The 288358-nt window shown below is 44.4% G+C and overlaps 4 protein-coding genes across 4 annotated transcripts; 2 read left to right on the forward strand and 2 right to left on the reverse strand.

Annotated features, from left to right (window-relative positions):
• Positions 1 to 19764: 19764 nt before the first annotated feature.
• Positions 19765 to 133881, forward strand: ARHGAP32 (Rho GTPase activating protein 32; the record flags this gene model as incomplete). Its single annotated transcript, XM_080357853.1, has 25 exons — positions 19765 to 19871; positions 37426 to 37534; positions 48225 to 48316; positions 49307 to 49348; positions 49721 to 49805; positions 71517 to 71603; positions 79701 to 79838; positions 81535 to 81627; positions 83181 to 83303; positions 84260 to 84337; positions 90601 to 90682; positions 94685 to 94735; positions 95843 to 95917; positions 112143 to 112292; positions 120278 to 120380; positions 122643 to 122787; positions 123311 to 123393; positions 123803 to 123910; positions 124770 to 124915; positions 126102 to 126303; positions 127048 to 127193; positions 128022 to 128096; positions 128682 to 129536; positions 130192 to 131054; positions 131635 to 133881. The coding sequence occupies 25 exons, from the start codon at positions 19765 to 19767 to the stop codon at positions 133879 to 133881; spliced, it is 6285 nt and encodes a 2094-aa protein (XP_080213979.1).
• A 29482-nt stretch (positions 133882 to 163363) lies between these two features.
• On the reverse strand, positions 163364 to 172562 carry KCNJ5 (potassium inwardly rectifying channel subfamily J member 5; the record flags this gene model as incomplete). Its single annotated transcript, XM_080357895.1, has 2 exons — positions 171617 to 172562; positions 163364 to 163698 (listed from the first exon to the last, which is right to left on the reverse strand). Exons 1-2 carry the CDS (start codon positions 172554 to 172556, stop codon positions 163364 to 163366), a joined length of 1275 nt encoding a protein of 424 aa, XP_080214021.1. The 5' UTR covers positions 172557 to 172562.
• A 27635-nt stretch (positions 172563 to 200197) lies between these two features.
• KCNJ1 (potassium inwardly rectifying channel subfamily J member 1) lies at positions 200198 to 201313 on the forward strand (the record flags this gene model as incomplete). Its single annotated transcript, XM_080357921.1, has 1 exon — positions 200198 to 201313. One exon carries the CDS (start codon positions 200198 to 200200, stop codon positions 201311 to 201313), a length of 1116 nt encoding a protein of 371 aa, XP_080214047.1.
• A 9205-nt stretch (positions 201314 to 210518) lies between these two features.
• On the reverse strand, positions 210519 to 268982 carry FLI1 (Fli-1 proto-oncogene, ETS transcription factor). Its single transcript, XM_080358015.1, has 8 exons — positions 268601 to 268982; positions 240647 to 240858; positions 233770 to 233924; positions 230355 to 230558; positions 225090 to 225158; positions 214880 to 214942; positions 214000 to 214047; positions 210519 to 213047 (listed from the first exon to the last, which is right to left on the reverse strand). Exons 1-8 carry the CDS (start codon positions 268616 to 268618, stop codon positions 212518 to 212520), a joined length of 1299 nt encoding a protein of 432 aa, XP_080214141.1. The 5' UTR covers positions 268619 to 268982; the 3' UTR covers positions 210519 to 212517.
• Between the last annotated feature and the right edge of the window lie 19376 nt (positions 268983 to 288358).

Here is a 288358-nt window from a genome sequence, read left to right on the forward strand (position 1 = left end):
GGTCGGAGTGTAGGGGACCGTGCATTGGAAGATGTTCTTTTGAATTTTGCTGATTTTTCACAGCTAATTTACAACACTTCAGAGATAAACCTTCAGCCTCTGGTTGCACATGGATCTGTCGTAGTACTCATTTTTGTTCGAATGTGGCAGGATTAACCTCTCTGGCCTGCATTTCCAGTGGGGTTTACCTCTTCAGGTTCTCTGCTTGAGAACACCCTAGTGCAAGGGTTGACAATTTCCAACACCATAGTGTTTACCTGGTGATTGCTTAATATACAGGTATAGCAGCACATTTGGGAAGCCTTATAAAGTCAGGCAAGATGAGACACGGCAAAAGCTGCTTTGTCTGAACACGTTTCAAATACCCTACTAAAGAGAAGGTGGATATATGTTGCTCTTAAACTGTAGTTGTTCCTGTGTCCTTTAGCAGCCTCAGCCTCCATTACCTAAGTTATCTTTGTTACCAGGATAAGAAATTACACTTCTGAGAGTGTTGTGGACTTCCTAACATACCTGCCAGGTGTGAAGAAGTCAAAGTTGTCTTCAGAATGAGATTCATCTTAAGCTGGGAGGAGTGGCTGACACACGAAAAGGCTGTGCTGCCATCCCGAGACCTGGACAGGCTGGAGAGTTGGGCAGGGACAAATTTAATGAAATATAACAAGGGCAGGTGTAGAGTCTTGAATCTGGGCAGGAACAACCCCAGGTTCCAGTATAAGTTGGGGAATGACCTATTAGAGAGCAGCGTAGGGGAAAGGGACCTGGGGGTCCTGGGGACAGCAGGGTGAGCATGAGCCAGCACTGGGCCCTTGTGGCCAGGAAGCCAATGGGACCTGGGGTGGGTTAGAAGGGGGTGGTCAGTAGGTCAGAGAGGTTCTCCTGCCCCTCTGCTCTGCCCTGGGGAGACCACACCTGGAATCTTGTGTCCAGCTGTGGCCCCTCAGTTCCAGCAGGACAGGGAACTGCTGCAGAGAGTCCAGCGCAGCCACCAAGATGCTGCAGGGAGTGGAGCATCTCCCGTGTGAGGAAAGGCTGAGGGAGCTGGGGCTCTGGAGCTGGAGAACAGGAGACTGAGGGGTGACCTCATTAAAGTTTACAGATATCTAAAGGGTGTCAGGAGGATCGAGCCAGGCTCTTCTGGTGACAACCAGTGACAGGACAAGGGGCAATGGGTTCGAACTGGAACACAGGAAGTTTCGCTTAAATTTGAGAAGAAACTTGTTCCTGGTGAGGGTGTCAGAGCCTGGCCCAGGCTGCCCAGGAGTGTTGTGGCGTCTCCTTCTGTGCAGACATTCCAACCCGCCTGGACACCTTCCTGTGTAACCTCATCTGGGTGTTCCTGCTCCATGGGGGGATTGCACTGGATGAGCTTTCCAGGTCCCTTCCAACCCCTGACATTCTGGGATTCTGTGTTTGTGGGTTTGATTTAACAAGGCTGAAGTCTGCAGAAACTTTTCAAAAAAGCTGGTCTGGTTTGACTGTCTATAAGCATGTTAATATCAGGTGAAATTCTCTCTGAAAAGACAGAGCTTTCTGTTTCCTCAGGGGTCTGTCTTGATTTGTCACATCTGGGGATTTAAATGTGCTTCTGATGCTTTCTGCAGAGGGCCATGCAATGACTAGATATTTCAGTTGTGCATTAAGCTTTAGTTCTCGTAAAATCAAGGGAGAAACAGAATATCAGAATAGGCACAATGTTTTATTAAAGTATTTTAAAAGAGGAGGAGCTGTCCCCCTTCTTTTTTTCCCGGGATGCCCAGGATTTTGATTTTGGCAATGGTTTAAACTGTAGCAAAGAGCAGTAGCTGTGTCAGGATGTATGTGGACAGCAGTGTATCCTTTCAGAGAGAAGCAAACAGATGTTCAACCAAAATAAATAATAGTAATTGAAAATGACCTTTGCTTTGCATTAGCTGCTGATGGATTGACTGTTTCCTTGTTGTGTTCTCAGCAGGTTTTGAATTTTATGTGGGAGTTTGAGTGTAGCTTTAAGCATCATCTTGCCTCGACTTCCCCTCCCTCTGCCTCCAAAGTGTTTGGTTTTGAATGAATACCTTTAGATGTCAGACTATGGAGCACTGAGGCAGCAATATTGTCATAGTAACTAGAACTGCAGCACTGGCTTTCAGCCAGAGGAGATGGCGATTCATGGCTTGGATGTGGGCGTCTGGAAACAAGTTCTGATTCTCAGGTGAATCAATGAAGTAGTATTTGTGTGTGGTGGGTTTTTGTTGTGTGCTTTTTTTCCACCTAGGAGGTATTTTGAACATCTTACATGCCCACGTACCTTTTTTTACTTCTGCCATTTTAAAAGATAGGAAGAATGTTCTCTAACTACATGCTGGACATCTGAGCAGTAAATACAGCTCTGTGTGGCGAGCAGCAAAAAGTATGAAACCTGTAAGCTGGAATTTTGTAATCTAGCAATTTGATTTAATTATGGGCAAGTTTGAGGACAGGTTTAGGCACCGTATGTGTGAATGTGGTCTCTGTGTAGGACATGAGAATGTGATAATTGCAGATGAGGGTTTTCTAAATGCAATCTCAATTTCTATAAATGGTGTGTTTGCCCACACTGAATCCTACATTTTGTTTATATTTATATATTGAAAGAAAGTAATTGCAGTGTGCACACATACACAAATGTAGAAGCGAACGGCAAAGCTCCCGTATGGGCACCCGTGGTTTCAAATGCTGCCGTTGTTGGAAGGAATGCCTCATCTTTGAAAAGTGCCACAAGAATGGTGCTGGTTCCCTTCGGTGTCTTTATATGATATATTTCGAGACCCTCATTGAATCCCCCAGTTGTATTTAATTGTACAGGAATTGAGTGAAGTTTGCAATAAGAGGCTGAATTCTGCTGCAGACCTGTTGTCTGGGGCCTCTGCAAAATGAAAGCGGTTGATGACTGAAGATATTTTGATGTCAGGTTCATCAGGAATATAACCTGTTGCTTATCTGCTTTGGTTTATTTGTTTCGGAGTTGCTGCTCCTGTGGCCAAGGAATTGCCTTGCTCTGTTTTGTGGATTTCGTTAATTTGAGAGAGTGTAAGATGCATGTACTTCGGGAATAACCTTGTGTATCGGATGTTTTGACCATTGTCTTTGAGTTAGAGTGCTTTACCAATTAATAAGTAATCGTGCCTGTTGGCAATTTAAGGCTACAGTGAACTAATTTAACAGGTTTTACAAATTTGAGTGCCACATGTTCTTAGTGATTGATTTTTCTGTTTCAATCTGTTATTACAAGTAATACACAGGATGACCTTTTCCTCCATTTCTTCCTACTCCATTGCTGTACTAGTCTTGTTTTCTTATGATCAAAAGTCCATTTTGTTGCTAGACCTGTGGCTTTGTCACATTCCTGGCAGAAGGCAAATTCACATCGATGCTGAGTTCTTGGAGTAGTTCTTACACGATGTGTTTGTCAGTCAACAGGCTTTGATGTCTGGCATTTTGGGTTTGTTGCTGCTGAGATCATTTTTCCCCTGGAAGTTTGCAAGAGGCTTTTTAGTGCTGCTGTGAGTTCTGCACCCGTGCTGTAACACTGCTCTGGAAGGTTTAAGTCCCTTCCCCAGCTGTGCGTAGATGGGAACATTGAAATCACAGGTTCAGTGGGGCGAAAGGCTTGGCATGGGTGGATCTCCTGCTCAGCTGTGTGCTGGGAATGTGTGGAGAAACAAGAAATTGGTTACACATCACAGCAAAATCTACTGTCTTGTTGAGACCAAATATCGGTTTGCTTTCCCTTCTCAGAACCTGTTTCAAACCACTCCCCTTCTGCCTTTTTAATTAAGCAAGAGAACAAAATTGGTCCTTAATACAATTGTTGAATTATATTCTGAGGTTCGTATGTGTACAGCATGTTCAACTAAGAGAGATTAGATGTGGGGGAGAGGAGAAAAGGAAACCTCTGTGGCCCCGTGTGCTTTAAAAAGCATCTCTGTATTTCTAACGTGTCCTAATATGCTTTTTCTCTGAGTTGTTGTGTGTGAGGTTTTCCCACTCTCTGCTAAATTAGTGGGGCTATTTTTGTGTGTGTTTTTTGGTGTTGTGTGTGTTTTAATATTTTGCTCTAGGGTAGACGTTCTTCAACAAGGGGAGAAAGCTGGGTCAGATGTGTAGGGAGCGGTCCCTCTGTCTCCCTGCTTTTCCTGTGCTGTGAGCATCTTGCCACTTCATTTGCCTGTTGTCTTTTATGAATAGAGTGGATTTTATAGCATCATTCCAATTGGGAATGAGTGTGGAGGAGGAGAATGAGGTAACGCTTCCTCAGAGGCGTTTGTTGCTGCTATAATACATAATGTGCTGCTGTGCTTCCTCCTCACCTGGTGAAACTGCTGTCTCATAGCTGCTGTGGTGAATGTCTGCCTGTCACCCATGGCAGGGGTTTAATAGTAGATATTTTAGTCATCATTGAATGCTGTGGCTTTATTGTTTTGCTCACATTGACAAAGACGCCTGTCCTATGTAGAAAATGTTTAAGAAGCCTGCATATAAATAGGGCTCGGAGTATCTGCCAGCAGCCAGAGGAGATGTTTCTAAAGAATTAGCCGCATGGTGTTCTGACTCTTGAGAAAAGTGGTAAAGTAGCAAGTATTTGTGTACTTCTACTGTTTGCCTTTTAGTCAGAAAGGAGCAAAACTAATCAATATTTGTAGTATGAAAGTAAATATTGGCCTCTAAAGTAAACAAGAGGTACAAATAGTGGCAATTATTGGTCCTTTCCTGGAAATCTTGGAGATATTTTATAAACATGTCTTGTTAAAGGCAAACAGACACGGGAGAACACATCATTGGTTAGGAGGAATCCTACGTTTTGTACTTTCAGTTCACAATTAGGATAAAGAACAGAATTTCAAGGCAGAGTGAGGTGGATTTTGTCCTTTGATAACCAAGTTTGATAGCGTAGCACCTGTGCTGGAAATAACTTCATGCAGACAAGTTCTTCTGCAGAGCTTTGTTTGTCTTTAAGGCTACTGTGTTTGGAATCCACTTGATTCAGCTGTTCAGAGCCTGAGCATGAAGCTTTTTATGCTTTCATAAAGCTGAAGCAACAACAATAATCCCAAATTGCTTTCCTTACCTTAATTCTGGGTTAAACTGTCACCTTCATTTTAAGCAGATTGTGGCACTTTTTGCATGTTTTGAGTCCTGGAGCTTTTGCTAACAACATTCCATCACTGGCCCAGATTTAAGGGGTCAGAAGCCACCTTCTCTGGTAGGATTCATCTGCCTTGACTTGTGCGTGTATAAATGGGATGGTTGTGTCTGGGCTTCGGCTGCAGCTGATGCAGACAAATAAGCACCTCCCATGGGTGATAAAGCTGACCTGTCTTTAATGCTTGCCTTAGGAGAAGATTAATTCCCCCTGAGCAGTGGTGTCAGGTGTCTTTTCCATGAACTATAAATGTAATGTAGAGTTGATAGCTTGCACTTAAATTTCTGACACAAATAGTAATAAATCTGTAGCATAAAAGCATCCCACTATTACCGAATGCTTTTTTGCAGGTGAAATGTTTTTTTCAAAGTCTGTGCACCAAAAAAAGGAGTTCCAGAAGGCTACAGGACTTCATAGCTAATCAATGTTTAATTTGGTCCCTTCTCAGAGGAGATCTTTTACCTCATTGAGCTCTAAAACTTCTTTTTGCCTCTCTTGAGAAAAATTGGTGAGACTACAGGGACTGGGATGTGATTGAAATTGGTGTAATTGCTCTCATGTAAACTGAGATTGTGTTTATGGCTCCAGTTTACTGAAGTGAAGTAGTATCAGTACTTATTTTTTATTCCTCCCAAAATTCAAGGTCAAGTTGGAGTTTAAGAAGGAGGGACTATAACTCAAGGGGGTGGCTATGATTCAAAACAACACTAGTTTGGTTAACGGTCAGAAAGGCAAAACTGCATGGTGTTGCAAGCTGGGCATCTGAACACTAAGGATGCTTTTATTAATAATGATCTTCAGTAGAAGCTTGTATCCAGATGTACATGCTACTAGAAGGCCCAAAATCACCAGCTTGTTCCCAGTGGTGGTTCTTTTCAAGTGCCGTTATTCTTCACTAACCAAACCCTGTGTTTGAGGGTGATGGGTGGAAGTGCGCAAATAAGAAATGAGAGTAATTCTTAGCATTTAGGGGTGATAGTGGTAAGGAATAGCTTCTACTGCAGCAGCCTGACTTTCAAAAACACTCCTCATTTTGGATACAGCCCAATCAGTAGCGTTTTCCAGCAAAGGGATGATTCTGACCTACCAGCCCTTATATTGAATACAAGCAAGCATACAAAGTATATTATGGTGCACAATTCTTAGATGGAGTAAGAAGGGAACCACCATTCTGTTGTTATTAAATTTTTAAAGCCCCGTTTCCTATCTCTGTACCCTGTTTTCTTTCCTTGAGGTTTTTTCTTGGTACAGCGCTGTATTTCTTCTCTGATATGTGTTAGTGCTCCCTGCTCCCCATATGTCCACAGTCTTATTTCTTTGGGATGACAGTTTTGACAGAAGGGGATGTTTCAGTGACACTGTTCAGCCAGACCGTGTTTACCGCTGTGTCTAACCAGGGTGACGTGGAAGCAAAGAGCAGAAGCAGAACCAGATGGCAAACTGCTGCAGGAGCTCTCGGCGCTGCAGGAAAGATCCGCTCGCGCAGTCTGGCTGTGGTACAAGTTCCAAGGGGGCAAAGAAGTTGTTGGTGGAGAAGTAGGGCACATCTGGGGTCAGGCAGCTGTTCCTGCCCTGTGGTGTGTCTCGCTTACATTTTCTCTTTCGGCCTGTCTGCACTTGCAGTGTGTTGGAGTTGAACTTATTCTGTAAATTAACGGAGCTTTCTGCCTTTCTGTGCGTGTGCTCTGGCATTTTACGGCACATCCTGGTGGTTTTGCTGGTGTGCAGAGCTGAGCAGGTGTGGACACTTCAGAGCCCAAACCTGTTGTTACTGTTCCGCAGTGCTTTTCTGCTGATATTTATACTTCACTGCACTGTGCTTGTGTGTTCTCCTTACCCTCATTATTTTGACTGGACATTGCGTTTTTACTTTAAATTCTGGCATGAATTCGAAGCCTTTCTTTTAAACACCCTGCAAGCTGCGTGTGCCTTTGCTATATCCATTTATTCACTAGGAATTCACTTTTCTCTGAAAAATACTATTCTTCTGAATTGGAACAAATTTTTCTTGGAAGCTAAATGCGAAACGAGTGCCATTTAAATTGCAGGGAGGCGTAAAAGTTCCGTCTGGACTGCAGGAATGACAGGTACTCAAGGGAAAGGTAATGCCTGCAAGTACTCCTAATGCTGTTTTTACATCATCAGCGACTATTTCTGCTCTGTCAACTTGAAGTTACTTTATCTGAAGTTTGTCAAGTGTGAATGGTGTCTTACTGCTTTTATTGTGTCTCTTCTACTTGAACGTCACCTCATCTACTACTTACTAATTCCACTTCCAGCCGTTTTTCCGTCCCTCATCTATTTTCTAGCTTGCCAGACAGCACTGCAGAACTCTGACTTGCTTTCGTTTGAAGCATTTCAGCTCACTTCACAGCCAGGCTTTGCAGTATTAGTCAGGAAAACTTGTGGCAAAAGTCTGATTTTTGATGCAGATGTGGCTATTTCAGTGCAGGGATGTGCCAGAGTGAGATCCAACCTGCTTTTGTGCAGGTGCTGATACAGATAAGGGCACTGGAAAGTCTTTTTGCTTCCTTACAAAAGATTTCATGGGCTTATTCTTCTTTTCTCCACAAACTGCTGCCTATTTCAACAGTTAGCGGAGAAATAAACATTTTGAACAAAGGAGGGATACAAAGCACAAATGTCATTTACTGAAGGCGCAGGGCAGACACATTAATCCATTTGGAAATGGACAGTATGCCAAGTTCTAATTAAAGTCCTGGTAGGTTTCTTCTGCTTTTCTTTTGTTGTGTTGACTATAAAGGGGGTTTTGTGATAACTCACCTTCTGGACAGAATAGATTTGGTAGCAAAGCTAAGGGTGTCAGAGAGGGAGATACAAAGGAAGACCTGGGTATACATGAGTAAGAAATGAGTAAGAAGTTATTCTTGTGGTTGTGTGTTGGTGTGTGGGATTTTTTTTCCTGATGTTTTAAGTCAAAAATGGGTTTCTGACTTTAGAAATTGCCCTGGTTTTTCTTTTTTTTTTTTTTTTTTTTAGCAATCCAGTTCATGTATTAAATTGAAATCTGTACAAATTACAGTTAATTATAGTGAGGCCTAAAATAGGTCACATGCAATTTAGAATAAGATGCACTGAAATCCTTAAATCTGTTTGGCTCATGCCAAGATACATTCTGAGCTGTTTCATCCTCCCCTGGCTGCGGTTTTCCCATTTTCTTGTGTGCCATTACCTGAACACCAAGGGACAAGATGTGCTATTTACTCTCCTAGAAAACAGCTAACATGAGGCTGTGCTGCCATCCAGAGACCTGGACAGGCTGGAGAGCCGGCAGGGAAACATTTAATGAGATATAACAAGGGCAGGTGTAGAGTCTTGAATCTGGGCAGGAACAACCCCAGGTTCCAGTATAAGTTGGGGAATGACCTATTAGAGAGCAGCGTAGGGGAAAGGGACCTGGGGGTCCTGGGGACAGCAGGGTGAGCATGAGCCAGCACTGGGCCCTTGTGGCCAGGAAGCCAATGGGACCTGGGGTGGGTTAGAAGGGGGTGGTCAGTAGGTCAGAGAGGTTCTCCTGCCCCTCTGCTCTGCCCTGGGGAGACCACACCTGGAATCTTGTGTCCAGCTGTGGCCCCTCAGTTCCAGCAGGACAGGGAACTGCTGCAGAGAGTCCAGCGCAGCCACCAAGATGCTGCAGGGAGTGGAGCATCTCCCGTGTGAGGAAAGGCTGAGGGAGCTGGGGCTCTGGAGCTGGACAAGAGGACACTGAGGGGTGACCTCATTAATGTTTACAGATATCTAAAGGGTGAGTGTCAGGAGGATGGAGCCAGGCTCTTCTCGGTGACAACCAGTGACAGGACAAGGGGTAATGGGTTCGAACTGGAACACAAGAGGTTCCGCTTAAATTTGAGAAGCAACTTGTTGGGGGTGAGGGTGTCAGAGCCTGGAACAGGCTGCCCAGGGGGTTGTGGAGTCTCCTTCTGTGCAGACATTCCAACCCGCCTGGACACCTTCCTGTGTAACCTCATCTGGGTGTTCCTGCTCCATGGGGGGATTGCACTGGATGAGCTTTCCAGGTCTCTTCCAATCTCTGACATTTTGTGATTCTGTGATTTAACTTACTTCATGCCTTTATTTTTTTTCCCCTGGAGTTGCATTTTGGGTCCTGACTTTCAAGGGACGTTTCTTCGCCATCCTGTTTGGAGGTGATAATGACTGAGCTGCCTTGGTGCGTCAGCAGAATGTGGTTTAACCCCAACGCCAGCCAGGCCTGCAGTGATTTGTTTGTTTGTTTGCAGGGGATACGCAGTCCTTGGAATCCTTTTGTGCTTCACAGGAGTTACTGCTTTATGCTAACTTCTTTTAAATGACTCTAAATGCTGTTGAATTAATTATATTGAAGTAACTTCACCAGTGACCTTGAGCAAAAGTTACTTCCAGCAGAATATCTCCTGCATTTATGTACTGAATTAATGCCCGTGCACTTCTTCAGGTTCAGCTATTGTTTCATGTACCCACACGTATGTCCTTTATGGGAACTGGTTATTATTTTAATTGTATGCAAGAATATGTATACATCTTTTTGAGCATTATTGTAGTAGGGATTGCAGAACTGTCTGCCAGTAAAAATACGATATCTAAATATGTGCAATGCAGAGACTTACCTGCAGATGTACCTAAAAATTACTTTGAAAATAGCAATGTGGACTTGGGTTTGCCTATTAGTTTTCTGACAAAGTGTATCTACAGTGTAAAGAAGGTTTTTTTCCTTTGCCCAAAACTGGGTGCTCAGTAAATACAGCAGTCTTTCCCTCCTGTTCTCTATCACTAACCCAAATTTCCATATAATCATTGGTGACAGAGAATCATGAAGCCAACCTGCATGTTCAGATAAGCCTGAGACTCAAAAAGTCTGTCCTGGGTGAGTCCTGCAGCCCTGGTGTTGCTCCCAGTGGATTAGCTGTTGGTAAGTAATGGAAGGAGTAGGCAGTTCTTGTTGACCTGCTTTTCTCACTAAAGCAAGGAGGCATGTCTGACCTTGGACAGCTTTCAGGAGCTGTGCTGGTGAGCAGAAGGCTGTTTACGGTCTGTTATTTTTAAGGATGAAGCTGTGGTTTAAAAACAGTCCTTTCGTAACAACTATTCTTTAATACAGTTCAAGATGCACAGACAGGAACCTAAAGAAGATACTTGCAGCTGATGTGAACCTGATATGAGCATGAGCATCCTAACTGCAGAAGGTGCAATTTCTACCTTTTGGGAAATGTACATCATGCAAAGTAAAACATTGGAGTGTTGAGGTTGTTTTACTTCAAATTTTATCAAAAACTCACCACCTACCAAGTTCATTTGTTTTCCCTTGGCTGCCGTCACTGAAAATGGAGCAGCTTTCCACGCTCACATGCCTATGGAGCACTAGTTCTTAGTGCCATCTTACACTTTGACTCCTGCTGATTGGGCTGCTTTTGTTGTCTGCCTTCTCTTTCCAGAAGGGCTGTTGTGTTTCCTAATTGATCAGAACTTAACAAGCTGAGCTTGGAGGAGAAAAGGCGGCTTGAGCAGTTGAATTCTTGCCATAGGAACTGGTTCACATAATGAGATAGTTGACGATGACATTCTGTTAAAGCTTCAAAAAAGATTGATAATGATTTCCCATCCTCAAATAATTCAGTCTGAGGCCTTTTTATTTTCAACTTGTGTATTTTGCAGCTGTGGTTTAGCAGGATCTCTGAGGAAATGAAAGCAATTAGAACATTTTAGATTTAAATTTCTAGCAGTGTTAAGTCTGTTAAGGTTTCTTGATCTAACAGGACTATGCAAGCATGGGGTTGAGCTTTGTGAGGGCAGCTTGTGCACGTCTCACTGCAAACCCATGAGCAACTCTTTGTGAATTTGGTAAGGGGCTACATCATGGTCACCGTTAGCCACATCTCTGCATTTTTGCAGGAGAACAAAAAATTTATAGTCCCTGTTTACTTAATGGTAGGTCAAGGGGCCAGTCCTGCAAATCATTTCTCATTGTAGTTGCTTTTGTATGGAAAATTTTGTAGGAGATTGTGTCAAGCTTTTTTCTTCTCCATTTTTTGTTTCCTTATGCTGTTCTTTTAACTTCTAACACTGTAGGCCACAGAGACGTTTTGTGGAGAATATAATATTGGAAAAGAACACTTGATGAAGCAACTTGTGCAAGAGAAATACTCTCTTGTAAAAGGAAATCATTCATGGCTTTTAGCTCTTTAAAAACCCATCTTAACACTCCTGCTGAGTTCCTTTCACTCTCAAGTAATGCAGAGGATTAGTCAGCATCATCTAATTAGGCAGCAGCAAAGCAAAAATTTTGTTTAACTGACTCTGCCCTGATTCAGTCTCCTTTCATAGGACTTGCCCATTGAAACCAAATGCAATAAGGACATTTTATTGATGGCATTTGAAATGTCAGAGCAATTGTGAGGTGAGACACTTAAATGAGTTTTGCACCTGAGGAGGAAAGTCAAGGTCATCCTGTGCAGTTTCTATTCCCGTGTTCTGTGGGAGTCTGCAGGTATCTGGAGTACCTCTGGGCTGCTTAATAGCTCTGGTGGTTTGAGAGCTTGGATTCTACTCCATCATTCTGCAGGGACTGGAATAAAAGAGCTGCCGGAGAACCTTTCCTTCCCATTCCTATAAATCTGTGCTGCCCACTTAGCAATGGTACCTGGCAGGCCCGGAACAGGAGAGCGTGTCTTGGATTCTTCTAGAGTCTCAGGATCCAAGAAACTGCATTTTACAATATAACAACAAGGACCAGGAGAAGTGGCTTCTGTCGAGGTTTGTCTTGGCTCTTCATTTCACAGAAGCACTTCAGCACATACTTAACTACCCATAGACCTGCGTGTTACGTGCTGAGCAGCTTTCTCTGCCTTTGGACCTCGCTGAGGAATGCTGACACTTCAGTTCATGTTTGCATATGAGGACAAGCTGGATTTTACTGCTTTCACAGTGGTTCACATAAGATTACTTACAGCTGAGGAATTTGGGAACAACTCGGCCTTTTCTGAGGAGAGATTATTACTATTAAGTTTTGCCAATTGGGGCATTAGGTCGGCATGAAGGAAGAAATTGATCTTGAGCTTTCAAACAAACAAGCAAACCATTTTTTCTTATGAAAATGAGGGGTTTTTACAAACATATAGTTGACACTGTATGCTTTTAAATGAAAGACATTGCTGTAGATGATATATTACCTGCAATTAACTGAAATAGCTGGCATATGATAAGACAGGACAGGATAAGATTTTTCTGCTTGATTCTGTCAGAGCTGCTTACTGCTTTCTAGGGGGAAGTGACATTAATCAGATCAGTCTTATCACTGGTATTGATAATGAATCAGTAAATTGTTCCTGAGCCATTATGAATTTTTGCGACTCCCAGTTTCAATGTGGGGCCTTGAAATGGAGCCCACAAACTATCTTCTGGGGAGGGAAGGACATGTCCCCAAGGAGCACCGATTAATGTCACTGGAATGTCCCTTTTGATGACTGTGAGTCTGTCTGGCTGTTCTGACCCTGCTACACAAATGAGGTTGGAGATAAAATCCCCTCCTTGTTGTAGAGCTGATGAGGAGCTCTTCTGAGGAAGCTAATTAACCAAAAATATAGAAGTTGACGAAGTGAGAAAAATCTGATTCTTCTTTACCTTTTGATATTGTAGAAGGACTGAATATGGAGAAGTTATTTTTCCCTGCCTCCCACAGCCCCTCGGGAACACCATCTGCAAATCAATTCTCTTTTACAGTCTATGGTCTACCAGAGTAGATTGAGCCTGTTTTTCCCAGACTTTAGAGGAGAGATTTCTAGGGACAAGTCTACCAAACTTTCTGGTCAAGCTTTGCTTTCTTCCTTATTTTTCTTATTTTAAGGAATGTTCTCAATATAACAGTAAAAACAACATAACAATTAAGGGGCTGCAGTAAAAAAAATAAGTATTTTACTTGTCCGACCCATTGAAGACACCTTTGAAATGATGTTCTGCGTGCAGATCATCTCATTCCTGATGCTGTGCTGGGCATACGGCAGTGTCATGTGGAATCGGGGTGACCGTTTCTGGTCCAGCAGTTCTCCTTTGCTCACCTGACACCCTGATGTCGTTTTTGAGCATTCTGAACCTCTAATATCATGTTGCCTTTACAGTCTAGTAGGAGATCTTATTTTCACAGTATTTTCACTTTGTTATTGTTTTTATTTTTAAGGGGTACCTTGTCTGAGGCGATCCTAAGGTGAGTCACATCTATATAAATAGAACTGCTGAGCACATTGGATAAGCTGCCGTGTGCAGAGGACAAAAAAGCTTCAGAGGAAGGAAAGACGCCTTGTTAAAATAATCACATAATTGGAAATGTCTGTCCTTTAAGACTGCTGCCAAGGGTACCTGCCACATCATTGTTTTCTTCCACACACCCCCTCCTTCAAGTGCAGGTTCATTTTAAACTGTAATTCATGCATTTCTTAGACCACTGAAGTTTCAGCAGAAAGCATAAGGGGTGGAGACAGCTGCAGTACAGATGTGGGTGTTGCACGTGTGCTTTTCTGTACCGTGAGTGAAACTGTAACCTTGTTTATCCTCAGTTCCTTCACTCCTGATAAATTTGAGAGTCCACATTTTTATATTCCCTATTTCCAGTATAAGTTGGGGAATTAACTGTTAGCAGCGTAGGGGAAAGGGACCTGGGGACAGCAGGATGACGATGAGCCAGCACTGGGCCCTTGTGGCCAGGAAGGCAATGGGACCTGGGGTGGGCTAGAAGGGGGTGGTCAGTAGGTCAGAGAGGTTCTCCTGCCCCTCTGCTCTGCCCTGGGGAGACCACACCTGGAATCTTGTGTCCAGTTGTGGCCCCTCAGTTCCAGCAGGACAGGGAACTGCTGGAGAGAGGAGAAAGCCTTTCCTTCTGGACTGAAGTTTAGGGCACTGGGAAGAGCTCAGCACATCAGCTCTCTAGAGGTCTCAGTTTGGCTTCATCCAAAACAGAGGAAGCCTCTCTTGTTGCTGTGAAACCAAGTTTGCCCAAAAATTAGGATGTGAACTGCTTTCTATGCATGGTTCCTACTGTGGTATAGCTGAGCACACTGTGTTATGTAGCCACGTGAAATCCCATGATGTTGGAATCTGTATAATTCTTAACGTGATGCTGAAGTTTTTGTGTTCTCTTTTAGTTTGTCACTTGGTCTTTATTTCAGTTATCTTGGATATAACATTGACATAAAGCAAGCTAGTTCTTATGGAAAAAATACAGAAGATTGAGTGCAGTGGAAATTCAGACCAGAGGTAGATGTTAGCTTAGTTCCTAGGCTAGGCTTTGAAAAAAGGAACTGTATATGCTTCGTTAGTATGCACTGGGGATTTCTGGAAAGGCTTTACTTGCTGAAAGTCAGCTGCCTCCATGTGATGTGTCAAGGTTTTGTTTCCGCCCATTCATCCCTGATCCCACCCAGTTGGTGTGATGTGAGTAACTAAGGGCTCTGAAAAACATCAAAAAAGAGGCAAATACTGGTTGGCTAATAGAGGAAACAGGGCAGCATATTGTGGGCTGTATGCGAGAAAAAAGAAAACTGGAGTCCTTTGTATGATTGTATTTTTAGATACTGGGTGCATGAGAGCGACAAGATAGGTGCTTAATGGAATTATAACCTCTCTGCCATTTGATCTGTTTGCCTGTAGCTCAAACCCTTTAGTTCCAGAATTAGAGCATTCAAAAGTGTGGCTCTCCATCACACACTGGGCAGGCCAGTTGCATCTTCCAACTTTAATGAGAAGACGGTGCTGATCTGTAATGCAGAGTTTTCTCTTTCCGTGTCCAAGACACATTTGAGGGGGGTATATTTCATTTATATGTGCTGTTCCCACCGTGTTCCTCATTCCCTGGAGGGCAGGTGCCTGATGTTTTGCCACGCTGACTATGAGCAGGTGGATTGCACAGACACACCTTGGCCACGGCTTTGCTAAGCAGCTCTGCAAGCCTGAACTTGTCCTGAGGGGTGACTTGCTCAGACTATCTGACAAAGCAAGAAAAGCAGTGTGGGAATACTGAAATTAGTGCTGGTTCCTCTTCACTTTGGGATAAGGTTTCACTGAGTTGCAGGGTGTACCCATTTCATCTACTTCTGGCAGGGATTCCACAAGTGAAGACTGATTTGTGACTTAAAGACATGTGCCACGTGTCCCACGTGGGATATAGAGCAAGGTAGCTGCTCCTTAGCTTCCTCTTCGTGCTGTTTCTAGTCAAGCTGAAGTGCAATCTTCCTCTTGTGGTTTTGCACTTGTACTTTTTATAATACAGAATTCAGATAAAGTATTTAAAAGTTTTCATTGCGGGTTCACCTGTGGACATGTCCAAGTCTTTACTGCATTAGTGCTGTGCAGAAGCGTCATCCAACACGTCACGTTGTGCAGATGCTGCTGGTTTTTGCAGTAATTTACCTGCAGTAGAAATATGCAAAGGCATTCACGGTGGCAGTAACTGTCATGGAGGTGTAATAATGCATAGCTGTCTAAATGGCCTTTGAAGATGATTAATTGTAGAGGTGTGCAGTAGTGGCAATGGTCTGGGATTCTGAGTAGAGCCTTGAGCATAGTTGTATGGGAGAATGTGCAGGAATGGAAACCCCCTTTGGGACAGGGATTGGAAGGTGGCTGCTGCAGCCTGCACAGCAGTTACTTTCTCTTGGTGGGGAAGGCACGGCTTGAACCAGCCCTTCAGAAATTCACTTCAACCATAGAAAAGGAGCATCTGATGTGAGGACTTGAAAGGCTTTTCCATATGTTTTGCCAGTCAGAAATTGCGTTCTGGTTTTCTCTTGTGTTGTGATTCACTGAGTCCTTCTGGTATTTTAAAAAAATATTCATATAACATGAGGTTGAACAGGCTGTAAATGACTGTGCTTTGTGGCTCAGAGAAGGCGAATGTCCTGTCACATGTTCCAGCAGGGAGCAGTTTGTGACCTATGCCATCAATTAGCAATGAAATAGTTCTCATCTTGGGCTAGGGGCAAGACTTTCTTTTAAATACTTTAGTTTCTTGGTCCCAGCTGTGCGATTGGTCTGCACGTTTTCCAGTGCGTGTTGAGCAATGCCTTAGCTAAAACTGCCGTTGTAATATACGCTGGGAGAATGGTGTTGCTTCAAGTCGTTTACTCAAACGCGTATCTCAGCATCGAAATATTTTCTCATTAAATTCATTTGCTTGTGGAATCAAAAGCAGTCCTACGTTATCTTGTCATGTATATATTATTAATTGCGATCCATTTTAAATTTAATGAAAAATTATGTGAAGAGCAAGAGAGGAAGCTGTCTGCAGCATCCTTGCGCTTTGCCTGGATAAACTTAAGCAATCAAAGAGGTTAAATTTAAAATCCACTCTTGCTCAGCGTTTTTCACTTCTTAAATGGAATGGTGTTGAAACTCTGGGAAACTATCAAAGGAGGAATGAACATATTGGCAGAGGTGACAAGCCATGTTTGACTTGGATAATCTTTAGGTGGTTGACAGAAACTTCTGTTAGGAGAGAATAGTCTGAAAGAAGACTTCTTGGTGCAGTTTCCCAAAGTTAATTTAGGTATTAGAACACTGAATCATTATGCAAATTAATTATCATTTTTGCGAGCTATCAACCTGGAAGTTAGTGAGTCGGTCAACAGTGCAATTGTGTCATAAAGAAGCTTTCTGGGTTGGAGACTTGTTCTTAAATTTGATTTGGCACTATGCTCTGTCACCCCAAGGACTAAGAGAAAATGTTTTCAGGCCCACTGGTGATTTAACAGCAAATTGGAGCTTGCAGTCGGTGATATCATTCTGCCCGCTTCTCTTAATTAAAAAAAACACACCACAATTTGGGTCAAAATTTTAATTTTGTTTTGCTATTATTATGATAATTTAAGCCCTAAATAAGGATAAAATATAGCTGTCTGGAGACCAGATCTTGTCTATGAAAAATGATCCATTACTGTCGAGACTTGTCTCCAGCAGAAATAACGAAGCTTTCCTGCAGTAAAGCTGCATTAGTTTACATCAAACCATAGCAGTTTTGAGCCTGCTCCTCCAAGAGGTGCCTTAAACACCTTTTTAAAATGTGACACTTATGTGCACAGCAGTATTTCTTTATGACTAGTGGATTCTTGTTAGCTGTGAAACAGAATACTGATTATTGTTTAGTGATAGAATCCCAAGCCCTGGTCTTGAATAAAGGTTGTACTGAAAAAGGTACAAATAAAAAGTAAGAGAGAGTCTCTGGCCTTGGTGCATTTACAAAGTGCAAGACAACAGCTGGTATCTGATGAAGACAGAGCTGAAAGGAGGGGCTGGAGATGGCATCTCTTGGCATGACTGACACTGATAGTGTCACAGAGGCACAAGAAGCCACAGCAGGTATGAGCTGCTGTGTCCCACACACCTGGGTGCTGTCGGTACAGGATTGCTGTTGGTACAGGATTTCTGAACTTCTGTGCACTAGTAAATGCATCTTCCCTGGAATAGTAATTGCTTCCAGTTAGTTGGCGAGTGTCTCTTTTGGAGCTCTACAGTACATATATTTTCATTTTTCCCCACATCTACTTCTGTTTTGCTGTGAAGCACAGTAATAGAACTTACACCTATCTGTTGAGTTTTTGTGCTTTAAGGCTTTGTAAAATGACAGCTTTGTTTTTGCTTTGTTGCTGTTTTGTGCAGCTTGGATTGAACACAGATCACTTGAACTAGCAGCTGCAGAGGTGGGTTTTAGCTTTGCTCTTTGAAGGAGCAGGTCACCCTCTACCTGTGGTTACCGTGGGGTGCAGCACAGTATCTCCCTGCACTAAAGCAGGGTGGTGATTTTGCACAGGCTTTCTTACGTTGTTTTCACAAGTGTTGGTGCTTTGGGGTCTGGGACCAATGTGCAGTTCTGCTCCTGGTCTGTCCCCATCTTCTTGTGCAAACACCTGCACTCTTGCTTCTATTTTCTCCTCTCATGGAGTTAGACTCTAGTTCATTTAAGTTATTCACTCAAGTCAGGGAGGTCACAACCGCTAGTTGAGGGTTACAATCCCTGAAATGGATCCGTCATAGGCTTTGGATGTGGCGGGGGTGACTGAGAGGGAAGGAGCATTGTGATGGTTCCTGAAGCCCGGCAGCTATTGCTACAAAGTTAGTTTTTTGTCTAAATGGGCATGTTTTCTCCTATTCAGTTCTTCTATCTTTAGCTTGTCCTATTTCTGTGTGTCTACTTGGGTGAAGCAAAGAGAAGTTAGCATTGAGAGAGAGGGATTTAGAAGCAGTCCCGAGGCTTTCTAGGCACAGAACGGGTATAACCTGTTTGAATTTGCTCACGCTTTGCCAAGCTCGCATCTTCCCCCTCTGCTGTAAGTGCTGAACTGATGGCTGGCATGGCTGTGTCCTTACGCGTTAGGTCTAATTAACAAGGTTATTGTCGCTCAGTTATACAGCATTTAGCAAACCACCTTTATCCAGCCATTTAAAACAAAAAACAGTTGCATGAACTGTTTTGCATCATTTGGGGTTGCGTAGCCTCTTCTGTTGAATTCTAAACAACAACAAAAGTGGGTTTATTCAGTAAATGTCTTTATAAACTTGGCATCTCACTGAGTCCGAAGAGCACGCAGTGTTTCACACACCTGGAATCTGCACTTAAACTGATAACCGAGAATATCCTCAGCAATCCTACTGAGTTGAAAGGAACTATGTGAAAGATCAGGTACACTTGGATTATATGCTGAATTTCCATGGGCTGTGTCTGGGCAGTATCTAATACTGTTAGTTACAAATTACAACTTGCATGTTTGAGCTAGAGCCTCACCAAATAGTAGCAGTAACAATAATACAGAAAAGTGGGGCCCTTTTACAGAGGTGAGAATAGCTCTGTGGTTTGTTCCAATACAGAGAGATTAAAAGGAGTTGATCAAGGTCACGCAGCAAACTAATGGCAAAGCCAGGACTGAGCGCCACTCATTCATCATCCAAGCTTTCCTCTTTATTTGTTAGACCTCACTGCCTCTTAGGGATATCTCATCATCCAGACTGCTGCAGTGGTGGTCGGATGAAAGATTTCAGTCTTTTAATGGAATTTGAAAGTTGGATAATAATACTCATTTCCTATGTATGCTTTAGAAACGTAATATCAGTTTTGCAACACTACTTTTAAAACTGGCTGCATAAACACAGAAATAAATTAAGCCCTACAAGTCTCCTCTAGGAACACAGTAAATATTTCCATTTTCAAAAGGGAGGATGCTGAAGAGCAAACACATTAATGTGATATATCCAAGGTTATACAGAATGGCCTCTTGCTTCTATGACTCTTACTGGTCACTTGCATCAGAGTTGCCGAGGTTTTATTATTAGGGCTACAAACCTGCAGAGCAGGTTCAGAACATCCCTGCTTAGGTACGAGGTTCACAGGACAAAGAAATTCCTTTTCCTCCCTCTGCTCCAGCTCCGAAAGGGTTACAGCTCAAATGCCTGAAACAGCCTCAGGAAAACATGAATCAGTTCCAGTGAGGGAAGGCACAACGGGAACCCAGAATTGCAGGCTGTTGTGCGCTTTTCATTTATGTATCTACCTCTACAGCTTTTTGAGGGGGTTGTGAGCGTGTCTGAGTGTGTAAGTGTGAATGTGCAACATGGAGGGAGGGAGCGGAGCTGCTGCTCCTGCCTTCTCTGCCAGCTCCACGGCAGCTCGCACTGCGGGAACGGGAGGAACCGGCAGCAACCTGAATGAAACGGAAAGGTCAGTACTGTCAATAAATCACCCACAGATAAATGCTCCTCCGAGATGCTTCACCCCCCCCTCCCTCCCCCCCCCCCCCTTTTTTTTTAAACCCCTCTTTTCTCATAAATAGGGTATTAATACCATATCTCCAAGGAATGTAGTTGTTTCACAATTGGTCATAGCCAGCAATGTCTAATAAAAACGTAGAGCATGATTTTAAAAAGGCAAGCGTGCCATTTTCACTCAACTTCAGTTTAATTTTTAGTGTATTCTTAAGTGTATGTATATGGCTGTATCTTTTAAGTGGTTGAGTATTTGAATGGAGAAAGGTTAATTACCTCCTTCGATCAGATTTACACTGTGTAGGTTACATGAGCATGTAGAAAGCAGACAGAGTATAATTTTGCATGCCGTTCTTCATGTGACAGTGCTCCCTGAGGCATTTTTGGGTAGTGTGTACAATGTGGTTAGTAGCATGACTGAAACTTGCATTTCTTTAATAAAAAACGTATAGGTCCTGTCTGTAGCAGAGCATGTACTCTGTACTTCGGCTGTGCGAAAACAGCAACAGTCACAAGGGCTCTGTGCTGAGCTTATTTTCTTTCCTTTCTAATGGCCAACTAAGCACTGTTGATACAGAGTGGGTTTAGGAGCGATAGGTCTGGAGGGCCAGGTTACTGTGTCGTTAAAATTCTTGAGGAATGAGACAGTACTGATTATCTTCATGGCAAATCGGCTCCTTCACCCTAGGCTTGGATTTGTTGCTGTGACTGATAGGAAATAAGCCCATTGCTGTTGCAGTTCAATTGGGATTTTCTACTTCACAGCTGAGAGTGCATAAGTATTTACTGGCGGAAAAAAGGAGGGAGCTGGGGAACCAGCATAATGTAAAACTTGCAGTCTTGGGCTTGCTGTTACCACATACCTGGTTTACGGATCAAGGCGGTTTATACCAAACTGAAAGTTATTTCTGACCAGAACTGCCGGAAGCTGGAGACGCAGGTTCTTATTTCACTGCATAATGCATTATCAACAAAGTCTTGGTAATTTATGCGAACTCCACCCAAGTCACCTTACACCGGGATGTGTGAAGTTCACTCCGGATTCAAACTGTAAGGAGCTGGGAATGTCAGCGTGTGCAGTGCCAGGTCTGTGCCTGCAGAGAGACAGCGTTCAGCAGTGATGTGATACAGCCTGTGCTGTCTCTTCCAAAGGGCTCTTGTATGTCAGGGAAGTCTGCAGATTCAAATCTGGTTTAGTTCTGGCAGTGACAGTCTCCTTTTTTGTCACTTGTACAGATAGTCCAGAGCATGACAGAACTTTATATTAGCTTATTATGGTTCCTCTCAGAAGGGGAGAGCGCTTACACATGTCCCCTCAGTGCCCTGCTTTTCAGTGGAGAGAGAGAAAATTGTATTGTTTATTAGAAGCAAGACTGGCACTTAATAGGATTATAGAAGTATTTTTAAGTTCATGCTCTCTATCTGGTGTTCCTGACTGATACTTGGAGTCCAGGGAGATTTCTGGTTATTGATGTAAATCCATACAGAATGAACCGTGCCGATGTGTGTTTTCTTCCGGGGAAAAGCAAAAAGCATCATTCTCAGGGTTGCGGAATCCTCGCCCTACCTGCACCAGTAGCTTTTTGGCTGGACTGGGACAGAAACGAGCAGCTCTGCATACGCAGCACAGCGCTGCACGTTCCTTTGGATAGATAGCATCTGCTTCCAGGCCAGTCAGCACTGGTTACATTCTGCAGAACCAGTTGTGGGTGACTTGACGCGTCACGGCGTTACCTGCGCTCCGCTGCCTCGGCTCCTGACCCCAGTGCACCCCCCAGCTCCCCTTGCAGAGTTTCCCCGCTCTCCTGAGCCCCCCGGGTGATTTCTGGGAAGAAATTCCCTGTGTGTTGTCTTAAGGAGGGGGCAGTTTAATCAGAGCATTAGTGAGCACGTCCTTTGCAACCTCAGGTCTCTTTGCAACAAGCAGCGTATAAAATATACTGCATAACCAAGGGACAGGTGGAGAAGTAAGGTGATTTTGAAGTTGTGGGTGTGGACAGAAAGCAGAATTGGGGTAGGATCTGAGCTTTCCCATCATGAGTATAATGCCCAAAGCAGGCAGATATTGAGCTGCTGAGTCAGAACAGGGCACATTGCAACGTGTGTTCATGTAAAAAGAAAGAAGTTGCATGTACACCTTCTGTGTGCTCCTTGGAAATAGTAACCAGAGGCAGTGGCGAGGGATGGGAACTAGAGTAGTCATCTCCTCAGCTCCATTCATGTCAATATACTGTTATTACTTCACTGTTTGTTGTTCTTATCTGTTTATTTGTTGAAAAGACTTTCTCTGTACTGTCTGGAGGAGAGTTTGCAGACAAGTGTATATCCAGAAAGCAAATTAGAACGTAAACATCTGTGCATTTCACGCTCCTGCCCGCTGCTTTGTTCTGGCCTGATGGTCAGGACCAGAGTGAGTTTTAGAGTGGGGTTGATGGGAGGAAAAGGGGGAGGAATTTGAGTTGGTACCTTTGCTTTGAAGCACTATTTATATTCTAGCTTCTCTTAAATCCTGTGATCATTTCTCCTGAAACTGAGAGTGTGAAGTTTGTTATCCTAGCACCTCTAGAGACACATCGGAGGTGATGTGCTACCTGCTCTTTCCATCAGTTGCTTTTTCTTATGCAACCCATAATCTAATCTGCTTTTCTTCCTTCTTTGTAAAACAGCAGGAAAAAGCACAATACTTACTTACTAAAAGGTCTGTTATGGTTTTCTTTCAAAGCTGACGGGAACCTGTGGCTGGTTGGAGATGCTTAGTGGTGGCCAAGCCCACCCTCAATTACAAGAGGTGGTGGTTGCGATTGGCAGCACATTTGGCAGAGCCAAGCGTGACCTCTGTTCACCTTCCCTGGTCAGGAGCAATGGATATGTGTTGGATCATTTAGGTTAGATTATTGTTGTGGCCTCCAATTTAATTTATAAAAGGCTGCCTGGTCTCACACTCCATGTCGGTAAGTCCCATGGCTGAATAGATGTCTGAAGCATCCAGAAGATGACAATGCATCACCATAGAGAAGCACTGGTAATGGTTTGCTCTCTCTTGGAAAATGAATTAAATGCAGTGTGTAGTCCTGATGGAATTAACTGCTCTTCGAGTTGTGTAGTTATGACTCGTTCCCAGTCTCTGAGTGCAACTCACTGTTGGAAACCCAACTGATGGACTCCGGCACTGTTTGCTGCTTTTCCTGTTGTATTATACAGCAGTTTCCCTATTTGCAGTGCTATTGAGTACTCAAGGATTTCTCAATGCCTTTTTTTTTCCTCAGGCTCTATAAATTAGTGCTCCAAACCTTGCTCAGGATTGGAATGTAGTAGATAAGATTTCACCCTGAAGGGGTATTTTAACCATGCAGACATGCTTTACTTTCTAGCCACATTGCTTCATTTGTTTATTTCAGAAGGTTTTTCCTTTCAAAGTGAAACATAAGAAATTACACAAACTTTTTTCCCTGAAGCATAAATAAAAATTTTCCAAGCCTTTCGAATCTATTCTCTGTACATTTTGAATGGAATAGCTTTTTTTACTGTATTAGATAAATGTAATTTGTAAGCATACCTTGTATCTCTTCACAGCTGAGTCAGTGTAACTGTGTCGAGGCTACTTCAGGCATGTAAGTGTGCTGGAGCAATGCGTGTCATATTATTATTGTATTTAAGTGCACATGTCTACAGTGATTGTGTAAAAAATCTATTTCTTTTTTTAAATAAAGATGTGTTGGGAGAGAAATGTCAAGACCCACATCAATAGGTGCCATATAACCAAGAGTTGCAGTTGAATAAAAAGAGCTTTAAGCTACTTTTTATGGTTTCTGAGCAAATACCTGAATTCAGAGCAGTGGGAAGAGAGACCCTGACACAACATTTCCATGTTTTCTATTACTGATATAACAATAATGACATCAAACACACCTCAAGCCCCTTGCTACACTTGAGTGAGTTTTAACATTGGGCCTGTGCTCTACCACATTTGTTCCTGTGTCTGAAACACCAATGTTCTCCTTTGAAAATAATGCCAGGAAGCCATCCCAGCTCTTGAAGACCATGTTGACCATGCTTCTGCACGAGCAAAACCTGCTTTGAAAGCAGGTCTTGGTAGTGTTGGTGTAGGGGAACATCTAAAGTATAGGAGCAGCTTTGAAGGGTTTGTTGCACACCAAGAGGAAAACCAGACTGCAGGAATACAGTCCTGGCCAGAAACAAGGCCTGGGTTGCGACAAACAGAACAAGGAGAGCAAACTCCAATGTTACAGCTATAATTTGTACGATTTCAGCTGCTGTACGCTGTTCACAGCTTCCCTTTTAAAAGGGACTTTCCCAGCTTCTTGTACTTCCAAGGGAGCTGCTTCTGGGCACACACAAAAATACTTAGATTTTTGCAGATCAGGAATCTCCGTTCCCTATTAATGATTGAAGGAAGCAAGGCCAATGTGAGATATCCGTTTCAGAAGACAGTTGTTCTTAAATCCTGATGTTTGTGGTCGCACTGGGCCGTTAACTTCGTGCTCAGAAGGTTAACCAGAGCCGTGTTGACTTTTTTCATCCACAAACTAATTTGTTTAATACTGCCGCAGTTGCTCGCAGCTTTTTGCAGGAGCGGCGTAATGAGATTTATAAACCTCTGATCGTTTCCATATCTGATACTTGAATCCCCAGGGGAAGCTGCAAAAGTGTCAGAGCTCTGGCAAGGCGAGGAGTTGTTCTTATTGGAGATGATGTAGATTTGGTTGCTGGGATGGTGGGGTGACTGCTCTTCAATCTGTAGCCTTGGAGCCAGTGTGGCTTGAAGAAGCAGAGCAGAGAGGCTGAGGCTGCCAGCCAGGGGGTTCATTATTGGAACAAAAAGACAAACACCCTCCCTCCCGCTGCAATACGCTGAACAGGGAAGCAGGTTTCACAGGGAGATAATTACGCTACTGGAAAAACTGCTGTGACAGCTCCCAGCACTGCAAGGGGAGCTCTTGTGGGGAGAAAGACACAGCAGACATACAGTTTTCTTCCCTTTTCCTCCTGGTTAGGGATGGGTTGTGCATAGTGTGGCCCTGAAGCACTTGATCCTCACCTCCTTGCCTTTGCTTACTTTGCCTGCTTCAGGCTAAGTTTGTTTGTGGGTTTGTTTTTCAAGTGCCATAGCCCACAATCTGACTTGTGAAAACAGATTGACACCTGAATTATATTTTCCCTTGTTTATAAAAGTATCCATGATTGATTATGAGCGCAAAATTACCCCATTTCTCTTTGAAAAATGGCAGGGAAGGTGTGTTTTTCTGCGTGTGTGTGTGTATAAACATGCACACGCTTTTTGTTTTAATGTTTTTTGTATATCGTGTTGAAGTAGTGTGAAATATTGCTTTGACTTCAGAGAATGAAACGTGTTTCATGAGCTCCAGCTCCACAGCAGCAAGAGGAAGACGGAGGGTTAATGTCACTGGGGCAGCAGACTTTGCAAATGAGGTTTCAGGTCTGATTACAGCTGGCAATATATTGACATAGGAGATGGTATTGGTAACAAATATCCATTGAGATGCAGAAATGTTGTTGAACACCAGCTGATGCCCACACGGGCTCTTTAATTAGTGCCTGGCCTCATTTTGAATCATGATGTGCCTTTGTATAGGAGGAATTTTTGACAAATCCAGTGGCTCATAAAAGAACAGAAGGTAATTTATTTTTGGCCTTTCTTCTTGTGCATATGCAAAGTTTTCTTGATAAGAAAATTATTACTGGGGAGTGTGGATGCACAGAAATTGAAAGACTCATAGGAAAGAGATCTTGATGAATAGAGCCGTGCGCTGTGTCAGTGAGGAGCACAAGGGCGAGCTGATGTTTGTGCCCTTGGCAGAGTTGTGATGAGCTCCCAGCTGATGCTGCAGCCTCTTAGGGAGCTCCAGCCAGAGCTGACGTGCTCTGAGAACGGCCTCGCTTTGCGTTTGAACGGTGTTTTTATCATCACTCATCGGGTTGTGGAAACGCTGATCAGCAGGGAGTGCGGGCATGTGTGCGGCACAGGGAGCCAACAAGAAATACTGGTTTGGGAAATAATTTCATCATCTTTGGTGCTGTTTGAAGAGGGGAAATATTGAAATAGAAGCTGCAGGTACTTCTTAGTGCTTGTTGTATGCTGGCTTTTGATAATGACTTTACCTTTGCATGCATGTTTCATAAAAATCGTGATAAAACTGTCTTTCGAAAAATATTTATTAGGGACTCAAAGAGATCTAATAGTCAATGCCTTCAATATCTAGCAAATTAGAATATGTACTGATGTAATCTTTGACTGGGTGAAATCTACTTGTTTTTGGTGATTCTATAAATGTAATTCATATAACATTTGACATTTTCCAGTGCTGCTTACAAACAGAACAGGAACTAAAACTGTACATATCAAGGAATAGCTTTTGCTACTATAGTGAACGTCAAAACTCAATAGCAATTATACTTTTTACTACCTTTTATTACTATATAGGTGTCCTAAGTATGCAAAAAGAACTGAGTTGAACCTGACCAGCTATCTGCATGGCAGTATGCTGCTGGAAAATAAGGTATCAAACCCAAGAAAGGGCTTAATTCAATGTGTTTTTGTCACCAGTTCCGACTGCACCGCTCTGTGTGCAAACCATTGGTGGTGGCTGTTTACGGCAACCGAGAAAGTGGGAGGTGTTGTCATGGTGTTAGTGTGGCCTAGCGGAAAGTTTTCAGTGCAAACACGTGTGGTAGGAAATCTTTTCCTATCCTAACAGCGTATTAGAGCTGTTTGCACGTGCTGGGGAAACAAAACGATGGCATCTTTAGAGAAAATACACTGCTGCGTTTACAAGAAACCCAGAGTGTGCTGGAAGCCTTAATTACTCTATAATGGGTATACAAGTTGATATACATTTCCATCCAAGAACGGAAAAGATTGTCTTCTTTTACTAACTGCGCTCCCTCCTGTAGGTTTTCCAAAACCGAATGGGAGGCGTCAGGTTTGGATGGTACAGCCCGTTCATTTACTACATGAAAAATAGAGCAGAGCCAAACTAGAAGAGGAAGCTAAGACTGTTAAGAGATCATTTAGATTTGATGGAAAGACTTTTAGTTAATGATGAGGATTTTTAAGGTTAACTTCGAACAACCCGGTTTAGTAGAAGGTGTCCCTGCCCATGGCACGGGGTTGGAAATAAACAATCTTTAAGGTCCCTCCCAACCCAAACCTTTCTATGATTCAGTGATCTCAGGAAACTCAGGGAAATAAGTGCCAAGAGTTTTCTTGCAAAACATTAAATGTAAAAATTTTTGATTAATTACCTGATTAATTTGGTGTATTTGAGAGAGAGCAACAGAGCAGCTGATTCTTCTTTGTGTTCTGTTTGACATAAAGAACAACTTGGGTAGGTAGCACAAATGGCTTTCCAAACAGGGAAAGAATATTAAAGATAATAATAATTTCCGAACAAGCTTTGCAAAAAGCATTTCAATGAGCTCGTTTGTCTCTGGGAAGGAAAAACCTCCCAAGCCGAGCAGGAGCTCTGGCTCGGGCTGTCACATGGAATAGCGTCTCACTGGGTGAGCTGCCCGGGAGCATCGGGCTGGGGTTAAATCAGAGCGGAGAGGGAGCCGCGGTAACCCAGGCACAACCCGCTGAGACGCCACCAGCTGTGCCCCGTGCGGCAGGACAGAGAGGAGCCCAGCGCCCACTGAACCTCATCAGCCACGAGACCCAGCTCCTGGCTGTTCCTGCCGGCTCTATTATACCGTACCATTTTCTTCCCCTTTTCACTATATTCTTACCTTTTTATTTCTTTCGCCTATTCTCTCACAGCCTTCTCTTTTTGCTGAGTTATTCACTGGGCACTAAAAAAGTCTCTTTTGCAGGTGTCAGTTCTAAAATTATCATGATTATTGAGAGGGGGAGAAGAAAAGCCTGGAGAGCACTGTTTACTGCCATTTGCCTGGGCACTGAAATTAATGTGCGCTAGTTTCAACAATATCTCATTTCTTCGGGAAGGCTAATAGCCCGGTCACTTCATTATCCTGCCTTTCTGCACAAGTGCCAATGTAATAGAAATGCTTTTCATTGTGCAGACTACCCTTGGGTGCCCAGGATTAATGCTTTCAAAAGCTTATCTGCACGTTCTGGGGTTTTTTTATTTCTTATTCTGTTAAACTGCAAAAGCTATAAATCTGTTCATCACCTGCCCTTTTAGGTTAATGTATTACACCTGGAACCCTTTTTGATGTCTTAAAAACAATCAGCCAATGCTTCCACTAGTAGGTACTTTACCCAATCAGTTAAGGCTTTATTTGTCTATTTATTTCTTTTCCCAAGAGGGCATTTTCTTACTGACAGCATGAGTCAGGACAATTAAAGGTTGCAGTGAAATATTCCAGCTTCTAATGTGATGCAACATGAACTGGAATGAAATGTTACCTTAGTCATACTGAAAAAACCCATTTAATGTACTGGACGCTGTGTTACCCGTGGGACAGAAGTTCCCAGTTATCTCTTCCCAGTAGTTTCTTCCCCCCTGCAAGAGCTGTATGGATTAGGTCTAAAAATTACTTCAGGGCAAAATGTTACTTTATTCCTGTTAGTCTTTGGAAACTGAGAAGTGGATTTAGTGGCTGTGTGTAACTTCCAGCAGGATTGTCTGTGTTTATTAATTTCCCCTCGCAAGCCCTTGAATGATAAGAATTGGGCCCCGGGGAGCTGTGGATGTTGACACAGGTTGTCAGGATGATGCCACAGATGTTGTGATTCTCCCCACTAGATCTTGGTTTTCACTGGGACTTATTTTGACACAACAGTCCAGGGTCCATGTGGATCCCGCATTGCCAGCCCTGCAGATACACAAATACCTGTATTTTCACATGCTGGCCATACACTCCAGCTTTCCTTGCCTCGGGACAGCAGTTTAGTTGTGTTTTCTTTTTCTCCTATGGTGGGAATGCACAGCGCCTTGTGTTACCCATAAAGGCTGGTATGATGGCAAAGGAAAACATTTAGCAAATAATTCTGAGTACTTCACCTGTTTAGCTACTCCAGTCGGATTTTCTAGCCTTTTCTGCCCCCCTTTCTGACTTGATAGTTCCCCGCTTTGGCCAACAGATCTATTCAGATGCACAGAGAAGGTGTTGGCATCCTCTCGTCTTTTATTACCCTGATGCATAAGCAAAATGGTGGCAGAGCTACTCTGTAGAATTTATACTGGTGGAACCACGCCAGGAGCGATTTTAAAGGCAGAGCAGAAGGAAGCGATAAGGCACGGTATTTTCAAGTGAAGAATGATGGAAAGGAATTACGGTTACCTGATATAGTGGGTTTTTTTCTACCCCAGCCTTGCAAAGCACGTAAGCATCTGCTTAAATTTCAGTGAACTTCACCACGTGGCTCAGGCCAGGCAGGTACCGGCTGCTCCTCCAGCAGCTGGTTCCAAACGGAAGGGACAGCGATGGTAATGTAGCATTAAATGTTCTTGAAAAGCTCTTTGCATGCAGATTTGCAAAGGAGAGAGTGAGTGTGAGAGTGTGTTCAAACTGAGCAGTGAAATCTGCACAGCTTGATCTGCCTCATCCATCTGGTTGGAGTATTTTATCTATGTGTAACAGATTATATTGAGTCTCACCATTCAGGGCGAGCTGTTGAGCCTCAGCTGACACGGGAGAACCGACCTGTAAAGTTATGCGAGTAAAACAGGAGCTTAAATTTCATGCTGGCTTCTCAGGAGAACAACAGAGGAGGTGCAGAAATATCGTGTCATCTTTCTGTCCTGACCATGTGTGTTTGTTCAGGAGACGGGGGAGTGACTGTCTCCTGCTTTGCCACATTCCTCCTCCTCCTCTCTGAGGCTGTGCTGCTTCCCCTTGGCTGCTTTGTGCTTATCTGACTTTGGTCTTGGTTTAGCTCGGCCAGCGCAGCAGCTCCGCAGGGAGAGGTGGCGGTGACGCGGGGGTTAAAGCCGGCGCAGATTCCTGCTCCCCTGCTTGCTCAGGTGTGCTGCGAAGGGTAATAAAAAATGGCTGATTAGGAGAAATAACTTTGTGAGCAGAGCTTATGGGACTAGGCAGCATTCCAGGCTGCCAGCTCTTCTTATTTCTCTTCATTTTCCTTATTTTTTTGCCGGTAGCTGTCGTTTCTTATGGAAAAGACTTGCCTATCTGCTGCTTTTTAAAATAATTTTTAATTATTTATTTTCCTGCTGAGTCATTGCACAACTCACCAGTCATTTGTGTGGTTTGCTTCCTGGAGTCTCGCATCGGTTTGTCACGTCCCTTGCTTCTTTCCTCCTCCGTTTAATGTAACTGCACTCGTTTCAAGCACTGCCCAGCGGAGCCCCTTGCAGATGATCCCGTGCTCTGTGATTGGGGTGAGTGAGACATGAACTAATGGCAGAATTTGTCCTGTGCTCAGTAAGCTGTTATAATAATGTTAACAACTGAAAATTATTCATTTTCCTTACACAGAGACAGCCTGGGACTGCAGACATGTTATCTCAAAACTGAGGGGACAGAAAACCTTTTTGCTGTCACTTTTTCATACGTTCTGCTGGCAACTGCTTAGGCAATTAAACACCTTAAATATCTTCATTCTCTATAATGCATTACAAACAGGGTCCTCTTTTTGTTGTTCTTCAAACGTCTTTTCAATCTTGACTTATCTATGAATATGTAGCTCACTGTGTTCCCTTTTTTCTTTGTCGTCCCTTCTTTATGCCTTTAAAATGGGGCTGGTGTTTCAGGGACGTGCTTGGCCTGCCTGATGCATAGTTAAAGAGGTTACCTAAACCCACAAAACTGTGCAGCAGTGCAATTAATATGTTTTGTTTTCAAAGAGTGAAAATTCCTGGCTGACATGTTCTTAGTCACAAGTTGTGTCTGTTATGCTTGTATTTATTTGCTTATAGTTTACTTTACAAATTAAAAGAAACTAAACAGAAGTTTGACCCCTATTTTTCTTCCAAAGTGTTTGTGTTTCAGATGCTCCCTCCCCAAAAAATAATTAAAAATAACAAGAAGAACAAAACTGTGGGTTTTTTTTCTGGAGCTCTGGCATTCCTGAAGGATTTGGGTAGCGTTGCATGTTGAAGCATCACAGCACCCTCGCGACCCCAGGCCCTCCGCTCCGGCATTTGCAAAGAGGAAAGTCCAAATTCTCTTCTCTCACAACACAGACATATGCACACACCGAGGTGGGATCTGCAAAAGCCCACGTGAGGGTTCACAGACCAGGAGGTGGCCCAAGTCAAAAGAAGGGCTCTGAGAGGAGTGCGTTAAGATCTTGCTCATCTATCCTGTCTTTGCAAAGCTGCATCCTAGTGCAGGTCCGTGGGGAAGATACATCATTAGATGGTTGGGTGAGATGGGGAGCTGCTCCCTTTGGAACTGCAGAGCCCTTGCACGGCTGCTTAGGCTCGTCAGGAATCCTCATTGCAGGATTAAAGTGATGTCTTGAAGCTGTGCTGCATGAGCACCTTGATAAAACTGATCTCTGCAGCCCAGTACTTGTATGTTCCGTGGTCCCTTGCTGCATGTACCTTATTGCTTTCTCTCCCCATCTATCTGTTTTTAAAGCAGTTTGGAAGGTGATGGGGAAAGCGGAGGAGGAGGTATTGCATAAAACTGATTGGGAAACAGCAGACTTCAACACTCCTGAGCTGTGCAAGTGTCTAGGGCCCTAATTATTAATATTGGGTGGTCAGCTGGGCTGGGCTTTTGTTCTCTTTTGCATCTGGCCAGAACATTTTGTGGCGAGGATTGCGTGAGAGCAGAGTGTGCATGGTCCTCTGCTCTGTACAGGGCGCTGTTCTTGTTCCTGAGCCTTAATTTTTTCCTCCAGCCCCTGATGTTTGGTTTTTACATGCCTTAGGATAAAAGCTGTGCTACTGTGAATGGTCTTTTATGATTAGGAACTGCAAAATCAAAGTTATTTCCTACTTTAGGCTCAGTCTTCTCTGAAATACTGGGCGAGTTATTTGAGCTTTCAGTTACTGTGGCTTTTTGCTCACCTCTTGTCTCTTTTAGTGTATATAGTCCATGCCTTGATGTTTTAAAGTGCAGCATTTAGCATAATTGGGGGCACTAGACAATAGTGCTTCTTATCAGAAGTCCATATAATAAAAGTTACGTGTAGTATTTCAATATGTGTTCCTCTGAGCCGCCTTTAGAGTTAATGTTTTTGTTTTATGATGTACCATCTCTCAGCCTCTCCTCCAGAAAGGAAAATAAATCTAAATTAGACTGGAGCCTCAGCTAATTGTTCTTTCTCTCATCATCTCGGTGGCAGCAGGAAACCTAGCAGCAGGGTTTCCATTCACAGCAGACGTGCTGCCAGCTCGGCTGCTTTTGTACCAAAAATGCATGTGTGGGTGTTGAAGGTATAAAAATGATTGGACAGTAGTGGTTGCAGCTGTCTCCTTGAGAACTCAAGGCAAGGGAAATCAATGAGCTCTTTCCTCTAGGCTGGGTTTTTTTCTTTTTAATTTATTTTTTTATTCACCGTAAAGATACTTACCAATTGCAAATTATTCCAAAAGGGCAAAGTAAATGTCTTATGATTATCAAAGGCTGCATCAGCGCTGGGTCTGTTTGCAGTGCTGCCATTGGCTCTGCACAAGGGAAGAATGGAAATGTGCTCTGAACCACTGTGAGATATTTTGACCCCTATGGCACCTTTATCTTCTGGTCTGTCCCGCGCTCAGGTGCTGCATCCACCTGTCAGCCCTACATTTTCTTTATTGCGCTGCTGCCGCTTCCATTGCCTCATCCCGTGCATCAGAAATTCAAGTAATAATGGCTGGCCCAGGCAGATTCGTACTGTGTAAGCCTCGGAATGACCCGTTGGGTTGTGATACACTGGTTTCTGCTGTCAAGAACTAATTCCAGTGCACGTTATGCCCCTGTGACCCCCACCTGGTTACATCTGCCCCCCATGACTTACTGTTCTCGTAGGACTCCGTTTAATTCCATTTAGCTGGTCAAGAACAGTCCCACAGGAATAATAACAGTAGTGATTTCTAGACATAAAAAGGCCTGAGCAGCCTCCTATTTGCTATTGATATTATACATAATTAATATTATAATTGAATATTTAATACCATTGAAAAGGAGTGATGATAGCACAGACAAGAGGAGCACTGCTGTAAATATGCAGTCATTTTAGACTGGCTATTTAATCAGAACAGCTGGAGCTACTCTTTATTTGTTTGCTTATCTTGTATTATTTGTTCAGCTAATCAGGTTCTGATGTCCCAGAGTTCATTTCCATTCTTTTCCTTATGAGAATGCACTAGAAAGTCTAGTTTGGATGGGTTTTTTCCCCCAGCTTATTCCCCCGAGTGTGCCATGAGCCGCCGGTGTCTGTACCTGGTTTTGCAGCGTATTGCTTGGGTGGAAGGCGCAGCTCTGGGGAGGTAACTGCCTCTGGACGAGTGTTGCAGTCAGAGAAAGGATTTCCCTGTGCAGCATCTCACTGACTGGACGAGTTTTAAACGTTGGTTGATGTTACGAACAGTTGTCACTTAACAGCATGCGAGGCTAATTGCAACTGATTAGTTGATTGCACTTGATCGTTCCATGTGCTTCGAGTGTCTTTTTTCCAGTATGTGCTTCTGTCAGGGAAGATTAAATTTACCGTGGCTTTGTGTTGGCACGGAACTGCAAACAAACAAGAGGTCAGCCCAGATAAGTATCTCTGGATCTCACTTTAGGTCATTCTTTACACTTTTGGGGTATTCTTTGATATTTGCTGCATTTGGATTAGCCCATCTCTCTTCTATGTTGAAACTTGAGAGCTGCTTTTAGCCATTTATTACTTGTAAATGAGAGGACAGTGCTCTTTTTCCTTAGAGGTGATCTTCTGTAATACTTCTATATTTTTTCCTGAATTAAACAAAAGAAATCCAAGCCCAGGCTCAGTGATTCTGATTGCGCAGTGATTTCCTAATTCCTTTTCTTATACTGGGCAAAAGTGACAAGAGAAGCCTATTCCTGAGGATGTTTTACTGACCATGATTGTGTTCTCCTGAGAGAAAATTCCAGGCACCTATTAAAACAATATCTTTTGTGTGTTGCCAAATAGAAGAGCAGGTGTTTAAAGAAATTCCAGTTATGCAAAACCTGGACCCAGGTTATTACGTCCCAGTTCAACAAAGCTCTCAGGTATGTGTTCCAGTCCGTTCCAGAGCACCAAGTACATGAGGCAGGCTGCCCGTTTGAACTGCTTATTCCCCATGCTGCACGCATTGGGGTAATTGGGGTACAGACATTGCAGAGAGCGAGCTGAGCACACCGAATTCACCCCTGGGGTATGGGAGGCCTCCCAGCCTTCATCAGCTCTGGAGTGATGCCCTACAGATGGACATAATGTAATCAGTAAGGTGTTGACAAAGCTGATTTAAAACATGGGAAATTAAATCCACTTTTAGGTCAGCACTGTCAGCCTTCCATTCCCATCTCTTCTTTCGTTTTTCCCGGGGCTCTCGAGCTATCTCTCCTTTCCATATTGCATGATGATTTTCTTCCTTTCCACTGTATTAGTTTTAATTTCATGGACACAGTTTGCTTGGAAAATTGGGTTGGGGGAGGGTGTGTGTTTTTTGATTTTTTCCGTCTCTCTCGTGTCGGTTCCTCTTTGTGTGTATGTGTGCTGGAAGTTTGAGGGCAGAAATGAAGATGTATCGCTGATTCTGCCTTGATTCCCACTTCTTGCCCAAATATTCAGAAGCTTTTGGACAAATCTCAGTTCTTGTTTCCTAGTTTTTTAGGTTTATGTCAGCACAGGCCTTACTTACATTTGGCTTTTTGGGTAGAATTTATATCTTGGAAAGCATCGCTTTCTGTGGAGCTCTAAATCCTCTTGAATCGTTGGTTCTGTAGGGCAGAGCTTTGCTTTTACACCGGCTGAGAAATTTCCAGGCACAACAGTGCTATATAAATAATAAATAAACTAATAAATCAGTTGTCATTGGCTCTCACCTCCTAAATTGAGGTCAGAAGGAAAAGTCATTTGAGAGAGAAGCAGCAATGAAAGTTGAAATGCCTGATGTCCCCATGGGAGAGCACAACCTAAAGATCGCGCTTGGCATTTAATTTAAAAAATATATAGCCGGCCCCAAACGAATATCTGTCAAGCAGACGATTAACTACCCGATATGAGGAGCCTGACATTGGAAATGCTTCGTGCTTCCACGCGGGCACGTGGCGTTCGAACTGTTGGCAAGTCATTTGTCAGCACCCTCGTGTCCTCCCAGGGGAGGACATTGGCATCCCAATGCCAATCATATAAATGCGTGTCATTGGCATCCCAACGCCATCGAAGTCCATGACATTTGTGTCATTCCTACAGCTGTGGGACATGAGACATGCCGAAAAACCTAAATTTTATTTTAAAGTATTTTAAATTTGTGTCCTTTCTCCTCCCTTAATTCCAGGAGTAGAGTAGGACTTGATGCTCAACAGCACCGAAATGTTTAAATTCCTGATAAGCAGATACGATAAATGCCATAAATGATGGAACCAGCAAATTGGCTTTGAGAAGATGGAAAAGGTCACTAGATGTTTTGTTGATACAGTTTTAGCATGTACAGATGTACAAGCTCTGACTAGAAATTCATCAAGTTGACCTAGCAGAGAACTTGAAAGCACGGGTGTGAATGTGGGCTGCGCCTTTTGTGAAATGTCCTGTAAACATTTGTTCCAGTACATTTGATTCTTAATTTACAATGAAGAAGGATTCATTCATCTGAAGAGCGATTGCTTAATGGCCTTTATACAGCCAGAACTTTTATTAATATAATGGTGTCAGATTTCATTTGAAGGGCATTCAGAGCTGCTAAGCAGCTGAAGAAGTGGTATTTTAAATAAAATTATATTTCTGTTCTTATAGCTAGTATCAAATTTTGCAGTGAATTTTCAGTCGTTTACAGCTCCCATGAAATAGCCCAGTGCAGGTTTTATAGAACAGAGCAGCTTCTTTAGTTTGTTTGGCCATTACTGTTCACCAGATAAATGTGTCGGTGTTTTGTACAAGTGTTAGTGTGACTCCAGGTGTTTTTCCCCTCCTGTGAAAAAGAATCCATGGCAGAAACAAGAAATTGAGTTGTATTACAGCTTGACATGTGTGGTGAATCAGACATGTATACATTGTATTGCTTATTTGCTCTATACATTAAAATAATGTCAAACATGCATATAAAATATATTATTATACCTTTATATATATATATATATATATATATATATATATATATAATATTCTGAGTTTGTCTTGGGGTGAGCCCAGGAAAAATCACAACATGTGACTGTTGGGAAAGCTCCTTCCCCCAACGCTGTAGCACTAAGGTTTTGCATGCCAGAAGACAATCTGTTAATATAAGTGACTTATTACCTCTATCATCTTCAGCCTTCTTTGGGCTCAAGTCTCAGATGGCATGGAATTAAGTAGCTACTATTGAAGATTATTAAGGCTTCACAGATGGTTATCAAGTGTTTATAGTTGTGTCAGAGGGAAAATCTTCAGTATCGTTGCCAATACTTTTGTGGTGCTCTGACAACATATTTAGTTGCCATCAGTAGTAGAATATTCTGCGTTCAGCCAATGCTCAAAGAATTGATTTTATTTTCTTATTTCCAGTGAAAGTCCAAAACACCTTCAATGGGAAGAGTACTAGGATGGCGTTTCAATGGGAAGGGTTTGGCGTGTGCTTTTTATTACAGCAGAAATGCAGTCACAAAATTAGGTATAAAATTATATGAGATATAATTTTGTAACCCAGACATGCCATTACTGCGAGTGTTAATAACTTCATTCTTAACCCTCATGTAGGGTACAAAGCAGAGGTAAATGCTTTGGCCCAGCTGCTTGTGTCAGCATGGCAACCGATGTCAAGGGTTCAGAACTTCAGGTCTCGATGCTTGTTTTAGTCAAATGGTACATAAACCAGCACAGTTAACATTCAGTGAAACCAGCCCTGCTGCATGCAGTGTTGATTATCAAAACAGTTACCCTAAGTAAATAAATGACAATGTATTGATAAAATAAAAGCCTGCCTGAATCTCGTATTTGATGAAATCAGGATGGATAATACCAGACTTCCAACGAGTCTTTGGTACTTCAGATCTGCGCCGTAATCCCCACAAAGGCGCGTTTATACAGCCTTCAAGTGCGATATATAATGATTGTCTGGCTGTTAGAGCAGAGCTGTCATTAGAACAGACTGAGAAGCCGTTAGGAATACTTCTTAAATTTTGATTTTGAGCTTCTGATCTCTGTGCAGGCTTGAAGTGTACTTCATAGGGTGCTTGAAAGATGGCTCCTTCTCTGAAGAAAAGTTTATCTTGATAAAATGAGATGGATTGGAGCACAACCCTGCAGAGCTGTGGTCACCTTTTGGATAGGATCTGTAAGAATGATGAGTGCTGATGAGTACGATTTCTGGATTTACGAAAGCATTTATATCGTCGTATGAGCCACGTAAATGAGCACCAGAGTATCCCCAATGTCCCTGAGTATCAAACGTCTCTGTCTTCCTTTCCAGAATGATGAAGTCCTCTGTACATTCAGAAGAAGATGACTTCGTGCCAGAGCTTCAGAGGAGCATCCATCCCAGGGAGAGGCCGGACTGGGAGGAGACTCTCAGCGCTATGGTAAAACACCTTCTCGCCTTTTCTGTATGCGTTATTTTTGGTTCTGCACAACCTCGACTTATACTCTAGTTAGGCGTTAAATTATCTTCCCTGAGTTTCAGAGTTTTAAATGGATTGCATAGTACTTTCAACAAGACCAAAATATTTCCCTTCCCCTGGCAGCTTGTCAAGGAACGCTTCTGCCCTATTAATATGTGCCCCAAAGCGAGTCTAGTAACCAATTAAAAGGTCCATACGATGTCACAATGATTTTCAGTCTGCATTAACCTCTTTTTGAGCAAGGCTTTTGAGCACGAAGGGAGCTTCTTGTAAGAACATGCTCTTTGAAGCATGCAGCATTGTGGAAGAAGAAGATTTTAGCAAGATGCTGGTTAAGTCTACAGAAATAAAAGCTCAGCCTGAAAGCTGACCTACCATCCGAGCAAACAGAATTGCAGAAAAGCAGCGTGGTTCTCATGCTCGTGGAAGGCACAGACAACTCTATTACCATGATCTATTTGTTTTCTTTTTAAATGAGTCAATGAAGTACCTGCAGTTCCACTTTCTCAAGTCCCTCCAGCATTTGCTGAGTTTGGAAGGTCAAATATTGTTTTATTAGGAGCCAAGGAGGGCGATCTGAGGGGGAGGTTTTGTGAAGTTATCTTACCTCACAGAAGCTTGACCGGCCTTATTTCAATATAGGAATGTCTGGAAGTTGTATGTGCCGGACAGTCAGGTTCATCTGATGTATGGGACAGAGGCATATTCATCCCAGTGGACTGTTTGTAATGGGGACCTGTTTTTTTGGGGTGCTTTTGGTGGTTCTGGAGACTTCCCTGTGGTTATGAAATCCCACGCCGAAGGAGGTGCCGCAGCAGGACAGACTTCACTGGAGTTAGATAATAACACAGCTGCCTGGATGGCCCTCAAGGGCTGCTATATTTTGTATCCCCCCCGCCATGGTCTATATGTTTAGAATGTGGTCGCGTTAGACGCACCGTTTTGCTCGCTGCCCCTGCCTCCTGTTCCCACCGCGCTCCGCGTCACCTCCGCACGTGCCGTTTCCTTCCTCTCTGCTCCAGTTTGGAAAGCGCACTTGATGATACCGACTTTCTTTGCAGAACACCTCTGAGTTCTAAGGATAAAAAGTCATATTTGAGCCAAGTAATATTGCAGTATATGGATTTTCTAACGTTTCACTGAGATAGTAATGTCATTTTAAAGGAAAAGAGTATCTTTTCCTTTTATGGTCCCGAAAAGTGCTCTATTTCTATGTTATAAGAAGTGAAGTTCTGAAAGAGAGCCTTTGTATCATGTTTCTCATATGAACCAACAAAACAACTGTCCTCAGCCTGTCATCAAATTGATATTTGTGCTTAATATGTCATTTTACCTTATGTTTCTGACCATCTGACTTACTCTCAACACCTCTTTATGAGTTCAGTAAGTTGCAGTATTTAAAAAGCAGCGTGAAAACAACCTCTCCCCAAGCAGCCTCACTCCATCCTTGTTGCCTTTTTCTTCCATTCGTCTAAATTTTGTGGGGAAGAAGGATTTAAACAGCGAGATAGAGATAAAATGTTCCTTTATGCACCCTGTTGAAATGGTGCTGTCACAGAAAGCTGCCACCTGAAGCCGCATTAACATGACAGGCACTGGAGATAAGGTGAATATACTCACTCCAAAGCTACCAATAGGATTTTCTTTGGAAAGGTTGTTTTTTCTGCAGCGTCAGCCATTTCTTTAATCTCGGAAAGCTTTCAAATACAAGCTGTGGTAGGTTTATCTACAGTGAGATTTTTCCTAGTGTCCCGAGCACAAGAATACAGGTGATGGTTCTGACACCTGGTCACGTCCTGCAGTGATATCTGCAGGATAACTCATGGGTTTATAAGCAGGTTGCCTAGAAAAAGTGTGATGCAGGAACCTCTAAATTCCTGGTGGGAAATGGTTATGAACCGGTAAATTTGGCAAATGCTAAGTGAGCAAGAAGGCAGGTAGTCGGATGTTGGTGCACATCATCTGTAACAGCTTCTGCTGCTGGAATGGTAGGAAGAATCCAAACCTACGGATGTTTTAGAAAGGCACAGAGGTTAAACCCCGTCCTATGAAGTTCCTGGAATAACCTTAGTTCTTATATCAGGTCAGACGGATTCCGAGAGCGGTAGTATTTTCAGCATTTGAAACTAGATAAGGTAACGTACCACAGATTGTGAAGGTAATAAAGGCTTTTTAATGAGACCTCAATATATCACTCTGTTAAATCTGGGGCATGAGAGAGGAGAAAACTATTTTTAAGTGCAATTTATGAAAGCGTGTAGAGATTAGTAAATTGTAACGGTTTAAAGAAAGATTTCGCTGTCCTTAATGTGGAGTTTGTTTCTTATTCTTTGTACAGCACTTAACCCAGTGCTGCCCCAGATCTTCATTGTGTCACAAAGATAAGGATGGCACAGCAATGGGATTTTGGGTGGCGTGGACAATGCAGGCGTTGATACGATACAAACATTCCATACAGCACACCAAGGCTGTAATAATATTTTGGGCAAAACAGTTCTGGTCTGGCATTGCACCAGTAACCTATATTTCATTTTCAATTCACATCACATGTTTTCCCTGTTATTGCTGCATGAATCAAGTATTTTTCTTCCCTCGTAAGCTGTTGGCAAGACATTGTTTGGTGGCGTATGGTTCTTTTGCCTGCTCTCCGCTTGGTTCGAGTCGTTTCTGTTTCACAGGCAAACTCCCAGCATGAAGCTGGTCCCCGAGAATCCCTGAAAATTAGGGCAATCCCTTAATTGGCACGTTGGCTTCTATTTGGGTTTGCCAATTAAATGAGTTCAATTAAACAGAATGGATACCGTATTTTTGGCAGTAAGTATTAATTTATAGCAATCATTTAATTTCCATTGGCGATGCTATAGAAGCAATTGTTTCTTACACTTACAGTATATGCAGTCTTGCGGTGTAGTGTTGACCCAGGAGAAAAGAATGACATTTTCTAAACTTCTGTTTATATGCAACATTTAGTAAAGAAGGAAGGATTTAGAATTTGCCGAAGCGGGATCAGTAAAGTTTGTTTTCCATCATGATCACCAGTTTTAATGCATCCTGATTTTGCATTTTATCTGTCTATTGCAGAGTGAATCCAGTGCACATCAGTAAATACAGTGTCTTACTACGTGAGATGTTTGGGTCATGTATTTACATGCCACCACTAGTATTTCTTCTTTTATGGTCCTAGGGGGTAACAGCAATGAAAAAGATAGAGGTGGCACTGGAGTTTAATGGCTCATTTTTTGAACGTTCCCAGTAGCCCTCTGCCAAATGACGTAAGTGTAGGTAGGCATAAAAATGCATTAATGTACATTAGGCACTTAAACCTGGGTTTACCGAGGCATTAGGGAGCCTGAGTGTGTCTGTTTATCACACTGTGAGTAAACCACTGGGTTGTGCTCTCTGTAGTAGCTGTGTGGCAATGAAGGCTACATAACATCGTTATTGGCATAACCACTGGCTGGCCAGGGGACTCACCGAGGTGGGATTTCCTTGTTGATGACTGAATTAATCTGTTGTTGTTTGTGTGATGAGATATTGCTCTCTACCATGACAACGCAAAGCTCCACTTGTCCTTTTATGCCTAAGCCATGGTTAGGATCACCTCATCCCTCTGTGAAACAATAGGCTGTAGAAACTGCATCAAACAAGGGGCTGGGATTTTTGGAGTCTCTTTTTTTTTAAGCCAACAAGGACCTGGAATTGAAGTATTGTGCTCATTGACTCTTCTGTTTTCTCTGGCTTTTTTCTACAATTCATTTTACAGAAGAAGGACTCGAACCCTGGCTGCCTTTCCCACGCGTATTGTATGTGGGATTTTTGTTCCTAAAGTACATTCCTTCGCCAGTGTGCTATTATACGAGGCTGTGTACTGTACCGCTGAGAGCTTTGGGAATGGTAATAAGGATCTCGCTGCTGCTTCGCTATAGCCATGGCAAGGCCGAATGTAAAGCTGGCAGGTAGTTATCATGCTAATGTCGTCCTCAGGAGCTAACCATTCGGTTTTGCTTGTCGCATCCCTTTTTGTCTCTGAAACCAGTGAGAGCTATGAAAGAAAATACAAGCGTGGGACAGTTTTGCTGGAAATTCATTGTCCTTTGGGTACATTTGATTCATCTGCAGAGAATCAGTTCAAGTCCACGTGTGTCTTTAAGCCTCACTTAGGAAATCTTTGCGTGCCATAAAATCAACCTGCTTTACAGAGGTGAATTTTGGTCACAATGCCCACGTAGGTTCAAACAGCTGCCAAGCTGCTCAGTCTATGTCTCAGCTTCCATTTACCAAATGAGTTGTTTTACATGTGAGCCGAGATGGTTTTACCCATGGATCTGTGAGCCATTGAACTTTATCAGAAAACACAGGAGATGAATAGTTAAGAATTTGTGTTTTGTTCTTTCCAGGCTGATCCTTTAAACTATGGTAAATGGATGGCCTGGACTAATGCTGAGTCTCAGAAATGAGAGGTTTCCCTTCATTTGCCAGCTCATGGCAGTGCTTAAAAGTGGTTTTTTTTTTTCCTTTTTCTTATTTTTTCCCGCTTTGGAGTGGAAAAGCTGGGAGTAGAAAACACACATCCTGTGTGGTCTTTTGAAAGAGAAGAATTCCCTGTTAACCATGGCATGCAGTAAGCACTGGCTGGAACAATTGAACATTGACAGGGAATATGGAAAATGGAATTAAAAGTCCTCAACTCAAAAAACGATACACATGAAAGTATCTTTATTTAATGCAGATTTCTTGGACATGTGATTAGGAGTGTGCGTAGCCCAGAGTTTTCCTACTGGAAGCACTTATTGTTTTTTTCACTGCCTTTCGTCTATTACATTTCTCATTTACTGTGAGGTTTTAAAGGCATCTCGCTGAGTAACTGTTTCCCTGCATTCCCAAGTCCCTGAGCTGGGAGCTAAATCTAAAAAGTCAGCACTACTTCTAATAACCCCAGCAGTCCTGGCCTTGAGCTATGCCTACACTTAAGCCAGTCCTACAGCTGTCCTCTGCCACGTCACAAGGGATAGTTCTTTTATCTTCGCAACAAGGATCAGGTTAAGGAGCTACGTGATGACTTAAATTTAAAAATATATATAAAAATTCAACTGTTTCTCATTCTGAAAACCACTTTTGTGCTTTTCTGTTGGATCTCAAAGGTGTTTTTTTGCATTGGATTGCTGTAATGAGAGCATGCTAGACCCTTGTCCCCTCGGGGATCAGATTGATCTGATGCCTGCTCCTTTCTGTGTGAGGGTGTAGAGATGGGTGCACAGGCGCCCTGGGCATGAGGACAGGAGCCTGTCCTTGGTTTGCAGCTTTGCAGACGCTGGAGGTGGTTGTTAGACGTGCCAGTGCTGCGCTCTGCCGCTCACACCCTGAACAGCACGGGCGCTCGTTCTTCAGAAAGTCAATTGGGAAAAGCACAGCTGGAGGGGGGGTGTTTGTTTTCCTTTAGTAAAGCTGCTGTAGTATAACAAGCAGATATGTTTGTTTAAGCCGCGAATGTCGGCCCCAGGTACATAAACCAGATACTATTCCTTCTGCATTTTAAATATGGCCCAATATCCTAAGTGGCTCTGAGAAATGTAGCTGAAATGTATTGAAGGGACACAAACATCCTGTATGAAAGTACTTGGAAAACTCATTTGCATCCACTAAATGAATCAATGGAAAGTGGCATTACAAAGAACTTGGCCAATACTTGCATTTCCATCCCGTTGTCACTGTGCCTCTGACATTTTGGGATGAATGTTGCACCTTCATCGATGACCGTACATTCCTTCAAAGAAGTGGCCCAGTTACAGCATTCCTGTGCTCAGGTACATTTTAATCCTTTCCAGGATATTGCTTGGGGAGATAAATGCTGCAGAGTCGGGGACCTTTCCCTTGGAGCTATTTGTAGCAGTTTGGACATGGTGACTTTCAGTTTAGTGGAAGCATTTTTCCTTTGCTTTGCTGATTTATTTATTGTGGAGAACCAGGATAGTCGCTACAACACATAAAGTGAGAGCAGAGCTTTGTCTCCCTGGGGTGTGTTAGTGGCTGTGAAGTATGAAGCCAAGATGAACCATATTTATCCTTTCTTCATGCTTCAGGCTGAGTTTTGAGCAGTAATTGGTAGAAGCAGGATGGTGCTAATGGAGATCCTGTCTTCTACCTCGCAGTGATTTATAGGACAGGTTCTCGATAGCGTTGCAAAGTAAGATCTGCCAAGAAGTGGATGCTGACCCAGCTTTGTGTAGCTGGTTGGTACCCAGGAGCAGAAACACCAACGTCAGATCTCAAATGGCATAGACAGGCCGCTCCAGTTCATCCTCTTGATCACACAGTAACGACTTCTACAGAAACAACATTCCCGTTTGCTGCTGTTCTTCAGTGAAGAAGTAAAACTCTAGCAAAGCTTGGTTTCTTTGGAGAGCTCTGTGAGGTTTTGTCATTTTTTTTCCCCTCTCTTTTTTCCCCTCCAAGAAAATGAAGGGGAAATGAAAATGATGTAAAGGAAAGACTGTCATGGAAACCAACAAGCATTTTGAGTCAGCTCTGCCTTTTTTAGAAACAAGGCTGTGTGCTGAAAGAATCCAGAGCAATCTGGTCCCTCCAAACTGGCTTTGCCGAGAGACTGATGGTAGGAAGATGCATAAATGTTGTTGCCTGTCTAATAGTTACTCTTGCTTTGTGTCAAGCTTGGATAAAAGTACCTTTCCTCCTCAGGGATTTTATAGTAGTATTATGGAAAACCAGTTAAGTGGGTATGGGATTCCTGGAGGTTGATGGGAGTCCACCCTATCTTCTCTTGTAGTGCATCCCAGTGTAATTCTGCGGCAGCAGGAGAGCTGTGGGGTTTGCGTAGGTTCCACATTCTCCCCTATTGAGTGTATCAGGGTGGAAACTTTATCACATCATGTTCACTGGGCTGTTTTCTTCAATTTTACACGTATTTTCAAATAGTGTTACATTTCTGGATGTGAGGGAGACAGGTTGACGTGTTTTCTGATAAATACAATAAGACTTTTTAGGAGAAAATCCTTTCACATTATGCAGTGGAGTTCTTAGCTATAAATTATTTATGACTAAGGTTTTGTGTGCTAGAGAGCGCAAAGCTCGAGGTTTCCAAATGATGTCTATAAAGGCCAAAAATTTCAAACTTGCACGCTTAAAGCTGGACACCCCAATTCCCAAGCAACACTTGAAAACTGCACAAGTGATGTAGCTTCTTCAGGGCTCCCCTGATACCCACCGAGCAAACGGCCGTGATGGTTTAATAATGGAATGACCGACCATCAAGACTGTCAGCGTAGGAGAGCTGAGGATCCTGGTAATGTCAATTGACTGTGTTCTGCATCAAGTCCTAATTTGTTTGTGAGGTTTTGGACCAAAGCAGATTGATGCAGCAGTGCCATCGAGCTGTGAAAATGGGACTACAGAATTTGCATAAACAGATTTGCTGTGTGCAATTACTGGGCTTCCGCAGAACAGCGATGCATAGAAAACAGGGAGGTGAGAAGCAACGGGTGATGCTAGCTCGCTAATTTTCAGGTGTAAATAATTCAACTATTTCAAAATGAGTTTTAAAATTAAATTGCCGTGACGCAAATCACAAAAGCTGACAAATCTCATTTGGAGTGTTGTGTTTGGACAGGAGGGTAACCTAGGGTGACATTGTGCCTGCCAGGTTTGAGACCAAAACAGGTTCCAAGTAGTGGTGAATAAAATGTGGTTTTCTGTAGCTATGTGTCTTTGGTTTAAATGGGAGGTAGTTGCAGATTATTTTGGAGCAATATGGTTTCTAAAATTGCAATCAGTTTCTTTTTTACTTATCTATCCAGCAATTTTTTCCTGTTGTTAGTACTTCAGACTGAAGATTTTAGCTTGCATAAATTCACCGTTTTACCCGTTCTCCTCAATTGTGAGACTTACAAGGCTGTCGTTGTGAGGCAAGTCCAAAGAGCTCACATCGAGTTGGAAAAGCAACCCAAGTTAATGACTGTATTGCATCTCATCGGAGTCCCTTTAAATGGATCCATGCTGCTGGAAATGGGCTGGCAGGTATCTCCTTCAGCAGGGTCTGGACATAAGTGGGAAGAAGAGGATAATCCCACTTCTTCAGAGGGACACTGGCATTTGAGTCTCATGGAGGTGGCAGTTTGGCCTCTGCTGCTTCGAGCCAGATCCCGGGCAGTCTCAGGCTGGCTCGGAGCCCACGTTCTTCTGTCAGGTCTGTTTATCCATTTTTATATCTCACCAGCTTCTACTGCTGACGGAGGAGAAAAAGTATTTTTCTTCCTACAGAAATTCTGTTCCTTAGAAAATTAAGGCGAGCACATCCAGCTTTGCCTGAAAGCAGCTTACAGGAACTGCAGGTTTATTACTGTAATTAGTTATTTTCTTATGTAAAAGACCTGTAAGATTTATTAAATTGGTGATCCTATTAATGTTGAAATTCACAATGAGACTCTCAAGTGTCCTATTACATACTAAAGCAATTGTGTGCTTAGTAACAGTCAGTCAGACAAGGATAGATGTATTTAAGAATAGAAATGTTGTCCTTGCCTTTCTTCAGTGAGTTGGGTGTGCATTTGAGTCTCCTGGAGGTGGCAGTTTGGCCTCTGCTGCTTTGAGCCAGATCCAGGGCAGTCTCAGGCCGGCTCGGAGCCCACGTTTTTCTGTCAGGTCTGTTAATCCATTTTTATGGGACACTGGAGTTAAAGTATCGCTTATGTTCAGGGCTGAGAAAGGTGCAACATGCAGCGTAGGGGAAAGGGACCTGGGGGTCCTGGGGACAGCAGGGTGACCATGAGCCACCACTGGGCCCTTGTGGCCAGGAAGCCAATGGTACCTGGGGTGGGTTAGAAGGGGGTGGTCAGTAGGTCAGAGAGGTTCTCCTGCCCCTCTGCTCTGCCCTGGGGAGACCACACCTGGAATCTTGTGTCCAGCTGTGGCCCCTCAGTTCCAGCAGGACAGGGAACTGCTGGAGAGAGTCCAGCGCAGCCACCAAGATGCTGAAGGGAGTGGAGCATCTCCCGTGTGAGGAAAGGCTGAGGAAGCTGGGGCTCTGGAGCTGGAGAACAGGAGACTGAGGGGGGACTCATTCATGGTTACAGATATCTAAAGGGTGAGTGTCAGGAGGATGGAGCCAGGCTCTTCTTGGTTACAACCAATGATAGGACAAGGGGTAATGGGTTCAAACTGGAACACAAAAGGTTCCACTTAAATTTGAGAAGAAACTTCTCAGTGAGGGTGGCAGAGCCTGGCCCAGGCTGCCCAGGGGGGTTGTGGAGTCTCCTTCTGTGCAGACATTCCAACCCGTCTGGACACCTTCCTGTGTAACCTCATCTGGGTGTTCCTGCTCCATGGGAGGATTGCACTGGATGAGCTTTCCGGGGCGCTTCCAACCCCTGACGTTGTGTGATTATGTGATTCAAAGTTATTCAATTATGTTGAAAGGAGGAGCATCCCTTTTCCCAGGGCAGTGCTGGAAATCACAGGAGTTTGTCTGCATGAGGAGAACTTGTGCTCTGCTCATGTTGGTTGGATGAATTCAGATGTCTGTGGTGCACGTCTCATCTGAGCCGGGCTCAGCCTGGCATCCAGGCAGACATAGATCCTCCTGCAGCAGGGTGGCTTTTCCCCCAGTCTGGTTTTCGGAAGCCGGTGAACCGGACCCAAGGTGCCTGTTTATCTCTGGTGACTCTGAGTCGCCTGCGGTAGACGACGGTGTTGAGCCGCGCACCTTGTGCACGTCTGAGCTGAACGAGGTGAATCGCTCCCTCCGGCTCTGCTGCTGTTGGGTGATGAATATGGGCATGGTGAATGGTTTTGCCTTATTTACTGCTGCTCTTTGTGATGTGGTGAAGCACATGTAAATTTGACCCGTGGCAAGATCGAATCAGAGCTTCAGGGAGGGGGATGAGAAAGATTCTCCTGTTGTTCATCTCATAGGTGGGCTGCTAGCTGGAATTGTGTAATTGTCCGACTCTAAAGTTCTGGAGGTGAAGACCTAGTGATTTCCATGTTTTACATTGCAGCCTACAGCTGTATTCTGTTATATGTGACTGATCATCTCTGTTCAGGCATCTTTTGGTGGAGCAGCTTAGGAACATTGGTGCTGATCTGGATCAGGGAACTCATCTGCTCGCTCCTGTCATTAGAAAATGGATTTGATGTAATACTTTTTTTATTCCATACCTGTAAGAGAGGCAACACAGAAGTGTCTCTTCCTCTTGCTTGAGCATTGTCTATTTTGGACATTAGTCATGTTTACAGTGCACTGTATAAAGCAGGAAAAAGCTCATTCAGCTGCTCATCACTAATGAGTTATCTCTGGCCAACAGCAGGGACCATGGTTTCCTCCTTCAGGAATTTTAACATTCACGCACTTATACCAATAGCTTTTTTAAAAGCTCACCTCCCACATTAATTGGATTTTCCACTGTATGAGCTATCCAGCTTCTTCCAATCCCTCCGCCTGAATCTCAGCGCACAGATGTTTGGAAAATCAGGTACTTAATGAGCAGTCCAAATATGGTGTGTAGGAGCGCATGTTAGCCTCCTACCTCTGGAAATCTCTTTAGAAGCCAAAAATAGTAATGAAGAAATACTGGATCTTGCAGTTATTACTAAGAATTAACATGCAGTCATTTTTTTCCCCTTCTTTTTCTTCCTGCAGGCAAGAGGCGCAGATATCCCCGACATAGCGGGGGAGCTGCCGCTGCGGACCTGCGGCAGCACCGCCAGCATGAAAGTGAAGAATGTGAAAAAGTAAGAGCGGTGTTCTTTGATTTTCCTGTCTGGGGGGCTTCCAGTGTTGATATCCTGGCTTCTAGCTGTTGTGCTCCCATTTTTGATAGTGTCTTCATCAGAGCGACCAAAATCTATGCGAAACAAAGTAAATTATAGCTAAAACTGGGGACATGAGAGATTTTGTTGGCTGTCTCAGCTGTTTCTGGCCATAGAAGCAAAGCTTGACACAGTTTCAAACCTCCCTGTTGCTGCGGTTTTAAAGTTTTGTGATTCCTTCCTGAAACTGATTCATTTAAAATGAATAAATAAGCAAAGCTGAAGAGAAGCCCAGGCGATGTATAAATGAGATCATTTTCCCTGCCTCCTTATGCTCTGGGAAGCTAAACCAGGACAAGTGGGTGGCCTAGATATATTTTATATTTGGCACTTTTTCCCTCTGAAGAGGTGCACCTACCTCTCCATTGGAATGGATTTGGCACAATTTTTCTTTTTTAGGGATTATTTTTTTCTTCTCTGACCTCCCAATCTCATTTTCTCCCAGCGAATGTAAACCAATTTACGCTTGCAGTGAAGGTTTCAAACCTCCACCCTGCAAAAGCAATCAAAACTAATCAGTGTTACCTGACTTCTCCTTGCTAAGGATGCGGAGTTGGGGACCAGAACTCCCCAATATTGCTCAATCTGTGCATCCTGATCGCCTCTCGTCGTGCTCTGATGCTGTAGGGGAAATGGCTCTTTGCTTGAGCGCTGAGCAGCCAGATGCTGCATCTCACTTCCCACTTATATTCCCGTGGGAAGAGAGAGTTAGATAATGACAATCTCATTGGCTCAGCACCAGAAATATCTATAGGAGTCTATAATAGCTTCAGCAGAAGCAAGAGCATGTTGCAGAGCCAGAGGATCTCCCCATCAGCCATCACTGTAGCTGGAGACACTTGGGAATAATGATGCCTCATTTTTGAATTTTAAAAAGGCAAAGGATAAATAGCGTTTGTTCTGCACCCTCAGATACATCAACCCGGGACTGATGGGCTGTGATGCCTTTCACAGGTAAAGTTCTCCTTTCCTATGTGTCTCGTGTAAGGCTGTTTATTTGCACTGCAAAAATGCATTTGTGAAGGTAGAGCCGCTTGTCCCTGCACCGTTTCCTAAAGATGTGGGCTTTGGTGTTGATGAAATGCCACACGGTTCTTTAAAGATGCGGTGATAAAAACCACTTTGCAATTTAGTTTTCCTTTCTCGCTCAGTTCCTTTCTCACTGTTCTGGTGCATCAATCAGCAAATCCCTCTGTTCCCTTGGCTTTAGGATGAGAAAGTCGTGATTATTTTGTATCAGTAACTGCATTTTATAACAGTACTTGATGCTGAGCATTGTTGCGGTGATTTGCATCCATCTCATGGTGTGCTTTTGATGTGCTCCAGGTTATCCTTTACAAAGGGTCATTTCCCGAAGATGGCTGAATGTGCACATTTCCATTATGAAAATGTGGATTTTGGCAACATACAGGTGAGTTTGAGATTTCTTTTAAATACAAAACAACATTGTGTTTGGTTACCAAGTAACCTGGTGGGGGAGGCAGCAGGGGGACCTCTGCTAAGGTTTGGTTAGTGTGTTGCAAAACGTTTAGTGATAAGAAGTTAAAGCAATCAAGTCTCTTTACTTCTGTGTTCTGAGCCAGAATGTGTCCTCAGCCATGTGGCCACCCCTTGGAGGCAGGAGCTGCTTTTATTTCCACTGGATTTGACTATGTCGCTATTTTAAGACCTCATCAAACACTCATTATTGAGGCATCTGTAATAACTGCATGCATATTTTTAGCTTGTGTGTGTATCTTCAAACAATTGTGTGAACGTATTTATGTAAACATAAATAATTCCAATTTATCCATTCTCTTCACGTTGTCTTGGCTCTGCAATGTGCATTGCAGCAGCTGTGTCATCAGAATACAAGAAATGGGTAGTCAGCCCGAGCTGCATTTCTAGAATCACGCAGGCTTTGCTCCTTTGTGATCCAGCCATCAGAAATACAGGCAGGAGCATTTTTCATTGAGCAGCACCGGGGAGGGCTGAGAACCCACAATCACTGCTGCTTTCTCATCAACGGGGCACATCTTGTTCTGAGCTTAGAGAAGCAGGAGCACCTCCAGCATCTTCCAGCCTTGTAGCCAAAAAGAGGTTACAACCTTTTCGTTTGTAAAACATTTCCTGTAATACAGAGTGAATTATTTACAGCCTTTCACGTTTCCGGACTTGACAGTTTTGCAAGCGGAATTATGCATCCGTTTTTTCTCTCTCTGTAAAAATTCCTGCTGAGAATGAGTTTGGGTTCTTCCCGAGGTCTCTGGACGTTGGGCTGCTGATGCAAACAGGAGCTTCTGAAGCAAAACTGTGTTTCTGTATTTTCAGTTTCTTTATGTAGGAACGGTGTGATTCATCTATGCCCCTGTTTGTTGTCTCCTGGTAATCTTCTGATTTAACACCACTGATTTTTCAGTCGTTTTGGAGAGAAGTTTTATGTTCGAGTAGGTGTTGAACAGGTTTCTATGACTTCGTAGAATGGCTAAAAATATCTTCAAAACAGAGCTTTTCTCCTGAAATACCAAAGGTTAGAGCACTGCAGTATTTCCTTAGTAGAAAGACCAGTATTAATGGTAAAATAAATGAAACCTATTAATACAACAGCAGTATTAGTTTACAGACTTAAAAATAGGTTCCCATGGGGCTCATACATTTTAATCAAGTGGCTTTTATTAGTGGCTCCTTTGTGATAGCAAGGTAGACCAGAGAACAGCAGTAGGCAGGAGTGACTTGTAAATGACAGCTTGGCACCTAATAGTGAATTACCCGGTTGCATCTGAGGGGTAGTGGGTGTAAAACTCCTTTCAAAATCTATTCACTGTTAAAAATTTGCATAGTAGAAATGCAGTATTATCTGGCGATGTCAGGAATTGTGTAATGCTGTCTATTAACAGCCTGGCCAAATTTCAGGTTGTTTTGTAACGTTTATGTCACTTATAATATGGTCTCATGGTGCAATCGGTATTAATATCTTGGCATTTTGCCTCATGAGATCGTTTTAAATTAACTTTCTGAGATTTATAAAAAAGGATTAGTTCTCTTCTTATCCTAGCACCCTGCTGACATAAGTAGGTGCGTTTTGGGATGCTTTTCTCTTTAGAAGCGTTCTGCTATGCTGCAATGTGTTTAACCTGGCCGGAAAGACACGTGTTGCATCAGCAGGAAATTGCTGGTTTACCAGGGAAAGGTAGTGATGTCAAAGCTCTAGTTACAGGACGAGCTTTACACATTGCATCACCGGCAGAAATTTGCTGGTATTTTGCCAAAACCCATACATTTATTACTGCATTTAGTTTTTAAGGCTACATAATTGATTTTTATTTTTATGATGAAAAGCCGGGTACTGCGTAGTAGATCTATTTTAGTTTCACATTGGATACGTGTTCAGGAGGCTTGTTAGCAGGGGCAGAGCTGTGGCTCAGCATCGTTGCGGTCTGTGGCTCCCAAAGGAGATGTCACCATGGCTGGGTGGTGCTTACATCGCTTTGGTCGGTTCTGCTGCCTTCCTTCTCTGTTCAGCTCCGCTGCCTTTCCACAGGCCCCGGCTAACGTCAAACCTCAGCTCATTAGGATACAAACCACACGTTGCTCGCACACGTATTGCTGCACAGGGCACCTTAGCGGTCAGCTCAGCACTGAAGTTTGAACTTTTGAAAGTCCTCAGCATCAATTCCAGGGCTGACATTAAGGCAGAAAGGCTGGACTAATGCGGAAAGAGTTGATGTGCACGCACCAAACAGTGCAGTATCTTCCAGACACCCATTGGAGTTGCAGGTCAGTGCACAAACACGGTGCTCGGCCCTGGCTGATTCCATTGCACGGTCCAGCTTTTCGTTTTTTAGCTGTGGAGCTGCTCAAGTTAACGCATTCACACATAATTGGAGTATCTCGGTCCAGCAGTTGTCGCAGGGCCTTTTAGTGAGCTCTCGGGCTTGTTAATACATAGGGTCTGAACTACTTCAACAAAACGCTGTGTCGCTAAGTTATACAGAGTAGAATCCCCCAACATGGTACAGATGTGATTTTACATAGTACTATGTGCCATTAATATAAACAGGAGAAATAGTGATGAGGCGTTCTGTATATCTTTACTTCCTGCCAGAAATACTTTGTTCTTCACTTGAAAGAATTATGAAATTATCTTTAGCTGAGTATGTTTTAGTAGTGGAATATGAAGAGCTGATCAGCTCGGTGCTTTCCAGATAATATTATTTGCTGTCTGAGAAACCCATTGCTAAGGGACAGCAAGTGCAGCGTTTCCCATTCCCATCACTTCAGCAATCTTGACGCAGATGAGCCCTTCGAGCAGCACGGCCGTGTCCCTCTGTGTTCACATTTATGTCGCTGCCTTCTAAAAATAAACCCTGTTAGAACAGGACAGGATTAGGGCGCGTGGAAGAGCCTCTCCTTATCTGCAGAGCCTTGGCATTGCGAGCAGCAGGAGCGTTATCAGCGGCCAAGGAAGTCTTTGGAGCAGAATCGCTTCCGAGGCATCGGCTGCCAGGAATTCCTTGGGTGTTTTGTATTGTTGGCTGTTTGAAGGCCTTTGGCACGCTGCAGCGTCCAGCCGAGCCGACGGGCTGCGTTTCAGTGGCCGCCGTGGTTTGCTCCCCGATTGTATTTTCCTGTTGTGTTTTAAGAGTTCGAAGCGTCACAAAGGGCGGTTCGCTTCTTCCTGTGCCTTTTGTCAGCAAAGCCTGTTGAGAAGGTATTTTTCGGGGTCATCATCCTCTGATTTGCCTTTTTTCTTTTATTTAATAGTAAGGGGTGCGGAGGAGAGAAATGTGCTTGTGAAGGTATCTCTGTTAATTATACAGTAATTGTTCTTCCTGAGATGGATTGCAAAGGAAACAAAAGTGGTAAAGCCCGACCAGATGCCTTAATCTGGACTTAACTGGGGTAGTTTAAGGGAGTTTCTGGCACAGGTAGAACCTTTCCATAGATGGGCTGGATCTGTGCAGTGCTCCCTGCTCTCTGTGTGCAGTTGGGCAGCTCAGCTCCAATCTCCTTCCATCAGTGATTTTTGATGGAGCCTTCTCAGTGCCTTTGATGTGGGAGGCGTGTTCTGCTGTGGGCAGGATTGTTCTCAGTATCTTGGCAGCGTGAGCCGTAACGTCTTCATTTATTCTGCTCATTTGCAAAGTGTTTAAAAAGGAAAAAAACAAGATTTCTTTTAAAAAGCGAAACATGAAACAGCGGTTAGGAAATACATCCTAAAAATCACAAAAACTGGCCTGAATTTTGCTCTGTATTGGTGCTGCGAAAGCAAATATTGCTGGGTTTGGCTTTGTCTTTCCGAATGTATGAAGTGGTTGTGACATGCGTACCTATATTGCTCACAAAGTAGTGCTTCTTCCTAGCCTTTCATCTCTGGATGCTTTTTATCTCCCCTCAAAATGACTTTGCCATATTCCAATATCTTATGTTCCCCTTCAATCAAGGGCTTCTTCTCTCACTCCCCATCTTTTCCATATGGTTTCTTTAATGTTGCCTTCTCAAGTGGTAGGGGAAGATGTCGCAAGGGCTGTTTTAAGGACGTGGGTATAGAAAAACAACTCTGCTCATAGTGTAGGTGGAAACCGCTTCTATTAACTTAATTCCAGCCACAGCTCCCTGCACATTGGCACAGTCTCCTGCCAAGGTCAACACATTTTAAACATTCGGAGTCTCTAGGCCAAGCTTCTTGATGCCAAAAAAGTTAGGAAAATATTCGAGTAAGTTCACCTCAGTTTTTGGATTCTTCTGTTTCCCGGTGTTGCGTCCAACTTGCCGCTAACTCCTCAGAAAAATTCCTCCTTGGAACAAGATCACACCTGCGAAATTCCAGCTTGCTTGATTTTCTGCCATTGGAACGGGGAGCAATCCAGGCTGGGTTTTATCGTAGGGCAACTCCAAGTATGACTTTACTATTCCTGCTCACACGTTTACTACTTGTTTTACAGTTGTTGCTTGCTGTGGATAAAGGGAACGGCCGTATTAGTGATCCAGCTTTATTGGGCAGGGTTGATGGAAATTGTCTACCAGTTATTAAAGCCCGCTCGACAAACTGGGAGGATATCTGGGACAAAAATGGCAAACCTGGGATAGCCTTTTTATGACAAAGCTTTCATGGCAATCTGTGCATAGCGGCCTCTTCTCTGCACTCCAATTTGGAAATGGCAACCTGCAGAAAACCAGCCTCTTTCTTTCTTCCCCGGCATTTTCACTGAAAATATAGCAAACTTGTTTGTGGATTTGTAGTTTTTATTGCTGCATAGTGGCTGTTTGATGGCACAAGTAAATCTTGGAAGTGAATGTGTAATAAGCCCAGCTGTTAATGTTGGCGTTGACCTCCCGCTGTTTGCCACCATCATAAATCATCTTTAGCAGCGTGTCACAGAAATGTATAAAAATTGTTTTAATTAGTAACTGGAACAGAGTTGTATTGGAAACTTTTTCTTCCCTGAGGTTTAACGACCTGAAAAAAACAGAAAGATGTATTATATGTATAATTAAAATATATTAAAAATGTGAAAAGAATCCTTGGGCTCCAGAAGAATAATCCCTTTTACACTAGTGTCTCATAGTTTGAAAGAGGATTAAACCCTTGTGTTTTTGTAGGTAGTAAGCCATACTGTTAACAGGAATGGTGTTGAAGTGCAGCGGAATGTTGTGCTCGTAGATCCGCGGGTGTGATTGAATCACTAGCGAACTCCCGTTGATACGATCCCCCGGATTCACAGCAGCAGGGCTGTGTTTGGGTTCTCCGCTGGCGGTTTGTCACACCACTGGATGGATTAGCTGTTAAACCAAACATTACGGGCAACATTTACATTTTGTGTTTACTGTACCTACCTGCAAAAAGGGCAGTTTGTTTAGATTGTGCTGATGTCCCTGAATTTTGAGGTTTGGTGACAGAGTTGGCAGCTCAGGGGTAGCAAGTTTGGCTCCGAGTTTTTCAGCTGTTCATTCATTAGCTTTGCTTTCCAATGGTGTGTGTGGCCCTTCATCCCCTAGTTATAAATATTTCCTTCATTTCCCGGTGAAGAAGCCCAGGTAGGATATAACCCAGTCTTGCAAAATTTGTATTCTTGGCTGTCTCTGGCTTTGTGATGTGTTGCTTTGAGCAGACCAGATATGGTCCGTGTGTGTTGCCAGGTAGGAACCCACTGGAGAAGGTTTATTTGTGCAGGTTGCATAACCTGCTGTCCAGGTAGTTTCCAGTCTTTGAAAACCAACACTTAGTATTTAGGTATTATACATGGAAACGTTTGCTGGGCTGTGACAGGATCCCTAATGCAATGTGTAAATCAGAGAGGATGATTCTAGATCTTCTAAGCTGAGGCCCAAGTTTTGTTGTTGGTTTTAAGTGCAACAGAGAGATTTGTGTAGATTCCTGAATTTCTTCCTTTCAATGTTTTGTTTCCCAGAAGGCAGAGGAGCCTGTTGGGGTCTGCACACACGAGTAAAACCCCATCCAGTGTTTTTCTGGGTGCTTGGGGACTGGTTTGGGGGTTGCAGTCTGAGGTGACACCTCTAAGTACAGAGGGAGCACTCAGAATTATGTCAGGAATAATTTAGAGGGAAGATTGTTGCTTGATAGATACCCGGAAATCCAGTATTACAACAAGTTGGAAATAAAAATATATAGTGCCGTATACTTCATGTTCAGGATCCGTGAACCTGCCTTAAAATTAATCATGTTCTGTTGGGATACTGCTGAAGCTTATAAATATGGCTATAAAACAAATTACCTTACTGGAAATCTTACTTCTTGGGTAGATGGTATTGTCTGCTCCTGACAATTTATGTTTGGATACTAACAAAAATTCTTATAAGTTACCTTGACATTCAGTCCAGCTGTATAATTGACCTTTATGGTGCTTGAGTGTTAACCTTATTTATGGCCGACATGACGTGTCAAAACATTCAGGCTTTAAATTAAATGATTTTGGGCCAAGTTCCCATTTAGCAGCTTGAAGTCGTTCAAAAAGCCAAAACATATTCTGTTGTTTTTCCAGCATGAGTCCAGGAATTTACTTTGAAATGCTGGTAAATTATTTACTATTTCTTTATCTGCAATAATTATAGGTGTAGCAACTCTGGAATGGGCAGGGAACCCAGTGGGAGCTGGAGCCTTGGGGTACAAAGGATTTGCATGAAGGAAAGGGTCATATCAGGACAAGGGTGCTGCCTTGCTAAGGTGGGGAAATTCAGGATTATTTAGGTGTAGGGAAGGTGTGAGGCTTGAGAAGCACCGGCGTCCCCTTCCACGCACCTTCTCCTGTGGCTCAATGTTTCAGTGTCATGATTTGCCGTTTGTTTTAAAACTAACGACAAGCTAGATGGAGTTTGGCAACTCTTTTTGGAGAAGTGAGCTCTTAGGCTAGCGCGTGCATTTTGAATTATTAATGCATTTTAGCAGTAACACTAGACCTGCGATGTGCACTTTGAATACACCCCAGATGAGCTGTGTTGGGTTTTATTTCCCCTGGTACAGGGTCCCTTCATTCCTTTGAACTCTTTTAAGCCTCCCTGTATCCCTCGGTTTCTAGCTACTTGAAACTAAGTGGAGTTCAAAGTAAGCAGAAGATCTGTTTAGGGCTGGTTGGCGCTGATGCTGAATCAGAGGGCACAGTGAAGCTTTAGTCCCCAAGTGCTGCTTTCCTCTCAACTGCCTTCAATTTTTCATGCCTATCTAATATCATCAATATTAACAACATGGGCCATTCATCAGCTCTCTTAGAGGCGGTCCAGAAAGTAATGTTCCCATTTTCTATTATGACTTTAAGATAAACAAGGAGAGATTTCTAACAACAAAATACCCATGTATTCTTAGAAATCTTTGTTGTGTATCATAAAGATGCGTGCACTGAAAAAACAAGATGTGGATGATGTGTTAAATTACCTGCCAGGATGATGCGTGTGTGTGTCTTGCAACTTGCTAATATCAGATTATGATAAAACAGCCACTGTAAAATAAACTGTATCTGCAACAGTAGCAGTAAGACTAGATCTCGCTGTTTTTATTGGGAAACTAGTGAGTTACTGGTACCAAACTTAGTTGAAATACCAGTGTAAGAAAGCAAAACAGGCATTTGAATTTTGCATTTGTCCACAAAGCTGCTCGGGGGCTTCTTCTGGAGCGGTTCTGCTCTTTGCTCCCTGGTATGAAGTAGTGCTTTCCTGGGTGACGGCCCCAATTTGTCATTAGTAACCACTAATTGCTTCCCTAGTGACTTCAGCACTTGGCCGTTTACCTTGAGTTACTGAGCGTCGTGTCACGTGCCCAGAGAGGAACCGAGTCACGCTGGGTGCTGTGACAGTGCCGTCCAGGGGACCTCAGCGTGCTGCGTCAGGTTTACACCATTACCCGTGGTTCTGTTCAGATATTGGTAACGGTTCAATCATCAACACTCGTTTCCCTTGAAGTCTGCAGAAATTCAGGTCGAGTGAGGGCTGCCTATTTGTGCTTCTTCATGGAGAACAAGTGTCAGTTTCTTAGGAGCTTCCAAAGAATATATCACCCCGTGGCAGGATTATACCAAAACCATTTATCTCGGGAGAGTGCAATTAAAAGCTTCAACGCAAAACCAAACATCCAACCCTGCAGTTCCAATGGGAAGTTCTCAGGTCGAGTCTTCGGGGCATAGTCCTGTTTCCAGTGTGACCCGAGTGGTTCACAACTCACCTTCCCTGAACTGTCATCTGGGAATTTCAAAGGTTAGAATATTATTTTGCAGGAATCCATCTTTAGCATCTTGTGACCGACAAAGTCCATAAAAACTCAGTTAAAAAAATCCACTTCCCTTTGTTTTTTATTAGTCATAATGCTGCAGTTAATATGTAGGAGCATGGGATGCAAAGAGTTTGGTGTCCCTGGACTGACAGCTCCAGTGTTTCTACAATAGTGTCTTTAAGAAATAATATAACTGAATTATATTAGAATGTATTCAGCGGTCAGTTGAGTTACAGACTAACCTTTCTGGAAACTGGGGGCTGTGTAGCTAAATACTGAAAGCACCAGGTTTCGCCCAGCCCCATGTGTGAAGATGAGTGGTTGTTGATCTTTCCCACTCTGTGGGGTCATGGAGGAAACAGGGTGAGCTTCCCTCAGCTTCTATCGCTTCCTCCTGCCAGCTAAGGGAGATTATTGCCCTTCATTTGCTGCTCCTCTTGTCAGCAAGAGAAGTTGGTATTTAGCCAGATAATAAATAACGTTCTTCCTGGGGAAGGAGTTCTCGGCTGTGGCTGCAGTGACACTGGTTTCCCCCTCCCTGCCTTCTGTCTTGAGCTTGGTCCTGCAAATTCTTCATTGCTTATATGTGATGTGCAGAGCTTGTTTGCTTTTGCTTACAGTCTGTTTCTTTTTGAAACGTTTTATTGGTTATTGGCTTATCTACTTAATGTGGACAGCTTCATTCATCATGGGTGAAGACCCTGCAGACCAGACCTGCAGTGGAATTTACTTGTGCAAATTGGGTCAGCGTTATTTATTCTCATAGAATCTACTTTATCATTTACAAAGGTAGACGCTGTCATCTTGTTCAGTTAATTCTCTTCATCCGAGTCTAGAGGGGGCCATATACCTGCAGTCAGTACATTGAAGAATATGGATCCCTCTATAGACATAAAAATGGGAAATGTGGAGTAAAGGCCACGTTTTCCAGTGCTCCTGGAAGGCAGCAATGACTGATTAGAAACCACACTTCAGGAACACATCAGGATAAGCTGCAATACTCTGGAATGACCGGACAGACAGGTCTGTGGTATGAAAGGTGTTAGGAGGAGATTGCGCAGCACCTATGGATAGCTTTTTGCAATCTCATGAACGCTGGTTTTGCTTCCTCCAGCCTCCTTTCCCTGCTGAGCGATGGGTCCCGCTTGTTAAAAATGGTAAAGGGGGGCAGCACGCCAATGGAGCTGCAGCTACAAAACCCAGGAGGGTACAATTCCTGATGAGACTGCAGATTTATTCATATTCTGCACCTCCGAATATGGTACAACTGGGCTTCTGCCTTCCAGGCTCTTCAGGGTATGTTTGTTTTTCCCTTGTGTGCATTATTAAGTGTTATTTACTGCCTTTGCTCCTAAGAGCTTGATTCCTCGTTACTGGCGCTCTATAAATGCATAATAAGAAATGTTACTCAGCATAGCACAGTTCTTGATTTGGCCTGTGCATTAAAAACAATATGAATACCTTCCATTTGCACAGCATGAAGGTGAGAAATCATAGCACATACTTTTCTGCACTGGAAAATGTGACAGAGACAGGATCAATGACTACCTTGAACTAATTAAGCTTCTCATTGCTGCAGTACTCTTTCTCCCATCAAAATTATTGTTCCTGGGGCTTTTTTGTTGTTCTTTCTCCTCTCCTGGAGCTGCTGCTGATATTTCAGGTACAGAAGGCATTTTTTCCAGTGTCTTTGATTCTTATCAGTGTGGGAAAAGAAGTTAATATTGATTTAGTGGGGGAGAAAACAGAAAAAGTGAGTAAGAGACTAATAGCCTGGCACGACAGGACTGTATCAATTTTCAGTTCTCTCAGAGGAATAATATGCTTGTTTCCAGCAAATGGAAAAGTAGAGCCTGACTAAAACTGTCACTGACCTCCCCCAGGATTTGATGGATTTTGGAGCCCAGAGAAGCAAAGGCACTCATAAGTAACGCGCTGATTTTAATGCACTTTCCTTGAAAGTCAGCAGTTTTATGAAATGCCGTATGCGGCAAGATGAAAAGTATCTATATCTTATAGAGCCATTTAAAAATTTATATTCACTTGGCTTCATCTTTTTTTGACTATGGATGAATGCATTTCTCAATACACTTTAACATATTATAGGTTCTAGATGGTTTATATCCTTAACATATGTTGCCAGCGTATAAAATGAGCCTGTTTTAAAATGATGGACGAAAACTGTAAAGCAATCTCATTCTTGGCCCATTCAAGTGGCTTTTCTGTGTAAGTAGTTGCTGAATGGGCTGACTATAAAAACGGGGCCTTTGGTACGATGGAGGGAACGTTGCATTTGTGCACGTTGATTTGCAACAGCCAAAGCAAGGATCCTCTTTTATCCAGTGGCGGACGGTGAAAGAAAGGACGCTTTGTTTGGTGGCAAAGCCACTTTTCTTTTAAAGAAATAAATAAATAAGCCAGCTCCTTTAATTTAACTGCCTCTTTGTTTTTGCATGAAGCCACCAAGTAGCTGGTTCCTCTTCCAGAGCCGTCTCCATTGTTTCGGTGCTGTAAATATTCACACAGTTGTGCTGAGCTTTACTTTAGTGAAGGAGCGGGACAACATGAGCCGGAAAATTCCCGCGGAACCGGGATCATTGCCGAATCCCTGCGATCGTTTGGAGTGCGGTGCCATCTAGTGCGCAAAGGGCCGTCGGGCTTCTCAAACGCTGGAATTGTATGTTTAAATCCAGTTTGTTGTTACCGTTGTGCTTTCATTACTTAGGAAACAGAGTTTTGAATCCATGCTGAGTTCAAATCCCAACCGTACCAAACTGGAGGCCGTTTGAACGTGACTTTGCTGTTATTTTGTGTGTAACGTAAGGGGTTTGCTTGCAGACTCGCTTCCTTTTCCAGCACTGTTTTTGGTATCATTGTGTGATATCTAAAATGTTTAGTTCTAAACCGTGCCAAGAGGGGGGCTGTGTCTCCCCGGGTATGGCCCGACCTCAGCGCCAGAGAGAACTCATCTCTGAATAACCTTGGTTTGCTTTCAGTTAATTGTGAAATCAGACTTCAATAGGGTGTTAAACGGAAATACAGAGGGGTAACACCACATGCCTTTATTTACATGCGTTAATCAACACAGACCCAAACAGCAACAAATTAAACCGGAGCCATTCATAGAGCCTGAAATGCTCGACGTTTGGCTGGGAACTCGGAGGAATGTTTGGCTTTGCAGGTAGGTGGAAGGTCAGTGGCTTTTATTTTAAAAAGAAGTACCAAACATGCCAGAATACTATCAGAACCCTGAAATTACTGTAGTTCAGAAATGCCAAATGTAGCTATGGAAACCCATCATTACATCGAATTAGCTTTGCTTTGAACAGTAACGTGGAAGATATTTACTTTTCCCTTTTTGAACATAGCCTGTGGTGTAACGAATAACACACAAGAGCGGGCATGCGGACCTTGTATATCAAAGTGCCTATTTCCAAATGTCTGGTATTATATTCACCAGGGTCAATTAACTAGTGACTAAAGGTGGTTTCCTTTGGAGACAGGCGGGTTTTGCATTTTGGCTGCTCGCTCTGAAATGGTAGGCATCGCAATGTGATGGGAATTCGTGTCGGAAGCAAAGTTTGGTTTGCAGCCAGGAATATTTTCTTACTTAAGTGTTTAATTCGGCTCAGGGAGGGGGAGAAGAAATGTTAATATGATGTTGATCACGCTAGAGATAGTGTTTAAGAGTTTTGTCTCTGGCAAAACACATTATGTCACTTCTGGCTAATTCCCTCAGTTGTTCAACAGAGTTCCTGGGAAACTCGTGGATTTTGATGGTGTTCCTTGTTTTGTTGGAATGAGGAAGCTGATTTCCCTAGGAGAGCTGAGGCAGGTTCACGGAAACTTTTGCAGTATTCCTCTGGAGAACCTCACAACATGGGGTGAACGTGGTGGGTTGTGAGGCACGTTGGCTGCTGTGCTCACCAGAAAGTACATTTACACCTACATGGTGCCAGGGCTAAGATTTAGCATAACACCCGTTAAAAGGAGCGGTCGATGGGTACAAGGAGTCGTGGCTACATGGTGTGGGACCCTCTGCATACTCTTGGGTGCACATCCCTCAATGTACCAACATGGAGAGCTCTTCTGCAGAATTCCTCTAGAGTTCCGCAGGTGTAAACCTGAGATGCAGCCGAGTTTGTTCCCCCATCAGTACTCTCCATTGGAAACACAGATTTACTGTGCTACAGTATGTCTAAAATGCAATCGGGCTTCTTAGCTACATCCTTGGCTTGTGCAGATGTTTGTAAGGATGCAAGCAATAATTTCATTTCATAAAGTCAATTCAGAGAACAGTCAAAATTTTGACTGGTTCAAATGTGATTTGTCAGCTGAGGGAATAAGAACATTTTTGGTTATTTGTTGGTGTTTGTTTTTCCCAGGTAGAAGGAGATTAGCTATCTGGTAGGAATGATGTGAGCAAGCAGCATAGGTGGTTTAAAAGGAGAGCGAAATGTTTAATCAGGCTTGTTTTACACTGGTAAGATCCTCCACATACATGAATAATACATGCTACTAGTTAGCAAAATACACACAAAATAAGGCTGCTCCTGAGGTGGCTTAGGCCATGTAATTTAAACGCACTGACCTCTTTCATTCCCTGATGTTTGTTTTCTTTGTGCCATCACAGCACCCCATAGTCTCATTTATTTAGATGTAGGAGAAGCAAGTTTTTTCAGCTTGTCATACCTGCGAATACACCAGCCAGCGGTGCAAATACACCAGCCAGCGGTGCAAATACACCAGCCAGTGGTGCCTTCAGATAGTTTTCCATTGTAGAAGTTAAGACGACACTTTGATGGAAAGGGAATTTCCCGAGGTTTGGGAGAGGCAGAGTTTTGGGGTGTGGGTGGGGAGAAGAAACTGAGTTTCTTTTTAACAGTGTTAATTCTCTATTTCTTTAAAGAGCTTGCATTGAGCAATACCAGTTCTCTAGGGTATTTTCACATTGGGCTGCAAAGTTTAACTAGAATTTGGCCGGGGAGCTCTCTGGCCAACCGCTGTAATAAAGGCATGAGGTTGTGCTAAGAAACCATCACATAATCTGCAAAATGCCCCTTTCTGGGTAGAAATGACTGGACTTTGATATTTTGGAGCAGCAGAAGTGCTGTGAAGCTGCAGCAGCACTATTACATGGTGTGGTGTTTGTTAGAACCAGTAGTTCTTTGGATGGTTAAATTACCATGTGCGCTTTCAAACTGAACCCCAAATGTGGGGCTGAAGGGAAGGGGGGATCCCCTTGTTCGTGGTTATCGGAGCTCGGGCGCTGAGTGATAAGATCCTGCCAGCGAATAATGATCTGCAAAATTTGACTCATTCTGTGGTCACAGTACGGACCCCTTGGACAAGCAAACATATTTAGGCTGTTAACTGAACAGGGAAGATTTTGACAGCAAACTTTTCATCATTTAAATACTTGTTTACTTTAGGGAATACGTACAGCGAACAGAGAACCGTTGTGCCTCGGCATTGGGGCACACATCCTGCATCCATTTGCAGTTCGCACAGCGCCGAGGACTGGAGAGGAATTTCACGGAGCTTTAGTTGGAGCAGTTTGGTGCAAGTGGCACAGACAGAGCGATGAGGAATCAGCTCGTGTTGAACTGCGCTGGCTTCAGGCATATGATGGCAGTTTGCTGTCAGGCTTTTGTGCCGTTTGAGCTGTAGCAGCAGACCCGTGCGCCGCGTCCGAGCACAATCCCTGCATGCATTCCCTCCCTCTCTGTTTCTCTTGGCTCTCGTTAAACTCCCCAGCTCGTCTTGTGGGACCTTTCCAATGAGCGAGCGAGCGAGGGAGAAAGGAACACCACTGATTTCTCTGCAGCGCAAATTGAGCATGAAATGGGCAGTGTGGAAATGGCTAACGGGGCTATGGAGGGGGATCTTAAACGCTATTCATAGACACGTTCATCCGAAGCAGCAGCACCGGGAGGAGACGAGAGCGAGTGAACCGAACGTGGGGAGTTTAATTTGATTTTGCTGGCCTGGAGTTGTTGCATTTCGGAGCTGATGCCTGGAAGGTTTTTGCAGTTACCTGCTGGGAAGCTACGGAGAGACCTGGAGCTGTTAGGCCTTGGCTAGGGATCCCATCCATGGAGAGAACAGATCATTGTAGGCAGGGGTAAGTCATACTCAGCCTTTCAGAGATCCTCTGTGCTTGCTGTAAGATCCTTTCTCTTTACTGGCACAATATAATAATGCTAAAATAAAAACAGCTGGATGAATGCCGTAAGGATGGCACCAAACGCTAATGTGATGGTAAAGAATGAATCAGATTACAGTTTCACAGGCAGTGTTTTCCTTGCAGAATGATCAGATGCAGTTTAAAGGGCGAGTTTATTGCATTTTTGTGTAGGCTGCCTTGCATTACCCGTTTTAAAGCTCAGGATAATGCAAACTGCGGCTTTCCGTCCAGAGATTAACCTGTGGCCTTTTGAAACATTTTGGCACTGAGGAAGTTGGTCGGAAAGCCGTATTAATGAGAAATATGGAATGAACTGGGGGTGGAGCTGGGGACCATCCCAATAGTGGTTTCCTCCCTCTGCTGACATGGATGGCTCTTCACATACATGTTTTTAAACTTCTACTGCATCTCCCAGTAATTAAAGAAATGGCAAAACAGAAGCGTGTTGCATTTCAAGGTGCCAGATCCATTCTAGTGTTGCTAATAGTGCCCAAACCACTTTTCTTTGCGATGAGAAAGGTTTCTTTTTGAAATGAGGTTTTACATTTTATTTCCTTTTCTTTGATCTTCCATTCATCTTTCTTTAAAAAATAATCCTTGGAATATAAAATGATACCTACTGATAAAGAGAATGCATATTAACTCTGAGCTTTTATCTGGATAATTTTAGAAACCTTTATTACGTGTTTCTTTTTGATGCAGATACGTATGTATGTGAAACATAGATTTGGATAAATCTTTAATCAGGTGCAGGGACATAAAATACTCAGTTGCCGTGCTGAAAATACGCAGTAGACAGATAAGTTTTACAAGATTACATGTGGTTTTTTCATTCATAGCCGGTAAATTATTAACTGGACAATATCAGCATCTGGGCTTTCCAGGAATGACTTTGCCCACATGTCCACCTCTGAAATTCCTGCACAGGCAGCTCAGTCCTGGTCCAGCCTCTCAGTAAGTGGTGCAAATTGGTGCAAAGCAGCTACGAGACGCTTGCAAGATAATTATGGGATGGCCATTGCTCCTCGATTTGGAAATGCTCCCTGTGAGCTTGTAGGATGTGTTGTAACTTCACCCCTTGTGCTGGCTCAGCTCTCCTTGGCTTTTGTGTAGGAGAGTTGGACTTAAACCACTTCCTATTTCCTGCCTTTGCTCATTGCTTTTCATATGCCCCCAAAAGCCTTTTATCCCTCACACCCCGATTTGCATATGTGAATAGCGGGAATCTCTTTGCATCCTTTTTATTTGCTCCTCTGTTAGTTGCGTCGGGCGAGCGACACCTTTCATTGGAGTGTTTGGTTGGTGTGACAGGACCTGGTGATACTTGTGCTGCTCAAAAATCTGAGCTTAATGTTTGCCAGAAGTCAAAGAAACCGAGAGCTTTTTGTGGTTCCTTTCTGTGTTGATGTTTGAGCAGTAAGGAGGACTCGCTGCTTTCAAAACACGGCGCGGTTTGCAAGGCAGTGCTGGTCGCGCACCAAATTCAGCAGCTGTGAGATTTACATTAATTACTGTGAATCTATTTGACTTGTGCCTTTTTTCTTGGGCTGATCCCTCACAAGGCACTTCTGTGAGTAGCTGCGTTTTCTGTTTCTTTCTTTCTCCTTCTATCTTTCACGTTTTAAAAGCTAGTCATTCATAAGGAGCAACTCGATACCCACTGGAGTTCTAGGGGACAGACTCCAAACGGCTTAATCAGAGTCCAATCTGAGAAGTTTGAGACAGAGCGAGAAGTTCAGCATCCTCAGCCTGGTCCAGAAATGCTGTTTGCATCGTGCCCTCTAAATGGAACTTTCTGTAAAGATGCTCAAATACGTGTTCAAACATCAAAACCAAATCAAACCCCTCTTCTTGGAGCCTGGATTATTGCACCTGGAGGTATCTCTGCCTGCAATCACTGCAATGTTTGTAATTCTATTTTGTCAGCAGTGTAATATGAACAGGGACCTACATACTTAGTCGTTTAACACGTCCTCGCAATTGAAATTATTAAGGAAATGTTTCATTTATGCAACATTGTTTTACAGAGCATGAATTTGAAAGAGATAAATTGCATAAAAGAAACATTTCCATCATAGGTGTGCTGGCAAATCTGCCTTTTACATGTGTATTTTTTGCCACGGTACGTCTCTTGGTGGTCAGAAGTAATAGATGGAGTCAGTGATTCTCCAGCTGTGGTCACAGTTACTGAGCGCAGGGACTTTCCCCGTTGGCACCATGTGTAACGTATTACCCAGTTGTATGTCTGGCAGAGATACAGCCACCCATGTCCACCGTGTTCACGGTGTCATGTTTCATCGCCGCCTTCTGAAACCCCAGAGACTGGAAATCGTTTCCCCCATGAGAAAAGGAGAAGAAAACCAGGTCATCATGGAAGCAAAAAACCACGCAGGCAAGAAATCTGTGAAGCAAATCTGGTGGTAGTTCTGTGTTTCTCCCACGTCACCCGTATTTCATGACAAGTGAGTTGAATTCTGCTTCACACAAAGGAGCCAGAAAATCCAGGTTTCATCCAGCTAAGGTGAAAAGCAGTTTTCAGCCTAGCAGCTTAAGCTAAAAAGTTCTCTCATTAACAATGTTTTGAGTCTCATTTATGTCCATTATTTCTGTAGCCTGGAATGCATGGAAGTTTCTCAACATCCAGTTCATATAGAGCTTTAAAGACAACACACAAACCCACGAAACTCCAAGCAGAAAACCCACAGGTGGTAAATTCAGCTGGTGGAGTTCCAGGATGTTCATTAGTTCGTTTTTAATAACATCAGATATTTTAACTTTGTGAAAACATTCTGTTTCCAGACCCTACAAAGTTGTTTTTGCCTAATGGAGTCCCTAATGGCCGCATCTGTGGAGTTTTTATGAATATTTCATTGCTTATGAAGATTGACCTTCTTACACATTTAGAGGAAATAAAAGCGTGAGACCACATGAGAATATGCACATATATATATATATATATAAGGCACACATGGGACTGTTATTGCATCCAGTATGATTAAAGCACCTCAAGGATCCTGCTGTGGAGTTAGAATCTGCCCTTTTCTATAGCTGTGCATATTTATAAACGACGGTAGGATTTATTAGTCTTGAAGGTGCAGCTCAGTTGGAGGGATGCTGACTGCTCAACAATCATCCTTCCACAGAAATAAATGGTCTCATGTGATTCGCAAGCTTAAAATAGTTTTGAAAGTAACTACAGGCAAAATAAACATCCCATAACCTTTTAAATTTACTTAGTGCTTGTACTTGCATATCATTCAACCTTCTGAATACACCTGTGGTTTGATGTGAGCTTCTGTCTACTAAGAGAATTGAATCCAGAGTTTAATTCCACCTATATCACTAGTACATGTTCCCATGGTGTTTTCTACTTCTGCTCAATCCGTGGCAGGAAACCAGGATACCTTCATGAGATCGTTTTGCCTTTTTACCGCAGAGGTGCGTTTGAGTTTAATTTCCACCTCTAGATACAAAATTGGACTATGCAGTGAACCTCAGTGCCAATATCGGGAAACTCGGGTGGCCGAAATTACTCGACATGATGCTTCTGCCCAACCGTATCGTACGCGCTTTACAGAATCGCCATGAAAACCCAGCCGCCCTGGGAGAGCTTCACTTACATTTCTTTCACACCGGCGCTGATTGCAGCTCAGTGTGGCAGACCCGCCGTGTTTCATTGATTGTCTGGAGATAATGTATAATATATAATATATAATACCATGTGCCGTGCCCTTGAGACATACGGCGAGTGATTCTGTCACTCTACAGTTGGCTTGGAGTAGTGATCTCTGTGGCGTTACAGGAGATGGGTTTTCTTTTTTGTCTTGTTGAGCTCCGTTTGAGTTTTTCTTTGAGATTTCAAGAAGAAATGGAGTTTTTGGATGTAAAAATATTCTTTACACGTCTTCCTTGTCTTTACTTTCATCATCACTTCAGGATATTTGCGCTTGGGTAATGAAGCCGCTGTGTTTGAAATGTGCTTTTCCTGCTCCCAAGCCACAGTTCAGTAGGAAAGGAGAAAGCAGAAGATGGGGAACTGTGTGGGAGTATAATTAGTACATTTAGCAAGATAAATCTGGAGAGAGGGGGGAAAAAGGCCAGATAAATACATTTATGCTGTCAGAATAATTAGTTAGAAAATGTTGCCCTGTGTATAAAGATTCGCCAACCTAAAATTTCAAATATAATAAAATAATAGCTTCAAATACATCAAAAGACGGGTCTTGAAGGTGCCCATTACAAGCCAAACTGATGTAAGTAATGTTTTCAGCTAAGTGAGGATGAAGTGGTGTTTGAATCACCAGGGTAATCTGGGAGATAGAGGCAATATTGTCTGGTAGGAGGCTGGAGCTCCGAGAGGTAATAAAAGCTTTTTCTTTAATGAGTCTGCATCGCGGAGTTTGATCAGTGTTCAGCCTTTTAATTTCTTCAGGATTTGTCCCAAGGATATTTGGGCGCTAGAAATTTTTAAAGAAAACATAGCGATATTTCACAGGAAAATTAGCCTCATGTTTCTTGCTCGGGGCCATCAGACATACTTTTCACCCAATCCATACATTCCAAAGTGATGCATAAAGGTGGCATTTTGTCCTGTGGTTTTTCCCTCGTCTGATTTGCTAAATTGCACAAACATCGTGAATTAACGAGTGGACAGACATCAAGGAGACGTTAGAAGTGTGGTGGTTAGAAAGAAGAAATAAAATAAGTCAGTTCCTAATGCTGTCAGAAAAAATTATCAGATATATAATAGTGGTTTGGAACCTTAATGAGCTTTTGCTGCGGCTGAGTTTGAGTGGCAGAAATTGCAGCTGCATGTGTCCGGCTGCTTTTGCCAGGGGGTTAACCTTAAATCCCACTTTGGAAAAAACATAGAAAGATTACCAGGTTTCCTTGGAACAATGACACATCGTCTGCCAGGAAAAGCATCAGCCTTTCCACTGCTCGGAAACTGTTCTCGCCATCTCTTGTTGTCCTTAACCCCCGTTCTGGAAGATCAGTGCACACACAGAGAACTTTACTCTGTAGAACTACTGAGGTTTTGAATAAGACTCTGAATATCATAACTTACCCCCCTGTTTGTCTCTACAAGAGGAATAACCAATAACTTACCCACTGCAGGAGACTCCTGTAATCACTGTTGTTATCTGCCAGCTTGCTAGGGACGAGCTGCTGCTTCTGAGACAGCGGAGACAGTCACAGAACCCCAGAGTGTCAGGGGTTGGAAGGGCCCTGGAAAGCTCATCCAGTGCAATCCCCCCATGGAGCAGGAACACCCAGATGAGGTTACACAGGAAGGTGTCCAGGCGGGTTGGAATGGCTGCAGAGAAGGAGACTCCACAACCCCCCTGGGCAGCCTGGGCCAGGCTCTGCCACCCTCACCAGGAAGAAGTTTCTTCTCATCTTTCAGTGGAACCTCCTGTGTTCCAGTTCGAACCCATTACCCCTTGTCCTGTCACTGATTGTCACCGAGAAGAGCCTGGCTCCATCCTCCTGACACTCACTCTTTAGATATCTGTAAACATTAATGAGGTCACCCCTCAGTGTCCTCTTGTCCAGCTCCAGAGCCCCAGCTCCCTCAGCCTTTCCTCACACGGGAGATGCTCCACTCCCTGCAGCATCTTGGTGGCTGCGCTGGACTCTCTGCAGCAGTTCCCTGTCCTGCTGGAACTGAGGGGCCACAGCTGGACACAAGATTCCAGGTGTGGTCTCCCCAGGGCAGAGCAGAGGGGCAGGAGAACCCCTCTGACCTACTGACCACCCCCTTCTAACCCACCCCAGGTTCCATTGGCTTCCTGGCCACAAGGGCCCAGTGCTGGCTCATGGTCACCCTGCTGTCCCCAGGACCCCCAGGTCCCTTTCCCCTACGCTGCTCTCTAATAGGTCATTCCCCAACTTACACTGGAACCTGGGGTTGTTCTTACCCAGATTCAAGACTCTACTCTTGCCCTTGTTCTATTTCATTAAATTTGTCCCTGCTGGCTCTCCAGCCTGTTCAGATCTCTGATGGCAGCACAGCTTCCAGTGTCACCACTCCTCCCAGCTTGGTGTCATCAGCAACCACTGTTGAACGCTTTGATCAGTTACCATAAATACTATATACAGATTATTTCAGATGATATACATTAAAACTCTTACAGGGGTATCACCCAGCCCCTGCTGTCTTTGGTCTGTCCTTTGAGATGATGAAAAGCAGTTTCCCACTTGGGAGTGAACCAGGTTCTGCCTGTAGGTCGTGTTCAGTGTCCACTAAGGTGAAGAGGGACCTTCGTTTGTGCTCCCTGGATTTCCCGTCAGAGCCAGGAGCTTTCTCGAGTGTTGTATTTGTAAGGGATGCTGCGGGGGGAAAGGCTTTTAAACATTGCGATACCAACGTCTTTTCGAAGACCCTCTTTCTCTGATCAGCTGCTTCTGATTTTCTCCTGCTTACATAAATGAAAATACAGAAAGTTTTGATTTTTCTCCTCTGAAGTGTTTCTGCTTTCACTTGTTGGTTTTGTTTCAGTTTATTTTGTTTTGGTCTTATGATCCATTTGTAATTCTGGTTTTGGGGAAGAAAATGAAATGTAAGCCATTTTAAGTATAGGGTAGCAAGACTAGTGGGAGTAGCAGGATTAGTATTAATAACAGTAGAATTCATCATGGCACTCAGCACAGGTACAGGAATGACATGGTTAAGTTTCTCCTTACTGCTCTGAAAAAAAGCACATCCTGATATATTTAATGACTCCATATGTGATCAATGATGCCATAAAACTCTCTGTTGTGGCCAATTGCTTGACCCCACAGAAATTAGGAGATATGTTTTATTCTCTAATGTCTGCTTGAACATATCAAATTAAAAAATGAATAAAACTGGGGGTGGGGGGAATCACTGTTATCTGATATATGAATATTTATAGAGATATTTTCAGTGAACAATCCATTTTGCAGACTTCTAAGCGAGAGGCTGGAACAGTTTGCCTTCCTATGGTGGTTTTATTTTGGAACCCTATTTTTATTTTTAAACTGTCAGGTGAGAAGCCACAGCCCAATGGCATCCGAGGGTCTGCGTGAGCCGTGAACACTGAGGATTTTCTATCTGACAGCTCCAGGCAGACACGTGCTTCCCCGATTCCCCGTGTCTCGGAGCAAGTTGATGTACCCTTGTGTTTGCTGCGTTGTTACATGCCTGGCTTACCCCTGCTCACTGACCTGGCCTTTCTCTCTCCCTGTTTTTCTCCACCCCCTTGGTGTAGCTTTCGCTCCCGGAGGAACAGAATGAAGTAACGAGGAACGGCTGCGAATCCAAGGAGCTGGTCTACCTTGTGCAGATCTCTTGTCAGGTAAATGCCGTATTTTCTCCCCCCGCCTCGTTTTGCAGACTGTATTGTGTGATATTTAGCGACGTGGCCTCGGAATATTTTGATGTGACACTTTCCTGCAGCATTTTTTCCACTTGCTCGCAAAATGATGCTGTCTGTGGCACTGCCACCAGCTCGCTTTCAGGAAAGGAAAGGAGCAAGGGGAGAAAAAGGAGTCTGTTAAGCAAATAATCCTCACTACGGTTAGTATGGGATATGAAATTGCTGTTTGTAGGAGACACGGTGCATTGACAGATTTAATTGAGAGTTACTGCCTGCGTGTGGTCCTTTTTCTGGTCTCGGTATAGCAGTCCTTTCCACGATTCATCTCGGCACTTCAAGCATCCATCTTATCGATTTATGCTGAACATTAGTGGCCATCCCTGTGATGTCTTTTCGGAGCTCTCTGTGTCAGTCTGCTGGTGTTTCTCAGGTGCTAACATGAAGCATATGGAACAGGCACACCGGTGCTGCCTGCATTTGAACACACGGAGTAATTCCTCGGTCAGCCCTTACATGCAAGTACACACGTGCACACTGGATACATACATGTGTATATAGTGCTTTTGGGAGAAGGAGGAGAGGCTGGCAGCGAGTAGCTCTCAAAGCTGCCTGTGTTGGGGCATTTTGCTTGTATTCTTGTAACCCAGTTGAAGCTGGTTTCATACAAAATAAGCACTTTTTAGGAAAGCAATCCAAGCTATAATAACAAGCAGCGCTCCAGAGTTGAACAGCGGACACGTGGCTGTGTCCCAGCCAAGAGCTGCGCAGTGAGCGGGAGTGAGATTTTTCAGGGGACTTAAGGCAATCAGCATTTGGATACGTTTGGGACTGCATTTGCAGTGCTGAACGCTGAGATGAGCCTTATATTCTTTCCGAGTATTTCAGGTGGTCTGATAGAAATGCCAACATTTTATAGAAAAGTGTTTTTCTAACCACGAAACCTCCCGCTTCTGATCTTTCTACCTACCTTACTGACATCTTAAAAAATTAACGGGACACCTTCAGGTATAACTGTGTCCTTAAACCCTGCAGAATGTGTTTGTGCAGGAGAAGCCCCAGGGGCAGCACACAGCTAAAGCACCTTTTTCATTTCATTTTATTCTATTTTATTTTATAAATCCTTCTGGCTAGCTCGAATTTCTCCCCACCCCGAGTCTGTGATTTGCCTCTCGCATGTCAGTCTATGTCCCTGTCCCTATAATATTTAAAAAGCTGAGAAACTCGTGGCATCTGGATTCAATGAACAGAAAGGCATGGAAGGAGCTGCACAGCTGAGCATCATTTCTACCGTGGAGATTCTTCACCCCTGACACCTCGTGGCCTCTCCGAATGCCCAGGGCAAGATTCCATCCTGTCACACATTGGATACCAGCGCGGTCTGCATGGATTTGGCTCCACGGTAGAATGGAACGGGAGGTGTGAAATAGCTCATGGAGGGGAGGGATTTTGGCAGGAGGCGTCTATATCAGGCCCAAAGTATTGAAGCAAGGAGAGGAATAAAGCCTATAAAATCAAGTTCACTTTGCTCACCGTTTGGATGTGCCGCAAGCATTGGTGTTCAGCCTACGGCAGCAGCTTGCAAAAATCCCTCATTTCTCAGATGGACACAATGAAAGTAAATTCTTTTAATCAAGAGTAAATCCACATAAATTTAAAAGCTTTAAGATATCCGTGGTTTGTTACAAAAACAGCGTGAAGAAGAGCAAGGACATTTGGCCATCCTGGTGGTTTTAGATTACGAATCTTAGACACATAGGCCAAACACCCAGCTTTTGGGTTGGATGCATTATGCTGCTGTGCCTTGCCCAGTCTGGACTGTACAGATACAATCTGTGTGTTCTGTGGTCCATAAAAAGACATTTATTTTGTCATTTCCCTCTGTATCAGACAGCAAACCAAAGCTTTGAACATTAGACTTTTAAAACCTCCAGCTCAGCCTTCGCTGCGTTTGGCAGACGGCACTTCAGCATTTACACTGAGGAAATTCTATCCCACTCTTTCCCATCTGTAAGTATAATTTTAGTGGTGTGAAGAGAATTATTGTTCCATGTGTATTTTGCAAAACCTTCCCAGATAAGGTTTGAAACGCATTTTTTGGGGGGTTGCGTTTGTGAGACATTTCTGCTGCGAATCAGCTTGTGAAATACCAGCTTTGTGTCAGGTTCAGAGGGGCTTTTCTTAAGCCTCTATTCAGCTTTTCTTCTACTTTGGGACCTTAAAAAATTAATCCAGTTTATTAGCTCTTAAGAAGAAGTGGGAATATGGAGAGAGCTGTTCCAGGTGTTTCTGAAAAGTGGGAAGATAGGATTCTTCTTTTGATTGCTTTGAACAAATTTAAACAAGAACACTAGCAAATGACAAAGGTAAAGGTTTGTGGAGATGTAAAGCAGACTGCAAATACGCCTTTGCAATGATTTTGCTTTTGTTTGTGTGACATTCCAGCAGCAACTGTGTGCATACATGTTTAAATATCACAACATTAGAATGGCCAGTCTCAGCTTTTCTGAAAAATGAAAGCAAAATTAAAAGCACGCAGTACTAATTAAAACTTGAGAATTGAGTTATTTCGACACTTGGAACATCATTTTTGTGTGAAATTTTGAATGGCAAGGAGAGAACAAGAGACGGGTTGTGTGGATATTGAAGTTCCAAGGGAGACCTTAAACTCTGGCTGTCTCTGTGGGTCTCATCCTTCGTTTTCATTATCACGGGTAGGTTGTAGAAGCAGAACTGACAGCTCAGTGTCTCGTGTTTGGAGAACAGCATCTGCAAAACCCTGCGGGCGACCCCATCCAGCGCCCACGACTGCAAGCGCCGCTGCAATAATGAGCGTTTTGAGAGCGGTGGTGAGAATGCCAGGAAAAAATGGGATCCAGGGAGGAAGAACAGACAGGACACCCCATCCTGGGTGGTTTGTGGGGAGCAGAGAGTGGGATTTACTTTCACAGAAGCAAATGTCTTACTCAGTAATGTCTCAAGTATGGTTTGCTGCACCACGTGGTAGTCCATACTAAAAACCACAAATCGTTTCCAGTAGGGTTTTTGAGTCAAACATTCAAAACCCTTTTGTATGATTGTTTTTTCTCCTAAAGACTTGTTCTATAATACATTAATGGTTTTGTCTTGTGTGATTGAAGCTCCAACACCTAGAGAACGGTTACTGAGTAAGAGCTCCTGTGAAAGGCTACAGTTCTTTAAGAGCCAAACAGGTTTACTCATGGAGTTTTGTCCCTCATGTGTTTGCAACTGTTTGGAAATCCCTGTTGTGATTCTGGGTAGTAATTTGTAAGTCCCCCAAAACTTCTTTAAACCTGACCGTAGGCCTTTATGGACAAAATATTTTTAGCCTGTCTTTCCAGATGTTCAGAAACGTTGAAACCTCTGTCCTAAGCGTTTCTCAAGCGAGAAGGGCTGGTTTATATTAGTCAAAAGAAAGCGACTGAAATCCTTGTTTCCGCAAAGCTAATCCATCATTTGGTGTTCTGTGCTTGAATGGTTGATCGTGGGTCATGTACTACATGCCTTCTGCTCTCAACAGCGACAAATGAAAACGAAGTGACGATAATAATGTGGATTAATAAAGAACGCATGAGGCTGGAAAGCGGCCTGAGAAGTGCTGTTGGGCTCCGTTCAAAGCGCTGCCAAGGTGTCTTCAAAAACCTGGGTCTGTTCCAGGCTTTTTGAAAGTAAACCAACATCTGTAGGGAGGAAAGTACTGAATTGCAATAGAAGCCTTTAGGAACTGCGTAATTAACGTGCATCACTCTGTAGCTGTTATGATAATACTTAAGGATTTTTCCATGGTGGAAACGTAGCAGCTGAAGTGCATGGTCAGCATAGCCCTGGTCTAGGAAGGGACGATGAGCACGAGGGAAGATAATTTCTCAGAATAAAATGCAATATCACATAATTTTGCTGCCATGAAAGGGTTTTTTAAGCGACAGGAGCTTTTACAATTATACGGTAGTTTGTTAACGTCGTGTCCTTTGGGCGTTTTGCCTTCAGAAAACAAGCTCTGGGATTAGAGAGATCAATCAATTGCATTCGACGTCGCTGTGGAGCAAAAGTGAAAAGCAGCGTTGAAACGCGAGAGGACAGGATGGCGATTGTGGTTTCTTTCTGGAAGGGATGCGTTTTGGCAGGGCTGCCGATGGTCACGGGGAGCTCTGCACACAAGGCCAGGCCTGGCCGCAAATTGGAGAGGACACTCGGGTTTATTCCGAACAGACGCTGAATCCTGCCCCGTAACTACCAAGTGGAAATGTGTTGTAGAGGAGCAGTCTGCCTGCAATTTTACCCATTTTACCACCTCTCCCAGAGCTGCGCTTGGTTCAGATCTGAAGTACCATGAGGATTGTGGTGGATGTTCCTGCAAAGCATCGTGAAAAAATCAAAGCGCACAGGTATGATGCCTCGAACCTGAAGGACTTACACATAAATAGACTTCATAGGGCTTGGAAAAGCACCTACCCTTCCAAATGACAGATTCATTAGATATAAAATGTAGAACAAGCAGGTTAGTGAAGAACAAAAAGAAAAGGCAGCCTCCAGGCACAGAAACCACATCAAAATAAAGGACGTGTGTAAAGACGCTTCAGCAATAAATCAAAGATGTGTCATTTTCATGGCGTGTAGCAAATATTTACTGTCACCAAACAAAGCGGCAAAGCTCTCCATTGGGAAGGTTTTCCAAGTTACGTCCTACTGGTTATACTGAGGGTTTAGTTAAACCGATGGTGTAAACCAGTTCCTCTCATGCTCTGATAAATTTGACCTGGCCTAGCAGGACATTTCTTATATTCTTGGTGATATTTCCTAAGTACCGTTAAGATTTTTTGCTTCCTTCTGGGCTGTCATGATAAATGGGTTTGTAATGGAAGTGCACCATGTTTTTAATTATTTCCATGCTTCTAATTTTCTGTTATTTTGCAAATAATGTGCTAGGCGGGTGTTCTGTTGCAAGGCAGCCACAACTGGGGTTATGCAGTTGTTTTTCCAGCAAAGTTTCCCACCAAGTCTTGGACCTACAAAATCTTTTATTTCTGGCAATTAGTTTTAACAAAACCAGGCTTTGGTCACTTAAAAAATAATTAAAAAATCAGCTGTTTGCTTCAGTGTTGAGCCCAAGAAATGAGACCTTAGGAAATGGAGATTTGTATCTGTCTGAGCTCCGGTTTGTGCAGCGACCTCGGGCAAGTCATTCTGAGTTTGGCTTTGCTTTGTGTTACTGACCTCAGGCAAGTCATTTTCAAAGGGTTTTCTTGTTGAGTTTGTTTGAAAGGATAGTGGTGTTTGCTTACTTTGATGAAACATCGTTTTTCCTCTGCGGTTAAGTGCTGAGTGGATTATAGTGTATTTGGGACACAGGGTAAAGAGGGTGTTGTATTTAAACATGCGCAATGCCCGTATAATAAATTGAAAATACATATGCATTCACTCACTGCTTTGTTACCTGTAGGACGGTAGAGTTGTAGTTGTGGTTACGTAGCAGTTGGTCTGTCTGTGGCTTTGAAGTATTTCCTCTGTGGCTGTAAAGCTCCTGTTGGGTTATTACTTTAATTTTCTCAAGAAAAGCAATATCGACGTAGTGAAACGTTGTAGTGTTTTTGGTATTGAATGAGGTCGCTGCTGTTTGGTGCAGCTGAGAGAATTAAGACTTTCTTGTGATTAGTGCTGCAGATCCGAGGGGGAGCACTAAATGTTGACCAGTTCCTTCCTAGATTACTGCAGTGATTCCTTCCTATCAAGTTAAATTGCGCCCTTTGTGAGCATGCCTGTCTTCTTTAGAATTGATCACTCAGGCTCCACATCTGCTTAATGCAGCTTTCAGAGCAACCTGAAGCATGTGTGCTTTTGGAATTCAGTTGCGGCGGACTCAAAACTGTGTAGGGTATTAGGAAGTATTCGCATCGAGGGTGTTGGAGTAACTTTCTGCTGGTGGCAATCTGCGTTGTGAGCAGGGACGGCTCAGGGAGCTGGTTGCTTAGCAGCTGCCGGAGTGCCGCAGTTTGCAGGTTCGGAGCTGCGGTTCGGGGTTACCTTTCTGCACCTGCGGGAGATGCTGGGGCCAGAAACACCGCTGCTGGCCCGGGGTAAGCTGTCCTTGCTCCTTCATCCCCTCCCTGCTCGCGTTGCCGGTATAATATAGAACGGGATCCATCAGAAGCCAGGAGAGCACTGCCCGTACGGTCCATTCTGCACACGCCGTCCCACGGACCAGCAGTTTGCCGACCCCAACTATGCCTGTCTTGTCTTATAATAAATCGAGCTCTTACTGTCTTAATTCATACTAAAAAGAGACTGCGAGTCTACAGTCTTAACAGAATTAATGGCAGAATTGCGATCCTTTCACAAACAGGTTTATTCTCTGTGTGGGCAGCGTATGAGGTTGTATGGAAATGGCCTGTTAAGCGCAGCTGGCAGAAGCAAACAAGGGATTGCGGCGATTTCTGGGTCTGTTGTTCCTTACGTTGGTGACTAAACCTTGCTCAGCTGAAGGTCACACTGGCAACTTATCAGGAGAGCAAAAAGCATTTAATTGCAAAAGGTGGAGGAATTGGAAAGGCTGTCATCTTTTTGAAGATAATTAGACCTGCACTCCTGTTTTTGTTTTTCTCCTTTAGATGAAAAGTAAAATGACATAACGTATAGAAATTACAAAGCATTTGTGTCCTGTGTAGATTCCCTCTTTGTAGGCTTGTGAAATCCGGATGGTTTCTTGTGGTGTGAAAGCAGAGCTTATGGGCACAGTGCACTGACTGGAGTTGTGTTACATAAATTGACAGAAAATACAATAGGTTTTGCGTTTACAGTTGCCTTGCAGGCTTTGGATGTTAATAGGAAAGTGATGTTGATGATTTTCCTGATAAATTCATACAGCAGAATTGCGATTGGGAAGCTGAAGCTGTTTTGTAGCCTGGGTGAGGAGGGCATCGCGTCCGCAACTGGAATCACACTTCACAGCTACTGCCCCCATGGAAAGCTGAAATGAAGCCGTGTCTCTCAAGCATGCGCTTCCCTGCTTTCCAGACTGGTCGCCGAGCATCCCCGTGTCACTTTTAATCCTTGGCCCTGCCTTTGAGTGGCCATGTAACCTGGAGCAAGCTCATTTCTTCCTCCAACGTTGTCTCCGAGCATCGCTGTGCCACGGGAGATCCTGGATCAGTACGGTCTCATCCTTTCCCCCCGGGATGTGGAGTGTGAAGCAGAGCGTGTGACGCTGATAGAGATGTTTTCCTCTTTAAACAAGGCCATGCTGTTGATTTTAGGAAAGACAAGACTGGAGAAGCGCTTTGCACTGGACAGAGAAGGTGGGGGAGCTTTGTGGAGGTGCGCGGTCACATCCACAAAACAGGAATAGTCTCATTTTAGGAAGCGTTGAGAGGATTAACGACTGTTCATAAAGCACTTTGACCTGTAAACTGCTGCATTATTACAAGATTTTTTATTGATCATAATAGGCCATGAAGCATTTAGAAGCAGATATTTAAAGCTTCACAAAGCAAATGATGCTTTGCTGACATGGTCCCTTCCTTGTCCCCTGAAGCAGTCTGTGTCTTGTCAGTATTTTAACTGGGGGAATGATATGCACTCAGGAGTAAATCTGCAGCTAGTGCTGTTCATCAGACATTGTTTATTTTAATTGAGCTGCAGATTTGCCTGGGGCATGTGGCAGAAGTTTTGCAAGCTCCAATTCTGCCTTCAGATCCCCAATTGCTTAATCTTCTATCTATGTGAATCTAATTTTACACTATGGAACTGTTTTGTAATTTGCATTTGTGGAAAGACACCTTGTGTATGAAAACACTACAAAATCCTCCTAAGACTAAAAGCTTTGTATAGATCTCCTGATGCTGAGCCCCATCCAGCCCCACAGGGAAACAAGTAAAACAGAGGCTTGGGGCATGAATGGATATCTAGAAATTCAAACATGAAAATACTAGTGAGGTGCTTTCATCACTTTCAAATGCTTTGAGAAAAGAGTTGACCAGATTCTGCACAAACTGCCATTTTCCCCATCTAACCCCAACTAGTGAGGAGCTTATAAAGACGTGATTGTTTTTCCTGTCTCTCCAGGGGAGGAGCTGGATCGTGAAGCGGAGCTATGAAGATTTCAGAGTGCTCGATAAGCATCTTCACCTGTGTATCTACGACCGGCGGTTCTCCCAGCTCTCCGAGCTGCCCCGCTCCGATGCCCTGAAGGACAGTCCGGAGGTGAATTATCAGCAATTAAAGCACAGTCACCACCAAGGGGCTGCGAGACACTTTTGAGCATGTACAAAGTAGTTTTAATGCGGCATGCATTAGATTGGGAAATTGATTACTGTCAATAAGGATGTGTTTCTACCCTTAATTTCACTGATTTAAAGCAAAATTCCCTGCAATTTAATAAGAGTTAATGTGCTGCAAATTGCCGAATGGTTATGGAGAGTGTCAAGAACGATGCTGTGCTATTAAAACCTTAGATAAGAGCTTTGTTATGTCCCTGGAAACTTTCGGCTATTTCCTGACTTGATGTTAGCAACTTACATTGCTCAGAAATCATGCTGTTCTGGGGCTGAGCGCTGCAGGACTAATACCAAACTGTTCCAGTTTGAACCCGTTACCCCTTGTCCTATCATTGGCTGTCACCGAGAAGAGCCTGGCTCCATCCTCCTGACACTCACCCTTTAGATATCTGTAAACATGAACGAGTCCCCCCTCAGTGTCCTCTTGTCCAGCTCCAGAGCCCCAGCTCCCTCAGCCTTTCCTCACACGGGAGATGCTCCACTCCCTGCAGCATCTTGGTGGCTGCGCTGGACTCTCTGCAGCAGTTCCCTGTCCTGCTGGAACTGAGGGGCCACAGCTGGACACAAGATTCCAGGTGTGGTCTCCCCAGGGCAGAGCAGAGGGGCAGGAGAACCTCTCTGACCTACTGACCACCCCCTTCTAACCCAGCCCAGGTCCCATTGGCTTCCTGGCCACAAGGGCCCAGTGCTGGCTCATGCTCATCCTATTGTGGCCACAGAGGTTATTTGAGCCAGTGGAGCATACAAACCCTGTTTGGCCTGCAAGCAGAGCAGGTATCGCAGTGGCAGACAGTGCCCGTGGCTTCATTTCGCAGGTCACTTCCCTCTGGCACATGTAGTTGTATGTTTGCACAAGTTCACCAAAATCCTGATAGTGTGAGCCTGAAAATCTGCATTATGTCTGTGAAGATGTGAAGATGTTGAACAGCTCGACTGCTCTGCAGCTGCGTGGTGTCTCGTACTATATTTTTTATTTTGAATTGACCATATTTGAAGAGATGTTTAAGGAGAACAACGTTTTACACAGTCCTACAAACTCTGGGCTGCAATACTGCTTTGTAACACTGTCACGTGAAAAGCCTCACTAGCTTCTCTTTAATAAAAGCAAGTTTACTGTCACAGAAAGCACAATGATAAGTGTATTTTTAAAAGCCTCTTCTGCTATTTGAAATATTACTCTTTCACCAAGAGGCTGGTCTGATTTACCACATTTTTAGGGTTTTGCAAGTGGGTGACAATGGCAGCCAGTGTTTTATTTGGCTAAATGGTCCTCAGATATGTTTGATGGCCGTTATACAAAATATTTGTTTATATGTGAAATTAATGATGAGAGGAGGACTTTAGATTTGACAAGAGAAATTACAAAATACATATCTTATAAAAATAACATTATTACTTTCACAGGGAGCTACTTTTTTACGCATTTTTTTGTGTAATCATTGTAATACTGTATGTAGTTTGCTGTCCTTCAAATGACAGATTTCCTTGCAAAAGGGAATGTATCTCTGTAACACTCGCCTGTGGCAATGGATAATTTATGGTCTCTCCGAGTCTGAAGAAGTCTTTCCAAATTACGGTGTATTAGCAGAAAAACTCATTATGTCTTTCCCTTTCTGTTCCAGCTTGTCACCCAGATGCTGATGGCTTACCTGGCACGTCTCTCTGCCATCGCAGGCAACAAGATCAACTGTGGACCCGCGCTCACGTGGATGGAGGTAAAGTACAAAGCTCGGCTCATTCTTTATTCCCAGCAGCAGAGAAAGCCACAAAGGTGCTCTCTGCCTTTGCAGAAAGAGCTATCATCCTTCCAGACCTGCAGGTGCCACTGCAATGGTACCCCGAAAGCTTTATTTCCCATGCTACAGGTGGCCACGGAAGGTATAGTACAAAGATCTAGCATTAACAATATAGGAGCTGTGATTTTGTCACTCAAAGACACATCGTTTTTCTGATAATCAGAAAGGGAGGTGGCAATCCTGGCGGAGCAGTGGCTGGATCAGGGGCTGCCTGTGGAAATCCAGTGCATGGCTGAAATCTCTAGGGAAAAGTGTGCAGAAAGCACATTTTTTCACTCCTTTCTGACAAGACAGTGCTGCAGCTGTGACGAGTTTGTAAAGCTATAGGAGCCATCTCAGTTATGGTGTTTGTCTGCTCTCTTTTTTGTATTATTTTTCCTTGCAATAGCTGCAGAAACAATGAAGATGATCTGCTGCTGTTTGCCATCACTGCTGGTTTAACTGCTCAACAGAGCCGACGTTGTGCTTGCAGAGACACTGTTTGTGTGTTGTCAACTGCAGCTGCAGCTTTGGCTTCTCTGTTAACGGTCTTCTCCATCTTAAACAATAGAGCTCATTGGGCAAAGAGTGCAGGAGAAAATGGGGCGAAAGTGCTCGAGGCCACCTGTCTGTGTCAGCGATGCTGTTGCTAATTAGTCTGAGTATTTCCATTGCCTGATGATATTGCTGCACACCAGGAATAGAAACAGCTATTATTAGACCGTTGCAATTCCTTTTGAAATGGCTGCGATAAGGATTGAGTGCGGTTTCCTGCAATTTTCCCCGCTAATACGCTCCTCACCCTTCAATCCTTTGGGAGAAGTAAAAGCTTGGAAACCTTCTCAGCATGAAGGGGGGAAGGAAGTTATTGAGAAAAATGAAATGAGAATTTACAGCAACACCTGGAAATCACAGCAAACCTATTGCTCCTGCAGTACAGAATAACCTTTCTGATTAACTGAGAGTCTCACCAATTTTACATGAGTGCCAAAATGTAGGGATTTTGAAAGTAGGCTGATGATCACAGCAACGGGAGCAGTGTTTTCTTAGGAAAAAGAAATAATAGGGTGGGAGAAGGTGGAAAGCGACGCTATAGCTTTTAGTTTGACAGCATTTCCTCCTTTCTTCAGTGAGCATTAATTCCCCTTTTCAGAGACTTTTTGTAGTATTTTCATGTTGCCATTTTAAGTACTTCAAGAAAAACAATATGATTTGGTGTCGAGGCGTCATGTTCGGTGTCGTGTTCCTGTTTGTACGCAAAGATGCACAAACGCAGCTTTTTCCTCGTTAGTTGGATGGGGATTAGGACCTTGGGAAATGCTCTTTGTGGATTGCTCGTCCTCTGTGTGTGTGCTGTGCCCTGAGCTCCTGTCCTGGGGGAGCTGGGCTGTCTCTGTGCATCAGCGTCAAGTCTGTGCCATGTGTGAGCACCATGAAAACGCCTCCCGCCTTGTCCTCGGCTGCCTCACGCTCTGCTCTGCTCTCTATTGCAGATTGATAACAAGGGGAATCACCTGCTGGTCCATGAGGAATCATCCATTAACGTTCCTGCTATCGCTGCTGCCCATGTTATTAAGAGATACATCGCTCAGGCAGCAGATGAGCTGTCCTTTGAGGTAAATATTAAAGGAGCTTATGTTCCTTGTTGTGATATACAGAAGCGCGTAACATGTGTCTGTGTGTATGCGCACACATCAGGAAGATATTCAGACCCTTTCAGAATGTTTTGTGAGGTGAAGCTGAGAAGATTCGATTAAACGTTAGATTTGGATTGGGTGCATGCAGGGAGGAGTTCAGTCATCTTTAAAATATAGCTTTACTTGGCATTAGTATCTCCTGATTAAACAGATATTGCCAAGTGCCCCAGCCTGCTCTCTGAGCAGCAGCAGACCCTGCATAGTTTGTACTGTGCAGAGGATTAAAAGTATGTTGTATCTGTTGAGGAAGACTGTCCACATATGTCCGTATGTGGACACGTGCCAATTCAATTATTCATTGGCCAGTTTACACAGCCGGTGCTCCTGTTAGCAAGGCTGTGTCTGTCTCATTTTCTGTCGTGGAATGAGGTTTCAGGAAGACGTGTTTGCTCCCCTTGGACATTTTCCTTCCTTTTGCTGTAACACCGCATCGCCCCTCCTCTGTTTTCTATTTGAGAAAAGCACATCTGGGGCAGTTTGGGAACTACAAAGGGATCTCTTTTTGCTGTGCAGGGAGACAAGAAGACATATAGGGCACGTAGTAAAAATTAGTTCAGTTACTTGAGAATATTTTCCGACGTGTTTCACACCATCGCTGCTTACTTATGTCTGCGGTTTAATCAGAACGCCTCTGTACCCTTTGGCAGAGAGCCGGCGCTTTTGAGAATTGTTTCCTTCGGAACAGCTGTATCCTGTATTTTGTATAATGCAGTAACTCTTCTGCCTCCCAGTTTGATTTTACAAAGGCAGATGTCTCAAGGTTGGCATTGGTGCAGTTGCTCACGAGTGTTGCAGTTTTTGCGGTGCTGAAGAACGCGGTTATTTGAATTGTGCTTTCCTCACAAGCTCTGAGTGATGTTGTCGATCTCTTGCAGGTGGGAGACATCGTGTCTGTTATCGATATGCCGCCGAAGGAGCTGACCACGTGGTGGAGGGGCAAACACGGATTTCAGGTAGGCACGAGCAGCACACGTGCTAACGCAACTTAAATAAAGGCAGGAAACTCAGCAGCATGTTCACAGAACGCGTTCCCAGCCGCGACACTGAATCGACAGCTGGCCTGATGTTTGTGCAAGCTCAGGTTGCTGCCCCCTCTGAAGCAGCTGACACTGTTATTCAAATCATCCCATTCCTTCCACTGCCTAAAACAAGATCAGGCAGAACGTGGAGGATGCGGAGAAAAGCAGTTGGTAACACGCTGACTCGGAGAAGGCAGCACTAACCTCTGCTTTCACATCTGCGTTTATTGGGCAGTGTCCATGTTCCTGGTCTCTGGAAAGGCTCTAGCAGAGAGATTTAGATGGAATTTTCAAAACATCCCAAACATACCTGGGAATTACGTACCAAAACTTTTGTGTTGACATGTCACTTTCCTTCCAAAAAACCAGTTGTTCCCTAGCTTGGATTTTCTCATTAAGAAATTTTGGGAAAAACAGAACCCAAAAGCTACTGAAGGTTGAGGTAACTGACTCTCTACCTCCTCACTCTGTGGTGTCTCACATTTCGTCTCCATTCAAGCAGGAGGGATTTTCACACTGCAGTTGCTGTCTGTGAGTAGGTGGAATTCAGAGTTTGCTCAGGAGAGGATCAGGATTGACCAGCCACTTGTGTATTTTGGCCTGGAAACCTTCTCAGAGTAGCTCAGCTTTTCCCTGACAGACCTTTCTGTGCCAGATCCGAACCGTGGTTCTGCCGTTAATACCGGAATGTGTGCGGCTGGACCTCCAAACACGACAAATCTCAGCTGAACGGAGCGTTAGTGCTACTATTACATTGCTGTCAGATTAGCCAGAGCACATGAGATACGGCCTTTGTTGGCTTTGTATCAGATGTGGGAGTTCAGATAATATCTCACTTGTAAAATCAGAGCAGTGTTGACATATGAGAGCTGCTCTGAAATTAAATTTGTTCCTAGAGTTACCATACTGATACTTCTGGAACAAACTTGACTGTTGTTCTAGTTTTGAACAGTGTCATGTCTTTGTGGAACTTCTGTTCTGCTCTTAGAAGCCCTAAAGCAGTATTAGCCCTACTATCAAGTTAATGAAATGCTTTAGCACGACTCAGAATGATCCATCTATGCCACATCTGACTTCCAAGTGAATCAATAACACAAACCACAACTACTCTGTGTCCTGTGCACGGGTGCAGGCATGTTGCACAAAACAGACCCGAACAGCTGCAGAAATACAGCACCGTGTTTCAGCCTAACAAAAAAATCAGGGGTGGAATAATCTCGCGTCTTAAATTATAAGCAAGAATCTTTCACAGTGTGACTCAGATTCCTGAACCACACTGCTGGAAAATGCAGCAGCCACAATATATGTTTCAGTAGCTCTCGGGATGTGTTTGCACAACTGCAGAAGATGAAGTTAGCGTGTTTTAAGCAGGTACTGCCCGTCAGCTGAGATGGGGAGCAGCCTGGTCACTTCATAAGCGCTGCTAGCTCAGTTCTTACTGCATTTTTCCTGTGAATTGACAATTTTTGTCATTTCTTCGAAATGGACTTAGCAGAGCTTTGCATTTCCATGAAGTGCCCTTGGCTACCAAGAAACACAAATTCTAGTGTTGTACTGAGAGGGAAAGAGTTTTTAACCTGTGTTTCAAGTTCAAGACTCATAAGCTATAAGGATACAGAAGTACATTTCCTGTTTTACTGGAATGTTTTGGCCATGCAAACCGCTGCAGTGAGACAGGAATTCAGAGAGGGGGAATTTCTCTCTAGTGTTAGTACACCAGATCTAGAGATGTGTTACAGAAATGTACGTGATGAATACGTAAAATAGTGCATAGGTGAAAAAGAATATTATCATATTATGTATAAGAACTGATGAACCTGTGCAGGCTGTAAAGCATTTATTATAGGCAAACAGTTCTGTTTGCATTTAGGAGCAATAGCCATTGTACGCGTGATAGGAAACTGTTGATTCAGTTATTTTAATTAATAAAATAAATCAGCAAAGACTGTCTTGCCAGATGGTCGTGGTTCTGATAAGGGCTGAAAGGAGGAGGTCCAAAGACCAAACGTTTGGAGAGTTTCCTCATGTTACTTCCCAGGTCTTTGCTTTGTGCTGGGAACAGAACCAGGTTCGCTCAGGTGGACCCCAGTTACACTGGAAATAATGTCTTGATAGGAGGAGAGCAAGGGTCTGCCAAAAGTGGGAAAAAACCACTTCTTGCCTTAAAAGAACTTACCTGGTTTTGGGCATTTAAACCAGCTGTGACTTGTGGATGTCTGTGCAGAAGTGCATTTATTTCTGCAAGTGTATTAGAAGGAATAACAGGTTTCTCTGTGTTGTGCAAATGAACAAGAGGCAGCTCTGCAGATCTCAACAGGAGCGCCAGTCCGATAGGTTGCACATGTGTTCCTTTCCAACCGCGGCTTTGATTCGGCATGGAAATCAGTGTATTCCTGGCTAGGCAGAGCTGTCCTTGGGGAGTGAATCACCACTCTTGTTATCCTTCAGCTTTCCGAGCCTCTCTGTACCTGATCTAACGACTGCATCACAAGACACTTAATCCTCTGCAGAACAAAACAACCCACCAGGCTTCTTATCATTTTCTCTAGTTAAACTAAAATGATTTTAAAGACATTTTTCCTCAAGCCTTTTTCTTTTCAAATGCCCTTAGTGAGTCACTGCTTTCATTGTAAGATTGTTACCTAAATTACAGCCACCTCCACATTAACAGCCTTCCAGGCCTCTTTGTTCTCCTTTTCCTTCATGCTTTGTCTTTTCAATCAGCAGCTCTGTTTCAGACAGCTGAATCATTAGGGACAGGCCCCTTTTTTGATGCACAACTGCCCTTTTGATGTTCTGAATAATTGTGTATTTGGGATGGAGTTTCATTAGTTGCACTACTGCTCAACAACAACCTGCAAAACTGCTCCAGGTGACACAGAACTATTCAGAGTGTGCATAACTGGACCATACTGGACTTACATAAGCCTGAATTGGTTGCTTTCAAACCATATTCCATGCTGAACCTGAACCATGCTGTAAGATGGAACAGATTTCCCCAAAAGGGACGTGTTGTGCCTTGGATTGGTCAGGAGTAACACAGTGTTAGTTCAGAGCATGTAATTTTTTCTCCTTGTGCATCATTTTCTAATAACTAACATGTCTGTGATGTGAACACGTCCTGGGAAGACAAGAACACATTTTTGTGGCTTTGGAAACAGCAGTTTCTAAATGAGAAGCCCAAGTTTGAATTGTGGTGCACACGCACAGATTTGGGAACGCGGTGCGAAAGGCAGCACAGCGTGATTTAGTACAAAAAAGAAACCAATTTGGAATAAAATTGAACCCATACATTAGCCTATATCAAAACAAACAAATGCAAAATGTCTCCATGTTTCATTTGCCATTTATGTTGCTGCTACTTTCTCATTCGTTTGAGTTCTCTCCTTGAACACTGAAAACAGATATAGTATCTGTTGCAGAAATATTTACATACAGTAGGCTGTGCTTTCCTCCTTTGGTTAAGGTGTGTAGTGATTTTTTTTTAACCTTTAGATGACCTTATATTTTTCTAAATATCTATACTACCCTTGCTATTAATTTTTGTACGTTGTCAAATCCTTTAATCCTGGCTCAGACTCTAATAGTGTCTTGCTTCATCTGTTGAGATTAACTCTTGGACTAAACTCATTTATTTATACAAAATCGTGGAAAACTTTCCATGGGAGGAGAAGCAGCATCTTTTAAGTGAGTGGGAACAAGGCGCAAGTTATAGGTTATGACCCCGAGGATGATCTCATGGGGATTTTGCAAGAAAAATCTGAATAAATAAGTCAGAAAGTATAAACCATTAGCACTGATACCAATACGGTAACATCAGAGAGCTTGTCAACAGTAGCACAAGTGAAACTTCTATTTCCCTAAAAAAATCCATTATAATTATTAGTTGTGAACATGGCAAATATGATACATAGAGAACAGAGATAGTGTTTTATATTTGGGGAAGGTTCCAAGATATCTCGAAGCAATGACATAAGCATCTTGGGTCTTCTTTCATTTCTAAATTCATGTTTAGTGTCGCATATTGCATCCAGAAACAGGAGAAACATTATGTTAACAATCAAAGGCAAATGAGCTTTTGATTACAGTGTGGGATTTTGGGTTGGATCTTGATCCACCATTTTTCATTATGATTAAGGGAAGGCTGGTGTCTAAGTACTTCAAGTTTCTTTATGCATCTCAGGCACAGACATTGCGAGCAATTAAGAAAAGTTCTCGAAGCATTGAGATTGAAAGGAATTCTATCATTTCAGTCTCCCAAATGTATCGGTTGTGTGAAGGGGCTGAGACTCATAACTTAAAAATCATCTCCTGTATTTCTTGCACAGGAAATACCCAAGAGAGACTCTCAGCTATAGGAAAGCATTTAAAAACCATATAATGCATTTTGTTTGAATATCGGTACTTTATGTGCCGATCAGCCTTTTTCTCAGCATCTCCTGGCAAAGCAGCATCACTGAGCTGCACAAAAATCACCCCTACATCGCGTAACGCCAAGACATCATCTCCTTGCAAACCTGGCACAGCCAGCGAGTGCGACCTGGCTGGACCATCCGTTATTTGGGGTTTGGATGGGATTTTCAGTTCTGTGGGTCACTTGAGGCGTCCCCGTAACCGGGCAGAACGTTGCCTTGCTGGGTTCCAGGGGTGTGGGGAGGAGGAGTTATCTGGTTTTGCTATTCACTGTCACTTCCCTTAGGGAATTTGGAATCATTTCAAAGTATGTGGCGTTCACCTGGCCACACCATGCCTGACACCACTCCTAAATTGCTTGGAGTTTTATGGGTGAAAAATCAACTTGGAGTAAGAAAAGATGGTTTTTTTTCATTGGATCCATCAGGGAATTGTGTAAGATGGATAAACAGAGAAGGGATTTTTTGCCAGACTTGCAGTGCTGTGGCTCCAGGGAGTTTCCTAGATGGACTAACACGACTGGCAGCGGTCCTGGCCCAGTTCTGTTGCTCAGATGAGCTTGGGGCCCGTCCGCTGGCCCTTTGCCACGGATTGTCGCAGCACTTGCCCGAACCGCGGCCGCGTGGAGAGACTTGATGCGTTCAGCTGTCCCCAGCACATGCCTGACACGGGCAGGAAATCCTGCCCAGGACGGCGGCAGCGATGGAATTACATGGCACAGCACACAAGCTGGGTTGGGCGAAGAGGTAGGATAGGAAAAGAAAATCAATCTGGAAATATGGACTAAGGATAAAAGTTGACAGTGTCTCCATTCTGGTTTGACTTTCAATTGGAACAAGAGCAAGAAGGAAAACACTGGAGAAAAGGTTGGGATGCTGGGGAGTGTAAAACTCCCATCTGGTCGCATCTTGAAGCCTTAAACAGCAAAAGGGAAATAATTTCACTTCTCCCCAGATACGGAGACATTTGAGGGGCATGTGAACTTCTGCGGGCACAAAAGTCCTCCCCACACTGTTGTTTCTAACCCTTCTGCTGGATTAGTGTCTGCAGGATCTCCAAGAGGGGGAAAAGGTCAGTGCAGGAACGCTGCAAATTAGCATTTGAAAGTAATTAGTCAGAGGACCTTTCCTGAACTGGGGGCTTGGAGTCGTCTCCATTGTCAGGGATGCAGCAGAGAAGCAGCTGCATTCAGGGCTGTGATAATTTTGTGTGGAGCCCAGGGTGGGTCGTTGCATCTTCAAATATTTGTAAAGGAGAAACTTGCCTCTGGGGTTTCTTTCTGGAATATTCTTTCCGTTCCAACTTGATGAGCAGATACACGGAGAAATCGTAACAGTTGAATAGCTCGTGTGGTATGTTTGTCAGCTGTTCTCTGAAATTGCTTTTCAGTAATGGATATTGTGGTGCTATTCTCCCTCATCCTTTGCTGGTAGGGAAACTGAGGCACAGCGGCTGCACTGGATTGTCTGTGGTCAGAAGCAGATATGAGAGCATGCACCAGCAGCTCTGGCTCTTGTTGGAGAGGTTTTTTTGCTATGTAGTGCTGTTTCTTCTTAAAATACTTGGTTTTATCTGTGGCCAAATCACTGGGTTCTTACTTACAAACTCATTTTGCTCTGTGCATATTTTGTTAAACCTGTTCTCACTTCTGAGATTGAATGTCTTACCCTGGTCATTTTCTGTTGGATAATGTTACGGAGCATCAGACAAGCAGAGTTTGAGGAAAATCCAGATCTTAAAAACACTGCATTCAGTATTCTGCCTCTCTTTGTGTTTTACTACAGGTTGGATTTTTTCCTAGTGAGTGCGTTGAACTAATTAACGACAAAGTTCCTCAGTCCGTGACCAATTCTGTGCCAAAACCAGGTATGTATATGACATTTTATGATGCAGTGACGTGAAATGGAGCTGTGTTTTTGGTGTTCCATGTTTAATATTTCCTTTATACATACTGTGTTATAATCTGTGTGTTGACCGTCCCTTTTACATACCATGTTATACTTTCTATATGTATCATCCACACTTTAACTCTCTCGGAATCGTTGACACTGTTGAATGTCTTTCATCTTCTGCATGATTTGAAAGATTTATAGCTTGTAAGAATTTAAGATACCTTCAGCAATCTGTAACTACTGATTCCGGTAGTTCTGGTTGTCCAGAGCATGTTGTATATTAGATCTTTTTCATATAGAACATATAGGCAACCCAAAAATGTTCATGCAGGCTTAGTTGGAACAGATTAGTTAAGTGCCGGAAACTTCTTTGTGTTTGGGGATTGATGGAAGTAGTCAGATATAACATAACTTGGAATTGTAATTGCTTCTGCTCCGGGTATATGGCGCCATCTACTTCCTGCTGGCTCTGGACAGTGGTGTATGGTATGAAATACAGGCAAATGAACAGCAAGCTCTGCTGAGGAAAGGAAAAACAAACAGAAAATGAGATGTGTCTGCGGGAAGTGGTTGCAGATAGATGTCATAATGAGATCTCTGCAGAATTTACTGGGGCTGAAGCTTTTGGTTTATTCTTCCATTTAAAAACAATACTATACATTCCTCTATATAAAGATATATCTGTGTATCTTGTTCATCAAGAAGAGCAGTTTGAAATTGCTGATCTTTCTTAAGACGCCATGCAGGCGGCAGCTTGAGTTGGAAAGCTGGTTAACTGGTGTATTTTTCATCTGTTTTCTCTATTTTAATGATGTTCCTTATCTTATGGAATTGCTGTCTTGATACTTTAAAACAAATAGACACGATTGAAAAGTTTGACTTCCGCTGAGGGAAATGCATTTTATCAGATCTTGTGTTAGAGCTTGGAACCTTTGGTTCAGTGGTAGAAAGCCCTGACCACCCTGAGCTGTTGGCGCACCGCGTTCATTAATCTGCATGCTGCCAGGGCAGGGAAATGGTTTTCGCAGCCATCGCTATCTCCAGCCTTTGTTATTTCTGGGAACATGCGAATGTATTTGCTGCAATCAGTGGCACGTAGCTCGTGAGCGACTCCAAGCACTGCAGCAGGTGGTTGTTCCGTGAAAGCAGCATCTGCCTCTTGGTGTTTGAAGCTGATCTCTAAATACCGGAATCAGTCACTTCTCTGTCTGCTGAAGCATGTGGACAAGGGCAGCCTTAAACCTAAATACAGGCTGGGCCGATAGACACAGTCACAAGCACGTGGTTATTATTAAATACGGCTCAGGCAATTAAATGTCATGAGCTGCTAGTGAGTAGTTTCTTGCTATGTTCTAATGAGAAATAACGAAACAGCGTAGATTAATAGATTCTGTTTGGCTTTAACAGCACACCAGAGGGTGGATTTCCTCTTCCAGTCCTGGGAATGTTGGTTATAGAGTTGATACCAAAAGCACAAGCCCTATTAAAAGTAATAAGTTGAAAGATGCTGCCAAGCCATGAGGCTATCCCTGGTGGCCTTACAATTAAAGGCAAAAGACGCTCTAGAGCTTTCAGATGGAAGGGTTGCTCGAACAAATGTTGCGGGTGTTTCTGTAATCCTTCCTGCCCTCCTTTTGCACACACAGTTTATGACGCCATCTCTTTGTACCATTATGCTTTCTAGTTTTTCCACCTTGGGAAGTAAGAGTGCTGGAAGGAGTCGGGGAGGAGGTTCCTGTAGGTACCGCACGTTGAATGTGGTGGTGGAGAACTCGAGGAACCCATCTGCCTGGAGTCAAAAATGATGTGTGGTGTGCGGTGCATTTAGTGTATTCTAATCGATGGCTTAAACAGATATTTCCCATACGCTTTAATAGCCACATAAATTAATTTCCTCCCTTTACCTATACTTCAAACATCAGATTGGCTTTTCCCAAGGAACAGAGACTTTTCTAAAAGGAACCGCTTGGAGCTTTTGTCCTTACTCGACATTAGCTGGGTATTTCATCTAGAATTAATGTGAAGCTTTAGATTTGGGTTTGATAAGATGTATTTATCAACATGCAAGCTCTATTTTCTTTAATCAAAATATGCTGTGCAGAGCATCTAGGACATTTTGTGTCTCCAGCATAAAGCTCTTTGCCGTGAAGGAATTTACAAACATAGAACTCCTTGTGTGTCCATAGATTTGGCTGGGTTGAGTAATCTAATGGAAAGCAGATGGAAAGCGAAGAACTTCCTGCTCTGCATTTTTATTATTATTTATAATTAGAGGTTTTGATTTGCAGAAGTGATAGGGACAGCATTTTAATAGAACCATAAAATATTGCAATGGTCTATAATGCAGTACAAGTAATGAAAAGGAGACACAGGGAATGGGAGAGGAGGGTCAGATTGAAGTGCAAACTCTGCTTTTAAAAACAACCATTTCCTTGAGTGTGGAACATCAGTGATAATGCAGCCAGTGCCTGCAATAAATGAGCGGAAATGGACCATACAGGAAAACCGTCCATTTGATTCAACTCTGAAAATTAAATGTAATAAGAAAGAATGTTGGTTTTACCTTGAGTCACCTCTGAGATGTATTCGACAATGAAGTTTGCATGATCAAAGTGATCGTCTCCTAAAATACTGCTAGGGGTAGATACGCTTGCAGAGATGGATATATATATATATATATGTGTGTGTGTGTGTGTGCATGTATGTGCACAAGCTATTGCCTGAAAAATAAAGTCAGCCTCATTATTGCTCAACAAAATTGTTCAGCATTTTCCTTTTTCAACCATTGTACAAACAAGAAAGTCATACAAGGAGAAAAATGGGCACTCAGGAGGCCTTGGAAGTTACTTGCTGGGTGGCATTTTCTCTTTAGTGTTGTGTTTTTCCCCATTTTTTCATGTCCAGTGCTGTAGGAAACGCCCTTTTCTCAGGTGGAATGCTTCTATTTCCATTTATGCAAAAACCCTGTGAGGTTGCAGGAAGGTCATGGGGCTCATCGAACCCCAGATTTCTTGAGCACTGTCCTTTTTTCTGATGTTTTCCTGTATTCTTACTCAGGTGCAATGCACTAATGGCAACTTCTTAGCCTAAATTATTATCGTGATATCTAATATTTCATAGCTAATACCATTTACTGACAATTTAGCTGAATTTCAGTACTACAATAGATGGAATAATCTCGTATTTATAAAGCTTTTTATAGAGATACACAGTAAAGGTTGCATTTGAATGTCAGATATTCAGTGAGAAGTGAATCTTTTAAATATTCATTGTGCCGCTTAGAAGAAAAAAAAGTGAATAACGTTTTTGGGTTATTTTCCTTCTAAGTGATCATTTGGGAGTTGCCTGTAGATTGTGATGGTGTTTCCACTTCTCATTCACTTCTGTCCATCTCCGGTTGGTCTTTCCTGGGAACAGTGTGTCTGTCCGTGTGTTCCTCCTCCTCATTCTGCATATTTCTAGTTTGACGATGTTTAAAATCACATCTTGCGCTTCACCTCATGCAATTTGTTTCGTGTCTTTTGCTGTCGAGCAGCATCTTGTTGTGTCCCAAGTCTTTTCTGCAGCCTGCCCGCAGTAAGTCCATTTGTTGGAAGGTCTGTAAAGGTGGGCAGCTGGTTTCAGTGGGGAAACAGATGCAGGTTGCAGAGGGTCACTTAGAGCTTCAGTGAAGAAATAAGGGATAAGTACGTAATATTTCCCGTCTTAAAACAAAACAAACTAGTGTTTTTTAAACTTTGGAGTCATTCTCACCCATTCCTCAGTCTCGCTCGGGACAAAAGAATTAACAATTCTTGGGTCCTAATGAATTGTTTAGGGAATTAAGCACCAAACAGCTTGAAGGGTTGGGGCTGCGGTCGTGTTTTGCGCTGCATAGAGCCAAGCTGAGCTTGATATGAAATGAACCCCTTTCAATGGGTGTTTTAACCAACTGCTTTTTGTTTGTTTGTTTTCTTTTCGAATGACACCTTCCCAGTGTCCCCTGCCCACGGAGCCCGGCCAGCGTCCTGGAGCTACTTCCCCCCTTGTACGTTTTCATTGATTCCTTTTTGCTTTCACTCTTTCTCTCCATATCTCTTTTTTCCTCCTTTTGCACACTCAAGTCAGTAGCACTGATTTTTTGAAGGATATTCAGGGGAAGCAAAGCAAACCTTTAGGCTATCGTGCCTTTTTAAAAGCTCTTTGGGTGTAATACAGCAGGGAAACAAAGAAGCTCGTTCTAACTCTTTGCTGTTGGACATGACGCAGTCATTTTGAATCAAGAAAACCATAACTGAAAGAAATTAAGTGCCAGGCAACCAAATACGACATGTCAGTTTGAAAGGAAGAGAAGTTAAAAATAGTGATGGGGAGAAATTAAACATGGCTCTGGAAGTTTGTTAGATGAAAGGTTTTAAGACGAATACAAGGAATGGCCAGATTTCTGGTTACTTTTTTGGCCCTCAGCTGAGACCCGAATAGGGAGGCAAGGGCTGGAATATGGCTTTGAAACTGGGGCAAAGTGCCTCTGAAAATGAGCTCTGAATCTTTAGTCTCCTGACCAACCAAAGACCATTACTGTGCAAGCTGCAGCTATGTTTAAAGTCACTAGCACTTGCCAATGTAAATTGAGGTCTATTTCATATCATTTTTGAGCTCTTTTTACAGTGAAAACTCCGTTTAGGGTGATATGTGTACATAATACGTGTGTTTGCGCTGGAATTGAGAATGAGCATCCACTCTGGTTATACCTGAACCAGCTTTAAGCCCAGTAGTTCAGGTACCAGCAGCATCCTCCTTCATCCCCAGCAGCTCCAGTTTACTTGGGATTTGGCTGCTTATTCAACTTATTTCGTCTCACCTCATCTCATTTGTTTTGCTGTTCATCCTGTGGCCTTGGCGTGTCACTGCATTAGACCTCTTTTTGCACATAGACATTGCTAGTTCAGGATCCTTCGGGTCTAGAACATGCCAGAGAAGCAACACCTTAGAATGGATAACACTGAAACCTGGATTTCTCTGGCACTATTTCTCTAATCACTGTCTCTACAAATCAAACTGTTCATCTTGTTTCAGGAGATACTTTAATTTAACTTTGTCCTTTCTCTTGCCTCCTCTGTGTCCCTCTCCGCACCCGCCCTTTAATGATGTGCAGATCTGGAGCTGGATAGTGTAAAGCCAGGCTCTGCATGTCTTACAGAGGCTCTGAACCAGGCCCAGCTGAGCTCAGGTAGAGCCTATTACGTACAATTAGTCTCTCGATGTCCTAACCAAGTCTAACACTGTGCGTGGTAGCAATAACAATTTACTAACACCCTAGGTTTGCTTATAGAAGCTAGATGTAGTTGAAATAGTTAATTACACATTAGTTATATATTAATATCTGTTGGCTAGAAAAGTCAATGCCTAATTCTAAGAATCTATCTTCTCACAGGCAGATTTTCTGCAAGTTATTTCATTCAAGTCAATTAAGTCCAAATCTTAAGAGTCCTGCTTAGCCTAAACTGGGTCTTATATTGTGAATGCTCTGCAGTGTCGGTGGCTACGTGGCCATTAGTCTGTGTACCATAAATTAGCTGCTTTTTTGCCTCTTTTCCCCCCGACTGCTGACGTTCTAAATATAAAGTGTTCTTCTTTTCCCAGGCTTTCAATTTGTGCCTCAGAAAGATACATCCAAAGAGTGTGCCAAACCTATTTGGCCATGCTCTGGAGGAAAGAACTTGTTTGAATAAGAGAGAAAAGAAATGTGGTTAAATACTATGGTTTTATGGCGACAGAAATGTGTACCAGTTGCACAGTGATCGCAGAAAACAACTGTGTTGTGTTGTTGTTGTCATGGCAACACTGATACAGCTTTTCAGAACTAACATTAAGTAAAATTAAAGTGTTCTAGTGGAACTAAGGAACTGAGGGATGTCTCTGCTACGTTTTATGTCAGTTATTGAGAGCTATTTGATAACAGGCATTTCAGTTTGGTTAAATCATATCTAGACTTTTGTTTTCCTGCATCACCCAAGTGCTTTAAGAGAAAATGTAGTTGGAATTTTAGGAGAGACAGAGTAGCAGACTGTAAGATGGGTTTTCCAGCAGGCTAGATCAGGGCTGTACAGTAAGGCAGGCAACATGTCACACTTCTTGCAAAACGTTCAGACAACATGTTGTCCTCTTGCATCCATCTGCCTGCTGAAATCTTGCCCTGTATTTCCTGTCTTCTAAAGCCACCAAGAGCAGATTTATTTTTTAATTAGGCTTTATTTTATTCCTGTAATAAGTGTTGGATGCTTGCGTTTTTTAGCACTATTATTTTGCTGGTAATCGTTTGCATCTTGGATACATTAGGAGAGCCAAACTTAGTCTTCCATCATCATGTTCCATTTCTTGCCTTCAGTGCAGTGAATTCTGATAACGTGCTTATTTAGTCTGAGTTGTTTCAGTAATTACCTGGTTTTAGGAGAAGGGGATTTATTGCCATGACTGCCCAGACTGAGCACAGCTCTACGATGTGCTGTTGCAGTGCTTAGGCTTTTTAGGTCCTTAAATTCATGTATAGAACTGAAGTACAAATCACAACTGCAGCAGCGTTTTCTTGCTTTTCATTCCCTTCCCTTCTCTTTGCTCTCCCTCCCTTGTTTCAAGTGATCCTTTCTCCTTTTTTTCCTTCCCATTTTTTGGCAGAAATAGAAAGGGATGAGAACTGTGGGCTGATCTGTGGAAATGCTGCTATATAGAGGATGCATCTGGGCTGCTATGAAAGTCACACCATCCAAATCTGTGATTCTGATGGGAAGTATGAGAGAACAGCTCCCCAGAGCCTGTGTGCAAACTCAGAGTTACAGATCCTGTGTGTGTTAGACAAGCAGGTATGGGGACGAGCATCCCAACAGCAGCAACCCGGCTCCTGCCCTGTCTACGGACACATCTCCAGCCCTTTCTGAGGGACTGAATTCAGCAAAAGTCCAATTTTCAATCTGAAATACTTCTCCTGTCTACCTAAATAAAATCTATAAATCTTGCCTAGCTCATAAGTGAGAGATGAGCAAGAATTTGAAGTATTTCAAATAAATTCCTAAGGATACATAACATTAGGAAGTCACTGCATTATTTTCTTCCTTCTTAATCCTTTAATCCTTTAACAGTGCGGATGTTTTCTGACAGCAGCAGTAAGAACCAAGCAGGCATTGTGACCCTATTGTTATGCACTTGGGGCTGTTTCTTGCCCACAGCCCATGGAGTTTTAGGTGATGTCGGTAGTCGCTGCAGTATTTGCAATCTGTGCAAACAGATGTTTTTGTACCATTTTCTAGGTGCTATGGAAACGCATCCAGATGGTTATCAGGTATCTGTGAACAAGTTGGTTGACATTCTCTTTAAGATGCCTGATTTGAAAATGTGGGGGATTTTTTCCTGTAGAAAAGAAGGGGGTTGGGTATTACTGAGGAAAGATCTGGGCAAGCAGGAACCTTGGTAGGGTAGGAGACTTGGGAGTTTGGGGCAAGGACAGAAGTCTGGACTAAACCAAACTGGCATCTGCAGGCTCTGGGGATCCGAGATGAGAAGGACACAGTTTGGTTCTGCTGTTTCATTTATGTCTTTTCTTAGCTGAAGGAAAAAGAGAGAGTTTTCTAACCTGTTACAAGACCTGCTTGTCTTCTCCCTCCCAGCCCGCAAAAAGGGGAGTATTTTTAATTTGAGAAACAAATACCATGTGCACAAAGCAAGAAGTTTACAGCGTTCATTTGTTTCACATGAGCATTGCCTTGTACCCTGTGTAATTACTCACACAAGTGCGAACCGAGTGAAAAAAGTGATTGCTCGGGTGACCTTTGGCTGCTTTGTACAATATCAGGAGCCGCGCAGGTGCAGGGAATCAGTGAATGATTCTTTCTCCAGACCTAGAAGCACTAAAAAGATCAGACCCAACGCTGACACAGCCAAAACCAAACACCAAACCCCAACCAGCGCCTCTGGCGTTTCCACGGGGAGGCACTGGTGTGTGACAGCTCTGGAGTCACAGGGAGGAGGGGACAGAGGAGTCTCTGCATTCCCTTGCGTGGGGTCACTCACAGACTCCGACACCTTTCCGAAGAAGCTGAACCCAGAGCCAGCGGCTTCAGGCTTCCCCAGTTTTGACAGGTAATTCTGTGGCAAGTCCCGGCTGTGTTTCCTGGGGAATTTTAATTGCAAAAGAAAATGAACAAGTGTGGCGTACGGATCTGTGCAGTCTGTGCGGATCTGTGCAGTCTGTACACATCAGCCCGTTAGTAATTATGTAGAACTGTGTATAATAAAGAGAATTATTAGTGTTTCTGTTACACAAACATTCATGGCATTTAGGACTGGCATGTTTAACCTTTTTTTGAGAGGCTGAATCCATAGAAATAGAATGACTGCTTGTGGAACAACGCGGTAGAAGTTGGTGAGTGCACCAGTGTGCTATTAATAAGGCCAGTTTTCTTTTCGCATGTTGTGTGCGTCGTTCTCGCTCTGCTTTCCGCTTATTCAGGATGGGGGGGGGTGTTATTTTTAAACTAGATCTTTTTTTCCTTTCTCACAAGCTCTGTCAAAGTGGGACTGAATTCTAATAATAGTTGGCTTGAGCAAAACTCTGCAGTTTGAAATAATGGGAAAAGGTAGTTTGTCCTGCGCTGCTTTTCCTCCTCTTTTCTCCTGAATAAGTCTGTAAATTAGTCCGAGAGCCAAGTTGAGACTTAGAAAAGTTGGGAGGCTTTGCTGATCTGAAGCTTCATCTGCCACAGTTCATTTCGGAGCTCGTGTCAGTGCCGCGCTCGTTCTTCTTCAGCATTTAATCCTGTGGTGGGGAGTTTGCATCCAATTCTCCGCTTGTTCTCGTGGGAACTTGCTTTTGCTCTGTTACCTGCTCGGCTGTGTATTATTGCATCATTCCTAACTGCTGGTACCTGTCTCAATGAAATATTTGGAATATTTTGCTTGCAAACCTGGACACCCATGGCAGAACATGGCTGTGCCACCATTCTTGCCCAGGTTCTCTGTGACATGTCAACCCTGGTCTCTGTGAGCTTTGGGAACTAAATGGAATCATTTTGAGGTTCTCCTGTGGCAGTCTGTTGCATGGCATGCTCTTCTGACAGAGACTTGGTTAAGCTCCCCATCTGCTTGCATTTATAATCTGAGTTTCTCCCCAAAACTCTCTTTGAAAAAAGGGGTTTTGTCTGTTTGGGCGGTTCTTGTTTTGGGAGTATTTGATTGCAGGATAAATCCAGCTGAGTAAGAAGCAGCACTGAAAAACACTGGCTGCCCAACTTCTAATAACGGCTTGATGCTTCCTTCAGTGGTTACATTTGCAAAACCAGAAAGTGGAAGAAGCTCCAAGGATATATTAATAACATTTTTTAGGTTACTCTGCCTTCCCAGTTCTTTTGTCTGAAATAACTTTTGGAGGATAGGTTAAACTTGCGAATGCTTTAAGGACTGAATTTGTGACAAGCGTGTGTATGCAGCCTTTTTGCCCACGATTTGAAATGCTTGGGCTTGTAAGTTGTGTTTAAGAGACAGATATTCATTATCTGACTCTTCTGCTCCACCGCAAGCTGATGAACACAGAAGTAGTGGAGAATGCATCTCTTTGGCTTGTTTTTGTTCCTTAAAATTGCCTGGCAAAAGAAATCAGGAACAGAAAATAAGACTCGGTGTGAAGATGAAGGTGATACCCGCATTTCCAGGTGAGGGAGCTCTGCATTCCTGGTCATGCAGCTGTTGTTATAGTCCTGCTCCGATTCGCAAAAATGGGATCGTGCCATCTCTGGCCATTATTTGAAACTGCACACCAGCAAATGGGGTGAACTGGAACAGTTTGTCACGCTTCATCAGCCTTGCAGGGTTCAGCCTGCCCAAGCGCCTGATGTAGGGACCATATAACACATCCTGGCAGGTTTGGGTGGCTGGGAGTGCTACTGCTCCACAGTCCTGCATATTGTTTTGCTATTTGGAATGGTCGTACATGCATGTTACATGTAAATTTTGAACAGTGTTGCTTCTGTTGTATTCATTCTCCATTTGTGTTGGGATTTTACCAGCTGTCAAATGGATTTGATAGGAAGAACACTCCTGGAATGGGGAGTTGGTACCAGGAAGAAGGTTTTTGTATTTGGAATTATACATGAGCACATGTAAAACCGGATTTAGGAGTCATGCTTGGCTGCTAAGGAAAAAAGTAATGTGATAGTATGATTGTTGTCCAAGCAAAGCAATTCCAGTAATAAATACCGAGGATACTAAGTGGCTGGGGAACAAGCATGATTTGGAGATATGAGTCAACAGACAATTTTCAAAATAACACATTTGCTTGATGAGAAACTGTGAACACCAAAAGGAATGAGTTGTACCCTTCTGATGACCGAGATGTCTGCATAAATAGCAGCAGATTCCTCTGTAATCCTTCTGACCCTGAGGTTCTCCAACGTATCTGGTGAGCCCACATTTTAAAGTGTGTGACAGCAATTACCAAGGTTGATAAAATGCGCTCCGGCCTCGTTTGAACTGAGGAGCTCGGGGTCGGCGTGTTTAGACAGAACAGGGGCGGTATTAGTTCCTCGAGCGTGCCATCAATGCAGGTAACGCCACCGGCTTCTCCGGCACTGCAGAAAGACTGGGAAACTTGGCTGAAGGTTCTCCAGCCCCGTGACACTCGTGGGTTTGTCCTTGCTGGCCTCGGTGTAGCTGAGCAGGGCTGCCCACATGGGGTAAAGTCGAGTTACAGCCCATTGCGCGTTCTGCTCCGCAGCGTGGTGCGTTGCTACAGTGGTTTTTTGGAACTGGGCATAACCTAGGTCGCTGTAAAATAACCCGTGTCGTTTTGCTTTGTTTTTAAATAGCAGAACTCCCGGAGAGTTTTTAATTGTGTTTGTTTTCGGTGATCTGATCGATGCGGCCGCAAACTGTGAAACAGCCGGTTGAAGTGGGAGGGGACGTAATTTCTTTAGCGCTGTAATTACATGAACAGAACAGACACCCTGGGTGCAAAGTGTCTCTGCTGTCCCAGAGCTCAGGCACAGATGGGCCCATGTGATGCGCTTCTATCAAAGCTTCCAGGTGTGCCCAGCCTTTCTCCCTTCCTTTTGGAGATGCTGAGACCCCTTTTAGCTTGCACTTGAGGATTTGCAGCATGAGCAGTGAGACCTGCACTTAAATGATGGTGCAGATATACTCTGTGGTCTTTAAAATTGAGTTTTGCCATTGCTGCTCGGTAGTTTTCGGGGCACGCAGGTGCAGTTTAGCAGCATGCAAGGAACGAGAAAGCTGTGCATAAATTTGAGCGTAGCTCTTCTGACCCCATTCTTTGCCCCCGTGTGTTTTCCCAGCTGGAAAAGGATGCCAGGCTGGGTCCATCCTGATAACAGAGGCTGACGCGAGGTCATGGGTTATGTTGAGACAACCCAGAGCTCTGACACTCCATTGCCGATCCCCTGCCCTTTGTCCGCCCCCAGACCACGGGTCACTGCCCAGCCGGGGGTCCAAAGGGCTCCGGGGGAGGGACCCCCAGCCCCACTGCGCTCCGGGCTGCGCCGGCCGGGACCCCCAGCCCCACTGCGCTCCGGGCTGCACCAGCCGGGACCCCCAGCCCCACTGCGCTCCGGGCTGCGCCTGCCGGGACCCCCAGCCCCACTGCGCTCCGGGCTGCACCTGCCGGGACCCCCAGCCCCACTGCGCTCCGGGCTGCGCCGGCCGGGACCCCCAGCCCCGCTGCGCTCCGGGCTGCGCCGGCCGGGACCCCCAGCCCCACTGCGCTCCGGGCTGCGCCGGCCGGGACCCCCAGCCCCACTGCGCTCCGGGCTGCGCCGGCCGCGGGGAAGCGGAGCCGCCGGGCCGCGGGCAGCCGGGCCCCGGTGGCTGCCGGCGGCGCGGGGAAGGAGGCACCTGCGGGAGGTGGAGCCGGCGGGGCCGGGCCGGGCTGGCCGGGGAGGGGCCTGGCAGGAGCCGCAGAGGCGGCGAGTCCCCCCGCAGCTCCCGATTGGCGCTCCGGGCTGAGCCGAGACCCCCGGGCTGCGGGCTGGGACCCACCGCACAGCTGCCCTGGCCGCCGAGGAGGCGAGCGAGGTAAGCGACCCCCCTTCCTGCTTCTAGCTCTCTTTTAGTTTTTATTTTTTATCTTCTTCGCATTAGCGTCTTTCTTATGTAAGCCTTGCAGATTATTTTTAGGTTCCCGAGCCCACTTGTTGCTTAGTAACTCGCCGGCTATTTAATTTGCGGTTTCGGAGAATTAATGTATTTGAATTAAGAATTTTTCTTTGCTGGCAATGTTGCGTGGGGAAAGAGGCGGCTCGATATACAGTGCTGGAGTTAACACCACCCCGCTGGGGACAAGGGTGCCAGGCTGGGCTGGGGGCGTCCTGCACATGGACAGGACATTGTGCCTGGAGCAGAACTGATCTTACACATTAGCAGCACTATCCAGGCTCTTAAATGACTTGCGTGGTGGAGGGATAGCCTGGGATCATGTTTTTAGGCATGAAAAAATACCTGATGTTCAATGATTTCCAATGATGCTCTCTCGTCTGACACCGTGGCTGCTGCTTGTGGTCCAGTTTGTTTCTGCTGTGAGAGCTGGTCCTCAGGGATCTGTGCCCTTGGGCAGGGTCCCTGGCTTGGTCATTGGCTTCTCTTGCCAACCGAAAACTTATTAACACCACATATCCCTCCCCTCCCCTTACTACTTATTTTACTTCCGTTTCCCTTTTGCTAATCTCTGACTTGAGGCTTCTCTTGCACCTTTCTAGTCGCTAGCTCTGTAGTTGTAAACTCTTTTATTGGATTTAGTTTAGGGTCATGCCTGTGTAGCAATCCGGAGCCTCTTTCATGATTCCCATCCAAATGCCAGGGGAGAAGGAATTTGGGCCCTCAGGCCCCCTCGGGCGCTGTGCCCCTCGTCCTTGGGCTTGTGAGATGTGAGATCAGTGCTGCTGCTCAGATTTATACCTCTCGCTCCCAAAGAGGCAGCTGACAGATGGGAATGTCTACCATTTGAATTTCAATAGATTTTTGCATATCACTGTATCTTTTTGTTTTCCCTCCCTCCCCAGCCTGGCACTCTAAGGACACAGGATGCATTCCTAAGCATTAATATTATTGACGCTGCTGTTCAGGAGAAGGGGGCTTCCTATTTAAAAATGCAAGTGCTTTGTTTGCTGGAGCCCCAGGGCAGCGAACAGCACTGCTCTGAAAAATCAAATTCCCAGGGAGGGTTGTTACTGTGATCACAGTAGACACTTTGCAAGTAGCCATGGCTCGTCTGTTCGCATTTGTTCAGAAAACCTCCTAGAAGCTATAGTCCATTTTAAGGACTAAATGCCCTGCAGGATCTTATTATTTAAGACAGAGAAGACAGGAGGCCTTCCTGTTCCACTCTTCCCCCACCTCCTTTGTTCTGGGCACCACACAGGCACGATAAAAGAGTCTGGTTTGAAATCAAAGCTCTGGACTGGTAAGATAAAGGCAGAGAATAAAGCAGGCAAAACAATACAATATCTGCGTTCCTAAGTCGCAGAAAGCAGATTTAGTTCTCTGCAAATCCCCAAACGTATTTGGCCCAATTTTCATTTTTGGTAAAGCTTTTTTACACTTCTTTAGCCGTGTGAGGAGGATGTATGGGAAGACATCATTTTCATCCTTTTTAAGGCTATTGTATCCTGCCAGTGCTGTATAAAGTGACTGTAATGTGAATGAGGCTCATGTTCCTTGTCTTCAATACGGTTTCCACTCCAGGTGAGTGGGAATTTTGCTTCCAAAGGCAGAATCAGCTGCGGCCTTAATGCAGGTGCATGTACCAAATGTATAATGAATTTAGAAAGCTGGGGTTGTAGGTAGAAAAAGAACTGGAACTGTATCAATCTTGGAAGAGTAGGTGACTGTAATTTGAAAATAACTGGTCTGGGCTGCGAACAGCTGCCCTCTGGCTAGTGAAAGTGGAGATCAGCATGGGACTGGGAGAGCAGCAGTGATCTTACTGGTCATACTGGGAGTACTGCGTACTTCAGCAGAGCCTTTACGCTGAGGGTTGGAGTAACAGCTGCGCCCTGTGGTTCGGGAGAAGGGAGGCAGCGTGCTTGACCCGAGCCTCCTCCTTGTTCCAGATGGATTGCTCACGTCCCTTCCCGATGGAGTAAAAGGTGCCTTCCCAAAGCAAACACCCTCTCGCTCCAGGATTGGGCTTCGTCTGCCACACTCCTAATTATTCACCTTCTGTTGTTTGTTGATTCACGTCAGATCGCTTTTCATCCCTTGCCTCCTCCCACCGCCCAAGTGCCGTGCCAAACCGGAGTGACTCGCCCGCCCTGGTCACTCTGGTTGTCCTGCTTTAGCTGGTGTCAGGGCTGGGCTGAAGCGTGATCTGTGCTTGAGCGACTGGTGAAAGCTCCGGGCTGCGTGCGTGTGTCCAAAGTGCTTGATGTTATTCAGCGCTGGCTTGGGTTACTGTCAGTTTGGAGAAGATCTGCAGCCCTGCCAGCAGTAGGAGCCGCATGGGTGAGGCAGCCGTGCTGCAACTTCATCTAAACTGGTTTGAAGATTTTTGATCAAGAGAGGACCCTGCATGGGTTAGCAAAACCATCCAGATGGTTTTTTAGCTTAGGTGGCATCTTGGCTCTCGGTTGCTCCCACCCGTTTCCCTTGTTTGCAACTATCCGGAGAGTATCTGACATGGAATTACCTGTTTGAGTTGATGCTTCCTTGGTTATTGATGTTGATTCTTATCTGCGTGTTCTTTGTGCTACTGCACCATGTGAGGTTCAAGATAAGACACTGATAACCTGGGACACCTTTCATGGGACACACCTTTTGGATCGTTATAAAATAGGGTTTCTTGTCGAACTGTAGGAATTCTATATTAGAGATACATTCAAGTTCCAGTATCACTTTCTTTTTAGTGCAAATTTAGTGTTGCATGAAGGCCATTTGGGTGTAGCTTGTGCTTGGGTGTGCAGGGTCAAATGATCAGGACATCCTAAAGTGAAATGGGTGGAAGACTTAACGCCGTCTCCTGTTAGACAAAGCTGAGCTTTAGTTGTGCTGCTGATACTGTGACCTGAGTCAGAACATCCATTTTCAAGGACTACATTAAGCTCCGCTCCCTCACAGAGGGTTAGCAAAATGTAGTATGAACGAAAGAGAAAAATACATATTGCAGGTGTTTCTCACTAATTGTCTCCCAGCTCTGCGTTTCCCAGTTGTCTCCCCTTGTCTCCCAGTCCCATCGCTGGCCTCGTGGCCTCTGTCACGTCACCTGAGCTGCCTCGTGTGCTAAATGCCCTCGTCTCTATCGGTTTGTTTTCAGCTCCTACTTGTTTTCCAGTTCTGGCTTCTGATAAATTGCCTCCTTTGAACCACAACCTCATCTGTAATTATTTCCTCACCTCCAGTTACAAGCCCTCAAGGTTTTACCTGCCAAGGCCCATCCCTGCTCCGTGTCACTCTCTTAGTCAGCGCTGCTTTTTTTTCCCAGATACAATTCAAACATGTTAATAGAATTAATAGATTTACCTTGTCAGCCCTTGTACCTTTGAAACCTCCCTCTCATTTCGCCTTCAGCTGACTGATTCCTATCTGCTAACCAGGTACCGCATCCCTCAGGGCAGGTATGTTGTACTGCCAGGAGTTAATTCAGAGATGTCCCGCGGTCTGTTTGTTCAGGAGGTCAGGTCATATTATCTTAATGCTCCCTCATGGCTTTACAGCCTGAAATAAACAGGCACAGTTTGCTCTGGAAGGTATTGCAGATTTTTGGTATCGAACTTTGCTTTCTGTGGGTAGGTGACACTTGTGCATCTGGCTAACCTTGCGCTTACAGTTCTTATTCCATTATAAAAACAAATTTGGCAACAAAAAGCATGGAAAGGAGGTTTTGTCATTGTCAATAGTTCATGGGGTTTGTGTACATTTCCTCATTGACACAAATAAACCTTCTCCAGGCAGTTCAAACTGTAGCTAATCCTTGTGCATATCATTACAGATGTGTGTGTGTGTGTGTGTGTTCAAATAAATAATGTTGAAAGCAATCGATGCTGCTGGTCAGATATGCTTTAGCTTTTGAATTTGCAGTCTTCTCTCTCTGGGAGAGGATTAATTAGACCCAAATGCTGCGAAAGCTGACAGAGGTTGTTGTATAATCTGGGAATGATAACGTGCCGAGTGAGTTGCCAAGTCTCTGATGCCAGATGTTCCTATGCCAACCCAAATAAGCCGCTCCTCCAGCTTGAGCCAGAGCCTGAGCTTGGCAAGGACAAGGAAGAGCTGCAGTTGAGCTGAGATTGTTGCTTACAGGCACAAAGGATGGCTCCAGAAGCCTGGGCAGATGCAAAAGTGCAGTTTCCTTAGTCCTAGGCTTTGTAAATAAGAACCTGCTTCACTTTACATGTGTACGATGCTCGTGACAGCCGGCAGCGTGTGCTTATTCTTGGCTGGTTCTTGTCATCACAGTTAATTTTATGAAGGTTATCGGAGATAGAAGGATTTTTTTAAACTCTCAATCTATGGAATTTCAAAATCTCTTCCTGAAAATCTCTGTGACCAACGATTGTAGAAATCAGTGCCGTCTTTGATATGGTGTTAGTTGGTCCTTCTTCAAAACCAGCATCCTGTTCAAGGACTGAAGGAGGGTGCTTGGTGGTGCGTGGTTCCATATTCTGGATGGGTTTTTAGGGCTGTATAAATTAGCTTCCAAAATAGAATGTGCTGTGGCAGGAGGAAAGGAGTAAAATGTCTTGTTGCTAAGGAACATGACAGAGAACGGGGAGCTGTGACTCAGTCCTTGGCTATGTATAATTTCTCTCCAGTAAGATGGGGGTCCACAGGGCCTGTCCAAACGTGACGGGATGGATATCAAAATGATTTATGGAGGAGGAGCCAAGATAACTGATGCACAGTGGGGACCAGTTGAACTCAGTCCGCTCGGGCAGTTAAGTGTATTCCCGAGCATTGGCAGAATCAGCAGCGTAGGAAATATGTGGCAAAACCAAACCCAATTTCCCATCTCGCAGTTCCTGGTGCTGCTCTTTCTGCAGAAGAGACTGTGGATGCTCCTTCTCTCCCTGCAGCAAAGTTTAATTTAGAGCAGAATGGCTCTCAAGGGGCTAATAGCCTGGAAAAATTTTAGCTCAACTTGCTGTAAATTTCTCTTCGGAGAGGACGGATTTTGCTTTGGTTTTGCAAGACCGAGCTGTGCTTTTTTTACGGCATGCCCACACCTTTTTCATCTTTCATTCTGTGGCTGGATATTGCAGTTTGTTTATCTATTTTAAACTATGCGGCCACACGTGTTCTTGCTTTTGCCCTTCGCACCAGGCACTCGCAGCGGGGTTCTGCCGCCTGGAAAATCGCTGTTAATAACGCCAGCCGCGGGCTGGGAACACGGCTCAGCGTCCACCCTCCAAGATTTTCCCTTGGAGTCCGAGTTTCCTCACCCCATATCAGAAAACATCCTGCGGACAATAATCCTGCAAAGAGGAATTTGGTCCGAGCGTGAGTTCAAACCTCCGATGTTGGAGATAGCAACGGGAGATAAAGCAGCTGCTCTGTATTTGTTTAGCGCCTGTTTGTTTTCCCTTGGCAAAGTCTAATAAGGTTGCAGGGAGAATGTTCTATAAGAAATTACCACTATCCCCTTCAAAATCCATTGCTGGGTCAGCTAGACATCCACTGGGCAAGCACATACCTGCTTTGTGCACATAAACGTGCAAGATTTGATATCTGTTAATGTTTGTTTTCTGCTGTTTGTTTGCCCTGGTCTTTGGAAAGATGCAGAGTGAGATGGTGCGAATGATGGGATGTCAGGGCTGCAGCATTGACCCTGTTGTATTTTGTTCTCAGAACGTTTGCATCATGAGCTTTTTCTTACTGAAAAGGCAAAGAAAATGCATGCATAAAACAATTTAGGGGCCACATTTATTAGAATGGTAGGAGTCACCACGATTCAAAGCCAGTCTGCAGCGTTAGGGTGAACAAGTCTTGCTTTTAATGAAGTAATTATTATTTAATAGTTTTCATCAGTGTCAGGGGAGTTTTGGGCCTCGGTTATAGTACAGAAGCTCGATGATACAGCAACCCCGGCATGGTCTGATGGGGAGGCACAGCGCCTGGCAGCTGCCCAAAACCACAATAAATCTGGCACAAGCGTTCAAGGTTTCCTTTTCCTCCCCACCGTACAAAGGCTTTGGCTGCTCTAGTTACGTCAGTTAAGGGTGTGATAGTTTTTCTCACTCCGAACTGACACATTAGCGCCAGGATATTAATCCAAACCCACCTTTCTGAGGAAAATTAGTCCCTACTTCTTCCAGGAGACCCTCCATTTCTCGGTAAACAATTTGGTTTGTAGTGGTGGGACTATAAAGGCAGAAAAGAGCTGATGGGTTTATTCGCACCTCCTTAGTTTGTAACAACTTTAGATCTATTTCTAGGCTAAACCCTGTGCCTTGATTCCATAATTCCTTTGCCTTCACTGATTCTGGGTTTTTCGAGACCAGCAGACAGGTGTATGAGCAGGAGAGCATCACGGGCTAGTGCTGAAGGGGCAGCGGCGCTTTGGGACCGGGGTTTCGGAGCAGAAAACATTGTTCTGCAGGATTCTTGGTAGCAACCTTGGCATGAGTGCTTATCTGCTGCTTCAGCTAAACCGAAATGCATCAGAAATTAAGTTTCTCTTAGAGTGCATTGCTGGTTTGGGAGTCAAATGATACCGGAGGACTTGGAAGCAGGATGGCAAACGTTTCGCTTTTATTGCTGTTGGCAGAAAGACAGCGCATGGTCCGGCCTCCCGAGCTGGTAGGGACGACTTAACCTCATCAAACACCTACTTGTGTCTTTGTTCTCTTCTCTAACCCGTCAGCAAAGAGATGACTGCTTGGATTTTCTCACCGTTCTCTTTTCTTCCCCATCAGTGAATCATTCTTGCGTAGGTATAGAACTCTGAGGTTGGTTTAGGCTGAGAAACTCTTCACACGGAGTAGGCAGCGATTCAGAGAAGAGCCGTGCGGGAAACCGTGTTTAACCGATGAACCATGCCAGTGTTTCACTGGCCACCAAGAAGTGAATTGCTGGGTATTTAACTGGCGCTGTCTCAGGCTGGTGCTCTGGTTCGCTATGGGAGTGTTTGTAGGAGTGGACTTAACGATGCAGAAAACAAGACAATTATTTTAACCTGTACCGAGTGGCTTTAAAGTCACAGCAGATTTATTGTGTTTTTAAAAACTCAGGACTCCTTTTGGTTTATTCATAAAAATGAATATCGATACCAAGCAAAGTACATCATGCAAGTATATCTGTTGCACCTTTTACTGGTTTTGATACCAGAGGTGACACCCAGAAATCACTTACTGACCTGGTCACCAGCACGAGTGGAGTTTCTGCAATAACGAAATCAGGTGCATTTTTCTCCATTTTAAGTCCATTATCTGATGGACTTATTTTTCATTAAGTCAAACAAGACACATCACTAAGGACTTTATACAGAGTCTGTGAAATGATTCATATGTACACATACCTATTGGTAATTGCTTTGTTTGTCCTTCTGTTTGACTGTTGTAGAAGCATCTGTCTCAGGTTTATCCTGCGAGCCCGAGGGTGCAAACCCTTTGAAATTCCACATGAGTCGGGATGAGGCTCTGTCTCCATTTATTCTCAAGCGGGACTGATAGGGATGATAAATGAGCCGTTACTTCGCCACGATGACGGATACAGCCAATATCTCCCCTAACTTTGTTTGACATGTCAGCGCAATCTGTTCATTTATTGCGTGTAATTAAAAAACTCCCATCAAACTGAAAACAGTCCTTTAATTAAAGCCCCCATAGCTGCACTTTTTCATGCCCAATGCTTCTGCCTTTTGTTAAATGATTCAGGTTTGATTGTTGAGAATGGGTTTTGCTGGAGATTTGGGGGTTTCAGGTATTTGGATGTACCCGGCTGCTGTCATGGTGCTGAAAGGGACTTTATCCAACAGCAGAGCTCTATGAATACACAAAAATACGCTGAAGTCATTGGCATCAGATTAATTATAAATGGAGGGGCTGCATTAATATCTGGTAAAATAGAAGGGAGAATACTCAGCTGTTTAAAGGGATTAAAACATCATGAACAACATAACCTTGGGACAAGGTTTTTCAGGTGTCCGGTTGCAGAATTACAGGTTGTACGTGTTACAGTGACACTGAACAGATGCACCTTTGTCACTGGGGGTCTTCGTACCTCTCCGTTGTGTTCCAAATAGCGTTGCTGTGCTGAAATTTGATGACAGCACTTAGGATTTTAATGCAGGTGGAATATAAGGTTGTCTTTCCAGGATGCGAGGCGGGAGCAGGGCAGCGATTGCCAGTATTGCCTTGCGGGGCTGCAGGAGCTTTTACAACTTCCTGGAGCTGTAAAGGCTTCGCAGCCTTTTATACCCACCAATTTGTTCTTTTCCAGAGAGTTAAACTGCTTTTAAATCGTGTCCACAATGGCACTTTTGTTGGGGAGGCCAGAGCCCTCTCGCTTTCAGAGGGGCCTCAGGAAGAGAAGTTGACTTGCAAGGGCTTTGTTCTGCGTCCCATTCAAAGCTGAGCTCAGCCTCTCCTCCCCCTTGGAATTGATTCGTGTCACCCCCTTCTGCCCTGGATGATTTGAACAGAGTGACCGACTTCACCAGTATAAATAACACAGAGCCCATGTGGCACTGGAAACGGAGCAGGAGGTTTGCAGGGTTGGCTCCTGAGCCGTGTTCTCATCCCTTTGTGGACTTGTATTTATTCTGCAGGGAATAAACTGCATCTCGTCAAATCCCCTGCTGTAGTTTTCTCTTAAAGAAATCAAAGACTTGAATCCAAACAAAGACTTGAGAAGACTCGGGGAGGTAATAATGCCCTGGGATGGGCTGTACCTGCACAGATAGAGCCGGTTCATGGAAATTGCAGGTGTGCTGGGAGGGCAGTCGCAGCACTTAGAGCTAAATGTGCCCTACGTTCAGATATTATTAGTCATCTGTTTGTTCTGGAGGCGCCTACAACTCTTAGAACGAGAGCCAGGAACAAAGCATTTGTGCTGGGCATTATATACCGTGTTTGTCGACGTACACGCGATCACTGGTTGTGTCAGTTCAGCCCTGTTGGTTTTTCCAGAGATGAGAACTGGAGCGCTCAGGTGCTGCCCACCATCCGTATGTCGTGACAGAGCTTCACAACACTCCCACCTGAAGCTGCTTTGCAGATCAATGTGTCTTTGTGTTAAATTCTTCTATTCCAGCTGTCTCCTGTTGTTTAGGCACTAGCCAAGAATTAAAACAAAAGCCAAGTCTCTGTTTAGTATCGGGCGAACAAAATCTGTTTCTGTAAATAACGGATATTGACGTTACTAGAGTTCTTATGTGCTCTGTAGAATGTGTTATGCTTGGCCTTACCCAACTGAGTCAAATCTAAAACGAAGTGTTTGTTGTTTTGCTTTATCTTGTTGCGCAGTGTCAAAGAAGCACGGTAAGCTCATCACCTTCCTTCGGACATTCATGAAGTCGCGCCCAACGAAGCAGAAACTGAAACAGCGGGGAATCCTGAAGGAAAGGGTGTTTGGCTGTGACCTGGGAGAGCATCTTCTCAACTCTGGACATGACGGTAAGAAACGCTCCGTTCCTGAGTTCTGCCTCTCTTGGGAATCTTTATTTCATATCTAACAAGGGGCTAGTTGGTTACCGGCAGAGAAATGTGTGATAAAAATTGATGGCTGAGAGATAAATTGAGGCTGATGCTAGTAAGTAGCTTCATGGTTCGATGTGGGAGCACTGAAGGTGCGGAAGATGGACCTACTGCAGATGAGTCCTCGGCGTCTTGAAGTCTTTGAAACGCGTGGGGTAGCAGAGGGGTTTCTCTGTTAAATTTGTTTCCAGTGGTGCTTCAGACTCCTTGTTCCTCTGAGCGCCCTTCAGAAAAGGGCTGGTAAAGGGTGAGGAGCTGGTTTTGCACTTTTTCCACCTGATTCAGCTGGTAACAGCAACGTGCACTCCCTTGCCTGATGAGAAGGGGTTTACTACCAGTTGGTGAGTAATGTGAGCTTGTTCTTACGGAATCGGGACTGCAGCAAGGCTCATTGGGGTGTTCATTGGAACCAGTGGAGGTATTTAATGGTGGGGCTTGAAAAGCAAGTGTGAGCCAGAAACTGGATGGTTTGGGGACAGAAGCAGACAGTAACCTGTGTAAAAACTGCATCACAAGCAGGTTATATACGCTGCCGAGTAGCTGTAGAGCTGGTTGGATGTTTGTGTAGTGTTGGAGGGCAGGACACATGCCAGCAGAGCGAGCTCATTAACGGGAAGGAGAGAATTCTCCTTTATCCCCAGCCCTCCTCCTGTCCGGTTTAGTTAGGCACAAGTCAGCAACCATTCCAGCTTTTCCCTGCCCTCTGCACTGACTTCTTTCCCTGGTTTTAAGGGGCACACATTTTATTTAGCAATAAAAGACCCATCCTGGGACTGTTCGAACTCCCTCAGGGGCTCCTGTTTAATGGTCTAGAGGAGCTTGCGTCTTTCTCTGGTCGCTCCCCTCCCATCCCGTGCCCCGAGTGTCTGTGACCGAGCTGTGCTAATGAGGTCTCTCCACCTGAGAAGTTACCAGTCGCTTTTCACCCTCGTATTAATAACTCTTTCCCAACTCCCTGGAGCGAAGCAGATCCAATTTGAACGTTGCTAACAGGGACATGTCTCCGTTCCACACAGCGGGGTTGGATTTTTTGGTGTGATTCAGCGCTCTGCTCTGTATTCCAAGTGACGTAATGCCCGGGATGGGTTTTGCAGAGACGGTTCTGGGTTCCTGCGAATGGAGCTCCGTGCATGCACAGCATTTTAAAATCCGTTTTAGAATCTGGAGCGTTCGTGTTCCTCAGTCTCGGAGCCAACTGCAGTGCTGATGTGCCGAAAGGGGCTGAGATACCACAGGAGACCTTAAATTGAATTAAATGAAGCAAAGATGCAGCTCCGCACCTTCACCTCATAAGCAGAACATAAACAAGTATTTTTATGGGAGTACAGAGTACTTTTTCAGAAGTCTGTGCACGGCAACACTTTGGCATTACAACCCTGACACATCCCAGTTCAGATAAATGAAAGGCAGGCTCATACATTAATAGATTTGTGTAAGTTAATTATGGTTTTGATGCGTTGCTGTCCAATATCCAAAAACATTTAGCAGCACTGGAGGAGGAAATATCACTGTCCACAGTGTTTAAAATGAGTGGCAAGGCATTCACATGCACCTCAAACATGCAGTATTGAACCAAACTGGACTTATGGTAAGAATTTGATTTACTATCAGCTTTGGGAAGCTGCCAGTGCATGAATTCTCAAAAAGTTGCTGTTAAATAACACAAGCAGTCCTGATTTTACAGTCACGAGCATCTGAAACTTTGCCTTTTAGAGAGGAAATGTTGAGAGAGGAGCAGACGGAGGAATAAAGGGATAAAGGAGGACAAAACCTGGAATACATCGAACATTGTTGCGCTGAGCACCGTGCAGGCAGCTGGCTCAGGTTGCTTAGCCAGGAGAAGAGCGTTCGCTGCGCTGTGTCCGTGCGCTCGGGGGAATTCGCAAAGGCAGAGGAGACGTTTTGCCTACTGCAGCATGTTGTCTTTCCGTGGGCTCAGCAAGTAATCGCTCTCCTTCTACCTCCCTCACGTTGTCAAAAGGAAGATAAATTGGAATGGGATGTACGGGAGGAGGCGATGCAGAAGTGTGACCTGTTCACTGTTACGGAGCAGGAGCGCAGCAAGATCATCCTGCAGAGCTTTATACGCGCTTTGCGTTCAGCATGGGCTGAGTTCTGAGGCAGCAAAGCATTTGTTTTTCCTGAGTGTTTTAGTCTCGCGCTGCGTCCTCTCTCTTCTGAAAGGTTCTGCTGGCCTGGCGTGACAGAACTTGCAGGGCATGGTGCGTGTGTTTATGGAATTTCTCCGTAGGGGAGGGCGACTGGGTGGGATGGGCTGAGCGGAGCAAGCAGGCTGGCGTGGTGCTGCCTTGTCATTTGGGGTGAAGATGCCCTTTGTCATTTTTTTAATTGATGTGTATGGATCTGGGAGGTGACACTATCAGCAGGCACAGGGTTTTAACAGGTCAGGATTTTAACAAATATTTACCAAAACAGAAGTAGGGATGAGTCCTGCACCTTAAAATCTTCCTGTGTGCCTGGTGATTCATGGCGGGGATTGCAGGGATTGCTGGGCTGGCAGCTGGAGCCAGACAAGGTTTGGGGTTTGCTTGTGTCCTTCCTAACTCAGTTTGTAGCATCCTGTCACTTTGAGGTCTCCAAACAGTGATGGGGTCCTTCTGTGGTTGGAGTTCCAGCTCCTTTCCCAAGGATCCCTGCAGACAAGACATCACTGAAGGGAAGGAAACATCGTCTGGTTCCTTAGGTGAGGATCTGAGTCACGGGCACGTCACAGGATTATTTTTTCACCATAATCTGTGCTCCAAGCTCCTTCGGAAAATGGGAATGGGATTGTTCGCTTCTCTGTTGGGTCTAAATCTTGTGATGCTCCCTTCAGGTGCATCTTCTGGGTGCTGAGCTGGGATCCAGGTCCTCGTGAGCTCAAACCCACACACCTTTCATGACCTCAGGGAGCTTATTTGATATCTCCCCTCCATCTCCACGCCTGTAAAATCAAACTCAGAGTCCATATCTAACCCCAGGGAGGGGTTTCTAATACTTGTGAAATACTTGGAGGATTAAAAGTGTCATATAAACATGGTTGGGTTTGCATAATTTCACAAATCTAAACGTGTCAACCATTTTGGAAACCAAACTGAATTCCCTGGTGCGCTTCTGTAAATCGTGAAAAACCTGTGTGTTTTAGGTGCCTAAATACCTCTTCTGATCGGTCAGTATCTGCCTGTGCACACACACAGCGTGTAGCATGAAAGCTGGATCCGGCAACCTGGACACAAATACGATAAGTGACCCAAATTGCAGATGAACAGAGAATATCCCACGTCCTGTAGATGCTTTCTCTGCTACACAAGCTCAAGTTGATGCTTTTAAAGGCCAATAGTTTGGAGCTATTTTGGGCAGATTTCCAAACATAACAGGCACTGTCATTGCTTCACCATCTGCCCTCTGAATTGCTGGAACTCCAGATTATTTGGGACAGGGTTAACGTGACAAAGAGGGACACGGGGTCCCCGTGGAGAATTACTTGTTTGGGGAAGTACTTGCAGAAGGGGAATACAAGCATTTGCACTTCAGAAAAGAGACAGTTTCTGTCTCTCTTCTTTTTGTTTCCCCGGCCTGCAGCTGTGAGAAGCGGAATTCTTGATGCCTGAGTGACCCGGGGGACAGCAGGGAGTTGAAAATTAATCTGCATTTTGAAACGCTACAGCTGTAGGGGAACAAACAGCAGAAAAACTGTTGTGCTCCCTACAAGAATTGCTTGTGCTCTCCACTCGTAACCAGGTGGATACTTGTTCCCCTCCTAACTCATTGTAGTAAGTGCCATTGATCTAAACACTAGGACGCCGACAAATACGAATGTATTAGTAGCATCTTTATTCTATTTGTGGATTTTTTGTATTACAAACAAAAAAGCGAGCCCCCAATCTCTTGTACAGGTGCATTAAGGACCCACGTGCAGACCTCAGGTGCACAGACGTACCCACAGCGTGCAGAACGTCACTCATCTCAAACGTGGTTATCTGCCTCCCCAGCCTGATGCAGCACAGCGGGATTTATGTTCCGCAGGCTTGAACTTCACCCTTTGTTTTGACACAGTTCCTGGATAAGCCGCCATAAAAACAAAGGTCCGGTTTTAAGAAGCAGAGTCCGGCGCCAGAGGCCGATTCCACAAATGGGCGCTGCTGGGATCTGCTCTTGGCTCTGCCTCGTGGTTTATGGCCCCCCATTCCATTATTGCACTTTCCCAAGTGCAAAAGTCACACTTTAAATAAAAACCTTGTGTGTTACCAGGAAATGGTGCAGCTTGCGGTAGCTGGCTTGGACTTAGCAGCAGAAAGAATTTTAATGGGGGGACTTCTTGGGGATCAAGAGGAGAACATCTTGGAGCAAGTCTGGTCTTTAGTTGTTCTTCTCTCTTATTGCTGGTAATTCCAACATGGGGACGCAGATTTAGGAGTGAGACAAAGTCCTTAGAAGAGAATGTTTTAAGGTTAGATTTTTTTTCTTGGTGAATGGAGAAATGAGGAGTTTAAAATAAGATTCCTAGAAAAAGTTACAGTGTGAATTATCGCAGCCTTTTCACTGTTGTTTTAGAAAATACTTGGACAATCCTTTGTAAAATTGAGCTAAAAATAGGAAGGAGGACCGGGGTAGAAGCAACTGTATTTCTGTGGGCAAGGATATTCATCGTTGGGTTGTTACCTATTAACCACACATATGGCAAGAGAGATTTTTGTCTAATTTTCCACTTTTTGCGCGGCACTGGGTGTTCTTGGGGTGCATGTCCGCACCTTCCTCCCCGTTTGCAAAGGCAGCCTGGACCATCGAGCTTCACCTCAGCTTCATCTTTCTGCTGTTTAAATGTACATTCTTCTGGCTCAAAACACAGCCCCTAACTTTGTTATATTGGTTTTTATTTCATACGCTTCCTAAGTATCATTACCTATACTTGCAAGCCATGGTTATGAACTTCATTGAAGCGGTTCGGAGCGGCACTCAGGACAGATTATTTCACTGCATTTCAGCTGCGATGGCCCATTAACCATCCAAGGGTCCAGCTTGTGCACCAGTTCACCTCAGTGCTGCAATACTGGGCGGAATGGCGCTGCTTGGGAGACCTCTGAGCAAATAATCCTGATTGCGGTAACATACTAAGAAAATCAAATTGTTTTTAAAAAGACAAAGCTCCCCAAACCCAGGGAAAGAATATTACAAACTATTAAAAAGAGAAAAGATAAACCCAAGGTGATAGGACGGGAAATGTGCCTGACTTCACGCTGGATCCAAACGTTCTTCAGAATGAAAATCGTAAAACTTGTGCTTCCTCTTAATGGCAAAGAATTAACTGGTTGACAAGGCCTAAGAGATGCAATAAACCTTTCTAACCAGCTAAGAGATGCTCAGGAATGACTTGAAAAATTTCCTTTAGCTGCTATGGGGATAAAATATTCCAGGGCCTCCTTTGTTGGTGCGTCCGCATTTCCAGCCTTTTGCGCTTGGTTTTCTGGAACTACCTGTTATTTGAGACAGCAAAGGGAGGGAGGAGTGAGGGAAGGTGATTGAGTTTTGGGACAGGAGACGTGTACGGTGCCAAGATTCTCACGAAGAGGTTTGTGTTCAAGTGGAGCACCTGCCCATGGTCCTGCTGTTTCATTCCGGTGGTAATAGATACGTGTGTATATGCGTATATCTAGATGTGTATTTAGGGCTTGGGATTCAAAGGGGAGAGGGAGGTTAAACATGCGTGTAATTATCAGGTGTGATCTTTGTTCAAAAATCAGCAAATTCAAGTCACCATTCCAGCAAAGGGCCTTCAAGGATAATTATAGCCCTACTTGAATTTCAGTCACTTCTCCAACCATGCAGAATTCCCCCAAAATATCTGTGGTGCTGGCATATATATATTTAGCTTAAAGAACAGATCGTCCTGGTAACCAGATTAGGAAATGCGTAGAACAAGCCTGCTAGAATTTTTTCATGGTATATTAATTCTTCTTACTGCCCAGGACCTTCCATGGCAAACAAGGACTTTAGGAAGCGTATTGTTGGTGCTCCATCCCTCACCTTCCCCCTGTTCTCCCTGGACCCCATTCGCGTTGTCACAACAGGTTGCTGCTCAGCTGACCTGCTCCATAAATACCGTTTGTGCTGCGCTGTGTGTTTGCACAGGCAGATAAACCCGGGAACGACAAGGATTGGGAAGCCTCGCAATCTAAGGTGCTCTCAAAAATAAACCACTAACTGTGCCAGTATCTAAAGCCTCGGCCTTTGCTGCGGTGGGTGGTGCTGTTCTCATCTCTCTGCTTTTCTGCACCAATCTACACCTGGGTCGCACTTGTCTCCCAGTTCTGGAAGGCAATGCAAAACATATTTTAGCCCTTTTTGGCAACTTCTTCAGTATGATATAACTCCTTCCCTGCCCGCTTAAAGCCTTCAAAACTTTCTTCTTCAAGAGGTGTTGAATGTTTTTGTGTGAAGGGGTGTTATCCTGCAAGAATGTTTTTGGAAACGATATTAGAATTTAGGGCCATCTGTTCCGCCTGCTCTGCTCTCAGACATTTAGCTTACGGTGTGGATGACTGGTGCACATTTTATGAACATGCTCTCCAAATGTGTGTTCACTCAGCGGCCAGAAGTTGTTGCTTATCCTGGCTCAGATGCCTAAATATGCATCTGGTCGATTCCTAATCCAACAGTTGCGGTGCTGCGAGGTACCGATAGCTCCAGAGTGGATGCTGATGTTTCCTTCTGCAAACGTCTTGTGGCTGCGTTGGTGGAAGTTGAAATTTCCATTGCACGTACAGGGGAGAGCAAAGGTGATCACTGCTGCTTTTCCTTGCCCCAGAAAAGCAGCGTTTGGTTTCAAGGCTCTTTCTCTGCCGTTGTTTAATGTACAAGCGCTCGGTGTCTTTCCTCCAGCTGTGTGTTTGCAAGCCGGGAAGAGAGCGGCAGAGCACCCAAGTTCAGCACTCAGAACTGACTGGCAGATGGCATTTGCTGCTTGATATAAGGGGATTTGCCACATGACCTATTCAGGATCTGTGTCACATGGCAGATTGATCAGACCTGGCATCTAATGTAGGGTAATGGATCACCATGGGAGGTGTAGCACAAAGGTGGCTTGCAGAGGAATCCACAAGGGTCTGAGCTTTTTCCACGAAGATTTGCTGATGCTCACAAGAGCTCGATCCTGATTTTCTTCCTGTGTTCAGGCAGTTTTATCTTCTTTTTATAAATAAAGCGATTTGCTCCTCCTTACGCTTACAAGGATGGACGGACAGCTCCGGCAGTGGCTGCTGCGTGAGGCTGAGAAGTCAACTGGAAGGAATTGGTTGGTGAAGCGGCTTGAATATTAACTTGACACCTAATTATATCCTCTGGGCTTATTTTTTCCATTCTGTCATCCCCTGGTGCGTCTGCAGTTTGTGTGAGTGTGGGATGTTGTGTAGCTGTCTGAATCCAATCACGCTCGGGTAGACACTGCGGATGAAATTATCAGCTGTAAAAACTCTCCTGGCTCTGCTGCAGCAAGTAGCATCTCCAAAATGTTTGTATTTGTTTAAACCAAGCAGTATAGGTTAATCTTGTATAGATTTGAAAACATGGGAGGTCTTTGGCCAAAGAGAGTATTTGCTTAATTTTATAGCTCTTCTGCAATGGAATTCAACACCACAGTTTGTGTGGGAGTTGTGGTGGGATCTGCACTGTCTCTGCTTGACCAGAACTGATGTTTTTCACCCTGATTCATATCCTGGCATTTCTTGAAAGCAAAGAACACCTCTGACCGGTTTCCGCACCAACTCCTCAAGTTAAATTTCTTATAGGCTTTCTCCTCTAAGGAAGAACTAAAGCAGCTGGGCTTACTTTATGGCATCTGACAAGACCACAGGCTGAACTAGGTTTTTAATAACATCCCGAACTAACCGACAACACTTGTTCTTTAGTCCCCCAGGTCCTCAAGAGCTGCACTGAATTCATTGAGAAACATGGCATTGTGGATGGGATATATCGTCTGTCGGGGATCGCGTCCAACATCCAGAAACTACGGTAAGTACAGACCTGGGAGTATGGGGAAGACTATATTGGGGTGCTCTGGGATCCTGGTGTCCCCGTGCTGGCACAATTCATTCCTGCTTCTCCTTGCTGCCGGAGCAGCTCATCTTGCTGCTTTGGACTCCTGGCATTTTAGCGATTAATTGGGAACACGCAAGGAGTACTTGTGTGATTGACAGCGGGTGGCATTGCCGGGCTGTGCAGGGGAAGGCGAGGTGTTTGTCCTCCCCATTTAGGAGCTCTTCTCATCACAGTGAATGGTCTTTGCCCTTTTGGGAGGCTGGTTTCTCTCCCATCATTTTGTATGCGCTTTTCTATTGCGTAGGGACTGGGAGAACCTCGTGGGGTGTGACTAATTGCAGTGGCGATCCTGGCCCCGCGGCCTCACCGAGGAGTGATTTCCACATGGAGGATTTCCCGTTGTCCTGGCTATTCCTGTGTTCAGTAGGCAGGTTTGAGCTGGTGCAGTTTCTGTGCAAACCCTCTCAGGGATGGGTTTATTCTGGTTCAGCTGAATCCTGTGTCTCACCATAGCAAGCTGCATTTTAAAAACCCGCTCTCGAGGATTTGATACGCAGGCTCCAAAGACTCTGACTGTAGCTGTTGTCCACAGGAGTCTTGGCTGAATAAAATGCTTGCCCTTGTTCCATACCTTTAATTCCCCATTTTGACTTGTGCTGGACCATCTTTCAAATTGCTGCCTTAGTCCGTTTTTTCCCCTTGTGTTGCCAAGACCATTTTCTCCTGCGTTGTGTTTCCAAAGATGCTTTTAAAATGGTTTTCTAAAACTTGAATGGCATAATTCCCTGGTATAGTACAGAGAATAAAGTGACAGCCTATTTTTTCAGTTTTCTGAGATGCTCCAAACACAAAAGGAAGGGAGTACATGGCATGGCTTGTAAACATTGTCCCTGTTGTTCATCTAAATCACTACAGATTTTCATAAGTGTTTGATTAATGTAGGACACGTTGCATTGCTGCAGTTTCCAGCTACATAAACAGATCATTAGGCTTATTCCAAAGCTAGAGCTGCTGTATCTTTACAAATGAGTCACCATTCTTAAGTTTCACACAGAAGAATTGGATCTCCCGGATTTAAAGGGCTTTTTCGTTAAAGAGAAAGTCAGAGAATTTATTCCACATGGGAGATTTACTCCGGGACAGGGGTTTGCCCTTTAGTACTGCATTAGCCGCCTTATTTGGCTGGTAGGCAAAGCAGAGCGAGTGTTGAGTTGGATGAGTATCCCTGAATTCTGGCTCTGGCTTTTTTTGAGAGCCCGTGAAGTTGTATTCTCCTAACAAAATCTTCCTTTGGGCTCAAAAGAAATAACACGTAGTCATCGAAACAGCCAGTGCCGAGAGAAGAGAGGCTGAGAGGGTTCCCTTTCATTGCTCCGTGTTTTCCTTCTGCAGGGGTAGGTCTCTGTGGCAGTGGGAGATTTATTTCTAGGGAAAATATACTGGAGTAGGGCAGGATATGGCCGGGGAATCTCAGCCAAGGCTGAGTTTATTTGTACGGGCTGGGTTGGTGGTTGTTTTCCCTTCTGCGCTCTCTCTTCTGCGGAGCCAAGTGTAGCAAATAAGCTTCTCTCCCAGATATGAGTAAGTGATGAATCAGAACGTGCCCGTGGAAGAGGAGTGTACTGAACACTGGGGATCGTGGCTACGGACAACACGTTGCTTGGGGAAAACCTTCATTTCCTCCTGCCCTGTCTGTGAGATGAGACCTGGGCTGGACTGTTCATGTCTGAAGAAGCAGAGACCTCTTCTGCCCCCAGGCTGGCATACAGTAGAAATGGTTTCCCTCAAAGCCTTTGGGTTTTTGAGGAGGAAGGAGCTCCTTCCTCATCTTCCAAGGGAGCGAGCCAGCCCTTGGCCTTTTAAGCTCAGCTTGTATTTCATAAATGTTGGCGATTTGGGTTTTTTCTCTCTCCCAGTCACAGCCCCTGGGAGTTAAATATACAGGTTGTGTCCATGGTCTTAGAAAACACTCTCTGGAGACTCTGTTAGAGGAAAAGGAATTGCAGACTAGTTGTAAAACTGATTTTATAAACCTTATTAGAAGCACATAAAAGTCTCACTTTGGAAAAATCGAGTCTAGCAGCACCACAGCCATAGTTCATGTGGCTTTGGTGACTTAGTATATTTTTCCTGTAAATCAGGAAACTTGTTTTTCCTTACTGTAATTTGCACTGGATTTTATTTTCATTCCTCCTTTTCGAACCCCTTTGCTCATTTTTCTCTTCTTGTTTCCAGGCACGAGTTTGACTCAGAGCAGATTCCTGACCTGACGAAGGATATTTACATCCAGGACATCCACTGCGTGGGCTCCCTCTGCAAACTCTATTTCCGCGAGCTCCCCAACCCTCTGCTCACCTACCAACTCTACGAGAAGTTCTCCGTAAGTACAAGGCAATGCCTTTTGCTTTCCCGTTCACTGTGACTTCATCTGCACAGGCTAAACAGAGAATCCTGAAAAGGATCCAGCAACAAGCTAAACTTGTCTTCCACGCACTTTTCTTTGTCTTATTTCTGCTTAATTTGGGGTTTTTTCATTCCCCTTCAGGTTTTTGTCCCCCATATTGATTTTAGTTTTGGGCCCCCAGTAGAAGGTTACTGGGACACTAATGGTGCTTTGCAATAATTCCCCCATTGTTTGCTATTCCTCAAACGGGAATGGGATTAGAAGCAAATGCTACTTGGATCTACGCCCGCTACAAAAAATTGCTTTGTAAAATTAAGACATAAAGTGGCCTTTGATTTACTTGGCCTTTCTCACATTATGATGGACGCCTCTCCGAAGGTAGAGAGAGCGACAAAATCCACCTCACTACTGAAAAACGGTACATTTGCCACGTGGTTCAAGATGCTGGGGCAGGTATTAAGTTTTATTTGCAGTTAAATCCCCTCCTGCCTTGTTCCAGGACGCTGTTTCTGCTGCTACTGATGAGGAACGGTTGGTGAAAATCCACGATGTCATCCAGCAGCTGCCGCCTCCTCACTACAGGTGAGCACAACCTTTACTATTTTCTTATTGCTGGCATTGCAGGAGCAAAACAATACAATTCTCATTTTCCCTCTCGAGACAGCCACACTGTACCTCTGTATATCAAAATGGTTTATGGTTAGACGTGCTGGTGGCATTTAGATTATTCCCGTCCACCTCGGTGGTTGCTGCGTCCAGCCCTTGGACTGAGAGATCTTTTCCTTGAGCCAGGACAAAACCCTCTCACCGCGCCCCAGTGTAATTATTTGCTAAAGGCAACTTTACTATCAGGCTTAGAGTACATAGTTCAACGTTTTTTGTTGTGTGAGCTGTCACACCAAACTGAAGTAATGAACTGGGGTTTGTTTTGTAAATTGAAGCATGGCTTTGCTCATTGGTGCTGAACATTTGCCTATCTCCTGCTTTCCAGGACGCTGGAGTTTCTAATGAGACACTTAGCTCGTCTGGCTGATTACTGCTCCATCACAAATATGCACACGAAGAATTTAGCAATCGTCTGGGCTCCAAATCTCCTAAGGTACCTTTTGTCCTCCCTACCCCCATTTAAATACAAGGTAGATTTTTTTTATTTATAGCAAACTGATACCTGTTGTGCAGAAAATCACAACTTCCAGCAGTTGAGAAGGATCTTCCTGCCTTCCATCCAATGTGTTCTTCTCCTCCCGTGAAGTTTCTGATGGGAAGTTATGCCGAGCAGGGGCTTTTCTAGATGATAATTTCCCCTCTCCTGATCAGATGAGACTAATGTGTCCTTGACCATCCAGGAAAGTGTGTTCAGTGGCATCACTGATTTCCCAGTGCATAAGTCTCTAGAGTCTAATTTGACAGCTTTTGACTGTAAAAATTCAGACTTATGGAGATGATTTTGGATAAATCCGTCCCCTAAAATTTGTTTTGAATGTACATAATAGGGTAGTTTAAAATTAATGATGTGATTTTAAAATTTTGGTTTAAAAGAAAAAGAAAAAAATCACCCTGGCCTCTATTGTATTAATTTCTGGGCAGTTTTCGTTACCAACCTGAGAAACCTGAGTCGTAGATTCCCCTGTGTGCCGGTAATGAGGGTCAGCTCTTTTCTCCTTCCTGCCGATTTACCCACGAGCAGTTAAGTGATCCCTTGTTTGATTTCTCTCTTGTGACCATCGGGGTGGTTGCTGGGCAGGGTCAGGTGAAGACGTGTCTGCTAGAGGGGAACCACGTTAGAAAGGCCACGGTGAGTTCAGTACCGTGCGACTGCATTACAGTGCTGCCATTCGCAGAGCCTGGAGACAAGTTAACCAAAAGATTCCCGCTTTTTGTATGTCTGCCTGAGCAACTTACCCGAATGGAGGACATCTCCCCATGTTCCCGTTTCGTTTCATCTGCCTTTTCTTCAGATCAAAGCAGATCGAGTCTGCCTGCTTCAGTGGCACAGCCGCCTTCATGGAGGTGCGGATCCAGTCGGTGGTGGTGGAATTCATCCTGAACCACGTGGACGTCCTCTTCAGCTCCAAACTCAGCTCGGTCATACGTGATGGAGCAGGTGAGCGTCTTCCTCCACCACCTCTACCTTGAGCAGAAAAGGTAGCAGACGTTTAATGAGTATCTGAGCCTCTCATAGGACATCTTAAATATGTTTTTAGTATAACTGAGAGGACAGATTTCCAGGGTGATGATGTTAGAACCTCTTGAGTAACTGCTAAGACCATAAGTATATTTTTTCCAATGAAAACGAGTGGAGTTACACCACGAAGAACGTTTACTCTGTTAGATCAACAAACGTGGATACCACAAGCTATTATTACTTCTAAGCAGCATTAAGTGGTACCATCTGCTTCGATAACCTGCCCTTCCTATGAAATGTGCAAAGTCCATGCAGTTACCAGCGCCTGTGGGGTGCAGATAGCTGTTTTTTCCACTGTATTTGCAGTTCCCCACTTTTAAGCAAGCTCTGCCTCTACTTAATAGCTGAGTTGCTCTAAGTCCAGCTTGTGTTCCTACTGGAAGGCAATTTGAAGTCAATAGGAGCCAGGGGTTAGCTTGGCTGAACAGTAATAGCCCACAGCAGGCTGAGCTCTGCCAGGGGAAGATAAGCACACTAAGAATCCCAGCCAAATTATTATCCAGGCTTAGAACGGCCTATGTAAATTCAGCTAATTGTTTAATGACTCGGTCACTCGCATTCGGTGTGCTCTGACACGGAAGTGGTGGGGAGAAGGGTCAGGCTGTTTCACAGCGTATCAGCATCTCTTTGGTGCTTCCAAGAGTGTTAAGCGCGGATTTCTCCCTGTACCTGCCTGTAAGAGGTGCAAGTGCTGTTCCCAAGCCTGCTTTAGTCTGTAGCAGTTTCAGTCACACGTGGCATTTGCTGTTGCACCGAGAGGTGGAACCTGGGAATGACTGAAGCTGAGCTTTATCGGAAGAAAAACCATCACTTTCGTGACAGAATTTTGCATACCGATGAACCTAAAGTAAAGTCTGTCAGTGGAGGTTTCTAAGCTACCTGCTTCCCTCTGCTTTTTTTCTTTCTAAAACACACTAAGCTGCTCTCCTAATAGAGAATTTTTTTGTCATACGTACCTCCGACAAAATGGTTGTTGTGACCACGTCTTTCAATGGCTGGGATGACAAAGACTGCAGAAAACACAGCACCTCCCTAGACACACAGACCTGGAGCTTTGATCCCAGTCCCGCTGTTTTCTCATTCTCCCCATGCGTTTCCCTTCTAGGGCACAGCTCTTTGTCCCGGCCCAAGTCGCTGCTGGTGTCCTCTCCTTCCACCAAGCTGCTGACGCTGGAGGAGGCGCAGGCGCGGACACAGGCCCAGATCAACTCTCCTATCGTGGCAGACAGCAAATACATCGAAGTGGGAGAAGGTCCTGCAGCCCTACAGGGGAAATTCCACACAGTCATAGACTTTCCATCTGAAAGGTACAGACGAGTTTCCTTTCCAGCATCCGTCATAAGTTTTATTTTAATTAAACTTGCTGATATTCACTTAGACTGGTCGTGCATGAAGTTTTCTTGCCAGTTTTCCACCTGCTTTGGACAATCTGAGGACTCGGCTTAACTCAGCTGTGTGTTAGACTTAGTTCAGCCGCAGAACTTCTGTGCCACTCCCTGCTTTTTAGCAGGGTGATCATCAAATGTATAAAGCCGTGTTGTATGTGGTGCATATGTACTAGTCATGCACACAGATGTGTAAACAGAGCGAACACCTGGAAACATTGGGGTTTTCCAGATTTCAGGACTAATTGCATGTAACAAATCCAGGTTCCCCTCGAGGTGCCATCAAGTCTGTCCAGTTGCTCCACTAGAAATTAAATATGACAGTGGGAGGAGGCGGATGTGATTTACAGCACGAGAGAGAGATGGTTTTGAATACGCTTTACAGAGAACTGGTGCATCTGCCAGCTAAATGAAGGCCACCCCTTAGGTGCTGCACTGTACATGTATGGAACCTTTGCTCACCTACTTGGCATAGTTTGGTGGGATTTACCCACCAAGACTTTAAGGCCGAGCCATAAGAACAAAACCACCATCACCTAGTTAAAAGAGACCGAGTTTCTAAGCTTTATTTCAGCAGAAACCAGGTCGTGCTAATAGCAAATAACCATTGGCAGGAATTAAACGCAGTTTTCCCCTCCAACAGTTTGCTCTGTTTTCTCACTCCAGAAAAAGACCGCCCAGCAAGATGAAGAAATCGCCGGTTGGCAGCTGGCGTTCCTTCTTCAACCTGGGCAAATCGTCATCCGTGTCCAAACGCAAACTACAGCGCAATCCCAGCGAGCCCTCGGAAATGAAAGCCATAGCCCTGGCCGGTAAGGGTGCAAACCCAACTTCCAAAATCCAGGGCTTTCCAGCAATGCCGAATTCACATTTTCAGTGTGATTTTATCTCCTTCTAGCGTTCAGTCTGTGTATAACACCTTCCATTAACATGTCTTTCCTAAATTGATCTTGCATTAGCTCGGAATAATTCCTTCTGATGCATTGGTGTGCTCTCAAAAGGCACACAATTAAACTAAACTAGGTAAAGGTGCTATTCCACAAACACCTTCACCCCACCAGCTGTACCACTCTAACTGGAGAAGGCACCCAACAACCTTTTATAGCTGCATTGTGGTCCCTTCCAACCTGGGATTCTTTGTATATATATAGACTCTGAATTCTCAGTCATTTCCATATATTGTTTGCTGTCTCTTTCCAGATTTAAAAATAGCAACAATATGCTTTTGTGGTAAAACACCACAAATCCCCAAACATGAGCCAGTGAGGACTTTTATCCCATCTTCTCCCTGGTTCCATTTTTAAATTATAACCCTCAGAGTCTCCAGTATGATAAACACGTTATATGACTGTCCTTAAAGACTGTCTGAAAGGGGCCGCTGCAGGGCCATGTGCAGCAGGACTACATCTGCCTTAGACAAGAAAGATTTTGAACAGTGGAATGGGATAAACATTTCTCTAAAGGCTTTGGAGTAAAGACAAAACCAAGAGAAACCCAACCTCCAAACAAAAGGGCAGAACTGTGACTCCCAGGCCACTGGTGCTGTTGCTAGAAACCCATTTGTTTCTTCCTGCCACCATAGCCACGTATAAGGTATTTTTATAATTCAGCTTCTCACTGTCTGGCTTGTGTTTCCTTAGGTGGACGAGGAGACAGCGGGACCCTTCGCTCGGCCAAAAGTGAAGAATCGCTCACCTCTCTGCATGCGGTTGATGGTAAGACAAGATCGTACCTGCCTTTTAATGTGTGTGGATTAAAAGATGCGGTCTGACGTTACTGACTGCGAATAGTGAACAGGGCAGATTTTCTACCCATCCAGTAAAAGCTGGACTTGGTAATTAATGAAGCAGCTTGCTGCTGCCCAACACGTACGGGTATCACAGAGCAATGTTCTTCAGGTCTTTGTTTTCCTTCTGAGGTGAAAAAGGCAAACCTCTTGCTTTTGTGTAGCCAGCACTGCTTACATTTTTGCCTTGCCACCTCCCCTTTCTATTCTAAGGTGGAAAAGATGGCATCAGGAAGGAAGATGCTTTCTAAGAAAGCCTTAGCTCTACAGCACACTTATGCTAGTTTTGCTTGCACAAACAACTTAGTCTCAGACTAGATCGGACCTGACAACTGCTGTAAAAGAGTTTGAGCAAATGTAATAAGCAGTTGCTGCTAACTATAGCACTTTTACATTCGAGTTCACCAGGTGAGCATCTCACACGCAGCCTTGAGACTGCTTTAAGGACACAAACCCATCACCTCCTGGACAGTACGGTTTTGAGACTAACCCTTATGTATCTGTTCATTCCCAGGTGAATCGAAACTGTTTCGACCCAGAAGACCCAGGTCCAGTAGTGACGCACTGTCCGCCTCCTTCAACGGAGAGCTCTTAGGAAACATGAATCGCTGCAACTCTTACGACAACCTGCCCCACGACGACAGCGATGGGGACGAGGGGCTCATCCATGTGCCCGCCCTGATTTCTCCTCGATCTGCCGAAGACGTCGACCTGAGCCCCCCAGATATCGGAGTCGCCAGCCTGGATTTTGACCCAATGTCTTTCCAGTGCAGCCCACCCCAAGCAGAGTCCGAGTGCCTGGACAGCAGCACCTCCCTGCTGGAATCAGTCGGCATTAATAAGGAGAAGCCGAGCCTGCTAAAGAAGGATTTAGAATCAGGCAGCCAGTCCCAGACACCAGGCAGTGCCACGAGCTCTGAGCCAGTCTCCCCTTTCCAAGAGAAGATGAGTCCCTTCTTTACTCTGGACCTGAGCCCCACAGAAGAGACAGCCTGCAAACCTCACACCTTCTCGCCCAAGGTGGGCCGAAAGCCCCTCAAATCTCCGCCGCTGCCCACGTCAGAACCCGTCTCCTTTGCGCTGCCCAGCCGCCTGTCCGAATCAATCGGAGGAGCGTCCATCGCGGCCAGAAACTCCTCTGCTTCCAGCTGGAGCAAAGGGCTTGGCATCGCCGAAATCACAAACAGGTCCCCAACCCAGATGTCCTTGCCCCTGAAAAACAGTGACACAGGAGCAGGGGAAGGAGCCCACCAGGAGCTCCAGCATGCCCAGCTAGTGGCTGCTGGCAAGGCAGAGGTGCCAGAAGAAGGGGAGAGACCAATATCGAGCAGTCAGAATAAGACTGTACCCACTGGACACACACAGCCAGGTACAGTGCATTTTCCTCCATTCTTTCTTTAAGTTCCAAAGGGGACCTGCTCTCAGAAACATCCTCCTCTACGTGCCTTTTAGGAGAGGGGATTGCCCGTCGGTTCTGATCACAAGTGTCTTGCAGGGCTGTGCAGATCAATAAGGTCTTAACCTCTGCCTTCTCCCTACATCACACAGATCGCAGATAAGTTTCCATAATCCTTTGAATACCGCTTTTTTGTTCCCCCATCCTGTCATATGTGAAAATCTGTAGCATGTCCTTCTAAGTAATTTCAGCCAATAGACCATCTAAGACTTTTCATTTTTAAATTAAAAATCTGCCAACGCTTGAAGAAAGGACCTTTTCATCTAAAACCTTATGATCAAAATTGCGTAAGGGTATCTCATTCTCTTCTACCTACTTCCTACCTCTCTAGAAATGCAAGAGGAGCCTTTAGACAATCTCTTGTGTTTTTTTTCCTTCTCGTGATGAACTGCTGTGCTATTGAGCAGCGTTTGCATGTGAGACAAAGATACAGTGTTTCACATCAGAAGGAATTGCCACTGTGAAAGCATGGAAAGCATCTATTTTTCTATAATAGTCGTTAAGGTTAGGTCACTCTCCTTACTGGGTAACGTACAATCACTCTCTCTCTCAATTTTCCCCCCATTAGGAGCAGTTGCCCTCGACTCCCCCCAGGATCCTGTTCCCGTCAGTTCTGTGTCTCTTATCCCTCCTCCTCCTCCGAAAAACGCGGCGCGCATGCTAGCCCTAGCGTTAGCCGAGTCCGCGCAGCAAGCGTCCGCCCAGTCCCAGAAAAGGCCAGGAGATGCTCATTCTGAAAGCACAAATTACGGAGAGACGGAAGCTGGCACAGCTCTAGAAAAGCTCCATCTCTCTGCCGGTGCTCCGGACAAGCTCCACCTGTACACCAGTCTGCCCGAGAACCGACTTCACTTCCAGACTGGGGCACCAGTAGAGCAGGATTGCCAAGGTAGCGGCGCACTCGGGGAGCAGAACCACCCGCCGGGGGCACCTGGAAACCGGGACCCAGGGGACGTGGCCGGGAGCAGAGATGGGGAGCAGGAGCAGTCCGGCTTCCATCCTGGTAAACCGGGGGACAAAGATCATGTCCCCTCCCACGCTGGGGACTGGGAGCACAAACCCCACCATGCTCCAGCTGCACTGCCTGACTGGGAAGCACCCACACCAGACCTGGCTGTAGATAAGCCCCAAATCCATCCCTGCACCTCTGGGGACAAGCAGCACCTTCCTGCCTGCACAGCCGATGACAAACTTCAGTCCTCTCCTGTTGCAGCCACCGGAGAGAAAAGCACCTTGGCTCCGATGCCGTATTTAACAACTATCCAAACAGCGACTGAGCCCAACCGCGGGCCGGTGGGTCTGCCAGATGTCCCTGTGACAGCCGCACCGCGCACGGCCGGCCAGCCCGCCCCGACACACAGGCAGGACCACCAGTCCGCAACGGGACAAGTGCCAGCGGCCTCGGCAAAAGCACCAAGTAGTTCCAATCAGGTACGTGGATGTGTCCTCCCGGCCCTGCGTGTTTTTGCAAGCACAGTGTCCATGCACAGCCTGTATCCCAATATACCTCAGTTTTAAGGAGAAAGAGCATCTGCTGGGGGTGTCTGATGCAGGGAATGCCAGTTTAAAAGTGCCAGAAACAAGGAAGAATTTTTGCATCCTCTCTTCTAGGGGGCTGACAAAATCCTCTTCCAACATCGTCTTTAGGAAAGCAGGTCAGATTCCACGTGTGAGTGTTAGTTGTGGAAATGTCCGCTCAGAAATCCAGATTGCTGCCCTTGAACCATGCACACCTGCAGCCCGTCTTGGGCACCACAGGCACATTTCAGGAAGGGATTTCTGCTGTGTTACGCTGCTTCACCAGCTCCTCAGGAGTTTAAATCCACGTACACTTTCATTAGGACGAGTATAATACATTTATGAGTAGACCACCTAACAGAGCACTCCTAACAAAATCTCCACAGCACAGAATAAACAACTTACATTGAACTAATCCATACAAGCATCTGTGAGATTTTAACTACAGATTTGGGGTGCTTGCTTGTAACTTCTACCTGTTTCTTCCCTATAGGTATGGGGCACAGCTGCACCCGAAAAGCCACCTGAGCCCACGCCTGTTTTCGTCTCCGAAAACAGTTCGACCGCCCGCTGCTCTTCTTCTGTGCCCACGGGCCACCAGAGCCATCTGGAGAAACCTCGGGAAGCCACCAGGGCTCCCCCGCTGCACCTGCGCTCCGAGTCCGTCCCCACTCACTCCTCCTACAGCTTCACGCCTCCTGTGCCGCCCGTGAGGACGCTGGAGAGCAAAATCGCCGCCGCCATGCACTCCGGCAACGCGGACGCCATCAACAACTCCAATTATCAGGCCTTCCTGTCCTCCTCCATGCTGGCCTCCTCTGTGGAGGAAGCGCTGCTGCCGCCGCCGCCTCCACCACCTAAGCACGCGTCCCTGCAGCCCGTGTACGTGCCGCATCCCAAACCCGAGAGCATCCCCGAGCCCTCTGGTCCAGACACCTACCTGCACCACAAGCCGACCTCCATCCATCAGTACAGACCCGAGAGCGTTCCTCCTCACCTCTCCTACCACAGCAAACCCGACCCACACCCAGCCTACCCGCCTCGCTCGGAGACACCCGCGGCCGCCCGCTACAACACCTACGTGAACCAAGGCAAGAGCACCCCAGCTCTCCACTCCAAACCTCGCAGCCGGACGGAGTTCGCGTCCTCCGTGAGCCCCACGGGTCTGCGCAACGCCAGCTACGCTGAGGACGCTCCTCCGTACCCCACTATCCGCAGGGTTCAGTCGCTGCACGTCCCCACCCCTGCTGCCACAGCCATCCGCTCCGTCCCCATTTCGCGGACCGAGGTGCCTCCGGACGACGAGCCGGTGTACTGCCCGCGGCCGCTTTATCAGTACAAGCCATATCAGCCCCACTCTGACTACCACGTCACCCAGCTGCAGCCTTATTTTGAGAACGGGCGGGTGCATTACCGGTACAGTCCTTACTCCAGCTCTTCCAGCTCCTCTTACTACACCACAGCCGACGGGAGCTTTTACGATCTGGATCCCTATAGCACAGTGCGGGTCAGACCTTTCCACCCCCTGCCCAGCCGAGACTTTGCGTCCTACGCGTCCCGGCTGCAAAGCAAAGGTCTGTACCGCTATCCCAGCCTGTCTGCCTACCCACGGGGAGGGCTCATCGGCCACCTGGCAGGCAAAGAGCACAGCTTCATCAGCAGAGACGTGCCTCCCGCCCCGGACATCAAGCACATGTACATGTCGTGGGACCTGGAGGACATGGAGAAGTACCGCATGCAGTCCATCCGGCGGGAGAGCCGCACGCGCCAGAAGGCGAAAGGGCCGGTGATGTCCCAGTACGACAACATGGCCCCGGTGCTGCAGGAGGAACTGGGGGGACTGGACGTGATTCACTTGCGCAGCAAATCGGATCCTGGGAAAACTGGTCTCCTCACCGTGGCGGAAGGGAAGGAGGGGAGGTACCCGGCCAAAGCGGCTACACCCGAGGGGGATGAACGTTACTACATGCAGCACCCCGAGCCGGAGCCGGACAGAGGCCACTACCACGGAGGAGCGTACGGGAATGGGCAGGCGGAGAAGCCGTCCCTTCCCCAAAAACAGAGCAGCGTCCGCAACAGGAAGGGGCACGAGCCGGGCTGCAACGCCAGCGAGCACCGGACGCACTTGCAGCAAGACGCGAGCCACAGGCAGCCTTCCGAACCCAAAAACGGGCCCCCTTACCCCGAGTACAGACCCAAAGGTGGTCCTGAGCCCCCCGAGCCCATCAGTTACCAGCACTCAGGTGGGAAGTACGTCCCGGCGAACCAGGAGACTCTGAGACTGAACCACAAGGAGGTGAGGTTGGCAGAGGAGAGGCTGGATTTGGAGAGGTCTCGAGCCAGACCGACCCCGTCCACGGAGAAACACTCCAGAGACTGCTATAAAGAAGAGGAACACGCCGCCTCGCCCATGGCGCCACCGCCCAAACCCGAACGGAGCCACAGCCTCCGCATGCAGCACCCCGAAAGCACGGAGAGGGACTCTGCCCTCCTGTACCCCTACCAAACCCTGGGGAAACGCCAAAGCGCTATGACTGTGGTGTCCCAGTACGATAATCTGGAGGATTACCATACCATGCCTCAGCACCAAAGAGGGGGCTACGTGGGAGGAGGGGGGTTTGTGCCCCCCGGTTTTACCCACGTGCACAGTAGAACTTACGCCACGGCCCTCGGCCAGGGAGCCTTCCTGCCGAGCGAGCTGTGTTTGCAGAGGCCTGAGACAGAGGTGCACGTCGAGTGAGCTGTGGGGAACGCAGGGATAGAGTCTAAGCAGCCTCTGCTGGACAGTGGACTGTTTTATTTTTTCAGTGACAGAAAAAAAAAAGAGAAAAATACCCCAATCTTGCCCCAATGAGCAAAGCAAAACCCACCCTCAGCCCCCCTCCCCGCCCACCGCTCACCGTTTTTACCTAGTAGAGATTTAGCTTTTTCACGTAGTTTTGAGACAACTGGAACGGCAGGGCGGGCTCTTGGCGCACAGGCCGGGTAGAGCCCAAAGAGATGCTGTTGGGGCAGGGAGGGAAGGAAGAAACCTTCCTGGGATTCGACGTTGGCGTTTACCAGCGCTTCCTTGCTGCGCCTCCGTGGTCCCGTGCATGTGGGACCGTGCATGCTGCTGCTCACCCCGCCTGTCGTACATTTATTGTAAGCCAGCTATGGAAGCCAAGTAGGGCAGGTTTGCATTTCTCATCACAAAAGTACACCAAACCACACACGCACAGTTACAACAGCACAGCATTTCATGGCAACTCCTCTTTGCTGCTATCACAGTCCAGGTAATTTAATACCATGTTGTGGCTGGCCAGACAGTATCATCTCTTTGCAAAAATATTGCTATCAAAATATTAAAAAAAAATCTCAATAGCATTATGCCCAGCTTGTAAATTGGAGCCCAGCTTCCCAGCTGGGAACAACTGTGTAAGTGCTGAGTTACCTGCATGAGCAGCTATTTGCCCTGGGCCGGATCCTGCCGCTCTTAGATCGGGGAAAGCGCCGACCTTAAACCAAAGGTCTGCAGGACACAGCTTGCTGTAGCCTTTAGATTCTGCATCGGCAAGGGGATCCCCACGAGGTCGCGGCACACGCAGAGCAGGTACGTGCTGTCTGTGCGTTGTGGAATCGCGCCGCCTCCCGTAGTGCAGGTGTAGCTCACCCCAGTATTCGCTCAGCCGGAGGGACAGAAGGCCAGTGCACTCTCTAGAATACAAATACAATGTTGTCCTAGGTAATTAAAAGCTTTCCGTATTGTCAAAGCAGCCAGGCAGCATCGCGCTTGCAGCCTCTCACTTCCCAGGGCTTGCTACACCCCCCCGTTAAAAAGCACATGTGTTTCATTAGGCAGAGCTTGCAAGCAATACTTGAGATATAGGAGGTTTTTTAAATGCTCACTGATAAACTCCAAGGCCATTCCTGTCTTGTGCAGTTGAAGAACTTCTCTACCTGTTTGGAACCTCTCATGTTTTATTAAAGCCCTGGAGGTCATGCAGTTGGCACACAGCTGTGTAAGTCAAAGGGAACTCACAGTTTTATTCTATTTTTTTTAACAAAAGTTTCACAGCTATTTCGGGGGCTTTTAAAGCATAAGGAAAACCTGCTTCTAGTAGCTAACCAGCCTTTAGCCATTCGCTGCTTTTAACCTTGTAGCCTCCTCTGGAACTGTTTCGGTAACACTACCTTACGGTAGCGTTACACTATTTTATTGTGCAATGCTGTTGTTTTAAGCATTTTCTTTAGAAGAACTGTTCCTATATGTTACAGAAATAAATCTGGCAATGAGAAAAGAGAAGAGGAAAAAAAACCAGCACAGTGATCCAGGTTACCGCGGTCTCCTTGAGAGTAATTACCAGGTAGAGGGCTTGGCTTTTTTGTGAGATAATATTTTTTGCATGCAGTTGAAGCAGGGACAGGGTGTTTGCTTCAGGCTACTTGGGATTCAGGTAACAAGAGCTGGAGATCAAAGCTATCTCCATGAAAGCCTTAACTCCATAGTCCTGCCCCTGCAGCAACGCTCCTAAACCTCCGCTTTAGCCTTATGTCAGCCAGGACTATCCTGCTCTGAGGGGGCTCCTGCTAATTGTCAACGCCTCTCTGGATTTTCCTGCTCAAAGCCACTGTCTCCTTCTAGAGATCAAGTGCCATCCCTGACCAACTCATATTCCTTGAATGTTAGAAGCCTGGGCTCCTCAGCTCGCTGCATCGGGTGATGCTGGAGGCTCTCAGAGAACCCAAACTTAATTTCTGTGCACCAGCGGTGAGCCACAAATGCACAAATTTAAAAAATACACAAATTAAAAAGGTTAAGGCACCAGCTTTTCCCACACGCTAACACCGATGAGCACCTTTCTTGGTGTTGCTGCTGCCTGCAGCTTAAGCACCTCCATGCGATTCTGCAGTCACCCCCGCACCCACCCCACACCAAGCCATACAGCGAGCTATGCAGTTCTGCTCTTGCACTGTGGTTAAGCTCATGGTGCTTAGAAAGTGTTTTACATCCTCGTTAATTCAAGATAAAGTTATATTTTTCAAAAGAATCACAGCTGAGATGAAACAGAGCGTTATGTGTCAGAGCGAGGAGGGGAGGCTGCACCAGTTGTCTCAATGCAGGTCAGTTCTTGTTGTCCTAGCAGAGAAATGGGAGAGAGCAAGGGGACGGCGAGGCAAATTATTCACTGGATTAAAGTCCGGTTCTGCTCAGATTAAATAATTTATTGCCTAACCTTATCTCCAGCCAGATGAGAAGCATCTATGCTCTTAAATAATTCCCCTCTACTTGCCACAAGCTTAAACGGCCACTTCCTAAGTTTGCAGCCGTGTTTCTCCCCCGTGCATGCAGGAGTTAGTGTCCAACAGCATCCTCCAGCTCTGGATTTCCAGCTCCGCCTTGAGCGGAACATGCGACCCGTAGGAGACCCTCCTTAAATGTTAGGTGAGTAACGAGGACCCGGCCCCTGTGAAGTCTTAAGTGAAGCATTAATTTCTTAAGAGTCTTATCAGGTGAAATATATATGCATATATGACAAACCACCCACAACTTTGTGCCTATGTCTTTCCAGAGAGCCTCATCGTTTGAAGGGGGGGGGTCAGTAGGAATGCACAGCAGTAGTGAAGTAGCTACACAAAACCAACTTTAAAACGTCCTGTTCCTCTTTAACCCCAGAAAGGGACAGAACCTCACGTGCACTCTGCCATCCATCACATCGACTGATGTGTTATGTGTTAGGAAACCTGGATGAGAAATTCCTGTGATTGTTTTTGTTCAAGGCGGCTTTAGGCACGCAAGTGTTTTCCCAGAGCCTCGTGCTCCAGATCCCTGGCCTTGAAAGGCTTGGTCTGGTTAAAACCAACATCCAACCCAAAACCTGCGTGTGCGGAGTCTTGCCTGGTCCGGTTGGGGGGAGGGAAGAGGGGGAGAAAAGGGTTGTTTTGCAGTTCATTTTCCTGCTGTAAAAGACTTGATTTTTTTGGTTTCTTTTCCCTGAGCTGCATGAGAGAAACATCCCAGAAAGCCTTGGGTTACCTTTGGAGTTCCCCTTCACTTTAATTTATATAGTGTCTTTTTTTGTGAACTGGTGTAAAATGTATATGCCGACAAGCTCATGTATTTTTATGTAAATATTTTTTGTGGTTTCCCCACTTGCCATTCTCTGTAAATATTTAGAATTCTCATATTCTTCTCACCTTGTATGATGCAGATGTGGTTTTGTTCCTGTTTTTTATTTGTACTGTAATGCAACAATCCAGACTGAGGTGTCTTGTGGTATTAAACAAAAGCAACAGTCCCACTGAGCTCACACTCAGATGTACAACTTGACAGCATTAATCAAGCCAGGTTAAAAACTATTCCTGTGTGTTTGTGTGTATTTTTGCCACTGCTTCATTAATTATGTTTTAAAAAAAGAAGGGCAAAAGGCCATGCTTTGGAGGGGTGCTGGCAGGCATCTCCAAAGGCAATGGAGGAGGTGACTTTGTGTAGCAGAATTGCTCCCCATAAGCCCGTGCCACTGCTTATCTGTCCAGATACAGCTGCGACTGCTTCCTAACAAAAAATAAACCAGCCTGGGCTTTTTTAGTCTCCCTTTCTTCTCACCCAGCATGTCAGCCCAAGGAGAAAGAGCTTGGTATTTGCACAGAAGGCACAGGGCAGATTTAAGTCAGGACTAACAGATGGCACAGGCCACCTTGGCCCTTGGAGCTGGCCAGGAGGGATTCTAGGCAGCACAGTCTATTGTTCCTAGTTAATTAACAGCCAAAAGATGATTAAAGGAAGCTAGTTTCATATTTTCTTAACATTGTAAGAAGGGCATTCAGCAGTCTTTTCAACCAATAAATGTTTTGCTTTTTAGAAGTGCTGCCAGTAATAAAACCAACTTAACAGTCCTGGCCCTTGGCCACGCTGAGCCCATGGGGCACGATCTGCCGTGGTCATCGATCCGTCAGGCCTGTTTTGAGATGGGTCTTTTGAAATCTCCACCTAACCCCTTCCTAAACCCTTGCTTTACCATCCAGGTTTGCTTCTTAACGTACATTGAGCCTCTCCAGGTCACTACTCGAGAAAGGCCACCCCAGCAAGTCCAACACCCCTGTTCGCTGTTCCCATCATCTGCTTGGCACCAGGAATTCCTGCCCATCCAGAGCAACACAGACAGGACGAGGAGACCTCATAAAGGCTGCCAAGCACGTAATTCCTGTGAGTACTACATAGGTGCATTAAAGCAGCGGGCATCAAGCTTTCCATGTGCTGAGCACCATCAGAGACGCCGTTGCCGCATCCAGCCAGGCTTTCACTAACCTGCCCACCCCTGCTCGGATGTGCCCGATGAGGAGTCAGCTGTCAATGCCACTGAAGTTGTCCCTGAGGCCACCAAAGACAGAGCACAAAGCGAGGGTGAGTTAGCAAACAATGATCTTGACTCTTCCCAAGGCCAGGAGACAAAGTCGCACCTTAACTGAAGCTCAGCAGATTTTCTGCACAGTGCACAAACCATCAAGGACAGACTTAAACTTCACAGGGTCTGGGGCCTGTTAAAAGCCTGGGCGTTATAAAATGCGTTTTTCTGAAAGTGCTGCCACCAGGCAGCGCTGTGAAACCACATTCGCTGCTAAAAAACTGTTCAGGCCACTTAAAAGGACGATGTTTCCATTCTAGTAGTTTCTGTTCAGGTTTCCAACTCCTGATATCTAAGGAGTGGATTTTTTTTTAACTTCTTGGTTTAAAAGTCCCGGTGCTGGGTCTGTGTGTCACCTTTTAGGTCACTGTGCTAAGCTGGGGTGATGCTGCTGAAGGGGCCTGAGTGGTGATAATGTAACTGTCTCTAATCACTAACAGGGTTTAGGGGGTGTCAAGGGGCTGTATCCACCTCCCCCCTGCCCTGCCTTTTCCTGAGCTGCCCTTGCACCTGCTAATTATTAGTGCTTCATTAGCGCTTCATTAGCTGGGGCTTAATTTCCTGCCCCTCCCTCTGCAGTCACAGAGCTCAGTGTGGAGGGATCTTTCTAGGATCTTTGTTGCCTCTGCCAATGTTTGCAGCATCTCTCATGTCCAGAGCTGCTGCGGGACTTGTGAGCAGAGCAGCTCTGGTTTCCAGCAGCGAGTCCTCGCCCAGAAGCAGCAGCTGGTACCTCGAGGAGACTGTCACGGGCACGAAGGCGTCACTGCTGTCTCGGAGCAGCTGGCTCCGTGTTTGTGTGTGTTCATAGGACGTTTGGGGCAGGAAGGGTCAATCGGATGCTCTGAGAACCTCGGTGTTCCCCAGCGGCTCAGAGGGAGCAGCTCTGCGCCGCAGAGGAGCTCAGTTTGGTGCTTCTATTTTGGCCTAGAAAATGGGACTTGATTGATTTTACTAACTGTAATATTTTATTTCTGTTAACTAGGAAAACCTTCTGTCTCCTTCAGCTAATTTTATCTGGTGCATTCCACATTTTCCCTAGGATGACTCTAATTTTCCAGGTGTTTAATTTGGGATGAGGGTGTCTGTGTGTGTCTCAGAGCAGAGGGGCTGCGGGACGCCCCTTGCCCGAGCTTTGCTTGAAGAAGGACAGAAGCTCTGTATTTATCTGCTGCTCTTCAATGAGACGTTCCTGCAGGTACCGGCCTTTGGCAGCGCAGACCCGTCTGCACTTCAGGCCTTGTCCGTTTGTGGAATTTTGAGCACCAAACCCTCCAGTGAGGTCCCCCCCAAAAAAAAGGGTGCACAGTGTGACAGACACAAACCAGGGCTTCCTACCCTGGATAAATCCATCCCCTAAAATGCATTTTGAATGTATGCAATAGGGTAGTTTAAAATTAATGATGTAATTTTTAAATTTTGCTTTAACAGAAAAAAATCACCCTGGCCTCTATCGTATTGATTTCTGGAGCGCTTTAGTTACCTGAGAAACCCGAGTCGTGGATTCCCGCGTGCACTCAATGAGCGTCAGCTCTCAGGTGGAGTGTTTGTGGCAGCTCAGTGGGTGTTGTGCACAGCGCGTTAACCATCAGAGCCCGGAGGAGCTGAGCTTCCCATGGACGGGGTAGATGGACAGATTTACACTTAACAGTGTCTGAAAGCCTGGGTGTTAAAAAATGCGCTTTTGTGAAAGTGCTGCCAGCAGGCAGCGTTGTGAAACCGCATTTGCTGCTAGAAAACAGGCTGCTTGAATGGACCATGTTCCCGTTCTTGTCGTTTCTGTTCAGGTTTCCAATGCCTCGTATCTAAGCAGTGGAATATTTATTTCTTTTTAACTTCTCATTTTAACACCGATATGTTGAGCACCAAGGATGTGCTATTGCTGCGGTTCTGCAGCCGGGCAGCCGTCACTGTTTTGTCCGATGTGGCGACATCTCAGCCCATCCCTCGGGTCATTAGTTCTGCAGGTTACAGGGCACTAAGTGAAGATGTGACCTGCAGAAGTGTCGGTTCAATAGGGAACGGGCTGTCCTGTTTGATGCAACGCACGGGGAAATTAAAGTTGCCCTGACACCAGTGCCACCCAGTGCCCCCCAGCAAACTCCGCTGGTCTGATTGAGACGAGCAGAAGAGAAAGGTGAATCTCCCCACAAGGACAGCGTCGTTACCGCTTCAATGAATTTATTAATTGTGGCCAGATAGAGTCAGTGGGGCCGCCACCTTTCTGAACAAAGAAAAGTCACCCTTCTAAATATCAAAGGCGTTGGGAGAAGTGAGATCCTTGCACAAAAGGGCAGTTTGTCCCGGTGGCAATTGTGTATTTAGAAAGACGTGAGGCTTGTGGAAAGCCTGACAGGTTGCACAAAGAATATTTTACTCTAGCAAGCACTGGAACTTTATGCATTATTAAAACCGTTTGAAGCCGGAGAGCTTTAAACCTTGAATGGGAACAAGTGACCTGCACGTTCCAGCGAGGGGAACCCCAACCCAAGAGGTGGTTCCAATGCTTCTCATGGCTTCTGTCCCTGTTTGCAGCAGCCTCCCTGTCCTCTGCACCTCACACAAAATCCCAGTGAGAAGTACTCAGGATACACCTCGGAGAAACCATTCCTGACCCACGGGTGTCAAACGTAACTCAAAGAAAACTAACACACAGAAATGCAGGAGGGAAGCAGAAAACACCCAAGAATTGAGTGAGATGAGAAGGGTGATACGGCAAGGCCACAACAGACGTGCCAGTGAAAAACAAGTCTCCCCTCCTCCAAATTAACACTCGTCCTCTAGGTGGACAATCTCGTCAGGACTAATAGTCCAGGAGAAGCTCATTCTGCTGCACTTGGAGTTATAAATTCAAACACAAGAATTAGATAAAGGAGAAGTGCCAGACAGGGCCAGGTTTTGAGACAGGCGGGCAGGCAGCCAGCAGCAATCCATCCAGAGAGCTGGGGAGACATCTGCCTTGGCCTCTCCTTCTGTCAGTGCTTGCCTTTCACAACTTGCATTTACTTTATTAGCATCTTGTTCTTCAGACACCCTCTGGCTGCTTTTTTTTGAGGGGCATCTTAATCAACGCGCTTAAGGGATTTTTTGTGTGTTTGTTTCACACCTTTGGTTTCTTTTCTCTGGATCCGACTCAAACTCTGCAATCTTGGCTCCCTTTATCCAGCCCCAAAAGGACGGGAGCTGGAGCACCATGTCTCATCTTCTGCTGCAAAAAACAGGGATGGCTGCACAAGAAAAACATGTAAATGCATCCCACCGCAAACCTGAGTCCCACACTGTGCTGGCTGTTAATGTTTCACCAGTATGAAGTGGAAGCTTGTTAATAATAATGCATAATGCAACAAATTCCCAATGAACGCTTGCTGAGCAGCATGGTCGAGTACCAAAGATACATTAGCAGGGTCCGGAGCAGGCACCGATTTCTGCAATAGAGCAAGAGAAGCTGGTCTAAACTTTCTCATATTCCCCCCATGCAAAAGGCTCTTTTGGAAAAGAACACAACAAAGGACCGCCTTTTAAAATGCCTTAAAATGAGGGACAGATAGGGCGTCAGCAAATCTGGGAAAAACCCCTCTGCCTCTCAAGAAGGGGCAATTTATTGATTGTGAAGCATATAGGTACAATAGCAATTGATGCCATAAGAGCCCATGAGGATTTAAGTTAATGATTCTTTCTCCAGAGCAGGATTTGAATAAATAATACAGGGACAGACATGACACTGCAGAAGAAAAATGACGGAATAGAGGCGGAACAAGTAAACACGATCCATTCTGCACAGTAAGACAGACAGGTTGGGAGCTTTAGAAAAGGATGATGTCGCTGCACAGTTAAAGACCATCATAAGCCATGCACACAAAGGTGCAAATCTCTTTTCTGGCAATTCCTAGCTTTTAAGTACATCACTTTGTAACCTTAGGACCATGGGTTTTTTTGTGGGTTTGTATCGCAGAGGTGACCTCTGCTTCTGCACATGCATTAGAATTCTTCCTTAGCATGTGGCTCTGCTTTACCTCCAATACAGCAGCTCAAGTGTCCTTGTTCTTTCATCGGGGCTGCTGGGGATGGATGAGGGAGCGGGGCGAGGACGGAAGGCAGCGGGCATGCCCCTTTGGAGTTCCACACCAGACAGCGAGAAGCTTCAAACCTGAACCGGTTCCATCAGAAGGAAGCTCTGTTGATTTGCATCTATACATAATAACACCGGCGGCAAAGAGACTCTGCCAAAGACTCATCTAAAGCCGCCATCATAAAGGAAAAGAAAGGAAACTAGGAGTGAGGAATACACTCTCTTTTTCCCTTATGGATATTGCAGTTTTCTGGGTGGAATGTGTAAAACCAAGAGCCAAGCTCAGTGAATTTTTCAAGTGGGACATGACAACAGGACCCCACAGCCACTACCAAGACATCAGTGCCACGAGTGCCTGATTTATACCCCTGGCTTCAAACGATTCTCATTATTTATTCTCACGTGCTGATGTGAAATGGGTCAAACCCACAGAGCTTCTGAAGCTCCCCAGCACTCAGCAAAGCCCGGTCCAGCCGGCTAAATGTTAAGCTTAGCTCAGATGGCATGAGCAACTACGGCACTGTCTTCAGAGGTAATTAGGCAGCTAATCACTTTGGAGAAGCTGAGCCTCTACTCACTAGCTGGAAATATGAAGCAGACTTATTTCTTGTTTGTTTCAGCAGGCAGAGGAGTCGGATGGAGAGCTGTACTGACCTTTCCCAGCTTGGAGCTTTGCTTTTGGACGCTCCCAGGACACTCGGGCATCCCCAGCACAGCCTTTGATACTCTGCAGTTGGACCAGCACTTGAGGAACAGAAATGCCAAAGCAATTAAGTCTGAAGAGCTTCTTTTTCTCTCTATGCATTCAAATTAACATTTCCCAACCTAGGCACATCCACCAAAAATTACCAATATACTGGTTTTTTTCCTAAAGAACAAGGGAAGAAGAAAAAGCTGAAAGCGAGACATCAGAGAGATGGGACAGAAGAGCCTCACCTGAAACTACCAAGTTTTTCACTCCAAATTGAAACGTTGCCCTTTTTGTAATAAGCAAACATGTTTCATCATCATTTAAACCCACTTACGGTTTACCTGCTTGCAGCCCCGTTTTGCCAGAGGTGTCAAAAACCTCCAAATGCTCCAGACTGAGGACAAAATCAGTGCCCTGTGCGTTACCCGCGCAGTGAATTATCACTCTGCTGCTGAAGCTTCAAGGAAAAGCGGCAAGAGAAGGACATTTCTTCCAAGGCTTCTCTACGCAGCGATAGATCTTTCAGCTGCCATCCAAGCTAATTCTACTCTGCCTTTAACCGGGAGCGGATGAGCTGTGGTTTTGCTTCTAGGACAAGGCAGATTGATGGAAACACATTTCCACCCCCTTTTCCTGCGAAGGGGCTGCTGAGAACACCAGAGAAGCTCAGCTTGGACTATCTGATGCCGACAGCACCATCAGCCCTACGAAAAATAATATTGTCTAATTTCTCTCGCAGCTGAGACACTATCATACCACGTATTCATCAATCTGAACACACACAGAGTGCCTTTTTTGTGTTCTACCCCTACCACTGGCTCAGGAATGTGACATTTCCATAATACACTCGGTTCCACTGAAATCGAGATAATTTGCAGGCCGTGGCCTTTCGGCAGGTAGGAGTCAGGACTGACTTTCATACATCTCAATATTATATGCCCTTTAGCCTTTCCAAAAACAACCGCAGAGCTGCTGCCAGCCCGAGGGGAAAGGGCAGGAGCTGTGGAACGCGCGAGCCCCTTCGCTTCCATTATCAAACCTGCGCCGCGCTGCCAAGTTGGAGGAGTATTTTTAGGCCTGGAGATTTATCAGAGACTTCTTATTAATGCAAAAGTGACACTAATACACTCACAGTGTTCTCGTTTCCCTATATTTGTACAAATTGCGTTGATTTCCTTCCCTTCTCCAGCTTTTCTAGACAAGGAAACTGGTGCTTATCCAACTGCTGTGAGGTCTTGGGCAAAGATACCAAGACAGGAAGGCATGTATGGGAGGCTCTGCTGGGATTTAGGGGGATACAGGTTTTGAGGGGACACAGGATTAAAGGGGATACAAGATTAAAGGGGATCCAGAGCCATCTCCAAGGTGACAATTTCCATTCCTGCCACAAATACCAAGCTCTACACAAAACCCAAAGTCAGACCGGGAAATGAGCCTGGGTGCAAGCCTAGTGTAAACTGATTATGTGTAATTCACAGACCAAATTTTCATGTTCTCTGGAATATCCTGCCTTGCAGAGACTCTCTGACATGTGGGTGATCAAGGCAATTAATCTGTATAAGCTTTGCGTAGGTAAACTGGATTAAAGCCCTGTGTGGACACGTTAATCCAGAATTAGAAGCAGGCTTCTTTTAGGTTAGCTTTGAAGTACACACATTTCATTCTGAACAAGAGCAGCCATACTACAGTTTAAGTAATTCACTTTACATTTATGCTGTTAGTTAACTTAGACTAATTTCCACCCAAGTAGCCCCGTTTAAATAAGCCTGAAGCAAGACTACAGACCAGCATCCTTGAGCTGTACTGGGTGATTTGAAACCGATACAGATCAAACAGCAACAAGCAGCAGGATTGTGCACCATCAGGGATCTCCCTGTGTCCTCAGCGGTGACAAAACCCACGACAGGGCCGGGCTGGTAAAACAATTGCGCTGGGTTTGCTGCTCCAGGTTCGTGACTCTGCAACATTTGGGCTTTCGGCCCGTTTTTCTACAAGAGCCGTTTTTGGCTTGGCTGTGCAGATTATTGAACAGAAGGACAGGGGAGCAGGGGAAGGGAGGGGAGGAAGCATTTCGTTTCTCCGGAGAAAGCTGCTGACAACCAGCAAAATAAAATCCCCTGGAGAGAAAGTGCTTGACAAGAGACCAAGCCATAGGAATCATGTTAACGGCATCACAGGAGTTACCGGCTGACGTCTGAAAAATGAGAGCGCTGAATAGATGGTGCTGGTAAAACCCTGAATGGAAGAGCAAGGGTGTGCAATAGGAGGAGAAGACAGGGGTTGCACCTGGGGAGCATGGGGCTGATTTGCTCCAAAACAAGCAGATGATGGGATATTTCTTCCTTTGCACAGCTCTGCACGCCCATTGTCTCACACAGAAGCTGATTTCACTGGGTCTGTTTTCAATACAAGGCTATTGCAGCAACAATTGCAAATATTGAACACGTTATGAAGCAATTCACTGAGCTGGGAAGAGACGTTATGGAGGGGATTTTATCCAGATAAGCAGCAACTTGGCTGCAGAGACAGACACTGATCAGAATGTATGATTTGTTTCGTCCCTCTGAGCTAATTTATATTTAGTGAAAGAACAAATACAAACACACACACAAATATCCGAGACAGATGCTATCCTATCTCTAAAAGGAAAAACACACCTTCTAGAAACATCCACAGTTAACAAGCTTTAAGATTCAGCGTTTTCCCCCATACACTGGCAAAAAAACCCATACCAGCTGAGTTTTACTACAAAGCCAGATCCAAAAGGTACCTGGAGGGCGTCATTTTGGAGGATAGAAGCCCTAAAGCCAATTAAATACTGTGGAAACAGGTGGGCAGAGGGAAGGAAGGCCAAGCAGCATCCCTGATACATGGATACAAGAAACCAGGGTTTGCTGCTCCCAGAATGGCTTGTTTAGAACTTACTTAGTGTCGTTCCTCATGTGCAAATCCTTCCTGCAGATGCGACCGCTTTATAAACAGCAATTAAGTTTGGACCTAGCCTAGAAACTTAATGAACTAGTTCAACTTTTGAACTGATTTGGATAAAGCAGCAGTTTTTTCCCAGCATAAACAAGGCATGAGTTAAGTACAGCTATTCCATCAAGAACAAGCACGAGGGGGGGGAAAATAAGAGCCTATTAGTATCTAAGAGAATAATGAATTTTACCTCTTTCTGTTCACAAATGGGTTGGAGCAACTTACAGTTTTCTTGAATCTATTTATGGTGGGAAATTTGCAAGATTATTCCTGCAAATAATTAGCTATTGATCTCTAAGTTTGCTTAGGGAAATGCGCTCATAAGCAAGTCAATCTATTATTGAAGCGATATTGGTTGGTTGGGGACTTGTGTCACTGGAGCCACATCTTTGGTCTAGTACTAAATACAACTTCAGGTTTCTCCACAGGAGGAGGGAGGTGTTGGAAGTCTCATTTTTCACAGATTTGAACTCTTTTTTTCCTTCTTCCAATAAATGTTTTTTCCCCAGCATTTGCTTAAAAGGCTTTGAACATTTCTTGGCAAAAAAATACAGCTATTTTATTAATATTCTAGGAACATTTTCCCAGCATTTAGATGTTCTAACTAACAATAACAGCATTAAGCGAGACCTTGAATTCCTCTTAAACCTGCAGAGCGAGGGGACAACTTCAGATTCACACAGCTGGGGACAGACCATTAATTTCTGCTCAGCTTCCCACTTCTTATCACAACAGACAAAGCTCTGATCACCAGTAACACCCTCTTATCCCCATTTTCAAGCAGCATTTGGTGCCCTCTGGTTTGACTTCAGGTCGTATTTAGCCACTCCCAGAAAAGCAAAGCAGACTTCTAGTCTGCAGTAATTAAGACAAGGCAAGAAACTAAGCAAATTAGCTATCAAACTTCAACAACTCTGCTGGGCTTTGTCAGAACAAGCTGCCAGTGCCTGATTTTAGAGCTGTTTATGGGGGTGAAGCGGCCCTGCTTGGGTTGCCCAGCACATCTGTGCGCAGATGTGGAGAGCCATGGGGCTCACGCACTGGCCAAGCAGGTGAACGGCTGCAAACCAGTAGCTAAGGAAACCAGTTGGAACCGATATATTAATAATTGCTAATGCCAGAATAGTCTGGAAACATCACATCTGCAGCCCAACACAAAGCCCGGCAAGCAGATCTCTGTCCATGTCGCAATACAAAAGGGAGAATCGCAAGCAACCTCTTGGGTCTCCAAGCAACTCGTGCTGGGTTTGCACAGGGGAAACGGGAAGAAAACCGCACCTATTGTCAGCATTTGTTGTTCCGAAGGAGCAAAACAATTTTACAACTTGCTAAGCTTTGCATCACCCAGTGTTTAACCACACACGGGCTGATGCTGCAGCATCAAACCCCATCTGCTGAAATGCAAGGAAAAGGTTGGCAGGAGACAAGCCGCTTTTTCAGCAACCTGTACCTGAATCCTGCTTTGAGAGACCTAAATCCGCCCACTACAGCTCTCTCCTGCCTTTCTGGACTCTTTGTGATTTCAAGTGCTACTTGAGCTCCTTCACATACCACTTCCCTGCTCATCCCCCAGCTATACTACAGCAATTCTTCATACCGTATGCAGCAAAACCCTCTACAAGTACAACCTCATCTTGATGCAAACATAAGAGGTGCTGGTGTGAAATGTACCATTTTAAATCACTAAGTCCAAACCCAGTAGCGTTTGTTAATGCAAATACCTTGAACTATCCTTAGGCCTTCAAATTTCCTCCTTCCTACGATGCATCAACAACAGCTTTAGCGCCTTTTCTCTTAGCGCTCCATGCAAATCGGTGATGGGTTCACCAGAAATCTGCATTTCCTGAGCAAAGGAAGTACATTTCTCTTTGGTGATGCTTTTGGGGTTTGGTTGTTGGTTTGGGGGGTTTGTTTGGTTTTGCTTTGTCTTTTTTTTCCCCTTTTATTGTGAAAAATAAGAACACAGAACCTGAACTTCAGAGAACTGAAATACAGAACTACTGCATTCATAGCAACATACGAACTTCTATATGATTAGTAACGTAAGGTGCCTGTATACAAGTACCACTAGTTCCATTAGAGTGGGGGGAAAGCATTTTGCACTTTCCATACGCAAAGACGATGAAGAAATAAATCAAACGCTCAGATTTTAAACATCCTTCATAAGGAACTCTGAGAAAATCTGTATGCAAAGCACCACCGTGCTGCAAATAGAGTCACAGACCGCACCAAATGAGTAAGGAACATCTCAGACTTAAGTAGCATCCTGGCTGCTATTTAGTGAGGTGACACTTTATAATCTTTAATATACTTCTAAAACATGCCCTGCTGAAGTCCCTGCTAAATTAAACGAGCTCATTGCCTTGCGATGAAGTAGATAGCTGCAACTGCTGCAAAATTACGCTGCTTCTCTGCCCCAGATACGCTTGTCACAAGTTAATTCTTCCACCCCCTTTTTTTCTTACCATATTAATGCCCTCCATCATCATAAGGATTCCTGCCCACGGCAAAAAACTCAATTTACGCTATTTACTTTAACGACCTCATTTGTCATCCTAGCATGTGTGTCTGCCGCCGGGACCGCAGCCCCGTCACTGCCAGAAGGGCTCATTTACAGTTTGCTCTTTCATTATTATTTTTAAAGATTAAATTGCCTCCATTTCAAGGCAAACAGTTTGGGAACTCCCACAGCCCGGAGGATAGCCAGGTACATTCGAACATTTGATCCGTATATTTGAGGATCACGCACACCTCGGTCCCAAATGACTTGACCCATCCACATGCCCCACTGTCTCATCCGTCTTTTTCCATCACCTTTCACTTTGATATTCCTTTTAATCTTTGCAAAAGATGCTCCGGTTATGACATTGCAATATTGCCGTAACATAGCAAGTTGTGGGAGGAATTTTAACTCTTTTCTTGTTTGTTTTTTTGGGGGGGGAAGGAGAAGAATGTGATCATTCCCTTCCCCAGTGCACCAGTTCATTTGTCTGTTCTAAACCACATTTTCTTCATCTTGCAGCTTGACTACTCCAAAGAGGAATATTTGTTCCTATTAGCTGATATTTCTCTAACGGTGTGTCTCCAATCCTGACGTACTCAGTAAAATTCAATGTTAATTAAGTCATTTAAATAGGTTAGGGAAGAACGCAATACTTCATGTGTAATTACACCGCATGTTTTGTGGAAACAGCAGGACACAAACCACTAGAACTAGAGCTCAAGAACACTAAGAACTCAGTTATGTCCAAGTTACTGAGCACCTGCCTCATTCTCTGCAGCTCGTGCGGCTACATCATTTCGTTCTTGGTTTCCTTCCATTGCAAACATTTGTCTTAAGTCCCAATAAACATCAGCAAAACCCTTGACATCTGCCTTTAGTGATTTCCAATACACTGATACGTTTTTTTCGGAAGCCTTTCCCATGAATAAATTGATGCCAAACTAACAGTACTTGTTATTTATACAGAGACGTCCTTGCTTGGGGTGTCATCTAAACAGATTTCAGCAGGAGTGTAAGGAATAATGTCTTTTCCACATACACTTGAGTCTGATATAAAGTAGGTATTTTCTACAGAAAAACATGTTTCAGATGTCTCATCAATATTGATGCGTAAAGTTAAACCAAAATTTTAAAGTTGCTTCTAGATAACATACAACAATGGCAATAAAACAACTTTGCAGGTTATGTATGGTGTATAAAAGCTCATAAATATTACTCACTGTCAGATGATCAAGTTTCTGGTGCCTAAGGAGAAGACGGAAGGTATTAGAGCAGTTTTCCCCAGTTCCCTCAGGCCTTGCCCTGGGTGATCTTGTGCAGACAAGCGGCAGCAAAGCTGGGGAAAACCAAACAAGAATGGACAACATTAGACCAGCAAAACCATTACTATGTGTTCTACAAGAATTTGCTAATCCAGAAGCAATGCAGCACCATCAAAGCTCTTGGGAACACCGGATGCAAACGTTTTAGAGACTGTGTGCCAGAACCCCCTCCCCAAATAGCTTGTACACTCAAGATGATGATTTCTTTCTCCCTGGTTTCCCTTTGCACCCCTTGTCACTCCATCTCTCGTGTCACTGGAGCACAGAGTGGCTGATGCCTCAAACTTGAGGTTGAAAAGGACTATTTACCTTTTCTGGAGTAGCTGGTTTCCAAATAAACCTATGGGGGGAATTTTAATAAGAATAGTAAGTTGGAAAACCCACAAAAATTGCTTGTGAAGCAGAGGAGAATTCCCATTGTTCCTGTTTTCCAGGTGGGGAAACTGAGGCACGGACCCCGTTTACAGCCCATCACACACAACCTGAATATTCCAGCGATCTAAAAACCTGAGATGAAAATTCTGCCTAAGCAGGTATATCCCCGTAAAAAGGGTCATGTTTAACAACCCAGACTGTCCGGCACTCTCTGCCCAAAGAGTTCCTGATCCATTTGAAAGGGGTCAATGCTCTTTCCGATCGACATGAACCTCTCACGTGCGGCATATTCTGACACTCACTCCAGCTGTATAGAGGAATATTTGTAGTCGTGGCAGGTAAACAAGCCGTGGACAGGGAACACAATTAATGTAATAGCATGAATTATTCACACATACATTGAGGAAAGCCATCTTGCTACACAGCAGTTCCAGTAGCAGGGATTATTAATTTATAACTCAACTACAGCTACATTAAACAGAATGAGGCTTCCATAAAAACTTAACTGTGGAGACATGGAAAATATTGCCTGACCCATGCAGCAAGTACAACAGGGCTCCTAATACAGCCCCAGCCGTTAGTCAAAAATCGATTAAATCTCTTCAACAATGAAACAACATCCACGGGCTCACAATTTGCATCCAGACGGGCCTACTTGGCTGCAAAAGCAATGTATTGTATTTTGTTAGGTTCTGAAATAGCAATATTCCTCCTTTTCAGAACAGTGATGGCAAAACACCTTCCCCCCTCAATGATAAAACCTTTGTAAAGATAACAGTGCTGAGCATCCCCGCTCCTGCAGTCTCCTGCATCGATCTGATCGGAAACAAAGGGAAAAAGAGACTCCCCAAAGGGAACATGGGAGAAACATTTCGAGGTGGGATGGTGGGAATAACAAGATCTGATGAGAAGCTGCAGAATGGAGGAGGAAAGGAGGGAACCGGGAATACCTGAGCAGAAAGACAAAGAGAAGGAAATGGGGCAGGAGCCTACGGAGAGTCAGAGCGGAGATTTGGGCTATGGGGAATTTAGGCCAGACAAGCAATGGAAAATATGAAGACAGACATGTCCAGTTCCCTCCGGAAAAAGAAACGTAGATGACAAATCTGTAGGGAGAAACCTGGTCGGCAACGAGGAGTCTGAAGACCAGAAATAGATGAGGAGCCAGAGGCGAGACTGAGCATGGGACAAGAGGAGCTTCGTGCTTGAACCACGGCCTTTTCATAGGCATTTGCATGGCAGAACCCCACATTTTGGTTGTGCAAAACATGGTTTTAAAGACATTGTTCCTCGGTTTAGCTCCCAGCCAGATGCTTCGTATCCGTATGTATATTATATCATCTGCAAAGGAATAGAAGCCGCTGCTCTCTGCACGTTCCCAGCACATTGTTTATCCTGATAAACATGCTAATGGCTGGACCGCCTGCATCCTCACGTGGGTTTTTTGCCCAATAGATGGCTGACACAACAAATTAATCTTCATACAGTAGAGACACAGTTCCTGTTAATGACTAGAAACCCTCCATAATGCACCGTGAGCAACAGGAAATCATTTCATAAAGCACAACCTTGAAGGACCGAAAGGGCAGGTTGGATTGTCTGCTCTTGGTGGTTTGAGTGTTGCTGTTTTCAGGAGAGGCGTTTGGTACTTTCTGGATGTGCAGAGATGATTTTATATTGGGGCCAGAAGAAAAGGCACCTAAAGGCACTTCAGCTTGATGGAATAGTAAGGAGAAAGTGTGATCACCCCAGTAAAGCATTTCTTCTGTCTTGTACAGATGTATTTCTGGCACTTTCAAGAATCCCATGTTTGACCTACTTAGAAATCACTTTGTGGTATTGCATAAACCACCAAGCAGTGACATATCTTGGGTCAGTCCTAAATCCCAAGCGTCCCTACACCTGGACTGAAGAAGCAGCCTCCCTGTAAAAAGAGAGACGTCAAGAACCTCTTTGCTCCTTGTCTTGAATTAGGATTATCATGATTTACCTGCATAAAAGGGACTAACAAGGAGCATTCGGTGTCACTGCGGTGGTTTCCATGGTGGTGCTTTCTGCTGCTCTCTCAGACCCCGCCGAGGTGACGCGGAACAGTCAGATGGCAGTAAATAAGAAAAACCACAGCGGCAAAACAACAACAAAGAAACTGCCTATTAACTGCAAATACTGGAAAAGCAGAAAGGTTAATGATCCCAGCAGGGTGGAAATTCCCCTGTGCTAGGGATTTCGGGCAGCGTGAAAGGCAGATTCATACTGAACTTGGGAGGAAACAGAGAAGGATGCTTCTAAGAGAGGGACAACGGGACAGGTGCATCCAGGACATGGTCTGCTTGCTCAGTTGCTGACCAAGTGTTTCCATAATTTTCCAGGTCCAGAATATCATTCAGAGCCCTGTCCCTAAAGCACTGAAGTCGGGAGCATCTATAAGCTTCCAATCTGCCGTTTCCTTGCCCCTTTGCTTTGCCACTGCAGAGCTGACAGCGTGATAGTCCTTGGCACATAATGCTCTGTAAATGCAGCTCCAGAAATGCCCATCTCCCCCACCAGTGACCAAAGTCCTCCCAGCACCTCATTACCAGCCCTCCCAGTTGCCTGCCCTGCATCAAAGGGCTTTCCTGGGGCTTTGACAACTATTTCCCTGCTTGCAAGTGAAAGCTGTTGCAAGCTCTTTTTTCGTATTAAATGATTTAAGGGAGCCGAAACAGGATTTACCCATAGATGGAAGAAGCTCCAGTTTTGCATCCTGCCGGGCACAGTAGAAGACGATCCTTATCCTGAGTGAGATGAAGTATAATACCTGCCTGAGCTACCTAGATCCTCCTTGGCCTCCCACACAGACACGGCAATTCCTCCTTTGATTGCAAAGCAACCTTACAAAGCAGCTTAAGACGGGGAAACTGAGTGCCCAGACCCAAACTGGACATCAGGATGCTTGCAAAACAGCACCAAGCACGAATGTGCGCCATCCTGTCTGCACTGGGGTGGATTTTCATCATTGCTATTCATCTTCGAGCATAAATTCTCAAGGAAATAAGTGAGCCCTTATTTCCCAGCAGTGAAAATGCCTTTAGGCATCATCACATCCAGAGTGATTTCTCTCACTGGAAGATTTTGCATCTAATGTGCCCCTTGTAATAGTCACTCTGGTTGCGCTGGATGTGGAGCAGAGAGAAATCGTGCAGGAGCGTGAGTGCACGATGGAGGCTGCGTGTGTGCACAAGCAGATCCGAACGTGTTTGTACCCCGAATAACAAACCCTGCCCTTCACATGGGGTATTGATGGCCATTCCACGCAGCACATCGCTATGAAACCCCAGGAGGGCTGCACGCTGCATCTGTCTAACTCCGAGTCAGCGCCGCTTCAGGCAGCTGTTCCGGGGAGATAATTAAAGATGGTCTCCAAATCCATAAATCAAAGAGAGAAAGACCTTGGAAAGGGGGACAAAAGGAAGAAAAAAAGGCCTTAAAAATATGCCCTGTGCTGTATAATACTCAGATAGCTTCTTTCCAGGAGTAATTGTGCTTCAGAAACAGCGTGCGGAGACTCTGCAAGTGACTTGGGGCCCCAGGTGGGGAAGGAGTTTAGTCTCTGGGTGCCTGTGTAGCTCTGCTGTTAAACCCCAGACCTTCTCTCCTGCATGGCCTGCCAGGGAAAAGACAGACGGTGGTGGTTCCCCAAGGAAAAGCTGTCGAGCCGGGGGGACGTGACTGGCTCTGAAAAAATACCAACGGGGAGCAACAGGGAGAATTTTTTCCACAGCCCGGACACACAAGGAGAAAGCTTAACCAATAACCAGCTCCATTAATGCCTCCCTGATGAGCATTAACATTTTATCAGCATCAGTAAAGTCACAGAATAGTCGAGAGGGAGGCAGCAAAAGAGAAACTGAGGCACAAGAGGGTGAAGGTCGACAGATATAAGACTATTTCCCAACAAACATCACAAGTGGACACTTATCACTCTTTTTGGTGGTTTCAGCTGAGCAACGTTTGCCCCGTGGCACATAGAGGGTAGCGGAGGTTCAAGTTCCAAAAAAGAGGATGAACTTGGAGAAGACACCAAGTTCGGAGCAGCTATGGGTTAGCCAAGGCCATGTTAAAAACGAGGTCCTGCTATGCTGTGCACCAGGCGGAACGGCGCGTGGGGCTTTTTTGGGGACAGATTCTGTGGAGTCTATCCGGAACTAAAGCAGAATTCTTAATGAAACAGAAGCGCTGCGCTCTAAATTTAGCTGCTCTATTAATGCTTTTAAGCAAGTACATCTTCAGCAATGGAGCGGCTGGGGTTTCGCTCACAGTGTTTGCTCCCATCGGGCCAAATCTGAAACCAGTGGCAAAAACCCCCTGGCTTTGCAGAGGCCCAGGGCTGGGCTCGCTCTTGCTGTCCCTCCCCACCCTTGGTTGCCCATTCAGTAGCTTGTATAAGTGAGCCTAAAATTGGTGATACTTGTAATTCCATGTTATGCTTTAGCCTTTGTGGCAGCAAAGGAGGAAGGTCAGAGCTTGCCGAGTAGCTGGTGGAGTGAGACAGCAAAATGAACAGTAGCTGAAATCCAAAGGAAATATCTATCTTTTCAATATCAGATCTGTTAGTCTAATACTCTTTGTGTTGCAAAACCAGCTTCTCTGTTGCACTCAGCTACATTTACATCAGATATGCCATATATCATATAATAATACCGTGACTTGTCTGGTAAATCGCTTTCTGCTTGCAATATGCTGATCTCTATGGGATGGGAATGTATGAAATCTGGGGATTGAAGGCAGTATTGCAATCTATGCTATGACAGTAGACATGAGGGATGTTCATATCAAACCCATGCTGCAATTTATTGTTTAGTAAAAAAACCACCAACAACAAAAAAAAGCCAAACCAAACCCTTGATTTATAAATATTTCACCCGGAAAGAACCATCACTCTTTAAAACCAAGCACACAGACAAGCTTTCCAGTGCTAACGGGTGATTAAAGAGGGTTGTCTGGATGGATATGCTGGGGACTCAGAGAGCTGCAGCTCCTCTGTAATAAAGCCCACCAGACTCAAACAGGAACAGAGCTTTGCTTTTTTCTGTGCGATCATTAATAGCCAGCAATCCTTCATTTATTCTGTATTCCAATTAAGCATGTTAAATGATAAACAGGGATTAAAAACTGGTATGGGTTGTTCCATACAGAATCAGGAGAGGTGCATTTGTTCCAGTGTTAAAGAACAAATTAGAAACTCACCTGTCCTGCCAAACTCTCTGTCCTTGCTCATAAGGTCGAGAAGCCCAAACTGATGCGTTAATAAAACAAAACACCAACTCCTGTCAGTCACTGCTGGGCTTATCATTTGGAGACACCTCCTGCTGCCAACAGCCTGCTGCTATTTTTACTGAGCCAATGCTTTCACACCTCTGGGTGTGCCCACTCCACGCGTTGTTCACACCTCGTTTACTCTTAGCACCTCTCAAGGACCTTGCAGATAGGTGTGAAAGGACTCCTCCCCTGGCCAGCCATGTGCTTCCATAGGGACAGCGAAATAAACAGGAGCCAGAGCTGCTGTCAGCACTCGTGCCCATTGCAAGGGGAAGGGGTGAGTGTCTTCGCTCCTGCACAACTGCTGGCCAGGTTCTCCCTTCTCTGTTCTATAAACAGTTTGGAGTTAAAGCCAAAGAAGAAGAACATCTGCTCAGCAAGGGCCTGTATCCCTTGGGCTTATTTCATCCAATTCCTGCCATTTTCTATGTGGGAGCACAACCTTCCAGCAAGGGGTCAATGTGTCCACTGATACATGACACGAGGAACTAAGTTTAAGGCGCATAATCACAAACTAGTAATTTAATTCCTGAACAAACCTTCCTGCTTTGCCAGCTGTGCTAACGATTCACTCTGCGATCACCAGGAGCATGAAGGGCCAGGTTTTCTCAGTTCATTCTCAAGTCTTAAGGATGGCCATGCAGGACATAACATCATTCCCGTCCTTCACCTTGCTACAACTTCACTAAGATGTGGGCAAAATGTGACAACCCACCCAAGCATAGTCTTGGAAATGTTCCCAAAGCACCCACGTTAGTGGTAATTAGGTAAGAAATATAAATCCACTTGATATCAGCTTAGAGTTTTTCCAGTAACTTCCTGCTACATCTTTGGAACGTGCACTATTTAAAGAAAGAGGACCACAAATTCCATTGAGATGGAAATAAATGTATATGCCAAATCTAATTTGACTTTAAAGAACGCTTCTAGTATTTAAAACCTATCAGTTTTGCCCTTCCACCTCGGTTATTAATAGCATAGGTGCAAAAGCAATCAGACACTTTTCCTGGGATGAACCAAAGCTAATGGAGGGTGGGCCAACCTGTGGCCGCTATGTTGGGCTCTTGAAGGGTATCTGGATGCATATCAGAACATGGTGTGCAAACGCTTTGCTGAATCCAGCCTGGCTGCGATTTACCACTAAGAATAAACACTTCCTAAAAATAAACCTGTACTTTCCTGGCTTTCTTCCTTTCTTTGCTTTCTTTCTTTCTTTCCCTCCTGTCTAGGTACCTTCTTTTCTGCTCTTTGTGCAAAAAGACCTCTCCTTTTCAGCATGATCAGGGCCTCCCAGCACACGAGATGAGCCACAGTAAAGTTCAAGTCATTTACTAAAACCATTGATACAAGAACAAAACATTTCTGAGCCAGGCCTCTATTCTACAGTCATTTTACAAAGGCTATCATTTCATCCTCGTAACAATCAGCAGACTATGTAAGAATTGAATTAGCAAATCAATTTGGATCAAGAAAAGGCTGCTTCTTTATGTCAGAATTACAACGGGATGGATTTAGAACCTATATTCAGTTGAAAAAACAAATAGAACCCCCTCGGACTCAAAGACTACAGGATAGTTTCAGGTAGAATGGGATTTACTAGAAACTGGAGGAAGTTTGTGGAAAAATAATCCTGTTCTTTCCTCCAGTGCAAACAACCCATAACTAAATATTCAGTACCAAGCTGTACTATATCAGCTTTGGTACTAACATAACAAAAAGCACCCTAGATAGTGTATATTGCACACGAATTTGAAGGATTTATGCCCTCAGCACCTCAGATATCTGCCTTCAGACGCTGCTATGGAGCTATGCTGATTTACAACAGCCAGGATGTTTCCTCCCACCACTGAAGTTTTCCACCTACAAAGCAACTAAAAGGACAGAATTCAACACCACGGACTCCAAGGAGATCGTTAATTCAGGTTATCAACAAAACTTTGCCCTTTGGATACACTTGCCTGGCCCAAGGAGCCCACTGCGAGTATTGGGCCATATCCTCAAATACCGTTTAAACATCTCAGTGATGAAAAAAGCAGCTGTTTAACCCATGGCCCTGTAACGAGCTCCATTTCCATGCGTATCTATTCTCATAAAGATGCATTTTAGAATGTCCTCTGGTAACGAGCGGGTTAATAAGCAGCTACCCAGTTTTTCGTAGCGACAGCCTGTTTTCCAGCGTGGGGTCACGGGTTGGCAGCCCCGTTTTAATGAGCTGTGTCCTGCGAATTTCACCGTCGCTTCAAGTCTAATAAGGGAACCCACAGGGGTGGTGTTTTCAATTTGCTCCTCTCGCCCGCGGTTTGTACCATACATCACGCGGAGCAGCTCGCAGCTGGGGAAAAAGAATTAGCTTGTATTCCCTATAATTCAATATTTATTAAGATTGGGGTCCTCTCATTTGAAAAGCCAACGAGTTTGCTTTACTACGTGTGGGATATATTACATTAATATAGTGAACAACTGCTTCCAAGAACTAATTTAGTGACGGTGTTGAAAAGCCCCGCACACTATAGGAAATATTATGAACAGCTAAGGATCCTTAATACTTTGTCTAACCAAGCCTTGTGCATACAAATTAAACAGAATTTGAAGCCCTGTTCCCACCATCAGAACTAAGGGCTACTTTACAACTGAAATGACACCTAAATGTCTAATTTTAATTTCAAATTCACTCTATAAAAGCACAGCCTGATTGTTTTCATCCGTTCTAAGGAAGGCTTATGAAAAATGAGCAAATCTAAGCTTTACTTAAATGTATGTGAATGAACACAGCTATCAGCTGAAGATCGTTGTGAAGCAGTATTCCCTGATATTCATTAATTCTTCCAGACATCTGATATTCCCTTGTACACACAGCAGCAAAACACTATTGCTCAGTAAATAATACCACTGTCCCATGAGAAATTCAGAGATCTATTTTCAACTTTCTACTTAAAAGGAACATGAAATATTCCATTATTTTTGAATATCGGATATATCCATCTTCATATCCATACAGAAAACTTTCTATTTGAGATGCTTTCTCTTGGCATTTGGAGATTAAGTTGCTCTATTGAACAGAATTAAAGCATTTCATTTTAGTGAGTTTTGGCATTCTCTACTGTCCATTAGTGTCAGAAATGAGCTATAGATCTATTTGCAATAAATGTTTTTATAAATATGCTTGTATACTGTAAATTCACTTGTAAGACACTTCACAGCAAAACACGCACAGTGAGTCACCAAAAAGACGGAGAGAATATTGTCTTTTTGATGGAAAAATGAGATAATTAGCCAGTAAAGAACAGGAGACAACACACAATCTGAGTGAAAGAAGGTTTCTGCTAATTGGTAGGAACCTCCCAAATAAAAAGGAGCAATGCAAGTGTTTCTTCATCTGTCTGTCACGAATACTCCTAACTGCTTTGCACATCGTTGTGAACGGTCCCTTTATTTGCTTTTCTGCTTAAACTGTTTGAGTTAATGTGATTTTTCAGTTAAATGAGTAACAACAAGAGATTTCTCATCTACGAGTGTGGCAAATATGTTAAGCACGGCTGGAAAACTTCAACATGTGTCTCTCTGTCGTACCCAGAGGCAAATCATGTGCTGCCACTCTTTGCACAAAATGGAACGAGCACCCTTAAACCCAGTTTTAATTTGCCATGTCCGGCTGGAAAAAGCTCAAGGTATCAAAAAAGAAAGTTCTCCTTTGTGTTACTGGAATGACAGATTCTATTGCCTAGAGAGCAGGAAAAGAACACAGGGTGGAAAACAAAGAAAAGCAGCTTTACCTGCGCTACAGTTAATCAAAATTAAATGTCAAAGAGAACAAGAAAAACTGAGGTGGTAACATAAAGAGGACAGGATCCATGAGAAACTCAGAGCAATGAAAAGGTCAAGGGAGCCTATAAATAAAGCACAAACCAGACAAGATCTGGGGAGGCAGAAAGCTCATCAGAAGAGTACAACGCTCAGGCAATGTAATATGTTTTATGCAAATGGAACAATTACTATGCCAGGTACAAACCCCGTCCTTACTCTGAACACTACGTACAGCCCATGTGAAGCATCAAAACAAGACATAAACTGATCAGGTTCCTTGTACGGGCACACGGCTCGGTCACAGCAATACAGAGCAATTCCTGCTCCTTCCAGGCTGCCGATGGAAACCGTGTCCCCCTTCGTTGTTTGTTGCATGAACCCAGAATAAGAAACAGCTCCTACCTCCACGAAATCACAGTCGTGAGCACCCAGTTCTAAAAATCAACCGCAATACTCATGGGCCTTCCCGAGCTGGAACCTGAACAGATACAGCAAACAAAGCGACACACACAGAGTCATCCAGCGGGTCAGTAAAGTCAGGGATAAAATAGAAGACCTGAGTCACAGCCCATTGCCTTAACCATCAATTATGCTGCCAATATTGTATATAACGAAGCACAGCACTGTGTTCTAGGCTAGATTTATTTTTACGCCGACCAGGACGGGTTATTCATTCAGTTTGTGCTGACGATTCTCTATTTCGGTGGATCGCAGGAATAACCACCTGGCCCTGCAGCCACAACAGAGGCGCCTCAAAGCAGACGGGTAGGAAAACCAGGGGAAGCACAGGGCAGCAAGACGGCTGCGATTCACTAAATAACACATGAAAAAATGTTCTCTGCTATCCAAAGGTATTTAGGGAGTTGTTCCAGCTGCCCCCCTAGGATGTCAGGTCCTGGTCCTACCCCCCCGCGTTTCAGATGCTGTTTCAGATGTGGTTTGTCAAGAAGTTTCGTTCGGGGAAGGACGAGCCCCTCGTGGCCCCCGTTCAAGGGTCCGTCTCCCTGCCCACACCTGGCATCTGCCTCTGCTCTTTCTATTCTGGGAGGCAACGGAACAGCTGAGCTCTGCGAGGCAGATGGGGCGTGAATTCGGTAGCGATTGTGCTGCTCATTTGTTTGGCATTAAAATGACGGACACATGATGGAACAACCCAGAACAAACACGGAGGGGAGGTTATGAATGCCGAATAGCTTTTACCAGCATTAATGTTCCTCTTAGTGCGAGTTTTTCCTCTCATTCAGGGGTAAATCTGCATAACCATGGAGGGTTGTAGTTGTCATCCTGATTCTCATCAGGTATTTTGTCTGATGGGCTGTTCTATTTCTGTGGTTTCCTATAGTGCATTTCTTTCACTCTTGGGCAATGGGAATAGACATTTTGGTTTCACTGCTGGGTTCGCTGCACACAAGGGTATTTGGGTGACAAAAGTAGAAAGGGGGAAGCATTTGCTTCCTCCATGAGACAGAAACACAGACTCATAGAATTTTTTATCAACCTTTGGCTTTATCTGCATTTATTTTTCTGAGCTCTAAGTCCATGCGGGATTTGAGGACCATGGTAAAGTTAAAGAACTTATGTTAAGATTAGGACCCCAAAAACCTTCATGGACCAGGGCAGTGAGTCTGGTGGATTCCTGGCCAAGCCCTTAGTTCATGGTTGTGCATATTATAAAAACACAATTTCATTCAGCCTTAAAGGAAAAAGTATTAAAGGAGCGATGGGTCAAAAATATGATGCATCTTCACTCAGAAAATGCGGGCTAGTGTTGCTGAATATGCACATTGTAACTGCAAAAAGCATGAAATCCTTCAAATATTGCTGCAGTGGTCTTATGCTGAATGAGGAGTTTTATGAATATTTCAATTACAAGACGAAGCTTGAAAGAATAGAGCTAAATTCCATATTTGCTTGTAACAGTGGCCTTCAGTGCTCGCTAAACCAGCAGCACCACTAAAGTCGCTCTAGAATTGCATTCATATCAGCACAAGAAACACGGATTTCAGTCAGATTTTAGTTAGATTTCAGACTTCCCTCTAACTTAATTAAGTGTCCTCTCCATCATCCACCAACCGCTGCTTAACACGTTCTAGCAAAATGCCTCTCCGATACGGCTGGCAACGCATGGAGCTCATCACAGGGTATTAATTACTTGAGCATAAATAACATTCCCTCTTATCACAGCTTCATGATCTACTATTTCTGTTGGGAATATATGCATAATAACAAGTGAGGGAAAACAATGAGGGGGTAAATTTAAGCCTGGAAATGAGTGACGGGTCTTGCAATGAGTGAAAGCTTAAGCCGTGCAAATTAAAACGGAAAGTAAAGGTACATATACGTGGATGGATGGGGAATTTTGCTTCTCAATGATACATTTACAAGGCAGATGTAATTATTCAGTGTTGAATATGTATTTTTAGCTTGTTTACTGGGTACATTATATAAATATGAATGGTTATTTGTGCATGAATAGTGTGTTTACAGGTTATAAATGTTTCTTGTGGAGTATTAATATCTTTGAAAGCACAGAGGCTGATGAGTGTGTAGTATATACTGGATATTTATGTGGGTGGACATATCTATGTGAGCTATTTCAACTCACATAAGGCTTGTGTTTAAATGTTCACCACAGCAATAAATGGGTCTATTATGTCCCTGCTCATCGCAGCGGGGGTGGACTAAATGACCTTTGAAGGTCCTTTCCAACCCAAACTATTCTATGATTCTGTGGTTTTATTCCCATGGTTTATTGTCCTTGCACCTGCATGCAGAGCAGCAGGGAAACCGATATAATTATCAGAGATGACAATTCTGGAAGAGGAGGAGACTTTCCATTCCAGAAAGTTCAATGTGCTCACTAAATTAAATCTCTCTTTGGGATCCATGTCTCACATTGGATTTTGACACATAACTATTTTACAGAGGTAGGGTGAGAAGTAAGGACCTCAGGAAAAGAACAAACCCTCTGAGAAACCTCTCCCATGTTCTCCCTGTTCTCTTACCCCCGTTCCTCTGAGGCTTAGGACTCTGAAGTTTCAGAGCATCTCCAGCTCCCGGATGGCTGCTGAACCTTGTTTTGAAGCATCAGGTAGAACCAAAACTGGGACATCCAGGCTGGACGAGGGAAAGACCTAAACTTGCATGGGAAGAGTCCACACAGCTCTGCAGTTTGAGACAACAGCCAAAACCATTACTGGATAAACATGCTAAAAGTTTGCAGGAAAAGTCATCCTGTTAATATCAGACATTTTGCAGGAAATAAATCACAACGACTGTGATCCTGCAGGAAATGCTAAAATCTATTTGTAAAACTCACCGAGACAAAACACTTCACTACATACCAGAGAGGTTTGTCTTTTCCTCTTCTTTTAATTTAGCAGTAACATTGTCTACAATACATTGACTCACAAATTAGGTGAAGGTATGAAACCACATTCTTCATACTGACATGGGACATTCTGGACTTTTTAAATACCCTCTCTAGGGGGAAATAGTTCTGGACATTCAATGAACATATTTTGAAACAACCAGTGGTGGGAATTTCAGTTTTAACAGTGATCATATTGAGTGAGCCTCGTCCAGAGAGGCCGAAACGCTTTGCGAACAGGAGCAAAGCTCCGAACCTCACTGTACAGATAAGAGGGGAGGGGAAACTGAGGCACGGTGCTGTGCAGCGACTCGCCAGGATGAAGCAGCAGAGATCTGGATGTAAATCTCAGCTCTCTACTCCCAGTCACCTCCCACAGTCTCCCGGTAAGTGTTGGTGGGTATGTACTGTCCGGCAGCCCGTGTGTTATACAGCAATATCTTCTTTCACCTCTCCCGCTGTCCCGTTGGCTCCACTGAACTCTGGGGGCTCTCTGCCTTGTTCCTCCTCTCCCTCTTCCTCGTTGGTTGTCTGTGTGCTCAGGGGGGTGGCGCTGGGGAGGTGGGCGATGAGCTGGCCCTCCCGGCGGGACTCGGCCAGCTCTTTGGCGCAGCACACGGGGGTGTTGGTCTCGTACGTGCTGTGGAAACTGTTGTAGTCGACTTCATAAAAATCCTTCTCCAGGGTCAGGACGGGAGTGAAGCGATGTCCCCACAGCACCTCGGTGTCCATGTAGGAGCTGCGAGCCTGGCAAGTCATCCCTGGGGTGGAAACAGAGAGATGGTAAATGCAAAGCTTCCCTACGTGCTCACCCAACCACTTCATCTCGTTTAAAAGCACTTTCGTGTTATCTCCGTACCTGATTGCTCTGGGACACAGAAAAGGTCTTCGCTTTATAAGCCTCACAAAAGGCTCTAGCATGAAAAGCTGAGCACTCAAAGGGACGGACTCATCGCTGTGTCTTCAAGGATGTTTCCTGAACCTCGTGCCACTGGTACCACTAAGCAGCTTCTCTCTGTCCTCATATTGCTCTGTTGAGGTGTTGCTTGCTTGGCTCATACTAACAGCACTTCTGAGTTTTGTCAATGTGCTTCTCAGCCCCAAGGATCAGAGTTTATTTATTTGCTTTGCAGAGCAGGGGTAAGTGTTCAACATTGGCTGAACTGTGAACAAATTACCCCCTAATCACCTGCCAATGTCAAGGCTCACATGTTCCAAAGATTTCCTTGTTCTAATTATGTTGTGATTTTGGAATTAATTCTGGTGAGATTTGGAAAACTCAACCTCACAAGGAGGGTGAGAAATAGGCCTGACCAGAATACATTCCAAACATGCACTTGATCCAGTTCCTGGCCAATATTTCCAAGTCTAACTCCTGCAGCCCAAAGTACACAAACAGAAATCTAAGGGGGAAAATATCAGTGTCAGGTGCTTCAGGGAAGAGCACATCACATATTCTCACCATTGCGAGCTCAACTCAGTGACTGAAATCCCAGAGTAACCAGAAAACTCCTTTCCTTAATAGAAAAAATAAAATAAAAATAAAATAAAAATATAATAATAATAATAATAATAATAATAATAATAATAATAATAAATAAAAAGGCACCTTTGTGAGCAGACAAATATTTTGTTCTCATAATTGCTACAGTCCGTTAAAAGACACCCACACAGGCAAGTGCTCCAGAAAGCTTTACTTGTCTCTTATTGCTTTCCTGAGTTTAAAGCTATCAGGCCAGGAGTGTATTAGTTGCTTTTGGTTCTTGAAAGGGGAAAAGAGGGACAGTGACACATGCAACACTGAGAAATTTCCAGCTCTCTATCGCGGACTCAAAAGCCAATTTTTTCCCCCCAAGAAGATCTGCAGGAATATTTGCTTTTGGGCAGGAACAACAAGTACAGAGTTAGTCACAGCGCTCCAGCTTCCTGCTCCGGAAGGAACCAGGGAGCGCAGAGCCTGCTGTGAAAAATACAACCGTGCAAGAAGAAAATGATTCCAAGTGTTATTGCCTTAAGGAAAAGTGTTTCCTCCAAGCTCTGAGTGGTTTCAAAGCCCAGCAGAGAGCAGGAGAGGGTCCTGTGAATGAACCGGCTCATTCTCATTGTGCCCTCCCAAGCGCTGCATCACGTGCAAGTCCCCAAGGCCAAGCTGGGGTGTCCCTGCAAATTACGGGGGCTTGAGGTGCCCCAAGGGAGCTCCTGCCTTAGAATGAGGGTCTGAAACAGCCCCTTCCCTGGGGAGCACCCGACAGTGACCCTGAACTCCAGAGACACCATCTCCTGCTGTAAATATTCAATTAAGGACGGAAGGATAACCAGCTTTCTCCAGCCTGCTGCGGGAGCCGCTCTCTGGAACCCCAGGGGTACGCGGAGCCAGCACAATGAGACAACTTGTAATGGCTCCATAATCCCATTCAAATATTCCTTTTTGCACATGTGCAGCGGTGTTTTAATTGCATAGGGACATACTGCTTGGCGACTCCTGCATTACCCAGTAAACAACAGCATTGTGTCTGCTTCCAATTCCATTAAGCGCCTGCCTTGCAGGCTGCCCTGTGCTCTCCAGCCTGGTTAATTAATGCATCTGTAATGTCCCTAGCTAATTATTGCCTCTATAACTGCACAAAATGACAGAAAAAGGTGTGGAAACAATAAACCTTACTTGGATTGAGAGCACACGGATGCAGCCAGTTTCCATTTGCGTCCAATGTGCTCTGTGCCCTCCAGGCTCTAAACATCCACCTTCCACCTTGCAGCGTCACGGAGGAATTCACTAGGCTAAGATCTATTATTTGTGGCTGTGGGCTCTCCGCAAAACTCAGGGAGTTTGTTTTGTAAGTCTTGCTTACCCGAGTCCATGGGACATCTTGGGTGTAGCGAATCATTATATCAAATGCTTCCATGCACCAACTTTGCTGCTTCTGCTCTTCTTCACTGTCTTGTGCAACTACACCCACCCGAAACGCTGACATTTCGGGCAGCACAAGGAACATTTCAAACTCTCCGAATTTCTTGCAGAAATAATCACAGTATTTATGGTAAAGGCCCTTAATCCTTTTCTTAAGTAGATATAACTATGCATTTGGGGTTTAAATAGTACAGATAGTTGGTATAGTTACAGAGAAGTGGTATTTGGTGACTTGGGCATTCCATTTAAACAAGCTCCGTGCCAAAGGATATCCTCATTTCCCCTTTGTCGGTCTAAGTAGACATGCTTCAAAACTAATTTAAATATTACATCATGGAGATATTAATTTTTCAAGTGCATTGTATTTTCCAGATCATAACACCATTAGAAGTTTAATTTTCTCCTAAACAATCAGGTTTAAAAATGAAAAAGTATGTTTAATATAATTATGTTCATTCTGTCAGTTGTGGAAAATGCGAAATGATACGTGAAATCTTCAGCTTTCAAGTTTTGGTTACGGCTTTTTCATCTCTTAATTTGGCAGCTTAGCTTTCAGTTGCAAACAAAACTCAGTTTTAATTGAAATCAGCAAAAGTTTGTACAAATGTATAAGCAGATGTACCAAATTCTCAATCAAGCTGGAAGCAGTTCCAGGCTTTTTAGAAAGCTGGAGACCAGAGGACTGTCTCCTGGTTTCAAGTCCTGCAATCAACTTTCCATGGACTTTTAACACTAATTTCATTAGGGCAGAATCCTAAGGAGTGGAGTTTTTGGCTGGAATTCCTCCATCACAGGATCAAGAACAGGATTTGTGCACGTTCCTGTTTAATGCAGCCATAGGCGCCTTTCTAAACAGCTCGTTTCTGGTTTCCACCCGATTAAAAGAAAATATATTGATGTGCGTATTAAACCAGGTGTTTCATTACATTTGAGAACAGAGAGAAACTGAGGAAAGACTGGTGTGTAAAATAGGTGTCGGGGACACCAATAAGGTGCTTTTCTGTCATCAGAACGAGCTGGGATCACATTTTATCCAAGACCAAGGCACGCTAAGCTGTGCTGACACAAAGCAGCGATGCGATGGCTCGCTCGGTAAGGAGCCGGGTTTTCCTTTCCTGCCCAGTGCTCAAAGGGAGCTGCGCATTTCAGAACGTCTCATCGCTTGCGGTGCTGCTCATTATGCAACTGGAGCAGCCGCTGCCTGGAAAAGTGGTGATTTCTCCTCATTTCCAGGTCTTGTATTAGCCCCAGGTCACTGGTTCGAATCAAACTTCATTATCACAGGCCAAATCTAACTGCGTTTGCAGCTGTTTGGTTATCCAGAGGTGAACCAGCAGCCTCTCTCCAGCTGTTGGAGGATGCATGTTTTGTCAAACATAACCAGTGTCTTGACTGGTGGTTTAATGGGAGAGGGCAAAGGGACCACAAAGCACGATTTACCACCCCAAAAATCGCCACAAGCATCAATTTGATCCCATTTTAACAGTGCAGCTGAATCTCTCAGCGCTGCTACAAAACCTGGACTTTCTCAGTGGGCAGAGACATCCCAAGCCCTGGGGCTGTCAAGGCAACATTTTTCATCAGCCTAAAATTAACTCTCCTCATTTAAATGCCACGGAGCTCAGTGATTATCTGCTGGCAAAATGTCATGGGGACGCTGGCTGCATGTTGGCTGTATCTACAGTTCAGACACAGATACTGCTGGAAGCGATTTCACTTCTCTGTCCTTGTTTTCATACACTATTGTACACGAGATGACTTTTCCCCTTGTGCCGGGTGCACTAAACCTGCAGAATTAAATATACTGAGCTCCACCTGCTCCACAAGAGCACAGAGAAAGAACTGATGGACTCAGAGGTATAGTGACACACTGATGTACATTAGGATGGCAAGGAGTAGTTACAAAGATTTCAAGTTCTATCACTCTAGTTAAGCAATACATGTCTTCAGATTAGCATCAGCATTGGGACAGTTATAAAATTTATTAGTTCCTTTATGTTAATTAGCCCACAGAACACTGTTACCTCCAAAAAGTCAATATTCCTCCAACTTGAAAAGGAATATTAGACCATAGGAGCGTGGTCCTCCAATTACTTGTGCTGTCTCCTTTAGCGGAGGACACGGCTGGGCTTGATTCACTTTGATTTTTGTGCCAGAGGAGAGTAATAGGATTTTAATTTATCTGAATGCTCCCCAGGCGTGCAGGAGCTCATGGGCACTGTAAATGGGGGGAAAAAGGGGATCTTATGGTTTAAAGACCTTGGATTCAATTGCCACATCTCTGCCAGGCACAACCTGAACTCCAGTCTCACACCATGGAAGTTTAAGCCCCTCACCAAGGTATTTATGGCGACTGCAAATGCACCTCAGATGAGCAGCAGGAGAGCTCAGCTCATGGAAAGAATTACTTGAGACGTCTCTTTCTTCCTTGTAATTACATAAGCAGTTTCTGTAACAGTTCTGCAAGGTCCTTCTTGCAGAAAAGAAAACTTATCTATATGCAAAATGCAAAACAAACCAAGACAACCCAAACCAGATGATGAATGCACAAAGACTCCATTTAGTCATTTCATCCTTCCTTCGTTCTCTCATTAAAATAATGATTAATTTCAAGGTATCTTATGTTGTGACTACTACTTTTTGCCCTATATTTACTGCCAGGAAATTTTAACTATGTCCTCTGCAAAGGGGGATAAATTGAGGTACGAAAAGAGCTGCTGTTTGTCTACACCCCTACATAGGGATAGGATGAGGCAAATTACTTCTAATCATTAAACCACTTTCTATCACCGACTCTAAGCCAGAGGTATCCATGCCTATCCTTTCCTAGGGGTTTACTAGACCTAGGCCTGGTCTGTCAACAGAGCTCTGCTTTCTTTTTGCCACTGTGGGAAGGAGAAAAGCAGCGAAAGCAAAAATCTATTCACTTTGCAAACAGACTTTTCCACCATCACATTTTTCCCTTTTCTTGCGGGTCAAACGCCGACCAGCTGATCTTGACAAGTGTCTCTTTCAGATAAGGCAGAAGAGAATTAATTCCCTCAAGTAATCTCTGTGACCAATTCATTAAGCCGGCACCGTGGGTGATGCTGCTGCTTCCCGGATGCCCGCGAAGCAGCGCTGGAAGTCAGGACACTTGTCATCTATCTTGATTTTGTCTTTACAGTGCTCATCTCGCTTGGCAACGATCACAACAGATCCGCCCAGAAAATCAGGCTCCCTTTAGCATTTCTTAAGCTCTCGTGGGGCTGCGGTACTTCAACCACACTAAAATATCTATTGGGAAGACCCCAGTCATGGGGTGGTTGGTGCAACAGCTGGGAGTCCCTGAAGAATAGTCCCTCTCACTAGAATAATGCAAAGTGTGTTTTCTTTCTTAGCAAAATAAAACCATCACATTTGAGGCTGGCTGTTCAGTTTCTTGCTTGTTGCTGTTCTTCAGTGTGTTGTTACTCATCCTTTCAAAACTTCAAGTCAACTTGAAAACAAAAACATGGCTTTAAAACACAATGCTTCACTTGGTAAATAAAACAATGACTTGAAGTGTTCTATAGTTCTCGTTTCAAGCTATTTACCACCTTTGCCTTCCCCTGAGTCAGAATTAAACTTAAATGTCAGTGAGAAGAGCCACTTGTTTGAGAGGAGACAATACATTGCATTTGTCATGTGTGTATGGTTGTTAAAGCGACTGGAAATAGTTATAAAACTGCTGTTTCAGTGAAAAAAATCCACACTTTCAGCCAAGACATTACATTTACATTTCCTTAGACATTTGTACATTGACAATCACCGTTTTGACCTGCTTTCAAAATACCTTATGAAAAAACATATAGCTGTCTCTTCCTCCCTAGTGCAGGATGCATTTGCAGCATGATTTGCTGTTGTCTGTAAAGACGGAATAATTCCCATTTTACATAGGGGTTACTAAGGGAAAAAAATGGCCTCTTGCATTTTTTATACCACCCTGAACCTGTCCAGGTTGTGACAGTATCACCTCCTAGAAGCCACGCTGCAAGTAAATTATACAATGCCCAAAAGCAGATGAATACCTGATAGGAAGAAAAGAACCTAAACAATTTGCTTGAAGCAAATTTTAAGCTATGGAGGTAGGGATTAATATCCCCAAACTGCTTTATCAATATGACAAAGTGTGAGGACAAAGGAAAGCGCAAACACTGGGCTTCTGCAAGCTGCTATCGTGGCAAAACATCACCCCCCCACCCCGGTTACCATATGTCATTCCGAAAAGCACCTCAGCCTCTGAATCAGAGAGCAGCAGCATCTGAGATTCACTCTGCGCCAAGTTCAATGCAAACTGGCTCTTCTAGCTCCAATTTTGGAATTTCACAGCCTATCTTCTGAGACCAGACTAATCCATTTTCACAGATGTATGCTCCTTAATATCATTACACACTGGCCTGTACAATCCCTCTGGGAGAGGAGCCCATTTGTAAAGCGATATTATTCCGGTGCCATGCTTTTAATTCTGAGGTTGTTATTGGTAATGACTTCCTCGCACACATATCAGCCCGGGCTGAGCTTTCACAAGGGGAAGGCAGCACAGTAGATGTTCAAACAGAATCCAATAGTGTCACTGATGAGCAAAGAGGCTTTGGACAAACAAAGAACTGCATTCCGTGTTCACGTTAGGGGGTTCTAGTATCTAGTAAATGTTTAGGCTCCAAAATAAGCTTGCGTTATGAATCTTTGCCTTTGATAGTCTTTTCCACCCACCCCTTCTTTTGCTTCACCTCTACAGTATCCTGCTGGGAAAGAATATTTGCCTAGTAACGCCAAAGGAATTCCACTCGTACAACCCAGGTACGGCGCAGTGTATACATCACCTCCCACCAGCGCTGTTTGGAACAATCAGCTATTGCTATTCACCTAATGACTAAAGGGCGATACTGGCAAACTGAATTAGCTCTCTGGAGAGCTGCCTGTGAGAGTGAAGCTCTGGGATGCAGGAATTTGAGACACTATTTCCCCTTCCATCTGGCTATTAGGAGACTAAGAATGGCAAATCTCAAGGAAGAGACAATATTAATAGTAAGCAAGGGCCAGAAGCTGTGAGATAGGATGCTTCTTTCATCGCCTGCCACAAACACCCATAGGAGGAAACGGAATCAGCTGAATATATGTCCTAATCTACCCATTACACAGCATTGTTTTATGCTGTTAAACAGCTGCTGGGTTCCAAGAGTCACAAAAGCAGTTTCTGTATTTTTCCCCTTTGAAAACACATGTCCTGCCTCACGTGCAAGTCGTTCAGTGTCAGCACATGCTGTTTTACAGGGTATAGTAATATTTGGGCACTTCCTTCATAGCCTCCATTAAAAAGCAACATCACAGCAATACCTAAAATAGCACAGTTACAGCCAACTGTTAATACGGAGGAGAAACGGAGAAAGGGTTGCACCGGGGATTTTGATCACAGAAAACAAGCGACCTCATGGATTCCTTTACTCTGTTCCTTTTTACCCACAGAGCAGTTTTAACTGATTATGGACAGCTTCTTGGCTATCCCCTTCGGCTGAATCCCAGACTTACAAGAAGAGTATGAAATACTACAACATGAGCTATAGGACCCATCTTTTAATTGCTAGTTATCTCAGACCACAACATCCCACCTGGATCAGTCACTAGAGAAGGACAAATCCCAATATATTCTCAGTCCAGGTGACATTAAGAGTAAAATCTTAATGCCAAACTCCACTCCTTTGTTCCCCTTCCCCCCTCAAAACTGTGACTGACTTTTGACAAGTCCTTACCTGTTGCTTCCACCATTCCCTCCAGGATGACAACAATTTCAAACTCCTCCTTCTCCAGCTGGGTGCGGGACATCTCCCAGAAGGGGCTTTTCTCATTGATTTCGTGAGAGATGATAAGAGGCGACACCAAGAACAATCTGTCGTCTCCAGTGTCAAATCCCACGTTGATGTCTGTTTGGTTCAAGGGGATGAACTCTCCTTCTTTGGTCTGTTTGGACTTGATCAGTTTGGCTCTAATGGAAGCCTCGACAATATGGGAGTTGCGGAGGTCTCCAACTCGGAACATGAGACAGAGCTTCTCATCCCTCATGGAAATCACTGCGTTGTTAGAAAACATGAGGGTTTCAGCCCTCTTCTTTGGTTGGCTGATCTTGACGAACATGCATCCCACCATGAACGCGTTGACGATGGAGCCCAGAATAGCCTGGATCAGGAGCAGCACGATGCCCTCCGGGCATTTCTCTGTGATGACCCTGTAGCCATAGCCAATTGTTGTCTCAGTCTCGATAGAAAACAGAAACGCAGAAACAAATCCACTGAGATTTTCAACACAGGGGATCCAGTTCTCATCTTCAAGATGGTCCAGGTCTCCCCGGATATAGGCAATGAGCCACCATATGAACCCAAAAAACAACCAAGTGATGGTGTAGACCATAGTGAAGACAAGAAGATTAAACCGCCACTTGAGGTCCACCAGCGTCGTGAAGAGGTCGCTAAGGTACCGATAGGTTTCTTGGACATTTCCGTGGTGCACGTTGCACTTGCCGCTTTTCTCCATGTAACGCTGACGTGGCTTCTTACCTTCTGCTGATATGAGGCGAGTTCGGTTGGTGGCAATGGGGACGTCATCCCGAGCCTGCTTGGGGATCTTCTTAGGCTCTCTGGATGTCACTCCAATGTCCATGTCCTGGTTCATGAAGATCCTAGAATCTCCGGCCATGGCTGGGCTGAGAGAGTATAAAGAAATAAAGTTTAAGATAAGAGGAAAAGAGCTGAGACAAAAGCCATTTCATTTTACCGCCTGAACCATCGTGACAGACCAGGACAACATTGAACTGGATGTTAAATACTGATTTAATACACAGGCTCTTCAACCATGAACCAGCTGCCAGTTACTCTGCTTAATGCACTAGTGGAACCTCAGGAAATATGACAATGAGCATAGTCTGGGAGTCATGAAATAGGTAAACCTTGTTATGGCTTAATTTTTAATGTTCCTCAGATTTTTTTAACACCCAAAATTTGTTTTAGATAGGAACTAGGAGCAAAATAAAGGAACATCAACATATATTTTCAAACGAGTTTTTAGGTGCCTCGAGTTTTAGGTGCATATCAAGAGAAACCTTAGAAATGCTGAGCACCACTGTCTACATAAATCTCACATCGGTCTGAATTATGCATGAAGGTTTCTTTTACAGTCAGCAGAGAATGGCACCTCCAGGGATAACATGGAGTTTAGGTGCACTGAATCACCTTCTGGAAGTAACCAGCCCCTGCCCAAAGGAAGCCAGGGCTATGAATGTGAAAAAGGCTTTTAAATCAGCATCTTGAATGATGTGTCTGGAGGTGTGATGGATCCAGGGCTACTGTTAATCAGATATCAGAACCCTCTACTCCATCTGACATTAGACAAAACCACTGGATGCTCTTAGAGATGTGACAGCTATTAAAAAGCCCACTGCCTACATGCAAAACAACGCTTAACAAGATACAAATAAATAATACAAAAAGATGGCTGCGATGATTTTCGTAGGTTATAATGCAACATCCTGTTTACTGAGATGACTAGATACTCCTTTAAATAAAAAACCCACACATGCTCTATTGAAAAATGAGTCTTGACTCTGAATGCAGGGCACAGACAAAATCTCTGTGAAAGACTACCTAAGAAGCCTTAGGGATATCAAAGATAGAGGAGCAATATTCTCTATGGCGTTCACTCTCTGCATTGTCCTCTGCAAATCCTATTAAAACCTAGCTAAATCTATTACTGCTCCCTCTATCTTTAATCTTCTTATGCGTCTGTGAATGAGAAAAGGTGTAGAGATACAATTAAGAGTATCTTGGGAGAGACAATTTTAAGATTGAGCAAAGTAGCTTCATCTTTTTGCTCTCAAAAAGAACAAAGGGTGGGTGGGAAGGAAGCAGAGGCAGGATGAATAAATGAAGCAACAAATTTCCACTTCCATTCTGCTGTAGCCAAGTCTGGTTAACAGCAAAGAATTGCTCTTAGCCCTCAGATAAGTCACCATCAATCACTGCTCCAACGAAGCAGCCAGCGCCTGTTGCTGGAACCAGCCCCGCTGGCTCCTGTCTCCAGGGAGCCCAACCATCTGTCCCCAGCGCGGTCCCAAGGCTGCTTCGTGCTGGCAAATGTTCCTGGTTTAAGGGTTTGGGCCAGGGCTGAGCCAGCACAGCCACAGGAAGGGGTAAATAATAGGGATTAGCGATGCCAGGATGGTAAATTAGGAGAGATCAGGTTTGCACGTCATCCTGGATGTGGGGTAGATAACCCCAGCACTGCACTGGGCCCTTCCCCAAACAGCAATATCAAGGATTTGGGCAGAATATCGACCTCTCTTTCTTCCTCTTCTGAAGGTAGGACCCCTGTGAGCCAGCTCATGGTATATTTAGATTCATCCTCAGCCGTTGTCTCCTACTTGTTGCAAATGCAAATCTGCCGGCCCATCGCTCTGCCTCGCCGCTGCCTTCTGCTGCGTGTCTATTGACACACGTGCAGATGCTGTCAAACTATAAGGGTACATATTGACTCGCACTTCACAACATGGGAAAGCATATGCCAAGTGCAAGTCAGAACAATCACACACTTCTTGTTTGGTTTTGCTGTGTTTTTTTCCTTTTTAATAGGGAAAGAGGCATCCCATCCACTGACTGAAAGAGAATTAGGCACAGAGAAGAACCTCTTTGCTTTCTCCTCTTGAGTATTACTTTTGATCTTTGATTGCATTGTTTGATTAATCTAAAATTACTCCATTTGGCCTAAAAAGCTTTTGATCAAGCTCTGTGTAGAAATATAAAAATAGATGAGTGTTGCATGTTTTCAATTTAAAAAGAACGGTGTTCATTTTGTTATAAAAGTTCAATTTGGAGCTGAGTTTCACTTACAATGACACTATGTATGAGAAAAATCAATTGCAAGATATTCAGCTATAGTGTGAGGTTTCATATTTTAGATTCATACCAAAGAGACCCAAAGGATCCCGAAACATATTAAAAAGAACCGAGTAGAATAAAAACAATCAAAAAAGCCTAAATCCCTAGAAAAATCACTCTGGTGAAGCAGACTGGAGGGACTGCCTGTTAATGAAAGTGCAGGGAAACCTGCTTTAACTAAAACTCAAGGGACCAACAACATCACTTCTCTAATGCTACTGATCTTTAACAATAGGTCAAGTGAAATCTTTGCGGAAACTGTCAGGAACACCTTACAAGTAGTCCATTAAAACAGAAGAATTCCTGCCGTATATGAACTTTACTGACAGCTTCAGTGGCATTACAGTTCCTCCTAATGTTTAATCTTAAACTCCCCCATGGTAGCATAAGCATAACCTCAGTATATGGTTATTGAAAATAATTAAGCAGGTGAATCTTTGCATTAGATTCTTTAAAAGCAATAATATTGGTTAGTAGTTTGAGCACAGGTTTGGATGTTTGAAGACTTTCTGTTCCAAATAATTTCGGTGGTTTTTTATCTAATTCTGAGCAGTTTATCTGCCCTGAGCAACTTTAGCACAACTGATGAGATACTCTAAAAGGAGCACTGTACCTATGCAAGGATTTGGTTAACTCCTCCATCCGATAATGTGCTGCCACTGCTATCAAGCATACATATCTTTTGCAGATAATGGTAATTACGTGCAAGCATCTCACGGAGATTCAGACTTTAGTTTGTAAATCACTGCTCCCTCCAGCAAAGAGATCCGCGAGATGAAATTTCCTCTTATAGTCACACGCAGCATCCTGTTTCATTGGCATTTACCATCTTTGGGTAAAAGAGGCCAGGATAATAAAAATGTCACTTTTGTACAACGCTGCTTTTCCTTTTTAACTACAAAAAGAGAAGTGAGTCAGTGTATTATCAACCTTGCAGAGAGGATTTTATCGGTCTTGCTGTTGCTCAGCTTTTGTCCAGACAGCAGACTCAGGGGCAGGCGGTGACATTTAGGGCTCTTAGATTTGCTGCAGGGAAGTCAAGCTGGGGTCAGCTCAGCATCCTCCGGAGGTTTTGTCTCGCAGAGCTGTGTACAAGCCCTGCCTGGCAGAGCTGATGTACCTCCTGATAGCTCAAGGCTTCCAGATCGACATTCACTGAATACACCACAGACGGTAAAACAAGAAAAGTCTGCAAGAGACTTTTTCCCCCTGCTGACCATGGTGACTTTTCCAGTTTAAATAACCCTGATCTTGCTTAAGTGTCAGTGGGGATGGGATTTGCTTCTGGAGAGGTGTAAACTGGCAGGCAGGAGGAGTGTGCAGAGATGAATTTGTCATCAAGTTTGTGTAAAAAAATACTTCTTTTAGTTTTAAATCTGGTGCCTACTTGTTCTTGCATGATGAGAATAAATGAGCAACTGTTCTGTAGTGAACCCACCCCCCTCCCCAAATCAGGATTCTGCTTAATTGTAATTTCTTTTCCAAAAGAGAAATGGATACAGCAGTAAATACTAAACAGATCTTTACTGAAAAACTTGGTTCTTTCACTGCTTGTAACTGCACCACCTAAGACAGATGTCACCTAAGACACAAGTCACTGTCCCCAGATTCCTCTGGGGCACAGAGTCTGCTTTGGGTTAGTTGGTAGAGGAATAGAGCAAATTAAAGCAGTAGCACCCAAAGAGATTCAAGGCATTGTTTGCTGAACACTAAGAGCTAGTGGAAAGATGGAGGAAGAAAAGATATTAGTAGAGATGGCCTTGGACAATCTGAAGGTAAATGGCTATTAGATAGGTGCTGACTGACAGGTGGGCTTTGATTTCCCACTCTTATTTACTGCCAGTGTATGACTGAGGCTGAAAAGCCAACGATGCCAACACGAGGTGACCTTTTGTGGCACACGTATGCACGTGAGAAAAAGGAAGGCGAGCAGGTTTTATGCAAATCATTGTCGTCGTTCAGTTTTCTGACTTACAAATAGAGATTGTGCTGGCTGCCTCTTTGGGAAGCACTTGGAGATCCATGGGTGGAGGGGGTGACACAACAGAGTCTTACTCTTCAAAAATGGGGCAAAACATCTAAGGAAGCTGCACAAGAAGGGAGAGCTGCGGCAAGGTTCCCTCACCCAAAGAATGGCTTTTTGAAGTGTCATCTCACTCAGCACTCAAGTGGGAAGATGCGCAGTGTTCAACACAGGTGGAATCGCAAAGACACTTGCTCCTTCCATACTCACAGTCTTTCCAATATCCTGTATCACTGCACTGCTCTTCTTCCCTTCCAGCAGCACCAAATACGGCCCGTCTGCTTCAGGTCTGTCTAAAGATGACTCTGGAAACCCTACGCTGCCTGATCTATCAGCGTGAATAACTGAGCCAGATGACTCCTAATGCCAAGAAATCACGTTTCTGTTCTCTCAAGTAGCTACAGGTTTCAAATAGATTTCCCCCCCCACAACCATGAAGTAAAGCATTAAAAAAGCCCATGCATAACACAAGTTTGCAGATGCATTAAATATATTGACTTCAGACCAATGCATGTAATTTTGAAAAGTGAAATTTTGTTTTTTTATCAACAAATAGACTCTGAAAATAAACCAATTTGATCCTTCAGCCCCCAAGGAAGTGAGTCTGCCCGAGGCACTCTGTCTGTCTGTCTGTCTCTGTCCTTTTACCCCAGACTCTATTTTTAGGGGGACCTTATGGTGTCATTGAATATTTGACTCTTCTCTTTCAACCAACACAACTGAACAAAGAAAAAGAGACACTTTTGTTCTGATAAGACATTCCTGTTCTCCTGAGACTGGCTGCTTGTAGATGGGTCACACTGAATTTTGAAAGCAGAACCTCCATACTTAGAGAAAATCCTACCCCAAGAGCACCCTCTTATTTAGATATTTCACTGTTATAGCAACTGAGAACCACTCTGTAACCCACAGCTAGGTTAAGAAAATACAACAAACTTGAAGGATGTTAATAGTACTTCACATTTCTCCAGTAACTTGCAACCAAATAGCTCAAAGATGAACTGAGGATGTTCAACACTGTGCAGACAAGAGGAGTCACAGAGACACAAACTGATCTACCCAATACCAACACTCTGGCTAAGTACCAACACTCACCCCAAATGTCCGAGTGGCTCTCCTGACCTCAAACTGAATAGGAAGCAGGTGACTTATAGCAAAGAGTCCAGAGATTTGTCTCAGAATATGATTCTAAAACTCTTTGCCTTTTTCAGAGTCTATAAATAATTGGGCTGGAACCTTCCAGAGATGGAGAGTTTTTTTCTCATGGGAACGAGGAATGATCCTGATCCTTTATCTCTGAGTAGGAAACACTGGGGGAAAGAACGGAACCCCAGAAGTGAAATAACTCCCCCAACACAAACCCTGCCAGACGCACTTCCCACAGAGCACAGGAGACACCTGCTTGATGACAGAACCCCCGAAAGTCAGATGGTAAAGTTTTGGGGACAGCTTCTGCCATTCTTGATTGGTTCCTGAAGCTCTGGGGTCAAAAGCAAATGAGAGATGTGCTGTATGGAAGTTAGCATGCTACTCCCAGCCAGCATGTACTGATACAAAGAGGAGGAGTCCCCATGTCTTTTTGACCAATGTAGCAGGTAAAAATGGAATTAGTTGCACTTTTCCGTCCCAGAGCCATAAACACCCATAGGGATTCCCAATGCATTAAACTGCCTGTCCCCGCCAAGGGCTGGACATGCCACTTCATCCTTTGGAGACTTCATTCCAAGGGCTTTATAAACCCTAAACTGACTAGTAAGTACTCTAATTATAAAAGAATTTAATCTTTCACCCTAGGTAAGGGTTATGGAGTCACTCCATGCGTTTCAGGGCTGCTTACTGATCAGCCTCCCCCTACCTATTGTATTCCAGTGATCCCCACTGATCTGGTACCTGAGCAGTTAATCGTTTTAAATGTTTTTTCCTTTCCTAGATCTGACAGTGCTTTTGTTCAACATCAACATGCAATCCCCAGCCTCCCAAAGAGTTTCCTGGCAGCTGGTGAGTTAGACAACAGCACATCTCCAGCTTGCACCCCAGCAGGTTTGGGCACAGAAACCTGGTGTTCAGCTGCTTGTCCTCCTGCCTTCTGGGTTCCTTTGCAACCAGAGAAGAAAAGAAGGGAACTGGAAAAAACAAACAATATCAGGGAACTTACTTGCTAAGAGCGGCTCTGCATCAGTCTCATGCCTTGGCACTGGGGGGACCGAGGAGTAGGTGACCCAGCCGCTGGCCAAGTGTCCGGTCCATGCCATCACCAGGGAGCTGGGGTCGCCTGCTTATTCTGGGGCTGGCTCCTTCCTCCTTCCCTCTGCCTGTTGTTAGAAAACATCGATGTGGCACTGAAGATGGAAACGCACACGCCGCTGTCCCTGGGGATCCCCGAATTCCCTTGTTCCGGGGGGGCTCCTGCTCCTCGCTCCTGCTCTCTCCCATCCAAAGGAATTCTTGGCGGTCGGAAGCTTTTTAAAGGGCTGGGGCAGAGGGGAGGGAGAGGAAAGCACTGCATGCGATGGGGAGCATCATCTGTTCTGAATGAGCAGCCAAGGGAGAGCCAGGAGGGGAGGGGTTTGAGCGGCTGCTTTGCACAGAAAGGGCTGGCGGGGGGGGAGAGGCGTGTTCCTGCTTGGGAAAAGGCAGAAAAGGCAGGACCCTGCTCCCCTGTCGCCTCCTCAAGCACCCTGAGCTCACTTCTCCTCCCTCTGCCTCTGTTCTCCTTGCCCGGATTACTGGGTGGGTTTACACGGGGTTTTTTTGGGGGGATGGGCGTTGCATTCTTGCTTTAAAATCACACAAAGGTGCATAGCAGCGTTGTGCAAACTCTTTCTTCCAGGCTGGAGCCTGGAAAAGCGGGGAGAAGGAGGGAGACCGTGATTCCTCCCGGCTTTTCCCTCGCTGCCGCCCGTCGCGCTGCTCAAGCGCTGTTTGCTGAGCGAGTTGTGTTTGCCTGCGATCCAGCGAGTCCCGGGGAACGCTCCCAATGTGCTTCAGTGGTTTGCTCTATTTTCTGTCTTTTATTTTTTCCCCACTGATAATACCACACTGTCTCTAGCTTAGTAAAATATTTCCTCTTAGAAAAGCAAATATCAGGCCAGCCACACATACGGATAGATCTGCATGGCAACTACGGGTTACCTTCGGGCTTTGTTGCCCTGTTCCCCTAATCCTTATTATTTGCATTGCTGCTTTGGAACAGGAAAAATATGAACTATTGGAACTTCCCTGTAGCTCAGGAAATCTGATTCCTAACCATCTTACATCTAGGAATCGTATCACCTTATCATGGAAGCTAACCTAGAAAACTCAGAGACAGACACACCAAAGAAAGGGAAACAACCACGTCTTTGAATATCATTAATAGTCATATTGCACAAGGGGCTGGGTTAGGAAAGCACATCTCTATAAACACATCACATTTACCAGTGTTCTTGTTCTCTGAGCTGTACCTGGAGGTTGTTCTGCCCAGATAGAACAGGAATCCAGAGCCAGACCAAGGACTTAGGCCGATAAGAATTAGTTTTGCAGATGTAATTTTGCTTTTCTACTCTTTAGCTTGTAATTCCCCCTAAACCACAATAGGGGCAGTTTGGCTCCTGTTCCACATGCCTTGGGACAGGATTACCCCATCTAGCCTGCAAACAACACACACGACTAAATTCAAATCAGCAGTGAAACTATTCTCAATGAAACTAAAAGGCACGGCGGTAAACTGCTAATGAAATCCTAGGAAATTACGTTAGATCTTCAGCTTGCTCATAACTTAGGAATGCAATATTTATTTTAACTTTTAGGAGCATGTCTGTGAGAAATCAAGTATCCTTATAAAAATATTATTTAGGGAGTACATTAATAGGGGTTTTTTTGCTGCGTGGGTTTTCCTGTTTGTTTTGGTTTGTTTATATATATATACATATATATATATATATAATAAGCACACAAACTTAAAAAGTACTAAACCGCAATTTACGCAGCATGAGAGTCAGTCGCCCCTCAAATCCCAGCGCTGGTGTTCCGAGCATTAAGTCCCTTTCTTGCGACACGAAACTCCGCTGCCAGGCACTGCCACCTGCTGGCGCCACCTCTTGTCACCGGTTTCCTCACAACCACTGGCCAAATTGGGGCACAGCTCGGGTTTAAAGCCGAGCGCGGATTTGCACAGCACCCACTAATCCATCCATATAGGCGCACGCATCTCAGTAGACTTTTGCTTCCTTGTTCCTACTAGAGCATTGTTTCAGTGTTATTTCGCTAGCCATTTTCGGGTTTGTGCTGATTAAAGACAAGCCAGACCTGAAAACAGTTTTTCAGGTGGTACCTACACTTCAGTGGGTCAGGACACCAATGAGCCCTTGCTAAGGTGGTTGAAAAGTTGTCAATGGCCTCCCAAGTGTGCAATACATTGAAGAACTCCAGGTATCAGTATGCTGTGTACAAAGTTCACATCAGTGCAATACCTTGATTTGCCTGGGGTGCTCACAAGCTCTACCAGCTGTATTTCGCTGTTCAGAGGATGTACAAGGCCATTTATGGGGTGAAATTATGGCAACAGTGGAATGCTCCGCTCCTGGGTTTACAAACAGAACAAGCTGCAGAAGAACAAACTTTAATCTCATTTTGATTTTGATATTGCCAGATAGCTCTCTGAGGACATTATGTATATAAAAAGCTTTCATAAAGCAAGCAGTTTGGATTTTTGCTGGTTCCTATAGAATGCAGCAGAGCAGTCTGATTTTTGAGCTTTCATGAAGCAAACAGGCAGTAACCTCCATTTCCCTGAGGTTCACTGCACATAAATGAGCTATTGATGAGCACAGGCTGGCCCGTGACACTTGTCACCCAAAGGGACAGTCGTCAATCTGAGCACCAATGACAGGACCTGTAACTCGCTCCAAAATCAGTGTAGGCTGGTTTTGGCTTTAGTGTATTGAGAGGAGTGGGAGCACCAGTGCCCTCGGGACATATTTTAATTTGTTGTGCAACTCCATCTCTGGAACCAGAGATGTCTCTTCCCGTTTGTCAACCATTAACCTCCCATCCCACTCGAAGAAAACACAGTTGTAAGAGCCAGTGTTGCAAACGGCTTCTGAGATTGTCTCACCCACCTCCACCTTTCCCTTGTGCGCTTAAATAAATGGGAGCTGAGCTTTCTAAGGCTCTAGATGTGACAGTCACCCACTCCGTCTCGACTTCCCTTTGTGTTTTGGGGCTTGTTCAAACCCCAAACTCCAAAGGAAACTTGGGAAGGAGGAACAGAGGCAGACAAGGGGAAGGAAAACCCAAACTCCTCCGCCTGGGTGAAGCATGTGTGGAGGAGTTCGCTTGCTATTCCTTTTGATATGATAATGAGGTGTTAACGCTAAGCTGGGGAAGGAGACAGCTCTTCCCTCTTCTCCCACCTCTGGGGGACTATTGCCTAACGCTGATTTGCACCAGCCACCACACATCCCAAGTCATCACTATCTTTTAACTTCTGGATTGCCCGCAAGTGTGTTAGTCCAGTTCTTAGTGAGCTCTTTTTATAATTAACGCTAATTAAGCTCTCGTTTTGCAGGTGCAGCAGCAGAACCTAAGGCTGAAGAGCACCCAGAGACTGAACTTCCCATGCTGCTAATAACGGTAAATGCACAAAAACTATTTCCTTGCTAGGCTGTCAGAACTCAAAAAGACTTCTGACAAAATCAAACGCCTTGCTGCTTTCAGGTGAGAATGTTATTGTATTAACTTCCCTCCTGAAAATGAGCGATGGGTGCATGGACGTAACCAGAAAATACAGTCTGCTACTCAAACTCAGCCTCTTTCCCCCAAAATAATCTTACCTCTAGCTTGTGTTTTTTTCCCAGCTATCGGAAGAGAGAGACAAGAGGTAGAGCCAGAAACTTAATTATGACTTGATCTAACAGGGTATTTAGTTGATTCAATGGGATACCACAAATGTCTTTGCATTGGAGTATAATAGACTACATTTTGCTTTTGGGCACTAGAAGGAGCTCAAGCGAAGCCCAGTTCTGGATTGCCACCCCCTGTGAAACAATGATCCACTGACATCGTGGATCGGTGGGACATAAAACAGCCACTTCCAAGCATATTCTGTGGTTATTTAACAGAAAGCACAACCTATGGGGCAGAGGTACCCGAAGATAGATTTTAAGCAATGCACATCAACGTGTCTAGTTTATTTAACTGGCGTATTTAAAAACTATTCGCAATCCACTCTTAGGAATCCAAAGCAACTCAGCGTTTGCTATAGCGGGTCTCGCACGTCACCGCTCCGAGTTCACTTCAGGATTCTTTTCAGCTCTGCTCTGGCTGCAGAAAAGAGTGACCCCCACTGATCTAATGAAGGCTTTTGATTACTGTTTAATCTCGTGTGTGTGCCCGGCAGCCGGCTGGCGGCCCTGCGGACAAAAGGCTTCTATTTAACCACAAACGGGGACTGCGCAGACAGACTTTCCCGGCACTGCCCTTTCATCATACCCCAAAATGAATTCAGGTGAAGGGACAGGGCAGCTCCGGAGCCAGAAGGATCACAGAGCGGTGAACCAGCATGCTGCACGATAGACAAATTATCTGGTAATCACCGGGCAATTAACCCTTGGGTTATCTGTTTCAGGTAGTGGCAGCTCAGAGCCTTGTCCCTTAGGATCTGAGGGATGTCTCTGGGGGTTTAAAGCTTCTGTCATGGTTAAGCGGGGCTAGATTTGAACTGAAGGGTCTACAAAAGCAGTAAAATGTGAATTCCTGCTGCCATAATAAAGCAGCGCAGTGCCTGCCGAGCTCACCTGCTTACCTCTAGCTTGTGTTTTTCCCAGCTATCGGAAGAGATAGACAAGAGGTAGAGCCTGGGCGCTGCATCCCCTCTGCAATTCAGTTTTCTTCTTGTACATGCACAAGATTTTCAAGCCGATTTCTGAAACGCATCTTACTACGACTTTAGGGAATCTTTAGAATAAAACCCAATTGTTCCATTCTTCTCCAAAGTGCCTATGTCCCATAAGCAATCTGCATGGACTGGTTAAACTAAAGAACTATGACCATGTATTAGAAAAATCCCAGTAACAGTTAGGTAGCCACTGAGCTCTTGCGTTTCCACATAATTTGCTAACATTAGGAAGGTTTTCAGCAGTGTTTCAGTCAGATGGGAGCTTAAGAGAACCATTTCTAGATATTTTTTTCCAGACCTTGCAGCAGCATTCAATATTTATAAGGAATTCCCTGCCTTGGTAGCAACAACTGACAGTTACAAAAAATAAGTACACTATAAAACGCATTAATATTTTAAGCCTGCCAAAAACTGCTAGATGATGACGTTGCCAGCTTTTGCCTGACTGGTTGATATTTAGTTCAAGCAAATAACTGACAAAAGGAACCGTATCTAGGAGGGGAAGCACAGAGTGTAAGGGAGTTTGCAGCAGCAACAGTAAAAGATTTCTCTGTGCTTACACATTAAATCAGCAGCAGAATCGGGAAAAGAACTAGTCTTGTGGTTTCTACTCCAGCCACTAATCCAGGGACCCACACTATTGTGTGCTCAGATACCGCTATAGGATTCTACAGCACATCAATAAAACCTTTCGCCATCTTCCAAATAAAATGTTGAGATTGTGCTGAATCCAGGCTTTTCCACAGATGTGCAAATAACTCATGTTTAATGATGCAATGGAGAAAAAACAGATAAATCTTGCTATCACTATAATAAAGTGCCTTTTGTGAACACTCCTGACAATACTGGGCACGGGCCAGCCCTGTTTACAGTGCCAGTATGTCTGTCTCTCCCTCCTGCCCCATCTGTACAGTTTGTTCTTGGTATATTTGTATCTCTGGAGCCAGCTGACCTCGAAACTCTCATCAGAGAGGGGGAAAATCATAACAAAATCAGCAGCCAGCAAGCCCAGCACCACCCTTATAATTCATCGTCACTATCAGAATGTTTTTCCTCTGTTCGCTTTGCACAGAGATGCCATCCAATAGCACTGAAAATGTTCCTACTGTCCCTAGAAAGGCCTGTTTAGAGTAAAACCAAAGGAAATTAAAGACCTACCAAGCAATCCACACAGGTTCATAAATATAAAAGTGCAGGCAGTGACTTGCTGAAGCACTAAGGACAAAATGTACTAAATCTTTGCCTGAGGTCCCTCTGTCTTTCCTCCCCCACATTCCCTGCTCTGCAAGACGTGGTAGGTTCCCCATCACTCCTTTTTGCCCCATATTCACATGTTGTAATTCCTGCAGCAATAGATCCCAAAAGTCACAGCCAAACTGTTGGGTTTGCCCTGCAGTCATTCATTGAATCTTTCCTTTCTGGTTGAATTTGCCTCAGGCTTATTCGTTTGCCGCTCGATGCAGCGACTCCAGATTTCAGACCTGCCTGGTGCTAAAATTGTACAAGAAAAGATGCTTCACCCAAATGGCAGAAATTTAATTTCCTTTTCTGTTAGTCATGAAATCTGTCCACTGTTTGATATAGCTGAGCCCGAGATTAGGGTAATTAGTGTAATCTCAGGCTGTTATAAAACTTTCTCAGCATGCAATACAAGAAATAACTCGGAAATAGCTCTTTAGGGCTCTGTCTGGCTTGACAAAGCCCAACAGAGTCTGAAAGAGCCTGACAAAGCCCAACAGAGCCCTGCAGGGCCATACAAAGCCCAACAGAGCCCCACTCTACAAATCACACCACTCTCTGTTGCAAGCGCAGACATAAGGAATTATTGACTAGATTTCCCAGAATGTACCAGTGTAAATGAAGCATAACACCAGAATTGTAAACATGTCAACAAGAGTAAAAATAACTATTCTCAGGAAATATGATGCCATACGGATGTGGTCCTTGTTCTGGTGAGGCTTCTTGCAGTTCCTCAGGCTATTCTATGTCATGTTTTGTAGCAAGATGACTGGGTTATGTCGCTTCAGCACTTAAATTGCCTTGGGCGGTGCTATTTCCACACTGACAATACCACTAGAATTTGAAAATTCAGTCCTGTCCCGCTCACGGAGAACTGATTCATTGCTGCTGACAGCTTGCATACACCTTGTCATGCAATAAAGTTATTGCAAGTGAAGTGCCAGAAGGGCTACGATCATTGCTTTGGGTGATTTATCCAGGACTCATTCAGCGCTCTGAGCCAGTGCCAAGAAAATTCCCTCATGTACCTAGACCAGATGTTGTTCTCATCTGGACTATGTTACATCTGAGCTAAAACTACTAAAGCCAGCAGACACGTAGTGTTGCTATCACCCTTGTTTCACCTCAGAACCACGCTCCTGTGTCCACCCTACCCCCTGAAAATCAGCAAAACAATCACAGCTGGACAAAAAGTTCAGCCTGATTTCACCTCTTTGCTGTGCAAAATGATTTTGGCATGTAAAAAAAGGCTGATTTTAATTTTTTTCTTTTAATTGATGGTCCTGGCTCTAATTCAAAAGAGAAGATGGACCTCTGTGGTACTCAGCCAGGGGTGTGTGAAAATGTTAACAGAAGTGCTGTCTGACCAAGGTATCACATTTCCCTCCACATTCTTCGGTCTTTTTAAGGGTTATTTCCCATCACCAGCAGCATCTCCAGCACTCCCTGCACAGCCCAGCAGAGGGTGGTGGGCAACCATCTGCTTTTTCACTCTCCTGACCATTCTCAGGGGTACAACCACACATCTCTCTCAAACATTATTTAACCACACATCCTATTTGTGTGTGCAAAAGTACAGAGTGGTAAGTATGAACCAGAAGCTTTGCTGAAATAAGGTCTTTCCCCATAGCTTTTTCATGGAACTGATACACGCCAGTCTTCAGTGCTTTACCCATTTCTGAGGACTACATATGAGTTGACAGTTTTAGAAACGGTTTATGAGTTACTGTGCAGGACAAGCATGTTTTGGTGCATCTATCATTTGCAGAGAAGGCCGTGCAATACCAAGGCTCAGCGTGGGTCATGCAGCCTGCATGTTAAGCCTGACGTACATTCAGACACACCACCGAGGATTTTCATTGCTCATGTAAAACTAGCAGGCTACAGCTAATACTTGTATTACCGGCCGTGGTAACAGCTCTCTGCTATCAATCTTGCTGTCATTGTCCTCCAGAAAGACTCATTTTGATGGGTTCAGTCATCTGTAAAACTGTCATTCTTTACACGGCCCTTTCTAACGTCTTGACCTTCAAAAGCAAGGCCCAAGACTTTGTGTGATCATCTACTAACCCTTTTGCCAGTGAAAGGACAGAACAAAGAGCATAATACATGCCAAGAGGATGTGCTGAGTTCTTGGCTACCCTGTTCTATGTCTGTGCTGCCTCTGGGACCGTATTCCTGCTCCTGGGAAATAACCGAATCAATAATCACTCCACATCACTTGCTCCATTCCTTACTCTACCTTCATCCAACCCTTTAGCCGCAAAGGGAATTCAGCAGAGCTCTAATTCTTTCGAGTGACACATCTCAGCTTTCTTCATGACTCCCATGAGAGATCAGTGCCTGACTTCAGTGGGTCAGGATATCAAACCAGGCTTTTTACCTCGCTTCACCTTTCTCTGCCTTGGTTATCATCTGTGAAAAATAGGATGATGACTGCTTCCTGTAGCTTTCTCTCCCTCCCCTGCATTCCAAAAGAGAAGGTGAATTTCATTTATTAATGCCGATAGAGTCCATGGAGACTTGCAGATAAAAAGACTCAACGTGAAGCAGAATATACTGTTCTACCTAGCAGAAAGCTTATACTTTACCATTTCTTTTCAAAGCACCTACTGACATTGCTAGGCAACTGGGACATTGTCCAATCAAACAAATGAAACCTGAGTCTAATAGTCTATAAAATGTAGCTGAGAGCTGTCAGATAAACCGGCAAGAGATTGAATGAATCTCTAAAGCTGGAAGAAAGAGAAGGTTTAAATGGTCAGTTGAACCAAACAATAACCTTAGAGATATATCCCAAGGGGGACTCGACCATCATATCCAGAAGGGGACACCAGGTGCATGGCGGTATTTGGGAGCTTTTGAGGAGTAGCAACATCAACTCGTTGGGTTGTCAAGTGACCTTAAAGAACAGCAGTCCAAGGGATGGTTATTGTTGCGCAAAGAATAATGCAGTATTGTATCATCTGCAGAGTATGAAGGGTGGAGAAACTGAGGCACAGACAACAGACATAAAGTAAGCGATCCCATTTTAAGACTTCATACCATTTGATCAATTGTAGCTCAAACCCTTCTTGTTAGAGCGCACTGTGTACCTGTGCTCATTCTACTACTAAATTAGTAAACACTGTCACTGAGTTGCAGCTAATTACCACTTTTTGTGCAAAAGACACAGTTTACTACACCTAGGAAGGAAACAAGTACCTTTGTTGCAGTGCACCCATGCCCTACATTTTCAGGGGAAATAAGGACTTCTCTGGCACTAACCTCCTCTGCCAAGCAGCTGAATTACATGTAAATGCAAGTAATGAGCTTTACTCCTTCCAGTGAGAATCTGGCATCATTTCCTCCATGAGCAGAATTGCATAAACCCCACTTTCCCCACGTGGCGTTATCAGCAGAGGTGTTCTACCCTGCGGGCTTGCCAGGGGGCTGAAGGGAATTCTAGGTCACCCTGTTCCAGGAAATCTTGATTGCAGCTGTGCTGTATAACAGCCTAAAGACAGTGCTAAATCCTGCTCACCAATTCTCCGTGCTTTCTAAAAAATTAAGCATGTGAATGTGCATAAAAAGATCCAAAACAACTCCTCAGTGGGCAGCCAAGTTTATATCTTGTCCTACGAATTGCAAATATTGTTTCTCCCTCTCCCAAACCCGCCTGCACCGCTCTGGAAAGAAGGTAGATAATACCTTGCTGCCAATGAGGTCTCTGCTGTTCAACTATGAGTTAAATAACACAGGTCTCTGCCTTTTGGATTTCCACATGCATTGCCAAGTCAGCTTTGTTCTTGAATTTAAATAGCCTATGCATTTAAATTTTGTCATTACAGTTAGCAGAGGAGGCCAAGGGCTTCAGCTACCTGCTGTCTATGAATAAGGAAGGCTGAAGTGATTAGGAATCTTTTATTTTCATTAGTAGCAATGCTTGAAGGTGCTGGAAGGGATGAAGAATAGAATCAACCTCATCTGTTAGACAGTTCTTCCATTGCAGACACTCGCTGTCCCAGAGATTTACACTTATCGGCATGCTGGCGTGCATGACAATTTATTAAAGAAGGGTGTTGGTGACAATCCCTGCTAAAAGCAGCAAAAAGCCAGTTCTTGTATTCCTCTCTCAGCTATGACAGCGCTTGTTCACCAAAAAGAAAGTTTGGGGAAAGAATCACAACTACATATACATCAGATTGAATATTCACTCTCCTGTTACAGCTGCGCTACTGTCTAGAATCCGCTCAGCATTTTACTCATGCAAAATGAGACGTAACTGGAAGGACAGAATCACCTCCCCTGGGACTCCGAATAGAACTGCAATGGATTTCAAATCCCTCCCCACGGTGAGCACAGAGTAAATCAGTAGTGAGAGGCTGCCAGCCCAGCTACACCGGGGTTAATGAATAAACCACTGCCTGCAGTGCTGACTCGCCTGCTGTACTTAAAATATGTATCTGTGATCACATCTCAGGGAGACCTCTCCTAGAAATAATCACGCCGAGAGATAAAGGCATTACATCTTTTTCCTTTGACAAAACAAAGATTATCAACAGTTATAGAGGAAAATCTGCTCTTAGGCAAATAGGCTTTTCATAGAGGACTTGCTTTTTATAGAAAATGACTTTATTGTGGAAAACGCTGGAAAAACAAGGAAAAAATAGCAAATATAGCAAGGGATATTCTGAAAATGTTGGCTCAGTGACACCTTGTTTTCCCCACTTCTTTGTGGGAGACATTCCCAGGAAAACAAGGAAGCAAGCTCAGTAAAAAGGAAGATTGTTGTGAATTAGGAAGAGTTGCTGGTGTACTGAGGATTTAATTGCTTGGCTATGGATGCATTTTCAGAAACGTTACCCCAGGTGAACTAAATAATCAGTTTATCAAACACAACAGCCTAGATTTCCAAGAGTCTCTTGGGTGATTTGGACGTGCAACACCGGAGACAATAAAGAGAAGTCACTTTGCAATGTACTTTGTGGGGGTCTCTGCCATTTAAGGGGTCTCAGACAGAGCACCCAGGAGTCATTTGTCACTTGTGAAAATCTGGGTCATTTACTCGCCTCCTCCTGCTCTGCTTTTTTTCATGCTAAAAATATAGAAAGAATCTTCTGGCTTCAGACTGAATCAAGTCATTAATTACACTGTTTCCTAAAAACCTGCAACTGAATTCACTTGGGGAGTTTCTGGAAGCTGTGGAAAGCTCTTCTTCTATAATCATCTTTTGACACGTCTCAGAGAAAAAAGGAATAAAGCCCATTCACTTTTAATTTCTCAGTTTTGAGGATAAAATTTAACAGAAGTAAATCCCTTTAAGGGCTCAACTATGCTCTTTCAAGATAGCGGGGAAAAAAATCCCAATGAGTTTCATTGCGGGAGAACTAGCTTGGTTGCGTTGAAAAATTACATTAACGATCCACGGTATGTTATGTGATGCAAGAACATTAATATGTGCCATCATGAACTGCCAATAGGTAAAAACGATAGGATGCCTGCAGATACTAGATCCAGTATACAAATAACCAGATTGGAGTATACTACATCAATTACTCAGCTCCTGGTAAAGTATCTGGGGAGATTCCATCGTAGGCTCCTGGTGCTGTAAATTCTATGTATGTGTTGGTATCATCACGCAGGAATGTTGGGAGGTGTCACAGATGGATTAACATGCTTTGGAGATGAATAGCGCTGCTTATCAACCGTATTATTAATGACAGAGCTATTAAAACAATAGGATGGCTAATAACAGAGCTTAATTCCATAAATGTCTTTTTGGGGGGTTCTTATTGCTATATAACTAAGGGAAGATCAGCTTCCAATCTGAGGATGACAACGTTGAGGGTAGGACTCATTTTTTGACAGTAGGTCTCCAAAAAATAGGGATATAAACTGCTCCAGCATCCTGCTGATGCACGGGCTCTGGGTTTCAGCTCAAATCTAGCAAGGAAAGTTCAAGCAGGAGTTTGGGCAAGGGCACGCAGGTCTAATACAGCCCAAACAAAAAAAATTTGGGCACATCAATGCTTCCATTGCATTTTTTCACCATCCAGCAGCCATTCCTCTGCCTTTCATGTCCAATATATAAACCAAGCCACGATGCTAATGAGCCATTGCATATAGATGAGCTGGCAACCAGTCTGAGCTGACACAGCCACACATAAAAGCCAAAAAGGGCCTTGGGCTCTCCTGTGAGACAGAAGCTCTTGGACCCACGTCCTGTGGAATTTGCATGGTCTGGGCGACACGGGCAGCTTTCCGTCCCACCTTCCTCCTGCAGGCACCTTCACTGCTTTGGACACAAGGTAAGAGGCTCAGTGCTATATCATTTTCTTGAGAAAATCCACAATATTTCCACATAGACTGTCCTTTCGGTTTCCTTGCACAAAATTGCCACCTGATGACTGCAGCAAGGGAAGCAGAGAGTCCTTTCTTTGTGGAACAGGTTTGGGTTCTAGTCTGCTTATTCACTGGCTTTTCCTTGGGCAACCCTCTTAATAGTTCTGTGCTAAGCCTGACAGTTAGCCATTGTCACAGTTAGACCTTAATTCAACACGTTTCAGTTTCGCAGCAGTAACAGGCACATAGAAGTTCCCTACATCCAGATGCACTGGGATATTCAGAGGCTACAATAATGAGTTTTTCAATATTACTGTTAAAAAAAGAGTAACCAGCCTTAAATGATTTTCCATTGGGAGCCTGACAACATGTAGTGCGTGGTTCACTTCCCTAATCACACAGTCAGTCTCTTTCCTCAACCCGTATAAACTTCAGCAGGGAAAAGAAGGAAAATCTGCATATGTGTTAAAAAATCAGGACATACCACTTAAGGGTTGACTTGTCAGAATACGGTAATTAAAAGTGTTCCAGCTGACAGTGCCCCTTTAATGAATTATTAGTAATGTTCTCTGAGAACATTTGATGAAAGACACCATAAGAGTTTTTACTTAAACCAATTTTCTGCATGACGCAACCTCACCGAACAAGAAAGGGAAAATCTCCATTATAGAATTAAATTAGGAAAATAAAATAATGGTTTGAATGATTAGGAAAGAAGAGGTGCCGCTTCTGTACCGGTGACCCCTATTTCCCATACCACAGCCTTTTTCCATAGGTGCTTATCTAATAACTGCCGCTATTTTCTTAAATTCTGTTAAAAAGGAAGGTGTAGTGTAGAAAAGTTTTGGTCATCAGCTGTTAACGAGTGTTATAGATGCACAGAGCAGTGATGAGCAGCTCAGTTTTAATGCAGATACAGCAATGCCCAGGGCCTGATCCTTTCAGGTAAGAGCTAAAATGGGTCCAGGGGATTCTGAGCAGCGGTCCAGGCATTGCACAAACCTCAAACCAGTCAAGCTGTGCTGGCAGGGGGTACACGAGGACTTGGAAGGAGGGCAAAGGGCACTAAATCTTAATCAGGGATTTGTATTTGGGTGTGAAGGGGCCAGCAGGCTGGGAGGTACCGAGATAGGTGGTGGAAAGAGGCGCTTGTGCCTCATTTCCTTCCACTGAGGTTCATGCTGGTTTGCAGCTCTATCCAGACCTGCTGTTTGTCCCTGGCTGTTTTCTAAAAGAAATGTAACAGAGAGCAGCTCTGGGAATTCATGTTTCTTGGCAGTTCTGCGGACTCACCCTGATAGCTGGTAAGCAGCGATATTCCGGGGTCACGGGGTGGTTCTTGAAGGGGGTGGTCATGATGAGAGCACTTTGGAGTTGGGACATCACACACCAGAAAGCTACTCCCACCTTTCAGCCACAATCAGCAGCTCCCCTTAACGCTCCATAGCCAAGGTGCATCATTAAGCCTCCGGATCTCCTATAGATGAGACCCTATATCATCCCAAAAGGTACAAGGAAATGTGCATCTGGTCAGGAATGCAAGTAATCTTTCAAATTTTTAACAATTCTAGGGTTTCATCATTGGTTTCTCTGCAACCAGCAGGACTACAGTGGGAACACGAGGGGTGTTTGACACCAAAATGTAGATTTACCTTCCTAACCAAGTTGCTATGGAAGTGCCAGTTTTCTATTCCCTCAGCAGCACCATTTACCAAAAGATGCTCTAGCACTATATACCTGAGGCTCTATTTCTTGTCTGTGAAACACGACTGTAGCTCAGCCCGCCTACTGGACAAAAGGAGCTTGATAGTTGAGGTTCAGAGGGTTGTTTTGTTGGCCCACCCTGAATGTTTTCACGAGTCTTCTCCACGGAGCAGGTGACGGGAGCACGTTGGGGCCGCGGGCGGCTGATGAGCTTGCACGCTCCGTACTGAGCATCCACAGAGGTAAGATGGTTTTATTTGTTTCACAACGCAGGGTTTTGGCATGTAAACGTGCTTTCTCTGCAGTATCCCATGACAAATGCTAAGTAATTGAAGCTGGCTCATGCTTTAATAAGCTATCTCAGCTGCGTTCTGTACTGTAGGGAGAAATGTGTACCGAATAATCACAGAACAGGTAACAAACAGCAAGATATTGCTTGAATCCCTTGGAATTTCTGTCCCCAAGAGAAAAACAAGTGACACTTGCATCACAGTTACAGCTACTGTAACAGACACCCTGTGTGTGAATGTTTGCTAATATCAAGAGGTAAAGCAATGATGTCAAATTAACTTTATTCACCTAAAATTTGGAGGTTATGTCTAATCGTGTCACCCGGTTTGCGCTGGAACGTAAGGACCTCCTGCAGAAAATGCATTAGAGGCTGAACAAGAATAGGCAGAAAGAGCCACCGGGCACTTGGTGACAGTGTGATTTAAAAACAAAGACCTGCTCAGTGTGGAAATTCAATACATCTAACCTTAAGACTTTCATTTGCAAAAAATACCTGCAAATTGGTTTAATATTTATCCATTTTGAAAAGCCATAATGTATTTCTTTCTGTTTCATTCCTTGCTGAGAATAGTGAGATATTATGCACACAAAAGCTTTTTGTCTTAGATAATGCTTCTGCCAAAATAGCAATCGGGCATTTCTTATTTATAGTCTCCTAACATCTGAGCTCCATCAAAATTCTACCTACAGCAAGCTGGTACGTTGTTGCCGGTCCACAACAACACACTCAAGAAGCCTCAGATCTTGTTGAAATAAGTGAATTTACCCACACAACACCCTGGTTTTCTTCCATCTTATGAGTAGATGGAGAAACAAGACGCAAGGGGGGGAACACTTGTCCCATAGTATGTAAAAAATGGGGAAAGGCAGGAACTGAGCTCAGCTATTTAAACTCTCCAGGGAATACTTTATAACTTGACTACGTTTCCTAGGTCCTGCAGTCTTCTTAGGGCAAAAAATCTTGTTTATGGGTTGAGACACAATATGCTTACTAAGTTCACTCTCTTCTGCAAAACAGCAAGGAAGAGAATGTGCTGAATACTGGTCTCTGACCTTGGTAATAAGTTGATTTAATTGGATTTGATTTTTCAAATGTAACATCTCAAGTCAGCCATAAACGCTGGAATTAGCATCTCACATCGCGACGCGGGAGAGGTTTCTAAAGTAGCATAAGGAGATGAAGTCCATGCCCAATGAATTTCAAATTACACTGAGGATGAACTCAGCCATATGCATGTCAAACTAAAACTGTGCAGCAAGCGGGAAAGTTATTAATGGCTTCACTCGCTATTAAGAATGCAAAGTAGCTATTTTGCACCCAGTTTGTTCATACGTCTCTTCACATCCGTGACCCGTGTGATGGGTCAGTAATCCACTCAATGCATTCTGAAAGCCAAGAATGTCTTGCAAGTCATTTACACTTACAGAAATAATTAAAACACCAGAGTGACTGAAGGACTCGAACAGAGAAATCTTTGCTGGTGAAACACTGCGGAGATGGCAGACTCTGTCCCTGCCTTTAGATTTGCAGCTGGCATTCTTCAATAGCTTCAAAGGGCACTGTGCACACCCCTGGAAGCAGAAATTAGCCTGAAAATGTGGCGATTTTGAGTTTTAGGATTTCAGGGAATAATCAGGTACTCATGTAACTAAAAGCTATTTCCTTCCTGCAGGAGATGTGTTAAAAAAATAGTAGGACATTAGGCAAATAGCTGCCTACTGAGATTTCCTCCTCAAGATTTGCTCCCCAAATTTATTTAGCTTTCATGGCATTCAGTTGTAATAAATCACAGGAATATTTTAACTGATCTACTAGGCACAAGCAGCCTCATTCAGACAGACAAAATTTGCTTCATCAGCCCTTGTGTGAAAGAGCAGCGAATGCATCTAACACCTCTGACTTCAGCTGGAAATCAGTCATGATGCAGCAGCCGAGAAAAGCTGAGAGAAGGAAACGATTGAGATGAGGCTGTAATGGGACAAGAGGCATCTTGACAGCTTGGTTGGACATCACTGCTGGTGACTGACACTCTTCTTGCTGAACCTCAACTGATTAAACACACAGCATCAGCCAGCAAACACCAGTCCCTGCAGGCCCAGTGAGCAGAAAAAGGAGATGGGAGAGCAACAGGTAGCAGGTGATGTGATTCAGTATAAGCTCAGCATGTCAGATGGACAGATACATAAAGGATCTCCTATAGAAGAGAGCCTATATCATCCCAAAAGGTACAAGGAAATGTGCATATGGTCAGGAATGCAAGTAATATTTCAAATTTTTAACAATTCTAGGGTTTCATCATTGCTTTCTCTGCAACTAGCAGAGAACCAGTGAACAGACAGAAAAGTAGCAAAAGAGCTAACAGTAGAAAAGACCTCTATAAACTAAATATATGGGATTCACCTATGAGAGTACAAGTTGTTGAAGGAAGGGGGATGAGAAGTGCTAAGTAATAAGCAGCACAGAACTTCTGCTGTGGTGTAGCATCCCTCTAATCCTTGGCAACCGAGACATGCAAAGACAAAACTACTTTACACAAAGTTCAGAGAGATAAACTATCCAAGGAGAGAGCTACTTCACTTCGTTCTTTATCTTAAGAAAGCAATAGAATAAAGTATGAAAGAACTGCCTTCTATATGGAAAAGATGTGAATCTATAGAACACCACTGCTCCTGAAAGATCTCAAAATACTTTATAAGCAACAACTGTGTTCAGCGATCATCTCAGTGTAGGGTGGTGCAAAAGTTTTGTATAAAATAACACTCTACATTATGAAAAACCGTTATCAACATTAACATAGCCTCACAGTAGCATGCAAAGTAGTGGAATTATTCTTATTTCCTTCGCAGATGGGGAACGTGAGTTAGCAATGGGAACAGTCTGAGACCACAGAGTCAGGACTACACAGGACTACATCTCTAGTTGTTCTGCCTGTTCCTAGACCAGGAAAGCCAAATTTCTCCTCCGCTTGTCCTTAACCATTCCAGGTGAAGTCACAGGCCACTGCTGCAGTGTGCAACTCATACCGTGAATGACAAACCTCTGGCCAGAGCACCAACAAGCCATGGCCAGTCTACATCCTAAAAACACAGAGGCAGAACTCAAAAGAACTCCTCCTACTGCAACATCATCCAGCGTAGAGTGAGCAACTTCATGTTTTTCTTGAGCATTGAGTAAGAAAGAACCTTTTTCCGACCACACTGAAAGCTGTTGCGACAGCGCTAAATGTTTTCTGTCCGCAACCTTCCCCGCACCCACAGCTGGGTCTTTTCAGGGTGGTACAAAGCCACTATCAGTTTAAATTGCCTGACACTTTGGAAAGAATGGAAGTTTTATACAACAAGGTAATGCCGAGCACTGAGATACCTCGAGATTAGACGCCGAACAGGGTCAGTGTTGGTCAGAGGTGGTTTTGCCTCAGGGAACGATTGTTTTCTGGCTGATGCCCGAGTCAGCTGCCTCTGCGCCTCCGGGGCTCCCGCAGGAACCCTCTTGCTGCACCACACTTGACATTGCCAATCTGCACAAAAAAATAGAGCGAGTTAATGATTCAACCCCTTAAATACTTCAGCAAAGAACAACGAGACGAGAGAAGGTGCAGAATTGGTTCACATGACTCTTGTCCGTTTTCCCCGTGACTTTTACAGTGGGAGTTTATGCAGAATCGCCCCCCCAGCCCACATCAAACTGCAATACAGCTCTTTGGTTACAGATGGATTCTGCTCCCAGTCACACAGCTGAGAGCTTATTACAATCTGCTTTTCTAACACCTTTTTCTGAAGACAGAGAGGAAAAAGTGACTAGACAAAACCTGCCTTCCTCCTTTAGAAAATTCCGGCAAAAAGCAAAACGTTTTGTTGTCAAGATTCTCTTAAAGTTGAATACAAAACTAGCATAACACTGTTGGTGAGTTAAATCCATATTTTTTTCCTCTTGCAACCACAACACCACATCACACACAAGAATTTTCTCCCGGAGAGCCATTTCCTATTGAAAATCTACTATTTTCAGTGGAAACCTAATTGTCTGAAAACAGAAATAGTGCTGTTGGGAAAGTCTGTTGTATCGTAAAGACTGCTTAGCTCCCAGTTCTCTGCAGAGCAGAGGCAGGATACCCAGCGTGATAGATGCTATAAATCAGATTGCTGTAATTACAGTCGATTCAATAGAGGGCTAGGTGTCTTTGGTTTCTTAATTCTGATATAGTTTTGATATCAGGAGAGGGAGATAGGATGCAACAACCGTCATCCCATCACAACAGGCACATCCCTGCTCTACCCAGGGCAGGCAGTGGAGGGCAAATGAGCTCTACTCACCAAAGGTCTCAGTAGTAAAGCAGCCAGCAGACAATACACCATGAGACTAAGTGACATAGTTTGCTTTTCTCATAAAAAAGGATATTATAGGGCATTAGGAACTGGATATTTCACATATTTTGTTCAGAGAAAGTTCAGCACAGAAAGGACTGAAAGGAGATCTGAGTTTTGAAAAGACCAGAACAGGACTGAAAAAAATAATCTTTTAACACTATATCCCCCTTTCTTCTACCTAAGCTGCTTAGAACTTCATCTGAATCCCTAACAAAGATGTATTTCTAACAAAAGTGGTGGGTTCAGTGAGCTGCTTTTCATTTGTACCGTCTCCCACTAATGATTCGGTTCTGCCGACTTTGCTCATACACCCACCGCTGCGAGGGGAGAAATACGTGTGATCCACAGCTATCAGATGTTCCGTGAAATAGCAGCTGATGGAACTTTGTTCTTGTCAGACCCCTCTCAAACATTAAACACCTTCCCCTTCCTCTCTCACTGATGTCTTCAAGTGCCACACATGGCTGAGATTAAAGCTATTTCCCTGGATTAACGTGCATTGTACAAACACCCAAAGAACAATTAAAGCACCTGGTCATTATTCCCCAGCATTCAAAATTTTTCAGAACAAAGCAAGGGAAAGGAAATAAGAGCAAAGAGAACCATTCAATTCCATTTCTGAATGAGCAGAGGAACACCAACTGGTGAGTAGCAATCAGGAGCTGCAATAATTGTTGTTACCTACAGGCAGGAATGCAGAAAAAGGAAAAGGTAGAAATGTATATATTAACTACTAACTTCTACTAAATATTGTGGGTGGAGTGACTTATAAATTAGTTAAGATTACAAACTTGAAAATGGAAATCCAAAAGTTTCTGCTTATTCTAGTGGTCACTGTGAAATATGAGACTGGAACAGGGAAATGGAAACTACATGTTTTCATAGGTAACCTTGACGTGCCATCTTTATTCATTAAGTAGTTTTATTGGTCAATGCCTCATTGTTTAAGAATACAAGCAGTGCAGTGCACCTTCTAGAAACATATTATGCCTGGGGACAGCAGCAACTTCACCAATCACCATTTCAAAACACCATTTCACACGCCAGACAGACAGCGATTCCGTGTTAATCCGGGGCCAACAGGAAACATATTCCGGTAAATATTAGCCAAGCCATAGCTGGGTTACCTCTGCTGACTTAAACTAAAAGGACTTTAAATGCTGTATTATATAAGTGGCTTTATTTAATCTCCCCTAGACAATTTGCAATATGCTCCCAGTGTGCTCACACAGGAGGGAATTTTTCTTCCAGTTGAAGCAAATCAAATTTCTAGAAGTTTCCAGTGAAGGCTGAACCAGACCCAGCACTTTCCAAGTCCAGGTCCCTCTAAAGAGAACATCACCCATGGCAGATGCAGGTCCCTAAAACAGTCAGGTCTCTGCATGGCTGGGGACACCACGTCCTTCGAGACACAGAGAACTCAGGATACACTTTGTGTGACTCACCAGCAAGAATATTTTCCCCTCAAATTCTTAATTTATTTCAGTTCTTTTTAAGCTGAAGCATTTTGCCCCCAAGAAATCTGATTACAGTGCACAGTTCAACTCGGCTACGTGAGAATGATTTAACAAAGGCTAAATAGGCACACAGGGGATGCTTTCAGGGTGGGTGAGCACTGGGCACTAATCAAACACATCCTCTCTGGCAAGGAAACACATTTTGTGCTCGCAGGGTGATCAACTGTGAAATCAATTATTTCTTCTAAGAACATTCCTAAATTTCGGGTCAAAATCGGGCCCTAAATCTAAGAATATAGTAGACAACATTAACTGCAGTGGATCACCCTCTCCCCATGCCTGTACAGCTGAATAAATCCAAGACTGGGGGATTTTCCAAATGTAGGTTGATCCAAATTCCGCTCTGAACACATCTGTAGTATTTTATCCATCAATGACTCTAGTGTTAACATGACTAATTATAAAGGACAAAATTAACAGGGATGCAGAGCTGTACTTTGCTTAAATGGAAGATTTCAGAATCTGATCCTTTAGTCTTAGCATTACCTTCGTGGTGAGTAAACATCCAATTATCCTGCTGCTGAAATTTGATATTTTCTTTTATTCTCACCTAAAAGTCCTGTTGCTGGCTTCATTATGCCTTTTGCTTCTACTCTTATTTCTCCTTAAATTCACTGTTCTCCTAATGCTGACATAGACACACACGTGCATGGACAGGCCCTGCTTTGTCTTCTAAAAGGCAGAAAACCTCCTCAAAATGTAGGCAGTCCCCACTACTTTTCCCCATGTATGTCCACAAAGTTACCTGCTTTTCTACACCTCCACCTACTCCGCTGAGCAGGGGACAATATTAACAGTTGACTGATTTAAAGTTTACCGAGCAAGCCAAAATGATTATTTTTTTCTGGAATGCTCCTTAGGCAAGAACCTGTTAGTTTTCTCATGTACCTACTGGAGCTTTTCTCTACCAGTTGAGGGGAAAATATGCAAATTATATAACTTTTTCCTAAACAAGTGTCTTGAGACTTCCTCAGGATTTACTTCTCACTTGCAGGCATAAATGAAACCTGCATTACCCATATGTTCTTTATTTCTTACTCTGCAGAACACAATCAGCAGAGGGAATGTTCAACTACCTCCGGAAACGCTTTAGCAGCCACATCAGAGAACGCAGCCGGCGAAGAGCAAGGCTTGTCTCTAAAGACGGAAGGTGTAACATAGAGTTTGGCAATGTAGGACAGTCAAGGTTTGTCTTTTTGATTGATATATGGACAACTATCCTGGATCTCAGGTGGAGATACAAAATGACTATCTTCATTTCAGCGTTCTTAGGCAGCTGGTTTCTGTTTGGGCTCCTCTGGTACGTTGTGGCTTACATACACCAAGATCTTCCAGAATTCAATCCTTCCATAAATCACACCCCCTGTGTGGACAACATCAACGGCCTGACTTCAGCCTTCCTGTTCTCCTTGGAGACCCAGGTGACCATCGGCTACGGCTTCAGGTGCGTCACAGAACAATGTGCCACTGCCATTTTCCTGCTCATCTTCCAGTCTATCTTGGGGGTCATCATCAATTCTTTCATGTGCGGTGCCATCTTGGCCAAGATCTCAAGGTCCAAAAACAGGGCTAAGACCATCACCTTCAGCAAGAATGCTGTCATCAGCAAACGTGGTGGGAAGCTGTGCCTCCTCATACGGGTGGCCAACCTCAGGAAGAGCCTGTTGATTGGGAGCCACATCTACGGAAAGCTCCTGAAGACCACCATCACCCCAGAAGGAGAAACAATCATTTTGGACCAGGTCAACATCGAATTTATAGTTGACGCTGGCAATGAGAATCTCTTCTTCATTTCCCCATTAACTATTTATCATATCATCGATAAGAACAGCCCATTCTTCCACATGGCTGCAGAAACCATTCTGCAGCAAGATTTTGAACTGGTGGTGTTTTTAGATGGCACTGTTGAAGCCACAAGTGCTACGTGTCAAGTGAGGACATCCTACATCCCAGAGGAGGTGCTCTGGGGTTACCGCTTTGCTCCCATTGTGTCCAAGACCAAAGAAGGGAAATACCGAGTGGACTTCCAGAACTTCAGCAAGACAGTGGCTGTGGAGACTCCCCACTGCGCCTTCTGTCTCTACAATGAGAAAGAAGCTAAAGCCAAAGAGAAGAAAGGTTATGACAACCCCGGGTTTGTCTTGGCAGAAGCTGGTGAAACCAGTGACACAAAAATGTAGTTCCAGCTATTCAACAGACTGTATCTTTATTTCATAATGAATTCAATCTTGAGAGAATTAACAACTTAGTAGAAGAAAAAGGAAACACAGGTTTGGTTTTACTCTAAAACATTGTTCTTCTTCTCAAAAGCCTCAAATCAAAAAGGTACAGAATACCAGTGATCTCCAGAACACTATTTAACTACTATATATACATATTTCATAGAGTTTATATTTTTATACCTATTGGACATTTTATGAAGCTGCTACGTTGGAATGTCCAACTCACTTAAGTTCCCAGAGGTACACAAGTCTGTTAAAAAGACTGAAAAGATGGAGAGAAACTTCAAGACACATTAAATGGAATGAGAACGTGAAAAGGGGAGACAGAAGGCAAAGCTAAAGAAACCTAAGGGACTTAGGAGCCCAAAGCTCAAAAAAAAATCCATGTTTCTGGTTGCCAAAGTCCTCTATGAAAGCAGACTGTCTGGCTCTGAGCACATGTTTTGAAACAATTCCTTCTTCCTTTGGAGCTGGTGCCTCTGAAGAAATGGAGCATTATGGGATGGCGCATGCTTAGGAAGCTAGAAAAGACAAAGCTTGTGCCACTGTGCTTCATCTAGAACTCTGTGAAATACAACTTCTCTCCTCTGAAAGCTTTTGATTCCTTTCAGGGACAAATAGTCAAATGAAAAGCAAAGAAACAAGGCAAAGAGACTCGCTATGGGAGAAGAGGAATTTTGCAGCTTATCCCTGTCTCACTCTTCAGAATAGTCTCCGTTCCCCAAGAGCTGGCTCGCTGAAATTAGGAAACATCTGAGATAACTCTCCAGAACAGCGAGCCACAGTGGGAAGATGAACACACCGATTGCTTCCCACCCAGCAGAAGAGCAATCCACTGGGAGAAGAGAGGAAACCCCAGCTCTAGATGTGCCCTGCAGACAAAATCCACAATGCAAACACCGGTTATCTTTTCCTTTGAAGCACGAAGGTCTTGTTAAAACAAAACTGCAGCACAGAACCTTCCAGCAACAGTGGGCTTCAGATTCGGTCCCAAACCGTTCATCTCACCACAGCAAAATGTGCATCCCTACAGGAAACCGTTTCTGCTCACCAGTAGCTCAGCAGTGGTGAACTTTTTCCAGGTATGATTTTTGATGTTTAAGTTTCAAGCAGAACAAGAAGTTTCCTAGTGATGTAACTCAGTTCATCTATTTTTAACACTGTGGTAAATTGGAAGCACCTTTTTAAAAGCTGCCGGACTGACTGGTTTTAAAAGGAGGAGAGAATTAAGCCAGTCAAATGATGACAAGACACAGTTATTTTGCGAGCGGACATAACATGAGTATGGAAATACTCTGGGAACCAAGAGTGTTCCGATCTTTGTCCCACTGTAGTACAGACTCTGTTGGGCCAGAACAAATCACTTCAGTACGTATGTCAGATTTGCCGTTTGTAACATGGGACTTAACGTACTTGTGTTGTGAAAAGAACAATGTTATAAACAACTATGTCACTAAAGCACTTTAAAACCCAGTTCTCAACTGTCTCCATCTTCCCTGTCTTCAATGCACCACTGTTACACCATTGCACAATCCTACATGGGAAGGTCAGCACAGAAAGTTCTATTCTTGTCATACATCGGAATTACTAAAAACAGCTGCACTATGGCTGGAACTACGCAATGCTAGAATCGCCAGCTGAAACCTTCAGGGTAATCCGCAGATATTGCCCAATACCTTAAGCATACTGCTTTTGCAACCTTGCAAAATAGCATTGCCAACTGTAAAAACATTTTCACGGTCTCAATCACCACAGCATCAGAGCTTGGAAGGGCAGTTTTATTCTCCTCCACTTTGAATGGCACATACGCATAAAAACCCCCAAAAAACGCCAAACCATGAGCGGTTAGTGACCATCCACAGAAACTGAGGAGGGAGCAGAGAAGCGGAATGAAGTGTCGGGAGTCCCTGGCTTGTCTGAACTGAAGGGCTACTGTGCTGCTCAGCCCTTCCTTAGTTGCTGCTCCATTTCCTTTCTAGGCTTCCTGTACAGTTGCCCTGTGTATAACTTCCTAGAAAGCAGTACTGCCAGTGTTCGAGGCTTACAAGTTATATCCCTTACCCCAGGAGGAGAGATGCACCAAGATGCCCTTAAGTAGAAGGATATTCTTCACCTTATTAACAACAGGAATTGTGTCAAACCCAGCTATGCAATGAGGTGACAGGAAAGATTCCTATTTTCTTTACGTAAAGCTGGTTTGAGATGGTAGTGATAATTCAATGCTACTGCAGTGCCTGTCCAGGAGGTGGTGTACATCCCCCACAGTTTAAAGGGTCCCCAAATAATGCACTTCCAGGCACCGGCCTTGCAAAACCATCTTAAAATCTTAAGCCTGTGTGTTCATGACAGGTTTTCTAACCTCTTCCCCTATGACTCTACAGCAGAAGCAAGAGGTGCTATTCCACATCCAAAAGCATTAAGCACTGGCACAACTCAAACAGAAAGTTGATTGCACCGCAAGGATGATCACCCGAGGTTCAGTCTGTTCTAACAGCTAGACCCAGCTCAACATCTAGTTATGCTGATCGCAATAAGGGTAATGACATTATTTCGCATGTTTTGATGTTACAGAGTTGAGACTGGCTACTGCACGAGCAGAGAATAAAGTGGGACGTACCCAAAGTTGACATGGCTGAGCTACCAGGCTTAGAGGGGGATCATACTGGGACCTAACTGGGAATCTGGGAATGAAACCCTTCTGCTGACTGTCACTTCAGGAAGCGCCCGCCCCGAGCAGGAGATAGAGAACCGTAGTCAGAGCCCAGCAGCAGGAGAACAATGAGTGGAATTTCCTCTTGCTGTCCGGAGGGGGCTGTTTGTCACCAGCCAGATAAAAGCCCAGAGCAGGGAAAAAGGGTTATCGGGAGACACGGCGCACACAGTGCCACTCAGGCCAGACTCCATAGGAAGTCTATTTTGGGGGCTGTCACCCCTACTGCCATTAAAAGAAAGTTCAGTTAAGAGGATGAAAATAAATGTAATCTTGCAGAGCAGAAGTGGCTGGAGGGAACCACAGACCCGATACTGGAAAACAAAGGCTGGTTTCTTTACCCATGACACTCTCTCCATTTCTATGTCTCCACAGCACTTCTCTCAAGGGTCATGGTTCTCTTCTCCCTCCTTCACCATCCAGTCTGCCAACAACAATTAGTCCTTTCTACAAAGTGGCACATGCCACCGAGGCCAACAGTCCATACAAAGGAAAGGACTGGAGGAAAAGTCTTTTCTCTTCAGAAGAAGAAATCAGACCATGTGCTTATTGCTGGATTAAGGCCTAAAGGATTTAGCTGTGAAAGCGTTAAGCCAAGCAGCTAGGCTTGGGAATAATATGTCTGCACTAAACTTAATTTATCTTTTCATTTCACAAACAACATGTTTCTTCTACTGTATTTATTTTAAACATTCATTCAAGCTGTGCATAATATTTCAATCATTTTGAAATAGATTTACCCTCCTGCTGGTAAATGAATACGGCATCCTGCTGACTGCTGGAGAAAGGGCCATGAATTAAAATAACTGCTTTTACATGTGCTAGTTAGCTGGCTCCACACACTCCTTGGTAGTAACTGGTAAAAAGACACCCCTAAATAATAGCAATAAAGAAAACAAACCCCAGCACACTGTTTAGATAGTCCTAGGGACTTGCATGGTTGGGATGTGGCAGAGCACTGCCCACATCACTTCTGCTTCCTTGTAAACTCAACTGCTCACCCATAAACAAGTCAGTAGCATGCAAAGCCCTGACACAAACGGGAGCAGCCGAGGTGTCACATCCTCTTTCCCCAGGCAGCCAACTGATGTGGTTAGACTCCTGCAAATTCAGCTGGGAAGAGCCTTTATTGCCCCCTCCCTTTTTATTTTGCCCCCCCTTCAACTGTCATGGTGCTGGCCCGATTCCTGTTGCTCGCACAAGCGGGGAGAAACCACAGCACAAGGCGAGGAACGTGAGCAGAGCCCGCGCCACGGCAGGGATGGGGGAAGCCGAGCAAGTTCCTGAACCTTCTGGTGAATCTGCACTTATGGCTTCTTGCTACAGCCTGAGGAACCACCATGACAACACCATCACAGGCCCTAAATCACATATAACTCTGTGACAATGTCACTGGAACGAGAGGAAGGTTAAAGCCCTCTCTCCACGGCTGCTCCAACACACAACGTGTTTCCTGAGGCCAAGCTGACATTCCTGTGGTGGAAGCATCTGCCTGGGGAAGCTTCTTACAACTTGAAGAAACTCACTTGTTGCACAAGACAGACATAAATCCTCCCTGTCCCGGGGAGGTGGGCAAGCAAGGGGGGGGCTGGAAATGAGACAATCTCTCTTTGCACCTCGATTTGCATGCTGCCGGTCAAGTTTAAGTGCAGAAAGTATCAAAGCCCTTGCTCTCCTGGGTGACCACATCCCAAGCACGCCCTGCATGGACAAATTTACAGCACTATTGTGTTGTGACAAGCCAACAGCAGCAGGCTGGGGTGCTGCCAGAGATCCCCAAGTGTCTTCCGCGGTGCTGCCGCTGGGTGGCAGCCCTTACCTGCAGATGGGCCGCCCGCCCGGCTCCCGTTCCGCGCAGGCACCAGCCCTGAACTTCAACTTGGCTCCGCAAACCGCGGCGACCCTGCAAGCGCAAAGCAAAAATTTATTGGGACCATTCCTTATTTTATTACGCCAAGTTTAACGCGTTCAGCGACTTGTTTTTTTGGCACGAGTGCTGCTAGCTGGATATATTTAGCCACTTCACAGAAGCGTTGGGAGACTTTAATTCACTTGTGATGGATTCAGAGGTGATGTGGAAGCAGAGGGTCGGGGGCTGTACAAATTAAGTTTGCAGCGGCATCTAAAGCACCTTCAGCAGAGTCTGCAGGAGGCTGGGGAGACCTAAATGCCATCTCTAACTTCAAGCTTCAGTTTCCCCAGCTGTTCAAAGAAGAAGCAACACCACAAGCCACCTTGCAAAAGCTTTGAGTTCTATGTTAGTTTTGCAACAGTGCCCGAAAGCGCCTGTCCCGCTCAGGCCCCCCCCCCCCGCCATTTAGAACCGTTCCTGGGACATTACAGACACCGGCGCAAAGGATGTTTGTAAAACATTATAGACCTTGATGACATCTAGAAGCTTTAATTACACCTCTCAGTGCTCCTGCGCTTTGCAAGCACCCCCAATAGACCTTTAGTCTTAATCCCTGCAGGGATATTCTCCCCAAAACCCCAAGAGGGCAGCCCAGAGGTGTCCCCACCCCCCCCCGGGCAGACCCGGCCCCTCCACCCCCGCACTGGCACCCGGCGAACTCAGCGCACCCCACAGCCCGGGGACACTGGGAGAGGCGCGGGTGGGTCACCCTCCCAGTCTGTGGTGACAAAAGGGGGTGCAAACCTTGCTGCTGAGGAGAGGGTTCGGTCCCCACTCACCTCAGCGCGGGGAACGCGACCGTTACCGGCTGCGCCGCGCACCCGCACTGCTCCCCAAATTTGCACATCCCCCCCCAGCAAGGTGAGGGGTGCCGGGACCCCTGTGATTACAGAGCCTGCAGCTGCTGCTCAGCTCCGTGTTAGCCCTAAGCTGCAGGAGTTGGAGCTTTAAGGGAAGTTGTAAAGTTGCAAGAGTTTGCAAGTTTAAGCCAAGTTGCGAGCCGTTCTCAGCAGCACCTATCCTAAACACAACCCCCTCCTACTTGCTTTGATTTAAATCTATGTTATATTAGTCCTAAGGGTCTTGAGAGCGGCAGAAAACCTCAGGGTGGGGTTCAGGTTGTTACAGGTACAGCCTGCCCACGCTCACAGCACAATCTGCTCCAGCAGCCACACGAGACGTGTGGGACACGGACCTTGCGCTCACCACCGCTCTTTGTCCCCACGCGTGACATGCCAGCACAGCCCTGCAGTACAGGAGGCTCCTCGTGGCCGTGCACAGGTCTTGGCAGCAGCAGGGGAGGTCGAGGAGATGCAGCACCAAATCCGCAGCTCCAAGAGGCAGAAAGTTAACAAACACGCAAATATCTGCAGCAGTTCCTGGAAAGGACAGAGCATCAAAATGCCAGAGTGCCCGTGTTTTTCTTCCTTTAGCACCTACAGGTTAAAATAAAAAATACAGGTATTCATCCTTTCCTGCACACTCCTCGATAAGGAGCAGCTATATCTCCTCCTCTAAGAAAACTGCTCCTGCCCAAAAACCTCTTCCTGCTCCTTTGTTGCAGCTCTTTGTACTGGTTGAAGTGGCGGCTCAGCTGCAAACGCTTCTGCTCATCACTGACACACCTGCCCGCACTGTGCCCTGATGGGGCAGAGTTGATGAGGGTTATAATTGTGGTGGCCTTAAAACTGCTTTTCTTTCTCGTCTTTCATTTTGTGGGTTCAGTTTGCTACTCTCAGAGCCTGAAAAGCTGAATTTTGCCAAGGATCTCTAATTCTCTTCTCATATAATAAAAGAATCTGAGTTTTATGCACAGGGATTTCTGCCTCTGTAGATGAAAAAATCCTAACACACAAGCTACATTATATTAATGTGTCACTCATTGTATGACCTTAGTCAGGGGATCTCAATTCTTTTCTAATACAATAGAAAAGTCAGAGCTTTGTTTGCAACATGTTTTGCTTTCACAGATGAGAATCATAATATATATACGGATGTGCAAAATGTATTGTGCAAAAGTATACAAATAGTGTCTCTGAAGTGAATTTATCAACCACAGAGCCTCATGTGTCTCTAGATCACAGCTCTAATTAACACCAAATGCAGCAACACCCAGTCTGATATGGGAGAACCCACTTTGTGAGCAAAGTGGAATTTCACAGGGGTCATTAAAAATAATGCATCAGCACAGCAAAGCAGCCCATAAAGAGATAAATATATATATATATAGTTGTAATAGTATAATAAAGTGAAGCTGGCTCCTTTAACCCAGAATTTACAGACCGATGGCTCTTTTCTTCTGACAGTAGGGATGGGAAACAGCAGCTGGGTTCATCAATGCTTTTTATTACAAAGCTTCAGGTGTAGTCGTTTGCAGTAAGAATGTATATGAAATATTACCAGATAAGTCCAGCTTCACATCAAATATTTGCACCAACAGGAGTTCCAGCAAATTTCCCACCTAGTTAATGTCTCATTAGGTCTGTAGTACGTTTGTTGGGTGGTAGTATGGGAAATACTTCCTTCTCTTTGTTAATGGGAAGGTCTTAGCATGGGGAAATCCCTCTCCCCTGCAATACCATTAGTTGCATGTTAGAAATTCACAGTTGTTTGGGAAAAATCACCCTCAGGGTTGAAATGCAGTTGGTAGGTATATAAAAGCAATAAGCCACTCGTGTATAGAGAGGATGGGATCCGTCAGATGAGGATTATAGATAGGAATAATCTCAGATGCTTGACACTAAAGGGATTTGGCATCTCATAACATGGAGCATCTAACAAGTGCTTAAGCCTGGAGCTCCATCCTCTAGATGGCTAAAAAAGGTTTATTCAAAATAGAATTGAGAGCAGATTTGGAATGAGATGTCTGTAATTAAGCACTAAGAATTCCATTTTGTTCTCCCTTCCCAGGTTCCTCCGATACGCAGACACTGGGGCAGGTACATCTCAAATAGAAACGAATTGTCCCAAAGGTCCCAGCTGAAGGAGCCGGAGCTCAGAGACTGCAGACACATCACTGATTCTACTTGATATGCAAACTGCAATTTCTATTTGTAGGAGATGAAATGTAAAACTGATTCTCGCTTTGCATATTTAAGCTAGACCTCATTCAATGTTTGAACTTGGTGAGCAGAACAGAAATCCTGGGTGAATGCTGGTTCACTATAAATTAATAGCTAAATTACCACAGATTTCAATGGGATCTGCGTTTCCTGGTGAGGTTTGAGTTCTGAACTTCTCTGCAGAGAAGACTTTCTGTGGTTCCTGTTGACTCACAGCTCACAACCATGTGATCCCAACCAGCTGTTTGGGAAACGTTCTGATTTGAGCCTGAAACACTCGAATTCCATCTGCCTTGTCCTCCTGGGAAAAGCAAAAAGCAGCATTAGCACTGTAAAATTCCTGGTTTATTCTCTCTCAATGCGTCCCAGAAACCTGGGTTGGGAGGGTAGATGCTGGCAAAGATTAACCTCAGCAGGTGCCCCAAAGAGAAGGATGAAAAGATGCTGCAAGGACTTGAGTTGTGGATGCTGCTGGTCACCTTCCACCTTTGTCTGGGCTCCTCCAAGGTGTTGCAAGCTGGACAGCCAGAAAAAGATGCTTCTTAAACTGGTTTTTCAAGAGTTTGCTATCAAAGCCATCTTTGCACACCGATAACCTTCAGATTCTGCCTTTAGATGGTTTTGTGCAACCTGTCTTCAGATTTTCCTTCATGGCAACTGAGCTGGCATGCTGTATTTAAATAAAATACTCCATGGTGTGCAGCCAGAATGAATCTGGAGAGCACTAAAGCAAAAAACAATAGAGATAAGCAACAAAACACGCACTTCTATGACTAAATTGAGCAACTATGGTTGAATACACAAAGGGAAGGCTTGAATACACTAACATCGCTCTTTTTTGGAGGCCAGGCTTGCTAATCAAGCTGGTGGAAGCTATTGTGCTAGCAACTTAGCAACAAAAGGTTGCGTGGAGAGGAAGGAAACTCGTACTTGGGCAGTTGTGTGTTTCTAAGGGTTTATCACACATCAAGCTATCTCCCAGGCCCACCGTGCGGCTGCAGAAAGCCAGGAAACACCTCGGCCTGACCTTTAGACACAATCAGAAGATTCCTTGGCATGGCTTGTTATTTCAGCCTCTCGCTCTGTCTCAGGAACGCTCCGGAGCTTTCCCTGGGCTCTGGGGAGAGGTGAGAAACATTAACAAGGTGGGCAGGCTGGTCACACATCCTGCATTGCACATCTGCATCCTGGCAATGACTCCTCAGGCACCCTAAAGAGCAAAGGGATGGCCATTAAGTCACTTATAAGTCTGGTGGGGAGGCTGCGCGCTCCACAGACACATTTTCTGCAATGTGAGGTCAATATTATTTTATAATGATAAGTTGCCACTTTGCTGCTTTGCTTTCCTTTTTTAGCCCGATCTAATTTAGAGGTGAAGTTCGTGCTTTATCGGCAGGGGAGTGAGAGACAGGGACGATATGATGCCTTCAAGAAGAAAACCACCATTTATTTGGTCACATTTTTTACATCATTCTCTTCATACAACAGTTCCATTGTAACACTAAATACATTTGCTTTTTTTTAAAAACACCAAGATTACTTGCAAAATTATATATATTTTAATATCCCAAAAAGTACATTGCATATATATAGTAGCAAAAGCCCCATTTCCATGGGTAATTTCTTGATACTTAAATCTTGCGATTATTGCAGTAATGTTACTTAGAAACACCCCAAAAGCACTAAGACCTAAACTGATTAGCTCGATCTTTCTGGTTTTTTTTTTTCCCATTTTGTTAAATAATGGCATCAGTGCTTCTGTTTAAAGTTATGAGCAGACTAATAATGTTCTGGTTTTGGGCTCCCATCCTGCAATCAGATGCGCGTGGACCGAATCTTGCACCCACCTGGTCCCAGAGGTTACGTCTAGACAAGATATTTGTGATCCTGTTAATTGTTTGCCACTTAATACGAACTCACTAATAGGTTGTACATGTAAATCTCTGCCCCCCTCCTTTCCCCAGACATCTGCTCTAAAACACAAATGTTTGTGGTTTTACCCTTCTGTTTACGGCACCAAACCGCCATTTGTGGATCATCAAATTAACATGTGCAGAATTAGAGATGGCTGAGAATTTTTATATGGTTAACATTGAAATGAAAGCCCCCAGCAGATGTTTTCGAAAAGATGTTATGAGAAGCGTTTGATGATGTTCTCTATGAAGCGGTTAAGGTCTTCCCAAAGTTCAAGATTTTGGTGAAAAAGCATCACAATATATTGAAAGAGTGTCTTTAGAATGCTGGTGCGTGTTTTCAATCAGCTCCAACGCAAACGTTGGCAAAGTGGAGTGAACTTGTAGACAACTATGACAGGCTAATACAAGACAAAACTCTTCTCTAGACAAACCCAGGGAAATCTGGAAGGTTTCTGGCTAATTTTAGGGTCAATGATGGATCCGATTGCAGGACCGGGGTTTTCTCCAACAGATACATTACTCACGTCTCTTTTTTTTTTACTTTTTTTCTTTTTTCTAGCAAAAAGTACAAAGCTACAGCCCAAATGTACAGATTGAAAAGATGTACAAATTACATTAAAACAACAAAAACAACAACCCACAAACAACTGAGCTGATAGTAAAAAAAACAAACCTGCATTTGTGACCGAGGTCAACTCGTTTCATTTCATCTTTATTCTAAAACCGTGAGATATAGGGAAAAATAACTCTGCATAATTTATACAGTAAATTGCCTTCTGACTTGTTGACCCTTTGGATGACGGTCTGACAAACGCACAGCGTTCGCGAATCGGTAGCATTTGGCGACCCCTCAGACTCTGGCAGAGCCCAGGGACCCACTGTCATGTATTTTACTTCACTTTTGCTCTCAAGGAATGTCTGTGCTTGACATAAAGTTACGTTTTGTTCTGGCTTCTGATGTTTCTGGAGTTAATACAGAGTCTAATGAAGCTGTACACTCTAGAAAAGTTCCTTCAATGCCCTTTACTTCTTAAAATATACATGTACATATATATATATGAATATATATATATATTTAATTTCCAGTTGGGTGAAAATCCTCATCTGCTTTAAAGCTAAGATTCCAGTTGCGGTCCCCTGCAGTCCTCCACTTAATGGTCGAATTGCCTACCCCCTCCACAGCGAGAAAATACCCATGTTTTCGTCTTTTCCTACGACCCACAGTTGGATCTAAGTCTTGCCTTTGAAGCCTTAAAAATCTCTCTCATCAGGTAATGGTGAACGATCTTCATAGTCAATCCCTACAGAGGACATGAGCCTTAAAAACCAAAGAAAACGCAGAGTACTGGCCCAAAGAAGCATCCGTCTCTCAGTTCAAGACACAAGAGGCAAAGTTACAAAAGTAAAAGGTTTGATCCAGGAATAACCAATATCCAGTTTTAATTCTTCCCCAGAAAGGCCACAATTATCCATTAAGGGTGCCCCAAAAAACCCCATGAAGATCCCGGAAGTAAAGCGAAAGTCCAATCAGACTGATCAAGGCCACTTGAAGAGAAAAGCATCTAGTAATAGCTGCCCAAGTGTGGCGATACGTGGGCATTGGGGTGGCGGGGGACGTTGGGGTTGGGATAAATGCTTCCCGCAGGGGAGGTCCAATAAGGGGAGGCGGCTCCAAAGAAACTGGATGATGTGACCGGCATGGAAGAAGGGTGGGGAGGCACAAAGTTCACCTTCTGCTGGTGGGCATGGTAAGACGGCATGTAGGAGAGGTCTGACGGGTACTTGTACATCGACGACTCGGTGGGGTGAGGCTGGAGGGCCTGGGCGATGCCGTGAAAGTCAAATTTGTAGGCATACCTTTTGCCGTGCACCTTGGTCATAATGTTCTTGTCGTAGTAGTATCGGAGGGCTCGGCTCAGCTTGTCGTAATTCATGTTGGGCTTGCTCTTGCGCTCTCCCCAGCGCCGTGCCACTTCGTCGGGGTCCGTCATCTTGAACTCCCCGTTGGTCCCTTCCCACGTGATGCAGCTGGCGTTGGAACTGTCTGAGAGCAGCTCGAGGAGGAATTGCCACAGTTGGATCTGCCCGCTCCCTGCCAGGAGCAAGCCAGAGAGGAAAGGAAATGACTTGGAGTTTCCTGCTCGAAAGCAAAGACAAAGGCAGGAAACAGAAGGACTATCTCGATCTGTACTGGGAACTGCTCCTTCGAGCCTTACAAATTCTTGCATAGGGATGGATAAACTGTTCCCAGCAAACAAGTTAGTCAGCCCTTTGTTCTGTTCATGAGCTGGAGGTCAGATTAGGTTTCATAATGGTTGCCTTTGGCCTCAAAATCTTCAGGCTATTCATAAACAGGCTTTTTCCTGAGCATACTGTTCTCCAGAATTTTTCACTGACTAGTTAACAAGGTATATTTCAGCTCTCAATTATTTACTGTTTACCATGCATATTGTTTTGGATACCTACAGTTTTCTTTCCAGCGTGCTGACCTGAGTTACAGGAGATTATTTCTTCCCCAGCCTAGATGACTCCTAGTTTTATTCAGTATGACTATGTTAACAATAAAGATCCTTATGAGAACGTTTCCTTGTAAGAATTCAATGTATTGATACACAAGTTAGTTTAGTTCAAGCAAGATTTGCTCCTGGTGTTATTTCCCAAAGTCAGGGATTGTTTTCTGCAGATGACCTGCTAGGGACACTCACTGCACTGTGACTTTTGGAGATGTTTTGTGCCTTCCATTGAGCTGGTCCACGGCAGACAGTGAAAAACCGACCTGCACTGCAAATCTGACAGACCAGCGTTTAAGTTCCCTATAAAACTGTTCTTAGGGAGCACTGGTTTGGGGTAAGAACATTGAGGATGGTGATTTTGTCCTGACAAAGATGATGTCACAGCATTTTCCTCACTTTTCTGTAAGGATTTGGAGAGCACAGCTCCCACAGCTGCTCATCCCACACAGACTGGAGTGGTGGATCAGAAGGAAAAGCACATCAGAAGGAAAATGAACCTCTTTGATAGGTGACACTTAAAGATGAACTCACCTGGATTGGCCAGACGGCTACTAGTGGGCCCCAGGATTTGATAGGGATCTGCAAAAAACACCCAATGAAATATACTTTAAAATGTTTCATCAAAAAGAAACAACAGTTCACTATTTCTAGAAACCAGTTCAAATTTTCACTTTCTTTCTTTCCTCATACTGCTCCTTCTCCAGGGCCTGGAACAGTCTCGATGTGTTCCTTCTTTCTTTTTTAGTAAACAACCATCAATTATTTATGGAATCTGAACTGGCACAGTGGTTCGGCCATTGGTTTCAGACTCGCCTGCTTGCAAAGATCATAATCTTCTTGGACATACCCTACACTTATGTGTCAACCAGAAAACATGAAACGTGGAAAAAAAAAGGATCGTGGGATAGTAGAGCAGTAACAAATCAGAAGCATATTTATTTCTCCTAATAAAAAGGAGCTGGACAGCAGATGAGGTTTTCACATTCACTTGTGTCCCTCTGAGGTGAAGGGAATGTTCACCCAGCTCTCGATCCCTGGAGCGTTAGAACAATGGGAGTAACAGGAGTTCTGTCCCTGGCTCCGATGAGGCTGAGTGTTTCTTGAACACCCCACAACGCATTTATTAGGAATGAATTCCTTCCCTTTTTGTGGGGCCTCCTCAGCCCTAATCTCTACACTTCTCCTTTGCCTCTTGCCAGTTTTGGTGATTTGGATCTATAGCATTTGCTTGTGGATTGAACCGATGCCAAAAGAACCAACCCCTTAAAAAAAATGAAGGGCAAGAAAGCAGCTGTGCAAAGCAGGAAACAGCACTGAGTGTCCTGTGCCCACAGTTGACATGTGTAAGTCACCCAATCTAGCGCAAATCTAATGATTTAGCAAACGCAGTGGGCACAAAAGCAAGAGTTACCTGGCTGGGGCCGCTGCTGTTCGGTTGTCTTATTCACATTTTGCGTCCCTGCAACGGGAGGGCCTGTAAAACCAGGAAAAGGTCTTTAATGTACTAGAACAGAAGAGGAGCAATGAACAGACAACAAGACAAGTACAAGATACATTGAACCTGAATAACAGGGATGGGAAAGGTTTTCTAATCCTAAGAGCTGAGAGTTTTGAAATGGCCCTATAAAATTAAGAGATTTCGCTGGAAATTAAACATTTCACTGTAAAATGAAAATATGCAGAGGACGCAAGAAAAAAATCTTATGCAGGTATTTTATCAATTTTCTGTCTTTTGTGGTAACTTCACTTCCATTCTAGTTTACATCCGTGTTTTGAACAGAATCTGGCTTTGTATCTAGCTCGATATTATGTATATTTATTTTTCTCTCCCATATGTCCTATACTCCCTTGGGCCCCTCACAGAGGCTGTAAATACAGTGTTGGGACTCGCTTTTTGGGCAACACTTGAGCCTGACACCTTCTGATCATTAAGCGGCACTCAATGGTGCTTGGAGTTCAACTTATCCCATCCAAAAAGAGACCCCCAAACATGACAGAAGACCATGGGCAGAAAAGAAGCATGAAATAACCCTTTTGTTGTTTCACAGCAAACAAAAGGCAACTTTTAAACCCAGGGAGGCCAGTGACTTGACATGCACAATAAAGAGGTGATTTTAAACAAGGGGGAAGAAGGGGGAAAAGCAGCCAGTGAAATTCAAAATTCCCCTCCTGCGGAAACATCCCGGGCACTTGCACATTCCTCCCGGCGCTGGGAAAGCCGCTGCAGCTTTGAAATTACAGCCTTGGAGTTATTGGCATGAAAAGGAAAACAGAGCAGGGATGGGAGAGGGAAGGGGAGGGGAAGAGAGGAGGAGGGAAGAGAGGGGAACGGGGGAAAATGGAGCTCATGTAATCCGCTTGCTTTTATTTTAGTTATTGGTGTTTTTTCTCCTTTTCTACGAGAAACCGCAAACCCAACTGCAAATAGATCAGACTGAAAAACAAGCCGCTACGGTTTCAGGCGGGTACAAAGAGTGCGATGGGGCATCTCTGAAAACAGGAGGTGGAATCCCTGGCCACGCCGTCCCCAAAATAGAGCCCTGTCCCCCTTCCCATGGCTGGGCTGGGAACTGTCTCACAGGGAAACTTCATCCTCAAGCTCAGCCCTCATCAATTGTCATAATTTTAAATAATCTGCTTTTTGCATTGGCGGCATTTTCCTTGCTGGAAATGCATGATGCAAATCCCAACTTCATCTGAGCAGGGACAAGATCTGAAACAACCGCTGGCTTTTCCCATGTCCTCTCTGCAGCCAGTCGCTGACTTTCATTTCTCCCCTGGGATGTCCTTCAGAAGTAGCACAGCTAGAGATATCAGAGCAACGTTTGGGGAAATAGTTGGGAAAAAAAGAAACAAGAGTTCTGCATTGAGAGAGGCAAAACTTCAGACATTTCCACTGATCGGGATGCTAATGGACATTTTGGTGAGCTCAGTCCGAAACAGTTTTGCCCTTAGGCGATTTTAATGGAAATGTCACCTCCGTGGTGATCCTGTTAAAAAGCAAGGCAGCAATTAATTGGCCAAAAGAAAAATTCTTTTCAAATTGGCGAAAATAATCCTTTTCAAAAAGTAGCAGAACTCGTTGAAAAATTTGCAGTTTTCTCTGATTCTTTTGGGTCAGATAACTGTGAATGAACTAGTACAGATGGGTTGGCTGTTTCAGATGCATCTGCATGTTTTGAGTAAACAAGCGGGCCATCATCTGGATGGATGATCCTCCTCCTCCAGATGTGGAACTCTGTCACAGAGGAAGAGCCTGCTTGGCTCACAGTGTCACAGCAAGAGTGTAAAATGCATATACTGAGGGGGTTTTAACCAAAAAGTGACGCTATTACAATCAGATGTGTATTGCTACGGCTGCTTGGGTTTTCCAGGATCAAGGCCTGGTTCTCCAGCTAAGTTGAGCTAAACCTGGTCAAAACCATCGTTCAAAACCTCTCTGAATGGGTTTTCTTTTAGTGTACGTTTTAGGACATAAAAGTTCAGCTTGTGACTCAGAGCCCAGGTTTAATGAAGGTTTAGCAACCTCCCATGAGTCCCTTTGCCTCAGTTTCCCCTATGTAGGCTGGATTACGAAGTGTGGTCACATATAGGGACGGCCGCACTTCTGTTGTTAGGATGAGACTTTGAGGATAGTTTTGCAATGGTAAAAAGGTTTATATACCATAGTTAGTTATACAGGCATTGCTATTGAAATAACATATTCACTCGGCTAGTGCAAGTTTCCAACCCTGGCTCTCCTTCTCCAAAAAAAAACCCCATCCAAGTCCACTAAGCTATTTTTGTTTAGTTTTCACAAAAATCCATGCAATGTGAAAGAACCACAGCAGCGTTCCTGCCTCCCAGGCCCAGGCTCTAAAGCTGAACGTGTTTAAAACCAAATGGAAAAGGCAGAGCCAGGGAACCTATCCAGAGACTCGAGTTTCTGCAAAAACAATATCGTTCCCAGGACCTGACACCCAGCGGCTCGGAGACATCCCACAGAACCCCAGACAGACGGTTGGTTACAGGGAGGGTCTTATCTGCCATTTAAACCGCTTGGATTTTACACCAAAACTCACCGCGCGATGGAAATTCAATTAAAAGACTTGGACAGAGGTCCCCCCTCCTCCTGGTGTAAATCAGCAAAGAGCTGCAGCAAATTGAGGGGCAAATTTATACCAGCTCGGGAGCAGGTCCCCAAGTCTGGTTTAGACTTAAAAGGAACAACAGTCCTATGACAAATGTGTGTTCAATACAAAATGGAATTAAAGAGCAGAAAATAAATCATAGATGCTTTCAAGAAATGTCATTCTGCAGCTGTCTGGTTTATGTCCAGAAATTCCCCAGAATGAATGCGTACTCTATTATGAGGAAGGTAAAGGATATTAATAACGCTTTGCACTTTCATAGCACCTTTCAAGTAAGGATCTCACAGCTTTGCAAACATTCACACTCACGGCGCGCCTAGAAGGAGGTTAAATATAATTTTATGTATTTATCTGCATAAACGCACTTTCCTCAGGCTTTCGCTGCCTTTTCCAGATGGAGTGGCTTTCCCAGAAATCAGCCTCAGTGGAAAAGGCCGCGTAGAATTGGTCTCCAGACCTTTTCTAACCTCAGTCTATGCTTTCTCACCCCAAATCTCCCTTGGCTCCGACCTCACCACCCTCTGTGCCATTTGGAAGTTCTCATCCTCTGCTGTGCAAGTCTCCTTTCAAAATATATTCATTCCTCTGGAATCAGGTGTAAATCAGAAACAAAGCAGTGGTGAACCAGCCTGCAGAAGGCTGAAAAAAGGCTTAAAACCACCTCCCCTTTACAAACACCCCCTCCTCAACCCACAGCTTGGGTATCACTTCACTCCTGTTCCACCTACCTCCGGATTGTATTTAGTCTAAACAGGCTCAAACATGGCTGGGGGCAGATGGACAGACACACACAGACCCATTTCCCTAGGAAACTGAGCTTAAAATCCCCACTGAAGAGCATCCCAGCTGCCTCGCAGTCCTTTCAGCTCAAATGCAGCCCAACGAACAAGCCATTAGGGAACCTGTGTTTAAGATATGATGTATTAGAGAGCAAACCCTCTCTGATAAGCTATTAAAAGTTCCTTTTTTTTCTTTTTTAAATGGTGTTTTATAAATCTTAAAGCTTGGGAGGACAAGGAGAAGGAAGTGGGGGGTTCAAGTGAGCAATGGGCTGCGGTTATTTTGCCATCGTCTATTGGATCCCTCACCAAAGCATCTTGTGGTGCTTTACAAAAAAACATTGAATGACACCAGTTCACATGACAGAAAACCTCCCAGACCTAAAATACAGAAGGAATTGCTCCAGAATACCCCGTCTTATTTGCTTAGGCAGCACAGGAACTGTATTTCCAGACAGCACTTAGCCTTACAAACTTAAATGAAGCACATCAGGGGAAGGAGAAGGCTGCAAATTTGAAGCGGGCTATGGGATCCATAGGGTTCTCCGTGCAGAACGCAGTCTGGTTTTTGCAATGCGTCCTCCTGCTTCAGTAGGAAGAACAGATCCTGGCTGGGTGGCTGGAATTTAAATTAGTTTCACTAAATGGTGAAAGCAGAATCAGGTGTCCTAGGGGATCCGGACTCGTGATTAATCTAAGTGGTCACTTGGGGTCTATTTTGCGGCAACTACTTTATAGACGGGCGGGCACAGGACCTCACCGCTTTCCCTCGCCAAGTGAGGTTGCGTGTGGTGGCGAGCGCTGGCACCACTCTGGTGCCTTGGAACGGTCCCAAAGGAGGCACATGGGAACAAAAAGCACCGCTGCTGCAAAGCAAACGTGTGAGCAGGACCTGCCAAGCTGCTCCCAGCCCGCGCGCTCCCGTAGTTCAGCCTCCTGGAGGGCGCGTTGAAGAGCTGGGGTTGTGTTTGAAGCCCGTTGGAGAGAAGAAACCCAGACTGTGGGTTTCTGGAGGAGCAAGGAAGCCAAAAACACCTTCGGCTCCTCCTAGAAACATTAGAAGCATTGTTTTAAGCGATGGCAGCAAACATAAAGGTTGTGGAGTCTGCATGGTTCTTCCCAGGCCCACGCTGGCTCCAAGTGTATATACTAAATGCTTAATACATACGGTGCAAAGCCTCCCAACCTCAGCAGCAGATTTGCTTAGATACAGCATTTCTCTGCACAAAGCTGTGAAGGCTCTGGATACCATAACTGTGCACCGAGGCCTTGAAATCTCACCCACCGCATCTTTTGTTTTGGAATTCAATACTTTTCAATTCACTATTTCTGCTAATTAGAACAATTGTTTAGCACGTTTGCCACATGCCGTGCTGTGTGTCATTCACAAACAGTGTTTCTGGGACTGTTCTTATGATTACATGAGATTTTCCAGCGCCTTCAAGCACCAAACTTACTTGTTTCCCCTTCAAGACCACGATGTCTCGCTCCTTAAGCTAAAGAATCACCAGCACAGGCAGTGCATGTGGAATTAAGCAATTCTAAGTCTTTCCACTAAGAGGAAGCAACTAGCTGAGCGCAGAATAATTTCAAAATAACTTGTATTCTACATTATCAGACTATTTGATTATTTCACAATTATTAAAATAAATATTATCAAACATCTCTGCACTGCTATTACAGATGGGAAACTGACACAGAGAGGAAAATCCAAGCTTGGAATAGCGCTGGGTTTTGACCTGAATTCAACACAAAGCCGGTGAGAAGGGACTGACTACTGGGTTTACATAAGGAATCTACTGCAGAGCATGGATGTGAAGAACATGTTTAACCCGGGGAATCTCTGAAAGCAGCTGAGAGCCTGATTATGCACCACTACCCTTAAGAAAATACAGATCGAAGTGATCAAACTTTTCCCATTTAGCTCCTATTCTAGACCCAGTGTTGGATTAAAGTACCATGGCTGAACCTGCTTGTTGCAGGGGGACACGAAGAAGCTCCAGAGCCTGGAGCAGAAGAGACCTCTGGCATTCAGAGCTTGGATTAAACTCCCTGTTTGCTTTGAGCTATTGGCGACAGCCCCCAGTCGAGCGAGTCTGGCTGGAAAAACATCCCCGAGCCATGCAAGCGGTGCAACTTCCTGATGCACGTCTGAGTTACCCTGCGCAACACTTACAAAGACACATTATGAAGAAAAGGAGGAAGCAATGAGAATTTTTTGTTGCTGTTGCTGCTGGTTTTTTTTGGAATAGCAGCGGCAGAAGTCCCAATGCACAGCGCATGAAGACACAAGTATGTACCATGAGAATCCCTTCCCAGGGCCGGCTTTGAAAAGCAGCCACTTTCCAGCCGACCTACGCGTTCCTGAGCTACACGGGGCCGGGGACGTGAGCAGCGAAAGCGCAGACGCACAATTGCACATGCTGAAAAGTGCATTTCTAAGCACCCTTCCTACGCGTTCATCCAAAACACACATACGACCGTGCACAGCTATGCAGACAGCGCTGTGCATATTTTACCCCCCCAGCACACGGGGAAGTAAAACCCAACTTGCAGCTTGCATTTGTTGGAAAATACACAAATGCAGAAGCAGAAGTAGAGAAGAAGAAACGCACATTCATGGAGAAAGAAAAAAGCCAGACGCAGCAATACACACGGGAGAGAAAAGGGAAGGGAAGACACACATGCGCAGGCGTTGCAGCCAGCATTTTTTACAGCGTTTGCCCATTTAACTCGTTATCAGAAAAAGAAATTTGCTCTCAGCCGAAGCACTTCCAAGAGTTTTCCGCGGGTTACACAGCAAACGTGTAACCCCCACACATGTGCAATAACAGCGCTCGCAGTGCACCCTAGGCAAAAAAATAATAGCTCTTTTTGCTGGGAGAAAAGGAAGGATAATGGTTACTTAGAAAGTGCTCCAGACAAGCTGTCAGGTTGAATTCAGAGAACTGGAGTCTGCTCTGGGACAGCGCTGGCTCGGGGTGATCCCTTGTGAGTTGGGTTTCCTGCCTGCTACAGCTTCAAGACAACGATTCTTTGTTTCCAGTTTTTTCTGGTGAAAAAACACACGCCTGCCTGCGAAGAGGGTCATGGAGAAAGCAGACAAAACACCAGCTCTGGAATTTCAAAGGAAAACAATTAAAAAAAAGAAAGGAAAAAGATCCAAGAGCGCTCGCTACTGTCTCTCCTGAAATCATAAATTCCTGGTTTGGCCACACAGTCGCAATAAGAGCAGCACCATAAAGCCTCCCCCCTTTTTTTCCGCCATGGAGCTAAAAATGGGATATTTCATCACCAGGCACACAAATATCATCGACAAATGGTTTAGCGTGTCCAGACGCTTAAGAGGGCATAAAGCTGCCACTGCTTTTTCTCTGACCTGCTGGAGACTGGGGGGGTTTCGAACCTTTGCTGTGAACAAGGGGCCTTACTGACTCGCTCGAAAGAAGGGGTTGCCGAAACCAGTCAATATTTTTCACATGACAACCTTTTAGACCTTTTCAAGGGAAGAATTGTGTGCAGGAATGTGAGACTTTTTCCTGTGGGAACTGTGGCCTCTTTGCCCCTCCACAGTCCCCAAAAAACTTGTGAGCCTCTCACCCCAAATTGTCACTGAATTCGACAAGCGGGAGAGGGGAGTTTTAAAGAGTTTCTAGCAATCGAAAGGAAAAAGGAGAAGGATTGCAACCTCGGCTGTGCGGACTCATATTCTGTTAGGGACCAGGGAAAGAGATCTTATTAATGCTCCAACATCAGGAAAATCTTCCCTAAGGGCTTACAATGAACATGGGTACGAAACCACAGGAAACCACCCTATGGGAGCTGCAGAGCTCGTGCATCTGTTCATCTTCTTAAATTTACCAACAACCAAGCAAAACATACAAGCAAAACCACCTAATACACAAACTTCCTTGTTGTTCACCTCACGCTTTTATAATGCAAATGTAAACATGTAATAGCCACAGGGCAAACCCTTCACATTTATCTCCTACATTCATATTAACATATTCACATAGAAATGTCTTCCTTCTTTGAAAAGTGTGGATAGCACATCAGTTTTTCCTGTGTTCTTCTTGAATTTAGGTTGGATTTACGAGACTTTGGGCTAGTGCTGGTTTACCGCTATTCTAAGCCTTAAGTTGGGCCTAATATACGCAGAGGACAATGTTGGAGATAAAGAGCTGTGCTGAATTTCAACAAGATCATACATACCCTGCTTGGGTTCAAATCCTGCACAGCATTTAGGCTTATATATTAAATACGCAAGTTACGCGGACCCCGACATGCTTAAAACTAAGCACGGGCTTTAAAAATGTGTTGGACTGAGGCCAGAATGCTCACAGCCATCCGAGGGACAGCCCTTTGGCCTCTGAAATGTTGTGGTATGTGAATATACTTTACATTTCCCAATGGAAACCTATTTAACCGAAGGCGAGCAATTTAAAATCTGGGGCAGGTAATATGGTCTCAGATTCTTCTCCCACGTCTACGTCGGGTCGGTTGTTGCTCTAAACAGCCACGGAAAATGAACAGATTGTCTGGGAGTGGGACACAAATCTTTCCATTCAGCAACGAGAGCAACCTCGTTTCGTTTCCCAGAAAACTGCTTTCCAGCCAGAAAATACTGGTGATTTTCATTAGAGCAATTTGTTTCTCAAAGGCAGCCGAAGACAATTTGTACCAATGACGCTAAATATCATACTTTGGAGTGTTTATGAGGCTGAGAAGCAAAGAAGCTGAGGCAACAAGAGTCCTTTGAACACGACAAGGTTTCCACCTTTATATCTGAGAACAAAACCCAAAAGCTTTGGACACCATTTACAGTATCTACATCTGCTCCAAAAGCCATTTAACTCTCATTTAACTCTCCTAAGCAGCACTATATGTTCCTCTATATGCTTTTTTTTGGTCACGTAAGTTCCTTTTTACAGTATGAGGACAGAATATCTTGTATAAGGCATAGTGTAAGCGTATGTAAAAAGCAAGCATTTCTCCCTGGAATTTGCACAAGCAGGTTATTTGCATTAGTTATGTGATCTTAGAGAATGTACAAGAAAAATTCCAGGAGGACTGAAGAAAACAGGAGGTTGTTTTCCTGCCCCTGACACGTATTGTGCTGTTTCATCACCTCCTCCTGCTCTGGAATCCTCAAGGGAAGGTGCTTACAACAAATTGTTTGTCTGTTTTTATTCACAGGAATAAAAGGAATTCCAAGTGGAGTTTTATGTTCATTACAAGTTTCTCCTGTGATGTTGGACAAGACACTTCGCTCTGCTGCCCCAATTCCTTATCTGCCAGCCTGTCACGTTCATGTGTCTCTTATCCCGTCACCTTATCTCACAAATAATACTCGAATCGGTTACAGTGGGTTGAAGCGGGTGGGTTTATTCTAGAGCAATATTCAGCCATCAAATAAACGCAGAAGAAATTTATGCGTTGGAGGAAGAAATGGAAGAGGAATAGATGGGTTTTCAACATTTCTATGCGAGTTCTTATATTTTATTTGACTATCCCATGGGTGCGTTTAGTCCTTTATGGACACGGGATGAAAGTACCATGGAAAGTTAAAAACGCCCAGCTGACAGAAATCAAATGCAAACTTCTGTCAGCTGCACTAAAGAAACACACCGGAGGGCAGTAAAACTGGAGGGGGAAGAACATTGTTTGCGAATTTCTTTCAGCCTCAGCGACTCGAGGCCCAAGGATAAAGGGTCTAAAACATTCAGAGGGCTACGCTTCTCTTTAATACAAAAAATGGCAGCTTTCTTCCCTTTATTTTTAGCAACCACCTGGCTGGAGACAGAAAGAGCAATCTTGGCTGTGCGTGTGTGTTTGTGGGGGAAATTGTGGAGGGACACGTGTGCTTGTGTCTGTTTTGTTCAACTGAGAGCAAGCCTCGCTGTTATTGATTTTAAATAGATGACTTAGCAAACAAATAGTCACAGAAAAGCCTGAATGGCTTTGTCTCTAATGTGGGATGTTTCATCAACGAGTGCCTGTCTCCTATAGAGAGAAGAGCGTGCCGGGGAGCAGACAGCTTAAGTGGATGGTTATATGCTGGGCAAAAGAATCTGCTGTAAAAAAACCAACATCAATATTGTGTCCAGGGTGCGAGGCAGATGTTGGAGACGAAACGCAGCATGGCACAACGGGAAAGAAGTAGCCCTAGTCGATGAAGCAGCCGGACGTTAAAAATGTGGGGTTATTTGAAAAAGCAAATAAAAATGTTCCAAAATGAATGTGTCAAAAAGATACACTTGGCCTTCCTCGCTGGTTGAAACTAGCTGACAGATTTGCGAATGGTTTTGGAAGACCTGAGCGGCCTTTTTTCTCTAATGGAATTTATTCTGAGAGAATTTTATCCTTTCAACTAGCGACTCAGAAAGAAATAGTGTCTCAGGCCTTGTTATATATCTGAGATCAAACTGTTTCATATAAAGAATAGAAAATATTCCATCAGTTCATCAGCTCCGTAATACGTAAACGTGGAAATGACAGACACACATTTTATGCCACACTGTTGGCTGGACAAGCAGATAGGTGATTTTCAGCATGGATAGGGCTGCAAGTTGTGAATTATTCTGTGTTAACCATGCTGACCATGCATAGAAGATCAGAGCATTGTCATGCTGAGGATATTCTCTAAAAGGTCTGGTTTGAACCCAATCAAAAGCACCACGAGAGCCAGGACGTGTATATGCAAAAGACTGACCTTCTTTGGTGGCAAGACGCGAGGAAGCTTCTGTGTGGGATGGAGTATTGTAGACCAGCAGTGAGCTACCTAGAATGAAGAGGGAAACAGGGTTTATTGCAGTTTGAACACGCTCTGCTGGTGGGGAACCACGCAAGCAGGTACCAAACGCTATCACTAGGATCTAAAGACGGAGTTTTTCAGACAATTAGGCACACATTTTCTATGATGGATGTGAAATGCTTTTAAAAGCTTGGTAGCTGTACGTCACATGTGTGCTGCTGTTTCTCCTCTTGCAAATCGAAATAAAGACATTTGCCTCCTTCACTGAGCGCCTTGATGTCATCTGTTGAAAAGTTATATAAAAGGTTGTATAGCACATTTATACAGGGACAATATCTATCACAGCAGAGAAATTACTATGGCACAGATTTTATTACAGGATAAGGAAGGAGTTTTTCTCTCTGTAGCTGTGATAGAGAAATTTCCTGTTTGAGGAACATACAGTAGAAGGGACACGAATTGCACCGTCAGGATATGAACATTTTTAGAGTGTCACATGCTTGGTTTGGGGCCAAGAGCTGCAAAAACCTCACTCGTATTCCATATCCCCCATGCTTTGTGGAGTTGGGAAGCAGCTTCCTTGGTTCAGAGTGGCCTTTCCATCCAGCCCCACTTGAAAAACAAATAAATTCCAAAGGAGCACAAAGAAAGAACCCATTGGAAAGGTCTTTGCTTTTTGTGGTGGAAATGTTCCTTTCTAAGCATTTTAATTTGCTTCTCCTGCAAACTGAGCTCTTGGAAGCCAGCATGTAATGCACATTTCATGGTTGTCTAGTTATATGTGTTTACCCTACGTAATTTTCTAGGCTCACCTTTCCTACAGCTCTTGGAAAACATTTCTACTGCATTTTGTACATTGATAACAAAGCCCAGGGCCCTTCTTGGCAGGGACGGGTGATGTGAAGTGGAGCGGGGCAGCAAGCTCGCTGTGGGCGAGAAATGCTTTTACACCCACTTTCTGCTGTTTGTATCTACACATCCCTCAATTCTGTGAGATTCTGCCCCATTTAAGGTACTAAGCAATCAGTATAGATTTCTGCACGTGCTATGCTGATCTGAGCATCCCCAGATTCTTCTTCTGCAGGTACTATAATATGAACTGATGAGGATGTTGCGACCAAACCATGTGGTCTCCACCTGCGCCCAAACAACACTGACCTCACTTGCCCCTCAGTAATATTCACAGGACGTCTCACTTTCCTGGGAGAGCTGAGGATTAGAAAGTTCACTGCCAGAAGGAATAATCACTGCAGGTGCTGGATCTTATTAGTCTCGTGTTCCTATGGGTTTCTTTTCTTTCCTCAAACAGAGCCAAAGATGTGCACAAAGCCAGCGTGTGCACAGAGGTGGAAGGTGTTGGAAAGCAAAGCTCACACATAGGGAGCGAAAGATGGATGCTACCAGATGCTGCAAGACGGGGCATGTTTCAAAAGATCAGGATGGATAACGTGGTAAACTAGGAGGGGAAAGGTTCAAAGGGATCCCAAGGGTACCGTGGCTGTGAAAGCCGCAGATATTGGCTTAAATATTTAGAGAGCTTGGCTCGCCTTTTGCTCCTGCTGGAGGAGCTGCAAAAGCTTTGTCCACCTAACTCATGTTTTCGTCACACGGTCTCTGGCTTTAGTGTTTCTTTCTTGAATATCTGTGGGGAAAATCCTGTCCGCTGCTCTCTCCTTTTTGGATCATTTGAAGTGATCCAGAGCGCGATGCCCAGCCCCAAAAAGACAGGGAAGTGCTGGGGAGTTCAGAAACACAGTTTTCTGCTACTAAATAAGCTGTAAAAGCCTGCTTGACTGCAGAGGTGGGGGTGGGTGGGTGATGAATAGCACCGAACAAGCCTATATGATCAACCTATAGCTCCTTTACACTAAAAAAAACACAGCCCAAGCTGCTGGAAAGGGCCGGCGCCTCCTCCAGTTTAATTGCTAGAAGTTCTCACCTTTGCCCGACAGTCTGAGGTTTCTGGTGGGAACACCACAGAAAAGGAAATGTGTTTCTTATTAAGGGTTTTCACTGAAGGAGGACAAGAGAGAAAGCTAGAGACACAGATCGGGACAGAGAGCAGCAGACAGACAGACAGACAGACGGAGGCCAGGCTGCTCCCTCCCTTACTCGTGCTTGGACAAAACTTTGGCTGTGATGAATTTTCGTTTTGTTCTTATTCCCCCTGCCCCTTGCTGGGTCAGTGACAGCTCTGATTAAATCAGCGCTTTCTGGAAACACTGGTGTTATTAATAAAGTGCAGGGCTATTCCCTTATAACGAATATTAAACATGTTATCTTATGGTCCCCCCACATTTTTCTTTCTTCTTTTATTTCCCCTGTATGAATTAAAAAGATGGAAAAAGACTGAAAAACAGACCAAGAGAGGTGGGTTTTTTTCCCCAGAAAGCCTTCCTTTTCACAAGGCAGCTCATCCTTCTGAGATGCAGGAATATCTTGGAAGCCCATTTAACCTGGAATTCCTTTTTTATCCCAATTTTCTGAAGATGATGTGGCCTTTCCTCTGTATCTCCTGGTAGAATCAGGGTTCTGCTGCATTTAGCAGTATAGTTTTGTTTGGCATTAATATATGGCTTGAAACCACAGAGCAGTTTTCTGCTTCTGCTCCTCACCATGGCCTCATTTTTTCCCCTTCAGACTCTTTTTGTGTGTACATGCCACACACAACCGACCCCCCAGAACTCGAGGGGAAAAGGACGGGAGGTGACAGTTCAGTCTTCTTTTGATCTTCATCCCAAATGTAGCGTGAAAACATTCAAATCTCCCTGCTTCACAATTTTGGAGAGAAAACTGGAAGAAACACTAAAAGAAAGATAATTGTTGAGGGGAGGGGACAGTAAGTTCCCTGGACAAATTGCTGCGTGGTGTTTTGAGAGAATCCAAAGGATCGATTGTGCTGCAGAACTGGGTTCTGCAAGTCTGAAATCTCCTACAGATCAGAGACATCCTGGCTGCTTCAATAGGTTATGGAAACAGGAAACAACTGTGTGATTTTAATCCGGACCTAAGTTTTGCCTGAAGACTAAAGGTGTTGTGATATGAGTTTGGTTTAGTCTTGTCTATGTGAAATAACTCACCTGAGCCTTCTGTCTCAAAAGCTAAGATCGAGCTTTTGTTGAGGTCTTGCAGATGTTACCTGCGTATTTTTTCAATCTGGACTCAGATACGCCAAAATAATGCATTTCAGAGGCAGTTTTAAGAATGATTTCACCCTGATTGGGAGTGTAAAATGTTGAAAACCTCCTGAGGAAGCAAATTTTCAGGGGATCTCCTGGCCTGGCTGACAAACAGGCTCAGAAAGTTTAGATCGGCTTTGCAAAGACTAAAGTTTAGGATTCACTAGTCATCACTTATCCAGCTCATCCTGAGAGGACAAACACCTTTTGCGAGCCAGACGGGGCAGATGTAACCCAGCCTCTAAATCTGCAATTCCTTAAAGTTCTCCTATGTTTCGTTGCCATTCTCCGCCCTGTGCAGGAGCAGAGCTGGACGTCTCTGAAACAAACAACCTTACAAAAAGGGGAAAATTCCTGGAAAAAAAAAAAAAAGCCCATCTCCCCATGGCACTGAGCTCAGAGGCACTAAACATCCGCTGGAAATCAGTCTGGAAAAACAATAAGCTCCTTTCGAAGGCGTTACTCCGCGAGGGAGTTGAGCAGTAATCCAGAAAGCAGACTGTCATGAGGCAGCTGCAGGACAGGAACGCTCCGCAGAGCCTGCGCGGCCCCCGCACACACAGGAGCTGCTGTAGCAAGGACGGCGCTCGTGTGATGTCTTAGAACAGCCCACGGGGCTGAACGGAGAGAAATGTGTAACCCTAAGGGCTGGAGATGGAGCGGGTTGAATTCTTTCGTCCGCATCTGTGTAAAACTGGAATAATGTGTCTGAGTCTGGCAAAGTTGCTTGGGTTGTGCACTAGCTTAATAGCAGGGAAATAATCACAGACATTCCCCTGGCAGAATGTTATATATTTATCATTGTTATTCATCGTGCTTTGCAGCAGTATTTAAATGTTGCAATTGCATTAGGGCTCCATGGTGCTGGGTCTTGAGAGGCGTAAACCACAGATTGGCCATCCCAGCAGATGAGACCAACAGGACAGTGGGATTAGCAGCTCCATTACAGAATGTAAAAAGAAACTGAGGCAAACGTTTATTCCCCCTAATTCCAGGCATTTAAAGGCAATGTGTGAACTAGAGAACTACCATCCTGAGTCTCAACGTGCCCTCTTACTTCTTCTCTATCAATGGAGATCAGCGTGACCAGCTAATTTAGGGGCTTTTCATATTCAGCCTGTTTTTTTGATTCACAAAACGTGCAACACTTTCTGTCAGTTCTCAAGTCTTATCAATGAGACAACTCAAGTGTGTCACTTCAGTCTTTATCTTGTGGGAATTTGAAAACGTTTCCGGTTACAAAGCGTCTGATTTGCCCAACCAAAGTCAGCAGGTTTGGCCAAGTCAGAACTGGCTTCACAAAACTGCCTTGCGATTTTCCATAAAAGTGTGTAATTCTGTATGCAAACCTTAGTTTTAAAGCTATTCTGTGCCTGCAATGAGCTTGAAACGTTCTGTGCACCATCAGCTCTTTGCTAATGAAACAGGATGAAATTTGCATGTTGTTTTGGGTGGGAAATTATTTTCTTGTGGAGTCACAAGTGACAAAAACTGTTCAAATGCAACGTTTTGGTTACTTGTTATGAATCGTTTCTTTGGCTCAGCTTCACAAACAAAACCAAGGTGGGGCTGACAGAGGCACCCATCTGTGATCTAATTCCTCTAATCTGTAAAACTCCCACTGATTTTGGCAGAAGTTTGGAGAGACCAGCGCCCAACAGATTCAAAGAAACACCCTAAGTGTATTTTTTTTCTCTTTCCAACCAATTTGGGCCTCCAGAAACGTAGAAAACCCGCAACACTGGTGAGTTGTGGGTCCTATTCTGAAGCAGTTTTTACCAGAAGCCTGGGGGAAAGGGCACAGTCCTCTAACTGCAAAGTTATGGAATATTTTGCTTGTGACCCATCAGTTAATGTTTGGTTTAATCTCCACAAGAAATGTATGTATTTTTATCACATAGCCACAGCTGGGTCTACAAGACTATCTAATCTTGCTAAGAGTCCTGCTCTGCTCTTCACCTCCCTGATAGCACCGCCGACTCCACCTAAGTTAAGATTAACTTTCCAACCCGCTTTTGATTCCTCTCTTCAAGGCAATACTTACTTTCCCTGAGGTAACTGAGGTGAGACAGCAGAACTTCTGTGTTGTAGAGGGAGGTGGTTCGGAGGAAATCATCCTTGTTCATCTTGCAGAGCTCCTTGCCATCCATGTTCTGGAAGATGGTGGTGTCGATCTCCATTAATCCGTACTCCTTTATGGCCCATTCCAGCCACTGGCGCACGTGGTCCTGGGTCCACAGGGTGGGATCTGGCAGGAAAACACAAAAGATGGGAACACTAGACACAAGGCATCAACCATTGTTTCCACAAACAAGTTTGATTTACTGGTGTCAATGCCTTTTGCTGAGAAAAACAGGTACTGCGCTATAACAGGGCTCGATGCACACAAATCGATCACCCCGACCCTCTGGCAGGGTCTTGCAATTGTCTCCTGAATCTTATAACTATGATTGGGAACAATATTAGTGACATTTGACTGTGACTTTTCTTTCTTTCTCTGGAAAAAAAGCTTCCAAAAGCATACTCATCCCTTTGAAAGCGTATGCTTGTTCTGCAATGCTATATAATTACATCAGTGCTCCATAAGTCACACCATCCCTCACAAGCGCATTACAAAGTCCCAACAGATGGCATTTTAAAGTCTGAGGATGGTGGTATTTATGGTCGGCAAAGGGGCTCTGAAACAAATATTATTGCTTAAGCAGAGCAGCTTGCCATGTATCTCTGAGTCACATTTGTTCACCCCGCTGACAGGAACACAATTCTACATCCACTAGCCCTGTAAAAGCAACACGGCTATTGGAGGGCAATGTGGATTTTATACCGTCTCATGCATCATTATCAACTGTCAGCGAAGCTCCAGCTGTGGAATCTTTATTACTGGCGGTGACGTAAGAGAGAGATTGAACCCGGCTGGAGTTTCAGACCCCGTGGTGATGGTTTGCTGCATAAGTAGTTAAAAAAAGAAATCATCCTTTGAGCTTCGGAAAGAGCATTAGATCAGACAGTCCCAGCAAGAATTTGTGCCACGATACCATTTTTACAGAGTCATTTTCAGAGCGTATCTGCGTTTTCAGATGTTTCCTGTCCCGCTTCTCCCCATGTATCCCATTTCCAAATTTAAGCTGCAAATTCATGTTCCATTTGCAGCTGGAGAGGGTTGCAAAGTCAAGCTTAAGTTTTGGAGATGTTTGATCCAACCATCCCAGTTGGTACATTCCTCTAGGATAAACCTCAAACACCTCAGTTGAGAAAATGGATCAGAAACCTGTAGCCATCAGGTTGTGCTTTGGGGAGGGACAAGAAATACCTCTGGCACACATTTTATAGTGTATATAACCAAAGAATTCCTTGGCAGGACTGCAGACTGTGTGTGCTTGGGCTGCGGGGATCCCTGCACACAAAAAGCAGGTTGTGACTATACCTGGTGTGTTCCTCAGCTCCAGAATAACAGCGTGAAATGGAGAAGCAAGACCAAGGAACGTTGAAATTATAACCGTGACATTTCCTCACTGCATTTCTAGCAAACATAGGTTGTTTAAAGCTGAATTCTAAACACGGAACCACAACCCCAGCCCCTTTGCAAGTCTGCTTTGGGAAAGAAAGATGTTTTTCCTTTATGTTCTGGCAATAACGAATTGAAATTCTGCTTTCTAAGCACTGGCAAAAGGCTGCAAATTTTACAATGCAACTATTCAAGATGGAATTTTTTTTATTTTTTTTAATTGAAAGAGTTATTTGTCTTGAGTTTGGAAAAATACCCAACTTTTACAGGGCATAGTGAATTTGTGGTCTCCTTTTAAACAAACACTTTTGAATTTCAGATATTTCTTCAGCCTATTTATCACTGCAGAAGACATTGAATGGTGTCTGAAAAGCTGCCTTCTTGAAACATTGCTTAGAGTTCATTATTATTACTATTGCAAGCCTAATGTGACATTATTCTTGCCTATCTTCACCCTAACGTGCTATAAATCTTTACTCTGGATTATATTAAAATTTCCTAATCCTTTCTTGGATGAATTTGGCCTCATATCCTGCAGCCAGAGAGCTGGGATGATGTTCATTATTGTCTTCCAAAGTCTGGTAAATCACAGCTGTTTCACAAGTATCTCAAGGTTTTGATTTGTGGATGCTCATGAGGGGCAAAAACATGCTTTTTATTTTTCACTGGCCTTCAAAAAGGAGATTTTAAAACTTGTTTTCCACTGAGGGCACTAAAAGTCATTTCCCCTGTTTAAAAAACGTTAAACTTCAGCCCACCCTTGGTCTTTTAAAATATGCATAAATAACATGGTGAAGAGCGGGATTCATTTGCCCTCTTAACTATCTTGGGCAGCCCTTATAATGACTAGTTGGTATCAGCTAACACCTTTCTAGGCAATTTTAAGGCAGAAAACACATCTGATCCCGTCATCCATTGGGTTAGTCAGTCTCTCTAAGCAGATCCTAACACGGGCTTAAATGGTACTTGGAGAGTTACTGTCAATCTTTTATTGGCTTCCCTTCACTACATTCAGTTCAAGCTTTTCCTTTTCATCCTAAATGGCAAACAAATGCTTGGGGATTGTCATCTGTTCGTGGTCAAGCCCGATCCAAAAACAGAGCTAAATTCCACAAGTACATTTCTTTCTGCCAACAGTTCATCTGCTCAAATCAGCTACAACCCTCAGTGCAACCCTCAGAACACCGGGTGAAAAGCTGCACCCCATGAAATTAGAGGAAGTTTTGGGATGTAAATTGGGTCAGGACTTGCTCATAATATTTCCCTTGCTGGAAAGTTCCTGGGCCAGTGTGTATATATATATATATATATGTATATTTTATAAACTTTGCAGGGAAAAACTCGCTCTCCTTCCAGGTTCAGATTTACCAGTCACCTGCCACAGCAGCTCTCATGCTTAACTATCCAAATTCATCTAATGCATCCCACCAACTCCAGATGTGGATATCAAACACAGAGAACTGGACAGGAATATATATTTGCAACATTTCTCAGAAGGATAACATAGTTCCTGCAAACTATCATTTTTCTGGTTTTCTACTTCTAATAAAAAAAATGAAAACAAAATAGCTCATTTTGAATCAGTATGACATAAAAGTGTATCTGGGCCCTGCAGAGCATCGTGAGAGTTGTAATTTGGGTCCACTTCATGCTTATTCTTGCCTATGAACCGCACTCTTTGATCACACCATGCGTGTCCAAGGAAGAACTGCAGATGCTCCTCTAACACGTTACATGAGATGGAATTGGTTCAACACACCAAAACAACAGTGCATTCCAGCGCTGATAATCCACTTCTTATTCAAAGTAGAACATACATTGGACACTGGAAATTCTCACTAGCCTGAAACTCTGGTGTTTTCCTTACTTTTCACATGGTTTGTAAGAAAGTGGATAAATAAGCCTTATCTGCTCAGCTGGATGTATGACACAAAGAGATTGATAGTGGTGGTACCTGCTGGGACAATGACTCTCCTCTCGTTGGTGGTCATGTTGGGAGGAGGCCCGTTCTTCTCATCCATGTAGGTGCTGTAACTCATGGGGTTGGACTCTGTCCCTGCTCCGACGAGTTTGCTGCATTTGTTCACGCTACAGTCTACGGGGGACTCCCTGAAACGCCAAAGGAAACAGATGACTTGTCATTATGATGCACTTTTCATCCCCGCTGGAGCAGAAGGAGGTTTGGGTTACAGAAATGGCAAGTATCCGGAAGGTGAGAAGTCAAAGGGAGTTTCTTTACTCATGGGAGAGGCCATTCCTGGCCTGTCACATGGATGTCATAAGGTGATCTATGAGCCACGATGGAGGGGATCTCTGATAAGAAAACCAGTCGGAGGAAAGAGAGTTGCAAGCACAAAGAAGACTGACTTTCAAAGGCAAGAGTAGCTGTAAGATTGCATTCATTACCTCTGAAATACCAAAATTCAGCAATCAGATAAAAAGCAAGAGCTAATTGCATTGGTCTATCAGTTACACCTCCTGCCTGCGCCTTCCCCCGATCCCCATCCTTTATTGCTCAGCTACATTTTGGCAGTGTTTCAGATACAGCGTGATGCTCCTAGGAGCCCTTGTTGGACTGGTTTGCTCTTGCATGGTGTTAAAAACATCCCTGCACATCATCTCTCTGTGATAGTGGAGTCTATTAGTTGCCAGAAAGGTTGTGCTTCTCACCTTGTGACCTAAGAGTAAATCAGAAATACAGACACGCTCCCCTCCATTCCACTACCAAAGAACACAAAACACCCATGCCAACATGACAGGACACTCATGGAATACTACGATATCAACATGGGGTCTGCAAAGTCATATTTACACAGAGCTGAATGCAACTGATCTTGTCGGTTCTTAACAGTTAAACAGTCCCAGGCTTGTCTACTGCTCGGATAGGAAATCTAGAAATCTTCGGTGCCTCAGGCGTGAGTCAAGAACTTCAGACCAGAGAAAGTGCGTGCGAAAAAGGCTTTGGCCCCGCTTTTACTTCTGAGTGATGAGGAGGGAACATTTCACAGCTCAGGTGGCTCAGTGCTAAGACCTGGCCGACATGCAGACCCTTGGCAAGCAACAGCCTTTCTCTGTCCTGCTCCGGGAGAATTATGAGCCTACAAAGCACAGATAGGGAGCACAGATCTTGTTTGCCTCCAGCTGCAGTAGCAACTCAAGCTTTTAGCTCTAGAGGTCACTTAAAATACCGGTTTGCAGCCTGCCCACACGCACACAGCTCTGAAGAAGGTACAAGGGAATAGCAGCACTATTACCCTCACCTTTACAAGGGTTAATTAATGTGTAACCTCAGTGCAAAGTGAGCACAGAGCCCATATACAGCACAGTTTGCTCCACTCCTTGAATCACACGACCGTCCTTCTTGTCTGCCAAAAGCAAAGTGTCTTGGGAGGAAACCACTTGCCGAAGGGTAGGAACTGTGACAGTGCACCCGATCCCACCCTCTGAGTTCAGCTGGCAAGACTTCCAAGTTTGGACACTCAACAAATTTGTTTCTTAATCTAAATCGGGGCGGGGGGAGAGGAAAAATTACCCAAATTCAGTTATCATGGCTGGGAGATAAATGCTCCACCGAGATACTCCAAGGCAGATGGTAATTTTTTCCTCATGTCTTACTGAGGGAATGTTGCTTGAAAATGGAAATAAGATGTATAACTTACACATGTTCGAATTTAAGGTTTTACTATTTCGCCTACTGTTTTTCCAGGCAGGGAACCAAAATCCGCCTTCAGAGAGGCAAACTGCTGAAGGTTTAATGTCCCCGTGGCAGCCGGAGGAGAGTCTGAACAACTCCAGGGACACCAGGGTTTGCACAGGGAGTGTGATCATTTCTAACGTTCTGTCGAAACACTCTGTGTCAGGTGTTAAATGCTGCTTGTGCTGGCGGAGAAAAAGCCCTGAAGCAGCACAAAGGGTCTTATTCTTTCCCAAGGAACGGGCCGTCCTGGGAAGACTCAGTGGAACGGTGAGAGCGTCCGTGCTCCGAGGTGTCGGGCTGTTCTAAGGGTTCGCTCTCACCTCCTACTGTGTAGTTAAATTTCCTTGGAAAATACCCCTGTAGCTGAGATACGTACTGTTTGTGATAAAATAATTTCATATATAATACTCATACAGAACTATAGGATATATGTAAACTCTCACGTAATAACATCTTCTAGAAAGTTTATCTGTACATGCTTTCTACTGGCATGAAATGACACATATGAAAAGCCCATGGCTGTCTCTAAGCATCAAGCACATTCACATGACCGACACCGCAAAGTAATAAAAATAACACCGACACTCTAAGTTATCTCCTCGGCAGTTTTGTGATGATTTTGCAGGCTCTGGACTTGGCAGTTGGGACCCTGCCTATCTTTAGCCTTGCTCTTAAAAACTTAACTGGGCAAGAGACTGAACTGCCATTAAGAAAAATACCATGAAATCTTTAGTGAGAGCAATGGGAAGATCCTTACCTCTGTAACCCAACATTTCCTAATAAATCCAAATAGAGCCTGTTTTTTACTGAGAAATGAAACTAAATCATCTTTACAGCTCCTGGATGCCTGTTACCACACTGTCCCAGCCTGAGATGAGGGATTTGACTACCCCAGCAGAATGTAGGTGTAGCTGTGGGCAACACAAAGAAGAATTCAGTGTGGGGAACAACTACTGTATCAAATGAGAACAGGGAGCTGCGAGCCGTGAATGGCGTATTCATTGGATACAGCTCCTTTCTTAGCTCACACATTACCCACAGGCAGCCGTAGATTTATAGAAAGATTTCCTCATTATTTGAAATGGCTTGTGCAAGGGGATTTCAGATGCCAGGTTAATCCTTGACTTTTCGCAGAGAATTCGGGCTTTCAAGTGGCTACACATGCTCAGGTTCTGGGCAGAAAACGCTGTAGATCTGCAGAGGTAAATGGATATAGGCTTCTTTCACAAAATCCCTTCAGTATATTCACCGTGGCGGTGACAGAGGCCAAGGAATATGAAGCCGAACTCGTTCCCACTGGCCGCCCAAAGACTCCAGCGGCTCCCATAGCAGCGCCTGGGGATGCCAAGAGCCTGGTGTTTGGGGAAAGTTTACGCTAGACTGGCCAAAACGGACAAGCAGCGAGCCTGGCGTTGACTGAGAAAGGCTCTGTACAGCCTCAGCCTGTGTTCCAGATACCTGGAAATAAAGCAATTACTGTCCCAGAGCCTCTGTCTAGGAATCACCTCTGCCTTTCATTCGAAAGAGCAAAATAAGAGATTTCAGTGTTTTTTGAACCTGACTCAGCTGTGGCCAGTGGGCTATTTCCTCCTTCTTTCTATTCCTTCCTTCCTATCCTTCCATTCCTCCTCTCTTCCCATCTTTGTTTGTTTGTTTGTTTTTAAATTTGTCACTTTTTGGTGTAAGTCAGTTCCCATTTGGTCATCTCAGCTTTAATCTCTATGTTTGAAATTAGATTTTGTTGTTGTTGCTCGGTGAAGGAAGAACAGACACACTGTGACTCTGCTTGTGATCCCTCTTACAGGCAAGAAACAGAGCTACCAGGACAGAGTTACAGCTCCTTGAAACTTGGATCTAACTGCAGTTGAACCCTGGCCCTCATCCTGCTCTCGGGAATGATCCTCTAAAAGAATCTCTTTTATCACATACAAGTAAACGCGGACAGGAGGTAGTTGCAGAGGCTGCTGCTCTGGCTGGGACTAGAGCAACACAGGGAATCCCACTAGAGGGCTCACACGCTGCTTACAGGGGATTTAAATTCTTCCAGATATCCTACCCGGGCCCTTTGTTTTGTTTTGAGACAATTATTGTGGCATAAAAATGGTCTGAGATGCCCGAAGCTCATCCGTGTGCGCATCCAGCAAGTTATTCATTCACATTTGGAGATCATGCAAATTTTGTAATGCTTTTTTAAAACCCACTCTCTAAGTGTAGCTACAAATGCAGATCTGCAGTACGTACAGTCGAAAGTTGGAATGGCTGTTGATCAGCTCACCCTTTGCATTTGGAATTTAAGTAAAAGGTAAGGAAAAAATCTATTGGACAGTAAATTGGGTTAAACTGTACCCAGTGTATTTCTAAATAATCCTCCTCCTTATTCACTGGAATTTAAAATGCAAAAGATTTTTTTTTAATAGAAATGATTGTATTTTCATCATGAAAGGTCCCAACAGAAATCCAGGCTTAGTATGTTGGGAACTGCACAGCACCTTGTGGGAGATATTTCCATGAATAAATGAAATAAAGACACAAACCCAGCAAAGAACAAAGATTTCAAGTTACACTCGCAGTCCCTGAATTCAAAACTTTCATGGAATTCCTCCTTCTGAATCCTGCAATAATACAGAAGTCCTATTTTCTCCCCTAAAACACAGATCCCTGCCACTGATTGAATATCCCCTATACACAGTTATCTGGGGAATTGTTTCCAACTTGGGAGTAAACCAGGAAAACCTGACATGAGGTGGAAAGCTGGTCAGGTTTCCACGTTGTTTAGCACTTGGGGGGATGTCTCTGCAAACCAGGCTTGGAGAGGTTCTTCAAAGACCTGTTTTCCTACCCTGGGGGACCAAACCAACTCATCGCACAGTCAGACCTGCCTATAATGGACACTGGGCACTGTCCCTTACCGTTTCCCAGCTCCCTCCATTGCCAGCTTTCCTACAGCTTTATCACTCCCTAGAGTACACAAACCATTCTCTCGATGAGCAGAAAACGCTCGCACTTCAAGTACAGGTGGGACAAGGAATAAAAGCTGCTCCCTCTAATGAGGCAGCTGGAACCCGGTAAGAGAGCATGCTTGAAAAACAAGAGAGAAAAGGACAGAGAGGGAGGGGGAACGCGTTTTGTTATTCAGCCCGCAGTCCAAGTTAATTTATATTGAGCCTGGCGTTTGTCGCTTGCATGGTGTGTTGGTTTTGCTGGGCAGCTGATGGGCAGAGGAACCAGCAACAGAACTGGCCCAGCCTGGAATAAGGAACATGGGGGGGAAAAGCACATTTTTAGAAAGAGAAGATGGATAAATCAGATGAATGTTCTCATTTCTTGGGTGGATTTGAGGTCTTGTGCTGACAAGTTATAAAAGGCAAGGCTGCAAGCAACTTCAGCGCTTGGTTCTGACATTCAAAACGGTCTTGTCTCTTTTTTCTAAGGGTTTGGGAAGTTGTTACCCATTTTCAGAGAGACTGAGGACGCTTTCTGCCTAAGAAACTTGCAGTCTTGGGCAAAGCCATACAGAAGGATTTCCTTTTTGCCCAGAATAAACACACTTCTCCAAGCCCTTTCGCTATGGGTATCACAGCACTTAGCGTTGTTAATGAATCAGTTGGTCAAAGTAGTATTATTTCCCCTTTTTTTCTGAACAGATGAAGAAATCGTAGCACAAAGATCACAATGGAAGAGCAGCCCAAAACATTGGATTCCCAAGACATGCACTGCACACACAATGAGAATGTTACACAGACTTTTGGACATATGAGCACCCACATATACAGAATTTTTACAGAGCATGTAGTCCTCATGATTAGGAAAAACCCCATCCTGCTGGTACTTTGGAGATCCACCCCTTTAGCCGTGTTACCTAGGGATGGTGTTTTTCAGGAAATAACTCATTTTCCCATGTTCCAACCTCAATTCTGAGATTGGAAACACTAGTGCAAAAATCCATGTCATTCTCCTGAAGTCCAGAAATTATATTAAGGTTCAGCTGGGGCAAGATCAAATTCAGTGTACATATGATCACTGTCAGAGACCAACTGACGCAAAGACCTTTATCTGGTAGTAAAATCAGCATCTACTGTATACTTACAAGGAAAAAACACGCTGCCGTTTGAAGTTTTTAACACCATTATCTCACTATAGAAGCCTGAAATTGCAAGGCTGCTTTCTGTTTCAAACTCTGCGCTTTGCTCAGTTCTCAGAAACCAGGAAAATAGGCTGTTAGAGGAGCCCTAAGCTAACGCTAAAGAAGAAAACCCCTCGATAGTTTAACTGTCCTGCATTGCCATTGTACAAATGTTAGAGGTGTTTGTGACTTTGAAATTAAACATTAATATGCACTCTAAAAACTTTTCTTTATTGTGTATAAGAGGGTGCAATTTTTGCCTAGGCTTTTGACTTATAGAAATATTTTTGAAGACAGGCAACCTGAGCTGTGATAATAAAACATTTTCAAGACTTTGAATTTCTTATTGAACAGGAAAACGATCCAGCTCCCCCAGCTCTGGCTATGAATAGTGGGGGACAGGTTTCCTACCTCTTTGGCTAAAAGCTGTTGAAGATACATAAGCAGTGGGCCTTTCAGGGTTAACGTCACTGCTCAAACCTACTCCTGAACTCTCATATACTCATGCAGAATTCGTGGGCATATATGACTTTTGTTTTGTTACACCCCACAGACTGCTTGAAAGGATCTCAGTCTCCTATTTTTCTCTATCACGTAGCTCTCAGTTTCATATGGTTGCTTCTGCCTTGCCAGAGCACAAATCTAGTTAGAGGTGCAAAAATAAGTGCCCTCCAGTGAAGCTCATAAAGTCAATTAGTGCGGCTTCATTCTGGAGCTGGTATAGACACCAAGTATTTGTCTGTGACCGACTCCATCTTCAGGAGCCCCTTGAACCATGGCATGTTTGTGGGATGCTGAACGCAGTGATGCAATGTGTGATTCACAGCAGTGTTTATGGCGTGAACTCTGTCCCGGCAGCCTGGTGTCCCAGTCCGTCCAGCATTCGCGGGGACTGGTGGAACTGCACGAGCAAGATCCTCTGGCCATTAAAAACTGAGTGAAGTCCAGGGGGATGACATGTGCTTTGCTTTTATTTAAGATTCTGTAGGTGTGGAGAGGGCCTTTCCTTACCTTGATCCGTTCATGTGGTCATATTCCCTTTTAACATTGACGCGGACGGGCTGATTGATCCACTCCTGCTGGGGAGGCAAAGGGTTGATTTTGTGCGGCTGGCCGTAGTCAGGGTTCCCTGATGCTGTCATATCTGCCTTGGGGAGGTGAGTGGCAGCGCCGTACGTGGAGTCAAAGAGGGACTGGTCGTCGCTCACCACCGACAGAGCCTCCTGAGGAGAAAAAAGAGAAGAAACAAGTGCTCAGAGTCATGACTAAACCAGTAACTCCACTCTTAGTCTCTCTTTGAGCTGGTGAGCACCTGCGAGGGCCCCACAGCTGCCCAGCACTGTCTGAAATTGCCATCTGCCAGGACTGCGGGTTGAATCAGATCCTTTGGGGTCCATCAACCCGTATGCAAAACCAGCGGGTTGCTTTGTCCTGCTGCTGTGTTGCTCTGGGTGGGGCAAGAGTTAAGCTTAGCTTAACTTCTGCAAACGGTGAAGTGGCTGCTGGGTGCTTCATCATTCTCATCACTTGCTGTGAGCAGCTTCATCTGCAGTTTCACCCAGTTACCTGCCCACCTGCCTGCACTTGCTGGTCCAAAACCAACCCAAGAGACGCGCACTGTGTAACATTTCTGGAGTGGCATTTGAAGGTCTATACTTCTTCTTTGAAAGAGTCTTGTGTGGCGTTTGTATTTTGAGGTTGTGAGGGAAGAAGGAGCAGTCGGTACAGGTCAGAGTTATGGGTGCTGGTGGCGGGATGAGAAATGCATTACTTGACACTTTTTGTTTATTTTGTGGGAAATGTAGGATGGGTGAGTTACCAAACTGAGCATTTCTAGAAATGCTTAAAACCAGGGTATTGTCAACCTTTGGTTTTTTTTCCTGCTGAAACTCCAAGTGTTGACAAAACATTTTGACTATCAATTTCCTGCATTTCTAAGGTTAGTTTTGCGAAGTTCTTCCACAGTCAGGCAGGGAAATAGAAATTCTGAGAGCTTAGAAAAGTGCAGCAGCTAGAATGCTCCGATTACACGAGAATCTAAGTGCAAATCAGATATTACCAGGCTCGTGATACCATCACAAAAAATGTCAATAGTTAGAATACACTGGGTAACTGTGAAAATCCCTCTCAGCTTGACATTAACCCACTTAGAAAGAGTCAGGTCAGTGCTCTACATTTACAAATATCAGCACTTTTCTATCTCAGATCTCATAACAAACCCAAATAAGCCTGAGTAGCTTGGAGTTTAAAATGTGGGGTTCCTTACCTTATGACATGAGGTGAACCCCAAATACCTGGGGTGCTGAGCTGAATTACAACTGTTTAGACCCAGTCTAGCCTAGTCTGTGCATCAATCTTACTGGTCAGAGGTGGGGAAACCATGAGTACCATTGCAGAATCATCAAATAAAATGTTAAAATGTGTGGGTTTGGAGATGTCCAGTCTAAAAACATACACAAAGTTGGGGGTTTTTAGGGAAAAATACCTAGGAAAATAACTGCTCTGCCTAAAGCCATTTTTCTTCTCAAGAAAGGTTCTGATGGGATAAAAAATTGGAACGCAGGGATGTTTCCAGCTACCATCCCACCCCTCCAAAAAACCCAGCCCAAAGAGCACCCCTGGACTGGGATCAATGATTAATGCTGCATCTAAGTACAGCTACCTTTACATACACTTTCCTCTGAAATATGGAATATTTGATGGAGGAACCTTCCTCCTCAGATAAGGATCTGCCTTGAAAGACAAAGCAGCTGCCAGGCCCTGCCTGCAGCACCAACTGGCATTAACTAATAAATTATCATCTCACAGGCAGTTGCACAAGAAACGCTGCATTTTGCTGCTGGAACAGATCCGGACTGCAAACTCCACCATCTTTAAGAATGTCGCATGCAGGACAAGAAATTCAAGTGCCATGGCAGGAACAAGCAGCTGCTGAACCAGGAATCATTTGAGCTAAAACCTGAGTGAGTTACAGCCACAAAAGCTACAAACTCAAGGCTCTGGGGGAACCAAAGATCAGAGCAGATCAGGCAGAGATAGCGGCTTGTAACACCTGCTTAGGACGCGGGTTGTGCATGCAAATAGCAACCAGGCATCGCTGGTGGTATGCAGGGGAAGGCGGGTGGCACGTCAGCGATGCCTCCTGTCACCGGCTTCACCGTGGGGGGTACATCATAGAATCATATCGGCAGCTCCACAGAAAAACAAAGGGGTGGCAAGCAGCAGGTCACCTTCAGCTGGCAGGGTCAGGGTATGGGGACCACTCAGATACCACCCCAAGCAGTGAGGACTAGCTGAGACTGAGTTTAACTCTCTTGGAAGAGGTCCTGCCAGGGTGTCAGGCCATGAACCACATGTACAACCTTCCTTATACTGGCCATCAGAGGCTCTGCTTGGTTAGATTCAGTTTTGAAGGACTAATCTGTTCAGGAAACATTTGGCTGCAGTTCTGGCTGAGGAAGAGATCAATAGTTAAATTGAATACTGGTGGGCAAGTTTCTGTCCCACTGGGATCAAGAGTTACTTCGTGTTTGGCGACGGGCAGCAGGGAAAACACATGGAGGTATGAAAGGTGCTAAAATCACCTCACCAGGCAGCCTCACAGGGTTCCCCCCATGCTGTTGTGTCTTTGAGCTGGCCGGGCTGAGTCTGAGACAGGGGTCTTGTGTGTGTGTTATTCTGGCGTATATGTTACATTATATTGCCTCTGGGAATAGGCTGGCTTCAGTTTTTCCACTTTTTAATCACATTCCTGGCATAAATGTGGCAAGTCCCGTCTAGGGCAGCTCACGGCGGCGCAACAGGCGGGTTCAGCTCTCTGCAGAGCCATTTGCAGGGCTCCTATTAAAGACACCCATTGCTACGGGTGCTGAAACAACTTCCCTTCGAGCTGGAACACACCTTAGACATGAATACGTGATATAGCTATTATTAATAACAGCACACTAATGCTTCAAGTGAGTTATTCTGATTACTTACTGCGAAGCGGAGCTGGCATGCAGGCTTTAGTAAAAGTTTTCGCTTAGTTAATGAATTGAGCAGGACATTTGAGCCAATTCATTAATAGAATGGGTCTGAGAAATAACCTTGAGGTAAAAACCAGGGGCAACTGTGCAATGCAAACATATATAATTTACCTCGATGTTCTTTCATCCGCAGTCTTTGCTGTGTTGATGACTGCGCTAATAATAGAGCTTGCTCCAGGATATCCTTAGGTCCTCGCTAGGTTTGCTTTGGACAAGGCACCTCAAAGTTCAGGTTTTTAATCTTATCCAAGTTCACTGGCAAGGAAAGCTTCATCCCAGGTATAACCCAACATATACAATAACGGCTCTTTCCAGGTGCATGCAATTCTTTTACACTGAATATTGACTTTGAGCTCTTTGCGTTCACTTTTCTGGCCATAACCACATTTAAAAGGCATCGCTAAAGATCAAAGGTTCATCCTCCTCCACAAAGTCTGACTTAGAAGAAAATGCTGAGTACTTGAGTCACCATGCCATGCATGGAAAGATTTCTTCTGCCTCTAGAAGGGTGACTTTATTTTTTCCCAATAATATCTCTCTGACACTCTTAGTCCTGCAGGAAAATAGCTCTTGAAATGTTTTTCCAAAGAGAATGCTACCAGCACAGTTCAGTGTCTAAAGAGCCCAGATGTACAATGCAAAGCACTCAAATATTAGGTACCAGCAGCAACCGACCTCACACAAGGCCTGAGGTTAGCGCAGAGGATCCGTTCCTCGAGCAGAAATCACTTTGGCACGGCAGTTTTACAAGTCAGCACTTCTGCTGCCAACACCTCAGACAAGCAGAGACGAGATAGCATCAGACTTACAAGAAAACGAGACAAACGTAAAGTTTTAAAAGGAGTAGAGTCCATGTTGGTCTTGGGGCAGCAGATTAGGATGGACTGGGCACGGAACTAAAGGCAGAGGATTGTTCTCATCCGTGCCCTTGACCTTGGCGTAACCTGTAGAGGGATGTGTTTCCCAATCTATGCCTTTCCAACCCCTTCAGTCCCATCTTGTTCTGATCTTCACGATTCAAATAAATGGGAAACCACAGCTTAGTAACTCTCTCCATTGGGAAAAAAAGCAGCAATAAGATAGGCACAATGAGCAAAACCACATTGAAATTAGGCAGCTAAAAATTGGGGCAAAATTATTTTGCAAAATGTCTAATAAGGAAATATATTGCTCTTCTACGTTTTTATATTCACTCTTTGCATGAAATTTCATGCTAAGTGGCTAAAAGAAGGTTGAGAAAATGATTGCTTTATTATTTTTATCTCAAAATCCCCAAAACCTGATTCAAAAAGGAAAAAAGAAAATCATGCTTCTGTACTTCAGTTTTCAGGAAAGCACTTGACTTCATACACACATTTATAGGCTCTGGACCGACGACTCTTTTTCCCTCAGTCTAGACTTCACATAAATCAGCTCAGAGCCTATGTTGGTTTGTTTCCAACAGGCTAAATAGCAAATGGGAATAACCAGGACACACATGGCAAGTTGCTGTGTTAGGGCTGGTGATAAGGAGGCCCCAGCCCCAAACACGGGGAATCTCCAGGAGCTGATTCTGTGCGGTCTCAGTGCAGAACTAGGAGAGAAAGTGGGGAAAATGAAATAAAATAACCTGCCCAAATTACTGCTGTGGCCTCTTGACCTCTAAAAAGTAATATGGTACGATCTAAGATGGGACGTGTCCAATGGATGTGTCCATCGTGATCATGCAGGTTCTGAAATCTTGGAGCGACCGCTGTTGTGGTTTCCCCGCACCCCTGGGTCCATAGATCCCACTTCAAGTGCTTCACACCCGGGAGATGATTTAGGATGAGTCCTGAACCTTGGGGGTAAAACCTTAAACCTCCTGAAAGCGCTGGGAGCTTTGCCACTGGCCTGGCTTGAGCCAGGTTCCATTTTTTGGCAGCTAATTTAACTACAATAGGATTCGCCTCCATGAATTAATCAGCATAACTCTGCTGCAGCGGGAGGACCAGATGATCTCTCGAGATCTTTTCCAAGCTATGTAATGTTTCCAGAAAATCAATCAGCCTTTGCCATAGATTAACACTCTCTTTGGCCAGTTTAATGTGCTTATATCACCGCTGATCTCTGCCCACAGCTTTTCTCACTAAGAATAACTTGACACTACGTGGCTGATTCCTTTCCAGAGCAGGGCAGTCAAATCCACCTCATTTTAGTTCACCTTCCTTTTCATTTTCTTTCCCCCACTCATCCTTGTAAAATAATTGACATATACTGAGCAGATGTGTTGGTAAACAGAGACACGTGGATATAACTGTGAACATACACACTTTGGTAAATATTATTGCAGCATTTTTATGGTCTTTTCTGCCGAAGACACAGGGAGGAGAAGCTGGGAGATGGTTTCAGAGTCTGGCTGCCTGACAAGCCCAAGCGATCCTGAAGAATAAATGCAGTTTGCTCAGGAATCCTGGGCTGACCTCGGCTTTGTCCCGGCTCCTCTCCTTCATGTGGTGCCAGAGGCTGCTTTTGGGTGGCAAATATTTCATCAGGTGTTTGCAGACTGAGCGAGCGCTTTGGGTCAGAAAACCTGAGCTGACTTTAAGCTGCATTTGCCTGTTGCGATAGTGCCACCGTTTCTCTGAAGGGAGAGCTTTTTTGGTGGTATTTTTACTCAGACCAGAAACCGAGACTATATAATGATCCTGCTCTTTTTATTTTCCACATGCAAAGAGCAATCTAGTATTTGCAAAATAAATGATTCACCCTAGAAAGGAAAAAGGTAAAATGAGAAACCCAAAAGTATGAGGGGTTTGTCGTGAGAGGGGCTATGTCACACCTATGTGTGCCTTGGGAAAGGGCATAAAACGGAGCCTTAAAAGCACAAAGGAACAGGTGCAAACCAAAAAAACTTATCTTTGCAGTTTAGGTTCCTACCGCCAAAGCACTGGAAACTGGAAAAAGAGTGTTCTCCCAGGAATTCGAGACCTGGGAGGTGGCAGTTCGGAGAGACACAAATATTTCAGGTTCCTGTGAGCTCTGACTCACCGCTACGCCGCTGCCCATTCATTATTTTTCATTTCACTTTGATACCATTGTCCCAGTTACATTCACAAACACCGCAATCGTATCCTGTTTTGTTCTCTGACACCATTCCCTTCACAATCGCAGGAAGCCCATCAGGAAACATTTCATCGGGTGCTGTTATGTTTCCATCCGCAGAGAACAAAACATGCACTTTCAGCCCAAGATGACTTATTTCAGACTAAGGAAAAACAACAGCGTGAAAGAATCAAAGCGGAGTCTCCAGGAGAGAGCACGGTGTGTGGAATAGGGTAGGAGAATTGAGCAAAGCTTGATGCCTCTTACTGAGGGAGTGCTTAGTGATGGAAAGGTTCAATCGAAGGGAAATAAAAGGCACAATCCATCACCCACATCCACAGTGCACATTGCAAGGTCTGGATGCTATAGCAAAGGGGGCAAACACTGAATCCTAAACCAGATTTGGCTTGAGATTTCAAGCGTTTGAGCTCAAGTCTGTTTGCGTTCTGGGTTTGGTCCCAGTCCCTGAGCTATGCTGGGATTAAATGTGCAGTCAGGGCCTCAGTGCTCATGATGTTCAGTGTTCAGCCCAGAGCTGGTTGCTCAGACTCGCTGTCAAGTGTGCATCACGTGAAGCACGGAGATAAGAGGAAATGGGGGAGGTGGTTCAAGACTCATAGGAACCTACTTCGGCCCCAAGAATCATCTGCAGACGCTTGATAGAGCCCTGTGAAGCTGTTATCTGCCTCTTAACCAGAAAAACTGGGATTAACAAGTCCCGAGGTTGAGATTTTCGCAAGAGCCTGAAGTTACACAAACCACACACGCATTTTGTGGGAGCTGCGAGCCCCAGTCCCTTGAATCCCTCTATAATTTGAGATTTAAAACTCATGAGATGGACCAGTCAAAAGAGTTGGCAACAACACCCAGACCAGGTTTTCCTATTCCTTTGCCCACTGATCCTGGCTGCAAATGTAGGTGCCATCACCACCCAGCCGAGCACCGATGCCTTGTGCAGAACACCCAGCCTGCGCTGGCTCCTGCTCCAGTTCCAAACTGGTCTCCTGCGCTTGGCAGCAGAGCCGACGGCTGCCACCCCGCTGGGATGGCACAGAGCCGTGTTTTCCTTGTGCGCCGAGCCCGGCCCCTGCGGCTCCAGCGACAAGATTGTTTCTTGCACACGCCTATAGGAAAAGCAGAGATTTTGCGAACCAGCCTGCCCGCTGCATTCCAAGGAAAACAGCTCAGCAGGATTACACCAAGATATTTTCTTTGTCAATCTCTATCGAGATATTTGAACAGGAAAACGTGGGTTACACCACTGGAAGGTCTCAGGGGCTTTTCATTTCTTTACAAAGGAACTCTGGTGGTTTAATCTTCAATTCACCGCTCCCACCTCTTGGATGAAATGTCCAAATCCCATATGGGCACCTGGGTTGGAACCCACAGTTAACATTGCAATATAAAAAGGAGTTGACAAGGTGCTGTTCCCAGTGATATCAAACATCACAGAGGAAAGACTACACTACAAACACTCATGTTTCAGGAAACTGCAATAGTAAAATAGCTTCTGATGGCTGATGTTATAGCAAAGCTATTGTTGAAAACAAATATACAGATTAAATATATACTTCCAACTCCATCTCTTGTGTCCTGTCTACTAGAATCAGCCAGTGAATGTTGCCTTCTGGTTAACTCAAGAACAGATAATGTGAGAATAAAAACTTTAAAATGGCTTTTTTACAGCTGTGTTAACGTCCCTGTGCCTCAGTTTCCCTATCCGTATGGTACCTACTCCCAAAAGAGCTCAGAATTTGTAGTGTGATCCAATGTCCTTGGAAGAAGGGGGTCATAGAAGCAGCAAGTGTTATCCTAGGGCTAGAACTGCCAGACAAAAGCAAAAGCTGTTCTCCTGTGGGACCAAGCTAAAAACTCACTGAAATCTCTTATCAGTAGCCATTAACAGAGTCTGTTGGTTTTATCAGAGTAGCACTGAGAAGGGCTCTGGGCCTTGCTCAGATAAATGAGGTCCCTTGCTGCTGCCACCTCCAAAGCTCTGTGCTCGGGGATGGTTTTCCACACCTGTGAGATCTAAAGGCTTCTTCTCCCGGTTCTCCTCGGTCCTGGTGAAGCAGGAGCCGGGAACAAGTTGACGACAGGGAGTTTCAGAGGTTTTGCTGCAGGGAAAGCAGGCAAGACACGGACCACGGTGTGACTGGGAGTTAAATGCCAGCATGGACACCTATTCAGTGCTATGGCTTCGTGTAGGTCACTTAGCTCTGCATCCCAGTGACCTCCAGCAAATCCCCACCTGTAGCAATCAATGTGATATTTTTAGTTTGCGTAGGATATTTTTTTTAGTGAAAACCATCAGGTCTGACTTGATAACTGTGAATACGGAGCTGTGAGGCTCCTGCTGTTGTAGCAACAACTCTAATAGACAAAGCCAGCACCTCAGGGGTGCCGTGCAGACAGGCGTGAGGTTGTTACATTAATTTTACAGCATGAAAACCAATGCAAAGCAACCAAACGCTTTCCAACATGTGCACCTAAACTAAAACTAAACCTCAGGCTCACCTCAAAAGCTCATTTTCCTATAGAGAACAGCTTCAACATGCAACACTGTGATGTTTTCTGAGATGACTGCACTATGTTTTGCCTTTTGCTGAAGCGTTTCTTACACCCAAATCATGCGAACATAAATAAGAAGCAGGCGTCTCGGCACATCTCCATGTTCTTAGCGGAGCAGATAGGGCTGGCCTTATCTCTAACAGGGCAAGTCCCCTGAGCTGTGTTGAAAAGCCTTTTATCAGATGCAATTTAAAGAGAGTTCTTTCTGAGATGTAGCTCTGGCAGGGAAATGGGGCTTCTGACTAAATCTCCTCTGGTTTTATTTAGCGCTGGGATGAGGGAGTAGGACAAGGTCCTATTTGTGGGGCTGGCAAGACAGGGCTGCTCCTTGCGCCTTCCCCGAAACACGGTTCTACTCCCTCTGTCAGAGGAAAACCCTGTCAAAAATGGCTTAACGATCTTCTAATATTTCCACGCAATTAAAGGCCACATCTGTCTCACAGACCCCGTCCTCCTTTGCTAATGTACAGACATGAACTAAACAGTCTGTCTTGTCGATTCGCAGGGTAACAAAGGGGTCTATTCATAACACAGGCACTTTGGCTATTTTGTGCGTGTGAAATGAAATAGAGTTTGCATTTGGAGAATAACCTGTGTCGGAGCTAGCGAGAGATTTCTGCTCTAATAAATCAATCAGCTTTACCGGCTAATAAAATAGCCCCCCTCCTAATTCTGACTGTGCTAACCAGACAGCCACCCTACAGAGAGGCAGCGATGGCTTCTGTGCAAAAGCAAGAACCTACGCTCACTTGCTATTAAAACTCTTACAGGGATTAAAAAAATAGGTATCAGCTTGGCTGGGATTTTTCAGGCCACTTAAAAGGAGGAGTTAAACCCAATCTAAGGAATTTGGGTGTCATCTCTGGCAGCCTTTTAGCGCTGTCTTTACCGGGCTCAAAGCCGAGCGCGGTTCTGCTCTTGTCTTTGCTCCGTTCTTTCTGAAGAAAATAAGACCATTGCAGACAAAAAAAACACCAAACCAACAACCAACCAGCCTTCAAAGACCCATTTCTGATTTGTTAGTGAAATCGAGGGCTTAAAAAGAAAGAAAGCGAACCGAGGCGTGCCTTGGCATAGTCCCAAAACAATACCAACATTGAGTTTCAGGCAATATCTGCACGTATATCCAGGCGGCTAGGGCAGTGCAGGGGATATATTACTGTGCACTTAACGTTTTGCTTGTAAATATCTTGAGGGAATGGGCTGTTAGGGGTTTTTTCCTCTTTTCTGAGCCCGGCACCTTGGCACACTGGTCCATATGTGGTCTTGCTCTGTTATCTCTGCCCTCTTAGTGCTTTCACAATGAAAACATATAATGTTCACACCTCGATATACCAAATCTCCTCGGCTTTCAAGTGAGAAGGAAGCGCACAGGAAGCACAGAAAAGCTGTTCCTGTTGCTTCAATACTAAAATGATAGTATATTTGGGAGATGTGGGCTCATTTACCATTCAGGCAGCAAAACTGTTTGTTCGACTCAAGTGGAACTTCTCTGTGCAAAATGAGGGGGTGTCCAGGCCACAGGGTCAAAGACGGACAACCCATAATGTGGGGAGATGCTGTTTTCAAATCCTGAGAAAATTATGGAGTCTGTGAGAAATTTTCCACTCCTGATGTCGGACAAAAAGTCAAAATGATTATCCAGAGAAGTCCACCTTAAGTTAAGCGAAGCATTTTGTTTCAGATATTCTGTTTCACTGCAGTTTTAACTTTTTCATTTTTCTTAAAATATTGCAGTTGGCTTATGTTTCTAAATAAAGAGTAGTTTCAAAACAAAACTTGGAAAAGTTGAGGAAGCACAAAGTAGGGCTTTCAGCAAGTGAGAAAACTGACCAAAAATCAACCTTTCCAGTGAAGAGGTAGGACTTGGATAAACTTGCGTCTTTCTGACAGAAAGACACCAAGTTGGAAAAAGTAAGACTGTATCTAGCATGAAGCTTCTTATGTATAAACACAGAGTAAATTCTGCAACAGCTTTTGGAGAAAGGGCCAGTTAAGCCTTTATAGGTTTGCTACCGAGACAGCAAAAGTTCTGTCTTCATCCTTGGTCAAATCTTCCGTGTTTGCATGTTGATGTGTTGAAATGTGAACGCATGAACGACTCCAACTCAAACGCACACAATATGCACTATCTGTCTCAGCAAAATTACAATAGCCTGTAGACTTTTAATGATATTTTCAAGAGTTTATACAGACACCTAAAGATGTATTTAGGTGCTTAGACATCTTTTAAGAAAATCTATGTATTTCTTAGCTCTGGCTGATTTCATTTGCCAAACTACGAATGGCTAGAGGATTGGAGGTCTGGCATGTACCAAGCAATACAGCTAACAAAGGGTTAAAAATAAATATTAGTGTTGCTAAACCTCCACCTGCAGGTGTGAGAATAGATCAGCCTACCTGGAAATATGAGTCACCTCCCAACAAGAGCTGGTGGGGCAAAAGCTTATATGTGGTAACGTGTTAATGCTGCAGATAAATGTGGGTGTGGGGAAGCAGAGACCACAGAGCACCCTCTGGTTTTGTCTTCGCAGAAGAGTCTCAATCAGCTTCCAGTGGCTACAGATCAGATTAGACCATCAGAGCATGTCTCTGGCTCTAGAAAAACAATGAAGTGTAGGGGAAGCAGCGGAAAAAATGCAATGGCAATGGTGGTTTGGATTCTAATGGCACTGCTTTAGATGCTCAGCTACAGAGTGATACATGAGGTATTTTCTTTAGGGATCTCTTCAAAGGAATAAATATGAATCAATCAAGGAGAATACATTTTATCCCTCATTTAAAGCTTATGAAAAACCCACTCTCTGCCTTAACTCAGTTAACAGAAAAAAGCCTCAATAAACACGAGGAGGAACAGAGGATTCTGTTTCAACCATCAGGCCTTTTTCTCCCCATACTTGCCTGCTATCCCCATTTCCTTCCTCGCCTTTCACACCAAACATATCCATTGCGCACACCCACTCTGCCGCCTTTGTTTGCATTCACAGACAAATTGTTTTACAATTATCCTTTGCAAAAATCAACACTTTTTTCTTATGGACAGCAGCAAACGGATGAGCTATTGGGTCCTGGTCCCTTTCACAAAGGTTTCTCCTCAGTTTGTTCATCTCCCGCTATCTCGGCCAAATTCTCTTCTTCAACCATTTTTTTCATATTAACTGAAGGAACCATTTAAAATTGCTTTTGGTGGATGAAGATGGGATTGACCATCTGATTAAAACCGAACACATATTTAAAAGGCAGATCCAAGCTTAGCAAGCGTGGGTAACATAAATCTGGGTTTGTATTTCACTTTAGGAGGGTTTTTTTTAAGACTTAAGCGGTAAAGTATCTCCATTGGAGTAAAGAGCACGTTGCCAATGCTATTTAAAAAAAACATTGGTTTGAATGAAATTGCTGAGTTAACAATTACAGGAACTTTCAGTCTAGTCCTCTAAAATCTTAATTCATACATTAGAAGTCAGGGGCCTCCCTCTGCAATTTGTTTGCATTCTGCCCATTTTATTTATGGAACGAACAAGCCATGTCAGTGTAACTTTTGCTTCTGTTTTCACTAAAATAACAAATCCACTAAAACAAAATGCGCAATGTAGTGAATATGAAGCAGAAAACATTCCAGGAGGAGCTTGCTTGTCTCAATTTGTGTTTTAAGGTGTGTTTCATTTAAGTATGATGGTCAAAAATAAGAAGGTGCATAAATTGAAATAACTGGGGATGAAAAGTGTGTGTGACTGTGACTCATATTCAGGTCAACTCTATTCACAAGCACAAGAGCTTAACATTTTGCTGCCTTAATTCTTGACATAAAGAATATTGTTCAATTCATTACTGCCTAATGTTGTGTTCAGCAGAATGAACCACAGGTTAACTGACAAATAATGCATTTATTTAGAAAGAAAACCCCATTTTTATTCAAGTCCATGATACAACCAGCCAGAGAAGCAGAGAAGGAGGTTAATGTATGTGTGACTATGTGGATTATAGTCACACCCTCACCCAGACACAAACCCTGTGCAAGCTGCAGTAAGAACAACAGGAAACGGCCCGGGGTATTTATAGAATTATTGTGTTTATCCTTAAGTGAGCTTCTGCACAGATTATGATGAAGTTTTTCATGGGAGAGGATGCAGCTTGTGTCAGCTGGACATTTGCATGCGTTTCACCCCATGTGCTCCCTGCTCAACTTGCTGAGCTCCCCCTCTGCCTTTCTTTGCTTGTTGGGGGTTTGCTGGATTGGGGGATTTCTCTGCAGCACAAACAGGAGCCCTGGTAACCAGTGTGTTTGCCCAAAATCTGTTTGCTCCACCAGATTTACAAACACACGATAATATGTCATGAGAAAGAAACAAACCCCACGTATGTCAGTGGTCCTGAATTTCTGAAAATGCAGTTTACCCTACACTGAGAGAGAAATTCTGTGCATTTTGCATCCTATTAACAAATACACTGATGACACAAAAATGCTTTTATCGGAACCTAGGGCTCAATCTTCAGGACACATTAATCCACTCCTGCAATTCTCTTTCTTTGGAGAACCATTTCCATGTCCTTTATTTTCAGGTGGGATGATGAAATACCTCCCCATTTATCCCTTTCTCGAGGGCAGGCATTCAGAACAATTAATAATTTTAATGGAAAGATCATTTACATATTCTCAGCCTTGCCATCTTTCTGCTGATTTGAACATTGTAAATGTAATGTAATGTAAATGTAATTCATTCCCATCATCTAAATTCGGCCTAAAGTTTGATAGAGGGGGGGGAAAAAGCACATACAGGAGATGAAATAGATACTATAACAACTCAATATCTCTGTAGAGTAAAAAACACTCCACCCACTCACAAAACCTATGCAAGTATATATCCAGCTATGCAGATCGGTTTATCTCAGTGACAGATACAGAGTAAGGCACATTAAAATGATTAAAAAATAGTGTAACTCAGGAAGCAAAGAACCTGTTATTACTTCATTGTCAGAACAGTTTTCTCTTATCTCAGTGCCATCTCCTGAGGTTTGCTCAGCTCAGGAACGGCTCATGAATGTTCAGCTCGGTTCTTTGTTGACACCCCATGATCTCGAAAAACCTCGACTAAAAGCAATCAGAAAAATCCATCGTATGACACTTCGGCCATTTACAGCCTGTGACAGTTATTGACAAATGTTAACCTTTCCTTTGAGAAAACAGAAGGAAATCCTGCTTAATTCTAGCTTTCAAACATCGCCCCCTCTATCTTTGCAGTAAAACAGAACATTTCCATGATGCCATTGTTTGCAAATATAATAAGTCTTGGGCTTGTCTGTTTAAAAAACAAACAGCAACAGAAAAGCACCAATGAATGGGAGCAATGCCACATTTCTGTATGTACCACATTAATTAATGCAATTGAGCCAATATCTGAGCAAAGCTTGTTCCTATGAACACTTTTCAAATCATTATCAGTTCTATTAGTGCTTCATTATGGTTGCGCTGATCAAGACCAGATTTCCCGGGCTAATTTGCATCATATTCTGACAGGTGCTAGTCCAGGTGTCCTATTGTCATTCTGAATTAATAAACATGATTCAACCCACTCCTTCTTTTATCATTTGTGTGATAGAGTGAATAATAGAACTGGAATGCGCTGGCAGGGGCAGAAAACAACTTATCTGACTTCATCTCCCAAAAAGGCCTTTCCTGGGGTTTTGCCAGGCTTAGTTCTGATTTGGACAGCCCTGGTCTAAGGTATAAACACACTTGAATCTTCTTGCAGCCCTTAAAGTCACCATTGGGCATCCTTGGCATTTAGACCCTGTTGGCACCTACAGATTCTGCCTGTCCCCTTGTGCGTCAATTCATCACTCGCAGCCAAAAAATAGACCCCTAAAGCCATCTTTTTAAAGCTTTTTTTCTTTTATTTTTCTTCTTCGTACAAGCACAAGTGTCTCTGTGTCAGGCTTCACGCTTTTCTGGGTCAGATCAGCTGGAAGTGCCCATGTAGACATGCACCAAGAGCCTTTTAATTGAGCACAATCTTGATTAGAAATCTAATTGTATTTATAACCGGGCTTCTAATCCTTTTAGGACATACTGTCTAGCTCTTCTCTGTGATGCTAATAAGCTCATTTTTATTAAATAAATGATATTCTTATGTAATTAGAATGCAATTCAGGCTTTCCAGATGAAAATACCACAAGAGCTGGCAACAGCCTTGCCATGTCATCCAGCTACAGAGCTCAGCCCCATACCGTCCTGCTCCTTCTTTCTCAAAGCCTCCCCGGCCATGTGGTCTCCAGAACCAGATGCCTCCTGACACGTGCGCTTGTATCATATGGAGTGTTTATTATGAGCCCAGCTTGGTGACACGAGAGTATTAATACACAGGCAGCTCACAACCGCACCACCCTCGATTGCTGTTTTCACCTGCCTGATAACTCTTGTCAGCTGAATCACTCCTCAGATTTCTTAGGTTGTTTCTTCATGTCCCTCAAGCCACACAGCACTTTCTCCACATTTAGTTGGATCAGACCTCTGCTCATCTAATCTGCAATACAGTTGTCCATCTAAGAATACGGGAGGCAAAAAAACAGGCTATCTTCGTTACCTTCAGTAGAATGAATTTATAATGATGCTTCAGGTATGTGAATTTCCTAGTGTTTCTAAAAATTACTTCCACCTTGCCTAAGGTACAACTAGAGAGAGAAAACTTGCTCTTCACGGTGCATTTCTCAGCTCCTACACTAAGTAAGGTCCTGTGTGCCTTGAGCCAGTTCAAATAAGGAGCACTCCCCTAAAACACACTAATGCTTCAGCCCAGAAGAGCAAGTATCAAGAGACCAAGACTCATGTTGCCTGTCTGGCTAATCTTGAGCACCTCCTTATTGACCTTGTGCATCTTTTTCATCCGGACGAGTAAAGAACCAGCCTCTCTGAGTGCAATGTTGGCACCTGTGATCAGGGTTTCCACTCCTGCAACGCCCCCATACCCGACCACGCTCTGGAGCTCCATGGGCGGGGAAGGCTCCGAGCTTGCTCAAAAGGCAAAACTCATTTTAACTACGTTTTTCTCTCCCTTTTGTTTTTTTAATAATCAGCTTGCAACAAATGGCACTTGCTAAATGACTGTCTGACAAGACAAAACGGTGCAAACCTCTCAGCGTGCCCTCCCCTTGTTGGAAAGCGCTTGTTTTTAGCAAGCTGGGTGCTGCGTGCCTGCTCACAGCCACTGTCAGGTGCGTGCAGAAGAGGTTCCCAGTTGTATAGAGCATTGAGAGGTTAAAGCTGCGTCTTGTTATTGCAGCCTCTCATGAAAATTTGCCTGCCATGCATCCAAGTGTGATCTGGAGGCAGATTTGCACCTGTCTCGGCAGGTCAGAATCAAACAATAGCAGCGCCACGAGAGCAAGTTGGTGAGTGAACAAGCAGCAAGGGCAAAGTGAGCAGGTTGGCCTCTGCTCTCCTGCTGCTCATCAGACTCTTTTCATCAAAGATTTTTTTGTGCTTTATGTGCCCGTTATATACCTTTCTGCTCGAGAAAAGTGACCCACAGTTAGCGTGACCTTTGCATCTTTGATTATCAGGGCTGGAAAGAACAAACTGCCCACGAGAGTGCGTGGTGCTGAGCAGATGACACGGGGTGCAGCCACCACCCCTCCTGCGCACGCTGAGCCGCTGGGACTGTACAAGCTCAATGCAACACGTTTGTGTTAATGCAATTGGTTTAGGTTACTTGGGCTTTAGAGAACAGACTGTTTTTTCTGTGTTTCATAAGCGACTAGAACATTTTTTAGGTCCTATAAATAGTGTCGCTCCTTTCCTAGTTGCAAAAACCCCTCCCTCTTGCATCCAGCTGCTTTGAACTGCATTTCAGAGAGAATTTTCTAGCGATGTTTCAGGCACCTCCAGCATTCTCTATCCAGTGCTGACAAAGCTCTCTGTGAGGATTTGTCAGTTTTTTAGCCTTACCTCAGAAGAACATTACCCATTATTATTTTACAATTATGAAACTCAAGGCACAGAAAGGTCTAATGGTTGGCTCAGGGTCTCTGGGTAAGAAAGAGAAGTCTCCACTTGCGGGTTTCTGCTGTAATTACTGAACAGCATTGCTTAAAAAGTCTAGCTTTTTCAAAAGAAAGGGCATGTGAGCAGGATCGTTATCTGCTGAGCGGATACCAGATGACAGATCTTTTCTCATTATCTTTGTGCTAAATAATAGATGACTGATTCTGAGCTTAGATGCTAAGAAAACTTTGCTACAGATAACTTCAGGTTTCTGAACGTACTTCTCTTCTAGAAATACCCTTATCTATACAAGCCATTAAGTTAGTCATAACGAAGAGTGAATAACTGAGTGCACGTCTTGGACGTGATTCCTGGAGAAACACTCCAGCGCCTGACTCAGGATGAGTAAACCTCGAGTTGCCTCTGTGCAAGCGCTGGGCAAATACAATCCACTCGGGAGCATGGTTCCTAGTCCAAACAGCGCCGGATCTGGGTAGGCGAGAGAAAAACAGGGAATATCCAGTCCTGCCTGGAAGTTCAGTGGCTTCCTGTGCTTGTACAGAAAGTCACAGCCAGAGCCAGGAGTGGAAGTCAAGTGTCCTGGATCGTAACCTCATGTTTTAAGCACAGAATGTCTTTTTAAAATGTAGTTCCCTAACATATTGTTCTTAAAACAAACCTCTCTACCCACTGTAGCTGATGATACTCAAAAAGCACTTCATTTACTGATTATATTGCCCATTCATTGAGTTTTGTGTCAATAAACACTACATGTGCTGCCACTTTCCATATCAAATTCTGCTTCAAAGCTCATTTGCAGATACACCTGATGCTCAGGTACAGCCCATTGCACACCGTTAAATTCCCTATAGCTTTTTGTCTTGCTGTCTGAATTAAAACTGTGGCAGGCCTGCTCATCTCTGTTAAAAAATAAATCACATATACACATTTGTACTTGCTATTAAAGATTTAAGATCACAGAGCTAAAGTATCTACAAGACTTGTGTATTTGTGGGTGCAAGGAGGGCTTGGAAAGACGCATCTTATTTGGGGGAACGGTCTGTCAAGATTCAGAGGGATTTCTTTTCACTTTCTGCTCCTTCACTACATGGACCTGTTACAAACACAATTCACCTCTCTGTGTGCACACACGTACCTTCCACATCGCACGTTTCCAAACGCCTTTGTGTGGCGTTTGAGCTAAAGCTCCTTCAGGCTGGCACAGAGCTGTGTGTGGTGAGAAAAGCGCAGCTCACAAACAGGGTTTCTGTGGTTTAGGGTTATGCTAATTATTTAAGTCTTTTTAAAATTATTTTTGTTAGTCTGCAGCTGCTAGTTTTGAAACGACCAATCCTAGAGCTGCAAAAGGGTAAGAAGTCAATGGCAGAAACAGACAATCAGAGCAGGGTCCTGACCGTGTGCTGGCTGCTGTTTCTTAAAACACGTACAAGTTTGGCTTGGGTAAGAAACCATCCGGTATTTGGGCCCAGCTGAAATTTGGGTGCTATGTGTGTGAATGAACTCTGCTGGACTCCTCCTTGTTGCAAAAATCTGGAAAACCTGTTGGACTTCACACCTTTCTTACTCCTTCTGGACTGTTTGTAATGGTCTTTGTGCTAAGGGAAAACAAGCCTGCCCATCAGAGCTACAAACCCAGGATACAAATAAAATATTGCTGGCTATGCCAGTGTCTCAGGAACAGAAGGTTGCTGAACATTTATTTATAAAGAACATAATGGCAAGAACCACCGGGTCTGTTTCTTTTCATTATATTGCATTGCAGGACATGCACTGAGATCATTGTAGCTGCGGCTTACAGGTCAAAACTAAGTCAGTCTCACCATGTAGGAGCATCTACCCCAAATCAAACAGACAAGGCAGGAGGGAAAGGAAGGATTTGCTCGTTTCTGCAGATGAGAAAAGGAGGTGAAGTGAAATTCCTGAACTCAGACAGGAAACCTGTGGCAGAACAACCAACTGAACCATGTTTCGCATCGCTGAGGACGCAGACTGGAGTGAATCAACTGCTCACAGATTTTTCTGACTCACCAGAAGTGTAAAAAAAAATAAAACAAACAAACCAACAAAACTGTTGCAAGATCATTGCAATCCCAGAATTGCATCAGAGAGGCTTCTCCCGGTGTGTGTTCACCCCGAGCACTGGAACAGTGTGTGATACTCAGTGACTCATGCTGGGAAAGACAAACTCAGATGGGAACAGGTGCAGCTCAGGAATAACCAGGAGAGGGGGGATATGAAAGAGATGAGAGAATCTTTGTTTAACCTGGCAAAACAAATATATAGAGAGGTATGGCAGTGGTCTGTAAACACACTGGGGCATAAAATTAGGGGAGGGAAAGCGCTGTTTAAGCTGTGAGACTCGTGGAAGTCCTTTTCAGTGGGGAGCAGGGGTGGTGGAAAGGGGATCCATCCATCCTTTACAGACACCTGGAAGAGTTTGGCAAAGGAAGGATAAAGCATGGTCATGTCTGACAGCTCAACAATTGCGTCCACTCTGGAGTTCGAATCAAGTGCCTTAACTTTTCTTCACTTCTCAGGAATTTAGAAGGAGAATCTCTTGTTACACACGATGCTTAACACAACAGGGACCGCCCCGGTCTCTAGGCACTACTGTAGCACAAATAATTCATGACACTAACGATCAACCATAATTACATCCTTCCTGAAGCAGAGATGACATATGAGAATACCAAAAATCAAGAGCAGGCAACTAAGGGCAAGCTTATTCCGTCCATTTATAACTACCCCGCATTCTGTGAGAAGGAGAAAACCTCTGCCCTCAGACACTCGGATAAAATGTAGGACGCACAAAATTTGCACACGCTCTTGTCTGGTAGAAAATGGGATTCAGAAGAAATGTATGTCATTAAATCCCCCCCCAGATCCTGGTAAGACAAACTGGTTTTCTCTGTGCATCTGTTCCTCACTTAACATATGGTCATTCGTTCTCTAGTCACAGTGGAGCTGTTACAGACAATTTTGGTAATATGTGCAGGACGACACTGCGAGTTCTTGCCCAACAAATCACTTCAGTGCATGCTCCTTTTAAATCCTCCTTGGTTCTAATGAAGCCAGATGTACTAGTTTATGTTTCCTCGAAATATCACTAAAACATAAATATTTGTGCTGTAGAAAGATATACATGTGCATATTGGACCTAATTAAAGAAGGATGTTACCACGCATGTCACATAAATTTTGCAAGCAAGTTTGTGTCGGGAGCGTTATCATCAGGTAAATTATTCTTGCTGCAGCAAATCATCTCCGAAGGACCAGGAGTTACCCAGACTTCAGCCTAGAATCTCAGTTTGCCTCAAAGATACCCACAGCAACTGTGATAACGACTCAAAACAACTTTCAGTCTTTCGGGATCAATTTATAAGTGGTGATCTGATCAGCTTCAGCTTGTACGTGGATCAGTAACTTCTGGCTCTAGTAATTTTTCTGTAAAGCTCACGTAAGGATGTTTAAGGTCCAAACTCCCATCAGGACTCCCCGCACCTCTGATGGTGACTTGTGGAGTGATCAGTTGCTTCCTGTATTTCACCTCCTAGTTTTTTCTTTTCCTTTGTCTGCTCGGATTATTGTCTTTTATTCCATCTACGTGCCATGGTTCATCTTGGTGGGAGCCTCTGGGGACAACTATCATAATACAGGGAATTAATCATACGAGTCACAACTTCTGGTTCTAATCAGGAGTCTGTCCTAAACTGCAACATGACCCTCATGGACAAATCCTCAGAATTTAATAGGGATTAAATCAATGGAGTTTTTATGGAAATTGAATTATACTGTATAGAAATTGTTCCATAAACAGAACACAGCAGAAAAGGTGAAACTTCCTTGATTTTTACCAGATTTTACAGAAGGGATATCATATTCTGATGCCTTTCCCTAGGTAATGTGAAATTATTTGCTTAAAAAATTACATTTTTCCATGTAAAGGCATAGGATTCTGTTATTGCATGAGAAAACATCAAATCAGTACAGTGAAACCTGCAGAAAGGTTTCTGTAGGAGGGCAAGGATGCTGATTCTTTTCCTTGCTTAAAATAACATAGTTCCTGCTCCTCCTTTAGGCTTGGATCCCTGGAAACTCTTCTTGTTAGCGGATGTGCTGCAATAATCCTTCAATTAACTTTGGGTAGAAGGCACCTATTCTGGAGGGGCTGAACTTGTGGTTTCCCCTCTTCTTGGATAAATGGAAAAAGGCACTTTCAGTATGAACAAATTGCACCGATTTCAGTGGGAATTTGAAAATACTCAGTGTTTATAACTCAAAATCAGGCCTATGTTTGCGCTTATCTCTGTGCTAACATATAACTCGGTACTTGTGTAGTTGCTTCTTTTAATAGTTGTGTTCAGAAGCGCTTTTAGCGGAATATTAAAAATCCCGCATCCCTAGTAACATGCAGAGTCTTTGGCCAAGATATTCCCTTTTCTGCTTTATTTTGGTAGACGAGAGCACGGCGGCTTCATTGCAACAACGACCTATGGTAGTTGTTGCCCCTCCACTGCAAAGCTCAGTTAGATATGAAGAGGGCACTATCACTCTAGGCAGGGAAAAAAAATGAAGGCAAATATTCGATGCTAACATTAAATGAAGTCCCAAGGAGATTTGGAACAGGAGCAGTGGAGGAGTTACAGTTTCCTTTGTTCTGTTAAAAGGAAAAAGGAAACACATCAGGAAACCAGACTGTGGAGCACAGGAAGTCTCACTTTGGCTGATAAAAAGGAACTGATGGGAGGTTGGTTCAGATGCAGTTATAAGTCAATCAAGCTTGGAACAACAAGAAGAGCTATTCAGAAAAAAAAGCAGAGCGCCAAATTCTGCTTTTAACTGTAAAAATAAAGGTATTTTAACCTCTCCTAATCTTTTCCTTATTTTCTTTTTGAAAAGAAAGCTGCTATTAAAAAAAACATTCAAACAAGAATTTTCTCAGCGTACAAGAATCGGTTTCCCAAGCTCACCACACCTTCCACTGACCCCACCATACCTGACACCGGTTTCTTTGATTCACTCATCGACCAGCCTTAAGAGACCCTGTATTGCTGATTTATCGCCTCCCCTCAGACCAAAACCAGTGTTAGTTAAGAAAGGCAGGGCTTTGCTGAGCGAAAAATCGGTAAATGACTAATTAAAGGCTCTCCTGCCCGTTGTGTTATTTTCACTCCCTCTGCGTGACTGGCAGTACAATAACGTTCAATTCCTGGTGTGCAGCTTGGTCAGGCTGGGCTGGAGGAGGATTCTGTTGGTTTTAGGTGATTCTTACTCCTTTACAGCCCTGTGGTCAGTTTTGCTCTGGGTTGGTCTGTGCTGGAAGATCAGGATAACTGCAAATAAACAGTAAGCTTAGCTATATCCGTAACATTTACTACAGGAGCCTCTAATGCGCTGTGTTTCTGACTGTATTTCAGAAAAGAAATCAGGAAAAGAAAGAATTTCTGTCATCATACAGTGCTGAAGACAGGCAAAGACTGAGGTTTTGCAAGTCATCTGTGGGATTTAGATCTATTTCTCCCATCTATTTCCACTAAGAGATGAATGTTCAATGCCCCTTAGGCAGTTTTGCAAACACGTATCACCATGTTTGCATATAGAATCCATGTAAAGCACCAAGAAAACAGCCTGGGTTTCAGAAGGAACAGTTACCTGCAAATCTAATGGGAGTTACAGGCTGCCAGAACCTTTACAAATCAAGCTGCTTGCTTAGATAAAATGCACTTACATACATGGTTTTAGGGTCTGGCTTCAAAACATGGAAGCAAAACAGAATTAGCTGCATCAAAGTGTCTCTGGTATCAAATACTGATGGTCCCTGCCAGGTCATTATTACAAAATTTTGCTTTGGGTGTTATTTGGTAAACAGAAGGTTTATCAGGACACACTCGTGTGTCTTCAACAGTAACATACGGTAACATACATCCCTTTTGTTTAGGTCTCTGTCTTACAGCTAAAGGAAAAGCTTTTGGTGGCGGAGGTGGGGGAGGAGGGAGTTAACGTTTGCGGCTTTACTACAAGAGACGGGTTTCTAGATCAGGGTTAGTAGCTGTGTAGATATGCATCGGTAATTATGTGGCCTGGGCAATGAGAGGAAGAAAGAAAATAAGCAGTAGGTGCATGAACATTTTGAAGGCTTTGATATTTGGAACTCAGTAGAGTAGATGATACGTTGTCCTTTACAACACATTGCTGTTTATACATATGGTGATAAGTTATTAACTAGGTGTCTGTGATGATGCAGCACCCACGTTAACAGAGCCTTGGGTCTGCCATCGGGCGGACTGTTTCCAGAAGGAGGCAGAAAAACCACATTTACGTGGTGATATTTTAGTGTGTATTTTCGAAAACAGCTATAAATACACACTCATGGCCTTGTAAGAAAACATTTGTTCACTCAGAAAGCGTTCTGAGGCATCACCCATGGAAGTGCAACAGGGCTTTGTTTGACCAAGTCGTAGAGCTGAACTTAACATATTTGACCCGCTTTTTCTAGGCAAGCCACGCACACATCCATGCACAAACACCATGAAACGTGAGGTGTGTAGCAAACCCACAAATATCTGAAAATCTGCAGTTAAGGCTCCCTTGGCTCCTTTAATTTTCCTGCTTGTGCATGTTTGCACTTGGATGGGACACAGGGTCTTTCTTTAAGTGGTCAAGTAAACTCATGCAGAATGAGAAGTTTTCCTTTTCCAAAGCGGTGATGCACAACAACTTCACATGCTGATGCTTCACTGGGAGAAAATAAATGGAAGATGCTCTGTGCCATGAGGTTGTACGTTCAGAAGTTCACAAGCCTGATCCTTCTGAAAAAGGCCAGGAAGGAGAGACCTGAAGAAAATCAACTCTACTTCCTGCATAAATGGCTATAAATGCCCTTCCCCCAGCATATCTCACCTTATCAGCATGCCATCTCAGACCTCACTTGGAGGTGTAACCTTCCCCTTTGCTTCTCTTCATTTCTGTCCCTTTTTCATAAGACTTCTTCCTAAGAATTGCTCCACTCTTACACATCAAGACTCTCTTCAGAAGAAACGCTGCAAGGAGTGATAGAAGCTGAGCCTCCACCCCATCTTACAGCAGGAGTATCATGAAATTTAAATAAATAACTACAATAAAAGCATGAAATCCTCAAGACATGCATGCTACTACTTAAAATGACCACATCCTGTTAGGGTAAAATCCACAGGGGTAGAGAGAAACTACACAAGCCTCTCAGCACCTCTTTAAAGCCTCTGAGTGAAACCCCAAGTGCCTAAAATCGAAGCACTTGGTGCTGGTTTGTTGTGTGTTAGGTTTGCTCTGGACGAATCTTCCTTCCCATAGCAGGAACGATTCTAGTACAGAGTGGCAGAGCTGCTTGGTTTACCAGCTCTGAAATAATTCACCTTTTATTCACTTGCATAGCACATTCCTGTTAGTTCTGAACCCCTCGAGTCAGCAGTACCCAGCACTGTGGCAACCGTAAATACACACCATGGTGAACAACACGTGTTTGCATACAGGTCTTGGAGGGAAAACGAAGCAGCAACATGAAAATATCCCAATTACAAAACATTTCTAATAGGTTTTTGCTATTAGAAAGCCATTATGCAGTATCAATGTCACCTGAATAGGGACTATCAATAAATATCATCATTCATGCCCTGGAGATATCAGGTGGTTTTGTCCTCTACCTGAATAATGTTACCATTGAATGTCCTTCAGATCATTTCTCTCTTATGTGCAGAACATAAGGATAAATATATTTTCATGGAATGAAAGCAACAGTTACACAAAATGCGCTTTTTTTTTTTAAATTAACAGTCAGGCTTTGGCAAGTGTATTTACTTTAATTATAATCCACATGTAAAGTGGAACTGAAACAATTAATCCAGCTTAAAACCACACCATTTGTTGTTGTGGGCAAGCCCATGCACGGGCATCTTGCTGAGATTAGATGCACCCTTTTTTGCTTTAATTTGAGGCAATAAAAACCAAAGCCCCTTAGATGCAATGTAAACTAAGCCAAAGTGGGATGTTAACCCAAAGAAGATGTGATTTGGAGGCATATAGTAAAAGCATTACAGACTATTTAAAATTAGTGCAAACACAAACTGTGATGAGTTTCGCTGGCTCCAAATCATCTTCTGCAACTGCTCACGGAGTGTAAACTGAATATGGGAATGAATTAATAAAGATAAAGATTTGCTGCTCTTCTTTCTCCACAAAACACCTTAGAGCGTTGCTCTACAAGTCACTTTCAAAACCAGCCAGTCCGCCTCCCATGTCAGGTATTACACACATAATTTGAAGAATGCAGTAAAAATTACCCCCTGACACCTCAGTAAGTGATCTAATTCCTCTCAAATAGTTATTTATGAAGAAATAAAGGCGTATTCTAGAGCCGGTGCATTGGCTGAGCAATATCACTTGTGGCCTAAGTCAGCACATGATGGGGAAAGGTGACTTATAGCCCTGAGCTGATCCCATAATACATGTTTATATCCATGAAATTCCCTGAGCTTTGGGTTAAAAAACTCTGATGACTTCACACATGCACATCATGTCCCCAAAGGATGCAGAGGTCACCCAAAATCATCCTGACCACATCTGATCGTGCTCTGTGAGCAAAACTAGCTGTCAGAGAGCCTGGTGGCAAAACTCTTTCTGAATGGCATGAAAAGGTTAAAGAGGATAGGCACAACAGTGGGGATCACGGGGTGAAGGGAGAGTTGTTTGTAGTAGATTGGACGCAAACTCCTTCTGCATCTGCCAGGTGTGCAGTTGCAAGTCTTTGGCTCGATTAGAACAATTAGTCTGTGGGACGGTTTTATATGGACTTGAAAAAAGTCACTTGTATTGTTTAAACTGAAGACAATCAACCAGAATGAGCAGCCTCCCCCCGGCCCCGTATCTATTCTGTGTTGCACAGCACTTATCTTCCACATAGAGACATGTATTTCTGAGTTTACGGAGGGAAGTGCTTCTTAACCAGACTGGAACACAGATTTCATCTGGTCAGTCACTGTGTTCTTGCTCTAGATAAGGAAAGAGGCTTTTTCTCTGTTTTTCTTACTCTCTAGTCACTTACATGCATCTTTCTGCCTTATTATTTCCCAACCTAAATGCACAGCTTTGAGAGAAATCAACGCATACAACCTACAGCAGAGCAGACCTGAGGATGCGATTGCTTTTAAATCGCTTTCCTCTGGATACAATACAGGTTTTCTTTACTATTTCCTCAAATTTAGAAAATCCACCCTGAAGCACATGTTATTTACAAAGCCCAGTGCATTAAAAACATTTAAGCATCTCAAGCCACATCCTTTCCTGTTGCCCTTCACCTGAATCAAGCTCAGCAAGGTGGGCTAACCCTTCCTTTTAGTGTAGAACTGCAGCAAATCCATCAATCTGATATTCCTTGGGAGCTCACTCTTTTTCTCCCCAGCAAGAAAAGGTGCAAGCAGTCTCAGATAATCTCAAGAGCACTAATGCATGGTGCAGAAAATGGATAAATTATAGGAGGCGGCAAACAGGACATGGGGACCTGCAGCAAGTTGCTGATGATCATGGAACAACTGTTCAGTAAATAAACCCAAGAGTCGACTGGTGAATCTGGATCCCGTCTCTCTTAGCTGGAACAGCCAAGTTATTTCTGGACTAGAAGTGGAGCAGGACAATACAAGAAGAGGCTGCAGAGGAGTCAGTGGGCAGATGTAGGAGCCAGGGCAGTGACCTGGGATGCGGCCGAGTTCCTCCTTTGGCCGCAGCCTCCCCAACGTGACTCTAAGTGAAGTGTCGCAGTTCCTCATCTCCAAACCAAGGGTTTTATGGGGGGTAGCAATAATCCATCTCAACACGGGGTGACTGGGGAGAAGAGGAGCTCCCATTGGTCATTGGAATACTCCAGCACCTTGCAGAGGGTGGTGCAAGGAGCTTGTGGCCTGTATAAAAAAGCAAGCCCATGTGCTCACTGCGGCAAAGGGCAGATGGGACATTTCTGCACTTTCACTGCACAATATTTAAGGGCTCCACAAAGCAAAGAAGGTTGTGGTGCACTAAACGTGTGCTGAATGAGGCCCAGGTTACTTTTGCTACAGATCTGAGAAGGCGCAGGGTGGAGATGCATCTTATTCCTGCCATACCTCCCAAATTTTGTGTTTTCAATGCTCCTGCTTTCTCACATTCACCCTTTCATTCCCTCTTTCTTTACTCTTTCCATTTTCTCTTCCCTCTCATCTCTTTCTCTCCCCCTTCTTTTGAGACCCTTCCAAACAGCGCACTTGTTACAAGCTGCAATCTAAGGGAGAAAGTTTCAGTTCCTGCCAGTTTGCAGCTTCTTTCTCACCAGGTCAGCAGAAAAGAAAAAAAAAGAGACTTTTAAGAAGAGATCAACACCCCACCCAGGCGATAGGCATCTTTCGAAATCCTCCAGCCCAAACACACCCTCAGTGTCTCTCGCTTCAAGGCTCTTCTGTTCAAGCTGCTTCTGTGCTATAGCGCTCCCTCAAGAAGAGCCTGCAAGAATTGCACAAGGGTCCCCAAAAGAAAGAAAGCCAACCCTCTGCTGCTTAGGCTCTGGGAAACGGCGTGAGCCACCTTGAGGGGCTTGGAAAAAGCTTGGTTTATCTTTGCAGAGGCCGAAGGAACGGCCGGTTGGATGAGGGAGAGGAGGGGGAACCACTCTCTGAGTCCCAGCAGTGTCCTTGGTTGCTCAAGGCCACCAGAGGTTGGTTATGTTGGTGGTTTTTTTGCCACACTCTTTGCTTCCCCTTCCCCCTGCCTCGCCCCAAGCTGGGGTGTTGTTTCTCCTCCAAATTGGTCTCTTCTCCCCTGCCCCCCCAAAAAAAACCCACAACCAAAACTACTGGAGGAAAAGCACGGGCGACCACCAGAACCAGCAATGCATTTCGAGCAGGGCCGGGTGAGGAAACCGGAGCCGGGTAGCAACACACTGCCGGAGGCACACAGCTGGGGACATACACGCACATCTGGGGGCAGCCCCAGCCTTTCCCCCCCGCCTCGTCCCGCTCTCCGCAGGGCACAGCCCCAAGGGCAGGAGCTGTCACTGCTTTTCCGCCTGTCCCCGCGGTCTCTCCGCGGGAGTAGGCGGGTGGCGGGTCCCGCACCGCCCCGCCGAGAGGGGCCCGAGCGGCTGCGGACCCCATGAGTACCGGAGGGGAGAAGGGGAGAGCCCCGAAACGCTGGGGCGGAGGACGAGAGAGCGGCCGCGCCGGAGTGGAGGGGCAGAGCCGGACAGAACCCCCGAGCCCCTTCCCGGTTCCCCCCGAGCCCCTTCCTAGCTCTCCCCAGCCGCCCTTACCTTAATAGTGCCGTCCATCTAGAACAACTTCCAGCCGGTACCAGCAATATTCCACACATTGACCCGGTTTAGCCTGCGACCGAAGCCTCCCGAAGTTTGTTGGAGTTTTTTTTGTTGTGTGTTTTTTTTTCTTTTTTTTTCCCCTTTTCCTTATCCTTCTCTCTCTTTCAGCTTTTCTTCCCGTCCTTCCAGCAGTTTTGCTTGTCTCTCTGTACCCCCTCTCCTCCTCTCTGCCTCTCCCTCCCTCTCTCTCCGTCTCTCTCTTTTTTTAACTTCGGTTGTTGCAGCAGAGCGAAAAAGATACAGTTAACCGGATGAAACGTTTTTTTCTGCTAATTTTGGGAAGTGAAGTCACTCGAGGAGGAAACTTTCGTCTCTCTGCTGGTCCTGCCTTCTTGATGAAAATATATATATATATTTTACATACAGGATATTTGCTCCATTTAGATAAGAAGGGGCAGAACAATAGGTACCTCTGGCAGCTCTGTTTGTCGCTGGGACAGCCAGTCCAACGCAGACTTTGCCTCGCACCCCCGACCGTATTAGCGAGCGCCGTGTGTCATCCCACAGTTTAAGGTTTTTCTTTGCAATTTTTTTTTCTCTTTTGGCTGGAGCAGCTTTAGCCTGACTCACTGAATTTCCGTCTCTTGCCACAGATTTTTTTATTAATGCGTTTTCCAGTCACAGGCAAAAAAATTGAGGGAAGAAAACCGTAAATACGATTCGGAGAGAAAGAAAATAAAAAGTGTGGCGATTAAAACGTCTTTAAAACATTTCGGCCCCTCTCCACGTCTCCCAGCAAGGAGGGTAAGAGGAGGGTCCAGTCTTTGCCAGAAATGAGCGGTAAGCGCAATAATGCACGACAAATGAATCCAGTAATTAAAGGCAGGCTGGAAATGGGGCTGCAGGAAAGTGGAGGCTCTTTTTCCACTTTCACCCCTTCCCTTCATCCCGACGGTTGGGATATCGGGCTCTGAATCAAGGATACTGAGATGGATGGAAGTCCATCCATGTCACTTCAGGGGCTGGGAGTAACTTCCCCAGCCTCCCCTCATAGTCAAACCCCACTCAGACAGGGAGAAAACCTCCACTTTATAAGCTAAAAGCGACAAAAATTGCAATAATAGTCAGATCAGCTGAATTTTCTATTCCCGGATGCCGTGTCAGAATGCAAAAACCCAACTACCAGCCTTTAAATCTCATTTTAGACCTGGGCGAGCCCCTGACGTGCAGTTCTCCCTTTCATTCAAACGGGAGCGATCACCAGAAAAGCGTTTTCCTTTTTTTTTCCGGGAAAAGCTGAAACCCTCCATAGGACCCGAGGAGCGGAGACAATACCCGCCTGTCCAGCAAAACCCGCACAACTTCAGCCCCGCCCCCCCTTTTTTGCAAAAATAACAAGCAGCTAAGAGCGGAACACATCATGCAGCACTTCGGTCGCCCTTCATTCCCCACTTCTGCAAACTGCTGCAGCCCGAGGAAAAAGGCAAAGGGTGGAATAAAGGAGGGTGAAGCCAAGAAAGAAAAGCGTCAAGGCAGGAGGACACCCCTGCACGTCAGATCTCTCGGTGGGGAGGATTACCTTGTCCTGTGCCAGTTGTGTCCAGGCTTTTTGTTTCCCCCCTGTCTTTAGTCCAACCACTGGGAGGGGAGGGGGCAGAAATCAAAGTTATATCCAAAGTTATTCTGCACCCGCCCCTTCCAAAAGAAAAGTTCAATAATGCCACTAGTGTTTCTACTCGGCTGCGGTAGAGATGCCTTATTAATACTTTATTTCTCCAAGAGCGAAGCTGGCAGGGGAGAGCTGTAGATCCCCCTCGCCCCTCCCTCCCCTCCCTCCTCCGAAATTAGCCTCATCAATTCAGCTACAATTTTTTAAGATGCAGACACGGGACTGAACGTGACCAGACCTGGAGGTTTTGCTTTGCTGCTTGCCAGAGATTGAGGCCGTCTGCAGCCAGGAGGTGAAGGGAGAAAGGGGGGGGACGGACAGAGGGGACAGCCCGACCGCCCCCCTTTCCCCCCACCTCCGTCCTCCCCCTTGTCTGCTTTACAATCCCGGGGTCTGCGCTGGGGTCCCCGGAGAGCAGCACATCTGGATGCTGCTAGCGGGGTCAGGTCCCCCCTTGCCTAAGGCCACAAGAACTGGAGTTCAATTAAAAGAAATCACGGTTAACCCTTTGCTTTCCTCATTACTCTTTCTTTTTCCTTGCTATCTCAACCCCCCCCGCCGTCCCGTGCCGCAAATATTCTTTTCTCCATTCCCCTTCAGCGTTACCACATGGCAGGCTGCTGCAGCAACCAAAAAAAGCAAGAGGTTAAAGGGAAGAGTGAAACGCATCCTTTCAAAACCCAAATGGTTTCCTCTCTAGACAACACTCCGAAAAACAACGGGGGTGGGGGGTGAGGGAGAGGACAGGCTGAGGATCTTAACCGCGAAAGGGAGGCGGGGGGGGAAACCCTAAAGGGAGCCTCCGTCATCCACGGACCTCACAGAGCATTTTGCTTTTAGGCTGCGTGACCGACAGGGAGAAAACACCTGAAAACCCGCCTGGTTTCTGTGAGAGGAGCCCAATATTTGCAAAACACCTTTTCCCCATCTCCCGGCTGGAGCAACACACAAGCGCGGCACCCGCAGAGCATCCCGGGTGCTCCCGAAGGCTGGAGGATGTCAAACAAACCCCCTCCATCCCACCTTGAGACATTTTAGGAACCCAGCTCTGCATTTTACTGCCAGACGGGCACCATGACCCCCGGGGGCTTATTTTGCATGTCTGAGGATGACTCGAAATGAAGCGTGTTCGGGTCACTTGTTAGATCAGGTCCATCAGGGACGTTCCCTGCTTTACCTCTTGTGCTTGCTCTAAAATAAGATTTGCGAAAAGAGATAAGGTAATGAGCAAAGGTGTTAAACATCGTAACAGAGAAACAGAACAATCTGTTTACCTTCCAAATCATGTAACAATAGAATCTTTGCTTCATCTTTTTCTTTCTCGCCTCCTAAAGACCCGCAAGCCACCCTGAAGTTATCTCCAACTTTTTGGGAAAGGCTGGAATATGCAGACAGTCCGTGCGCCAAGCTCTGAATCATCCCAGGTGGTTGTTCAGTGCCATTGTGTATTTAAGTCTTGGAAGGGAACGGAAGGCAAAGCCATCGCCGGGCACGGTGCTGGTCCATGTGCTCAGTTTTCAATCTGATGCTCGACTTTTGGATGTATATCCAGTAAAGGAATCGTGATCTGTTTAATGTGGTTACCACCAGACATCTGGAAAAATCATTTCATCTTGGCAACCACGGAAGGTTTAAAATGCTTCCATTGGGACAGGCTGGTAGAAATCGGTTACTCCTCAATTATTATTTTATTTTTCACTCCACTTATGAATGAAACGAAATTCTCGAGCCAGGTTTTTAATTAGTTCAAAATCACTGTCAAGCGCTTGACATGTCCCCACCTCCTGTCTTCGTTCTTATAATGGGGTTACAGCGGCTGCAGCCTCACACAGAGAAGGTGAAAAAGCCAGGTTTGGTGGGATCCGACTGAAATTAATAAGGACACGCTGGGGGGGAATTTGGCCCCAGACTATTTCACGTCCAGTATCAAAGGAGTTAACCCCTCGGTCTAGTTCAATGCCAGTCCTTTGCGGGACTACATAACCCCCGAGATCTGGATTTTCTGTTTGTAATTCACGTGGGATTAGTGGTCATCACTTCATAATTAAAACCGTCTAGTTATTCTATACGAATAACATAATTAAAACCTTCCCGGGCCTCGGTTGCAGGTTAGAAATATTCTTTTCCGATGGTGGGAAAGGGTTTTGACTTATTTGACCCTCTCTTACCCGAACAGCATCAGCTGCGCTCTCGTTAAGCCCAGCCTAAGACTGTCACTTTGCACTAACGCCGTAAATAGGGGAGAGGAGCCCCAGAAACCACGCCTGGCTAAAAACCCACTAACTGTGACTAAATGTCCTCTCTTCTCTTTTTCCCTAGCTTTCTCTAGACATGTACTTACATACCTTGCGTTATTGTGTGTATACATTATATACATATAACTTCCTATATATTCTGCCCTCTGTAAAAGTACTTACAATATTTACCATCGTTCTTTACCCGGACTTGTACTTTCAAAAGGCCGGGCTCTATTCTCCTCTAGTCTTTCCTAGAGGGAAAATCTCCACCAGCCTCAATGAATGTTTAAAATTTCCGGGTCTGAGCTCCTTCTGGCACCGACTCGGTTGCAGAATGAAAGACGCAACGTGTTTTGTTTATTTTCTAAACCCACATTCTTACAAGCAAAAAAGCCAAAACTACAGCCCTGGGATTTGATCCCCAGGAATGAATCCCAATTCTAAACTAAACTAATTGGCCAAACTTCTGCTTCTCAACTACAGCAATTTATAAAACAAAAAAACCCAGTGGTTTTCTAGCCGCACAACTGAAGGATCGGGTCCCTCCTACCTCTCCAGGAACAGCCCACGGGATTTGGGAACTCGAAGCCGGAAAGTTATTCGCTGCTAATCGGTACTAAGTAAAACGTAATGTCTTAAAAGTGGTGGGGAGAAGATGCAGTAGCTTTGAAGCTGCATCGCAATTAGGCGAGGAGCGGGCTGTGCAGTGTCCTGGGTAGTTTTATCCGAGCTCCATGTCCCAATAAACCAGCCCCCGCCCGCCCTTCCTCCCCCATCCTGCAATTATTGAAAAGCTAAGGCACAAGAAACACACAAAAATACTGAAGGCCAAAAAAGCAGACTGCAGTGCACTAGCTCCAAACGTCTGGCCCCTCGCTTGAGGCCATAATTAATTTGAGATTTATTTTTATTGGAGAACCCAGTCTCGTCTGACCTTAGCCAAACAAGACTTCAGCTAGACCCTTGATGCGCTTGAATGGAACGGAATATTTCTCTCTAACTTCTCTTCAGGCGTCCGTGCCTGCTTTGAATTTGTTCCTCAGACTTCATATATTTGGAGATTTACAGGAAAGATTTAAAGCATTTTTCCCCCTCAGCGCTCACTTTCTTTTTCTTCCCTTTTTGCTCCTCTCTCCCTCCACACTTCCTCTCTTCCTAAACATAGGGCTGGGAGAGCATAGGGAAAGCTGGAATACTAAATTCCCTGGATGCATCATATTGGTGGGGGGCGATTTTCTGTAATATGTGAAAGAATCGGAGCCACTAGAAGTCCGCAGAGTTGGGGAGGGGGGTTGGTGGCTTGAATGCTCCTGTCTAAAGGCGGGAGTCACTATAAAGTTTGTTCCTTATGCCCCAGAGCCTGGCTTATTTTAGAAAGCTCCCACATGCTGCATTTCCAGGAGAGAAGCAACGATTCTCCCGCCTTCTCGACCTAAATTCGAACCCCGTGTCTTGAAGGTAAAGAGGGAAAAACCCCACGCAGCGCTGGGATTGAGCACGAGAAAAAAGTAAAATACAATAAAAAGTCAGGCGGGATTTGCTGGGCAATGGAAAGGGATTGTTTTCTATTTAAAACAGAGAGGTAGGTGCAAACAAGAACTAAATCCTTAAGCACCAAGTTGTCATAAGGTGTTAATCAGCGACTTGCTAAAATCCGACAACTTCGCAGCGTTCCTGCCTCGAGAAATGGGCGTCAGAGAAAGGGGAACGGGGCGGTATGTACGTAATTAATCATCACCAAGCGTGAGAATGACGTCAGAGCTGACGGCAGCTTCTGAATTGGGGAAAAAGCACTCCATGTAGGCTTTGATTTTCCCTTTTCTGCCAGGCTAACACTCTCTAGCTGTTCCTAAGAAAGTGGTGCAGGTTTCTGCAGCATCCACGCATCCCTGAGCACCTGCGGGATGAGCCATGCACAGGTCCCTCTGCAGCACCTTTTCTCAGGTCATTCATCACGCACCATCTCTGATGTGATAATTTTTTGTTGGGAAAACACCCAAACAAACAAAAACCCCAAACCGGGGTAGTCTTGCCCTGTAAACTGTCCTCAAGCAGTCTCTGGCTGCTGGTGTTCAGCAGGAAAGATAACACATCTGTGCCAGGGTTTACCTTCGTATTGCCCACTCCAAAGAAAAATCTCACTGTTTTGTCCTCAAAAAAATGAAAAATTAAACCCCTTCTCTCTTTAGAGCTCCTGTAAACTTTCCAGGCAGAGCGCAAGCAAGAACAAACCAAATATTGTTTCCAGCCACCCAGGCTATTTTGCCTCCATGAATATGCTTCTTTGTGCAGCACCACAAACGTTATGACTGCGTGAAATCCATTTCTAAAGCCAGAGGTCCTGCTCTTGCATGGTGGCTCCTCCCTGGAGAAAAGTCCATCTTTGTGGCCCTTCAGTGGGCTGGGCTGGAGAACATTTTCTGCACCAGCTCGCTAAGTTGTTTTGTGGTTGTTCCCCAAAACACAGGCATAAGAAAAGTGCTGGTGAATAACATACCCCCCAAATTATCCTTGCACCTTCTTTACACACACATTAAACCACAAACCAGCAGTGCAGAAGGGGAGTGAACACTTCTGTGGCCTGGAGTAGCTTGTGGCAATGGTAGTAGTTAAAAATTCAGTACTCAGGGGTCATGTTGCTTTGCTTATAGCCCTAATTCTTTCCATATCCCTACAGTAAGGATTCCAGTCCTGTCTTTTAAAATTTAATTTCCCAATTATATTACATTTCATTCTCTAAAGTCAAATACTCCTGTTTAGATGAGATTAGCACCCTCTGATATACTGTAAATTATTAAGTACTTGCAGATCAGTAAGTCCCATAATGGTATAAGAAATAGAAATATTTTATCAGTGATGTAGAAGGATCAAAGTGATTTTTTTATATTTGGGATTTATAATTATGAAAAAGACCTGGGAAGAGAGAGAGGAATGAAAGCTTCATCTCTTGCTTTGCAAACTTCTTACTTGCCACAACTTCAGAAGTTCTCAAAGATCAGTGTGGGGAAGCAAGAAAGAGAAGACAGGTGAACATCACCTTGTTCTACACGGCACTTTGATCCACGTTTAAAGGATGGAGAAACGGAGGAACAGAGAGTTGAAATGTCTTGCTCAGGAGCACAACAGGACTTAGATTCATATCCACACTTCCCACCTCTTCTACAAATAAACCAGTTGCTGTCAGAACCTCCCTGTTGGCCCAGGATGCATTTGAGTCAGTGGAAATCGCCACCACACTCTGAGAGGCCACAGACTGATCCAACCCCTGTGTTTAAGGCTCAAATTCTCATGATTTTAAGCACATTCTTACTTTTAAGAACAGCCTCATTGATCTGAATGAGCTGCCCAAATACTTCTGCACCCTTGTTACTGAGCTGCCCAACTTAAAGTCAATGGGAGGTATTTCCTTTGTCTTCGGATCAGCCCTTGGAGACTTCTGCCAAAATTATGTTGGGGTTTTTAAGCACAGGAGCAAGACATTTCCCCAATGACACTGTCATGAGTGAAGCTTTACAGACAAAATACCAAACTCAAGGCTCCTTGCCCAAAATAACAGCAGCTACGGATGAAGGGTTGTAATAAAAGGCAGCAAGATCAGCATCACACATCCCTCCACTGCTGAAACACTGGAAATAAGTCCAGCCTAAGGAGTTCTTCCTTCTGGATAAAACACGTACTTATGCGAAGAGAACTTTGCTCAACCATTTTGCAGGCATGATCCTACTTATTGTATGGACAGGCTCACTCAGTCCTGCTGGAATGTTAAATTATTTAGGCCTGGATCTTGGTTCCACTTAACTCAAAAGGAATTTTGCCACTAACTTGAGCAGCAGTTGGGTCCTGCCTCATAACAAAAGGCAATGATACTGTAATATAGGATGTCAAAGGGCCTTCATCTCTTCATTGTAAACAGAACACGTCTAAGATCATTTCCCACATCCAGGAACTCCAAAGAGAAATTAATGCTAAAACTGGGCACAGACCACTTAATGCTGCTTTGCTTGATCTTTGAGTGAATTTTCTGTCGTGAGAGAGACTTGAACTTAATTTGTTTTCCACAGAGTTTCTATTCTTCCAGACTCTAGTCCAAAGCTATATGAATGTAATAAGCAAATTAAATCACTGGCATTCCATGAAACACTAAGCTACAAAATTGATTTTGGGTATATCAACTGAATGTGGAGTTTTGACCATCTCCAGACAGATTTGCCCTAGAAAGCTGGTCTAGAGAGTGGCACAGGTTCACCCAATCAAGGAATACAAGTGATGTTACATGACCTGGGATTCACCCCACCAACCTTGCATTTCAAATACTAACACTCCCGACAAAATGAGCCATAGCCTGGGGATTATATACAGAAATCATTCAATGAATCGTTTTCACGTACATACATATTATTGGAAATCATGATTGGCACACGGATCATTTACTACAGGCAAAAAAAGAAAATTCCTGTAATAAATTATTCATTACAAATTATCCACCCAGCTCTAGTTAACACCCCCTGTGTTTCTTCAGCCTGGGAGAGAAGAGGCTTGTGTTTTAGATTTTCACTAAGTGCTGTTGCATGCAGGGTTTGCCTTAAACGTGTAACCCAGATGTCCCAGGCTTGGTTTATTTACATTCTTGGGAACTGTTGTGGAAAAAAAACTATATGATGTCAAATATAATATAGTACTCAATTGAGTTATAAAGGGACAAGGCTGTGCCAACCTTTCTTTGGTATTTGTTTTAATCTTGTTAAAGAGCCAGAAGTGGCCTATCAAACTACATTCTAAGATCCAAACTTTTCTTAAAAAGAAAAAAAATATACAAACAACTATTTAGAGTGCAATATCTTGTAGTATTTGGCATTAGCCACCGTCAATAAAACCAAACAAAGTCAGTTTGCTTACTGAGCTGTACGGAAGCATTGCCCAAGGAAAACCATAAGTAACATTGTGAAATAAATCCTAGTGTTACATAGCATTGCCTGGTGTGACAATCCATTTCTTCAGTAACCAAAAGAGATGTTTTGGTTTAACTCATTAAATATTTTTCCCCTCTAAATCCCTTCTGAAATGTACCTTTCAGAAAACATAACTTCACATATCGTCTTGCATACTGAATTTAGCAGCTGATGCAGCAGAGAAGCAGAAGGATATTAAATGAAATTTAGCTCTGGTTCAAGACTAAACGGTATCTAGGAAATCAGAAAATTGGAAGCCAATTTAAGAAACCACTATGATACAACATCAGGAGCACATCACCACTACCATGTTGGTTTCAGAGCAAACAACCGCTACTATAATGTAATTCAGCACACTCACTATGATACAACCCACCAAACCAAGCATCAATGCATTAGAAAAGACAAGACCACTTGAACATGTTGTTGGTCCCTGATGATACAACTTTTGATTCAACCCTTCTTATTTCCAGAACGATAACTGTGATAGTTGAGACTCTAAAACAAAGTTAGAGGGAAATTTCCTGCTAAACTCAATGACAATAGGAATGAGATTTTCAACTAATACAAGTGATTGTGAATTTTGGAGGATTGTAATTTTTGACATTACCTGTTTAAAGATGCTGTCATGTCTTACCTTGACGTAAGACGAAGTGTCTGGTACAGTCTGAAACATCCTTACTTGTTTAATAGATATATTTAAAGGTCCCGAAATCGACCTAAAATAATAAAAAAAGTACTTATATAGAAAAGTAAAAAAACAAAGCATCGTTTAAAAATGTAAGATCAGTACTAATATTTAAAAAGAAGTGATCAAAGCAATTAATTGTACTACCCTTTAAATGACACAGAAAAACGTCCACCACGGCAACTAAAAGTCAAATAATAGACAACACTTTGTAAAACTGGGTTTTATTTCTATGCTTTAACAACAGTTGGGTTTTGGTTTTGGATTCCTCCCTCACCCCTTAGGAAAAGAAACTTCTTCACTTTTGACCAGAGCAGAGGGGGAATGTTTGACATTTGATTAACTGAATTTCTTAGCCAACAATTAAAAGCCAGCTGAAATACTCATGTTTTCATGTCGAGACTAGTTAACCCTATTGACTTGTATCCAAGGGTTTCACTTGGCTAAATGAAGGGCAGTTGCCTTTCCTGATTCATTGAAACCATCCCGAGCCATTAGCCTGCTGGCCTCTATTGATTTAAAGAACCTTTCTCACTACTAATAATTAAACAATAAATTAAAAAAAAATAGCGAACGGAAGTATCATTCCAAATAGCAATAAAACCCCCCAGGCTTGTCAATCCCAGCCCTTCTATTTTGGATAGTGCTGTTACTAAGCCCGATTTAGCGGTGCTTTATCTCAGGCTTGCATCTGTTTTTTCTGGACTTCTAAGACTTTATGACCTCCTGATGAACAATTTTGGGTGGCTTTTTTTGCCTCTTCCCCCCTCCAAATCATCACGACGGAGATGCAGAGATTAACAACTATCGGAAAATAATATCACGATGTGTGAGAAAATAAATCCACAGTCATTAAAGTATCCGACAACTATTTTTTCTACCCGCTCCTCTCAGGATCTTTAGTCCCCTCGGAAAGCACCAGAAAGCAATTAGCTGGCTGTAATTAGTGCATCGTTAAGAAGCATTACCCTTCATCCCTTAACATGCAACTCCTGAGTGCTGCTATTCTGACGGCCCCATTTTCCCGGGGTGGGAAGGGAAAAAGCAGAAATATACCCAGAATTTTACCGCAGAAAAATTATATTACAGAATCCGAAATATGCACAAAGAGCTATGCACAAGCGCTCAATATTTTTATTTTTCGCAACCTCTTCAGGAAAAGCTGTGGGCGCCTAAGTTTGCAGTTAGTTCAGGTCTAACACAAGCCAGCCAGCGCTGGTTAATCACGAAATCTCCCTCGTTTGATTAATGGAGAAGCCCGCTCCGCGCCGGAGGTCTCTGCTCCCTAAATCTGCCGGGGAACCCCCTCCGTGCCCCCCAAACCTGGCTTGCTTTGAAACATCTGCTGATCCTAAAACATATATATATATAGAGAGAGAGAGAGCAAGCAAGCAAAAAAAAGACCCCAGCCCAACAACTCTGGAAAATAAAAGTTCGCTCTCTGCACGTAACCCTCCCACTTTTATTGATTTTAAAGCTTTTATTAGGCGGCCAGCTGGCACACAAGGGCAACCGATTATAAATTCGACAATGTGTTTCTGATATTTTTTTTCCCTGTCGTCCTCCCTCCTGACACATTCCAGTTTCTTTCGCTTCTGAACTTGTACCGAGGGGGTGGGGGGCAGCCAGAGTTGAGGGACAAGGTGATTTTGCTTTGCTAGTAAATTTTCTAGGGTCAAGGATTCCCCTCTCAGTTTCCCCCGCTCCCCTCTTTACGCCTCATTAGCGCTTCCCCCCAACTCCGCGATTACCCCACTCTTATAATTACGCACGTTCATATAAATAAATACATCTGCATATTTGGAGCAAGTCTTAAGAAGTCTGCTGTGGATTATTTATCAATCGTATTGCCCTGCCAGCATCAGCTGCAACATAAAAGGGCCTCTTAAAAACTTCTCGATTCGCCTTATTACTATTATTTAACTGACTCACCTTGTATACCCTTTCCCCTCAACCAGTGGCAGAGCAGTTTGTAAAGATCCAGGTTGAGACCCCCAAAAAAAGTGAAACTCCCCCAGCAGTTTCTGGATCACTACCCTGCCGCCGCAGGTTTTGCTTTTGCAAAGAGATTAAACTTGCTAGATCCAAAGTTAAAATTCCCAGCCCATCCAGACAGGCTGCATCAACCAGGCATTTCCTCAGGGGGCTTCTGTAATGCTCGCAGCTCCGGGACGTGCTTCGCTTTCCTTTCCCTCTCTTCTGTGCCCTCTACTTTTCATTTGATTTCCGTTTCACACCTCCCCCCCCTTATCAATATTTCGGCTGCTCCTTCAGATTGATAGCGGCTGTGTGGCAATCTTCCCCCAATGAGTCCGCCTGGCGCTCCTCGCAACTTTAAAGAACCTAGGGGAAAAAAAAATCACAACTCTCTTAAAAAAATATTGCTGAGGAGTCAAGCCGAAAAGAGACGCTGAGTGGAGCTCAAGTGCTACTTTCAATCCCCCTTTTAAATAAGGAAGTTTCAAATATCCGTTTTTAAATCATCGTTCCTTACTTTGAGCTTTTTTCTTACCTTGCAAACAGTTAACCCGTTTTCCCCTGAAGCAGAACTGAAAATATTACGGACGAAGCTGCAGATGCACAGGGCTGGAAAAACCGAGATTAAATCGTCTCGAAACTATTCTCTGTATTGGATCAAGAATTCAGTTTTCTCTCTGCAAGTCGAAACCTCCAGATCATTTTAGCTATTGAATGATACCCCATCAAATTGTAACGCATTGAGGGAGGGAAAAGAAACATCTTCAATTCAGGAATGTTCCCCCCCCCCCCCCCCCCGCCAACAGCGTCACGTTTCTGGTGCATTTTGTCATCTCCGAAGTGTTGGCAGATGATATTTTGAACTAACCTGGGGAAGAAACTTCCAGGGATTTTAGTACAACATCAATTTTAAACGTAACCCCCAGATGGGTTACCAAAACTATTTGGAAAATGCCCTTCCATTCTCCATTCTCTTTCTCTCTTTCCCGGCTTTGCCCCAAATTCCAACATATTGAAACATTTTTCTCCTTAACAAGAGGAACATATAAAGTGAAGGGGTGAAAGGGCAACTTGGGAGCCGTGCCTAGAGCTCCGCACACAATTTACTCGCTGGTAGACGAGGCGTTTAGCATTCCTCCCAATTTCCAAGGAAAACAGACTCAGACCTGCACGCAGCGACCAGGGACCTCGCCAGAGCCGCTTTTTAATATAGAAATTCTTGGGATTCTTCGTTATTATTGTTGTTGTTTGTGTTAAGAGTTTCCTAAGGTAAAGCGACAGGGATTTTAGGAGGAAGATCTCGGATGCGATGGGAGGAAAACAATCAAAGCGATAGGAGGGACTTGCGAAGTGTGTAGGAGGAAAAAGGGATCGAGAAAAAAATAATCAGCGTTGTCATTTGTAAATGGCTTTTGAAAAATAAAAAAATCGCGTGCATCGGGGTTAAAAATGCCTTAATCTCATTATTCTGTGGGGATGTGAACTATTCTTTCTACACACTCACTAGCTAGTGACCCAATCAGATCACATTTCAAAGTCATTTTTCATTCTTTTCTCACGTTTCCACGTGTGAATTACACAAAACACGTAGCTGAAGAGGAACCCCGAGGGTTTACCATTGTGTTAACAAAAACCTCTTCCTCTAATTTTCCTTGAGGTGCACCTAGCAGACATTTGCATCTCTCCCCGCTGTGCGTTTTCCTTCTATTTTTAAGCAAACCTGTCCCAAAATCTCAGCGTGGCTCTGACAGGGACCACTGAGCACACGCCCCTAATGAAATAAACTTTAAAGGTTGGCGTTAACAAAAAAACACCTTAGGACGTAAAGCACTTAAAAATGCAGAGGAAATGCTTACCCTGGATCCTGAGCTGGGTTTGCTACCCCTTGTAATCAAACCCCACAGAGTCCAGTCGAGAAACCCATGTGGCCAGTTGCACTCATCTTGGGAGCTTTACTAACCCAAAAGAAAATTGCTGGCAAATTGGAAACAGCTGTAGGAGAAGAAAATAGAAGAAAATAAATACAAAATGCCCCCCCTCTACACACACTCCAGAGAAAGTTACAGAAGTTTTGTTTACACAAATAGCTCCTGAGGAGACAGGACATTTCAAGTTTTCCCCAACAAACCGGAGGTGACTTGTGTGTAAGCAACATTTCAACATCCATCAGCGGCGGTGGGTTTTGAAAGGTGCCTCTGAAATCTCTCCCCCTCTCACACAGGTCGCTCCTGCTTGTGTCCCCCTTTAACAGGGTGCCAGCAACACAAACAGGGGCTTAAAACCCCCCGAAGAATTTTATCTAAGTTTGGGGGGAAACCTGACAAGTGCTCGGTTCTCATAAGCCTGTCGGACAATTGCTACAACAAATGAAACCAGTGGAAAAGCTCCAAGTCCTGCAAAATGTGCTCTTTTCATGTTTTCTATTTATTAGATACGTTAAGAGAAAACAGACTCATATGAGTCCCAAATGTAGGCAGAGTATTAAAAGAGGCATGTGTGTGCTCCAGCAATTAGAGCTGAATTTGATTAAAAACGTCATGAGGGCTGCAAAAGCAGGAGTTACCTGATACACTAACCCCGAGGTTGCTTTAGGATGAATTATAACACAATTCATTTTATTTTAATAGGTCACTATAAGATTAACTGTTTAAGGATGGAGCTGCGCTATAAATGTTTACATCAAACCAGAAAGAAGCAAGCTTTGCTTTCTGGTTGTTTAGAAATAATGTTTATTACATTTTAAAATTCCTCAACACGTTAATTAGAAATAAGGGGAAAGTACGTGAAGTGAAAAGGAGTTCCCCACACACACACAGTTCGGTGCTTCGGTTTCTCTTTCCTAAGAGGAAAATGTGATGATTTTTAACCGGCCATCATCATTTCCACATGCTATGGGAAAATAATGACAACAACAGTTTAAGGAGCAAAAGGACAAGTTTAAGGACAGGTTGGTGAGACCTTAGATGCCATGAGAGCATCTTGGTGGCACAAGTGGGACAGAAATCACCGCAAAGTGAATCCCTCACCCTTGAGTGGTGCCTGCGCCTTCTTTTCTTCATGCCCTTGGGGGGGTCTTTGAGGTTGCTGAGGGGACACGGGACCTGCTGGGGTGGCCACAGCCCTTGGGTGGACAAGGGTCTGTGCTCTTGGGGACCCGACATCCCCTTGGTGGGGAGAAGGGAGAAGGAACATGGGGGGACACACAGACAAAATGGCAGGTTGTGTCGTGAGGAGCGCCCCGCCCTGTCAGCATCAACCCTGTGATTGGCTCTTCTCTCCCAGAGGGTGGGTCCAGAGCTGCGGGCAGCCAATGGGAAGCGAGGGGAACCTCACACCTCTGCACAGAGGTGGTGAAATGGCCGCCATGTTGCCCCCCTTGGCTGCCATGGTGGCTTTGGCACTCAGCATGTTCCTCCCCAAAAACCCGTGCTCCCACTTCTGTCTTGTTCCCCTTTTTTCAGAATAGAATCCCTCTTCCACACCCTTTTTTGCCCTATATATCTACTGCACCCCCTTTAAGTAAATAATCCAAACATTTGTCATCCCAAATGAGCCCCTACCACTCCGTTCCACTTTCACACATCAGCATAAACACCTGCCCAGCTGGCGCTAACTAGAAAAAATAGAAGCAAAAAGTAAAAGAAATTAAAAGCAAGCCTCTTCCTCCAGCAGAGTTTTGCCTGTGAAGAAAAGAGAAGTAGCGGTGACCCCAAGATTCACTGTTGCTTGGCTTTTTCATAATGATTTTACACGAAGCAACTCTTCTAGGAGAAGAGAAGATCAACATCTTTTTTTGGAAATATAAAACCCCAGGATGCGCAGCTCCCCCTCCTTGTACAGCCCAGCTCCATGGCTTTGCACCTGTTTGCTCTGGGGTTTTTTTCTTTGCTTTCTTTAAGCAAAAAGCTAAATTCTTACACTGTTCTGATGGGAATCCACAGCTCCCTTAGACCCTCCTCAGACGTTTTTGTCTTGAGCTCCTGGAGTAGCTGCTTTTTGGGAGAGACCAGACAGCTGTGAAGACACATCTGGGGCTCTAAAGGAGCTCCAGCTGCTCTGGTGTGTGTAGGAAAATAAACAAGCAAGTAAACACATCAAATTCTTGCTTTCCAGAGGTTAATTTCTTGAAAGTATCTCACTTTGTGTTTGAGCCAGTGGGGATAGTGAAGGTGAGCAGGAGGGAAGAGAGCAAGAGGGAAGTTGGCTCCACCAAAAGGTGACATAAACAGCAAAGGCATGAAAAGGACAAAAGAGAAAGAGACAGTCCTGAGGTAAATTAAAGAAAAATAAATGGCTAAAACAGGAGCCTGATGTGATTCCAAGTGTTTTGACGTGGAAGCATGTTTCCCATTCCATGTCTCTGCAGAGAAGGTTTCTCTTCGAATTAGATGAACCGTAAAATAAAAAGGAAATTTAGAACAACACTGTAAAATGGTGTTTTACAGCCTTTTCCACAAAAGGCTTTTCCTCGAAGAGCTCTTATACCTTGGGTCTTGTCTACGCACTATCATCAGACAGCTTGGACTATACCAGTCAAATTAAAGCATTTCAGTGCCCACTCCTCCCCAGCCTTTTCGATATAAAGGTGCTTTATGTGAGAATAACTATTCCCATCTGGAAAGGAGCGATGATTTGGGAAATCACTCTGGTTAATATTATGAATTGCTCACTGGGAGCGTTTGCTGTATCATGAAATGGCTCAATGTCAGGGCTCAGCTGAAGATGCTGTAGCGAGTTAACTACAGAATAGCTGCTTCCAAATGAAAGGCCGTATCAGTACACGAGGAAAAAAACCCCAAATAAATAAATTAGCCTACTGTTAACTCAGCTAAACCAGTACAAAACCTCTGGTGGTCCAGCCTTCTGCAGCTGATGGCTGTTGGCAATCAATGTCACTATGGTCTCCATATGGGTCTCTTTCCATTCAGTAGCTAAGATATGAAAGGTATGTCATAAATCACAGATTTTGAGGTAAAGCCAGACCATGTCGCCTGAGTGACACGGTTTGCAAATTTTTTCCAGTTTAGAAACAACCTTCAGAGCGTGAAGACTTCTTCTGGTTGGATTTTCAGAGAGAAAAGTACACAACTTCAATTTTTCATTCCACAGCCATGCTTAGAGACGTGTTTTCTTTAACTGTATAGAACGATGTGAATTACTGTTCTCTGATATAACTAGCCCAGATATTTTTGTCTTTGAAATACATTACAGATGAAGCCTACACACTTTTCCAGTTACTATCACAAACCCTGTCCACATGGGGATAAAAGGTGATTATAAAAATATCCTAGTGACCATGTGAACAGCTACTACGTCGTCCTGTTGGTACGAAGCCACATTGCTCTAGGTGGCACATGAACAAAGACCAGATGATGCTTCGAGCCACAAAGAGCTTCTAGATTTACACAACACGCTATAAAACCCCGTCGTGTGATCGACTGACCCGTGAGCTGCTGCGTGTGCATTGCAAATTGAGCCGTTTATTTTCGGAGCCTGCCTATGGATTGAGGAGCTTAAATTCGGGCTCCTAATTGGAAAATATTCCAAGTCTGTAAAGAGATCAAGATGTTTCCTTCTTCCATCCCAGGCACAACACCCCCGTTGAAGAATTACACACAAATCCCCTCTAAACACTCCTGTTTGCTGTGGGGACTGAAGTTGTGACACTGAGTCACTGGGTCTTTAGAGGTGTCCGGTTGCTCCCTCAACTTGTTGACTCTGCTCCAGCCACCAGCCCTATTTCCTGGACTTATCTCACCGACCAGATTTCCCCTCTTCTCTCTCCCTCCTGCAGCTCATAAACACTCAAAATCTACTGTAAACCCAATCTGGGCTCGCAGCTTGTTGCAAGTACAAGCAGCAGCAGATAGCAGGAGATAAGGAGTGAGGCCACATTGTCTTTTTTTTCCCAGCCTGTGCCGAGAATTCGCTTTCAAATCTGAAAATTGTTTGCTGAAGGAAAAGGAAATGTGCATGTGTGTGCTGGGGGACAGCGGGAGAGGGGAGGGAAAAAGAGGAAGGGACCTGGTTTAGAGACCAAATTGTGTTGTACGAAAGGGAGGATTGATGGAGATTGATGGAGGAAGTTCAGTGAAGGTCCCGGTGCAACAGGCACTTGTAAACTCTCGGCTCCTGTTATCCTGTCGTGTTACTAAACATCAGCCAAAGTTTGCTGGTGTGACACCCAGGGGGAACTTGCTCAAGCCATAGGGAAGGATTCCAGGCTGTGTCCACACCAGAAAAGTTCTATCATGCTAATGATGTGGCTTAATCACTAAACTGGTAAAAAATTCCACTTACACCCAGTGCTCAAAGCAGAAGGACAGAATGGTAGGAAATCTCTATCTCGTCTCCCCTGCATGCGTGAAAAATGTTATATATTTCATGTCCCAGCAGTGCCAGATGACATATTGTCACTTGTCCAGCTCAGCTACTGCTCACACTAGAATGAACCTATTTCTCTTCCCAGATCAAGAGGAGGCCAGGTCCAACTGCAGGCTTTGCTAAGCGCAGCTCTGTTGATGTCTGTGGAACAGCATGATTCCTGCCTGCCAGTGCTGTGCCCACACCATTGCGGTGCTGGGCCAACAGCATTGCGGTGCTAGGCTGGTTATGGTGACAAAAAATGTACTTTTACAGGTGCAGCCGACTTGTCTCACGTGGTATTTTTATTGCACAGCTACAATGTGCAGCAGGAGCTGCTTTGGTCGTGGGGTACATGAATACTCCTGTGCTGGTAGAATGTTCAGGGTGAAGGAAAACTTTGGAGCTCCATGGCTATAAACGCTTTTATACGACTGTTTCTGTACAAGACAGGGATGCTCTGTTTTGCTGTATCACTGGTTAATGCAGCAAAACACAGATTTTTATCATGGTGACAAAGCTCTCACTGATTCCTACAAGAATCAGCTTAAAGTCAGCATGTCCCGTAGCCCCAGAACAGTTGTTTCTAAACCATGCGAAATTTCCTTTTGATCTTTGAGGTACTGAGATATCCACGGATCAGATAATGACTGAAGGGCCTGGGGCAGCCCAGGTCTGAAGGGGATGATAAAGTTTGTGATCTCTGCATGGAAACTGCTATGTAAATGTATGAATTGATCTCCTGGTGGTGCTGAAGTCAATAAAATCCGCTGCTGACTCTGCTTGCTGCAGGATTCAGACCTTGTTTTGTGTTAAATTTGGAGTCTTTGGTATGGATTCCTTGAGTAGCTAGGATGCAGCAGGGATACAACCAACCAGGGAAATTTGGGGGGCTCGTCCCCCGCTCTGTGCACACTTGAGATCCAGGCAGCTTTAAGGTACATCTGCAGGAAACATCAGCATTTTTACAACAGCTTTTGGATCAGCTACGTCTTAAGAATTATTTTGGGAGCAAACATATTGGAAACACAGAGAAATTACGAGGCATAAGAAAGAAAAGAGATAATTGGACTGGCCATTGGTGCCTTTGTCATCATGGACCAGGTGCGTCTCATTTGGAAAACTCATTTCCCAGGGTCAGAGAGGTTCTGATGAAGCTCCAGGAGCTGAAAGAGGAGGATGAGCCGCTGATTCGGCTGGTGACCAAGTGCTCCATGGAGGCAGCTCCTCGACAAGTTAACTGCAAATAGTATCTGTACCTGTAGATGTAAACGGGTCCTAGTGGGACTCAAAAACTCTCTGGCCCCAGGAAATGGCAGTGGGAATTAAGTACTAATGTGCTTTGTCTCATTCAGTTTTAAGAATCTACTTTGCAGACCTGTCCTTCATTATTTTTTTCTGTGATTTGATTCCCCATCTGCAAAATAGAGATAATAGTGCGGCTCCATTACACAAAGTCATGGCGGAGATAACGACACTCAGACGCTATGGCAACAAGGGCTGTGTAATATTGAAGATAGCAAGGGATGCTAAGGCTGGGGAGCTGGCTTGTGTCAAGTGTGGAACTTTTCCTGGGAAAAGATGGAGCAAACCAGCAGAGCCTCCCTCCAGAGGTCCTTTCCCAGAGAAACTGTGAGCCGGTCTCAGGGAGAGGCTGAAGTATCAGATCGGTTTATTTTAGGAAGGAAGAACAGTCTCAATCCATGCGGATTCCTCTTGCTCATGTTTACGCGTTGCCACCGAAGTAGAAGGGTGATGAAAGCAGATGGCAGAGGCAAACCCCCAGTTTTTATGGCCGTGCCCTCGAAAAATGGCCTCGAAATTATGGGGTGAAAAACCTGAAAGCCTGGGGAACTGCTAAAATACCACCTC

This window comes from Nesoenas mayeri (genome assembly GCF_963082525.1).
Source record: "Nesoenas mayeri genome assembly, chromosome: 22".
NCBI lineage: Eukaryota > Metazoa > Chordata > Aves > Columbiformes > Columbidae > Nesoenas > Nesoenas mayeri.

Bases quoted from the DNA above. Each gene is read 5' to 3' on its own strand.
- FLI1 (XM_080358015.1), bottom strand. The intron at 233,925-240,646 runs GTAAGGAAAGGC...TTGGCGTTTCAG, and splicing joins GACCACATGAACGGATCAAG to GGAGTCCCCCGTAGACTGTA. The intron at 214,943-225,089 runs GTCAGTCTTTTG...CTGGTTTTACAG, and splicing joins GCGTCTTGCCACCAAAGAAG to GCCCTCCCGTTGCAGGGACG.